The sequence below is a fragment of the Oryx dammah genome, unplaced genomic scaffold (genome assembly GCF_014754425.2).
Source record: "Oryx dammah isolate SB20612 unplaced genomic scaffold, SCBI_Odam_1.1 HiC_scaffold_19, whole genome shotgun sequence".
Lineage (NCBI taxonomy): Eukaryota > Metazoa > Chordata > Mammalia > Artiodactyla > Bovidae > Oryx > Oryx dammah.
This window is the reverse complement of record NW_024070203.1, coordinates 33,165,961-33,454,318: the sequence shown is the minus strand read 5'-3', so window position 1 is coordinate 33,454,318 and position 288,358 is coordinate 33,165,961. Positions and strand designations below refer to the sequence as shown.

At 43.2% G+C, this 288,358-nt stretch overlaps 1 protein-coding gene and 1 pseudogene across 5 annotated transcripts; both read left to right on the top strand.

Annotated features, from left to right (window-relative positions):
• Nucleotides 1-65,101: 65,101 nt before the first annotated feature.
• On the top strand, nt 65,102-66,419 carry LOC120878568 (annotated as a pseudogene).
• Nucleotides 66,420-94,892: 28,473 nt separating this feature from the next.
• On the top strand, nt 94,893-218,504 carry ST18 (ST18 C2H2C-type zinc finger transcription factor). 5 transcript variants are annotated; one of them, XM_040261211.1, is made up of 26 exons: nt 94,893-95,209; nt 102,718-102,796; nt 117,261-117,303; nt 124,333-124,425; nt 127,152-127,301; nt 127,861-127,960; nt 134,771-134,825; nt 137,782-137,812; nt 159,006-159,205; nt 166,786-167,580; nt 173,730-173,864; nt 174,989-175,079; nt 176,035-176,139; nt 178,925-179,112; nt 181,321-181,532; nt 191,035-191,280; nt 199,340-199,455; nt 203,544-203,606; nt 204,364-204,432; nt 205,015-205,077; nt 205,178-205,258; nt 206,115-206,336; nt 212,259-212,347; nt 214,673-214,776; nt 214,882-215,025; nt 216,069-218,504. In XM_040261211.1, the coding sequence occupies exons 7-26, from the start codon at nt 134,771-134,773 to the stop codon at nt 216,207-216,209; spliced, it is 3,150 nt and encodes a 1,049-aa protein (XP_040117145.1). In that variant the 5' UTR covers nt 94,893-95,209; nt 102,718-102,796; nt 117,261-117,303; nt 124,333-124,425; nt 127,152-127,301; nt 127,861-127,960; the 3' UTR covers nt 216,210-218,504. The 5 variants fall into 5 exon arrangements, with proteins under 5 accessions (XP_040117145.1, XP_040117142.1, XP_040117144.1 ...); XM_040261208.1 differs by having other exon boundaries at nt 94,988-95,209; nt 137,779-137,812; XM_040261210.1 differs by lacking the exon at nt 117,261-117,303 and having other exon boundaries at nt 94,988-95,209.
• The last annotated feature ends 69,854 nt before the right edge of the window (nt 218,505-288,358 follow it).

Here is a 288,358-nt window from a genome sequence, read left to right as displayed (position 1 = left end):
AACCCTCTGAGGAAGATATTCGGAATTTAATTATGCCCTTAACACCATGCTCAGAGCTTGCCCCTTATAAGGTCCTCAGTAATTAGGTGGTGAGCACATTTTAATTTTGCAGATGAGCAATGGAGGCTCAGAGAGGCTTATTCTCTGAGTTCAAACAGCCAGGTTTTGATGGATCCAGAATTCAAAACAACTTGTGGTCTGCCACCTCTCTACCCCTGCCCGAACATCCCAGTCCCATACCTCGGCTTCTCCTCTGTTCTGCCGGTCAGAATCCCACCCAGCCCTTTCCGCCTTCAGGCCAGAGTTCACTCTCTTTCCCTAGGGCTTTTCACATCTCGCCCTTCGGGATGGACTCCGCTCCCTCCGGGGTTTCATGGCCATGTTCTTGCACGTTTCAGGCCACTGAAAGGTCTGTCCTTGGCTCCCCAGTGACTGTGTTTATGTCCCTCACCTGCATGCCAGTCGTATGGCTGAATTTCTCAGCTTCTCCAAACCCTCACCTCTTGTTCAGCACTGCGATTTGCATTCTAGGTGTTGAAGAAACTGTTGTGAGGTGAGGGGAATGAGCAGAGGCTCTGAGCGGGGTTTTGGCGGCAGGAATCAGGGAGACAGAGCGGCTGCGGCGGTGGCCAGCTGGCAGGGAGGACACCCAGGACAAACTCTGCCTGGTTCACAGCAGACGGAAGGCCGGGTCTGGGTACACACACATCTTTGTAAATAAAACTCTCCTTCGTGTTGAACCAGAGAGTGGAAGGAACAACAGGTGCTAAAGATGAATGGAGTGTTGTCAGTACATTTAATGACAGGAAACCTGTCCGATGTTGCCTCTTCCTGTTCTAGCAAGTGGCCTCGGCCTGCCTCTCATTTTCACTTTTAGTACTGTCTGCCCCTGTGGCCTTTGGACCCAGTGTTTCTGAAGGATGGGCCGGGCTGGCCTGGTAGTGGTCGCCGTCCCGCAGTGCTCGGTGCTCTGCTGGCTGCGGCCGTGTCCCCGCTCAGCTGCTGGCCTCGGACTCCAGGGTTCCAAGGTTGGGCTCACTTATGGCCATCATTCCTCCTCCCTGCCGGGTCATGACCCCTCGAACCCCAGTGCTGGATGACAGACAAAATGATGCGGGTAGGGACCATTTCTACCACTTTTCCAGTCTTTTTCTTTATGGTTGTTATTTTCAGAGATTTCCTGGTTCTTTTTGCTTTGCTTCTAATGGAAGTTTAAATGCACCTGGTAAACGGATGTCTGGAGGGGGAGCATCTTTGTTTTCTTGAAAGATTGAGTGATGTGTGCGTGAATGGTGGACTCTGGACTTTCCCAAGGAGATTTGTCTGCTGGCTTTTTTGTTTTTCCTTGTAACAGGTTGATAAGACGGACTTGAGCCCAGCAGAAAGCAAATGTTTGCCTGGTGGACAAGGTGATAGTTCTGAAGGGTCAAGTTTCACCTCGAGGCTGGGCCAGCCTGAGCGACAGCCTGGACGTCAGATTCTAAACCACACCCTCCCCCGTCCTGATGTCTGTGCAAAGCATCATGCTCACAGGAGGAGATGGGCCCATTTTTATAGTATCGATTAATTTCTTCCCTAGAATGGCACACTTGGCATTCAATCCTTGTCTCTAGACCCCAAGAAGAGAACGTTCTATGTGGATAAGAGAGGGCAGTGTGAGATATGTCTGTCTATACGTCACCATGCCACAGGCAGGTGGGTGCAGAGCCAGCCGGACTGCTCTCCTGGGGGTCTCCGCCCCCGAGTGTGGGCATGTACAGGAGGGCAGAAGTTTGGGCTCCCTGGAGTCCCACTCTGCCACTTCCAGGTGTACAGCACAAAGTGACACCCCCTTTCTGCACCTACCGAGGAAGTGGTTCGTGTGTGTAAAGCTCACGGCAAGGCTCGGAGCCTCTAGGGAAGACGGCTCTGGGTTTGTGAGGGTGTGAGGCTGACTCCTACATCCTGGATTCCTCCTCTCCTAGGATCGTTACCTTCCATAGTTTTCAGGACCTCATCCAGCCCACCTCCGACTGCGTCGCCACCTGCCCAGGAAGCTCCTGCACCCGGCTGTGACTGGCTCTCCTGGGCCCCAGTCCCATCCTCTTCCTTCCAGTCACTGTCCGCAGGCCCTCTCTGAGCAGGAGAGTAGCACCCAGGTGGCACAGTGGCAGAGAACCTGCCTGCCAGTGCAGGAGATGCAGGTTTGATCCCTGGGTCGGGAAGATCCCCTGGAAGAGGAAATGGCAACCCACTCTGGTTCTGAGCGGGAGAGCTTTGTTGGATGGATGTTTCTGTTGCCTGTGAGATTTTCTGTGCTAAAAGGATGTTTGATATTTGTGCATCTTTATTTACATTTTGGATTCTTCCTCCACAATCAAGTCTCAGACGTGAAATTACTGGGTCAGAGGGTGTGATGGACCAAGAGCCTTGTGAGCATCAGAGGAGGTGCTGACCTCTGAGGGCCCTTTCCTAGGACATGGCCTAGAGAGTGACAGATTTTCTTTGTTTAAGTGAGAAATTTCTATTGCAGCACCCTGAACGGGGCCCCTCAGCCTCCATTAGAATGCGTTCAACCTACTGGGTTTCCTTCACTGAAATAAATACAAATAGTGATGACATGTTTGCTTCATTGTAGTAGCTTTGAGGAGGTGTGCTTTTAACACACGAACTGGAAAACGTCCCATTTCCTCTACCTGTTTACTGGTGAGTGAGATGAGAGGCAGGGAGAATGGGAGAAGCGTGGCAGATGGTGGGTGACATAGGTGGTGTGGGAGGGGACTCAGTCGTGAATCTTTTCTTTGAAATTTTTTGCGTGGCTGTGCTGGACATACACACAGAGCAGCAGTGGTCAGCTGTGCCTGTTTCTGATATGATGTGGTGTCCTATGTAAAGAGAACCATCTCAGCCCCCAGGTTCTACGTACATTTTTCTTCTGTCTTTCCAACATCGGGCCAACCGACATCTTAGATGTCAATTATTCTACAGTTAACCTCTCCTTTTTTAACTGAAGTGTAGTTGACTTGCAATATTAGATTAGTCTCAGGTGTACAACATAGTGATCCAATATCTTTATAGTATACTCCATTTGAAATTATCATAAAATATTGGCTATGTTCCCTGTGCTGTACAGTGAATACTTGTAACTTATTTATTTATATGCACAGTAGTTTGGATGTATGAATTCCCTAACCACATTTTCCTGTCCCCCTTTCCTCTCCCCACTGGTAACCACTAGTTTGTTCTCTGTATCTGTGAGTCTGTTCTGTTTTGTTATATTCATTTGCTTGTTTTGCTTTTTAGATCCCATATGTAAGTGACAATATACAGTATTTGTCTTTCTCTGTCTGACTTATTTCACTCAGAATAATACCCTCCAGGTCCATCCATGTTGCTGCAAAATGGCAAAATTTCATTCTTCTTTCACGACTGAGTAGTATTCCATTGTGTATATAGGTACCATGTTTTCTTTATCCATCCCTCTGTTGATGGACATTTAGGTTGCTTCTGTGTTTTGACTGTTGTAAAGAGAGATGCTACGAACTTCGAGGTGCATGTATCTTTTTGAATTAGTGTTGTTATTTCTTTTGGCTGTATACCCAAGAGTGGAATTGTCGGCTCATATGGTGGTTATACTTTTAGTTTTTTGCGGGAACTGCATACTGTTTCCCATAGTGACTTCACCAGTTTACATTCCCACCAACAGTGCACAAGGGTTCCCTTTTCTCCACATCCTCACCGACTTTTGTTATTTGTGATCTGTTTGATGGCAGTCATTCTGACAGGTGTGAGGTGCTATCTCATTGTGGTTTTGCTTTGTTTCTCCCTGATGATTAGTTGCGCTGAACACCTTTCCATGTGCCTATTGGCCATCTGTATATCTTCTTTGAAAAAATGTCTATTCAGGTAATCTACCCATTTTAAAATTTTTCATTTGATACTGAGATGCATGAGCTATTTATATATTTTTCTATTTTATTTTATATATTCAGTCATATAATTTGCAAATATTTTCTGCCCTTCAGTACAGTTAATCTCTCTGAGTTTCACTTTTCTATCACTAAACAGGTGAACAGTTAGTGGGGAGATTTAATGCAGTGACTGACCCGGTGTAAGGTATTAGTGCAGTAACCTGATGTTCCTCTTGACGTGAATTAACTAACTGCATGTGCAGCCTCTTTCACATTCTTTAGCGGTTCCAGGTATATTTGCTGATACTCTGCTCTGCTCACAGTGCTCAGATGTGCAGAGAGGCTGGTGGCGTGATTTGCATTTGTGAGGGCTCTACTGATGGTGGTACACACACACACACACACACACACAAACACACACACACGTACACGTGAAACCAAAGTGCATGGCAGAAACTGATAGGTTTTGCAAAAGGGGCATGAGGGTGCAAAAGTTAGAAAAAAGCCATTGGCTTTATACTTGGGGAAGAGCAGCTCTGAGATGCCTCCACCAAAGGAGGTAAGTCAGTCACTTAAGTTAGTCACTGAAGATGTGTGGGCTTCGAACAGACTGTGGGAAGGACAGAGGAGAGGAGCCTGCAGATGCAGAGATGACTGGATTAAGGTGTGTAGGTGGAGAGAGGACGATGCTGGCCTGGTCAGGGAGTGTCAGGGAACAGGTGTGTGTGTGTGTGAGTGTGTGAATACATGTGATTATGTGTTTGTGTCTGAATATGTGTGGTTGTATGTTTGAGTGTGTGAGACTGCGTGTGTGTGTTGGGAGGATGGATGATTCAAGGAAGAAGGAAAGGGGATGAAATTAGGGGAATTATAGAGCCGATCATGGAGCCCCTTGACGGTCTTGCTCCCAAGAGTTATGTATGAGTTTTCTGTTAAGATTCTAGAAACCAGTCAGAACATCCAGGAGGCACTTCACATACTGTGACTAAAATCAAGACTCTGATATCTACAAAGAGGAACCGTGATGGGACATCAGTTTCCAGGAAACAGAAACGAGGAGGGATGATGCCCATGTGCAGTTTTGACTCTCTCACTTGTTTCTGACATTTCAACCCTGGTTTATAGACCTGGCAGATCCTGCGGGCAGGTGTGTTGAGCATATTCTGAGTAGGGTGTAAAGGCCCATTTCTGTTGTAAACAGTGGTTTAAAGGTTAGAAACCCTCAAGCTGAGGTCTGCCATCTCCGTTTTTCAGACCTTTTCATTTGTTTGCATATTTTGCAGAAACCAGGCTTCACTTTTTAAAGTGTTTCTTTCTCGTCTTCTTCCTGGAGAAGGAGCAAGGGAAACAGCTGGAAATAACAGGACGTGTCCTTTTACTCCGAATGACTCAGGGATGTGCCCATTGCACACTGCACCTGCCGGTTTATCTTCCTGATAGGGGCAGGTCGCTGTGAAGGCTGAGCCCTGAAATGCCAGTCCCCCTTTGAGCCCGCTCTTCCCTTTGAGCTCCAGAATGTAACAGTCAGGTGCTTGCTAGTGCTTTCCTGGTGGAGAAGGGCACTTGGGTTTCCAGTGGGTGGATTCACAGGGAGGCAGGTGCCAAGTGTTATTGACAACAAGAGGACCAGTTGCTCTGGCTCCTCTTCTGGGAAGTTGGTGTCTCAGCCACATCCGTGGGTCCCCTGGGAGTGTGTCCCCTACACCCAGCTGGCTCTGTGCTGGGCCTGGGGTCCTCTCCTTTCCTGCTCTTTATCTCTCCCAAAATAATAATAATAGCAACAGCAGCAGCGTAAGTAAATTTCCTGCCCTCGTCGCCAGTAGTGACCAGGCTCACCAGCTTGTTTTCGCCTCCTGTGACAAGCCTCCCCTTCTGCTTTTTTCCCTTTTCATCTCCATTTTTCCTCTTAGTGTCTTTTGGATAAGACATCTCGTGTCTCAGTGATTCCAAGCAAACAAACTGTTCTGCCACACAAAAAATAGAAATAAAAAGTAACCTGCCTTGAAAACACTACAAAGTCGATTACTTGCCTTCAAGATTAAGCTAAAATGTTTCCTGGAGCTTCATGCTTCTATCTGAACATCCCACCACTTCACTTGATAACAGAGTGTTTCTGCCTTCTTTCTCTTTGCCAATAAGCCATATCTGTACTAAACCAGGGCCACCTTTCAGTGTGGATGGAGGAGGAGACTGGCCTCTGCCATGCAGGCATGCCCCAGCCCTATTTATTTATGAGACGCTTTGTACTGGGTGCAGACTGCCATCCATGTTATCCAGCTTTGTGGCTGACATCACACGGTCCTGGTAATCTGATAGAACGCTTTATATGGACAGACAACGCTGCCAGCTTTGGGTGCCAGAAGATCCTGGGCTTTGAAAAGAAGAAACAGCAAACAAACCCTACATCAGAATCTGCTATTTCATCATGATGCCCTAGGAAACACCTGAAGCTTTATCAGATGCCTGGGGCAAATTCATAACTTTTTTTTTTTTGTATTTAAAAAAGTGCAAAGCTCATTGCCCTTAAAATTTACTTAGTATGTTCATATGATTATATTATTTTAAATTCATAGTTTTTTTTTTCATGAAGAAGGCATGACTAATGAGCTCTTTGGACATGACCAATATGCATTATTTGTAATGTGCTTCAGATATGCTATTTGCCGCTTGGAAGGCACTTAGAGAAGGATGTAAGAAAGTGCTTACAGGTTGGCCTCAGATGGGAGAATGCGAGTCCTGACGAGCAGGAACACATACTAATAACAGCAAGTGCTCAGTATTAATTGATCACATTCCAGGATCTGGGACAATCTGCCCAGCAGAGTATGGTAATTATTAACAGAACGAGTTCTCATGTTGTAGTTATGACAAGAATCCAAGAATCTTTGCTTTGCCAGGGGGTGGTGGGGGGAGGCTCAGACAGTATAGCTAGTTTAGAATATGTGTTGTGTGGACCTGAAACAGGTGGCATGAGGTGCTGTTTTGATAGAAAGCAACCCATTTGTACATTTTTCAGTAGTTGGGAAGCATTTGATAGGTCCTGAGAGATGGGTGGTAAAAATTAAGATCCCTCCTTTCCAGGGATTGCCGTCTAGTTTGGGAGGCTGAACTGCCCAGAACAAAACAGAGAGAAGCACACGAGGCAGATGGATCAGCTCTGTGTTCCAGCGCCCACTGTCCACACTGGTGCAACGAGGCTTGGAGTCATCTGAGAAGAGGTGGATGGTTCCCATGATTGGAAAGGAGCTGCGTGCAGGTTCCAGAACCACGTGGTGTGTGCTTCTTCCTCATCCACAGTAGACTCGGCAGCCTCTCTCCTCTTCTACCCTAATGGACATCCCCAACTCGCTGGGTGAAGACAGTTAGACTTCAGACAGCAGAAAAATGTGGGAGCAGACAACGTGGCCAATTATTAATGATTAGAGAAATGCAGATGAAATCTACAATGACATATCCCCTCACATGGGTAAGATGGCCATCCTCAAAAAGTCTTACAAATAACACATGTTGGAAAGAGTGGGAGAAAAGGGAATCCTCCTGCACTGTTGGTGGGAATGTAAATTGGTATAGCTATTATGGAGAGCAGTTGGAGAGAGAATGGCAAATCACTCCTGTATTCTTGCCTGGAGAATCCCACGGACAGAGGAGCCTGTCAGGGCTGCAGCCCATGGGCTTACAAAGAGTTGGACATGGCTGAGTGTCTAACATGGAGAACGGTATGGAGGTCCCTTAAAAAACTAAAAGTAGAGCTACCATTTGACCTAGCAGTCCCACCCCTGGACATATATCTGGATGAAACTCTAGTTCGAAAGGATACATATATGTCCATATTCATTGCAGTACTATTTACAATAGCCCAGGCATGGAAGCAACCTAGATGTCCATCGACAGATAAATGGATAAAGAAGATATGGTATATATGTATTCTTCAGTCACAAGAAAGAATGAAATAATTTTATTTACAGCAACATGGACAGATCTAGAGATTATCATACTGAGTGAAGTAAGTCAGAAAAAGACAAATATCATATGGTATCACTTACATAGGAATCCAAAGTAATACAAAAATGAACTTATTTATAAAACAGACTCATAGACATAGATAACAAACTTATGGTTACCAAAGGGGAGAGGCAGTGGGGGTGATAAATTAGGAGTTTGCCTATCATATGCTTTCTAAATATATATATATTATATAATTAATTGATTTTTATATGTGTGATAATAATTAAATATTTATTAAGCATTTATTATGAACTAGGTGCAAAACTAAACTATTTTTAAAATTTATTTTAAAAAATATTTATTTATTTGGCTGCACCAGGTCTTAGTTGGAGCATGTGGGATCTAGTTCCCTGACCAGGGATTGAACCCGGGCCCCCTGCATTGGGAGCACACAGTCTTAGCTACCGGACCATCAGGGGACTCCCCCAAATATATACGTTTTTCAGGCCTCCTAGGTGTGTTCCATGGATCCTTTAATGGGAAATACTTGTTGAGTATTGATGTCTTCAAATAAGCCATGGCCAGCTCTTAGTATTCATTCTTATGACAAAGCTCATGGCCTCCCAGTATGCTTATTACACTCAAGTTGTTTGAAAGAAACAAGATACTTGAAATAGGATTTATGTTTAATCCATACCTGAAGGTCTATTTCTCCTTTTTGCATGTCAGCCCTCTTGGTTAAACCGGGAAAATGACACAACATTTTGAGAACGTTAAAAAGATGCTATTCTCAGCATACATGTCTTGTTTTTAGGTTTAGCACAGATAGTCTTTGTAGGAACTCATGCTGCTGGAGGCAGCAAACAGCCCTTTCTAAGGCTGCCTTTCCCTAATGAGTCCCCACGAAACTTCATCCCCTCTCTCTCATCTAGCTACCTCGCCCACCACAGGAGGCTGTGGGTGGAGCTGCTTTGGGGCAGGGAGGGCACCAGCATCTTGATCCAGTCACGAGGATGTAGCCATGAGTTGGGTGTCCCTGGGGAGGATATCACGTGGGGACTTGAGATGATCTTGGAGTGTAGGCGAGAGGTCTTTGGGGTGAGGTCCATCTGGAGGTTATTGGTGTAGAGAAGGGGCATTCTTCTGGGGGCTTCCACAGTAAGGACTGACAGAGTAGAAGGAACCAGTAAGGGGGCTGAGAAGAGACACCCAGTGACCAGGAAGGAGGACAAGAGAGTGTGTTGACCGCATTGCTAAGTGGGGGTGTTGCTCAAGTGGAGGGCGGAGCAGCGGTTCGGGGCACCTTGGAGGGGGTGACAGCAGCTGGCACTCAGACAGTGTTGGTCAGCAGAGCAGCTCATGGTGCCTTTGACTCTGGGCAGGGGAGCAGCTGAGGGAGGTGAGAGACACGGTTCCTGGAGGAGGGGACTCGGGGCAGGACGGGGTAGGAAGCGGCATTCACGCTTGTGTTAAAGTTGACAGAGATCTAGGCAGATGGTGATGCTCAGAGTGATGGTGAGCCAGGAGCTCAGTCTCCAGGAAGGGAAGGAAAGTGATTCAGAACTGATTGGTAACAGCAAAACTGAAGGTGGTACCGTTTGATTCATGAGATTGAGAAGGGTGGGCCTTGACAGGTAGGAGGACTTGTGATGAGAAAGTGGTCAGTCGTGCAGTTTCTCCCCTTCTTCCCTTAGAAAGAACCAGTCATGGGTGGGTAGGGTGGTGGTGGGGTGCTGGTGCAGGTGGGCAGAGAACTCTGCCCCCTCTGCCTGTCCCCCCAAGGTCCTCTGCAGAGACTCCCAAACATGGCACTCTCCAGGAGGAGTTTTGAAAAACCAGCTTTACCACACTTTCCCTGGGGCTCTTTTTAATTCTTCTAATGGTTTATTTTGAAAAAATTCAAGTAAACACTGTACCATAAACATGAGTTTATCCCCCAGCTGGAGAACGTTCAGTGTCACAGCCTCCAGTGCGCGTCTCAAGGAAAGGACTTTTCTTGCATAATTACTGCACTGTTATCACACCTCAAATCCACAGTGATCCCTTGACAGCATCACTGTCTTGCTGTCTTGTCAGCCGTACCCCATGTACCTGATTGGACACAGCTCTGAGAGCATGCATGTCTCACGTGGAGGCCTGAATGGCTTCAGTGATCGTCCAACAGTCACCTGAACTCCAGGAATAATTGCATGGGTTGCTTGGCATAAACTAGTGTATTTTTAGCCGACACATACTGGCCACTTCCTTTGTGCCGAGAGTCATTCTCAGAACGTTTATAAGAATCATCTCATTAAATGCTTTCAGTCATATTTTAGGGTTGATGCTATTTTTGTCCTCATTTCACCCAGGGAGCTGAGAGTTCAGAGCTCACAGGCAGAGTGGAAATGACGTAGCCAGTAGGGGGACAAATGGCCCCAGAGAGTGGATGGCTCCGGTTTGAGACCCCGCCAAACAGCAGGTCAGAGTAGAACCCACCGCATGGGATTGTTTCAAGGACTCCATGAGTCAATACATGTATAAAGTAATGGGCACATACCTGTTGGCTCCAGTTGTATTGTGATCATTGAATTAGGATTTTAATCTGCTTCTGACTCCAGAGCCCAATCATGACTCTTGTATTTGGTAACTTAAGACATAGAAATAGATGCCTGTTTTTCAAAGTGACTGGAACGGTTTGCTTAGCTTATCACATAGGAAACAATTCAGCAGGTGATTTATATGGACAATAAATAGGCGTGTGGTCACCGGGCTGCTTAGTCCCCCTGGGGAAGGGCAGGTGCTGGTGAGGCCATTGAGCTGTGGACTCAGCCGCCTGGAGACTTGGACTGCAGACCCATCTGCTTGCTGCCAGGGTCATGATCCTTCAGGGACAGTGAGTTCCAACTGCATCATCTGCAAACCTCAGTGATATCCTGTCATAGAAAATTCCAGAAGAGCTGAAACTTGCATGTAACAGCGGCTCTCCTAGGACCACAAGAGGCCACACCACTAGAGGCTGGACCAGGGCATGAGTCATGAGGTGGTTGTGCTGTGGTTTCTCCTCCAAGAGCTCATGTAAGAAAGCATGTGCCTGCACACTCATGTACACATATGTACACACACACATAAATGCCCAAGCATGCACACATGTGCACACACGCATGCATACTCATGCACATGCAAGCACACACACATGCACATACACGTGCCTGGTAAATGCCCTTATCAAAGGTCTTTGCTCTCTATCCTCTGGGCCCGTCTCTGAGCTTAGTCTGCATGGGCCCCTCCTCCTACCATCCTCGGCTATCGTTGGTGCTGGGAACCCCCCCAGCCCTGACGGTGGCAGTGCTTGCTGTCCCTCCCAAGCCCCTTTCAAAGCCAAGTCGTGCTCCTCTCATGGTCAGGGGTTTGCCTTTGGGTGTGGTTCACACTGAGTGTCGGTCAAGAGTTGACCTAGGGTTGGGCGCCCAGGTGCGTCTGTCTGTGATGAGAAGAGACTCCCAGGGGATGAGTGGGATTGGAAGCCTGTATTGGCCTGACCAGGTCAGCATTCTTCTACCCTAGAAGGGCACAGAGAGACTTTCCAGAACATTTCCAGTCAGTTGTCTTCATAAATCGAGGAGCATCTTGCATAAGCTTCATGAGAATGAATTTAACCCCTGAGCAGGAGATTATTTTTATTATTATTGTCTCACCTTCACTAGCCACATGCTTAATGAATTAATATCATGTTGTGTGATTTGAATCAATACATTTATATCTTCTTTCTTTGGCCACATTCCTTTCCTTCATTCCCTTTTTATGGCATTTTAAATGTTGAGCTGGGGATGAACAGAATTCCATATTGTTTGCCATATGTATTCGTTATAGGTTTGGCATCTGTAATGGAGATTTACAAAAAACAGTGATTTAAGCAAGATAGAAGTGGATTTCTCTCTCATTTAACTGTTGGCGTACATAGGCTTGTCTGTTGTCTCATCTGTGCCCTTGGGACGTTCTTACTCCCTGATATAAGGGTTTTCCCTCATCAACACGGTCCCAGAGGGTTAACCAGGGTTAACTGATGCCATTAAGAGTTGAGAAGAGATGCGAGTGGGAAGGAGACAGTGTGACCCTCTTCCTTGTAGGATCACAACTCAGAAATAGTAAACCCGCTTTCCCGCTCCTCCCCTTGACAGGTTCCCAGCTAGTCAAGAGGGAGTCTAGAACATGGGTCTTTGGAAGGCCATGTGAAAGTGAAAGTCTCTCAGTTGTGTCCGACTCTTTGTGGCCCCATAGACTATACAGTCCATGGAATTCTCCAGGCCAGAATACTGGAGTGGGTAGCGTTTTCCTTCTACAGGGGATCTTCATGTATGTGGTTAAAATTCAGAGATCCTACTATAATAGCAATAGGGGAGAATTGATCTGGGGGATGGTTAGCAATCTCTGCCATATCAATGAACCCCTTTCTTTTAGATTTAATGGATATTAATATTAAATCACGTTTATCTTTTTCTACCTTTGGTAGAGATGGCTTTTGGCCACTAGAATCTGTTCTCCCCCTTTGTGGTAATCAGAGGTCCCTGAGATGTGGTTGTCTAGCCAAGGATTGCAATTACTTGTCCTTTTTTGCTGCTGGGTTTGGGTCAGGCAACCACTTCTCAATGAGATGTCAGAGGCCGGGGAGTGGGTCCACCAAAGCTGAGGGTACTGAGTGGGTATGAGTCCCCTGGTTCTTACTCTTCTCAGATCGTCTGAATGCTGGAAGGAAGCTCCAGGCTCTAGGGGATGGTGGGACCATGTACAGACGGAGCCTGGATCCAGAGTCTCCACGTGGAAGTGAGCTGGCCACTGACCAGGAGCTCCTGCTGGGACCTTTTCATGCTCAAATCCTAAACGTCTTTAGGTTTCAGTGTGATGTATTTGGGGTCCACCGTCCCTAACAGACTCTCTCTATTGTCGTCCTTGTGCTGGGGAACTGAAGGATCCACAAGAGGCACCAGAATTTTGAATTCTAAGCAGCTGGTGAACATTTTTGGGTTGTAACATTTCTCCAAATTTTGTTGTTATTCACGAATTCTCCATTTGTTTGTGAATTTTGTTCTCTGTCAAAACATTGAAGACTATTTTCCATCTTTTAGAAATTGAACAGCAGTTTTTCTGACACTGGTTTTTCTGATGATAAATAGTTTTTTTTTTTCTTTTTCTATTTTTGCGTATCGGGATGCTTAATGAAAAAATCAGAGCACGTGCTGATGGGTGGGGATTCTTAGTAATACTTGTGACAGCATTTCCCTCAAGAGAACAGCACTAGAGCTCATTCTGAGAGAACAAATCTAACACAGCCGGACCATATTTAACTTCAGGGTGGGATATATGATCTGAAGGCTTATACAGTAGAGAAACAGCCAAGACTTTATCTTAACATGAAACTCCCGAGTGAAAATGATATTGTAATTCTCTAGAAACACTTGCCCAAGTATCTTCTCCATAAGTGTCACCAGGCTACTAATTTATGCAAAGTCAAAGTCAAACAACATTATGTCAAGACAACATTATGGCCATTTGCTTTCCTCTTCCAGACCTGAGTTCCAGTTGAGGTTAGGATCACAGGCTGGGAAAACAGAAGGCACTAGTGGTAATGGCTCAAGCATTGTATTTTAATGGTCATTCCCCTGCTCCAAAGGCTACCAGTTTAGCAAAAATTTTTGAACTTACCAATTAACTTCGGCTTCCCTTGTAACTCAATGGTAAAGAATCTGCCTGCAATGCAATAGCCACAGGAGACGCAGATTTGGTCCCTGGGTCAGGAAGATCCCCTGGAGGAGGGCATGGCAACTGATTGCAGTCTTCTTGCCTGGAGGATCCCATGGAGAGAGGAGCCTGCTGGGCTATGGTCCATAGGGTTGCAAAAGACTTGGACACGACTGAACATGCACACACAGTATAGTCATGAAAATAATCCAAGGGCATTTTAAAACAAGTTTCTTTTAGAAAGAATCATTTGCTATAAGGAAACTTACTATTATATACTATGTTTAGAACAATTTTTAATCTAGTAATTTTGAGGAGAGGATATTTTTGCCAGGAATGCCTCCTTTTTTTAAACTTCTGTTTAGAGTAGGTTCCCAACTGTTAACTTGATTCCTTGTTTACTCTAAGGTGTTAAAATTATATCCTCCCATTGGGGCTGGTTTGTAGTAACCCAGTGGGAAGAATGAGTCTGTGGAGTCCCGGTTCTTACTCCAGCCTAAGTCAGTCACTCAGCCTTGTTGAAATTCAGACTTTACATCTGCAAAATAGATTCCAGTGCTCCACTGGCAGGAGTTGATACACATGAGCATCATACAAAACATTTTGTAAATGTTGGGCTTTATTATGTGAGAGTTGGACAATAAAGAAAGCTGAGCACTGAAGGATTGATGCTTTTGGACTGTGGTGTTGGAGAAGACTCTTGAGAGTCCCTTGAACTGCAAAGAGATCCAACCAGTCCATCCTAAAGGAGATCAGTCCTAAGTGTTCATTGGAAGGACTGATGCTGAAACTGAAACTCCAATACTTTGGCCACCTGATGCGAAGAGCTGACTCATTTGAAAAGCCCCTGATGCTGGGAAAGATTGAGGGCAGGAGGAGAAGGGGACGACAGAGGATGAGATGGCTGGATGGCATCACTGACTTGATGGACATGAGTTTGAGTGGACTCCGGGAGTTGGTGATGGACAGGGAGGCCTGGCGTGCTGCGGTGCACGGGGTTGCAAAGAGTTGGACATGACTGAGCGACTGAACTGAACTGAACTGATTATGTTTGTGTTTGTTCTATAATCATATTTTGTATGTGTATGTGAAAAAAAATGTCTGAAGGAGCTTTCCATAGGAATAAATGGCCCTTGAAGAAGTGTAACACTGCAGACCCTAAGGTGGAGGGTGACACCAGTTCTTGACACCACTTTGGGACAAGCACTGTCACCACCACTGTAGCTGCCACAACTTTGAGCAAGAAAAAGGTCATAAACTCACATCACAGTCATAATGTGTTGTGATACCTTTCAGCGGAATGAAAATGCATGTTGGTGTCAGTAGATTTGGTTGGAATGACAACAGAACATTTTGAAATGTCTTCATTTCCTCTGCCTGAGTCCATCTGCTACTTCTTATAAAGAGTGTCTGAACTGCTCTTGCACAAATATTTCCAGGTTTTCTTTCTGCAACTGTGTATGGAACAGGGGACACCCATTTGAGCTCAAGTAGTCCTGGGAAGGAGAGAATTCAAAAGTTGTGGGATGTGGTAAGAAAGACATCAGATACACATGACTACATGTAAAATATTCACTGGAAAGGCTGATGCTGAAGCTCCAATACTTCGGCCACCTGATGCAAAGAGCCAACTCATTGGAAAAGACCCTGATGCTGGGAAAGATTGAAGGCAGGAGGAGAACCGGGCGACAGAAGATGAGATGGTTGGATGGCATCACTGACTCAATGGACATGAGTTTGAGCAAATTCTGGGAGATAGCGAAGGACAGGAAAGCCTGGCTTGCTGCAGTCCATGGGGTCACAAAGAGTCGGACATGACTTAGTGACTGAACAACCACAACATATAAAATAGATAACCTTCAAGGACGTAATATGTAGCACTGGAAACTCAACTCAATACTCTGTGATGACCTATATGGGAAAAGAATTTGAAAAAATACTAGATACATGTAAATGTATAACTGAATCACGGTGCCATATACCTGACACTAACACAACATTGTAAATCAACTATAGTCCAATACCAAATAAAAATTAAGAAAAAGGAAGATATGTTGACCCCCACGCTTGGCTCCAGTTCACCCAGGAACCAGAGTCCTTTTCCTTCCCGAGCTGGTCTTGGGAAAGATTTTATTATTTTTTCATTTCAGTGTCATTTTTTTCAATACAGGCCAGTCTGCTAGAGCATGAGAAAAGAGGAAAACAAAGGTGAGCCATGAAGTGAGAAATGGATGTGTGGAGAGACCCACAAATAACTAGTGGTTATAATCTAGTTGTCAATAAGACTTTCTTCAGGTTCTGTTTTACCAGCTTAGTGAAGAAGGTAAGTGTCTGAAACTACAGCTTTTAAGCTTCACGTGTCTGAATAATCCATCATGTCCACAGAACTGTAAACGTGTGATGAGGGCTCCACGAGAAGAATGCGGCTCTGATTCCATCAGCTTTCAGCTTGTGGGAATCTGGAAGAAGACGCCAGGCTCTCCTGTGCCTTGACTGGGCCCCGTGACTTTTGCCAGGGACTCCTATATAACTCACATCCTAGAACTGTTAATACCTTTGCAGAGACGTTCCTAAAGCCCAGCATTAGAACCAGCTCTGTTTTTATTCACCTGGGTCATGGTTATCATAAAAGTTCCAAAATCAGAGAAAAACAACACATACACAAGTACTGTCCACCTGGATCATATTCAGAATGAATAATGATGTAACCCTAGAAAAGAAAAAGACTTGACTTCTTCTCCTTTACTTGGTTATAACCAAGCTGTGGGCCAAAAGGGGTCTTTATGTGTTTCTCTAGCAGAGGCCTGGTGCATGGAATGTGCTTAACGTTGAAAGCATGAATGAAAAGGCAATTCTTAGTTGAACTGTTGGAAGCCAATTTTGATATTACCACAAAAACACAGTTCTTTACCAATGTCACAAACCAGGAATATATTGCACATTTAAAAATACATAGCATCAGGCCTTCATGATGTGTACAATTCAGACAGAGCCTGGGATAGTAACCAACCTGATATAATTGTTTTGTTATTAATGAACGGGTTGAAAATGAAACAGAGATTTTTAAAAGACTAAAGGGAAACAGCTTGGAAGATAGCCCTAAAGAATCCAAAGATGAGCTAATTCGCCAGAAAGATGTTAAAATGCTAGCTGTCTACATTCTTAACTACATAGCCTCATATATGAAGCAAAAGATGGCAAAAGGGATGAGGCGTCTCTTGAAAGACAGGGTTGGTCTTGGAGGCAGACTTTGGAAGAGAAGGATGGAGGAGGTGGATCTGGGTACCAAAGACATCCAGTGCAAAAAGGAGTCTGCAAGATAATTTGTGGGCGCTGGCTGCAAGTGTTGGAACATACAGGCTGTGGAATCTACCAAATACTTTTATGTCTAAATAAAGTGTAAATAGCCTTGCTTCATGGATTGCTTGTGTGCTTAGCAAAGCACGAGGAAGGGCACTGAAAAATTGTTTGCAGAATTCCCTGGGGAAAATTTGTCACCTAATAACATCTACCAAGAATTGGACTCTTACTGTGTGTAGCAGGCATTGTCCTAATTTAATTCCCACAACAATCTTAAGTTTTTAGGTCAGGGTTTCACTGTGATTGTGGAATTTTATAGGTAAGGCTGCTGCTGCTGCCAAGTCGCTTCAGTCATGTCTGACTCTGTGCGACCCCATAGACGGCAGCCCACCAGGTGACCTAGGCAAAGCGAAGACAAATTTTCCTAATGAAACAAATTGATGGGAACAGCATTTGAGCTGCAGCATCCTGACAGCAGTGAGTACCCGCCTAGCTGTGTTGCCTAGAACTGCTGGGTGCCAACCAGGTATCTTGTGATTTGACTTGGTTTTGGGCAAATTTGCTCAATGACTCTGATTTTATCCACCTTTAAAAATTTGGTGGCTTTCATTATTTACACTTATGCAATATACCTTCCATACTGATATGGAGATTTAATTCTCACATTTCTGAGATCAGATGTCACATTTTTTTTTTTTTTTTGAAAGATGACCATCAGTGCATCTGCTGGCTGGCTGGAACTGACTGGGAAAACATTGCAAGTAAGACTATAGATATAATTAACCTAAGATTGATGCCCAACCTATAGAGAAATCATCTTCAGCCATGTTGGATTCATCTTGAAAGGAAAGGAAAAAAAATGAGGTGTGAAAGCAACAAATGCTGGGATTGCAGAGATGAAGTCGAGAACTGATCCTTAATGGTTCAAAATGATCACCAACAAGTGAAATCTTGCAATAATATCCCACCCCTCAGCTTGTTGCTAAATGCCGGCTTCTTTGCATCGTTAAAGAATTTATTCTTGATGATGTTAAGGCTAACATCCTCTTCGCTCCTTCTTCATACTTCTCAGCATGGCTGAGCTCCTATGCAAAATACTAAGGCTTGAAATTAGGTGAAAAAAGTTTTTAAGAGGAATAGAAAGATGCAAAAGAATTCACACTGCTCTGTGAATTACAGAGAAGTCTCAAAAACACGAACAAAAGGAATCGCTTAAATGTCACCCCATTTACATGGTGAATGCTCCAGCCGTGTTTTTCAGTGTCTTGGCAGTGAGTGAACCGAGCGACATGGCCCCTGTTTTCATGTCCCTTCTCCCACTCTCAGCCGCCTTCCAGGACGTCCATATGCCTGGATCAATCTGTTGATCTCACTAGTACTTTCCCCTCCCCCTTCAAGACTAGTGACTCATCTGGACTCCTTGGTATGATCAGAAAGTAGGCATCTTATTGATCATATGTTGTGTTTTTGTCTACATTTCCTCCTATCCATTTCTCGCTTCTTTGATTATTGAAGGTCGATTAAATTCAAGAGCATCATGGCTGGAGCATGGTTCTGTATCTACAACAAGGAAACTGCATAGGCTTCAGAATATCGCAGGAGAGCATTCTCAAGAAAATATACTGAAGGGAAACATACAGAGACCAGAACTTGATAAAACACATCACTATCTTATATTCAATATGTGTTTTTCAATTCAAGAACTATTCAATGGTTAAAGAAAACTCACAATGGAAGGCTTTACAATTTTTCATTTGCAATTCTCGTGCACTTTAAGAAGATGGGAGAAAACACATTTCAGCAGGCTTGGCAGTCACTCAAATTCGTGTGCTCTAAGTTTAGAACCAAACTCAATCTGCCCCCTGTTCAAGTTCTGTTCTGTGCTGGCAAAACACCACTTGCTTGTTCTGAGGGAGAAGGAAGGCTTGTGAAGCTCGAAAAACTTACCGGACATTGAAGAGCTCTTCAACAATTGTATCACTCTCAGCTTAAGGAAAATTGAGTTAAACATATGGGTGATATTTTCCTTATAACATGTGGGTGTAAAATAAATAGAAAAATGCATAGCAACAGTTATTTGGGTTTTAGCAAAACCTCAATAATGCCTAAAATTTGCCTGTGTTCACTTGCTTTTTCCAAGCTTGTATTTCTATTTCTATTTTGTCATCACCATCTCCTTTTATATTTTGAGGAAATGTTAGTTTAGGTGCATTTTTTTTGGCCACATTTGAAATCCAAATATTGCAATATTCTGTTAAGATGCAAAAGCTGAAATGTGAAGATGTACCATAATCTGTTTATATTTAATTATGTAGATTGAATTAAACATAAACATATTTTAAACATGTATATACACCCATGTACATATGCTTATAAAAAGTTCAACCTAAGTATTTATATAAATTTTGACTTTATTTTGCATACCAACTCTCTGAACTCTGATAAGTAAATCTGGGTAGATATGGGTAAAATATGCTGAAAAGCCTGACAGTTTGAAACTTAGGAGACAGGTATAAACTCTGGGGCAAAATAGCAAGTTACCTGTTCTTGTTTAGTCTCTAAGTCATGTCTAACTCTTGAGACCCCATGGACTGTAGGCAGGCAGGCTCCTCTGTCTATGGGATTACCCAGGCAGGAATACTGGAGTAGGTTGCCATTTCCTTTTCCAGGAGATCTTTCTGACCCAGGGAACGAACCCGTGTCTCCAGCGTTGGCAGGCAGATTCTTTATGGCTAAGCCACCAAGGAAGCCCAGCAAGTTACTCATCTCTCTGAGATCTTTTCTTTAAGTAAAGATGCCTAGTACACAATCTCAACTTCCTCCAGTAGACATGCATCCATCCCAGTTAAGGACAGTCCATCCTTCCAGGTTGTCAGGCATAAAATGTTATCCTTGACTCTTCCCTTCCCTTATACATCACCACTGGTCCTTCCAGAAAGTAGCTGAGCCATGCCTTCAAAATGCTGTATCTCATCTGACTACTCCTCACAGCCCCTACCATGGCCCTGGTCCAGGGTACCACCTGGCTCCGCGGGTGCTCTGCAGCTCTGACTGGACTTCTTACCCAGGCCAGTACGGACAAGAGGGATGCTTGTCTAACTACCTCTGGTCATAGGATTCCTCTTCTCAGAACCTCACACGGCTCCTGCTTCATTTACAGCAAAAGCAAAAGCCCTTTTGGTGGTTAGTGGCTGAGTGTAAAACTAGTTCTGCTAGGTGAGAACCAAGCTGATGACAGTTGTTCAGACTTTTGAAAGGATGGATCACCAAAGGTTAACCAATGAGATGATGCTGGTGCTGGCCATGGTTTTGGGAGAGTGGGGGTTTCGATGTGGCGCAGACCTGCCCGAGAGGAGGCCCGGAGGAGGAGGAGGCAGAGAGGTGGCAGGGTGTCCTCTGTCTCTGCAGGTGCATCACAGGCCAGTGAGTCACCTGCTTGGCTTAAGGCAGATGGACGGAGCTGTCTCTGTCCTGTGATCAGGAGTCATCACTCAAGTGGGAACTGACCCCGCTGAGTGCTGCTCTTTGGCTGGAACCATGCTAGGTGACTTACACTGATTATTTTATTACAGTCGGTCCTTTCTCCTCTTATTTGTTTACGGTTTTAGTCCATTTCCCTTACCGTAATTATCTTTTTCTTCTTCTCTGGCAAATGCTTTAAAACGCCTGATCAAAACTCTTATTTCCATCAGAATACCTTCAATTTGCCTCCCGTTAATATTTATGTAAATAGTTTTTCTGTGTTGATTCCCAGCAGCTCCTGCTCTTGTCGTGTGTCTCCACGAGTGTGTTTCTGCTTGGACTAGGAACTTTGCAGCGGCAAAGGTGATCTTCTCTATTTCTTCTTTATGCCCTCTCAGTGTCGAATACCATTATTTGTTGTTCCCCGTAGACTTTTAGTGGCTTAAAAATATTATTCGAAACAGGACACTACATTATTCATCGTGACTTCAGAATAACTTACATACAATAAGGCATCTAAGAAGAATTATGCTTATTTTATACTTTTAGAAATGTAGACTGAAGCGTGTACAATGTTAGAAAAGTGCTGGGTGTATTATTAAGTCCTCAGGAAATGGTATTATGGTTATTATAATCTGAGAACTGTCCCATATTAGCGCATTCAGGTGGCCTTGGGCACGTAATTCTGTCTCATGATAAGGTAGTTTGTGTGCCTGTCTTATTCACTTCAATCCCTGACAGGCCCCATGGGCTATTTGTTGTGTGTGTGTGTGTATCTGTGTGTGTGTGTATATCTGTGTATCTTTGTATGTGTGTGTGTATGTCTGTGTGTGTCTGTGACTCTGTGTGTGTGTGTGTCTGTGTCTCTGTGTCTGTGTGTGTGTCTATAGTGTGTGTGTGTCTGTGTGTGTGTCTGTGGGTGACAGCATGGAGCAGAGGAAGGAACAGGAATCCATAATCAGGTTGCACTGGCTGCTCCTGAATCCCCCTTTATGGCTTGGTTGCTTGGCCCACCCATAGCTTCAGTTCACCATTTGTAAAATAGTGCAGAATTTGCCTAATTCTCAGCATACTTGTGAGGGCTGATAAGGTCCTTTAGGATGAGCCCAATGCTGTCTCATGCTGGCTTCTCAGCTGTCATCCCCTCTTTTCCCAGGGCTCTTGAGGTATCTCCCTGTCCAGCGCTCTGACCTCATTAGGGCCTCACTAAATGCAGACTGGGCCAACACCAGGTATATTTATTTGTCCCCCTGGGGCGTGGGGACTGTGTGTCTTTCACCATGCCCTCTTCATATCCTGGCATACAGGAGATGTTCCTTAATTCAGCTGATCCAACCCTCTCACACATCTCATGTCCACCTTCCCCTGGAAAATAATCTAGTCTTCTCTGAAGGTCCATTCAGGTCCTTTTACTTAGAGTCTTAAAATTATACAAGGGGGATACCATGTTGATTCTGGGAGTAACGAGCTTCATGGGTCTTTAAAATCCCTAACTCTGTCTGGGTTTCATGGCCATGTTTGGTGGTTTAGTTCCTAGGTCATGTCAGACTCTTTGCTACTCATGGACTATAGCCTGCCAGGCTCCTCTGTCCTTGGGATTTCCCAGGCAAGAATACTGTAGTGAGTTGCCATTTCCTTCTCCAGGAGATCTTCCCAACTCGGGGATAGAACCCATGTCTCCTGCATCGGCAGGTAGAAGCTTTACTGCTGAGCCAGCAGGAAAGCCTGGCCAAGTTTATGCTTTATTTTATATATATATATGCGCTCCCTTGAAGATGTTGGCTTGCCTTTGTGCTCACTCTGTTGCTCTCAAGCCTTGTTCATCTGAGCCCGGTTTAGGCTGACTTGCTTGCCATTGTCTCTCCATAATGTCTCCTCTTAAGAGTTGCCCTCCGCAGACGAGACAAACCACGCCAGAATGTGTGGGTGCACAAAGAGGTGGGGGCAGGTGCTCTGTCTGGCATCCGAACTGGCCAAACTGACAGCACTTTGCATTTCTGGCACCTCTATCCACCCTGTTTCCAACTCTGCGAGCTCCGCAGGTCTGGGTTTTCATCAAAGGCACAGGTACATTGTTTTTCTGAATTTTCATCACAGCTTCTCGCATACATTGTTTTGGATCCTATAACACTGAATCCACTCTTTAACATCTGTTTAGACCAGTGATTGCATTGCCTTTCTCAGGCTCAATATGAAATGGAGACATTATCTGCTTTTCTTCACACCTTTTAGAGTCTAGATTTCGAGTCCTATTCTTTGTGGTGGACCAACAGAAAATGGTTCTGTTCTTCCCTGGAATAAATCAAGCCTAGATCAGTGGAATTCTAATTTGGAGTTTAAAGAAGTAGGCCCAAAATCTCCATTCATTTCCATACACATAAATAACATGATAAATATTTGAAGAGCACATCTGAGTTTTTAAAATCTTGTTCCTTCTTTCACTGAAGGTAGGTGGTCTAAGTAGCATTAGTTTCATTTGACAGGGCAATTCAGCCTGTTTGCTTCCAAGATTACACAGAAAGTATATGAAAAGAAGTCAAAGATGGCAGTTAGAAAGATGTTTATATACAAGGATCCTAGTATATCTCAGTCTTACTGCTTGGTATTAATTGTACTTTCATGAGCTCAAAGAACGTGCAATTAATCTGTTGTTTTCAAGATGTCTCTTAATAATCATGTAGTGTGAGAAGTAAGTCGTGTGTGGGAAAAGTTATTAAAAGATATGAAAGGCAAGTCAGCATACCCTAGAGATTCAGCAGAGACAGCACTTTTAACTAGTTATGGAAGGCTTCCTGGAGATAGCATCTCTTGAAGTGAGAGTTTAGTTTTCTATCAGTGTGGACACACTTGGGAGTGATGCTGAATTGCTCTGAATTTATCCTTTTTGTGCCAAGTTAGCCTAATACCAAGTGATATCTCAGAAAATGAATGTATTTTGATATTCATTATTTAACAAACAGTTGTTGAGCATCTACTAGAAGATACCAAGACATATTTCCTGTTATTAAGACACCATAAACTTTCCTGGGGGCAGCATGTGGGAAGGAAATAGATCAGACACTGTGAAGCGTAATGAGGGTCAGGTTATGAATAAATTTCAATGGAAGGAGGGGTCAGAAGGCTTGGTGTCACTGCCACCTCCGTAGGCCACCTGGGCACATGTAGGGTTGGCTGCAGTCTAGCTCAGAAACCTGAAATGAACTTCCGAGACTTAGAAAATGACTACATTTGGTTTGCGACTGTCACATTTTGCAAATTAAGCGTGACTTCACATTAAAATGGTGATGGTAACACGTTCCCTTTGAGATCAGCGTGATGCCCAGTCCTCTTGCTGTGTGGGTCTCTGTCCATTCTCTGCATCCACGCTGCATATTCTTCCCCATGATGTCACCAGACTAGCTCATCTCAAGGTCAAACAGAATGAGCATAGACATTCGCTCCCCGGCGTTTTCAGAAAATACTGTGGTGCCGTGACCCCTGTGTGCCTTTGTCTAGGGTGGACTGTGATGACTGGGACCTCCAGTAATGGCTTCAAGCAGAATAAGTTATTTTTGTAAGTTTATGAATTCATTATGTTAGAACCTCAATAGATGTTGTAAAGCACACATTTGTGGTTTCCGGTTGTCTTCAGAGGATGGGGTGGCTATTGTTCCTCCAAAGCTACCCTCCACCCTGTTCCACCTGCCCCTTCCCTGGGCTTCGGGTCAGGTTCCATAGGTGTACCTTTGAGTGACTTACACGTAAGAAGTCAGAGTAATGCATTCATATTTTCTATTGGTTAGCAATAGAGTCAGTGATTTAGGTTCAAATTCTGTAACTGCCACATTTTAGCATTTTGGGCTTCTCATTTGTGAATGGAAATAGTAAAATCATCTTTCATTTGAAGTGGCAGTTATTTTATTGGATTTTAATCAGGTATAAAATATTTCATCAGAGACATAAGATAGTCTCCAAGGGTCTTGTTTAAAATTAAATTGTTTTAACATTTCTCTACATTTTAAAATAAGATAAAACTCTGACACTTTGCTGAATAAACCCTGTATTAGCTTTGGGGAAAAAATATAATAAGGTTTCTTTTATGATATCTACTCCTTAATCATTGGCTCAACTATTTAGGATGCTTTGAGGGCAATTAAAATTATACATAAAAGGAGCCCTAATAACTTTTTGATAATAACAAAAGTTCTGACTACATTTAAATTGATTTTGTGCCTTAGTATTAATAGCTGTATAGCTATTACATAGCTATTAATGATAATACAGCTATTATAATTACAGCTATTGTAATAAATGAGGGAATTATTTTACTGGTTAAACATTACATTATCATCTGCATAAAATGGTAATTTTTTTTGCTCTTTGAAAATACTTTATTAGCATATCCATACTGTGTATTTATGCTAGCTGCGAGGAGACCACCTTCTCAAAAGGATGTATTTCCTTTTGTGTATTAAATGAAATAGCACGTTCAAATGAAGAGATAATTGACTACTTAAGATACACTTGAACGTATTTTGGGGATATGGAGTCAGGATTTTAAAAAAATGTTTTGCAGATCTGTACGTAAATAGGTAATCTCTCTGCTCCTTTTACTCAGCTTGTGGAGCAATATTGGTCTATCTGAAATTGTCAGTTCCCAGCCATAATTTCAATCCTTTGCAGTACTTTAATTCACTAACAAATGGCTTGGTGTGAAAGGTCACAACTGCTCCATCCTCCACATTAGTGACGATTCCAGGTGTGTTTGGGATTTGGGTTTCCTGGTGACTTTGCTCTCTGGACTCAGTGAACTTTTATAAAGCCAGCCGGTCCTTCCCGTTTGTTCTTTGGGGAGATTTTATAATCAAGCTTTAATGATAGAAGCGTCTGCAGTTGGTACATTCAAGGACATCTCTCCCAGCTCTGTGAGTAAAAGATATGATCACCTCATATAGAGTGGGGGGAGACAGGAGCCTGATCCTGAACTGCACACCTGGGAGCCCTTCCAGGCACTGTGCTTTGTCAAATGTGGTCATAAAGCCCAGGGCTCTTGAACTTTTATTGTCTGGTGGGTCAGTTACGGGCCTGGTTTATTTCCTCTGCTCTGCCCTCCTGCCTCTGCTCTGGCCGGAGAGCTCTGCTACACTGAGAGTTGATTCCAGCCTTCTGGCCCTGGTTTCTGATGGGTACCTTTCCATGTCCTGCTGAAAGAGACTAGCTGCTCACTTAGTCTGTTCGAGAGCTTTGAGGCCGCGGGCATTGTGAGTCATTATGCTTTGATGAGTGTAGATGTTTCTAGACACCCCTCTCCATCCATGTATCTTTCCCTCACACACGAGTGAAAACACACCTTATTCTCGAGTTTTTCAGTCCCTTTCCATGACACTTACAAAAGTTAGCATCAAGAAACAGGATCGCCTTGTGCAATGTGGTCCTACAGGAGTGACTGGGGAAATAGGCCATCTTAGGAATGTTAAAAATGATCTTGGAAGAGTTGTGAAATGAGGTGGATGGAACAGGCCCTGAGTCCTGAGTCCCAGCTCTTTACTATTCAAGATGTAGTCCCTGGGCCAGCAGCATCCATGTCCCAGGGCTTCTGGGAGGCACAGGAGCTGGGGCCTCAGAGCCTGCCTGGCAGCTGCACCCAGTGGGGTCTCAGAGCCTGGACAGAGCCAGCTGAGTTGTGGAAATGTCACTTCCAAGAGGTTTTACAATGAAATATAATAAAACTCGCATTCTTATCCTTCTAGTGGCTTGGAATCTCATGAGCACTCCATGAATGCTTGTCAAATGAATGAGCAAAGGGTTTAAATTGCCCTTTCACAACAGCCATAGGTCCCCCAGACTGTTTTGTACTCTTTTGGGGGATAAGAGTCATATAAAATCCCATACAAGATCCTCTTGTGAGGAGAGTCTCTCTCTCCCGGCTTCATTTTTGTTCTGAATTCCTCCCATGAATACCATTGTTTTTGGCTCTGAATGGTCAGCTGGTAAAGAGTCCACCTACAATGCAGGAGACCTGTGTTGGGAAGATCCCCTGGAGAAGGGAAAGGCTACCCACTGCAGTATTCTGGCCTGGAGAATTCCATGGACTGTATAGTCCATGGGGTCGCAAAGAGTTGGACAGGACTGAGCAACTTTCACTTTCACCCCATATTGCAGTCTTCCCAGGTGGTGCTAGTGGTCAAGAACCCATCTGTCAGTGCAGGAAGCATAAGAGACAAGAGATCTGGGTTTGATCCCTGGGTCGGGAAGATCCTCTGGAGGAGGGCAAGGCAACCCACTCCAGTATTTTAGCCTGGAGAATTCCCATGGACAGAGGAGCATGGTGGGCTACAGTCCATGGGGCTGCTAAAAGTCAGACATGACTTAGTGACTAAACAATAGCAACAATCCTTAGGAGGCCGTTATTCTGCCCACCTCAATGATGAGAGGAAAATATGTCAAAGTCTTAGCAAACTTTCAGGTATTTTTAGGTCATATCCTTTAGGTTACTAAAATACCAAACCTTATTATTTGCATCCTTTTCAGCTCATGGTCAAATGGTGGTCCTGGTGATTTGACAGATGAAAAGGCTTTGATTCTTACTGTCTGTCTACAAAGTAAAAACAAAGACTACACTTTTGGCGGGTAGTGGATTGCAGTTCATTTGTATATAAATCATAAATCTGAGATGTCTGTTTAAACCACACCTTACCCTGTGTGCTGTGGGGTGAAGTTAGGTTGGGGGTAGAGAGAGAAGATTGAGGCATCTGCTTGTCTAATGCATGCTTATATGCTTAAACCTTGGTCACAAGACTCCAGGGAATCTTATTTTCAGTTGCACCTCTTTAAATGCAAGAAAGCAGTCCAGAAGTGCTCTTTGATGTCTTTAAGGTTTCCTCTAGGACACTTTGCTCTTTGTTTTCTCAGTTGAGTCCAAATTTGTGCTTTGGATCAGAGCAGAGAGCACATAGCATCCTTCTTCCCCATGTAGAGAGCACCAGAGTGCTTTTCTTAAGATGAAAAGCGGGTCACACTGTAGAAATTGTGTGGGGCCTGTTTTCTCTGCTCCCACTTAGGAATAGATCCCATCCAGCTGATCCCAAAGGTGGCAGATGTCATGAAAGAGGCAGGGGCAGCCTCTTTGGACCATGCACACCTGCTCTGTCCACTCTTTGCTGTCCCAGAGCTGCATCTGTTCTCTGCTCTTCGGGTGTGGGAGCCATGCCCGCAGGAGATGAGGACCAGACAAAGCGTGAGCATCTCTATTTATTCACAGGAGTCAGAAACAGATCCACACCTTGGAACATCTCAAAAGGACACCAGTGAACTGTGCTGGATTTGAAGACTTGTAGTCCCAGTGTTAGTGATCAGAATTCTGTGTTTCAGCTTCACAGACAATTTGAGAGAATCTCAATGTTGCAAAAATGTTCTAACCTTCCAAGAGTTGGTGCCTAGAGTCCAGGGGTAGGCACAGCCTGGCTGGGTGCCAGAAGATAGAACCATTTTTGAAATCAATTTTGAATCTCAAAGCAACTTTGCAATATCAATTGCCTCTTCTTTGAATCAATAGCCATCAGAAGAAATGAGACTTCAGATCCAAGGAGGCCTCTGATCTTATGTGTAAAATGACCTCACTGCATGCAGAATTAAAAGTGTCTGCTCTGACAGTTGACAGCAGAATTAATACAGGGTTAAAGGCAAAGTGAGGCAACGTACAGAAAACAGCAGAGGGGAAACATTATTTGGCAAATTATTTAAAATGTTCCTAATGCCAATATCAAAGGGTGAGAAAACTTAATAGGCGTGGGAAGAGCAGAGCAATTAAAGGTGTCGAAAGATCCACACGAATGAGTAACATCCGAGCAGCTAAAATAGTACCAGGGAAGAGGTGGCGGAGGAGGGAGATGCCAGCCCTGAGCACAGCCTCACGCGGCCTCAGCCAGTGGCCTGCCCACCCTGAGCTGGGCAGCAGGTGCTTCGGTGATACAGAGGGAGCCGGACTCTCCCTGGGGCTCAGACCTCAGCATTCTGTCCTTCTCCCTCCACTGCGATGTGCTGGAGTTCAGACACCGGGAGTTGGGGGGCAGGTCGTGGGGAGCCAACAGGTGAATCTATGACCATGGGCGTTTCTTGAGAGATAGAAGCCTGTCTCCACATGAAGGTGTGGTACCAAATGGTCCACAGTCCTGGGCCTGTGACCAGGATGGAGTACATCCTATGACCAGGTTCTGTCCTGTGGCCCAGGGGACCTTGAGAGAGTGATCCTCCGTGGGCCTGAGCTGATCCCTTGAGACCTTTAAATCTGGGTCTAGAGGTCAGAGCAAGGCTTCCCTGTGGCTCAGTGGTAAAGAATTCTGCAGATGCAGGAGATGTGGGTTTGATTCCTGGGTCAGGAAGATCCCCTGGAGAAGACCATGGTAACCCACTCCAGTACTCTTATCTGGAGAATTCCAAGGATAGAGGGTCCTGGTGGGCTACAGTCCACGGGGTTGCAAAAGAGTTGGACACAACTCAGTGATTAAACAAGAACAAGAGGTCAGAGCAGCAGGAGAGTGTCTCAGGTGAGACCTTCTGCTGTTGACTTTGCAGTTGGAGGAGCCCCGTGACCAGAACTGAGAATGGCTGATAGGAGCTGACAGCAAGAGACCAGGGACCCCAGTTCTGCAGCCTAAGGACTTGATCTTGCCGCAAGGTGACTGAGCCTGGAGGTCACCTCAGCTCCAGAGTGCCCGGTTGCAAGAGTGCCTGTGTTTTGTTCATGTGAGACCCTAAGTGGAGACCCAGTGTCTACTCTGAATTTCTGACCCAAAGAACTGTGAGCCCTTCTGCATGTGGGGGCCACTGAGTTTGTTGTGATTTGTCAGTCTAGTCTCAGCCATGGAAAATGAGTGGTCTCTCTAGGCTAATTGCATGCAGAAATGCTTCAGTAATGTAGTTCATGAAACTCCTTCTCTTTCCTGAGTGCCACTGTGCTCTAATTCATGAAATAGTCTTAAGTACCAGTTATACATTTTAATTGTGCATTAAGAATCACCAGAAGTTGTATCATTAAAAAAGAAAATTCCTTGACAATGATAAACATATTCTCTACATTTTAAAAATGTTCACCTTCTACAAACTATTATGTATAAAATAAGCTACAGGGGATACACTGTACAACACAGAGAATATAGCCAATATTTTTATAACAAGTAAATGGAGTATAACCTTTAAACATTGTGAATTGCTGTATTGTACACCTGTAAATTACATAGTACTGTACATCAAAAAGGAAAAAAAAAGTTCACCTTGAGAATGGCATTTTCTTTCAGAAGAGGCTGCCTGATTCATCCTGACTTTCTTACAGTGATAATTCTTACAGTGACATTCTTACAGTTACTGCATATAAGGGACATGGAGTGTAGTTGTGGGTCCGTTTGGCCTTAGTGCTTGAGCCACAGAAGGAAACCTACTGGTGGCTGGTTCCACCTGGTCATGCAGCTGTTGATAAGAGACCACCTGGAGGGAGCAGGGTTTGTAACCTACTGTTCCCGAGGCCAGGCAGTCTGAGAGGAGTTTGCTGAGGGCTTCCCTGCAAATAGAGGAGCTTTGGTATCATCATTAGGAAATGCCCACTCCACTAGCAACTTATTATGTAAGTTACAGGTACAATATAGTGATTCATAATGTTTAAAGGTTATACCCCATTTACAGTTGTTACAAAAATATTGGCTCTATTCCCTGTGTTGTACAATGTATCCCTGTAGCTTATTTTATACATAAGCTTATTTTATACAAAGTGGCTGGCTCCCACTGAATAGATGGGGTCCACCAGAGCACATGGTGTGTCTCTGGGTCCTGTCCTTGTCCCCTTGTGGTGCCCACGGGGGCCTTCCCTGCCCAAGCGGATGAGTCAGTCGTGGGGCAATAGGGTGGTGAGTGAGGTGAGGTGGGTTGGGAGCCCCCTGGATCTCTGGATCTTCTCTTGGGGTTGTTTTCTTCTAAAGCCACGTTCAAAGCCGATCTGGCATGTTTCTTCTCTCCGCTTTCCCAGGATGGAGAGACAGAAAGAGTACTTGCAGTTTCCACTAGTAGACAGGCATAATAATCATCAAAGAACATGAAACTGAAGCCAAAACCTTTGCCAGACTAAAAGAAACAAATTGCACCGAGAACTCAGCCCAGACTTCCTGGCTGTTGCGGTGGCAGCTCTTGTTATTGTATTTCTCGGCTCCATCTTTCTGTTTTTCTTATGGCAAATGTCACACTGTTGACTTTCCATCATGTAATGTCAAAAAGAATGATCATTAAGCAACCTTTTGAAAAACAAACATCTTTACTTGGTTTTGAAAGGTTTGCAAAGAAGGAATTTCTGAAAATGACTTCCCCTTAGTTCAATGGACTGAGCCCATCCAAGTGTGTTATTCTGACCTGCTACAAACTGGCTGCATTGCTTTTAGGTCAAAATGCTGTAAAATGAAGGTATTTTTAAAAGCAGGAAAAACATCTTATACATGACTGCAGATTGTGACAGAGACTAACTAAGGGAAGATGCTTAAAATGAGGCAAGATGATTTCCTAAGAGTATGTCCTGTGGACTAGGAAAAAAGAAACAAATCCAAATCTTTGAGTTTCAGAAAACGTCCACTGTTTATGTATGTTCTTTCATGAACACTTCACAAGTATTGTGTAGTGGAGAACTGCTGCCCATTAGACACTCAGTCATGTCCGATTCTTTGTGATCCCATGGACTGTAGCCCATCAGGCTCCTCTGTCCATGGGATTTCCCAAGCAAGAATACTGGAGTGGGTTGCCATTTCCTTCTCCAGGGGATCTTCCTCACCCAAGGATCGAACCTGTGTCCCCTGCATTACAGGTGGATTCCTTATCACTGAGCCACCTGGGAAGCCCAATAGAGTTCTACTAGACTAAACCTATCAAACAATTGTTCCTAGGTCTTTTCTTCTCCAGTTAACTTAGTTCATCTCATCTTTATGTCCATCTTACCTTTCCTCTTGATGATAGAAGGTAGAGAATTCAGACCTGGCCCCTGAGAGGGCTCTGTGAATCTAAAAAGCAAGGATAATATTTTTTCCTCTAGCTTTTTTCTTTTATTGGAGTATAGTTGCTTTACCCTGCTGTGTTAGTTTCTGCTGTACAGCAAAGTGAATCAGCCATATGTATACATATATCCCCTCTCTTTTGGATTTCTTTCTCATTTAGGTCATCACAGAGGACTGAATAGAGTTCCCTGTGCTATACAGTAGGTTCTCACTAGTTATCTATTTTATGCATAGTGTCAAAAGTGTATATATGTCCATCCCAATCTCCCAGTTCATCCCAAGCCCCACCCCCACCCCTCAGCATCCCCCTTGATGTCCATATGTTTGTTCTCTATGTCTGGGTCTCTGTTTCAAGCAAGGATAATGTTAATGAGGAATTCCATTCAGTGCATATTTGAGGTCGGAGTAACCTGGTTGAGGAGGACATGAAAGAGTGTTGTCTGGAAAAGAAAGATAAATATCATATACTAACACATATGTATGGAATCTAGAAAGATGGTTCTGATGAATTTATTTGCAAGGCAGCAATGAAGAAACAAACATAGAGATCAGACTTGTGGACATGGGGAGAGGGGAGGAGTGGTGACATGTATGCAGAGAGTAACATGGAAACTTACATACCATGTGTAAAATAGATAGCTAATGGCAATTTGCTGTATGTCTCAGGGAACTCAAACAGGGGCTCTGTATTAACCTAGAGGGGTGAGATGGGGAAGGAGATGCGGGGGGAGTTCAAGAGGGAGGGGATATATGTACACCTGTGGCTGATTTATGCTGATGTTTGATAGAAAACAATAAAATTCTGTAAACTGATTATCCTTCAATTAAAAAATAAATAAATTTAAATTTTAAAAAGGCAAAAAAAAAAGTGTCATCTGGGAAGCAAGGACAGCAGGGGCTGGAGGCGGAGGACCCTGGAGACATGGACAGGAGAGGCCTCAGGGGCAAAGTAGGTGTCCTGGCATCCACTTAAGGATTATTGTCTTATTCAAACAGTGGGGGTCCCTGGAAGATTTAAATCTTGGGAGGCTAACAGAGTCAGCTTTGTGCTCATGAAATCACCTTGCTGCTTCAGCATGGAGAACGGATTAAAGGCAAAGACCTGGGAGCTCTGGCTAATCAATCATGAGGATTTGGGAAGTCCTAGCAGAAGGTGGTGGGAGACAGAAAAGTGCCAAGGTCGCAGTGCTATTTAGGAATTCGTATCCAGATCGTGACAGACACTAAGCTGGTGGCAGGAGGGGACGTGTCAGGAAGATTCCTGGGTTTGGGAATGGTTATGCTATTGCCTGGAGCCTAGAACCTTGGGGAAAAAAAAACAAAACAAACACCACTTTTTTTTTTTTTTTTTGATTGGGAGCTCGCATTCCATTTTGGATCCCTCTCCAAAACTAACTCCCTTTCACAGACGTGGGGGCCCTCGGCTTCCTCTGAGGCCTTGCAGGAACTTCTCTACTTGCTGTGATGAAAGTTACAAGGAATGCAGTTATTAATAATCCATACACCTGAAAGCAAGATATTCTGTTTGGTGTGGCCAAGTTTCATTAGTAGCAAGAGGAGCATCCTTCCCTGGGACTGAAAGTGAAGGCGCTCAGTCATGCCCGACTCTTTGTGACCCCGTGCACTGTAGCCTCCCAGGCTCCTCCATCCATGGGGTTTTCCAGACAAGGGTACTGGAGTGGGACTGAAGGATTTACATATTGTGTACAGTAGTTTTCAGTGAAAGCTACCGCAGCTTCAAAGTTTATAACAATGTGAAGAAAGAACGGGTTCCTCTGTCTTTTCTGGAAGATGTCTTCTTTTTTTTCTCTTCTTCCCAGCTTTTTCTCTCTGCCTTCACTTTGGCACTATCTTTTTCTGTCCTTTGCTCTTTTCAAGAATCCTACTGTTCTCAGCATTCTTTTCCTTCAAATCATCTTCTCCTGTCTGCTTTTAACCAAAACTATGACCTGTTCATTCAGCCTAGTGGCTCCTCACTGAGAAATGAGTGTGACTAATTGGCTAATACAGCCGCTCCCGTTGTGCAGTGGTTTTCTTTAAAGGTTCTCAGTGGGGTCCTCTCAGCCACTTGTCTTTTCTATTTAATATGTTTTTTTTTTTCTTAATAGAAAATGCCAAGTGAGTCTTTTATGGTAGAATTATTAGTTACACAAGAGAATGCAGAAAACCTTTCCCTTGAGAAACATTTTGGATGTCCTAGGAGGAGAAGGGGGTGACAGAGGATGAGATGGTTGGATGGCATCATTGACTCAATGAACTTGAGTTTCAGCAAACTCTGGGAGATGGTGAAGGACAAGGAAGCCTAGTGTGCTGCAGTCCATCGGGTTGCAGAGTCGGACACAACTGAACAAATGAACAACAACAATGAGAACCTACTATATAGCACAGGGAACTCTATTCAGTTCTCTGTGGTGACCTAAATGGCAAAGAAATCCAAAAAAGGGGATGCATGTATACATATAGCTGATTCACTTTGCTGTCCAGTAGAAACTAACACAGCATTGTAAAGCAACTGTGCTCCAATATAAATGAAGAAAAATTTTTAAAAAGTATAGATTTGGACCACAATCAAAATTAAGTCGATCAATCAAATAGTTCTGCCTTATGGGAAATATTTCTCCACAATATTAAATCTCTTGTGATTACTATTTATATTGCTTAACATAATATCAAATATATATGTATTTTTAATGTATAACAACGAGTAACTGTATTTCATAGTGGAAAACATTGCATTATACTTGTCACACATATTTGTTACCTACTTTATGTGACACAAATATATATATACACAGTTTTTAACATAGAATTATTTATCAAAACTCTTTTCTGATGGCTTCAGAATGTGAGAGAAGGAACCCTTCCTTTTTTCCCCCTCTTCCCCCAGAATTTACTGAGTGCTGCTGTTTATACAGAAGTTTGTGGTGACTGTTAGAACGGAAATGATGGATTAAGCCAATTGCTTACCCAATGCATAAGTTGTGACCCCAAATCTGTGTTTCCTGGGCCTTTGCAAGTGCACAGTGGACACTCCTCCTATGAAGGAGTGGTTAAACCATTTGGTTCAAGTTGTCAGTGTAACTGTGTTGTTATTATTCACTTGCTCACTACTTGTGCTGTGAAGCTCCAACTTTTCAGCCATTTTGCTGGATTTTATACACATAGACGTAAGCGTCTTACCTAGATACTATGGTTCCTCCCAATCTGTTTCTCCTTGTGGTGGTGGGTCAGATGTGTCAGTATGTTGTTACTTGTGTATGTGTGTGTATACATACCTGTGTGGAGATGTGCACCATACTCGGGGCATGACCTCTTCATAAATCCGTATTTACTCATTTGGGCCTTAGAGAGACTTAGGAGATACATGTGTATTATACAACATAAATACAATACACAAATATAAATAAACATATTATACAATAAGATTTATTTGAGTGGGCTTCCCTGGTGATGCTGGTGGTAAAGAATCTGCTTGCCAGTGCAGGAGATGCAAGAGATGTGGGTTCCATCCGGGTCGGGAAGATCCTCTGGAGGAGGAAATGGCAACCCACTCAAGTATGCTTGCCTGGAAAATCCCATGGGCAGAGGAACCTGGCGGGCTACAGTCCATGGGGTTGGAGTAGCAAAGGAGTCAGACACTACAGAGCACACACACACTCACATAGACTATGATATACTTAATTGATTCTATCCCAGAGCCTCAAGTGGACCAGAGGGTATGCGTGCACTCTTCTCCAACCAACATAGTGGCTCCTCGGACAGTTCGGCAAACAGGAGGTTAATGCAGGGGGAGGAACAGATGAAGAAAATACGGTCTGCTCATTGCCGGAAGCAGTTGCACGGCAACCGCATCCAGGGAAACAGTTCTCAAGCAGCAGCCAGTGGAGCGGGACTGAGTTAACCAGCAGCTCCTGCTCCTTCCCACCCCAGTTCTGGCTCTTTCTGCCTCCCCTCCTGACTCTCTCCTTATCTGTCTGTCTTGGTCTGAGACGTACCACTCACAGTGGTTGGTGGGAGAAATAAAAGACCCTTCACTGTTCAGTCCTTCCCTAGATCTTTGCCCATCACCCGACACTGAGCTTATGCATCTGAAAGTTAAGTCAGGCTGCTCTCTTCCTCTCCAGGTGTTACCTGACAGGTGAGCACAGGACCCACCCAAATGTGACATCATGATCCCTGGAAACTGCATTGAATCAACACAGACTCCAACATAACCACTGAAGTCATTTGATTTATGGGCAAGACTGATAGAGATGCCATGTATTGTATCAGAAAGGGACTGGCCTGCCTTTCATTTTAACTTTATCCCATATTGCAAATTCTATATTAGCTACTCTTTGAAAAAGATGTAGAAATGAGAGCTCTGATTAGGATTTTAATTTTTACAGCAGAGGTGTGTTGGCCTACAGCCTAGTAGCCTCCTTTTCTTTTTTTTTTGCCTCTCAAAGCTAGACCGGCAGGGGATTTCCCAGTATTAATTAATTAACTCCAGGCTCTTTTGGCAAAATGCCTTGAAAGGGATGGCATGTCCTGAGTGACCCTCATGTGTACTTTCTGCCAGGGATCATTAAAATCGCAGAATCGTCTCACCTGGTTCCTTAGGACATTAAATGAAGATAACAAGAATAATAAACTTCCATATTAACATAAAGGAAATATTAATCCAGTAGACACATAAAGAAAATGATGTCAAATTCCTTCTGGATCTTCAGGCAAATGCTTACTTTAAGATCGTTTTAAACATTCATTGTCCATAATTCAACAAGAGTCTGGAGTTGAGCAGGACTCTGTGATGCGCACGTATCTGAAAACAGGCAGACACGCAGGACAAAGTGACACCTCACAGCCCCACCAAAACACTCACTAATAAAACAGCCTGCTGTTACCTGGGCGGGCGGCTGTTCACCCTCAAGACTTGGGGAAGCAAGGGGTAAGCGCTAGACCCCACTGAGCATCTGGGGGCAGCCGTCATCGAAACAGGAAAGTTCAGAATGCCACAGACCAAGAGCATCCCTAAGGAAGGCCTTGCCCCAGCACGAATGGCTGTATTTAGATGGTCAGGCTGTGGGGTACCTCTGGCAGGCCTGCACCATCCCCAGTGGGAGCTGTTAACCCCTTTACCTCTGAAAGGCCAGGTCAGTCATTATTTACCATTCCACATAAACACAAATACGCGTACACGCTACACAGAAACACAGAGCATCTCTCTACACAGATCCTCCCAGTGTTTCAGTCACTGGGATGTGCTACGTGAGAGAAGGGCTTCCCAGGTGACTCCATGGTAAAGAATCCACCTGCCAATGCAGGAGACCTGGGTTCGACCCCTGGGTCAGGAACACCCCCTGGAGAAGGGAATGGCTACCCACCCCAGTATTCTTGCTTGGAGAATTCTATGGATAGAGGAGCCTGGTGGGCTACAGTCCATGGGGCTGCAAAGAGTCAGACACGACTGAGACAACTTAGCATACATGCACTGTAAGAGGAAGAAAGCTAAATCCATACCAAAAGGGAGAAAATGAACTGAAGTAAATTAGTAATTAGGGTACGAAAGGCAACACTGAAGAGGCAGTGGAGGGAAGAAGGTTCTGTTTTACTAAACAGTCCTGTAATGCACAGGATGGTGTGATGTGGCTTCACCCAGCAGGACCCGGATTCCTGTTCATCAGCAGCCAGGCTGGCACCCCTGTGCCCACTGTCTGTCCCCTGGCTGGAGTCTTGTTTTCAGAAATGCATGAAGTCAAGTGTGTGCCCAGGACCACGTCATATCCAGTGGGCTGGAGGCCTTGGTGCCGGCGAGCAGGAGCTGCAGGTCTGGCTTCCCCAGAGCTGGGAGACAGGGAGCTCGTGTTGCCAGTTACAATCCTCAGGGATTTTGTAAGTTCTGTAGGGGTCAGTACTGTGTCCCACACCATCGACCTCAGCTGCCACACAGTTCATGTCCCAAAGTCATCAAGAAGTGTCAGTTATTAATGTGACCGACATTGTTGTCAGTAGATGGAGGGGGAGCAAACCTGTACTGAGCACCTGCTCTGTCCACACCTCACAACCAGGCCATGGGGGGCCTGTCCTGTTAATGCCATTTTACATAGAGCAGCTTAAGTCACTGGTCAAGCTCACCCTGTTCAGTGGTTCTTGATCTGTTCCTATTACTCTGGGCCGCCCATTATTGGACAGCTTGGAAGACAGGATTGTTGAGGCCTGATTAGTGCAGGGTTTGTGTCTGAGCTTTCCACATATGACTCAGATTTAATCAAAACCCCCAAAGTCATGTGACGCCTAAGAGACAGTTTTCACCCTTGGTGCGAGTGTCTCACCTTGCTGAGACTCTAAGACACACTTAAGCTTTGTTTTTTGTGTTAAGATTATCCTCACGTCCCTGAAAGAAAATGTTATTATTCCCATTTTCCGAATGGGATGTGGGTACACCCCTATCCACTATAGCTAAGGAGCCGATCGCCAAAGCAAGATCTCTGATTGTGGATGAATGATCACAGTTGACCACCCACCCCCTCACCGCCACCCCCACCCCAGAGTTTTCCTACAGAGGCATTTTAGGGGCTGAATTGCAACTGAAACCGAGTGCCTTTGTGTTTGCTCTGTGTGCGGGAGGCACCACATTGAAGCAAGTGTTGGCGCAACTTCATAAAGAGAAACCTGGATGCTGATGTGGCTTCTCTTTGATTGCATTCTGGAACTTCCTGCTCTCAGCTGGGTGCAGTCCAGCCACTGGGTGGCCCTGGCAGGGGAGCCCAGCTCATGCAACAATTACTGGTCAATTGTGAATGATTGTAATGGCACTGTGTCTAAAACAATACGGAGGAAAATGCTGCCTGGGAGACGCGAAGCGGTGGTCCTCCACCAAGTCACTGGGCAGATCAGAGTCACCGGAGATTATGGAAATATGAGTCACCTATTCTCAAATGCAAGAAGATTTAACTTAAAAAAAAAACCAAACTCGTCATGGTGATAGTTCCTCTCCTAAGGCAGGAAGAACAAGGTCCAGTGGGTTCTACACGCATAGGCTTTCTTGGTGAGTGGAGATGGCTGGACAGAATTCAGGGAGGAGCAGGTTGGTCAGTTTCACCATATGAGCCAAGCCAAGAACTAGGAAGAACCAGCAGAGAGTGTCACTGCATCTGACTGGTCTGGAAGAATTCAGACTCCCGACTGCATGTGGGAACATTCTCAGGACAGGATGCTCAAGAGCTCATGCTGGTCGAACGTGGGGAGGGGCGGGGTGTGCTCCCCCGGACGTAGTGCCACTCTTGCCCCCGGTCCTCCGTTGACTTCGAGTGATGTGGCTCCCGGAGGATGCAGGCAACTGTGGGCCAGGCCCAGGGGAGCACGCGGGCTGCCGTGCTGGCTTCCCCAGGAGCACTGCTGGACTTGGCCTGGGCCGCGGGGCCGTACCCAGGCTGCCGATGGACGACCACCAGCCCTGTGTCAGTTCCCAGCTCCTGGGAGACACGGTGACATGTTCATTCTTGGCAGTCATCATCTCAGGCGTTAAATCACTTTCCTCAAATTTCCCGAGTTCTGACACATGTAATGGGCTTGGTGGGGGGGTTTGCAATCATTCTTTTTCAGTATTTATGAAATCCTGTGGCTCCCTATGGCTTCTGGGCCTTTACACTGCCTTTCAGATACCCCTCCCATAAATTTTCCATGATTATATCTTTCCAGCTTAAAAACCTCCATCTTTATGCGTTGTTATTGGGACAAAGGCCATGCCATCAATTTGGCATTATGTTTTGAATTTGCAATATGTCTATTGCCTTACCTGACTAAATACATGGCTCACTAATGTCCATGTTAATACAAAGTGAATTTCATAGCTATGCATCTTTCATGACTGCAAATGAGAATCCCATGGTTCTACCCAATCCTATAAACCACACACTAAACCAAAGGTCACACCAATGAGTGTTTTCTACACGGTGGCACCTGGCATTGCCAGAATAGTCTGGCTTGTAGCGTTCTGTGTCTGCAGTAAATTCTCATTTCTATAAACCCCTTGATCCCCCTACTGCTGTGTACTGAATCCGGTTGCCACCGCTGTGGAAATGGGAATAGTAGAAAGGTTGAGATTTGATCATCAAATTTTAGTTTTGTTTTTTTTTTTAATTTATGCTGTACTGTTAGAAGCATAAACTGTTGGAAATATGTCTGCTGCATTTTGAGAAGTATAGGGGCTTCTAAAATTTTGTCTGTGGTTTGTGTTTATGTGTGCAGGACCTTAGGTAACTAAGTATGAGAGCATGAAGTCTTTTATGACAAAATGATCAGGTGTTCTGTATACTATTTCAGAAGGTTAGTGCTGCTGTCCTGATGTATTGAAAAGGAGTATTGGAGAGAAGTTTAAGGCTTACTGAGAATTCCAACAAATAAATATTACATTGGCTAGCTGTGACTTGTGCATATTTCAATTATTTGGGAAGTGGAGTGGCCCATGTGGAGTTTTGCTTTGGAGACCCTCAGTTATTCCTCAGTGAGGAAGGGACAGAACAGAAAAGGGAGCCATGAGTGCAAAATCCTGTCTGGAACTAGTCTGGGAGAAGATTGCTAGCTCATGGTGTCTGGGAATAGGGGAATTAGAGAACTGGAGAGTTTTGTATTTGAATCAGAAGTTAAAGGTACTGAAGACAAGAAAAAGTTTCCTAAGATCCAAATACAAGGGCATTATTCTCTCTACTCTTTTTACTGTCTCCTTTTTGAAAATTACACTGGTATTAATTTACTGGGCTTCCCAGGTGGTGCAGTGGTAAAGAATTCGCCTGCCAAGCAGGAGATACAAGAGACATGGATTTGATCCCTGGGTCAGGAAGATCCCCTGGAGAAGGAAATGGCAATCTGCTCTAGTATTCTTACCTGGGAAATTCCACGGACAGAGGAGCCTAGTGGGCTACAGTCCATGGGGTCACAAAGAGTCAGACATGACTGAAGTCACTGAGCACTTATGTTATCATAATTATTATCACAACACACTGATAAATTAATGTGTGTGTGTCTCAGTCATGTCTGACTCTTTGTGACTCTATGGACTGTAGCCTGCAAAGACGTCATGATGTAATTAAGCATTCAGGATGCTTACCTATAGTACTTATGGAGACCGAGTTATTTTTAGAGATGGTAAGATGAGAACTTAGGCACTCAAGTGAGGTTCAGTGCACACAAACTCTTCTCTAGGTTCAGTGCACACAAACTCTTCTCTGTTCTGTCTTAAGTGTATGGAGCCAGCCCTTAGACACATGCTAGGCTGGGGTGTAGCCTTCTCCCCATCCTGTTTCTATCCATGGTCCTGTCATTTCCTGGTTACCCAGGATTGGAACTTCTTCAGATTGGTCACTAAGTGTTACCGTGATTTCTTTTTACTCATCTTTATCATATTTTCCTTTCCTCTTTCTTTTTACACTATTTCCCTCCTCACCTTGGGATCTCTGCTGTTGTGATGGTTTCCTACTTATTTCTCAGCCTCTCTCACAGATTCCTCGTCTCACAATTTGTTCTGTGCCTTGCAGGCTGGTTAATTGCCATGAAGTAACACTAGTCATTCTAATACTCTACAGTTGCTATTGGCTCCCTGTTGCTTAAAAATTAGATCCTATGTCCTGGAATTCAAAACTTAAAAAAAAAAAAATTATGCCTGCCTAACTTTCCAAACTTATTTCCTGCCTTAACTTTCCAAACTTATTTTGGGTGCTTTCACAGAAGAGGTCTAGATTTCTCTTTTGAATCCTATGTCTCTGGGTGTTGTTTAGTTTTATCACAATCAGTTTTGCCACGTAGAATAGGGTGCATTGTCTCAATAGTTAGTGCCGTAGAAAAAGAGGTGATATAGCTTGTTTTACAGAATAAAATTGACATGTGGTGAAGTGTGATGTAAGGCCCAGATCAAATAGGGCATCTGTGGTAAAGGTAGGGAAGGGAGCTGAGACTCCTACTGGCCTCTCCTGGCTTCATATGAATATTTTTAAAAGTATTTTTCTGGACACGTTGCTTTGGTATCTAGATCCAGCTCTTCCCCTTATCTGTAGAGTTACTGCATCATTACCATCTTCTAGAAAGTGATTCTTGGCCAGAGGTCCTTTCCAGGAGCTGCCTTTCAGGAAGATCATGAGTATCCCTGCTCCAGAGCCCTGCCTGGTGCCTAGTCATGGCTCGAGAGTGAAAGTGAAAGTGTTAGTTGCTCAGTCGTGTCCGACTCTTTGTGACCCTGTATTCTGTAGCCCACCAGGCCCCTCTGTCCACGGGATTTCACAGGCAAGAAAACTGGAGTGGATTGCCATGCCCTCTTCCAAGGGAGCTTCTCAACCCAGGGATTGAACCTGGGTCTTCTGCATTGCAGAAGCTTTCCTGGTGGCTTAGAGGTTAAAGCGTCTGCCTGCAATGCGGGAGACCTGGGTTTGATCCCTGGGTTGGGAAGATCTCCTGGAGAAGGAAATGGCAACCCACTCCAGTATTCTTGCCTGGAGAATCCCATGGACGAAGGAGCTTGGTGGGCTACAGTCCACGGGGTCGCAGAGTTGGACACGACTGAGCGACTTAACTAACTAACTTCTGCATTGCAGGCAGATTCTTTACCGAATGAGCCACTAGGGGAACCTCAATAAGTACATGTGAATTGATGGATTAGCAATAGCTCCTGACTCTTTTGGTGGCACAGATGAGGCTGGATTTTCAAGATATTCGGGAATACAGCCTAATCACTGGCTGCAGTAAGCAGCACTACTGTTAAGTGACTCTTGAGTATGAGTATTTTCTTTGCCTGAGGATATGACTTAATTTGCTTATCAGCTGTTTTTTCACTAAAGTAAATTAGATTACAAAGGTGATTTTTGTATTCTTTGATAGTAAAATAATTAGTGCTCTATTGGTTTACTGTGCTAGAAAGAAATGCCTTCAGGTGAAGGAAGCAAGGCATGTTTTATAATGCACTGAACTCTGATCAGCAGAAGCAGTAATTAATCCTCAGAGTGGAGACAGAGGGCTGAATGACGTTTTACGGAACCATGTCCAGAAGGGATGGCATCTAGCTTTATGTTAAATTATTCCTGTTTTATATATTGGTATAGTTTAGATACCCAATTACAAAAAAAAATGGTAAGTATGTGAAAAAATTTAATTATCAAATTAACAAAAAATTAACTTATTCTTTTTAAATTTATTTATTTGAAGGATAGTTGCTTTACAGAATTTTGTTGGTTTCTGTGATATAGCAACGTGAATCAGGCATAGGTATACATATGTCCCCTCATTTAACTTATTTGAAGCTGCTATTTGATTAAAGTTGTTTTCATGAAAAGAGAATTGATCAGATTTCATTGTTTCAGTTTTTATCATTCTATATTTGTTTACTGGGGCTTCCCAGGTGGCACTGGTGGTAAAGAACCTGCCTGCTAATGTAGGAGACTCGAGAGACACAGGTTCAATTGCTGGGTCGGGAAGGTCCCTACATGCAATCCGTGAGACCTGGTGGAAAGACTCATTAAGACTGTTTATTACAAGTTACATGAATTCCATCTGAACAAACTCAAGTAGATAGAAAGGGGAGAAGGAGCCTTGGGTAGTGTCTGACGACCTCACAGTAGAGCCGCAGGGTGGACAGGGTTCCAGGAAGAACTGGACATAAGCACTCACTTCCTCCCATATGGCGGGGACTTTCTTTCCCTCCTCCTGCCCTGGACTAACTTCAGGCATCTCTCTTACAGAAGATCTTTTCCCCAAAATTTCAGATTAAAATCCTAATAGGCCCAGTTTTGTTGGTGGCCCGTTTTCAGTCCCATCGTTGGCGCCAAGAAAGCAGTGTCATGCTGTGCAAAGTGGTAGCTCCTGCCATAACCACATGGATGGGAGGGGAGACAGGATGTGATGGCAAAGCTGTGTGTCTAGTTTAGTAACTTTTAAAAATGTGGCTCTAACTTAGTTGCTTGGGAGTTGATGGAGATGTTCTGCATAGTGGATGAAGGTCTAGAAACAAAGATCCTCTCTGTTCTGTGAAATAGTAATTCTAGTGATGCGCTCAGTATCACGGCACCACTGTGAAGACCCACTTTCAGTGTATAAGGAATTTTTCCCAGAGAGGAAATCTCAGAAGCTAAGTTTTAGCCTCACCTTTGAATCTAAGCATGGAAACACAGGAATGAATAAGGGGTACTCTTAGCACCTCTCTGAGACTCTGGATCCCTGAGACATATCTCAAATTTTTTTTTTTTTTTTTTTTGGAGTACAGTTGCTTTACAGTGTTGTGTTTGTTTCTTGTTGTGGTTTTGTTGCTAAGTCATGTCTGACTCTTTGTGACCACATGAACTGCAGCCTGCTGGGCTTCCCTGTCCTTCACTATCTCCTGGAGTTGCCTCAAACTCATGTTCATTGAGTCAATGGTGCCATCCAGCCATCTCATCCTCTGGCTCCCCCTTCTCCTCCTGCCCTCAATCTTTCCCAACATAATGGTCTTTTCCAATGAGTTGACTCTTTGCATCAGGTAGCCAAAGTATTAGAGCTTCAGCTTCAGCATTGATTCTTCCAGTGAATATTCAGGGTTGATTGCCTTTAGACATAAGCAAGGAAAAATGATTAGCTTTTTTGTAGACGGGCAATAATGACTTAGTAACTGTAACAGAAGGAAAAGATGATGCTCAAACTAGTAACAGCAAGTATAAAGTGTCTACAGTAACACCTAACCAAAATAACCATAGTCTTTATGGAGAAATCTATAAAAAATTAATGAAGTCCATAAAATAAAACTTAAATGAATGTAGAGCTATATTCTATTCATGGGAGGTCTGTATGTTATAAAACTGTCTATTCTACTCAAATTATAACAAGTTTTACACAAACTATAAAGCTTGCAAAAGTCAAGGGTAGGTGAGAGTCTGGGCACAGGTCTGCCACGTGCTGCTGAGGGGAGGCTAAGCCAGCACAGGCACCTGGACAGCATTTTGGCAGAAATTGCTTGAATGTAAAATATGTATATCCCGTTACTGTGAATTCCACTACGCGGTGTTTATACTTAGGAAATATTTGCATGTGCAGTTATACTTCAAACAACAACCTCACATAAGCTCATAGAAAAAGAGAGCAGATTTGTGGTTCTCAGAGGCAGGGAGTGGAGGGGAAATTGGATGAAGGTGGTTGAAATGTACAATCTTCCACTTACAAAATGGATAGGGACATAATGAACAAGTGCATAATGACATTGTGGTACATCTTATCAATATATGAAAATTGTTAAGATAGTAAATCCTAAGAGTTCTCATCACAAGGAAATTATTTTTTCCTTTTCTTTTGTATCTTTATGACATGACAGAAGTTCACTAAACTTATTGTGATCATTATTTCACAGTATATATAGGTCAAATCTTTATGCTGCACACTTTATACCTACACAGTGCCATATGTCAATTATATCTCAGTAGAACTGGGAGAAGGAAAATAAAGGAAAAGGGGTTTAGTTTTAAAAAATTTGCACACGAACCAAGGAAGCCATTGCCAATGATGTCCAAACAAGCTTGAATGCCCATCATGAAAGTGTTAGTTGCTTAGTTGTGCAGCCTGCCAGGCTCCTCTGTCCGTGGGGTTTCCCAGGCTAGAATACTGGGGTGGGTTGCTGTTCCCTTCTTCAGAGGATCTTCTTGACCCAGGGATCAAACCTGGGTCTCCTGCACTTTAGGCAGACTCCTTACCGTTTGAGCCACCAAGGAAGCCCATCAAGAAGGCACTGACTAAAAAATAAATGGTAGTATGTTCACATGATGAAAGTCTAATTGGCAGTTTAAAGTTTGCCTGTGTGACCTAAAATGTATACCCTGCTTGAGATGTTTAAGTTGTAGACTATATGCAGTCTGATTCCTTTCACTTAAAAACAAACATCAAGATTCTTCTTTTTTTTAATTTGTTTATTTTTTAATCGAAGGATAATTGCTTTACAGAATTTTGTTGTTTTCGGCCAAGTATCAACATGAATCCTTCTTATTGGGCCTGTCTCTGGGTGTGTGAATAAGTAGAGCAGGCAGTGGAGGGATACACCTCAACCTCTTCTCAGACTCAGAGTGATTCCAGATGTTGGTATTATCTGTGATGATTTTTAAGAGGAGGATTTATTCTTCTTTATCCTTATTTGGGGCTTTCCAAACACCCTCTTCCAACAACACAAGAGATGACTCTACACATGGACATATACCGAAATCAGATTGGTTATATTCTTTGCAGCTGAAGACGGAGAAGTTCTATACAGTCAGCAAAAACAAGAACAGGAGCTGACTATGGCTCAGATCATGAACTTCTTATTGCCAAATTCAGACTTAAATTGAAGTCAGTAGGGAAAACCACTAGACCATTCAGGTAAGAGAGAAGCCTGCATGCCGTAATGAAGACCCAGCATGGCCAAAAACCACTCTACCCCAGGGCCTGTCACGGGGTGCAGTTTCCAGTACAGTGTCCAGGGTAGCCTCCTGGGAGGGGGGACATGTGTGTGAAGCAGTGCAAGTGGAGAAGGGGCTAGTGATGTAACTCATTTTCTGAGGTTGGCAGGTTGAGGAGGGAGTGTCATGGGTGTTTAAAATGCATTGTCTTCACAATGGAGCCTCTAAAGTTCTGAAAACCACATCAGAGTAGAGTGTCGCCACTGAAGTATGGAAAAGCCTCACTAATTCCCTTATCGAATAGAACCCATTTTATTTTCCTACAAAGGTGAAGTAGCATATGATTCAATCCAACATTGCTCTGACCGTTTCAGTCTGTTTTCTGTGTAGACAAGCAATGTAGAATCAGTTGGCCATCTATGAAGAGGGAACGCTGATGAGTCTGCATGGTAGAGACCCCACTAGCATCTCAGTATCATGAGAGGTGCTCTGAGGCTTCCCCTCAGCACCTCCATGCCATCACCAGTGTGGGGGAGATGGGGTACACCCCCTCCCCCTGCCTTCCTGTCCAGCTTCAAGCTGCTCAGAAAAGGTGGTCTCCATCTCTCAATGAGACCCATCTGCTTTGACATCAGGGATGGTTGGTTTTTTCAGGAGTCAGCTTCTCTCCCTGGGGTGAATATAATGGATCAGGGTGGGGGGTCCAGACAGGGGAAAGACAGTCCCACAGAGGGTGGGAGAGAAGGTGCAGACACGGGTCCATGGTGGGCAAGTGCTGGGCCGCTGGGGCTGAGATGCTGGGGAATTTTAGGTGACCCTGGGACAGGAGCATGGTAGTGGCCAGAAGGTCTGAAGTAACAAGCATCCTCTGTATGTGGGAAACGGTCACAGTGGAAGGAGCAGTGTGGCTGCCGGGTACGATATGAGGAAGACAGTGCTAGCTGCCAGCTCACGCTCCTCCCCATGCCTCCAGCACACACAGCCGCCCACTCACTCGTGTGCTCAGAGCTGTGGGGACTCTTCAAGTAGGACTTGGTCACAGCACTCCCCTGCTCACTGCCCCCAGGCTCCCTGCTGCCCCGGGACTGAAATCCAAGCTCCCGATGAGGGTCCACCTGTCCACCTGCAAGCTGCCCACCTGTGATTAAACTGGAGGCTGTGTAATGGGCGAGTGGGAAAGATAGGGGGCGGGGAGGGGGCAACAGGGGTCACACTGCAGTGTCCGGGAAACAAGGAACTCATGGTGGGGAAGTGAAAGTCCCTCAGTCATGTCTGACCCTTTGCAACCCCATGGACAATACAGACCATGGAATTCTCCAGGCCAAAATACTGGTAGCCCTTCCTTTCTCCAGGGGATCTTCCCAATTCAGGGATCAAACCCAGGTCTCCCACATTGCAGGCAGATTCTTTACCAGCTGAGCCACCAGGGAAGAATACTGGAGTGGGTAGCCTATCCCTTCTCCAGGGGATCCTCCCGACCCAGGAATTGAACCGGGGTCTCCTGCATTGCAGGCGGATTCTTTACCAACTAAGCTATCAGGGACTATATTGGGGAACACGGTAGGAAAAAGGGAGTTGACTTTTCAAATTTCCCTTCATTCTCTTTCAGAATTGATTTCTTTCATCAACAATTTTTTTTTTTTCTATCAGAGCCAAGTACAGAGTAAGACTAACAGTCCCCCTTCAGCTGGCTGGCTCACACTTTCTATGTAATTCCAATTGATTTTTACTTTAAAAATTAGTTTTCACTGGAGTTGTTGTTCAGTCACTCGGTCACGTCTGACTCTTTGGGACCTCATGGACTGCAGCATGGTAGGCTTTCCTGTTCTTCACTGTCTCTTGGAATTTGCTCAAATTCATGTCCATTGAGTCGGTGATGCCATCCAACCAGCTCATCCTCTGTTCCCTTCTTTTCCTGCCCTCAATCTTTCCCAGCATCATGGTCTTTTCCAATGAGTAGGCTCTTCTCATCAGGTGGCCAAAGTATTGGACCTTCAGTATTGGAGTAGAATTGCTTTACAATGTTGTGTTGGTTTCTGCTGTATAGCAAAGTGAATCAGCTATATATATACAAATATCCCCTCTTTTTTGGATTTCCATCTTATTTAGGTCACCACAGAGTAATGAGTAGAGTTCCCTGTGCTGTACAATTAAAACACAAAATCAAACTGCCACAGAAACCAGACTTCCTAGAGGAAATATTACCCTCCGTTAACGAGAATAAAGGTCATGCTAGGCACACAGCCCCATGATGTGCACAGTGAGTGTAGGTGTGTGGAGAACATGACTGGAGTTGTTGCTGTTTTGTTATCGTAAACAGACACGGTCTAGAGTTCCCGTTGCTTCATCTGTCTTCTCTCTGTTCTTGACATGGGAATATCTGTAGCAACCCTGGTATGTAATTGCTGTGCCAGCACCAAGTCCAGTAAGTGGTGTGTAAGAAAAATGAGGTCTTTTTTTCTCTCTCTCATCTGCATCTTAAACATCACAGTGGCATGGGTGTGGAACATGTCACAAAGGTGGAGTTGAAAATATATATGAACTGAACTCCAAGCGAGGTTTTAAGTGACTGAGCATGCAGACCAGTGGTCCCTGTGGATTCAGGATGCAGAACAATCGTGAGTTTTGTCTTTCTCTCATCCCTGTATACAGCATGTGACCTGAAAGTTGCTCAGTCATGTCCAACTCTTTGTGACCCCCTGGATTCTACAGACCATGGAATTCTCCAGGCCAGAATACTTGAGTGGGTAGCCTTTCCCTTCTCCAGGGGATCTTCCCAACCCAGGGATCAAACCCAGGTCTCCCACATTTCAGGAAGATTCTTTACCAGCTGAGCAACAAGGGAAGCTCGAGAATACTGGAGTGGGTAGCCTATCCCTTCTCCAGCGGATCTTCCTGACCAGGAGTCAAACCAGGGTCTCCTGCCTTGCAGGGGGATTCTTTACCAGCTGAGCTATCAGGGAAGTCCTGTATACAATATGCATAGGTGTATTCTGTAGGATGTGGAGCAGGTTGAAAAAGAAAGTGTTAACAGTATCCAGGTTTATACCTGAAGGACTTGTGTTTCTGAGTCCTGGGCAGAAAATTAAAATAGTCAGGGGTCCTCAACCTCTGGCCATGGACTGATATCTCCAGTCAGATCAGCAGAGGCATTGGCTTAGAAATAAAGTGCTCAGTAAATGCAGTGCGCTTGAATCATCCCAAAACCATCCACCTCACCCACCGTCCTTGGAAAAATTGTCTTCCTTGAAACAAGTCCCTGGTGCCAGAAAGACTGGAGAACACTGATAAGGGACTGAACTGATGACTATGAATTCTGTCCTGTCTGAGTCTGATGGAGCAGTGGTGGTCCCACTGCAGAGACCTGCAGACTAGAGAACAAGGCAGAAGAAGATTGTTAAGTTCCCCATCCCTGCCCCAGACATCTGTCACTTGGGTCCCACTTTCCTAAATATTTTATATCTCTGTATCACTTTATTATTATTTATCAGTATTTTGAGCCTTGGCAAGCCTCCAGTGGGCTTGAGACATGAATTATCTGAAAAACACTAGAAAGAACATTGGCCGTGATGTGGAGAAAACCCCGGAGGTGACGGTGGAGGTGAGGGTCCTGGCAGGAGATGTCTCAATAGCTCCCAGAGAGGTCACGTTCACTCAGGGTGAGGGACGGGCATCATGGAGTGGGTGACAAGTGGCCTTGCTGGGTATAAGGCTTTGAAGAAAGAGCTTAGAGATTTGCCAATGCACTGGATATGAGGAGTGAGAGAGATCAAGAGAGCTCCTGGGACTTTGTGCTGAACAGCTGGAGGCATGCATTGTCTTGCACTGAAATGAGGAGACTGAAGCTGGAGCAGGGATGAGAAAGGGGGAGGAGGATGCACCATTGGATGTATTACGTTTGAGATGTCCCCTTCCCACCCCAGAGGAAGGGCAGGTCTGCAGGGCAGCAGAGACATTCAAGCTGGAGCTACAACTCTGAGACCCCTACAGAGACCACACTTAAAGCCACAATCCCTGTGCTATCAGTATAGGAGTGAACACAAAAGAAGGGAAGTCTGAGGATCGAGCCCTCATGCAGTTCACCTCGCTTCCCACCCCACCAAAAATAATTGTGCATTTGCTGAGGAGAAGACAGCAGAGAGAGGACACAGCCATGCCCATGAGGTTAGGAGAAAAACCAAGTGAGTTTTCCAGGCAGCCAAAGCAAAAATTCTTTTCCAAGAGGACGGTGAGGGGCTGTGTTAAGTGCACCAGTCTACTCTGGGGTAAACTCTTTTTATTCATATTGATGAGACATTACCTAATACACATTTTATTCTTGAGCCAAATAGGTCTAGCGACTTCTATGAATCATATTCTAAAAATTCCTGTGTTCCAACTTTATTTATAAAAGAAATCATCTTCTCTCACATTTCAGTCTGTGAGATACTTCTTAAATTTTTGTGTGTTACCTAGTCATCATTTAATCACTGGAGAAAAAAGAGTAAAGGCAAATAAAGCATACTATAGACTGAATATTTGTGTCTCCACCTCTTCCAGATTCATGAGTTGAAGTCAAACACTTGACATGATGGAATGAGGATGTGGGGCCTTGGGGGTGATGAGGTCATGAGGGTGGGGCCTTCCTGAATGGGATTAGTGCCCATGTACTAGGGACTGTTCCCCTGCTCTTCTCAAGTGAGGAAACCAGGGGAACATGGGAAAGCAGAACCTCCCCACACCAATCTGCTGGTGCCTTAGTATTGTACTTCCAGCTTCTGGAATTGTGAGAAGTAAATTTCTGTTGTTTAAGACACACAGCCTGTGATATTTTACTGTAATGGCTTGAACAAATTAAGAAAAAGCATAGCTAAAAAATAATCCTAAATCCAACAATATGGGTATAACTTCATTTAATTTGTTTCTAAGTTTTGGAATGATAAATATAACTTTCATGAGTATATATTGAATATTAAATATATCCATATATATATGCTTGAGTAATATAAAACAATTTCCTTCAAGTGAATTTCTAGAATTAACATTTCTGGGTCCAAAGCATTTGCAAAATTCCATTGAACTGCTTAAATCGCTGCAATTTATAATATATTTTAATTCTCAGATGTTAAGTTTCTTTCACTATTTTTTTATTTTATAAGTATAAAAATGTGTATGTGCACATATATGTTTTCATAAACTGAATTTTTTCAGATTTACTTGGTATGAAAAAAATCTCACTGGCATTTTAATTGGAATTACTTAAAATTTACATGATAATTTCATTTTTCATATATGTATTTTTCTGTCTAGGAGCATGGTATGTTTCTTCATTTAGCTGAATTTATTGTGTATTCCTCAGTTGTTTTTATCATTGTCTTTTTTGTGCTAAAGTGATTATTTTAAAATAATTTTGGACTCACAGGACAGATGCTTGACTAATATAAACAAAACTTCCTCCAGAACTATTATATAAAGTCAGTTGTATACCACATAAGCCCCATCACCTCAAATATTTCAGTCATTTTTACAAGTAAGACATGTTTGCAGTGCAGTAAATTTCCACCAAAATCAGGAAATTAACTCATTATGTTTCTACCATGCAACCCATAGACCCATAACTGTCAGTTGTTGCAATGATGTGTGTGTGTGTGTGTGTAAGCATGCTCAGTGGCTAAGTCTTGTCTGACTCTTTGCAAGCCTATGGACTATTGCCCTCCAGGCTCCACTGTCTATGGAATTCTCCAGGCAAGAATATTGGATTGGGTTGCCATTTCCTTCTCCAGGGAATCTTCCCAACCCAGGGATCGAACCTGTGTCTTTTTGCATCTCCTGCGTTGGCTGGCAGATTCTTTACCACTGAGCCACCTGGGAAGCTGGAAGACAGTCACATCCAGGATGCAGCATTGCATCTAGTGTCGGGTCTTTCTAACTCCCTCAATCTGGAATAAATCCAGGTCTTTCCTAATTCCCATGACCTGACACTTTCGAGTGTGACAGACCTTTTTTATGGATCACCTGTGAATGTGAATATCAACTTCTTCATGATGGCTTTGAGTTCATGGACCACTGGTGAGAGCATCCCAGGAGTGATGCCACATCCTCCTGGTTGTCCTATGGCTGATGTCCACTTTGGTCTCTTGAAAAAGTGCATCTGTGTGTTGGAGTGTCTTTCCTATGTTGAACTCTTAAGCCCTGCTTTCTGAGTGTGACCTCATCTGGAAATAAGGTCTTGCAGATGTAATAAAGTCAGGTCGAGGTCACAATGGATTAGAGAGGGCCCAAATGCAGTGACTGGTGTCCTTACAAGAGGAGAGAGATCTGACAACACAAACACAGAGGGATGAAGCCACGTGATGATGGAAGCAGAGAGTGGAGTGATGCGGCTACAAGCCGGGGGGGACTGGCAGTCACCACCAGAAGCCAGAAGTTCCAGGAAGGACCCTCTCCCAGGACCTGCAGAGAGGAGCCTGGCTCTGGGAACACGTGGACTCCTAGCTCAGGTGTCTTGAGAGAATACACGTGTGTCATTGTAGGTCACCCGGTTTGTGGTAATTTGTTATCTGCAGTACCAGAAAACTAATACAAGGTGGTATCTGCCAGATTCTTTTACAATAAAATTAGTTTTCCCCTTTATAATAAATAAGTTTCTTTTTCCCTTGGGGAGTCCTTTGAGATTAAGTAAGGAAGTCCTTAAAAACTTTTACTCACCTGTTTTTAGGATCCATTGATGCTTCTTGGCTCAATTATTACTATTGTTGTTAAAAAATAAAACTAAGTAAAAAATCAAAATAATTTCCTTTTTTGATTTTTCATTTAGTTTTTTTTTTAATTTTTAAACAGTTGTTATAAACTTTTAAAATTAATTTTTATTGGAGTTCAGTTCAGTTCAGTCACTCAGTCGTGTCCGACTCTTTGCAACCTCATGGACTGCAGCATGCCAGGCTTCCCTGTCCATCACCAACTCCTGGAGCTTACGCAAACTCATGTCCATCGAGTTGGTGATGCCACCCAACCAGCTCATCCTCTGTCATCCCCTTCTCCCCCCGCCTTCAATCTTTCCCAGCATCAGGGAAAGATTTAAAAAATTTTTAGAATATAGTTGCTTTATAGTGTTATTAGTTTCTGCTGTACAGCAAAGTGAATCAGCCACACATGTACATATATCCCCTCTTTTTTTGACTTTTTTTCCCATTTAGGCAACTACAGAGCCCTAAATAGAGTTCCCTGTGCTATACAGTAGGTTGATTAGTTATCTACTTTATCAGTAAGTTCGATCGCTCAGTTGTGTCCGACTCTTTGTGACCCCATGAATCGCAGCACGCCAGGCCTCCCTGTCCATCACCAACTCCCGGAGTTCATTCAAACTCACGTCCATCGAGTCAGTGATGCCATCCAGCCATCTCATAATCTGTCGTCCCCTTCTCCTCCTGCTCTCAATTCCTCCCGGCATCAGGGTCTTTTCCAATGAGTCAACTCTTCGCATTAAGTGGCTGAAGTATTGGAGTTTCAGCTTCAGCATCAGTCCTTCCAAAGAACACCCAGGACTGATTTCCTTTAGGATGGACTGTTTGGATCTCCTTACAGTCCAAGGGACTCTCAAGAGTCTTCTCCAACAACACAGTTCAAAAGCATCAATTCTTCGGCACTCAGCTTTCTTCACAGTCCAACTCTCACATCCATACATGACCACTGGAAAAACCATAGCCTTGACTAGACAGACCTTTGTTGGCAAAGTAATATCTCTGCTTTTCAATATACTATCTAGGTTGGTCATAACTTTCTTTCCAAGGAGTAAGTGTCTTTTAATTTCATGGCTGCAATCACCATCTGCAGTGATTTTGGAGCCCCCCAAAATAAAATCTGACACTGTTTCCACTGTTTCCCCATCTATTTCCCATGAAGTGATGGGACCAGATGCCATGATCTTCATTTTCTGCATGTTGAGCTTTAAGCCAACTTTTTCACTCTCCTCTTTCACTTTCATCAAGAGGCTTTTTAGTTCCTCTTCACTTTTTTCCATAAGGGTGGTATCATCTGCATATCTGAAGTTATTGATATTTCTCCCGGCAATCTTGATTCCAGCTTGTGCTTCTTCCAGCCCAGCATTTCTCATGATGTACTCTGCATATAAGTTAAATAAGCAGGGTGACAATATACATCCTTGACGTACTCCTTTTCCTATTTGGAACCAGTCTGTTGTTCCATGTCCAGTTCTAACTGTTGCTTCCTGACCTGCATACAGATTTCTCAAGAGGCAGGTTAGATGGTCTGGTATTCCCATCTCTTTCAGAATTTTCCACAGTTTATTGTGATCCACACAGTCAAAGGCTTTGGCATAAAGCAATAAAGCAGAAATAGATGTTTTTCTGGAACTCTCTTGCTTTTTCCATGATCCAGCGGATGTTGGCAATTTGATCTCTGGTTCCTCTGCCTTTTAAAACCAGCTTGAACATCAGGGAGTTCACGGTTCACGTATTGCTGAAGCCTGGCTTAGAGAATTTTGAGCATTACTTTACTAGCGTGTGAGATGAGTGCAATTGTGCGGTAGTTTGAGCATTCTTTGACATTGCCTTTCTTTGGGATTGGAATGAAAACTGACCTTTTCCAATCCTGTGGCCACTGCTGAGTTTTCCAAATTTGCTGGCATATTGAGTGCAGCACTTTCACAGCATCATCTTTCAGGATTTGAAACAGCTCAACTGGAATCCCATCACCTCCACTAGCTTTGTTTGTAGTGACGCTTGATACATAGTAGTATATATATGTCATTCCCAGTCTCCCAATTTATCCCTTCCTTCACCCCTGTTGTCCATATGTTAAAATTTCTGTTCTAATTTATGATTCAAAAGAGTGAAATAAAATAGAAGTTATTTGATTTGAGGTAACTGCCTTGTAAAACATTAACACATTTGAAGAAAAGATTTATCTCCATTACAAGGTTAAACACTTCTTCCATCGTCAGACAGCTACTCAGACATTCTACTTCATCCTGATAACATGACAGTAATGGGTGTCTTTCTAGAAGTAATTTGTTTAATCAACGTTTTCAAGTTCACTTTCAAAAGGAACTATAAAGTTTAACATCTCCTCTGTATTTGTGTTTACGTTGTTTTTTAAATGTGTGTTACATACTTCTATTTTTTCTCTCTTGTATCTCTCTTTGGCCATTTTACCTGAGGTTTATTTCGAGGCTAAGCACATTTATCTGTAAAGCACCAGGAAGTGAATATATAGGCGGAGTGAGCCATTCGGCCTCAATCACAGCTATTCAGCTCTACACTTGTAGCAGGGAAGTAGCCAGAGACATAAATAAATGAATGTGACTCAGTTCCAATGGAACTTTATTATGGCCACTGAAATTTGAATTTCATTTAATTTTCATGTGTCACAAAATATTATTCTTCATTTTCCCCTAACTATTTAAAAATCTAAAAACCATTTGAACTTGAGTATCATACAAAAACAGGTGGCAGGCAGGATCTGGCCTGCAGGCCATGGTTTTCCAACCCCTCCTCAATTTTACAGATTTGGTCAAAAGATGAAACAAACAAAAAAACACTTTATTTATCATATCGATAGCTAATTCTTTGTTCTTTAAATTACTTAACATTTTAAGAATTTAGTCATCACTTCCATCTACTGTTTTAATATTTATTTTTACTATCTTCCTGAGTTTAATGTTTGGGTTTCCTTTTACTATTTTTCATGAATGTTTAAGTATACAGAAGTCTGTATAATAGTATAACACCTGTATCCTCATTACCATGCTTAATAAGGAAGAGATTACAAAGAGAGAAAAGCACTTCTATGCTTGGCAGCCTGGTGGACAAGCTAACTTTCGTACCCTCCCAATGGAAACCATTAAAAAAAAAAGCTGGATTAATTATTTTGAAATATATCGCCGAGCTGGATAGACAGAAGGAGTCAGCAGAAGGCTGAAAACAATTTAAAATCAGGGACCTCACAGGCCAGATTAAATAGTGTCACAATAGCTTTGGCTCTCAGAGGGTTAGCTGCCAGCTCTTCGAGACCCAGAGCTTGTGCTGTGGTTCCTAAGGGAACATGGGACAGGAGGCAGGCCTCCCACCGTGTCTGGAGCAAAGAGCTGGGGCCTTGGGGTTCCCTCCACCTTGGGAAGGGTGGAAACGGGATTAAAGCTGCATGACTTGGGCTGGGCTCATGACCATTGTAACCCTGAGGAGCTGTCACTCTCGCTTGTCACCTAAATTCACACCATGGGGTTGAAAAGCTGACTTCGAGAATTTCCTGTAAAGTGGTCTCAGGTTGATAATGTCTGCAGGTGATGGAAGTGATGCTACTTCAGGTAGACCTGAAAAGAAAAATATCTGCAAGACACATGGACTCACCATTTAAAAACCTCCAAGGGAAAGAACAGAAATAAAGCAAAACTCAGCCTGAACAGAATTGGGAAGTATACTGATCAGATCTAGAATATAAACTAAGTAGGTTTAATATGCTTTAATATAAAAAAGAGAGGCTTGAAAATATAAGAATGAAGCACGGTGTTGAAAACTGACATTGAAAATTTGAAAAAGAACAAAATGGAACAACTAAAAGTGAAAAACATGGTAAAAAATTTCAGCACTACTGGTAAAGAGCCAAATAGACAAAACCAAAGACAGAATTGAATCCATGAATAGAAGACAGACTAAAAGCATCACCCAAAATGCAGCCAAAGGAGAAACAAAGAAATGGGGGGAAAAAACAAGGTTGCTGGGACATAAAATGAGAAGTTATTATATATATTTGCATATGACATATACATATATACTGATATATATATGTATTTACATATATAAACACATGTGTCTGTATGTGTGTATGTATCAGACTCCCAGAGTGAGGAAATAGTGTGAGGATGAGGCAGTATTCCAAAACACCATCACTAAGAATTTTACCAAATTGTTGCAAAATACCAAACCCTTTGCCAACAAAGGTCTATCTAGTCAAAGCTATGGCTTTTCCAGTAGTCATATGCAAATATGAGAGTTGGACCATAAGGAAGGCTGAGGGCCAAATAATTGTTGATTTTGAATTGTGGTGTTGGAGAAGACTCTTGAGAGTCCCTTGGACAGCAAGGAGGTCAACCAGTCAATCCTAAAGGAGCTCAACCCTGAATATTCATTGGAAGGACCTTTGCTGAAGCTGAAGCTCCAATACTTTGGCCACCTGATGCAAAGAGCTGACTCATTGGAAAAGACCCTGATGCTGGGAAAGACTGAAGGCAAAAGGAGAAGAGGGTGGCAGAGGATGAGATGGCTTGATAGCATCACACTGACTCAATGGACATGAGTTTGAGCCAACTCTGGGAGATGATGGAGGACAGGGAAGCCTAGTGTGCTGCAGTCCATGGGGTCACCAAGAGTCGGACATGACTTAGCAACTGAACAGCAATGCTTGTTGTACACAGGGAAAGAGAGGAAAGTAGAAAATGTAAGGTAGCCATAATTTGTCAATTGTTAGTATTTTGGTATATTACTTTTAGTTGTGTCTATTAGTATTTTTTAGTTAATTGGTTTCATACTGGTTATATGACCCGTTTTTGAGTCACTTCTATCAAATGAGGCCTTTTCCTTATCATTGAGTATTCTTCAGAAATATCACCACAGCTACTGAATGTTCTATGGTTTGAATGTAGTGTAGTATTTGGAGATTAGCTACTTGCTTGCCATTCCCATTTTCTCTGCTTGGGTACACAGATGATTTTTTTTTCCCCAGGCTTTAAAATTTCATTTATTTATTCATTTTTGGCTATGCTGGATCTTTGTTGCTGTGCACGCTTTTCTCTAGTTGTGGCGCATGGGGGCTGCGCTCTAGGTGAGGTGCATGGTTTCTCACTGTGGTGGCTTCTCCTGTGGTGCGTGGGCTCTAGGGCACACAGACTTTGGTAGTTGCAGTACGTGGGCTCAGTAGTCGTGGTGCAGAGATTTAGATGCTCCGCAGCATGACGGATCTTCCCAGATCAGGAATCAAACCTGTGTCTCCTGCATTGGCAGGTGGATACCTTATCAACGAACCATCAGGGAAGGCTTTTCCAGGCTTTGTGGCATTACTCTTGGGCCAATGACTGTGTTCGGTGGTGAAATGTGACAGTGCTGATGTGTACTGTTTCCAGGCTCCCAGTTCCTCGTGGAATCCTGGCTGAAGGCAGTGGCAGGCAGGGGATGCTGAGGGCTCTGAGAACCCCCCAGTGGTCAGTCGCAAGTGGGGACCTACATTCCTCTTATTGGTGTCAATTTGGAAGCGGACAGCCGGGTGCAAAGGGCAGAAGAATGAGGTTATAGAAGAAAGCAAAATCATTTGGGGAAAACAGCTGAAAAAATGTATACAGATGTCAGTTACTTTCAAAAGTGAAACTCCAGTCTTAGATGACTTCTGCATGCAGCTCTCATCAACTCAGAGAGAGATGGTTCACTCGAGGTTTGTAATGAATGTCCCACTCCTGGCATGCATAGCAGGTGCTTTAGAAAGAGTGCCCAGTTAGCGTCCCTGGTATGTGACTTTCTGTTTTCTATCCTTTGCTGGTTTACAGTTGTGCTTAGAATGTATTTGTTTTAAATTTATGCCCTGTTTGTGTACTGAGTATGTTATCAATATTTCCCACTTTGCTGATAACTTTTACAATTCATGTTTTTGATATATTCCTTTAACTTTTTAAATCTTATGAAGTCAGACCTATTTTTGTTGTTATTGTTTATAATTTCTTCCACTGAGTTTATTCTTAGACCTTTAACCCTCCTAGAACAAGCATTTTTAAAGACAGATGTCAAGTTCTATATTATATTTTTTACTTTGCGTTTTATGTTTTCAGGGGGGAAATAACACTTAACACAAACATTTTAAAAATAATTGTAGTAAACGAAAACATAATTGGGCCATTTATCATGTGCTTTTTGAACAAGTGCTAACAGCTTAATTTAATCCTTGCAACGATAGGAAGAGAGTACTGTTATCAGTGTCCTAGTTTAGAGATGCAGAGGGGGCTGAGGAGCCTTAAGTATTATGATGATGGAGCTGAGAACTGGTGACCCTGGTTTGCACCCAGGCTGGCCAACTCCACACCCCAAGCCTGCAGCCTGGGTGCCATATATGCACTGGCAGCACTGTGTTCATGCATGTGTGGGGGGCATGCATAGAGTGGAGGGGACACTCCTCATTGTACACAAATTCTTATAGGAATTTAAGGTCTCTTCGTGGCTATCAGTTCTGTTCTATTGATCTCTCTGACTCATGCATTATTATCTCATTATTAAAATTTTAGTAATTCTCAAAAAATCATATTAAATGCCGTTCTACATTAGCTTTTAGCTTTCCTCAATGACTTGCAGCTTCATCTTTCTTTGAACTTCATTTAATACTGATATTTTCTTTTGGAATTCATTCTAGAAAAAAGTTTAATATTCATTCTATTTTATTGATTACTTATTTGCACACTTGTCTTAGATCTTGTACTAAAAAGCAATGTGTTAAGACAAGGGATATATTTTTTAATAACTTTTTTTTTTTGGCTATACCGGGTCTTAGTTGCAGCATGTGGGATCTAGTCCCCTGACCAGGAATTGAACCTGGGCCCTCTACACTGGGAGTATGGAGTCTTAGCCATTGGACCACCAAAGAAGTCCCAAGACAAGGGATATTTACCTGTAACACCTGCACTGTGATTTCTAGTGGTCATTCAATAAAAGTGTGGGTTAATTCTTTTCAAATGGATCACATAGATTGAGTTTAGTTTATGTAGCACCTATACATAGTAACACTGTAACAGCTCCTGCTACATGCCAGGCTTTGTTCTAATGCACAGGACATCTTGGTTAGGCAGGTGCTCCTAGGTGGGGAAGCTGAGGCCAGGAGAGGTCACACAGCCTGGCAGGGTTGGAACACAGGCCAGCTGGGAGCCGGCTGGCCTCGCCACACATTTGGTGTTTACTATGCTACTCGGTCCCCAATGACTGGAGTGTTAGGTAGTGAGAGATGGGTGGTATTTGAAGTTCCCGCAGAGGCCTGTGGTCCCCACCTGCTAGATGGGTGGTAGAATCTAGGTAGGCTGTGAGGAGGCATGGATTTGGTCTCCGCAGAAGAAACAACTTGCATCATGTGGGAAAAGCAGAAACAAGCTGTTTGTGGAGATTCTGTTGAGAAATCACATAGTTTTGGGGGAGGGGGATGAATATGCTACAAACCAGTCAGTCATTGTTATTTTGAAACTAAGTTTAGATTAAGGATTCTTTATCAAATCTAAGCAATTAAAAATTCCAGTTAGTTGTAGCATTGCAGTATATATATATGTATATACATATATATATATTTCTGTCTGTACAGACAATGTTACAACAAAAATGGTGCCAAACAGCAGAAGGATTTGCGTGTTAGGTCTGGCTTGCATTTTCCAGGTAGGGGTTGTGTTAAGTCGGGGAGATTGATTATGTTGTCCCCAGTTTATTCCAACAAGGCATCAGAGTAGATGATCTGACTGCCACATGCATGGTCGTGCAGCTGCTCCCTGTTCTGTTTGTCTCCAGCTCCCTGAGCTCTGTGAATTCAGTTGCACGCAGGACATCCTGGGAGGAAGGCAGGCATAACAATGATAGGGGGTCAGGTTGACATCCAGGGAGGAGGCAGGATGGATGGGGGTGCAAGTCCAGCTTATTCAAGCTATTTTATGTTTGCTGTGTTAATATACTGTTGGAGCTTGTCTCCTTTCATTCAAAAGAAAAATAAAAAAGCCTTTTTCCTTGTGCCGCAAAATGATCCCCCAAACCCCTCTACTTTTTAGGATTTGACCTTAATAAAAAGGTTCCATAACCATTCTGTTTGAAAAGGGGTGGGGAGTCAGATGTCAGAGAGCAAGAAAATGAAATTTTGCATCAGGCAGAATTTCCTCACCAATATTTCAGAAGGATTCATAATTCTGTGGCTGTGTACAAATGATCCATTTTGTTAATCTGAATTTCTAGGGTCATTAAAATTTTTTTTCCTTCTGCTCTGGAGTAGTTTATTACTTTGAGAGAGAGGGGGGGAAAAGCCAGTTTAAAACCAGGTAAGGGAAGAAAGCTGACAAAAACATAAATTAGAGGAAGAACTTAATTTAAAAAGTGTCAAAAAGGATAGATAGTCTTAGTTCAATAATAAAGCCTGGTCCGAGAGCCTTCTATCTTTAAATAAAGTGCTCCAGCACTCTATTACCTGTGTACAGCCCATCTTTGATTTCCAATCTAAGTCTATTTTTGCTTCTCGTGATTAGCATACAAATGTGAAAAAAAGAAAAAAGTGGTTACATGTGTGACGATTAGGACATGCCTTTGACTTGAATGTCAGTGTACTGTCAGCCTAGAGGTGAGGAAATGAATGGCCATTTGCGGGCTCCTTCGAGGTGCATCTTGTCTGAAAATGACTCCGATCCATCTCCTTTTATTTGCATGCTAAGTTCATCACACAGATCGCAAGTCTATAAGCATATATTTGTTTTAAAAGAAACAAAGGGCAATAGCATGCAGCAACTTGTTAATCTGTGGGAGGGGGCCTTTCCCTTCCTTCTGCACAGGAGCTTTGAGTCCAGGATGGAGTCCACACGTGGGGGCCCTGCCCTGTTGAGATCCACATGCTGGATACAGGGATGGGAGGGCTGAGTCCTGACATAGATGTTAAGTTGGGCACCAACCCAGTGCATGGGATGGGGGCCAGGGATGTCTTCCCCTAGTTTTACCTCTGAGAATGGTGTTGGGAGGCATCACCTGTCCTTGGGTTTGACGAAGATGGCACCTAATTTACTCTTTTTTTTTTTTAAATGTTTTTGTATTATGCTGTGTTAATTTCAGGTTTACAGCAAAGTGAATCAATTATACACATGCATGTATCCATACTTCTTCAGATTCTTTTCCTATTTAGGTTATTACAGAGTATTGAGTAGAGTTCCCTGTGCTCTATAGTAAATCCTTGTTGATTATCTATCTTTTATATAGTAATGTGTACATGTTAATCCCAGTCTCCTAATTTATCACTTCCCTCCACATTTCCCCTTTGGTAACCATAAATTTGATTTTGAGATCTGTTAGTCTGTTTCTGTTTTGTAAATAAATTCATTTCTCTCATGTCTTAATTGGCTTCCACATATAAGTGATATCATATGGTGTTTGTCTTCCTCTGTCTGACTTACTTCATTTAGTGTGATAATCTGTAGGTCCATACGTGTTGCTGCAGATGGTATTACTTCGTTCTTTTTTATGGCTGAGTAGTATTCCTCTGTGTGTGTGTGTGTGTGTGTGTGTGTGTGGTACATTTTCTTTATCCATTCCTCTGTTGATGGATGCTGAGGTTGCTTCCATGTCCTGGCTATCGTAAATAGTACTGCTATGAATAGAGGGGTGCATGCTTCTTTTCAAATTATGATTTTCTGCAGATAAATGTGTAGGAGTGGGATTACTGGATCATGTGGCAGTTCTATATTTAATTTTTTTTCTTTGTAGGAGCAGGGAGTGGGCCCACAATAGCTAAGACTTCAAATTCCCTAATAATATGTTCGGAGAGTTCCCTGCCACACTCCTGCCTACCAGCCTCCTCAAGTACCCATCGGAATCCTCTCTGAAGAGAGTGTCCCCGGGTGGAGGGAGTCTGCCTGCCTCCTGGCACCTGGATGGGCTTCGGTCCCCTCGTGTGGGGCTGGCAGCAGTGGGGGAGGTCACTGCTGTGCCAGTGGCTGCTGACGGATGGCCCCATTTACATCAAAGGCAGTTAGTATGCATGAAACCACTCAAGCATCATTTGTTTCAGGGAGTCCAACCGGTCCATTTTTCAGTTCCTTTATGGTTCAGGGTCAGAAGCAAATGAAGGATCTCAGATTGGCTTCACTGGGGTCAGTGATGCTTCCTTCTTCATTTATAGCAAATTTGTTTAAAGTTATCACACTTTTACCATGTGGAAAGGTCCTTCTCTAAAGGCCAGGGAAGCTGTAGCAGGGCTGGAGCCACTGGTGATGTCACAGGCAAGTTCATGTGGATGGTGACAGTCACACACACCTGTGTGCAGTGAGGTGGTGGCCATGGGCAAACGTGCAGAGACGCCGGGCTCTGGACCACTGGCCAAACCCAGGTCAGCTTGCAATGCTGCTTAAATCCGATCTTAAAGGAGACAGTCCCTTTGCACTTTGAGACAAAGCTTCAGATTCCACTCCAGGACAGGAAATGATTGATATTGGAGTTCCACTCAAAAAATTGCTAACATTTGTGGGGTGCATTATAGTTTAAAAACAATCTCTTACTTGTTAATAATGAGGAAGATGTTATTGCCACTTAGTAAGGAAACTGAGTCTCTAATTAATCAAATTTCATAGACAAAATAAAATAAAGTCATGTCACAAAAAAGAAAAAAATTATTTTTGTATGTAAAGAATTCATCAAAAATCATATTCTCAGGAAATGAGAACCAAAGTGCCGTGACAAATGTAGCCATGGCAGCTGACCCAATGTTTGGAAATTGGGGCCAAAAGCTCCTGTCTTTGTCCTTGAACACGGAGTAAAGGAAGTAGTGTTACCACTGAGCAGGTACGACGCTGTGCATGCTCTGTAAGTTACTGGCCACAGTGGTGTACGTCCTGTGTGTGTATCATGTTGCCCTTGCTTGACGTTTTTGCCTTGAGGTGATCTACACGGCCAGCTCTGGTCCATGCTCTGGTCCAAGCCTCTATGTTACCCAAGAGCCTGCAGAGCCAAGTTAAGCCTGCCTTCTGACTCTGCCCTTACACTGAGATGAAGAACTGAAAATCTTCATCTATAATGTTGCAAGGATCGAGGCTTCTGCTGCTTTGCACATGTAGCAAAACCACATTTCCTGGGGTCTGTATGAATGCATAAATCCGCACACACGGAAGTCAAGCTCAAGAGGCAACTCATGGGTTTCTTCTGATCTTCTACCTTCCACAGACATCATCCAGGCTGTTGTAGGAAGATATTTAATTTGATGAGTTCTGTGTACCTGTTTTTCCTAGGAAAGGGGCCAGAATAACTTAATTATACACAGATCCCATATCAGAGACTTTCCTCCTTTATTTGAAGGGAAGAGGCAGAGTTGATTGACAACTTAATTTCTAAGCCTTAGTGTCTCAGAATTACAAAACCAAGGCTTTGTGCTGATCTGCCTGTGGAATGAGGTTTTGTCAATGAGCCCCATCATTTAAAAACACTCAGTTGTCAATCTGAATAAAAGTAAAAACAATTAAACTCAGTAGACACACACTGGAGTTAAATGCCTTCCTCATATTCCCAGAGATGACTGCAAGGGTATGCAGACAAGAAGGGTCCCCACAGGACGCCCTGTTGGAGTTTATTCATTTTATGTTAATAGCATGTTAGGGTGCAGAGTGAGAAGGGTCTGTGAGATAGACACACACCTGAGGCTGCTTAAGGCATTAGATGGGTGTCTTCTGTGGCCGTCACGTCTCCGAGCAGATATTTCAGGCGCAAGGAATATATTTAATCAGACGTTTCTTCCATTGAGACACACACATGCTCACAGTGTCACCGCTGTCTCTGCCTCAGTGCTCTCATCATCTGATGTGGAACCGTCTGGCTCCCAAACTCAGGCATCTTACCTCGGTGCATTTCTGCCTGTAAGTGAGGTGACACTACTTTATGAAAGCATATAAACACGTGGTTCTTCAGCCCAGTGCAAAAATAAATGTTTTTTTTTTTCCCCACATTAATGCATGAAGGGCTGGAAGTGGCATGAGTGATTTCTAAATTTTGCAAGTAAAATTTCCTGAGAGACACTAATAACATCTATTTTAGTGATTTTCAGAAAATAATAGTCAAGTTTCTGTACATATTCTGTATGAATATTGTGTGAAAGAGTGGGGAGTATACCTATTAATGAAAATGAAAGGTGAGATAGGAGATGCTGTATATAACAAGGGCTATTAGTAAACCCAGACATGAAAATATGTGGATCTGTTTTGAACAAAAAGAAGCCGTTGTGGCTCTTAAATGTGGCTAAATCCATCTGGGAGTATAGTTAAGGTAAAGTCTTCATCGCTGTTTTGTTATAATGATAAAGTAGAAGAGAAGCACTTAAGGTCACTTTAGTTTTCAACTTAGAGAAGGCAATGGCACCCCACTGCAGTACTCTTGCCTGGAAAATTCCATGGACGGAGGAGCCCGGTGGGCTGCAGTCCTTGGAGTCGCTAAGAGTCAGACACGACTGAGCGACTTCACTTTCAGTTTTCACTTTCATGCATTGGAGAAGGAAATGGCAACCCACTCCAGTGTCCTTGCCTGGAGAATCCCAGGGACGGGGGAGCCTGGTGGGCTGCTGTCTATGGGGTCGCACAGAGTCGGACATGACTGAAGCGACTTAACAGCAGCAGCAGTTTTCAACTTCACAATTTCACTGCGCACCAAAGCGGGAATCTGGGAGGTGGGCACCTCTGCAATTAATGCACGCATTTAAAACTCCTAAACCTGTAGATGCCATTCACAGGAAACACCTCCAGGAGATACCTGACCAGAGGAGCAACCTTACTACCAATTTCACATGGGGATGGGGTTCTAGCAAGACTTCTGAAATGCTTTCAGGCATGGGGGTCTCAGCCCTGGAGAAGGAGGAGGTGGACAGTGAGAACATCCCCCAGGAACTGCTTTCAAACCTGAGCCACCCACAGAATCCCCCACAAAAATGGCTAAAAAGCAAAGGGGATGACAAGGACTTTGTGATTGTCTGCAGACCTAAGCTAAACCGAGAGAACTTTCCAGGTGTTTCTTGGGACTTCCTTCCAGATGAGCTGCTGTTAGGAACCTTTTCCTGTCTGTGCCTCCCTGAACTCATGAAAGTCTCCAGTGTTTGTAAGAGATGGTATAAGCTAGTGTTTGATGCGTTTCTCTGGCAAACTATAGACCTCGCGGGCAGAAACCTCTACCCAGATGTGGTTGGTTGGCTTTTGTCCCAAGGGGTGGTTGCCTTCCACTATCGTTTATGCCTTCCACAGTCATTTATGGACCAACCATTAGTTGAACATTTCAGCCCTTTTCGTCTACAGCACCCGGACCTGTCGAACTCTGTGATCGATGTGTCTAGCCTGCACGGCCTTCTATCTCACTGCTCCAAGTTGCAGAATCTCAGCCTTGGAAGGCCTCCAGCTTTCAGATCCTGTTGTCAATAACCTTGCTCAGAACACAAATTTACTGCGACTAAACCTTTCTGGGTATTCTGGATTCTCTGAATCTTCCCTGAAGACTTTGCTGAGCAGCTATTCCAGATTGGATGCGCTGAACCTCTCTTGGTGCTATGACTTCACTGAAAAACACGTACAGGTGGCTGTTGTACACGTGTCGGAGACCATCACCCAGCTGAATCTCAGTGGGTACTGAAAGAATCTGCAGAGATCAGATGTCTCTACCTTAGTTGGAAGATGTCCCAATCTTGTCCACCTAGACTTAAGCGATAGTGTCATGCTGAACAATGACTGCTTTCCAGAATTTTACCAACTCAAGTACCTCCAACACCTATCATTGAGTTGGTGCTATGACATAATACCTGAAACTTTACTTGAACTTGGAGAAATTCCCACATTAAAAACACTACAAGTCTTTGGAATCATGCCAGACGTACACTTCACCTGTTAAAGGAAGCCCTCCCTCATCTACAGATAATTGCTCCCATTTCACCACCATCACCAGACTGACCATTGGTAACAAGAAGAACCAAGAGATATGGGGCATCAAATGCTGTCACTGGTGAAGCCCAGTTGTCTATGAAGCCTCTGTTGCAAGATGGTGTCTCCTCTTTTCTTTGAACAGGGAAAATATAGGCAGGAAGCCTCGTTGTGGAGAGCTCAGCTACCTTTATTCTTGGTTTTCCGTTGCCTTCCTTCTACAAGTATATTAGAGAATTACTGGAGAGAGAAAACTATGAAGTGTTGCTTTTTAGAAATGACTGTGAAAGCTTTTATCACTGCTATACCTTTAAGAGTCTAAGCTCTATCCTTTTTGAAATTTTAGGGAGAGTGAGCCTATAATTTCAAGGTACCTTATATAGCAAAATTTGAACCACGTCTTCCAAGTTGTCCTTCTTCATAAATCTATTTAGAATCAAGCTTAAAAATCACTACCAGCAAATCATTTTCGTAGCCTATATGGCAACTGAACTTTCTTCTATTTAATTTTTCAGCACTGCTTTATTATAAGACATAGGTTGCAAAAAATAATAAGCTATTTGTATTGTAAGCTGAAAAGAATGAGAATCATAGAGTAGATTTGCAGCAATCTCTTCTGAGGATGGCAAGAAAAATAGACATTTCAACGGTGCCTTTAGCTTCACAGTCAGGTTGATGGAAACAAATAGCCCCAGGTCATTCACCTTAAAACCTAAATAAAGAAACAAACAATCTGCCAACCAGAGGTATAGAATTGGTATAGAATTTAAAGACTCAAAAGACAGTTTTCTATAACAGGTTAACCTGGGGTATCTTCTAATGCACATTAATGAAGTCTCCTTTATGTACAGTTGGGAAGGTCCCCTGGAGGAGGAAATGGCAACCCACTCCAGTATTTTTGCCTAGAGAATCCCATGGACAGAGGAGCCTGGTGGGCTACAGTCCATGGGGTTGCAAAAAGCCGAACACAACTGAGACTAATACTGCTCTACTCACAATTTCCAACAATCTAAAACTTTCCTGATATGAGCTTAAGCTAAAGGTGGTGGTAGATCAATTCTGCTTTTCTAAAGCAAACAACAGCAACAACAACAATCATTAACAACAGTAATTCAGGATCCCAGCACAGTCAGTGAGCTCATAAGAGGTACCAGATCTTACCAGCCACCGTGGGTGCAGAGCAAGGAGACAGCACGTGTGACCTGCCTGCTGGGAAGATGGCGTCTGCCAGAAAAATTGCACTTATTTGGCAGATGTTTGATGTGACCTACTAAGGGTTCAGGGCTTCCTTGGTGGCTCAGGGATAAAGAATCCACCTGCCAATGCAGGAGACATGGGTTTGATCCCTGGGTGGGGAAGATCCTCTGGAGAAGGAAATGGCAACCCACTCCAGTACTGTTATCTGGGAAATCCCATGGACAGAGGATCCTGGTGGGCTACAGTCTGTGGGGTCGCAAAGAGTCAGACACGACTGAGAAACTAAATAACAGCAACTGGGTGCTCAGCACTGGGAGGGCACCTCTGATCTTTCAGAGCTTACACTGTGGTGGGGAGGAGATGAGGTATGCCGTGCAAAGATGGATGCTGTGGTGAAGGCAGCCGGCTGCTCAGATGGAGAGAGAAGACAGGTGGGGTGGGGGGCACTCTGACATTCTGAAGGCTTCACACCCTGCCTAGTACTCACATGTGTCTATTTTTAAGCATGTGTATTTGGAAATTGACTAAAACTAAGCTTCACATGAAGGAGCATTCAGTTATATATGATTCTTTACATTGTCGGGGTTAACAAAGAGTCCCAGAAGTGGCATCGTTTTGATTTGTACATGAACATACGAAGGGGAAAGCATACTTCTTGAGGGAAAGAGCTGGTGAGGACCCACGGGAAGAGCAGCAGAGATTGGACATTCCCCAGTTGGGGAGCCAGTCACGCTGGGTGATGGCCCCGGGCTCCTCATCCCCCACTCTTGTGCCTTCAAAGTTGATCTTGTCCCTGCTCTCTCAGGTTGGAAGATTCATGTATTTCTTGTCATCGTCGGCCACATTTACCAAGGGCCCAGAACACACTTTGTTTGCCATACAATCCTCCTTCTGATCTGTCAGGGCCAGAGACTGGCATCTGACCCCACCCTCTCACAGGAGAGGATGGAGCCAGGTGAGAAGGATGGAAGGAGAAGACAAGGTGACTGTTGTGGAAATGTGGACAGCATGCTAAATCACTTCAGTCCTGTCCGACTCTTTGCAAACCCATGGACTGTAGCCTGCCAGGCTCCTCTGTCCATGGGATTCTCCAGGCAAGAATACTGGAGTGGGTTGCCATGTGCAATGGAAGATTAAACTAGAAAGACGTGTTGGATACACAGGATAAAGCTTTCTATCCTTATTACATTTAAGAAGTCATGTTTCTAGCCATTAGTTCTGACAGTAAAGGGCTGAAAAGGGAGAGATGAACAAGGTTGCACCAGAATCCAGCCTTATAGTAACAATGGACACAAGGATAGATGCTCATCTTTTTCGTGGAAACTAAGTCCTGAGTACCGTGGAATCGAAAGAAATCTTAGAGGCCGTGCCAGTCAGCTTTTCTCCTCATGGGAAGTTTCCTCAGACACATCTCCACAGACAGTCATTCAATCCCTGCCCACATGTCCAGCAATGAACCAGCTGTTCCATTTTTCAATGTGTCTGACTGCTAGGAATGTCCTTTCTTATGACTGGTCACCATGATCTTCCTTTTCACCTATTATCTATTGCAATTCAAAAAACTAAGATCATGGCATCTGGTCCTGTGGCTTCATGGCAAATGGATGGGGAAACGATGGAAACAGTGACAGACTTTATTTTCTTGGGCTCCGAAATCACTGGAGATGGTGACTGCAGCCATGAAATTAAAAGCTGCTTGCTCCCTGGAAGAAGAGCTGTGACAAACTTAGACAGTAGTAAAAAGCAGAGACATTACTTTTCCAATAAAGGTCCATCTAGCCAAAGTTATGGTTTTTCCAGTAGTCATGTATGGATGTGAGAGTTGGACCACAAAGATGTCTGAGCACCAAAGAATTGTTGCTTATGAACTGTGGTGTTGGAGAAGATTCTTGAGAGTCTTTTGGACAGCAAGGGGATCAAACCAGTCAATCTTAAAATAAATCAGTCCTGAATATTCATTGGAAGACCTGATGCTGAAGCTGAAGCTCCAATATTTTGGCCACCTGATGTGATGAGCTGACTCATTAGAAAAGACTCTGATGCTGGGAAAGATTGAAGGCAGGAGGAGAAAGGGATGGCAGGGGATGAGATGATTGAATGGCATCACCGACTCAATGGACATGAGTTTGAGTAAGCTCCAGGAGATTGTGAAGGACAGGGAAGCCTGGCGTGCTGCAATCCATGGGGTCCCAAAGAGTCAGACATGACTGAGTGACTGAACAACAATAATTGTTTTAACTGTGTCTTCTAGTGTGAACATGGAAGAAAAAAAAAACAAAAAAACCCCAAAAACCTCACAGGTACAATAACCAAGTTTCCTAAAGATACTTGCAAATGAGAATAGACCAACTCATAATTAAAGTGGCATTTGATTTTTTTTTTTTTTTGGTTGTGGGGAGAAGAGTCTAATTCCTCCTTCACTCTAATCCTCATGAGGGTTTTCAAATCCCCTATCTAGTCCCCACCTGCAGCCTCAGTTCCTGAGGCCCTGTTGCTGGCTCCCCGGGACTCAGGGTTCTGGGTCATCGGAGTCCCTTGTCTGCCCCTTGCCCCACATGCTCCCCTCTTCTTCTCTCAGTACAGAGCAGCTCCAGACTTCAGGCTGTTGACTCAGGACTCAGAGCCACCCTGAAGTCTCTCCTCTTCTGTTCCACATCTGATGCGTCAGCAAGTCGTCAACTCCAGCTTCAGATATACCCGGAGCGGGACCACTTCTCATTGCTCCATGTGATGAGCAGGTTGAGTGATGCTCCATGTTGCCAGGATCAGAGCCTCCTAACTAGTCTTCATGATTCTACCCCTGTTTTCTCAGACACTGTTCATGACACAGTAGCCAGAGCATACATTTTAAAAAATCAAATAAGATGTCACTCTCTGCTCAAAATCCTCTGCTTCCTTGGGAGTGGAGGCCAATTCCTTGTATCCCACCTCTTAGACTGTCCCAAGCCTGAATGCACCATGGACTCCGCTTCCTCGGGGCTCTTGTGGGCCGCATCGTTACCCACCAGCCACCTGAGAGCTCTTCAGCTTTGAGGATTTTCCTTCTCTGGCGATTGTCCTGACCCAGAAATTGAACCCAGGTCTCCGGCTTCCCTGGTGGCCCAGAGGTTAAAGCGTCTGCCTGCAATGCAGGAGACCTGGGTTTGATCCCTGGGTCAGGAAGATCCCCTGGAGAAGGAAATGGCAACCCACTCCAGTATTCTTGCCTGGAGAATCCCATGGATGGAGGAACCTGGTAGGCTACAGTCCACACAACTGAGCGACTTCACTTTCACTTTTTCCCGCATTGTAGGCAGATTCTTTACCGTTTGAGCTGTCAGGGAAACTAGTTCAGAAACCAGACAATCCTAAAGGAAATCAACCCTGAATATTCCTTGGAAGGACTGATGCTGAAGCTGAAGCTCCAATACTTTGGCCACCTGATGCAAAGAGCTGATTCATTGGAAAAAAGCCCTGATGCTGGGAAAGATTGAGGGCAGGAGGAGAAGTGGGTGACAGAGGATGAGATGGTTGGATGGCATCACTGACTCAATGGACATGAGTTTGAGGCAACTCTGGGAGATAGTGAAGGACAGGGAAGGCTGGCGTGCTGCAGTCCATGGGGTCACAAAGAGTCGGACATGACAGAACAACTGAACAGCAACAACAGGTACAGGCCAGAGATTCAAATCTCAAGCACTTGAGTTTCTCTGCTTGAGGGCTGTCCTGTGGCTGGGAGACTGGGCTTAGCCTGCATAGAGCTTGTCAGAAGTGCCGGGAGGGACCCTCACCTGATGGGGAGAGCAATACCCCAGCTTCCTCACGCCCTGGTGTTGCCATTCCCAGGGGTGTTTCTGAGTCCCCCATGGAGTTGAACTTCAAATGCCCACAGTGGTAATTCAGTCATCAGCACAGACTTTGTTTTCCTATTTTAAGCCATTGTATGATTAGAATGTTTAATATGAATCAACTTTGTGTTACTGAAATTAACCCAATTTTCTCATGATAGATTATTTTTTTGGTATTTTATGAGATAAGGTTACAAATATTTTGCTTAGGATTTTGTGTCTAAGTTCAGACATAAGATTATTCTGGAATTTTCTTCCTCCCACTGTTTTTTCCCCTGGTTTTGATATCATGATTCTACTTAACCTCATAAAGCTAATTGGAGAGTGTGCCCTCTTTTTCTGTTCTCTGCATGCGTTTGCATATGATTGGAATCATCTGTTTGTTAATGCTCTGGTAAAATTCATTTGTTAAACCTTCTGGAACTGTTGGTTTGTTTTTCAGGGGAGAATTTTATGTAGCATCTCAATTTAGTTAATGCTATGAGACCGTTAGACATCTAGATAATTCTGAGTCAGGCTAAATGTTTACGTATTTAGAGGAATCTGCTTGTTTAACTAATCTTTGAATGTATAGGCATAAAGTTGTTTCTATTATTTATATTCTTAATGCTTCTATGAGTAATTCCCACTTTGAGTATTGTTTATTTGTAAGATTTTTCTTGTTGATTATTGTTACCTGATGTTTCCCTTTTTAGAGAAGCTTTTTAAGGCAGCTTAGACTCTGTTGAGCCTCTCAATTTTATCTTTATTTTTATTGCATTAATACCTGCTATTTATTAGTTCCTTTCTTTTCTTTATGATTATTCTGTTTATTTTTCTAACTTCTTAAACTGGCTATATACTTGTATACTCATTGCTTTTCCTTTTCATGTAAAGTCTATTACATTCAAGGCCTCAGTGGATAATGTTTTCCATATCCCATAGGTTTTAAGACTTTGTATTTTTGTTATCTTTCTGTAATGATGTTGTTTTTAATTGCCACGTACTCAGTGAGTGATTTAAACACATTGTAAATTTTAGTTTTCTAATGTTTGTCTTTCTTTCAAGTTATTCTTTCTTATTGATTTCTACCTTAACTACCTTATGCTTAAAAAACATGGTCTTATGATGTTAATTCTTTGGTATTTACTTTCCCGCATATTGTCATTTTCATAATATTCTATGTATGTTTTTTTAAAAATTGGGTTCTATATATGTCTGTTAGCTCAGGTTTGTGTATTTTTAATTATCTACAGCCTTACTGATCTTTGTGTTATCAGTCACTTACTGGGGAAATTAAAGTCTACATCATGATAAGAGCTTTGTTGATTTGTATTAGAGTTCTCTAAATTTCTGGTTTATATATTTTGAGGCTGTGTTATTAGATGCTTGCAAGACTAGAAGTGGTGTGTGTTCCTGATAAACTGACTTTTTTGTCATATAATGGCAAGTTATATGATTTTTGATTATTTTTTCTTGCCTTATTTTAAACTGATAATCTTTTTCCCTCAATCAATACGTCTTTCTCTTATTGGTTACCCTAGAAATGTTCATATATATGTTTTACATAATACATTTAAAATTAATCAGTACGTTTACCATCCTCTCGGATAATATAGCTACAGGCTTCTTTAAATCAAACCCACTCCTCCTGACTTCAAAGTGGAGCTTCCCCACATTAGACGTTATTATCACTGCTTTATAAAGTCAGTATTTATTTAGTTTGCTTGTATATTAACCCTCTTCTTTATTCATTAATCCTTTTGCATGTCAGACTTTCATTTTTAAAAATATTTTAAACTTTAATTTTAAATCTTGTATGTAATTATAGTTAGGTTTGACTAAAGATCTGTTCCTTTAGGAAAAGTTGTGTTTGTTTCCCCCAGGCAGCAAACCAGACTGCTGTAAAGTCTTCAGTTGGATTTGGTGGGGGGGATTCACGCGCCAAACCCACATGAGGGACTGACTATCGCTTCTACTCATTACTCCTCCTTGTTGGAGGAGGGAGTGCTCACCAGGGATGTCAGATTGGTGGCCTCCTCCCACCTTCACTCAGAGTCAGGCCCAGAGCAGTGGAGTTTACTCCCATTATACCTGCCAGTGCAGGAGACCTGGGTTTGATCCCTGGGTTGGGAAAATCCCTTGGAGAAGGGCATAGCAACCCATTCCAGTATTCTTGCCTGGAGAATCCCCACGGACAGAGGAGCCTGGTGGGCTCCAGTTCATAGGGTTGCAAAGAGCTGGACATGACTGAGGGACTGAGCAACTGAGCACACACACACACACACAGAAACACACACACGGCCTTGATGAGGTATATTTTTACTAATCTTTTCATTTAGGGTGTTTCTATCTGTTGGTCCAGGCTTTGCTAATGGTTTGAGGTGGGTGTGATATCGTTAAGTCACCTCTCTGAGTTGTACAGCCAGAGGTTCTCTGTTGTATTTCTGCAGAACTAACTAAAACCAAAGCTCCTGGGAACCAGGGATGGGCAGATGTCCCTGGAATCGTTGTCTTTCTCATAGATTAATGTTCTTTCTTTCATCATTTTGCTTATGTTTAAAAACATTCTGTATTTTTATTTTTCATGGAAAGTTTATTTTTTTTAATTACACATTGACTCTAAATATTGCCAGCAAATGAAAACTACACAATGCCTCTTCTCTATGAAAAAGCCTCGTTTTCAGAATTTCTGATGCCAGGGGACAATTATTATGCTTCTTTCTGGCTGGAGATCGGTTAGTAGGATAGTGGCAACGTTTAGATCAGAATCCATAAGCAATCGAAAATTCGTGGCTGTCACCATCATTAGCAGATGTGGTATTGTTGGTATTGGCTTGGAAATGCTATCTACCTAGTGTATCTTTGCAAAATAAGTAATTTTATAGTATTTTATGAATTTTTATAAGATTGTGCAAAAGGTGACAGTGTGTCATGTTCACTTCAATAATGGGATTGCTATCAAGTCTATGTGGTTGTCCTGGAAACAGAGAAAGTTAAGGGTTATGAGATAAAAATGGTCACAAAAGATCACCGCTTCCTCATATGGAAATATATTCATGTCAGCAACAAAGCCTGTAAAACTTAATAGGAATTTTAAAAGGAATCCTGGAGTTCAGGGATGACCTTAAAATGCTTTTGTTAGTTAACACTTTCTAAGTATTGCTAGTGGTAGGGTTAATAACCTATTAGTTCTGATTCTATCTTTTTAAAATGAATTAATTCATGTATTTATTTTTGATTGCCCTGGGTCTTTGTTGCTGCAGCTGGCTTTCTCTAGTTGTAGTGAAAGTGAGAGTGTTAATCATTCAGTTTTGTCCAACTCTTTGTGACCCCATGGGCTGTAGCCCACCAGGATCCTCTGTCCAGGGCTGTAGCCCACCAGGATCCTCTGTCCAGAAATGCCATAAGGCATTTCTTCAGGTAATTGGAGTGGGTAGCCAGTCCTTTCTCCAGGACATCTTCCCAGCCCAGGGTCTTGCAGGCTGATTTAACAATCTCTAGTTGTAGGGAGGGGACTATTTTGTTGTGGTGCTTGGGCGTCTCCTTGCTTCTCTTGTCGAACTCAGGCTCTAGGCTCTCAGGCTCAGTAGCTGAAGAAAGAGTGGGCTCATAGCTGTGGTTCATTGGCTTAGTTGCTCCGCAGCATGTGGGATCTTCCCTGACCAGGGACTGAAACTGCGCCCCTGCATTGGCGGGGAGATTCTTACCCATTGGACCACAAAGGAAGTCCTGGATTCTACTCTTAAAGTTGCAATTTGCTAGCATTAACCTTGATGTTAAGTACACTAGTTTACATGTTTAACATGTTTTAAAAAGCATGTGTATTCTTACTTTAAATTCTCTTTGGGACAAGGCATAGCCTATATAATCAAAATCACAAACAGACTCAATATCTTTCTTCTGAGGTCTAAACATCAAGAGATGGATACTCCTTCCCTTGGTTTGAAATCTCAATGTTGCAGGAGAGGAAAATATTAAATTCTGCTGTTTTGAGTATTATTTTAATTTAATATTAAACAGATATCCATGATTTTCATGATTTCAGGGACTTGAAGTAGGAGAGGATGTAAGGTGACCCGTGACATCGTTAAGAAATAGGGCTCACGATGAGCAGGGTAAAAATAGAGTGTGTCAGACCCTGGCCCTTTTCACAAGGGAAAGTGTTAGCCACTCTGAGCAGGCTTGCTCACAAACTGCCCTCTGCCCTCATCCATCCTCAGATAATCTGAAGTCTCAAACACAGCTGAAACATAAGGCATTTCTTATCTTTGAACATAATTTGGACAAATAATTTCTTGTTTTTGACTTTCAAAGTAGATAAGTCCCTGTGGAGTTAGAAGGGCTGGACTTGGTCTAGGGAACAGTGATAGAGCCGGTTGTTGGGGGATGGTGAGTATTCTGGGTGCAGATAAGGAGGGAAATACAGGGTCCCGGATGTCAATCAGAGTTTATCTACAAGAACTGGGAAAATCTTTCTGGGCTTCTTGGAGGACATCCTGTTCAGATACGTGTGTGTGTGTTTCTTCCAGAACTATGGCTCCCTGGAGAAGAGCATCTGGTGTTGGTTTCTTGCCCCATTGGTGGGCTCTGACTTTCCAAATTGTAGAAACTTCCAGCCTTTCTTTCATCTCGCTTCTGTGGTCTATGGGTGAGAAGCATTGTGCTCTGGTGCTATGAAAAATTTCGTGTTTATAACTGCATGTGATTTGCCCAGCAATAGGGACCACAGCTTTTATCACCTTCACAAAATGGTTTTTGATACCCTCTTCCTAAAAACATATTAAATGATATATTATAACAGCCTACCTTACAGATCAGTCTGCTTAGTTGCTAGAATTCATGGCACCTTTTCTATGATTCCGCCAACTTTTTAGTTGGAAGGATGATAATTTACCACTGATAAACATCCGCTTGTGCTGTCCTTACGTTTCAGTAATGAAGAAACTATGACTGTTTGGCCCTTCAACTGTGATGGATTGGATTTGGCAAAGCTTGATGATATGACACACCAAATGCACTGAGACGAAATTGCTTCCAAGTTGATAAACTGAAACAAATGAATTTCAACTTGAAGTGAACTTTAACAAAAGTCATCCATCTCAGTTATAATTTATTTTTTAAAAGGACATAATAGACAATATTATAATCTAGATAGTAGAAGATGGTGTGCAATTTTCTATTCACAAGGTTAAAAAGCTTTTATTCACCTATGTAGTTTCCTCATTTCCAAGTTCATTGGGTGTATCTTGAGATTTTACTTGTAGTAAAAAAAAAAAAAGACATAGAAGTACCCCTCTAATTATTTTTAAGTATTCTAATTTAAATTTTATATAAGTTAGTGTCTAGGATTTTGACTAAACATCATAGAGAAACCAAACCTGCTAATTCTGGTGGGCATTTGACCTGGTGAAATAAGTAATGTTTTTAGTAAAAGAACATCAGGATTTAAATGTTATAAAACTGTATATGGTTTGGCTTAAGATAAAAAACTTTTCTGTGTTTATTTGACATATTTAGACAAGTAAATATGTAAAATTTTAAATTTCATTCTCTTATTAATAAATAAATAGCTTCCTATGAATTCAAAAAGTTGGGAGAAGAGAAAATGATGCACCATTTATTAAACTATGAAATTAACTGGATGATTTTTTTACAGACTTCAAAGTATGAGTGTACATCTGTTTAAAAATTGGGTTGTTATTTGCTAGTTCGATGGCTTTTTGGAAATTGATTTCTTACGTATCAAAGCTATGTGCCATTAGGATGTAATGTGGTGTTGCCATGAAACCAGGGTTTTCTGCTTTCCATTTCTGTGTTTATGGTTAGGTGTTTAACAAGATGAAGTGAACAGGGTTCACCTCCCACCTCCTCCCCTTACTTATTGTACATTATTGAAAATTATCTGTTTTATGGCAGAAAAATAGGTTGTATCACAGAAATATCGTGCAACTCTTTTTTTCCGTCTATTTTTTGTTACATTCATGAACGAAATTTTGTTTGAGAAATGCTGGTTTCTGAAAACTAAGTTTGGAGGTAAAGGGCCTACATATTTCACATACATATATTTTAATATATTTAACATGTGCATTTATGTAGTATATACACATGTGTATATAGATACGAATGTTTTACCTACATACATATATGATTTTAACCTTCTTTGATGTATTTTCTTCTGAAGGCAACCTGAACAGCACACAAACATCCATTATCACATTTCAAGGGTGAATGTGTAGAAGTGGAATACTGCTTTGTGATGATTGCATTTGATACGTTTCCGTCTTTTAATTTTAATTACTTTTGATGCTTCTGTTAGTGGTTGATTTATCCTTCTTTAGCTGCCGTAAGGAAAGATGTCAAGTTGTCTGGTATAAGGTGAAATGTATTATTTCTACAGAGGCCATCAGTGTTGAGAGGGTACCCAGATGTGTAATGATTCAAAAGAAATTCACTGAAGAGAGGCATGTCAATGGGTTACAGAAGTGCTGAACTCCTCTGAAGCATTGTGGAATAAAACGTATGAGAAATAAAGGATTCATCATTAAGATTTTTAATGAATTGCCTTGTTAATCCATACGCTGCATGTGTGTTACAACAGTTCTAGGCTTAATTAGTGTACTTGATGATTATGTGTATTTTCTGATGTACACACTGATTAAGCATTGTCCACACACTGGAGCTGGAAACAAGATCAGTCTGTAAAGTAGTATCTAGTCATCTAATCCAGGACTCAGGATGCAAATAGATCAACTTACGTAAAATTAAATTAGTTCTAATAGAACCGACTTTGTCCGAGCAGCTGGTGTCACATTGTAAGCAACGTTTTCTTGTTGTAAGAAATAAAGGGCTTCTGTTGACAGAACCTTATATCCTTTTAAGCTTAAAAACCTCTAGGCAGTGTTAGAGTTGAACCAAAACTCTTAGACACCAGGAATCATGGAATATTTTCACTTAACTCGTTGCACTGTGTTGTAGAAATGCTATTTATTACGCTATTTCGACAGCTGGGGGACTGAGTGCCAGGCTCAAAATGCTCTTCCTGATAATCTTCTGTTTTTAGGCATTTACAACTTTTGTAGATTTTCTCTCATACTGAGATTCTTCGGAGAGTCTTTTAGGTCATATATTCAAACATACAGTGAACTCTTCTCTGCTTGAATTTGCAAATACTTTAGGTATTTTATCTTTTCTCTCTTTTGTTCAATAACTACATTTCTAAAGTCAAATTTAGCATTTAAGAAGTTAAAGACCAGAAGTTTGTTTGAAAATTACCTGCAACACTGCCAAGAAAGCAGTTGTCCTTCATTTGTGTGTGTTCCACGTTTGTGGGGCATCTCTGGCTGGATGTTCTATGCTGTCCTAAGCACTGGCTTGTGTGGAAGATGCTTTCTGCTCTCAGGAGAGAGGATGAGTCAGTGGGGAATAAATTCGGGAGGAGGGAAAAGATAGCTACAGGGGGCTGAGTGGCGTTGGAGGTAGTCACAGCGCATGAGTGGAGAACAGAGAGCTCGAGAGGAAAATGCTTGTTGTGAATGACAGAGAGACTCACTCACATAACTTCTGTAGGATCCGTTTCCCGCAAAGCCTCCCATGTCAATTTCACAACCTTTTCAAACAAAGTCTTGAGATGTTCTTGTCCTTCCATAAAAATGTATCGCATCATGTTCAGTTTTCGCTGCATCATCGATAGACACTGCCATAGTTTTGTGTTTTGGGGCTTCACTGGTTTTAGTTGCAGAATGTGGGATCTAGTTCCCTGACCAATGATCAAACCCAGACCCGCTGCATTGGGAGCACAGTCTTAGCCACTGGACCACCAGGGAAGTCCCTACTGCTGTGGTTTAAAAAGTCAGTGCCACATCTATATGTTTATGTGTGACATTTCTTTTTTCTTTTTCTTTTTAAGCTTTTTGGCACAGTGGTAAAGAGTCTGCCTGCCAATACAGGAGACCTAGGTTTGATCCCTGCATCAGGAAGATCCTCTAGAGTAAGAAATGGCAACCTGCTCTAGTACTCTGGCCTGGAAAATCCCATGGACAGAGGAGCCTGGTGGGCTACTGTCCATGGAGTCACATAAGAGTTGGACATGACTGAGCAGGCACACACTACTACTTATATCGAGTTAACAATGTTGTGATGGTTTCAGGTAAATAGCAAAGGGACTCAGCCATACATATACATATATCCATTCTCTCCCAAACTCCCCTCCCATCCAGGCTGCCACATGACATTGAGCAGAATTCCATGTGCTATTATGTGTGACATTTCTATCCATCTTTATTTATTTGCTAGATTTAAGGTTGCATTATAATTTTGAGGACCTTTTTTTTTAAGTTCTCTTTGATGGGATAGTTATCCCACTGCTTTTATACATGTTGTATTTAAGCTCATAGAATTCTTTTCTGTATTCATTTAATAAAGTGTTGTTTAAAAAAGTGAAATTTTAAAAAAAGGAAAAACCTCCGATGTCATGAATTCATGGACCTGAGGGGATGAGTGGGTTGGGGGGAAAGGCATAAAGTGAGGATGTTGAGTGTCCATTGATAAGCCCTTTGGAGAAAGCAAAGGCATCCCACTCCAGTACTCTTGCCTGGAAAATCCCATGGATGGGGGAGCCTGGTGGGCTGCAGTCCATGGGGCCGCAAAGAGTCGGACACGACTGAGCGACTTCACTTTCACTTTTCACTTTCATGCATTGGAGAAGGAAATGGCAACCCACTCCAGTGTTCTTGCCTGGAGAATCCCAGGGACGGGGGAGCCTGTTGGGCTACCGTCTATGGGGTTGCACAGAGTCGGACACAACTGAAGCAACTTAGCAGCAGCAGCAGCAGTGAGTGCATAGGGAACAGCACCTTAAGGAGAAGTGTTTAGCCGATTACTGACTCAGGATTGGAGGATAGACAAGGACACTTCTGCATCAGTAGTGATAGGTGACAGTAACCAGTGTCACTGCAGGGGAACTGGAAGGTGATCATCTGGAAGGTGATCAAATCCTTTAAACATATCTAGACAGTTTAGTGAAGCATTTTCATCTTTGAGAATCTTCTCTGGAAAAAAAAAAAAAAACCTAATAGGGAAAAAAATACTTCCAAACAAGGATGTTCACCACAGTATTGTTTATAATGGAGAAACAGTTAACACTCCTGTCATGCAATGGGGGAAGACAGCTATCCACAGAACAGATGTTTGGTGGAATTAAGTTTGGCTATTTTCCTGGAGAAGATCATCATTGTGCTTTGTAGAATGCATTCACCCATTCAGCTGTGCGTTGTAGTTCATCCTATAGGTTTCCTGGGAATAACCCCCCAGTTCACCTATAAGTGCACGTTAAAGGATTGCCTTGACGGTGGACAGCCCTGGTTAGGGGCGTGGGTTTTCCGAGTGGGGTCTCTGTTTGCCTTGATGGTGTTACAGGGCTGAGATCCAGGAGGGAGGATCATGAGAGCAACGCTGCCAGCTGTGGTCTAAATCCTCTCTCCTAGGAAGGGTATATGATGAAGGTCACTAAAGGACATTTTAGATATGCTGAAGTATATTCCTAGACTGAGTTACAGCAGCAAAGCTCCATCCAGCTTGGAGCCCATGCTCTATAGGTTGATGTCATCAGCCTGTCCTGAGTGATGGCGTGAAGTCTGTGTGTGTCAGGGAGGATGTGGCTGAGTGCAGTGTGCATCTTGGGATGAAGGTTCTTCCTGATGGAGCTGAAGTCCAGCTGGCCTCGGCACTGCTGGTGGCTGCACTTCTCAGGGCAGGGGTCTGTTGTGAGGTTTCAGGTACTGTGGCCCATGCACTGCGGCCCAGGGTCCCTGCCACATGCACAGCAAGGGCCCAGGGCTTTCTGTTCTGCTTCCTTCAGCCATCTCCCTGCCCCCTTCTATATTCCGCAGCTTGGCCTCTCCTTCCTCTACTCCTCCTTTAGATGTATTATGACAGTCTTGCCTTTTGTGAGTCCGTATATGCTGCTTTAAGTTTCTTCTGTCACGAGCGTCACACATCACACTAGCAAGAAAGTAAATAGATCAACGCTTGCTCCTTTGAAGAAACTCTACAACAAACCTAGACAATGTATTAAGAAGTAGAGACATCAACTTGGCCAGTAAAGGTCTGTATAGTCAAAGCTATGATTTTTCTAGTAGTCATGTATGGATGTGAGAGTTGGACTATAAAGAAGGCTGAGCACCAAAGAATTGATGCTGTCCAAATGTGGTGATGCAGAGGAAACCAGAATTGAAAGAGACACATGTACCCCAATGTTCATTGCAGCACTGTTTATAATAGCCAGGACATGGAAACAACCTAGATGTCCATCAGTAGATGAATGGATAAGAAAGCTGTGGTACATATACACAATGGAGTATTACTCAGCCATTAAAAAGAATACATTTGAATCCGTTCTGATGAGATGGATGAAACTGGAGCCGATTATACAGAGTGAAGTGAGCCAGAAAGAAAAACACCAATACAGTATACTAACACATATATATGGAATTTAGGAAGATGGCAATGATGACCCTGTATGCAGGACAACAAAAAAGACACAGATGTGTATAGCGGACTTTTGGACTCAGAGGGAGAGGGAGAGGGTGTGATGATTTGGGAGAATGGCATTGAAACATGTATAATATCATGTAAGAATCGAAATGCCAGTCTATGTCTGATGCAGGATATGGCACGCTTGGGGCTGACGCGCGGGGATGACCCAGAGAGATGTTGTGGGGAGGGGGGTGGGAGGGGGGTTCATGTTTGGGAACGCATGTACACCTGTGGTGGATTCATGTCAATCTATGCCAAAACCAATACAGAATTGTAAAGTAAAAATTAAAAATAAATAAATAAATTAAAAAAATTTAAAAAAAAATGTGGTGATGGTGAAGACTCTTGGAGTCCCTTGAACAGCAATGAGATCAAACAAGTTAATCCTAAAGGAAATTAACCCTGAGTATTCCTTGGAAGGACTGATGCTGAAGTTGAAGCTCTAATATTTTGGCCACCTGTTGAAAAGAGCTGACTGATTAGAAAAACACCCTAATGCTGGGAAAGATTGAGGGCAAGAGGAGAAGTGGGCAATGGAGGATGAGATGGTTAGATGGCATCACCGACTCAGTGGACAAGAGTTTGTGCAAACTCCAGGAGTTAGTGAAGGACAGGGAAGCCTGGTGTGTTGCAGTCCATGGGATCTCAAAGAGTTGGACATGACTTAGCGACTAAACAATAACCAGATAGACTGGCAGTCTTCTGTGCTTCAGCCTGGTTACCCAGTGATCTGGAGGTATGGGGGAGATGCTAAGAGGTGCCTCTAGCCTCATGCATGTCCTTAGTCTGCTCCAGATTTGGGGACCAGCCAAGGAAGGAAATCGTTCAGTTATGTCCAACTCTTTGCAACCCCGTGGAAGGCTTCCCTGATAGCTCAGTTGGTAAAGAATCTGCCTGCAATGCAGGAGACCCTAGTTTGATTCCTGGGTCAGGAAGATCTGCTGGAGAAGGGATAGGCTACCCACTCCAGTATTCTTGGGCTTCCCTTATGGCTCAGCTGGTGAAGAATCCACCTGCAATGCAGGAGACCTGGGTTCAATCCTTGGGTTGGGAAGTTCCCTTGGAGAAGGGATTGACAACCCACTCCAGTATTCTAGCCTGGAGAATTCCATGGACTGTATAGTCCATGGGGTTGCAAAGAGTTAGACATGACTGAGTGACTTTCACTTTCACTTTTTTTCAAGGAAGGAACTGGTCTCTACCTTAGTCAGTACTTTGTGGAGTAGGTGAGACAGTAAAAAGTTGACTCAGGAGTCTCAGGAGGGATGCTGTCCCAATTGTGGTTTCTATCCTGATTGACACTTGATGTTTGGAAATGAAGAGGGCTGAGGATACATTCTTCATGGACAGACACGTTCACACGGGACCCACATGCTCTCTGCTCTTCCCCAATATTTGAATTTTGTCATAATCATTGAATACAGAGTGAAGGGTCATTAGCTCACTCTTTTCTGTCCAAAGGGAACTTACATATGAGGTGAAGAAGCAACCATAAATTTCTACATCGGGGTGCGCTAGGCTCTTTGTGAATATTTTCATACCTGCTTCTTCTTCATCTCACTCTGATCTCAACTGTCAGTGCCAAGATGAGTTGGATGTTGAGATGAAAGGTAGGAGCGAGACAGCAGTTGAGGAAATCCCAGGGAGGATGCATCTGAGATCATCAAAGAGCAGAGGACATGTCTGCTCTTTGCCACAGAGGTTGACAGCCTGCGCTCCCTGTATTCCAAGTGGAGGGGGCTTACAATCTGTAGGAACTCAGAGCACGTAGACACTTGTCTTAAATACAAGCTGCGTGGTAACTCATCAAACACACTCTGCTGTGTGTTTGATGAGTTGATGCTTTGTATCTTCCCACTAGACCAAGAAGCCCTGGAGGACGAGGACCTTCTGGTCCATCATCTTCCCTGAATCCTTCTGGGGAGGCTGTGGGGTTTCCTACTCACCTCTGAGTTTGAGGGAGACTTAGTAGCCTTGGCCCCATGGCTAATTCCCACTAATTTCTCCTTCAAATTTTGAAAATTCTGGGTTTTGTGAAGTTGACGTGATCCTCACCACCCATTACTGCCCCTTGTTGTGGCCCCTGCATGTTCACAGAGGCTCCAGCCCCGCTCACCGCTTCCTCTTCACCTTGTTCCTCAGGCTGCTCTTGGTGACACAGTCACCATCTCTGTACCGGCCCCGTGATTCCTTGACCTCCCTGCCTTCAGGGATCTTTCCCTCTCTCCCCCTCAGGGTTCATTCCCATGCGACACTCATGACCTTGTCATCACCAGTAGCTACCACCTGGCAGAGCGGGTATTGTGAGCACCCTGTCTCCTGATTGTTTTCTCTCTTGTGCAAGTGCAGGTGCCACAGTCCATCCTTACGCACCGTGGCAGCCCTCCTTTGCCCCACCTGCACTCCCCTGCACTCACCAACCTACAGCATCCTCCTCAGCTCTGTGCCTGTGCCCAGGCACCCTAGCAGGGCTGGAAAACCTGACTTCATGGAGCCTCTGTCTTCCCAACCCCAGCACTCCTTAACTTCTAAATAATAGGATCAGATGGGAACTTCTGGTCTCATCCTCCACTGGGTGTGAGTGCAGAGACTTGACAAGTACTCGTCAAGTATTTGCATCCATAAAGTTTAAAAACAGGTGTCTCACTCTAGGGCTTCCCTGGTGGCGGAGTGGTAAAGAATCTGCCTGCAATACAGGAGACATAAGAGATGGGGGTGTGATCCCTGGGTCAGAAAAATTCCCTGGAGAAGGGAATGGCAACCCACTCCAGTATTCTTGCCTGGGAAATCCCATGGACAGAGGAGCCTGGCGGGCTACAGTCTATGAGATCGCAAAAGAGTCAGACATGACTTAACGACTAAACAACGACAGTAACAATATCTCAATATAACCCATAAACCAGATGCTTGTAGAATTAACTGCAATATCTTCTAACATCAGTGGTTTACAGGTCTATCTTAACACTTTGGGATTATTTATTTAGCTTTTTTCTCTGCAAAGATTAAAGTATTTCAGAGCCATCTATAGGTCTGCCTGGGAGCTGATTTAGATGGAGGAGAAGAGACAGAAATGACACTTCTTCCCCATAAGAGATGGAAGAATCCAGTCTCCCAAATCACAGCACTCTCATCCCCTGTCATTTCCCCAGCGAGGATGTGTGCAGAAAACAGAAACCATACTAACTGCCTAAACCATTAGCTCCTCACCTCACCACAGTGAAGAACTCAGACTCCCCAGGTGGCGCCGGTGGTAAAGAACCTGCCTGCCAGTGCAGGAGACGTAAGGGACACGGGTTCGATCCCTGGGTCGGGAAGATCCCCTGGAGAAGGACATGGCAACCCAGTGCAGTATTCTTGCCTGGAGAATACAAGGGACATAGGAGACTGGAGGGCTGTAGTCCAGGTCACAAAGGCTCAGGCAGGGCTGAAGTGACTTAGCCTGCCCGGTGAAGAGTGACGACAAAGGTAGAAGAAGCCCTTCTGAGAAGCACTAAGACCTCAGTTTTGCTCCAGATATTTGGATTTCTGGAAAAAAAAACAAAAACACACACGCAGTGTCTTACTCTGAGGACAGCAGTGAGAAAAGTTTGGGTCACTTTTGAGAGGAGTCTTCCAGGAAGTGGAACCACTTTTAGAGCCTCTTTGTTGAAACTAAAATATATTTGACATACGGCACATGGTGCTGTGCTCTGTCGTGTCCAGCTCTTTGCAGCCCCATGCACTGTAGCCCGCCAGGCTCCTCTGTCCATGGGATTTCCCAGGCAAGAACACTGCAGCGAGTTGCCATTTCCTTCGCCAGAGGATCTTCTCTTCCTAGGGATCTAACCCATGTCTCCTATTCGGCAGGCAGATTCTTTACCACTGACCAACCTAGATAGCGTATTCAAAAGCAGAGACATTACTTTGCCGACTAAGGTCCGTCTAGTCAAGGCTATGGTTTTTCCTGTGGTCATGTATGGACATGAGAGTTGGACTGTGAAGAAGGCTGAGTGCCAAAGAATTGATGCTTTTAAACTGTGGTGTTGGAGAAGACTCTTGAGAGTCCCTTGGACTGCAAGGAGATCCAACCAGTCCATTCTGAAGGAGGTCAGCCCTGGGATTTCTTTGGAAGGAATGATGCTAAAGCTGAAACTCCAGTACTTTGGCCACCTCATGCAAAGAGTTGACTCATTGGAAAAGACTCTGATGCTGGGAGGGATTGGGGGCAGGAGGAGAAAGGGGACGACAGAGGATGAGATGGCTGGATGGCATCACTGACTCGATGGACGTGAGTCTGAGTGAACTCCGGGAGTTGGTGATGGACAGGGAGGCCTGGCGTGCTGCGATTCATGGGGTTGCAAAGAGTCGGACACGACTGAGTGACCGAACTGAACTGAACTGAACCACCTGGGAAGCACATATCTAGCATATAACATTATATGAATTTAAAGTATACAACATGTTAATTTGATAAATGTATACATTTACATTACAAGTTTGATACTTCTGTATTACTGTAATGTGATTACCATTGTCTCTTACAAATGATGCTGGAGATTAAATTAAGTTATCCCTGGGCAGGAATGAGCATGACATTTCCAGCAAATAGTGAGGAGCTACCTGTGGAGTCTCTGTGTAAAGAGAAACACTTAAAATAGCTGACGAGGCAAAGTGGGGTTAAACTGAGAAACCCTAATCGTACTGAGACAGCTGAACTTAGTGCTGCAGATCAAAGAAGTTTCTAAGCAGAGGATATCTTTATTAGGCTAACTCTAGCTGTCTAAGAAATCCACACAAAAACGTACAATAGCACAAATACAAGGATAGTTTAATTTTGATCATGTAAATAGGCTCAAAAGCTCTTGTTTTTTAAGAGCAGTTGGGGGTTTTGGTCCATGCAGTCATTCAGGACTCAGACTGATTGGGGCTCTGCCATCTTCATTGCATGATGTTCAAGGTCATCTCTGCATTTGTCAGGAAAAGATGAAGCTTGCAGGCAACTGGAGAGGCTCTGTGGGCCGGACTGGAAGTGACTGACACGTGCCACCTCTGCATGTGGACACAGCTAACTTCAAAGGAGGGAAGGGGCTTAGCCTGCTAGTTGTCCAGGAAAAAAAGGAAAGCCATAGAATGGACATAACTAGACTGGCCTTCTAGGAAAATGATACTGGAGTTGGGGGAAGGATGTCCTGGAAAGAAGCACTTTCCTGGAACCGTGGATGAGTATGGGTACCAGGATGTATTAGGAGTTCAGACGATGGATGATGGGAGTTTGGGCAAGCCCTGGAGGTAGGGTGGGAAAGGGATCCTCATGGGGGTTTCTAAAGATCTATAACTACAGGGATGGCAGGGGTTTGGAGTCTGGATTCCTGTATGATGTGTGGGTGGGGTTGTTGTACAGGGCCTGGAGACTGGTCAGCAAGGGGACCACCCAGTGACTCCATAGGACTGGAACTCTTAACAGCTGAACATCCCTCTCAGATGAAGAAAGCTGATGTTTGGGATTTAACCCATCGTGGAACAGACAATGAGAGGGACAAGAGCTCTGAGTCCTAGACCAGTGGCATGGTGTTTACAGGCTACTGAGGACCTGGAACTGTGCTGGCCACCAGGGGAGTGCTGGACTGCAGGAGGCCCCTTGAGTTGAGATACCCCAAGTCACATCATGTATCATTCTTGCCTGGGTTCTTAGGATGGCAGTTTCTGATTGTATCATCTGTTCAGCCAAGGGTCAGAAAGTATTGTGCAGTCTCTGGAAACTCGCTCAACATTTTTAGTCTTTGCCACTAATTTATTTAGATGTGTTTCATCTTCTCACTTATTTAAATGTCAGTGGCAGGAGCTGGGCACCCAGAGTGCTGCACCAGCCTCCCCTGCCATTCAGGACATTCAGAGTGTGGCCAGCAGGCTTGCTGTTTTCTCTGTCTTCTCATTCTGAAGCCATCCTTCCTCTTCTGCTCTTTTATTTTTGTTGTTTTAAATGCTAGCTATTCAGTCATGAGACACTTATTTCAAACACCTTCACAAAATGAACTGTAGAAACCACAAAGAGGCCTTTGTTGGGGACCTCATGGTCCACTCCATCAATCTCAGGGAGATGGAAATCAGGAAGTCAGAAGATGCAGGGCTCTTCCCAAGTGGAATTGTAATAGGCTTGGTCTGCCTTTCTGGGAAGAGGGAGCAAGCTGGTCATGGACAAATATTTCTGTCTTTCCTACAGCAATATGTTGAAAGCTTGACCCCCAATATGATGGTATTTACAAGTTCCACCTTTGGGAGGTGATTAAATTCAGGTGAGGTCATGAGGGTGGGGCACCCATGGAGGATTAGTGTCCTTACAAAGAGAACAAGAGGCCAGAGCTCACTCTTTCTGCCCTGCGAGGACAGTGAGAAAATGGCCATCTGCAAGCCAGGAAGAGTGTTCTTCCTGGGAATGGGATCACCTTGGTCTTGGACTTCCAGGACTGTGGGAAGTCAGTGTCAGCTATTAAACCTGCCTGATCTGTGGTATTTGGTTGTAGCAGCCTGAGCTAAGACATTCATGTAAGCCCAAATCTATCAAAGTAGAGTAATTCCTCTGTGTGTGTGTGTGTGTGTGTGTGTGTGTGTAGGGGGAACGGTTGTGCAAAGAAATGAGAACAATGGCCCACACACCTAGAATGATTTCCATGTGCCCCATATGTGCACGGAGCTGGACCTCCAGCCACAGGGATGTGATCCAGAACCAGCAGAGCGGGGAAGGGAGATGCAGACGAGCCATCACCATGGCGACCCTGCTCAGATCCCTGACTCCAGGATCCAAGGCCACCATGTCACCATGAATGAAACAGGTACGGAGATCTTAGCACAGATTTCATGCAGCTAAGTGATGCTGCCATCACAAGGCTGAATGAGCTGCCTGCCCACCACGGACCGAATGTAGTTCAGCTGTTCAGTGATGAAGCAACACTATATGTATCTGATGTCAAGGCCATATTGCAAATATATAGATATGAACATAATAGATAAGAACAGATACAGATATAGGTGTGGGTGTAGATACAGGTAAAGATGCACCTCCAGATGCAGAAGTAGATGTACATGTACCATGATTCTCAGCAAAGCTTTTACTTCTCACTGTATTTTAAGTTGCATCTTAGTGTTCATCTGATTCCCAAATGAAGAGCATCACCTGGCAAAAGAAGGATTTTAAAATTTCTTATTGACGCCATCAATTTTGCATGAACAATGTTCATTTTCCTGAATGATAACAGCTTTGTAGAAGTTCAGAAGGTGGAATATTAGAAAGCTTTGACAGTGGTATCTATTTCTAAGATCATGGAATGCAGTCCCATCACTTCATGGCAAATAGATGGGAAAAAATGGAAATAGTGACAGACTTGATATTCTTGGGCTTCAAAATTACTGTGGATGATGACTGTAGCCTTGAAATTAAAAGATGCTTACTCCTTGAAAGAAAAGCTATGACAAACCTAGACAATGTGTTAAAAAGCAGAGACATCACTTTGCTGACAGAGGTCTGTATAGTCAAAGCTGTGGTTTTTCCAGTAGTCATGTATGGATGTGAGAGTTGAAAAGATTGAAGCTGAAGCTCCAAAACCTTGGCCACCTGATGTGAACAGCTGATTCACTAGAAAAGACCCTGATACTGGGAAAGATTGAAGGCAGGAGGAGAAGAGGGTGACAGAGTATGAGATGGTTGGATGCCATCGCTAAGTCAATGGACATGAGGTTGAGCAAGCTCTGGGAGATAGTGAAGGACAGGAAAGCCTGGTGTGCTGCTGTCCATGGGGTCACAAAGAGTTGGGCATGACTTAGAGACTGATCACCGATAACAGATCAACAACAGTAACAAGGACAAGATGCCATGGCAGATTCCATACCAGGTTCTTATAAAATTGTAGAGCTGGAGGATTTCTTTCTGGTCTCCCCAGGAGTTACACCAATGTAGGACAGTTTACTGTGCCAAGTAGATGTTAGTTTTTCTGTTTAAAATGTTTTTAAACCGAGCTTTCAAAATTCCAAAGTTAACTCACATAATGCATAGTACAAAAAAGACTGAATTTTTACCTTCTAAGATCAAGAACAAAACAATGGTGTCTGTTCTTTCCACTTCTGTCCTAAATTAGAAGTCTTAGCCAGGACAATTAGGCAAGAAAATGGAATAAAAGTCATCCATTTTGAAAGGAAATAGTAAAACTTTTCCATTTGCAGATGATGTGATATGGTGTATAGATATGTATACAGAAAACACTAAGGAATTCACTGAAAAGACTATCAGAGCTAATAAGCAAGTTCAATAAGGTTTAAAGTTACAGCATAAATATGTAAAAATCAATTGTATTTCTACACACAGCAGTAAACAAAACATGAAAGTAAGAAAATAGCTTTACCTACAATAGTATCAAAAAGAATAAAACACTTAGGAATAAATTTATCAAGAGAAGTGTAAAACTTTGAACACCATAAAACATTACTGAAAGAAATGAATCAAGCCCTAAATAAATGAAAAGGCATGTTCGTGGATTAGGAATTTCAGTGTTGTTAAGATGGCATCACTGACTCAATGGACATTAGTTTGAGCAAACTCTGGGCGATAGTGAAGGACAGGGAAGTCTGCTGTGCTGCAGTCCATGGTGTCGCAAAGAGTCGGACGTGACTGAGTGAACAAACAACAAGATGGCAATACTAAGCAGGGTGACCTGCAGATCAAGCACATCAAAACCCCCAGCTGGCTTCTCTGCAGGAATTGACAAGTTGATCCTAAGTTTCATATGGAAATTCAAGGAATCCATAATAGCCAAAATAGTCTTGGATAAGAACTAAGTTGGGAGGCTCACAAATCCCAATTTCAAACCTTGCTCCAAAGCTACAATGATCAATGTAGTGTGGCGTGGACATGAGGACAGACATATAGATCAATAGAGTTAAGGGAGAGTCTGGAACAAAATCCCTACCTCCATCATACATTGATTTCAACAAGGATGCCAAAACAATGCAACGAGGAAAGCATATTCTTTTCAACAAAGTTACTTGGACAGCTGGATATTCACATGCAAAGGAAAGCGGTTGGACCCCTACTTTATGCTAAGTACAAAAATTAAGTCAAAGTGAATAAAAAACCTACATGTCAGGGCTTAAACTATAACACTCTCAGGAGAAAACATAGATGTAATCTTTGTGACCTTGAATTTGGCAATAGTTTCTTAGTTATGACCCCAAAGCAAAATTTTGCAAATTATATATCTGATAAGGGACTTATATATAAAGAATTCCTACAACTCAATAATAAAAATACAAACCCAGTGTAAAAATGGGCAAAAGATCTGTTCTCCAATAAATGATATCAAATAACCAATTAAGCACATGAAAAGATTCTCAATACCCTTAGTCATTAAAGAAACATAAATCAAAACCATTAGTAACACCCACATGACCCAGAATGGCCATGATAAAAAAATAATAACAAGTGCTGGTGAAGATGTGGGGAAATTAGAACTATCATGTACTGCCAACGGGAATGTGAAATGGTGCAGCTGCTTTGGAAAACAATCCAGAAGGTAGGGTTACCAAGTGACCTAGTTAATTCCACTCTGCAGAATACACCCATGAGAAAGGAAAGCATACCCTACACGCAGAAACTTGCATATGAATATTCACAGCAGCACTATTCATAGATGTCCAGTGGCTGGTGAAGGGATAAGTAAAATAGGGTGTGTCTCCAGGGGCTTCTCTGGTGGTCCAGTGGTTAAGACATAGCCCTTCCAGTGCAGGGGGCATAGGTTTCACCTCAGGTCAGAGAACTAAGACCCTACATGTCACGCAGTGCAGCCAAAAATATATCCAAACAGTGAAATATCATTCAGTAGTGCAAAATAATGTTGTCATACATGCCACAACATGGGTGAATCTTGAAAATATACCACGTGAAAGAAGCTGGTAACAAAGGACAAGATATTGTACAATTATTATGAAATGTTCAAAATAGGCAAATTCATAGTGACAGGAAGTAGATTAGGAGTTATATGGGCCTGAAGAAGGGAGTCAGCTGCGGGGGGCTCTAGGGGGTGGATGGAGACTGACTGCTAGTGGTTATGGCATTTCTTTGGAGGGTGATGAAGATGCTTAGAAATTGTGGTAATGGTTGCATGACTATGAACACACTGAACATTAAATTGCATAATTTAAACAGGTGGCTAATTTGGTGTGTCCTTTATATTTCAGTAAAGCTGTTCTTTTATAATTTGTCAATAGTAGGTGACTTTTTATTTCATTGTCAATAATATCAATCAAGTCACTGAAATTAATCAAGTGTCTGATCTACCAGCTAGAAATCCATGTTTACCCTGGCAACATTTGCATCTTGTGTGGGTTCACTAGTGGAATGGCTCAGAGCTCAGGAAAGGGACTCATTTCACAAGGCAGAGTCAAAGTACTGTCCATTCCCAAGTTGGGTATTCTCAGATTGCATGTCCTTGGCTCCTGATTTGCATTGGAGTATTAGCTTTAATTTTTTTAAGGTATCTTCTGAAATATATTGATAACACGAAACCATTATGAGTTCTATTGGAGTCTGTGTGTGTATGCAAGCACTCGGTCACTTCAGTCACATCTGACTCTTTGAGAACCTAAGGACTGAGCCCACCAGGCTCCTCTGTCCATGGCATGTGGGATTCTCCAGGCAAGAATACTGGAGTGGGTTACCATGCTATCCTCCAGGGCATCTTCCCCACCCAGGGAACAAACCTGCATCTCCTGAGGCTCCTGCATTGCAGGCAGATTCTTTACTGCTGAGCCACCTGCTGCTGCTGCTGCTGCTGCTAAGTCGCTTCAGTTGTGTCTGACTCTGTGCGACCCCATAGACGGCAGCCCAACAGGCTCTCTCGTCCCTGGGATTCTCCAGGCAAGAACACTGGAGTGGGTTGCCATTTCCTTCTCCAATACATGAAAGTGAAAAGTGAAAATGAAGTCGCTCAGTCATGTCCGACTCCCAGCAACCTCATGGACTGCAGCCCACCAGGCTCCTCCGTCCATGGGATTTTCCAGGCAAGAGTACAGGAGTGGGGTGCCACCTGGGAAGCCCTTTAGTGGAGGACTTTAAATATCACAATGAAACTTTGCACTAGGCACTTAGATTACTTACATGCCAAAGTGTTGCAAAACGTGAATAAGTTGATAGACCACATGCTAGGATCGACAGTGAGTCTAAGTGTAAACCATCCCTCCCCTCATAGGAAACAGAACTGTGAAGTGAGGTGAAAGTTGTTCAGTCGTGTCTGACTCTTTGCGACCCGTGGACTATGCAGTCCATGGAATTCTCCAGGACAGAATACTGGAGTGGGTAGACTTTCCCTTCTATAGGGGATCAAACCCAGGTCTCCCACATTGCAGGCGGATTGTTTATCAGCTGAGCCACAAAGGAAGCAAAAAGTCAGGTCAGAAAGTGTTTAATATTGTCCCTGCCCAAGCAAAGAGTGGGGCTGCTTGTTTTGGTGAACAGAGACTTAGAGGCTGGATGGGTTCTATCCTGGGCCTGGCCTCTAGGTCCTTGGAGGGCATCTGGCTAGAAGGAAGTCTGCAGACAGGGAAGAGAGTGGTCCCTCTCAGAAAACCGAGACACAGGATGGTGGGGGCAGAGGGTCTCCAGCCATTCCTTGAGGCCTGCTAGAGGAGAAGCCTGGGTCCTTCATCTCATATCATAGCGTCCTCTGTTCAGAGAGCCTGGTGCAGTGGCTGTTGAGGTTTGTTCAGTGTTGAAAGGATGGGAAAAGTTTTCAATTCTTAAAATAATTTATACAGTTGTCCTTTTTTTTATGACAATAAACTCTTATCAATCAATGCCTTTTTTTTTCTATTATGGACACAGATTCTAGTTTGCTCTAAGATGCTACTGCCATGGTGGCTTATTCTTTGAAAAATAAATCATCTCAAACTTTAAGATGTTGCCATGTGGTTCAACCCTACAAACAAATGAGAAGCAAGATCTTCATTCTGTTACTAGTTTGTTGAAAAATATGACCAAAGGTGTTTTAACATCCGTGGTGAATTCATGTCAATGTATGGCAAAACCAATACAGAATTGTAAAGTAAAATAAAAAATAAATTAATTAAAAAAAAATAGTCTCCAGGTAAGTAATTGGAGGCAAGATTGTCCCTGCCGATTTTTTGTCCCGTTTCCCAAAAACTCCCACTCATCTTGGCAGTCTGGGGGTTGTCCTTTTCCGAGATAAAAGGGCTTGCTGCACAGTTTGAAGGATCTATTGTTTTTTTTTTTCCCCCATGATTTCATTTCTTTGATATGGTTAGGAGTGAGAAGCAGATTGAGGACCTGCTAGGAGTCCGGATGAAAGCAGGCACATGAAAAATTCCCTGAAGAGCTGGACACGACCTGCTGAGGGATCGAAACCCGGTGTGAGAGGCAGGGGTGGAATTGCAAGGGTGGGGGCACCAGGCTGGGAACCCAAGACCATTCATTCCTGGCAGCATCCAGCTCCCCTAAGCTCCACCCAGAAGTGTGGTTGCCTTTGTCATTTTAATTGGTCTGTGTTTGTGAAGTGGGGCCTCTATTTACTTATAGCTCGGGGCTTGTGTTTACCAAGCCTGGTGGAGGCCAAGTGACAGGGCTCCCGCACGCTCTCCCCCTGTATCTTGAGGCACTTTCTTTTCAGTATCTGTGCCTGTCTAATTCGTGAGCTTCTGTGAAGCAAGCGCAGGAGGGTACAAGGCCTACAGGGAGGAATTACACCTAATTACTCAAATAATTGCTAGGCTGTTGCCTTCTTAGTCACTGAAAATAATTTCCAGGTCCCTGGCTTTTATAGATAGTCTTCTGGAGGCAGGAGGACACAGCCCCCTTTTCAACTCAGCCCATTCACTCACAAAATCAGAACACTCGAGCCTGCAAAATTAATAAGCACCACTTCCATTACATATATTTTAGGTTGTTGTTGCCGTGGCGATAAAGTCAGGGACATTGAATCTCCTCTGTTGAGCCATTGTTATCATCCCTGGCCATCTGCTGCCGAGGAGTGATACTCCATCTCATTTGCATGATGACTGATATATGGGAGGTTTGGAAGGACATATGCCACGGCAATCATGTGATGAAAATTAAAGTGAAAGTTTTGGGCCCAGAGCCGAAAAAAAATCTGTGTATGCGCATGAGGCTGTTGATGTGCAAATGTGAGTCATATTGAGAAGGTCTGAATAGGGAGGTGTGACGTAAAGAGGGGACACAAGGCAGGTGCTTATCTCTCGGCAGTCAAAGGCACTGGATGTCATATCATGGGAACTACCTTCCAAAGAAACAGCTTTAGTGTTTCCGTTCAGCACACAAGGGAGGAGAGAAATATAAGTTTTCGAAGCGAACAAAAAAGTAAGTTGAAAACTTTGGAACTGCGTTACTGCTAGCATGGAGGTTTAAGTCACTCAGCATTTTAGTAAGTTTCTGTGTTTTAAGTCATCATGTTGAGTTTTGTTCCTGGGGGAAAAAAATGATACCACTAAAGGTTGAAGTTTGGAAGTATGTAGATGGTTTTTCTGATGTTTGTTTGGAACTTCGGTTTCTGGTTCCTGCTGTGGTAGACACTTGGTCAACATTTTAAATGCCCTTTCTGTCTCTCTTTTTAAAATTTTTGCAAAAAAAAAAAGATTTTTGGATCTTCATGGAGAAGGATTTCAGAATAAAATATCTTGGTGCAATTGCATTTATACTGCATCAGTATTGTCTTTGTTCATATATATTTTGAAATGTGCAAATTTGCAACAGAATATTTGATATGAAATGATACTTGGTACACTTCTTTCTCTGAAACAAAGTAAAGTGAAATAATTTCTGAGATCACAAAAACTGTCCTTGAGATTGCAAATCTGGCATCTCACTAGGATGGAGGAAATCTTTTCTGGGGAAGCGGGGGGCAGGCGGAGGAGGGCTGGTAAATGGGTTGTCAGCACAACAATATAAATTATTTTTATTAACAAATTACCAATATCAAAGATGTTCCATATTTTTTTGGAAAGTCAGAAATTCCAGTCATGTTTACACATAAGGGAAAGAGTTTGTCTGAAGTCCCAGAGATATTTAAAATGTATGGTCTTTATAATCTTGTCTTTAAATATTTAGAGAATTGAATCAGAGCAGCCTTCTTAAAAAATGAGATGGTTCATTTTTTTATAAATGCAGATATCAGGAGACTCTTTAGAAAGTTAAAGAGTGATATTAGAAAAGGCTGAAAAGGAGACAGACTTAATATGAACCTTGAACAAAATTTTGCGGAAGGATGAGTTCAATGAAATATTATTAAAAGAGAAAAATTTCAAATTTTTCTTGATAAACAGTCTTTTGCCTCATGTTCCTTTCATCCTAACAAGGCATTTATTAAACATGCTTTGATACATGTGGAAATAATAGATGTCTCCTAAAGGGGTATAGTGAGCTTTTTCTCTTTCAATTTCAAAGAACAAAGCAGCTAATAGGCAAAGTGTATAAAATAACTTCTCCAATATTTTTCTTGATGAAAGTGGCTTATTGTCAGAAAAGTTATACCAACTCTTACCTTATGTAATAACTAGCACTGCAAAACTCAAGAGAAAAGAATTGATGAACAAATCTTAAGCATAGTTGTGTACACTATCTTTATGTTAGGGAAAAAAGTAAATAAGGACCAGGAAATCATCAAATTCATAGTCTAAAATAAAACTGAAATTAGACTTTCCCTAACTTTTCCCCTTGCAAATATCATCTGCATATTATCCTACTTTTATGCATGTAACCTAAGATTACCCGTGATCTCTTTTCTCCTTATTCTAAATATTCAATTACTCACTGGTGATTATTGTGGCCTTCTTGGCTTACTCTAGTATTAGATTAATATAGATTTCTTGTGCCAAATTAGCGGAAATCACTGTTGCACATAAGAGTGATTCACTCTTTTTTAGTTGTATTTATGTTATAGAAGCTGCATCATTTTAAGCTTAAAAGCTTTTTTATATTTTAAATTTGGATATACTGTACCTTGGAGAGTATAAGGTAGTTGTATTTAAAACCTTTTAAAGTACATTGGAACTTTTATGGAGATTCTAATTTAGTTACGGTTAAAGGAGTCTTTTTTTTTTTTAAGAGTGGCCATTGCTATTCTGCTATAACATCAACCGGTAAGTTTTAAAGTTTCTTGGTTCTTCTTAACTTAGACATTTTAAGTGCAAATGAAAAGAGTGGAAATGCTCGGAGCTGTCCATGGTAGCATGCTCTTTAAAAAGTTAGATGTTATAAAATGTATATATACTCTGCATAACTGGCCTTATTACCATTTTAAAAGGTCAGGATTAAATTCTTATTAGGTAAATTAACTGGGTATATATAGTAATTATTTGCAGATAATGTAGCAACCTTACTCTTACAATTCAATTGCAAAACTTTAAGCTTCCATAATGTAATAAATCTTTCAGTTTCAGCTTTAAAGTATTTATGAGTAAGTAAACAAAAATCATAAGCTATTAGTTATGTAATTATTTAGGTTTACATTAACAGAAAAGCACAGTGCAAATAGTTTCCATGGTAGTAGGACCATGTGAACAAACATCAAAAAATGTAACTTGTATGACTTTACTGCTCTTGAAATTAATTCCTGTCCTTATGTGACCTGCCATGTCTGCTATAGAAATCTAAAAGATCATAATTGTTTGATATGAAATGCAAAAGGAATAGTTAAATTGAAAGTTTAACATCATGCAATTCAAAATCCCAAGCGGTATATAAACATTAAAAGAAACTTTGGACTGCTAATCCTAGGAAATGAGTTTTATGGATTGAATTCAACAAGGCTTCAGAAATGGTTCCATCTGCTGCCTAGCAGCTGGTGAAAGGATAAATTTAATTCATTAATTCATTTGGAAAAAAGGATCCGAAGTAGTAAAGACTTCATTGCTCATAATGCATAGAGGTGAAAACACAAACTGAAATCTGGTCCAATTGATCATCCAAGATAATGAGCCACATTTTGTCTTCCCTTTTTTGGTAAAGGTCTTAGTGATAGAGTCAATACGGTGTTGATTTTTATGAGAATAACCAATCATTCCCAATCATTTCAATGATAAAAATGAAAAACTCAGGGAAATTTAATGTAAGTCACATTTTTTAAAATCTAGGGAACATTAGAAATTATACATGTTCTCATTTTGTGTGTGTGTATATACATGGGTAGCAGTGTGTGTCTATGCTTATAGTACATACATATTTATTCTCTAAATCATATATATTCTGAATCATTCCAATGAACTACCTATATTAATTGGCATCCTCCCATTTTTCAAAATATTCAAACTTCCTTAGTCCTTAAGATTAATGTAGGCATCCTTCAGATTCAGAATTCATATTTACTCAAAAGTTACAAGGTTCAAAATGACACTTGTTTTGTTTTCTCCTCTTTCTACACTTCAAACCAGTTGCTGTAGTCTCTGTTTTTACTCACAGGCTGCAAAGGACTTCAAAGATAAAAAGTTGTACTTGAAGTTGTCTTTTCCCAGCATCTCTTCTCTGTTAATCATGCTGACGTAGGACATGGAAAAAAGATTCAGTTGGCTGCATGGCACGGAACTTTTAGTATCTTTATATAAAAATGATAGAGGTTTGATGCTCAGTTTCTTGAACTGTTTAAATTTAACTAACATGGTGAGGTATTGAAAAAGTTAATGTGTTTGAATTCCCTTTAACTTTAATCATAATCATATTGGTGGGTCTTTTTCCCATCTGCTGGCATTTTAATGGGAGCGAGTTTTCCTTCAGAAGTGTGGTGCTCACCTTCCCGGGAGAGGTAAATATGTCCTGGGTGACAGTGAATTGATCACCATAGAGATAAGGATGCTCCTGACCAGCTTCAGAATCAGCATCCATTTGAGCCCCTCATTTTGGATGGTGATTTCATGAATGGTTTTTGACTATTCTTTCTCTGTGGCCATAGCTCACTGTGGTGGGTTTGTTGGATTTGCTCTAAAGGTTCTGTTTGCACCCTGTGGGTTGGGTTAAGAATCAGGGTTTATGCATTTACTTGTACTGTTGCATTGTTTATACAGCTTTGGTTTAGTTTTGATCTTTTTTTTTTTTTTTTTCCTTTTTTTTTTTTTTGCCTTTGAGGCTCTTCCACAGTGTCAGCTGCTGACTGATAGTAGGAAAAACGGCCTCATGGTGTGAATGAAAGGGACCTAGCGGTTGGTAAACAGAGATAAGGAATAAATAGAGCACAGGCAGAAGGAGATAGTTCTGTGGGCGCCCAGACTGCTGCCAGTCTGTTCAGGGGAGAGGCAGAGCCTGCCTTTTCCCAGATTAAATTAGTGTGTGAAATCTCCAGTGACCTCCTCCGCTTCTCCCCACACTCTGTGGCCAAGCTGAACAGCCTCTGCTGTAAAGTATTCGTTTTATCCAGGGACTGGCTGGACAATGGAGCTCTCCCTGATACTTATGGACAGCTGTCGTCATTCACCGTGCTGTCAGCATTTCATTTTTCAGAGGAGTTAAAAGGGTTTCTACCTTGTCACGGAAAGAGGGCAGAAAGGCAACTTTGCCAGTCCTGAGGCTGCTCGGGCTGGTGGGGGGGCGGGCGGTAGAACTGGGGTGGGGTGACACGAGGGTCCGGAGAAACTGTGAAAGGGAACAGTGCTTTTGGATTCTGCTAATATGATTAAGTGAAGGCAGAGATTAAATTTCAAATCTGGGGTCCTTGCTCAGAGAAAATATCTTTGATGCTGAAAGTTCTTTTTTCCTTTAAATTAAGGTCACCCATTCCAACCAGATAAATCATCTATGCCTGCTCTACCCTTGTTTTGGCTAAATATGCATGCATTTTATTACCTGCGAGTAACCACCCTTAAAACAGTGAGACTGCAGTATACCTCGGGAGTCTCTCTCTCTTTTTTTTCTTTTTTTTTTGTGATTTACTGCAAATATATTCAGCATTTGACTGATTAAATAGACCTTCGGCAACCTTGAGGGTCACTGTGTAGAGTATGTACATAGAAAATGCATCAGCCCATTGTACCCTGGCAGCTAATGAGATTGGTCGTTAAGTAAATGACACAAAGCCCACAAAAAAAGCTTAGCAGCTCACTAGAGTATCACAGAGTGTCCCTGCACACCACACAACGACACAAACACTGGACTACCCTGGCCCACCCCTGCTTTATTCTACATCACTGCTTCCCTGGTGTCAGCATGAGAGCAGAACAAAGGCAGGAGGTGCGGGTAAGTCAGTCTGGCAATTAAACCCCAGGGAGAAGTTGAACAAATCTTAGCCTAACCGTGGCGAGGCAAGTCCGATTCTCGACAAGTAGGTCAGAATGAAGGGGTTTTGCTATCACTTCTGGAAATGTTGCTTCAGTGATCAAAGCTCTTCTGTGGCCATTCTGCTCGTTTCGTTTTTGCCATTTCATAAAAGTTTTTACATTTCAAAGTCGAGTATCCTCTAGAATGCAAGGGGACTTGAATTGGAAAGGCAGGCTGTTGGCTGGAGGAAGGGGGCTTTTGCGAGGGACGGCTGTTCAGGTGTGTGTGAAGGTTTGAGAAACTTTCAGATGCATGAGGTAACTTTGATTTTAGTTAGTCCTGCTGCTTTTCAGAGAGAACGGAAACCGGGGTGTGAATGGGGGCAGTGAAGTTGTTTCTTGTCAATATGAAATTGTCCCATCCGCTAGAATGTATTTACATGTGTGAGATAACCATTTCCTTGATCAGTATCTTAAAAATCAATCAATCAAACACAACAGAACAAGGAGATGAAAGCTCCTTTTTTTGTGTGTGTGTGCATTCCACTTCTCTTGAATCTGCAAATAAAATCATTGCTGTGATTTTGTAATGTTGAATAGGATTAGTGGTTATTTGCTTGCTGTACTTGGGGAGAAAAATCTAAGCTCTCTGACACTGAGCAGCACGGGGGTACTGTATCCCTTGAAAAATGCAGTTAGTATTGAGCTCTAACATTGCAGGATCCTTTTAGAGAAATATGGCAACAGGAAGTTGCTGGAAAGTCTTATCTGCCTTGCTGAAATGTCTGTCTGCCTTAGATGTGTGTACTCAGAGGCTGTTTAGTTCAAGAGAGAATGACGTTGTTACACGGCATTCAGGTAAATTCAGTATTTTATTCTAAGGACTGTCAGCTAAGTGGATTGTCAATGGTTTAATAAACCCTGATACTATCATTGAAAACATTTTAAAAAGTATTATTAAGTGTGATGTTTTAAAATAGTTGGGTTCATAATATTGTCAGGATTCAATTTTTGAAGACATTGTCATTTAATATTAGAATAGCATGTCATCTGTTCATGAATTAAAACTCTCCGTGTTACACAGAAACTGGTTTCTAAACTTGCATTACTTGCCCTGAAACATTTTTATTTATGTAAGAATATGGAAATATTAGGATATAGAGTGATTGCTCACTATTAGTATTCATGGGAGATTCATAATAGAAGTTTAGAATGGGATCTCACTGACCCAGAGGTCACATACCTTTTTTGTGTCTTGAAGTACTTTCCTCTTTCCAGTGTGTTCCCAGCATTCATTTTCTTTATGAGTCATTTAAGACTATATGTGGATAGTATATAATATATACTATGTATTATGAACTCTAAGTATTATTTTTATAGTAACCAAAATTTAGAAGGAAATAGATTTTGTGAAGAAAGTATCTAACAGTGTCTTGTAACAGTTTCAAGTAAGAAAAAGGTACTTTGATTTTACTCAATTCAGATATTTGGAATATGTCATCTCATCACCAGGCCTTTAATGGGGTAGAAATTGTGGAAAGCCCAGGCGGTCTGAAAGTGACTACAATTACCACTAACGATTCTAGTTTAAGGCAGAGTTATGCAAGTTAGGCAGTCAGTCTTTTGGACATTGTAGATCCATGAGGTTCTCTTCTTATACTGAACATTTTAAATTTGAATCTCATGTGGTATAGTTTATTTTTTTCTGTGGTTGCTTGTGTTCATCATGTTAACACAGGAATGAGACATTCAGAAAACACACAGTCCTTTCGGATGGCTGTACATGTCTGACTCCTCTCCTCCTCAGTGCAGACAAGGTTGGGCAAGCGGGCCCAAGTGTGATACTCGCATCACTGTGGATAAAACTGAGTGGGATTGCTTCCACAGAAATATAGTTGTCACTCTTCCAAGCAAAATCGGGCTGCATTGCAATTGAGATCAGAGGGCCTGGGTCATTACTTTTGCTTTATGGAAACTTGTTTGCATCAGGATTGGTCCTGAATTTAAGAGATGTTTTTAAAAATCTAACTATGAAAATACACGAAGAAAATGCTTCTACCTGCTGTTTAACTTTATTCTTCAAAAAAAAGGGAGGAACTTCATCTCTGCTGATAGAAGGAAACTTTGTGTTATTTGAACTTTTATTCAGATTGATTTGAGAGAGAAGTGTTATAAGTTCAAAGGATGGTGTGGCTTGCTGTGGGTAGTGCAGGGGGCTCATTTCCAGTCCTAAGGAAAAGAACTATGACATGTTTGCTGGAGATGAGGCTGTCTGAGTGCTATGTGAGTGACACAGAGAAACCAGAGGCCCTGCTCTACTCCCTTCCCAAGTTCATATGTTTGAAACCTGGTTCTTCCACTGCCTAGATCTGTGTTCCTGCAGAGTTATTTATTAACTTTCCTGGGCCTCAGTTTCTTGGTCTGTTGGATAGGGGGTGGGTGGATAAATCTTGCTCTTGTCATAACTTCTGTTAAAATTAAGTAAGGTGATATAAGTATTCAAAAGCTTTTCCTGCCTTAACTTTGCCCTGAAGCTTAAACCAGTGGGGGAACCTGACAACATCACATGAAGACCCCTTCATGCTTGCCTCACCAGTACAGAACTCTTTCTCATGTTTTCACTTTCAGAGCCCTCAATTTTGTGAGACTCCTTGAAAGACTGTGAAAAGTCCATTTTACGTGGCGGTGTGCTCATACCAAGTCTAAGGTAAACAAGTTAAAAATATCAAATGTATATTGATATATGTGATTTGATGGGCTTCTTATGCATAGTTTTATTAATAGCAATTAAATGTATATTAAAATTTCATTACATTTGAACTTCAGTCTCCTATAAGCAGAAATCCTGAATTTCATTTCATTTCAGAAAAGAATTTGAAATGAAATTCCGTATTTCATTCCCTAAGTTAAGTACTTAATGAAAGCAAAGGTCTTTATCTACTGTTAGGATTACTCCTCATTTTTTTTTTTAACTTAGTATCTTTATGTTTTGTCCCTTTGGGATTTATTTCATAAGGTTTATGTGTAGATTATTTCTTATAATTGATACTTTGATTTGGTAAAAAAAAATTTTCTTCTTCAGGGACTTTGGAAAATATTTAATTTCATTAACTAAAGAAACTTGAACCTAGTTGACTGCTAAATATTTTAAAATTTCATTCTAGTGAACTCTAAGTGTAGTATCAAATTGATAAGCTTTCAGGTACAAATTTGTTACTTTTTTGATTTAACTCTTCAGATTTAATTGTAGAAATACTTGTACTGCTAGGGTTTGACCTGTATATTTAAATTATAACTTAGAATTTTGTTGCTAAGAAGAATTTCTGATCTTGTGTACCTTGTGTCTACAGGTACTCTCAAAAATGTGAATGCATCCAAAGTCTTATTAGTGACTTATTTATACTAAGTAGTATTAACTACAAAAGTATAATAGCTTTTAAAATACAATATTTTAATTTATTTGACTTACACAGTATAAATATGAAGGAACAGAGGTACTTGACACAGTTTATGTTCTCCAAATATTCCTAAATACTGTTGGTTTGTCAGAGTAAAATATGTATTAATTGATATGCTACTAAGAGGAAAAAATTACCCTTGGTATTCTGTGAAAAATGATGGCATCATGATTTCATTGCTAAACAAGTCTACAAATGGAGATGGTACACTTTCCCCACTTTTTCCAAAATTTAAAAGTAACAAAGACAGTTTCATTTCCTAAACTTTGAGTTTTCCCATGAAGGAAGCATGACGCAAGGCCACTGTGTAAACCTTGCCTCATCCTTTTTTCAGGCATGCCCTGCCTGTGTCCAGTTTCTATATGAGTGAATGCACACTTGGCATGAGACAAAACTTAGTTGTCTCGACTTAGTGTTATGCAGAAGCAGACTGAAATGAAATGGTTAATTATTGAAATAGAATAAACAGTATTTTCATTCCTGGCATGTAGATTAAAGAGAATAAGAAAACAATAAATGAGAAATTTTGTTACTGAAAACCTAATTTGTTGAGGAATACCGTCAGCTAGGAAGATGCATGAGTGTGCGCTCTTTTGTTCCTACAGTATATTTGGTATGAATTAGAATGAAGGTATTTACCTCTTTTAAATTTTCTTCTTTCAAATAACAAACAATGGTAGGGAATTAGTCTTAACATTTCTATTCTAAAGGGCGAGAAAGGGGTGAGGATGAAATATGCTCATGAAGAAAATGAAATCAAGGAAAGATTGAGGCTGACAAAATGACTACTCTAGAAAGGGGGCAGAGATTCGAGTACACAACCCATTATGTATACAGCCCTTGATCTTTTTTGTGTGTGAAATATACCAGTGTCTACCAAAAGGGTTAAAGAAAATGCATTCTGTTGCATCTGCTTACTAAATCCCTTACTTTAGTAGAAATTCAAATTTTGTAAAGATTATTCGTTTTATTGATGCATATAATTATAATCACAAGCCATCTGCTGATTTGGCAGGCATGGTTAAAATTCTCTAACTCTCATAACCTTTCAAGTACAGTGCCCTTGGGACTCTATTTCACTTTTATATTTTGGAAAACATGTAGGGACAAATAAGGGCGGTCATCTACAGAATGTCAGGCCTGAGGAAGGGAAGGAACAGAGGTGGGGTACTGCAGAGGGTATTTTTAAGGGTAGAGGAAGTTATTTTTCCATTTTCTTTTTTTTTTTGCTTTTGACTTCATGAAGGATTATCCTAGTTCTATGATGTATTTAGGAATTTTTTACCTAAGGATTAAAGCTCTACCATTTTACTCCTGAAAGGCAGGTTCTAAGTCTAAACAAAACAAATAAAAAACCTTTCTGAATAATCCTCACATTAGTTTTCACAGGTAAGTGGAATGCATTTCACTGAGACTTTTTGACCTAATAGAATATTCCACTGGTTTTATTTTTCCTGAAATACATTCTGAATCACTTCCCAGCCATCGATTTCAGATTGTAGGACAGTTTGTGCATTTTGATATGGACCTTTGGTTTGAAGGTCAAATTTCTAAGTGTTTTTGTAGGAAATCTCGTGCTGAGTAGACTTCGAATGGCAGGAATCTTCTGGGGTCCCTTTTTTGCTCCCGTGAACATCTGAAGCTTGGTCATGTCCCATGCCTGCTTCCTTTACTTCCTTGGGACTGTTTCTACAAAATGGGACCTGGTAAACGAGGAGACTCCAGCAGTCAGGTTTTGTGGTTGGAGATGGTATCTAGGCCGTATCTCAGCAAGACTGCAGGTGAGCCGAGGGCGACGCCAGCAACTGTGGGATCCAGGACTTGGCTTTGTCGAATGATGGAAGCACACACTTCCCTTCTTCCTTCTCCCCTACACTCACACATACTCACACACACCTGTTAAGTCATTGACCCAAGGACTATTTCTTAGGTTTGGCCAACAGGAAAAGAACTTCTGGTACAAACGTTGTATATGTGACAAGGATGATATATGTGACAGTAATAACAAAGTGATAATCTTTGACCTTCACTGATGCACGCACAGGACCGATGTGCCAGTCCTGTGTTAAGTCCCTCTGTTATGCGATTTATTATGTTATTTATTACTTGTAATGTTTCCCTCTGTACCCCTTTTTGTGGATAAAACAAATGATATTCAGACCCATACAGGGGCTTTCCTGGAGGTCAGCAGCAGGATCGAGGCTTGAACCCAAATCTAAGTGTTCCCCAAATCCATGCTCTTAATTTCTTTCTATGCTGTGTGGTCTCTGGGTACAGAGATTAGGGGAAAAACATTGTCAGCTACAGTGTCCAGTGACACCAGATCCCATGGACTCGGGGTTCTACTCACAGTCAAATATCGTTAAGTTGTTGAATGATCTTGACCCAACAACTTGCTTTGTTTTGATAACATCTGTCATATTCATGGTTGGGTGTGGTGGGTCCTTTTCATTCCCTCAATTCTGTAACTCGATGAACTTTTAAAAATGAAAACATCCCCAAATTTGAAAAATAGTTCACAGACAGCATAAGTGTTTTGATATACCTGCGCTGCTGCTGCTGCTAAGTTGCTTCAGTCGTGTCCGACTCTGTGCGACCCCATAGACGGCGGCCCACCAGGCTCCTCCGTCCCTGGGATTCTCCAGGCAAGAACACTGGAGTGGGTTGCCATTTCCTTCTCCAATGCATGAAAGTGAAAAGTGAAAGTGAAGTCGCTCAGTCGTGTCCGACTAGTATCGACCCCATGGACTGCAGCCTACCAGGCTCCTCTGTCCATGGGATTTTCCAGGCAAGGGTACTGGAGTGGGGTGCCATTGCCTTCTCTGTGATATACCTAATACATAGATATTTAGCAGGCCATAACCTGGTTTTGGAAGTAGCCTGCTCTGAGAACTATATGAGCTTTAGCACTGGTGCTAAACATTAGCACATAAAAGTTACACATTTAGCCAAATAGGCAGAATCTTAAGTCTGTGAGCGAAAGCACACACTCACCTGGAAACACCCGATCATTAAATTCCTCCTCTGAGAATGTTGATGTTGAGCAGAGACATAATTATTTTGACTGTGATAACACAGTGCTGACTTCATGCAGGTCGCTATGTTGAATCCTTTGCAGCTATGAATTCTTTTAATTCTAAGAACAACCAGAGGAAAAGCCCATGAGTGAGGTCTGCCATCATCCCTTTCATAGTGAGGTGACCGTGCCCTGGGGACATGGATGAGCCTGCCCAGAACTCAGGGCTTCAGAGCAGAGCCTGGCTGACCCTGCTTGACACTGTGGCCTCGGGCAGCGTGGGTTACACAGTCAGCCACTGTGTTCCCTTTCTCTCTATGGACTCGTTAAGATTTCACTTTGCTTAAGAAAAAGTGACATCGATTACGGATTATGAATTACATGTAGATTCATCATAGTATTTATTTTTGCATTTTAGATCTTATTTAAGCAGTTACTATTATAATACTCAGTTTCCTTAAATTATTATAGAAGATTAACCCAAAAACATTGTCTAATCTTTTGCAAATACCATGTTGAAAATATAATACTGAGTAAGAAGAGTCAAGTTAATGCGATTTGACAAAAATCCTTTAGAAGAGAAGCTGTATTTAAAATAATTTTTCAGTATCTAGCACAGAAACTTTGAGAACTGTGTTAGCTTTAGCTCTGGTGCTGAACATCATCACATCGAAGTTATCTAGCACAGAAACTGTGAAATTGTGCAAGATGCAAAAGTGTTGGAAATAAAGAATCTAAGGATGAAGAGTTTTGATCACAGTGGAACTCTTCTAGGTAGATACCACATCAAGTTCACAAATGATTAAAATACTTTGTTCCTGTTGGATATGATTTAAGATAGTGTTTGTATTTTATAGTTTCCCAGTGAAGTAAAAAATGTAAATATCAGCACTGCTGCTTCTGCTTAGTCGCTTCAATTGTGTTCGACTCTGTGCGACCCCATGGACGGCAGCCTACCAGGCTCCCCGTCCCTGGGATTCTCCAGGCAAGAACACTGGAATGGGTTGCCATTTCTTTCTCCAATGCATGAAAGTGAAAAGTGAAAGTGAAGTCACTCAGTCATGTCTGACTCTTAGCGACCCGATGAACTGCAGCCCACCAGGCTCCTCTGTCCATGGGATTCTCCAGGCAAGAGTACTGGAGTCGGGTGCCATTTCCTTCTTATTCAGGCCCTCGGTTGACTAAGAAATAGTGATGTGACTAGAATCTGCCAGGAGTTTAGACGATGGATGTAAGTCATGCTACCTGCCCTCGGGGACTTTGTGAGCTGGAATGGAGCACAGTGGTGTGGTTGAAGTCACCAGCCTTGGCTGGGTCATTGTTCATGTGATAGGGAGGTTTCCTCGTGGCCACATGCCACTCTACTCTGCCACTCGTCCCTACTGTATGTGGGCCCAGAGCACCCACCAGGTTATGGCCTAAAGAATAGAATGACTGCTTTTGCTTAGCTGTGGCCTCAGGGGAGACTTCGTTGAAGAGCCATTTAAAGAGCCTTGAGTCCATCCACTGACCGGCTTATTGAGAGTCTGCTGTGCTCCAGCATTGTGGATATAGACACAAAGATTGTGAGATGCCATGCCACAGCAGGCGGCATGGGGAAGCTGACATTCACAGGCCAGCGGGGCCCGTGCTGTGCGGGAAGCAGGCCCAGAGCATAGGGCTGAGAACCGGTCAGGAGTCGTAAGCGACAGCCCTGTGGCTGGGACCACAGTGGGGGTGATTAGCAAGGTTAAGAGGTTCAGAAGGAAGAGGCTATTTAGAGGAAAAGCTGATAAATGCAAGACAACCAGGCAGTGATATTGAGTATCCAGTTGATCCATGGATCTGAGATACAAGGGCAAGATCTGAGAGGGACATTTGGATGTGGTTTCTGAGGAGAATGTACAGAGTGCAAAGAGGATCAAAATTAGCAACACCGGGGAAGATCAGTGTGGAAAGGTAGCAAAGAGGAACCAACGAAAGAGGAATGAAGAGAACTGGAGAAATCTGAGAATTTCTCCAATTTGTAGAAAACAAGGGTGTAAACAACTTGCTCAGAAAACAGACTGACATTGCTCCGTGAGATACAGAGTAGGAAGACACTGGTGATCTCAGCTATGGACACTCAGGTTGACTCAGGGACTGGGAGCCAGGTCACCATGGGTCGTACTGGAAAGTAAGGTGAGAACAGAAAGCCTCTGGGAATTTTAAAAAGTTTGAAGAACAGAGTCAACAATATATAGAGGAGAAATATGTTTATATACTGAAGAGAAGGAACCAGAGGTTATAGAAGGCTGAAACAAAATAGGCATGAAAAACAAACTTGATCAGGTAGGAAGCACGTGTAGTGAAGCCCAAAATTGTGAGGGAGCACTCTCCTCTAAAACCAGAGAGAAAAAGAGACAGATGAGAGGATGCAGATAACAGGGTGTCTGTACATGGAAAGGTGAGACCTTGGGACCATTCCAAGTAGATAGCCCCACGTTTTCTGTGAAGTTAAGCAGCAAAGTCCTGTATCAACTCTGTGTGGAATAGCTTTAAACTCGAAGTGCCTTTAATATGTTTTTATTATTACATCATATTAAAAACAAAATGTTGTACTTCACTCCTAAATGTTATATATCAAGGATGTTGGTACCGAAACTCAGAAGACGGAAGAGAACCAGAGCAGCAAGGGCTTTGAGCTGTCCTGGGAGATGCAGGTGGGGAGGGGAGGGGAGGGGAGGGGAGTGTGTCCCCTGGGACTGAGAAGGAGGAGGTGAGCAGGAGGGGCAGGCGTTGGCCCCTCTGCACTGAGGACTCGTGAGGACACTGGGAGGCATGGGCTTAGATCACAGGAGGCTGTAGACCCACTTCTATTCTGTATCCGTCTTCTTTTTGTACTTTTCCTTGATTTACACTGAAGATGGACCTTTAGCCATTTGCCTTTCTCTTTCCCATCTCTACCGCAGACAAGGTCCACCTCCTCGTACCCAGGTGACTGCCACAGCCTGGACACTGCTCTCCCAGACTTCCACGCCTCTGTGCACAGCTGTCCAAAGTCATCTTTATCACACTTAACACAAAATGCAGACCCCTCACTACGCTCTGTGTGGCTCCACCGTTTTTTCGAGTAGCTTTGTTGAGATATAATTCACATAGCAAACAACTTACTTATTTAATGTTACAGCTCAATAGTCAGTATGTTCAGATTTACGCATCAGTTTTAGAGCATTCCCCTCTCCCCAGAAGAGGCTCTGCATCCCTTAGCCGTCATGCTCACGTTCCCTCTGCCCCAGGCTCCAGACAACCACTTGTCTGCTTGTGTTTTCTTAGCTAAGCCTACTCTGGAGATTTCATCTAAATGGAATAGCACTGCATATGGTCTTTTGTGACTTTTCTCTCACTCGGTATAATATTTTCAAGGCTCATCCATGTTGTATCATCTATCAGTGCTTCACTCCTTTATATTGTGGAACAATATTCCATTGATTGGATAGACCATGTTTTATTTATCCACTCATTAGTTTACGAACATGTGGGTTGTCTCCTCATTTCCATTGTTTATGAACAATGCTTCTGTGAACATTGATGTACAGTTTTTGTGAGTGTGGACATATGTTTTTATTTCTCCTGAGTATGTACCTAAGGGTTGAATTGCTGGATTACATAGTAACCCCATGTTTAACCATTTGAGGTACTGCCAGACAGTTTTCCAATGCAGCTGCACCGTTTGACTTTCTCACCAACATTGACATCCTCACCAACAGTGTAGGAACATCTTATTTCTTCACCTCCTGACCAACACTTATTATTGTGTGTTTTTTTATTATAGCCATCCTAATGGATGTGAAGTGGTATCTCATCATAGATTCGTTTTGTATTTCCCTAGTGACTAATGACGTTGAGCATCTTTTCATGTACGTGTTGGCTATTTGTACGTCTTTGGAGAAATGTTCAAGTCCTTGACCCACTTTCAGTGAGTAGCTCATCTTCCTATTATTGAGTTGTCATCTTTTTTAGATATTCTGGGTAGAGAGCTCTAACTGCTTTCACCACAGGCACAGTTCTTGTACTTTGTTTTAAATGAGCAAAGATGACTATTACTTCAATTTAAAATACTCCCCAGCTTCTTGAGTATTTTTGCATAGTACTTATCACTGCTTCAAATTGCACTGTACATTCATTGCTTCCTTTTCTCTTGGTTTGGCTCCCAAGAATATAATTTCTGTCTCATCTAGCCCCACTTCTCCCTCTACTCTCATGACAATGAAAGGCTATTGTGATTAAACACATGTACCTTTCAGCAGGTGTCCAATTCCCAGGGCTGCTTCTCAAGAGCTGGGTGACTCTGGGCAAGTATTTAACTTCTCTGTGTTTTCATCTCCTCATTTGAAAGATGGGAAAAATTAATAATTGATTTGTATAGTCATTATGCAAAATGAATTAATATATAATAAAGCATTTACAATAGTATTTAGCACAAAGAAATAAAATTTAAAAACTCAGCAAATATTTTTGAATGAATACTTAATGAATTTTCCTACTAACAAGGAAAAAGAGCTGTTAAGTTTCCAAAGATTTAATCAGTTTCATCAACACATATCCTCACTATGACCAGGAGAGGTTTTTAATTGGGTACCAACTACCTGTGGGTGTTGCATGAAAACTGATCTCTGTGGGGATCTTGGAGTTTTACAGAAATTCTGCTATGTGCCATGCCTTTTATGAGTGACAGCTCAAAAGTCTTCAGGGCTCTAGAAGGAGGTTCTGTTATGGTACAGTTTTAACAGTTGAAGACCCTGAAGATCTGTTAGGGAGGTTAAATCCTGAGATCACGGAACTAGCAAATGTTAGAGTTAGGATTTAAATTCAGGTTGGTGTCACCACTTTACACCCGCCACCTTTGGTTAGGGCTTGGAGTGTCCCTTCAGCTACGAGCAATTCCCAGGTTATTTGTCACTGTCTTTCCCCACAGACTGATTTTATGATTTTTACCATATTTCATTGTCTCCATAATGTTATCACTCATCACCGACTTTCTGAACATTCTCTCCAGGCAGTTTCCAATAAATGATGCAAAGAAATTCCCATTTTGTGAGCTCTGACTCAGTTGTGGGTCTTTCCAGGATTTGCTCAGAGAAAGACATACAAGCTCTACCTGCCATTTTAGCCACAGCTACACAGCAGGAGAAACCTTGGCATCATACAGGGTCTTGAGCATTAGCTCAACTTAAAATAGGAATAATGATGTCAACCCCCATAGGCTGTTGTGAGATTTAACTAAGATAATATGACCATGGGATGCCTAGTCCAGTGCATGAATTGGTGTCCAGGTATGACTGAAGATGGCGATTGCTAAAAGCCCCCTCTGATTCTCTGTTTACCTCTTGCTTCCTGCAGATTGCTTAAAGCACCCTCCACCATTCCCTACTGCCTCTACCTAATTTAGTCAGCACATTGCTTGGCATATTCACGATAAATAATACTGTGTTTCTTCCATTGCCTCAATTTTATTTCATAGTATCTTAAGAACTGCCCAATTTAGTTTCTTTAGGCATTTGTAACACACCAGTCACTCCTCTGTTTTTAGCATATGATTGAATTGGCTATGACAATCCTTAAGTTTTAATACACCCCCTCTTGGAATTAAAATCAATAGTTATCTGTATTAACATTAAGGTAATAGCAAGATTGCATAATGTTTTGGGTACATTTTAACTTGCAAATTATTTTTAATTTGTAAAGTTGATCTTAGTTCACAAGTAGACTGTTCATAAGATTGTTATTCTGTACATCCCTACTTTTCAGATATAACATTAATAATACAATAATTGACTTTAAGCATCATATGTACTAGTCTTACAAGCTGATCTACCCTGTATATTTTCACCTGCATAACTTTTTGCTACATGCTATGGGTACTTTCATATTTTATCTTTAGATATTATTTTAAAGGATACTTTCATATTTTATCTTTAGATATTATTTTCTCAAAATTCATATCCGAGAGGCTGTGCCCTGATCACAGTTCTCTGTTTTCTTAATAATTAATTGGTCAGCGGTCTTCAAATAGTCAGCACTCTCACTGGGTTTCTGGACTCTGGAGGAGGCAGAGACAAGGTTGTCCCAGCCCTGTGGGAGCCGCCAATGGGTGGGTGGTGAAGAGCATGTTGAGGGTGATACATGATGGGATCAGGGGCTGTGATCGGAGTAGGCATGGCTTCCTGTGGGAACACAGAACCACACTTGGGAGGAGGAGTTAGAATGTGAGAGGAAACACATCGCAGTTCCTGGAGGCCAAGTCTTCATTTCACAAGTGTTCTTGTTATTCACTTCGGAATCACAGTATATAAATTAAGTTTTTAAAAGATGGATTCTGTAGTTCGTCCAAGGAATTTTCTTCTTATACACACTTTTTTGGGAAAAATTTAATGTCCTCCTAAAATACGTAGTATGTTACCTCTGACAGAAAACTAAGGCCAAATTTCCTCAGTAATCATCTACAGATAGTGAAATGTGGGGGTCAGGAGAGAAACTAATGGAAACCAATAGGGTTCTGGAATTGGATAAGCACAGGACGAAGTGCCTGATGCAAGCTGTCCTAGTCTCTCTGGAAAACCAGATGTTCAAATGACCAGAGGCTCTTATTGAGTCTGATTCATTATAACTCGTAAAAGGCGCCCAAGCAGAGATGTGGGTTAAGATCTGGACTCTCACAGCAGTCTCAGCTGTGACAGCACTGTGCGCAGCCGAACTGGATGCGTATGGGGTCGCACAGAGTTGGACACTACTGAAGCGACTTAGCAGCAGCAGCAGTACTTTTAGAATAGCTTTGTTAAATAAAATCTCAGAGGGATAGCAAGACCAAATAAGAAAGAGGTGGCAAGAATTCCAGAAGGGCTACAGATTCCTTTAAAATTGTTCTTATTTGTGAATGAACTTATGGGAACCAGGGGGAAGTGGGGAGGGGTAGATTTGGAGTTTTGGATGGACATGTACACACTGCTATATTTAAAATGTATAAACAGCAAGGACCTACTGTATAGCACAGGGAAATCTTCTCAATTCTCTGTGGTAACCTAAATGGGAGAAGAATTTGAAAAAGAATTTTAAAATTGTTCTCATTGGCTTACTGTGATTTCTTACATTGAGCCATAATTCTCCCAGCTTTACTGGAATATTGTTTAATAAGTTCATGGCTCAGGATACAAAGTAGTTTTTCCTTGTCTGGGCTGCTGCTGCTAAGTCGCTTCAGTCGTGTCTGACTCTATGCGGACTCCATAGACGGCCTTCCATCAGGCTCCCCCGTCCCTGGGATTCTCCAGGCAAGAACAGTGGAGTGGGCTGCCATTTCCTTCTCCAATGCATGAAAGTGAAAAGTGAAAGTGAAGTCACTCAGTGTGTCCAACTCTTAGCGACCTCATGGACTGCAGCCTACCAGGCTCCTCTGTCCATGGGATTTTTCAGGCAAGAGTACTGGAGTGGGCTGCCATCGCCTTCTCCACCTTGTCTGGGCACATCCCTGCAGAAGCACTTCACTTCTGCTCCGTGAGTCACTTTCTGTTTGGGGAATCATCCTCCATCTCTTCAGTGATGTTTTCTTCTACAAAATAAATTTTTTTTATAAATAAAATAAATTTATTTTACTTCCAATGGCTCTCACACTTCTAGTTCTAAAATATGTATTCCAATGAACAATGCTGCATATACCCTTGTAAGAGCTTTATCACTGAGGTATTTACCCTGATAGCAACGCAAATAGATTTTTTAGTTTTAGACTAAAAAGTGATTTCATCCTTCAAGAAGTTTTCAGGATGATGTGTTCTTCAACATAGCAGCAACCTGAATCCTTCAATAGTCTCTGAGAAACTTGTTGTACCATTTAGGAATAAGTGAAAATTTACTAAAGGTGGTAAAACATTGACTGTCTCAAGGAAAAATGCATTCTTGCTTGACATGGAAATTCATTTTTATGATATCATTTTTAATTCATTCATCCTCTTATTTTATTTGCTTTGGGCTAGTTTCAGTGCTGGTGCAGTCTTAGATCTGTAATTTCTGAGCTTACGTTTGTTAATGGCACCTGTAATGAAGAAGTGCATAATTACTGTTTCTTTCTCAACATGAATGGCTTCATCTGAAGGGAAGATCAAGTTCAATAAGCTATAAAGTGCTTCTCAGAATGTACTCCAGTGAGGGGCCAGAACATTCACTTTGTATCTGTTCTTTTCTAGCATAAAGTATTAAAAACAGAGCAGATACATAGCTTGAGAACAGAGTGGGGAATGCTTCTGCTCCATGTGGGCGTGGGGAATTTAGACTGTGGGATGGGCTTGCCTCACAGCCTGTGTTAGCGACCATTGAAGGCGACAGTTCTGAGTGTGGTCCCCAGACTATCAGCACCTACATTGCCTGGGAACATGATGGGAAGGGCCGTGCTCACGCCGACCCTAGACTACCCTGCGGGTGACCGTGGTGCTGGCTGAGGTCTGAGAACTGCTGCTCTGACACTGCTGTTCACGCTGTGGTCCGTGGGGTAGCGGGAGCCCCGGACCCTTGTTAGCAATGCAGGAGTTTGGGGTATTGGAAGCAGGCGGTCCTGATGTGGAGTGGAACCTGAGCCACTGACCTGAGGTCAGAGCAGGGCACGCACCTGAGGTTAGAGCGTTTGGGGACATTTGAGAGGCTGTCAGAGTGGGATCAGCGATACTTTTTTTTTCACTGCACCAAATATTGGTTTGGCCAAAAAGTTAGTTTGGGTTTTTCTGTAATATCTTACAATATATTTAAACAGCCTAATTCAACTTGATCCTATTAAGGGAACAGTGGGAAGGTGAGGGTACAGAAAAAAATGTTTACAGGTAACAGCATGAGAAAAGTAAGTTCATGTGTTTTGCTTATTTTATAAGATAGTTGGTAGGTCACTCAGCTAACAAAATACACAATCACTATGAAATACTACCTTTAAACCTTAATTATTTTCAAGAAAGTGTTACTTGTTAAATGTACCCTAGCCTTTTATAGTATGTGATTTCTATTTTTAGTTTCTTTTGGTAGAAGTTGTTAATTTTATTCTAGTATTTACTTTACATCAATATATCAGTGCTTCTGTTTTTACTCTTCTTTAGCTTTCTCTTTTTTTAAAAAAAATATAACCTCCTACTAGCTGGTTTGTATATTTTAAATGATATACCTTGAATCCCAGTTATTATTTGTACCCCTTCATACCAGTGATTTCATTCCATTTTCCAGTTTTTCTGTCCTTTGTCAGAACAAAAAGCACTTGTGTGGTATTCCTATACTTATAACTCCATGCTTTGTATCAGTCTTCATTTCTCAACTAGCTAAAGAAATTCTCAGCATCTATCTTTTTGCCAAACCTTTTGCAATCATCTCTTGGTTGTATGAAGCCTTGCCTCTAGCAGAGGGCTTGCAAATGATACCCCTTTTTGTTGAGTGGGATCAGTGGGCACTTTACTGTTTGTGGATCCCCCTCAGTTCCTTCTGGGATAAAAAGAGGGAAGAGATGTGTAAATCTCTCATCACAATGTTCAGAAATATGTAAAGGCACACTGCGTCTACATTGTGAGATGGAGAACAGAACCATGGTCTGGGGAGCAGAGCCATAAACTGGATAATAAAGCTTAAGTGTGCATGAATATACACACACATATATATACATATATGGTCACAGGAACACACGCATATAGACACATATATATCTATATATCCCACAATGACCTAGACATTTTAAGTGAAAGTGTAGTTTTCAAGTAATTTTTTTTTTGAAAGCTCAATTTTCTAATTCACTTTTCTTGTACAGATAAATCTAAGATATGTTTTATGTCTCTCTTTTTATACCCTCAAATTTAATTTTCCAGAATGTGTCTCTTAGAAAGGCTTTTTTACCAGGGAAGGAGGTTGTAAACTTTCGAGTCCCATCTCATCCCCACGGGGTCATTGTTACAACGCTGAGGAACCAGGAAGACAAAGCTTTCTGTTGAAGCTGTGAAGTTTGCCCCTTTCCAGGACTTGGCGTTTTCCACCTTCTGGTGGTGAAGCCAGTGGCCTGAGCAGAAAAGAAGACTTGACCAAGTAGAATCTTATTTGTAAGAACATTTGTAGCATGGAAACACATGAAAATGAAGGGATTTTTTTTTAAGCCGTTGGAAATCTTTGCACAACAAACACCCCCGTATGTAAATAGAACTGTCACTAGCTGTTTGTCCAACAGCGAGGCCTCCAGATGAACCAGGGCTGTGCGCTGACAGGGACAGCTGACTCATTAGCAGAGAGCAGTGAAAGGTAATTAACCCTGGGAAAAGTACAGCTGCCGTGCGGGCTGTTCCTTTCTGTAGGATCTGATTAGAAATTAGTGTTAAACCACTGACTCTTTTTTTTTTTTTTTTTAAGACTGTCATTGATAATTCACTTTCACTCTCAGGTGTGTGCCCAGAAAAGGTTCTCAAATGTACTTGTGGACAAAGGAACTCAAATCTAAAAAGCATTTTCTGATCACAGCAGACACCTGTTTTTCTTGTTGAGGGGAGTTCTTTCAAATGAATATTGTTGGACTGCTGACGATTGGTTAGTGCCTTGGTCCATTCTCTCATAGTCAATATGTAAATTACTTGAAAAGATTGTTTCATACAGTTAATAAGCTGTAGATAATTACTGTTTAATTAAGTTTCTCTTTTTCTTTCCATTTTCCCTCTGATGACACTTCTTGTCCATAGCAATGGAAATCCTCCAGTTCAGAGCCAGTGGGCTTTAGGGAAGGTGAGTGAAGATTATTTAGAAATAAATTCCCCCCTCCAGAGAGAAGTACCCCTAACTTTCCAATGACCTCCAGAAACTTGAGAATTTAAGGTACTTGTTTTTCAGGGGCAACTAAAGATGCCTGATTTTGTTAATGTTGGTCTCCTACTGGTCATTTGAGTTACAATTATGTATTTTTTTAAGAATTGTGTACACCAGGCCTTCTTGGTTGATGATGTCACTTGTCTCATATAAGGAGCATTAACACTTAAACACAATCAGGATTTACATATGTAGCTGAAGAATGTAGAGGGCAGCATAATCACCCTGCCTCCACCAACTGTCTTTTTTTTAGAATAAATGGGGAAAAAATCTTTAACATCCGAAAGAACTTAAGTCAGAGGAAAAAAAAATATAACAAAAGATAAGACAAGTAGAAAACAAATGGAAACATGGCACTTTGAACCCAAATATTAACAGTGATATTAAATGTCTATGTCTTAATTCCTGAAACCTGTGAATACATTATCTTACATACAAAAGGAGTGTGAATAAATTAAGAGTCTGGAGATGGGAGAGTTGCTTGGTGGGCTCAACTTATCCCAGGGACTATAAGAGAAAGGCAGGTGGATGCGTCATGGAGAAGTAACCCGAGAAGGACCCACCAATGGAAGAGGGAAGAAGGAGCCATGGGCCATGGAATGCAGTGGCCTCGAGACACTAAGAATGGCCACTGAGAAAACAACGATCTCAGACCTACAATACAAGGAACTGGGGTATGCCCCCAGTCCTCGTGAATTCCCCATACAGCCTCTGGAAAGGAGCACAGCCTGACTTGATCTTAGCCTGGTGCAACTGTCCCAGACTTCGGACCTCCAGAGCTGTAAGGTAATGTATTTGTGTGAAGCCATGAAGTTTATGGACTTTTTACAGCAACAACAGAAAATTAATATGGAGGATAAGTCAGCTGATAGATGGGACCTATTTTACAGCTGACAGTGTAAACCCTCTAAAGAATTTCTTGTGTTTGAATTAAGAGAAGAAAGATTTCTTGAGCACCCAAGACTGAGAAATCAGTTTTAGGAACTGGAATTTGTAAATCATGATGATGGTTATCATCAATTCTGAGATTTCCATTTTTGCATTGCAACACCCCTCCTCACACCAAAAATGTTCTCCACGTGGTATTTTTGTAAGCATGATGCCTGTATCATCAGAGGTACAGATGAATACCAGATTTACTGGAATAGTTAGTATGTCTGTTTCACTGAGCTTGAGCAAGAGGAATAGAATGTCCGTGGGAAAGACGAGGTCCATGATGCAGAGAGAAAACTGATCTGACTATTACAGGGTTCACGGGTCCTGGCACCTAGAATCACAGGGCTATCATGCAGAAGCTGGTGTTAGCATGGAAGGCTTTCTTCATTGTGAAGTGGTGACAACTCCCCATAGGCATGGGATGATGACAGGAAAAGAGTGCACTCTGGTGCTCATGAGAGTGCCTTTCTCAGGGAAAGAGTCCAGTCAAGGTGTTATTTAGTGGCCGAGCTGTGTCTGACTCTTGTGACTTCATGGACAGTAGAGCCCACCAGGCTTCTCTGTCCATGGAATTTTCCAGGCAAGAATACTGGAGTGAATAGCCACTTCCTTCTCCATGGGGATCTTCCTGACCCAGAAAATATCATACCAGTTTACTCTCATGGTAAAAGTAATGGGTTAGTTTTGTCTTTCCCTGTGGTTCCGTTTTTATCTCCAGTACAAAGCTCATTCATTTGAAGGACATGGACACGCTGTTTAAAATGAAATGTAAGTGTGTTTAAGTCAGAACAGTGGCCATACCTACAAATTCTGAGCAAGAAAAGTGAGGTACAGAAACTGGAAGCTGGATATAGTTTAAATGAGTTTAAGATCTTCCTAAATGGTTATTTTTGCCAAATTTGGAAAAATAAGACTAATATTTCCCCATTACCTTTGGCTTTTATTCCCATGAAAGGACTGATTTAAATCACGTATTATTATTTTTCATGTAAATCAGATAAAAGTAGACGTTGGGGAAGAAACTGACTGTGAAATCTATTACGCTGTGTGCTTGCTCTCCTTTGTGTTTGGGGAGCCTGACTTTTTTACATAAGGGAAGAGGACATTGAAGACAAAATTGTAAATTCTTAACTGGCGTAGCAATCAGATAAAATCTATAAGCTCCAGATGTTGTCCTGGGATGTTAGGTATTGAATACAATTAATAGGATAGTATCTCAGGCATCCAAGGAATATTATTTTAGGCTTATTTTAATTCAATTCAGTAGTAACTGAATTCAATTCAGTTCAGTATTGAGCAACCACACTGGCCACATTGTGTTTCAGTGAAAGGTCAACATGACACATCCCCTCAAGTCCATAAGCTTTACTGGCACCGGGAGGATAAAGTGACCTTGACTCTGTGATGTCAGGGAGCTCAAGGAGTCAGAGTGGAGGTGCATCAAAATAGGACTGGAACTCACAAGTCCATGCCATTCGGTTGCTTCACCATGGCGTGGGTGATACTGCTTCTCAGCAGACACATTTTGCAGCTCTGATACCAAAGCAAAGTTAGTTCCTTTCAAAGTTGCAAATAAAATCAACACATCCTAAACATTTCATTTTAGCTCTTTACCCTGACCAGCTAGTCTCCTTTAACCCTTGTCTAGCTATATAAAACTGTGGCTTAAATACATTGCTTAACCAAGCCAAGTACAACTTTGACTGTGGTTTTACATTTGGTCTTTGGGGACATTTATTTATTTTAGCCAAAGTCTCTGAATCTCCAAAGATGCGTTCTTCATGATTCATCATTTCTGGAAGCATTTCCAGGCTGGTCTCAGCCCATGCTCCCATTGCTTGTTCTGCCTCCTCCTTTATCATATTTCCACATCCTATTGGAATCCTCAGTTTGCTGATTTGTACCATGAGGATAAGAGCTGTGCTTTCTGTATCTTTAAATGCCCAAGACCAGCATGGAGTTTCCTAAATCAGTTCTCAATAAATGTGTATTGAACCAATATTAAGTAAAGTGTTTAGCAGAAAGGGACTTAGGTTAACAGAATCTGCATTAAATTAACTGTAATGAGAACAAAATCCAAAAACCATTCTGCAAAAATCCAATGCCCACTGGCCTCAACATTTGAGAATCAGGTCATTTCTTTGTCAGTTCATTAGTTTCTCCCATTCCATATTTCCTGGTCAGACAATAAAGATAAATGACTCTATTCTTTTATCTTAATCCAATTGTACAGAATATGGTGAGGATTTTAATGCAAAACAAACAGTTCCTGCTGGGTGAAACAGCACACTTGTTGGAAAAAATTCTAAGAAAACCTCTTACAAATGGACAAGGAAAATATAAAATGTCTTAGGATATCAAGCATATTGTGTAACAATCTATATAATAAAACAGCTTAAATAGAGAACATTCCCTTTACATAATAAAAAGCCTCCTTTTTGAATCAACAAGTGCTCTTTGAACTTTATTAAAAATGTTTTGACATTATAGGGTTGTTTAGTATAGATTTACTCAAAATAGCACATTTAGTTGCAACACAAGCCTTGAAGTTAAGTGGTTAGTTTAATAAAACAGAGTTTCCATAGTTACCACAGGAGAACAGAAGATAACTTTTATTTCTTTGGAAGCCAGAAAGGGGCTTTAGAGAAAAGATTAAGCAAACAGACCCAGGCAGGTTCATTATGCAGGGCTTTGCACCTGATTGGCTTGTTTAAAAGTAGAAACTTGATATTACAGGAAATTAAAGTTTTCCCTCTAAAATCTGTAGCAGCACACTAAGAACTATGCATATTCCATATCCCTGGGCATTCCCAACTAGCATCTGAGTCAGAGAGAAAGCTGGTTTAATGAGAGGAATTTTTGCTCAGTGTTTTGTTAAGAACCATTTCATAAACAAGTGGTTAAAAACCCATGCAGGAGACAGCACAGCCCTACTCTCCATCTCAGGTCTAACTTGGTTATTCCCGATCACCATTCTGTCAGAAGGCCTGATGGAAGGAAACCAAAATCCTCCTTATGTCGGTTTGCTGAGATGCACTCTGAGTGCTAGAGATGGCTACCGTCACCGTGTCCTCTGCTGTGTGCAACCCAAGGAGCTCTTCACCGTTGACTGTTGAGAAGCAGAGTGACGTGGTTCCCACTCTCTCACCTTCAGCCTGTGAGCCTTTAAGGCGGCAGTGATTAACAGGACTTTCCCAAAGTTTCTATGTAGTTACAAGGACAGTTTCAATCTTCTGTCATTTTTTTGCATTAGCTCTGATTATGCTTTTACCAGAAAAATGCATTTGTTTTAAAGGTAACAATACCGACTAGGAGAATAGCTTATGTTTCATCTATATTTATCAGCACTCACTGTACATTTGTGTCTTCATTACCAGGAAATATTAAGGGACATTGTGCCATCGATTCCTGTTTACAGTTTATTATGCAGAGATAGGAAACACTTAGCATGTAAAATGAATGTAGAAATTATTCCTGGATAGAAACATGGACATTTCCCACTCGTTGGCTCTTTCTCCTCCATCACCGGATCAGAGTGTAATTGTCAGTAATCAGGCCTGCTTGCTGCTGATAAAACCACTCTGAATGCTAGCGGCCTTCTTTGTGTGATGACTCAATTATTCCAGAAGTGCCTCATCAAATCTACCCCATCAGCTGGGCTAATAAATAAGGAGAAGAAACTGGCCCCCCAAAGCAAATTATAAATCCATTTGCATTAACCATTTCGCTGGTCCATGATCTAGGCAGAAATAAGCATGGCAGCTTGTGTTAAGCTTATTTGAATATGTTTATAATGTTTACAGCATGCAACTTTTTTTTTTCCCACAAGGTGTTGGAATTATCAGTCATGAATGGCATCTGAATGCATTTATGTTAATTGCAGCAAGGCTTTAAGGATCTTTGAAGGCTATTTTGTGACTTAAATCAGGTGGAAGTTAAAACCTCTTGCAGGGAGAAGTATGGGTCTCGCACAAGTTATTGGCATTGCCTCAGAGTTTCAGAAGAAAGGGCTTGTGCTTTATTTTTACAGGTGGTAGAAGGACAAATATGAATAATATAATGCCTGCTAGTACAAGTACAATGACTTCATATTGATCACAGTGGAAACCAGAAGTTATTCTGATGTTCTGTATGACTGCAGCAATTTGCAGAGCAAAAAAAAAAAAAACAACATTTTCTAGAGAAGATCAGAGTTGCCATAGCATTCTTTGTACTTCAGATTCCTTGAAAGACTCCATAAGGCAGAGAGCTCAAAAGGCCAGGCAAATCAGTAAAAATCAATTAAGTCCGTCAATGGAAATTTTGTACATTTACAAATCATGTTTCTGTTCTTCTTGTAAAATAATAAACTCTACTGCATAAGAAGTTTTGTTTGTAGTTGAACTTCAGCGATCACTGGGTAAGCAAAAAACATTCATAATGTATCATGAAGAGCAGTTTGGCTGCTGATATCAAATAATTAGTCTTGCTGAATATGCTGTGATTTAAAACCCAAGGCATTCCCCCTAAGAGGAAGCAATGCCACTGCCCCATTTTGCAGTGGGGGCTGTTTCAGTTTTGATGAAGTTCTTTCTACTCCTACCGTGACAAGTAGAGCTTATAGCCAATAAACAGTATTTTTCTTTGCCTGCTGCTGCTGCTTCTAAGTCGCTTCAGTCGTGTCAGACTCTGTGCGACCCCATAGACAGCAGCCCACCAGGCTCCCCCGTCCCTGGGATTCTCCAGGCAAGAACATTGGAGTGGCTTGCCATTTCCTTCTCCAATGCATAAAACAACTTAAAAGGAATCCACTGCTGCTGCTGCTGCTGCTGCTGCTGCTAAGTCACTTCAGTTGTGTCCGACTCTGTGCGACCCCATAGACGGCAGCCCACCAGGCTCCCCCATCCCTGGGATTCTCCAGGCAAGAACACTGGAGTGGGTTGCCATTTCCTTCTCCAATGCATGAAAGTGAAAAGTGAAAGTGAAGTCGCTCAGTCGTGTCAGACTCTTTGAGACCCCATGGACTGCATCCTACCAGGCTCCTCCATCCATGGGATTTTCCAGGCAAGAGTACTGGAGTGGGCTGTCATCGCCTTTTCTGAAAAGGAAGCCACTACTTCTCTTCATTTGCTCCTGTCTATGAAGCAAGTCCTCCTTATATTAATCTGGAAGGCTAAGAAGAAGGAAGTAGTGTTTGACAGCATAAACATAATGTGACAGTAGGCTAACGTCATTTTTGTGCATCAGTTGCTAAATATATACTCTCTTGCTATGAGGAGAAAGCTCATTGATGAAAAAATTCAAAATAAGAGGTTTAAATTTTCATTAGAAATTTAATGGTGAAACATGGCAAGTGGAAAGCTGAAGAATTCGATTGTCTATCCAAGGAAATTTATACGAAATTTGACTCTCACTTAAATTATCATGGTGATTAATATAAAAATAAACCTAGAGAGGTGGGATAGGAGGTGGGAGGGAAGCCCCAGAGGGAGGGGATATATGCATACATAGGGCTGATTCACTTCACTGTACACAGAAACTAACACATTTTAAAGCAATTATACTCCAATTAAAAAATAAATATAAAAAATAAAACTAGACGGAACTATAAAGGACTTGCTTTCCCATTTAAAAAAAAAGAGCAAAAAAAATCCCCCCTTTTCACCATTCCAACTAATGAACAATTGGTGAAGATACCAAAGTTAGTGACTGAGAGGTTAAAAGGGTTGGGAGGTTGGGAGACAGGGCCTCATGGGTCAGCAGTGCTGAGGTTGTATGTGTGTGTTAGTCGCTCAATCGTGTCCAACTGTTTGTGACCCATGGACTGTAGCTCTCCAGACTCCTCTGTCCATGGACTTCTCCAGGCAAGAATACTGAGTGAGTTACCGTTCCCTTCTCCAGAGGATCTTCCTGACCCAGGGATCGAACCTGGGTCTCCCACATTACAGGCAGATTCTTCACCTTCTGAGCCAGCAGGGAAGCCCAGGGCTGAGGTTAACATGCTGAATTCTCCCATTTCATTTCACTTGGCAGGAATCTAGACCTGAGGGTGATGTTTGGAGTTTGAATTAACACCCAACTTCTGAGAGGAGGCTGCCGGGCATTTGCATCGGACCAGTCCCACTGGTAAGTAAACTCCAAAGGTAGCAGTTGTATCACAGGGCTTCCAGCACTATGATCTTTCATATTTGATTTCCTTGCCTTTTCATCAAAGTTTCCACTTTGAGTTTAGTCCGGAGGATTTTTTTTTTGAATGTAGAATTTGTTTCTGAATCGTAAGTAAATCTATGGTTCTCTGCTTTAAGGACACAATCGACAGTTGCATCTTATCACTTCAGGTCACCTCACCACCACCACCAGTAAAATATAATCTGATATATCTGAAACATGTGTAATATCATGTATGAAACGAATCGCCAGTCCAGGTTCAATGCATGATACTGGATGTTTGGGGCTGGTGCACTGGGACGACCCAGAGGGATGGTATGGGGAGGGAGGAGGGAGGGGGGTTCAGGATGGGGAACACGTGTATATCTGTGGCGGATTCATGTTGATGTATGGCAAAACCAATACAATATTGTAAAGTAATTAACCTCCAATTAAAATAAATAAATTTATATTAAAAAAAGTAACATCTCAGATTCATTACATCATAGCATAGGTTTAAAGAACTGTCTTTCATATACATACTACCATCTGTAAAATAGCTAGTGGGACCCTGCTGTATAGCATAGGGAGCTCAGCTCGGTGCTCTGTGATGACCTAGAGAGGTGGGATGGGGCAGGAGCGAAGCTCAAGAGGGAAGGGATGTATGTATACTTATGGCTGATTCACTTAGTTGTTGTATAGCAGAAACCAACACAACATTGTAAAGCAATTATGCTCCAACTAAAAATAAAAAACAGTAATACTGTAGTGCATATTTGAAAGTTGCTAAAAAATAAAAAAGAACTGTCTTTTTCTGAAGCAAATACTTATCCTTGAAGTGTCTGTAAATTTAGCACTCCATCCATGATTATTGGCATAAAGCAGAGCACACAAATGGAGTCTTCTCTGATGACTCCATTTAGCAAGTGAAGCCACGTCTTAATTATAGCACACGCTTAAAGACTGTGCAGCCCACTAGGCTCCCAGCACCTTGATTTGTCATGTAGTTTCACCTTCTAAGACTGTTGTTTCATGAAAAGATGAACTTCAGTGGAAAAGTGTCCATCCTGGTAGGCAGGGGAGAGAACTAACTCAGTTACAAGTTGGAGGAGCTTGGTCAAGATTCCAAACCTTAGGTTAATTGTCTTCCAAAATGGGTATCTCCTAAGAATATTTTAGTAAATCCTTAAGTTTTACAGCATGGTTTAAGATCGGCAAAGAGATTAAAAGTATGGCAATTATTGCCACTTGCAGCATCATGGATGGACCTAGGGATTGTCATACTGAGTGAAGTCAGTCAGACAGAGAAAGAAAAATATCGTATGACATCCCTTATCTAAAAAGAAATGATACATATGAACTTATTTACAAAGCAGACTCATAGACTTAGAGAAAGAACCTGTGATTGCCAGGGGGAAGGATGAGGGAAAGGGATAGTTAGGGAGTTTGGGATGGACATGTACACACTACTATATTTAAAACGGATAACCAACAAGGTCCTGCTCTACAGCACAGGGAACTCTGCTCCATGTTATGTAGTAGCCTGGATGGAAGGGGAGTTCGGAGGAGAATGGATATATGTATATGTATGACTGAGTCCCTTTGCTATTTACCTGCAACTATCACAACATTGTTAATCAGCTATACTCCAGTACAAAATAAAAAGTTAAGAAAAAATATAGCGACTATCGAAAATGGGTTTTTAAGGGTACCTCTTTGATACAGTAATAGGACGCATGCAGGGAGTGAAGGAAACCGATTGCAGTGGGAGATTCCTCTTGGTATCAGCCAGTGTGTTTCCACAAGGCCATGGGCGGAGCTGTGAACGATGGATGCTTGGAACAGCGAGCCTCTGCAGCTCCTCTTTCCCACCCGTATTCCGGTGCACTTGGACTTCCCAGGCCTTTTGTGTCACATCACATTTCTGAACTTATATTTTGCCGGCATCCTCTGTGCAGGGCTCCACGTGGATCTCAGCTGTGCTGCCTTTGCTCTGCTCCCTGGGGAGGGGAGAGACAGCAGATGGGGTTAGGGCAGAGGGCTGATGCATCTGACAGCAAACGGCCGGGTTGTTGCGGGGAAGCCGCGAGCGTCAGGAAGCTCCTTTCCCCCTGAGAACCAACTAACCACTGAAGAAAGTTGAAAATGAGCCCTCTGAGAAACGCTATTAAAAGTAGTAAAAAATCACGATTGTGCAGATGAGGTGCTGCTGTGTGCTTATTCGGATGCTAATGAGTTTGACATTAGGGAACTCGGAGGGTTTAGAGCTACTCCCTTCTGTGATTCGGTTCTTTATTGGCAATCTTTGAGAAAATAAATGGAAAATGTATTGCTAATAAACACACACCATGATTGGGTGTAGACAAAAAGCCATTACTTTCAGGGTTTAGAAAAGCGCTCTGCCCACCAGTGTTTTCCAGATCTTTTGTCTTAGGTTAGAGTGTGACAAACAAAGGGGACAGGCAGGTGGACCGACTGAGGGCGAGGGAGGGTAAGCCAAACACAGTTGTAGAGAAAGCTGGGTTTTGTTTTTGCTTTTTTTAAGTTGCAATCAAGCAAACTAAGAACTCCCGAGTCCTATGTGACTTTTCAGTCCTTCCATCCTATGTCCTGAGACTTTTGCTGTGTGAGACATTCTGTCTTGAGACATCTGTGTCTTAAGACATCTGCTCTGTCTTAAGGGTTTTATCCCCATTTTTCACCAGGATCTACAGTTGCCGATTTGAGTTGAAGAAGCATCTGCTTAATGTCTGGTCAGAACTTTCAAGTAACGCAGAAATCCATGGTTAAAAAGCTGGATTCTCCAACTTACTGCAAAGGGTAAACACGGACCCTAGAAATCATCTGCCAGGAAGGTTAGTGACTTGTGTTCTAGAATGCCAGAATGGACGGACAAACCATAGCAAGTGTGTGTTAAGATAGGTACTATATATATATAGTACCATGCCATGCCCTTCTTTATCTATATCTTATCTATATATTTAGTTTGGTAAGAAAAACAAAAATTGATTTGGCTTACCTTAATAAAGGTAAAGGGGGTAAAGAATCTGCCTGCAATGCAGGGGGCCTGGGTTTGATCCGTGGGTCAGAAAGACCCCCTGGAGAAGGGAATGGCAACCCACTCCAGTGTTCTTGCCTGAAGAATCCATGGACAGGGGAGCCTGGTGGGCTATAGTCCATGGGGTCACAAAGAATCAGACATGACTGAGCAACTAACACAGACAGCCAGGATAAAGGTAAACATCTTTTCCCCATTGATATATTATTAAATAGTATGACATTTTCATTTTGTTTATAGCATAGTCCATCAGAATTATAGATAATTGTTTACTGTTCACATCACTGGTTATTTTTGCTCTTCTGTTTTTTTGTCCACCTTACATACCTTCTCTCTTTTATTTCTTATTTTAATAGAATGAATTGCAGGATTCCTCACTAAAGCAAACACAGGTGTTCATTCATTCTGACGGAGGGGGGCTCACCGAGTCAGCGTATAAGTTACCTGGAGGAAGAGGTAAGGCAACATTTTTATTAAAAAGCAGAATATGTTGAAATAAAATGGATCCAATTGAAGCATTTTATAAAGACTCTCCCCTACAACATTGCTTTATCTCTGTAGGTTTACCTTCACAAAAATATATTGTTAATGACCAATTTAGGATTGTGATTTTTTTGTCAGAAGCATGATCACTTTACTGTTTTAAAATATTAAACAGGTGAAGTTCTCTGAGCCTACAAGCCCTTTTGCATATTGATTAGTATGTGTTTGTTTGCACATGTTTGCCCTTAGAGAGAGACTCAGCATTAAAATTGTTTTAAAATTCCAATTTGAATTCATTTGTATTAGAAATTAGTTTATTTAAGGATCAGAGGTAAATAAGTAAGATTTTTAAAAGCATGTTTTTAAAAGCATTGTAGCTGATTGCTGCAGTTAATTCCTACAAGCAGTGAAAAGTAAGGAACTGGGACATCCTTGGGAACAATCTGTTTAAAATGGCTTACCCCTCTATGAAGAAGCTTGTTTTCTAACATTTATGCATTTTTCAACACATGCATCTCAAAATATCAGCAAGAAAAAAAATTTTTAGATGGTTTCAGGGTGTTAGCTTTCACTGAGTTCTCTTTAATCAGAGCATATTAAAAATATTTTTAAGTCTATGAAAACACAAAGCTGGTGATTGCCCCCTTAGGTCACAAAACTGTGACTCGGAGGCCGTGGTACAGAGACTAATAGAAATCCTTGGCACCCGGCGTCCACCTAAGGGAATGATAGAACTATTTGCTGGAGTCGTTTGGCAAAAGGACACAGACATATGGCTTTGGTTCATGGTCACGTTGCCAGTTGTGCAAAGTTAGGGGGTTAGTCGGTACACAGGAGCGGCAGCAACTCAGAAATCAAAAGCGAGACTCCAAAGACATCAGCCTCCTCTTAAAGCCACCCAAGCTTTCACAGGCCTGAGGTTTCTTCCATTCGACTCTAGAAATTCCCTTTCAAAGGCAGCTTATCTGTGGGGGTGTGCATGCCCTCAGCCTCAGCAAGAGCTCTCCCCAGACAGCTGTGCTTGGTCTAAGAGAAGACTGAACCTGCTTGCCATCAGGGGTGAGGGACATGAGATGGGTCACCAACGTGCAGGATGCCATCGTTCGGTTCTTCAGCTTTTTATGCAGAATATGAAACAGTACAGATAGAGCTGGACAGGAACAGAGAGTTGAAATCAGGGATCCTGTGCCCTAAATAAAAGATTTGGAAATTTTTCATTTCATTTAGAAGAAAGGATTCAAAAAAGTTTCAGAAAATTACTAATATGGCATCAAGGAGGATGCTGTCAAACTTCCTGATTTTATTCATTTAGATGTTTTTAAGTTTGCTTTCTTTTTAAAAAAAAAAAAATTATTGTGTTTGGCTGCACCGCATGGCATATGGAACTTTCCTGACCAGGGGCTGAACTTTGCCCACAGCGTCGGAGGCATGGAGTCTTAACCACAGGACCACCAGGGAAGTCCTTACATTTATTTTCTGAATTACTCTCCCTGAGAAATAAGTAAATGTATGAAAAGAGAACCACAAAAATAAAAGGAGGTAAGAACAGAGGAAAAATATACTTGATCATTCAATCTTGGTTTCCTTCTCAATGAGTCAACTGTGTTTCTGGGATCACAGTTCATTTCCCCCATCTTTTCCTTGTACAACAGGGAAGCATCTTCTGCTGCCATTTTCAGTCAATTCAAGCTCTGTTGAAAACAAAATGATGCCAGAATCATCAAAAGGAAGGGCACTTAGTGTAGGGTTCTTTGTTCTTCGATCTGGCCAAGTTTTGTCCCAAGGTACAGACATCATTTAGCTGTTTCATTTTCTGAGGTTAGCCTTTTCCAACTTCCTCAGTTTCTTTTTGTCATTTTAAAAAACCTGACTTTTGTAAAGGAAGCATCCGCTGAGGATGGGGGGCTCCTGGTGGGGAGGACCCCTGGACCTCCTCTCGGCAGGCACGGGACTAACTTCTCGCCATCACCGTGAGCTTCTCAGGAATGGAAGACACAACAGACAGCCTGCTTTGTCGGTTTACAGCTCCCAGGAGAGGAACACTATGAAATCTTCTTTAAAGTGGGATTTATTGTAAGTCAAATGTAGTGAAAGACTTCTCAAATTAAAAGTAGCTACTGGCGTGAAATTATACGTAACTAGACAGGGCTTCCCTGGTGGCTTAGATGGTAAAAAATCTGCATGCCATGCAGAAGACCTGGTTTGATCCTTGGGTTGGGAAGATCCCCTGGAGGAGGGCATGGCAACCCATTCCAGCATTTTTGCCCAGAGAATCCCTTGGACAGAGGAGCCTGAGGGGCTATAGTCCATGGGGGTCACAAAGAGTCGGACACGATTACGAAACTAACACTTTCACTTTCAGACAAGATTACAATTAATTATATAAGGATTTTGAGAGTGTCCTCAAAATGTTATGATCACCATGGCTTTTCTACTAATATTAAGAAATTCGCGACTACTTATAAATCTATATCAAGGATGACAATGGATAGAATTCTGTTGAAAGGAGAAATAAAGCTTAAAGATTACCAAGAGATTCGTTTTACCCAAATCTTAAGAAGTGATTAAATATTTACTTGGAGGTTGCTTTTGTGGACAAATAATTTTGTTTAACCATTGATCAAAATAGAGTTTTAAGTGAAAAATAAAAGGGAACTAAATCTCCTCACACACCAGTCATTTGCATGTGTGATGGGAGCAAAACTGAGTTTATCAATCTGGTGTCCTGCTCCTTGAATCTCTCCCTTCCACAAATCAGCAATTCCGGGGGTCCCTGAGGGCTCAGATGATAAAGACTCTGCCTGCAATGCAGGAGACCCAGGTTCGATTCCTGGGTCAGGAAGCTCCTCTGGGGGCAGGCATGGCAACCCACTCCAGTATTCTTGTCTGGAGAATCCCATGGACAGAGGAGCCTGGCAGGCTATAGTCCATGAGGTTGCAAAGAACTGGACACAACTGAACCCCGAAGAAGGCACCTATTTGGTGCCGTGGAGTGATGCAGAAGGAAGATCCTCTGATAGCCCCTGATGTATCTAAGTGCCAGGAGGAGAAGATGGTCAAGCTCATGTCACTAGGGACACCTGCACATAGCTTTGTAAATCCCTTGAAGATGTTACATGAGTTTTCCAAATTCAGGTAAATAGTGCGAATGCATTTTATAGTCATCTTTCTTCTTCACCGCTTCTCTGCTTATCTCCATTGTTGGTTGGCATAGCCTTCCTCTAAGTTTGCTTCTTTGCCTCCTTTATTTTATAAGTTTCTTTCCCTCTTGCCATTTGTCCTTGTATTAATTCCTCTCCCTAGAGAATTGGGGGAGAAGCTCCTTAAAATTTTTTTTTCATGATTTCATTATGAAATAGATACCAAGCAGGAACCCCTTTTTTTTCCTTTCAACATAAATATTATATGTAACATATCCATAGTTATAGGTTAATAGAACTTTTCCTGTAGTTTCAGGAAAAATAAGAGTGGCAAAATTTGCCTTTACTGGTTTATCTCAATTGAGTAGATTGATATAGCCAGGAAGAAATGGTAAGAGTCTCAGAAAATGTCTTATTCCCATCCATAAACAATGGGATGTAGATAAAGGCCCTAAGAAATGGGAAGAAGGACAGCTGTTTGGAAAATCAAAGCTCTGTTTTGAGGAAAGAAATGCTTCATTAAGTTTTATGAAGTCAATTGCAGGCTTGTCCATAGCATTTGGGGTGTAGGCAGGAAGGCTGATCAAACCTCCTTTTCCAAAAGAAAAAAAAAAATAACGTTCTCCATAAGAAGTGGAGTTTTTAGGATGCAGCCCATGTTGGTGATGGTGGTGGCTGCTTCTATAACCAGGAGAACTTGACCAGGTAGCTGTTTCCCTCCCCTGTGCACACCCCTCATGTCTGAGCACCAGCAATGAGGTAGGATGTCCTTCCCATGAAGGAACCATCCCTGGAATGTGGTGCTCACTGAATCCAAGGTTCCATTTTACAAAACTTAGGTCTACCCATCAGCAGTTTATTGAAGTCCATGAACATAATCCATAGGAAGAATGCTTAGAGGTTTCTGCTCCCAGGTGTAAGGTTTTTGTGAACAAAGGCTTTTTTTCAAGCTGAGGTCTCCCAGGAGATCAAGCTTTCTCATGAATGTTAAAACTTCTTGCCCCAAACGAAAGGCCCAAGATGTCTTCTATCTTTATCCCCAAGTTGCTGCAAGATGTAACTAAACCCTGAACTTCGGAACTGTCCTCCAGGTGTGAAAGGAGGGAGAGCTGAAATGGGTGAATTGTATGTGGGGGCCTTGATCCCTCCCATGCCCATCACTTGTCCCACATGTGACGTTGAATGCTGAGCCTCGTGGATGCGTTATCAGTTCTGACAAAGCTTGAATGGGATGTGTGTGCTCCAGTATGTGTGTCCTCCAGCCAGAGGACAATAGCATCAGAAAATGCCGTCCTGGCGCTGGCACTCCAGGCCCCCTCAAGCCAGGGTCCATGAATATTTATTTATGCCTCGCTCCCGCTCCCCAGGACTGTGACAGGGAGGCGGCTGCTCAGGGGGAAGGCAGAGCCGTCAGGTGCTCAGACAGCTGGATAGTGAAAGAGCATCAGTCTTGAAGCTGTGAGAGAGAAGGTTGCGTTGAAGCAGGTTTCTGAAACTTTCCTGTGTGCTGCTGGCCCTCCTCTTCACACAGTGTTGCAGTTTTCGTGAAGAAATCCGTGGAGTCCAGCCTTCACTTGTGTTTGAGTGGGCGATGTTCAGGGTGGTTGGAGGCTAAAAGCGCCTATGTGCAGGATAACCTTAAGACTCACGTTGAGAGGATTCTCACCACCCACCCCTCCACCCGGCACCCCCTCCTCCAGCAGCAGAAGCAAAATGGATGGTTTTCACCATTTTAACCCTTAAGCTGCTGATCTGTCTTGTTAATATCAACCGACTCAATTAGCACGCAGGGAGAGGAGTTCACACGAGTCGATCCACTTTATATGCAGCAGGGACACTCACAGAGGAGGATTTCACAACACAGGGCTCACCATCCTGTGTAAACCAAGCCACTTTAATCCCAGACAGTATCACATCTGTCATAAATCCGCACGGTTTTAAAAGAAGGGACATCTATAGGAGAAAAAGGAAAAACACCTCTGTTTTCTTGTTGTCTTCTCTTATCATGTAGTTTTAAAGTAGTTATAACAATAGACCGTTTTTATGTAGGCTAAGGCCATGGCTGCTTGAAAAAGCAGCGCACACTTTTTGCTGGCTAATTTGCAAAACAGTTCAGTGATTGGTGTGGTGTTTATTATAAAATGATGACAAAAGGGTGCTGGTGGTTTTAATAGTTTTAGCTTACGAGGGCTGTCGTTAATTTTGTCTGTAGTGTTGCAGGTGAAAAAATGCACAATGGATAAATAGTCTATATTGGTTTAACTGAACATAATATATAGTGTGTTCTGGAGTTGTTTGTCTCAATAGACTATAGTAATCAAAAGTAATGAACCTATTATGTGCAGGACCTTGGAGAGCGTCGAATGGCAGTAAAAGTGTGGCACATAAAAGGTTTATTAAAGGAAATTAAAGTCCATCATTGCCACACCTGCTCCCCTATTATAAGTCTATGGCAGGTCAGCGCTTTCCATCACAACTCAGCCTCGGAGAGCAGAGATGCGTCTCCCATCCTTATTGCAGGCACACCGCATCCCCGCCTGTGTCAGGATTTAAGGATGGTAGCCGTGGAGAGCACCTTCTGCCTGCCTCTGATTTTCAACCAGCGAAACAACTTCTTTCTGTTTCAGAATTCCTTCTGGTAAAGTGCAAATGTTAATTAAACTGAAATGCTTAAAAGATCCTAGTGAAATGGTTGGAGGTAGTCAGGTCAGAATCTATCTCCATGTGGACAAAAATATCAGACTTTTTAAGTCTTGGCATCCCTTTGATAATTCACTTGGTTATATTTAAGATCATTAGTAACAATGTTTTAGGGAATTTGATGGTGACCGAAACAACACTCAAAGTTTTCTCCCCTTATAGATGTGGATGATTATAACTCACCTCTATTCTGGAATTACCAGAGTAAATGTCATCAACATTTCCAGTGGTATTTTCCAATAGGGGCATTTTGAGGTTTTGTGTTATATTGTTTTTTCACACTGGGAATTTTTTTTTTCCAACTTAGAAACAGGCCTGTATCTGAAGCTGGTCATGCATGTGTGTTCAGTTGTGTCCAGCTCTGTGTGATCCTATGGGCTGTAGCCTGCCAGTCTCCTCTGTCCATAGGATTTTTCAGGCAAGAAATACTGGAGTGGGTGGCCATTCCCTCCTCCAGGGGATCTTCCCAACCTAGGGATAGAACCCACATCTCTTGTGTCTCCTGCGTTGGCAGGCGGGTTCTTTAAAAAAAAGGCCTGTATCCAAAAGGGTCTAGAAATACAAGGGAATCTGGTTGAGTAACTTAGTCTGGAACATTTTGGTTTGGTATTTGAGATTTTGTCTCTTTCCCAACAACTGTTAATCAGACCATTCTTCTTTCCATCTTCATGATGCCGAAAGTGTCTGAGTCACTAGTGAACACTTGCAGACAAGAACATCTGCCTTCTTGTCCATTTCCTCTGGTTTCAGCATCTACAGAAGTATTTCCAGAACTTGCGGGCTGTAAGAGCAGTCACAGTTCTGTCTCTGCAGAGTCAGATGCTGTTCAGGAATGGGAAAGCTCCTCTGCTCTTCATAATGACCTAAAGAACTTCTAGTGGCCTCTGTTTGTATTTTAGTCAATGTCAAAGGAATGACCCAGGATTTTGTGTTCACATTACAGATGGATGCAGAGGCTGAAGATAAAACGCTTCGTACCCGTGCAAAAGGAACCAAGGGTGAGTTAGCATGCAGATTCCGTGCCCAGCACAACGTGAAATGTGGGCATCCCATGCTTGGTCCCTGATGTGTAGTCAGGAGGATCACAACTTCCTTAGGGTTCCTGTTTTTAAATCAAGCCAGGACGCTGCATCATGGCACTCTGAGGCTAAAGAATATGAACCAGAAGTTGAAGGACACAGATAAGGCTGAATAATGTAGGATGCTAATGTTTACGAAATGCAACCATGAGTAGATTTAAACATCCTGCAAAACAGTATAAGGGTCAGCAAGGGAAGAAGGCTTTGTGGAGACCTCAAATGCTCGACGTGACCTTTAACATCCAAGGGAAAAGTCCAAACCATTCATTTATTGCCAAAGTGGGTTTTGATTTTTATGTTATCTGGTTTAGTGGCTCCCAATTTAAACTTCACTCGAGTAAAATGACGATGTTTGGTTTTAGACTGTCCCCGCCGGGGATTTCCGGCAGCTCTGCAAAGTCATGTCTGAAAGGTTTAACTTGCCGGTTACCCTCTCTTTTTGTAACCAACAGATGGTAATGTAATATTGAAATATAAACAGGCCCTTGATGATCGAAACATCTGGAAAACAGGATTGACTGGCAATAATACCCCTTAAGGAAAATAACTTTTATTATAATTAGCTATATTTGTGTGACCCTCCATTCTAAATGGAAGGTTCGGCCTGGCCTCTGGAGGGAGCCAGATAGCTGTTCCTGGCCTGACCCACCTCAGGTTGGCCTCCTAGTGGAGGAAGGTTTGGGCTGGGGAGTAATCACACAGTCGTTTGGAAGCATTTTGAGATTTACAGTTGAAAGCATCTAATCAAATTTGATGCTTTTGTTAGCTGTGTTTGTGTTGTATAGTCAAGGTACATAATCCCCATTTCAGTGAAGTATGGAATCACCCATTTTTTATAATTGCAGAATGATTTTTTTTTCAGTTAAAATAGAACCCTGATTATCATTAGGCATAATAACCAAAATGCAGAATCATGCATTTGCATTTGGTCCAAGATATGGAAATTTTCTCTACCCAAACTGAAGTTGTGCCATATTCTTTCCCAGGTTTAGTTAAAGTTACTTTAAAAGTAATTACATCATATATCCTATTATTTGGAGCAACTTCTCTGGTGGCTCAGTGGTAAAGAATCTGCCTGCAAGGCAGGACATACAGGTTTGATCCCTGGGTCGGGAAGATCTCCTGTAGAGGGAAATGGCAACCCACTCCAGTATTCTTGCCTGGGAAAGCCCATGGACAGAGGAGCCTGGTGGGCTACAGTTCCTAATATTTGGAATGCAATTTTGGAAACATCAAAGTTTTAGGCAGCAAAGTTCTCCATGGAATAAGAGTTCAGTGATAATATCCTAGCACTATTTAGGATAGGCTCACGTCTGCCATAAATATCAGTATTCTAGGAAATGTATTTGGATTATTCGAATCTCCTATTCTGACTTCTGAAAACATGCAGCTCTCTCGTACTTCAAATGTATTTTAATTTGCCATTCTTTTTAGACTTTGAATCCTTTTGGCACATACATAAGCGCTCTTAAACAGAGCCAAAATGTTGTTGGAGAAATGAAACAACTGTTTCTCATGTAGCGTGAGTCATCTTTAAAACCACCTGTTGTCTCTCTCAATATGCTGCTTATTCTGTGGTAGGCAGGTATTTATAAACATGAACTTCTTTAGTTCCCATCATTTCTTTTTTTCCTCTAACTGCTTTCTTTTACAAATTTATTTATTTTTAATTGAAAGATAATTGCTTTACATAATTTTGTTATTTTCTGTCAAACATCAGCATGAATCAGCCATGGGCGTACATATGTCCCCTCCTCTTTCACCTCCCTCCCATCTTCCTCCCTATCCCACCCCTCTAGGCTGATACAGAGCCCCTATTTTGAGTTCCCTGAGACATACAGCATTCCCATTGGCTATCTATTTTACATTTAGTAATGTAAGTTTCCATATTACTCTCTCCATACATCTTACCCTCTCCCCCCCTCTCCCCATGTCCATAAGTCTTTGGAAAAATCAAAGCTCTTTTTTCTATAAGTGTCTTATTTTTAATTGGAGGTTGAAATTAACATGACTCAAATGTCTCCTCTTTCTCCAGAAATAAAATTTATGGAACAGAATCTTAGGACATTTATTAATAAAATATTATCCATTTTATTTAAATGCTTGTTTAATATAAATAAAATGCAAATAAGATTCTTTTGAAAATTTTCCTAGAGACAATAAAATTGATTTAAAAAGTAGTTCAGGGACTTCCCTCGCAGTCCAATGGTTAAGACTTCACCTTCTAATGCAGAGGTGTGGGTTTGATACCTGGTCGGGAAGCTAAGATCTCACATACCTGGCAACCAAAAAACCAAAACATCAGAAGCAATAGTGTAACAAATTCAATAGACTTTAAAAAATGGTCCACATTAAAAAAAAAAAAAAACTTAAAATAAAAAGCAGTTTGTCCTCTGTGCTCCTGTGCTTTTTTGGTGAGATTCTAGAGACAGGTATTTGGAAGGACTGCAAAGTCCCAGGGTCACTGGAGGCCTGATCCAGAACCATCTGTTCTGGGCCCTGGTCACCTGTCTTCTTGTGTCCAAAGAACCAGAACCGGAAAGAGGAATCAGCCCAAAGGGAAGCTGTTGGGTGTGTACTAAGCAGGGTTTCCCAAGTGGCTCTAGAACACACCTGGCAATGTAGGAGGTGTAGGAGGCTTGATCCCTGGGTCGGAGGAGGGCCTGGTAACCCACTCCAGTATCCTGTCCAGAGGAACCTGGTGGGCTGCAGTCCTTGAGGTTGCAAAGGGCCAGACAATACTAACGTGACTCAGCACGCATGTAATGCACTAACCAGGCACTGGCCGTTATCCCGAGGAGGTGGAAGCTTTCTCGCATGCGGTTTACAAAATTACGCACTGATTTTCCTTTTCTGTCTTTCTTTTTGTCAGTAGCACCAATGGATTCTCTAATCCAGGAGCTCAGGTAAGAGTTGCCCTACTTTACTTTTTCTAAGATTGATTGGCTTTAATTATTAGAATGTTTTGTACTTTTCAAGCCTCAGATCCTCATTTTACGGTGAGCACTAAGCCAGTGGGCCTGTTTCATGTGCCTCTGTCTCTGCACCAAAGAGATAAAGAAGGGGAGAAACTACTGTCTATCTAAAGCAATCCAAGCTAATATTCGGAAAACAAGACACCATTGTTCTGCAACGTGAGCGGTTTCCCACTTTCTCCTCATAGGGTGTGCTGCCTCTGTGTGTACACCCCGCATGTGGTTTGTTTTCGTGCTGATGGAAACAGAGAACTGAGGTCATCTGAGAACCTGACTGAGGAATAAGCCCAGTCCAGAATGTCCCGTGTTTCTCCTTAATAATCAGATAATTGTTTTCTAGATTCCACGTGTAAGTGATATCACATGGTATGTCTTTCTTTGTCAGGCTTGTTTTACTTAGTTTGATAACCCACCAGCATTGCTACAAGTGATATTCCTTCATTCCTCGCACTGGTGTGTGAGGAATATTCCATTGTACATATGTACCACATCTTCTTTACCCATTCATCTGCTGATGAACACTTAGGTTGCTTCCATGTCTTGGCTAATACAAATGAACTTATTTACAAAACAGTAGACTCACAGACGTAGAAAACGAAGTTATCCTTACAAAAAGGAAGAGGGGGATAAATTAGGAGTTTGGGATTAACCTAGACACATTATATATATAAAATCAATAAACAGGATCCTACTGTATAGCACAGGGAGCTATACTCAATATTTTGTAATAACCTCTAATGGAAAAGAATATGAAAAAGAAATTATATATAATATATATGTAGCTGAATCACCATGCTGTGTACAAAAACTAACACAATCTTGTGAGTCAACATACTTCAATTAAAAAAAATTTTTTTAATTATGAGATAATCATGTGAATTTTTGACTGTAGGTATTTGAAGGTAATATGACATGAAATTCGGGGTGGATCTAAGCACTTCAGACTTAGAGACTGTGATATGGACCTCAGGCAATGCTCTGGAAATTCCAGTTGACTAGTTTTTGCAGAGTAAACTCCAATACCTAGGTTTTCTTTCATAGAGTCTTTGCAAGGTCTGGCTTTGTTTCGTTTTGAAGTGCATGTTTAAAAAGAAACGTATGTTGCTACTGATACCTTTTCTGCCCTGGTGCTTTTTCTTAACAAAATTTGTCAAGCAAGAGGAACCCCTTATCTCTTCTCTAGGTGTGCAAATCCAGAAAGTCCCAAACTCAGGGTCTAATCCATCTTTCTGGAAGCAGCGATAGTATGCGGGTTCCTCAGGGGAAATGTGCAGAAACTGGAGTATATGCAACAGTGTCTGGACATGCACTGGTGTGTGAATGTGTAACAGTGTCTGGTACACCTGGAAATTTACAGTGTGTGCGTTGACAGTTTACATAGTCATTTTTCAAGCCAGCTGTGCCCTGTGGCTTCCTAAAGGAGTACCTTCAGTCCATTCATCAATTGAATGGGACGGGATCTGTCAGAATTGGGTACAAGCCTTCATGCTGGTGCTTTTCTCTGTGGAAATGTGTTTGTAGGAAAGCCATGGCCCCTTCTACATGGATGTTGTCATTGACAATTTTATATTTTAAACTGCTTTTATAAGAGTAGAGCCCAGAATACACCCACACATAGGGACAGGATTAAATGGCTGAAGTATCTGGCTCCCTTAAATTCTTGCTTTTGCATCTTTTCTTGTTGACAGTTCCTATTTGTTTGGAGATGATGTCTCTGAGGAGTAGAGGAGAGAAGTTGACAGTGCTCAAGGATTCAGGGGTCTGTGATACGTGATCTCCCAGGGAGGATCCTTGGGGTCTCACAGCTGAAGAACTAAGTGTGTTTTCCAGTAGGGTTCTTTGTAGGGAGTTGAACTACTCAGAGGCAAGGAAGGTCTTTTGAGTAATGAGTCTTGAAGAATTATGTGAAAAACAAAGGAAAGTTTTGAAGAAATAAATATATTTTGTGTTTGACCTAAAATTCATAGAGAAAAGAGAGGACTTTAGCAGAGAGAAATGGCTTTCTGAGAGAAGCAGCATTGTTTAAATAACCTCATTGGAAAAGACCCTGAAGCTGGGAAACATTGAAGGCAGGAGAAGGGGACAACAGAGGATGAGATGGTTGCATGGCTGACTTGATGGATATGAGTTTGAGCAAGCTCTGGGAGTTGGTGATAGACAGGGAAGCCTGGTGTGCTGCAGTCAGTGGGGTCGCAAAGAGTCGGACACAACTGAGTGACTGAATTGAACTTAACTACTGGAGAAATAGAGATTACTAGTAATATTTAAATATGTTAATATTTATTAACATCAATAATTACAGTCAAACTAATATTTATTGAGAGCCAGAGAATCCTGAGTGTCCTGGAGCAGTTTGTTTAATCAATTCTCCAAGAACCTTACAAGGTAGAAAACTATTATTTTTCCAATTTTCAGATGAAGAAAGTGAAAATAACAGTTTACATGAATAGCCTAAGATTAAACAACTAGTAAGGAATTCAGACTTCTAACTCAGGCCAGCTCCTCACCCTGGCTGCATGCTCTTCCCTATGCAGTTAATGCTGATTATCCAGAATATGAATCAAAAAGAAAGTCTGCCATCCATGTCCTGAGAATCTGGATTGTTACAATTTTGTATTTTAAGCCTTATGGTTTATTTTTCAAAGCCTGTTGGTGTTCAGTTGCTCAGTTGTGTCCAACTCTTTGTGATCCCATGGACTGTAGCTTGCCAGGTTCCTCTGTCCATGGGATTCTCCAGGCAAGAATACTGGAGTGGGTTGTCATTCCCTTCTCCAGGGGATCTTCCCAACCCAGGGATCGAACTTGCATTTCAAAGCCTAGTTTTCTGAAATTCAAAGAATACACTTCAATTAAAAATAACATTTCCTAGTCTCCTAATTTTCTAAATAAATATTTAATTCAATATATTCAAAATATTTAAGATATTCAATTTTACCTAACTTGTCATTAAATTAATTAATCATTTCAGAAAGCTTGTGATAATTGCTGGAAAATTAATAAGCAAAATGAATTCACCTATTTTTTTCTTTACTGAGAATGAGTTTATAAAAATTACTGATTATTGTTAATTTGATAATTACTTATTTTCAACAGCCTGATCATGCTCAGGCTAAATAGGTCTCAAGCTGTTTCTTAAATGGCTCAAGTTGATCTAGGTATGAACCCTAATTGCCGTTCTATATAAACCTTGAAAAAAAGTCTGATTCATATGGAAAATTATAGTTTTGTTCTCTTTTTAATTTTGTCCAACTTTATCCATTTGCTACAGTTGTTCCTCTGACTGATTCTGCAGCTTTGTTCTGGTCTAGAACCCAGAGTCTGTTGCTCCTGAATTCTGAGTATCTAAGGAAATGTGGCTGATTTTCCCCAGTGTAAAACTTGTGGCTCTTTTGCAGAGAACCTTGGCAACTTTATTTAGTTCTTTCTTTTAGAATGTATTGGACATGTTATTGCTTCTACAGCTACTACTTACAAAAACACTAATACAAATGAAGCTGATTTAAATATACTGCATATTGTTCCTGACACTAATAAAAATTGATACTGACATTCTCATCTTCTTATGATTCTCTATGTCAGCTACTATCCTCACCATTAAAAAAGCAATTTATAATCCCAGACCCACCTTTAATCATGTGTCTTATTAGCATTTCCAGCTTTTCCTCCAGCACAATTCAAGTTACATGTGGTGCTAAGGGAGCTCTCATGCGTCCGTCTAAATCATGACCGTTGGATTTTCTGTGCTCTTTTCTTTTATTACTGTTATCCTTAATCTGATCCTCCTGCAATTGCATCTGCTAATATTGGTAATTGTGTTCTGCGTCAGTAAAGTGTTTTACACCAGTCCAGCCCCTCTCCTCTCATTAGGAAAATATATTCCAGCCTTTGAAATGGCTTTTCTATGTGACTCCTTAGAGGCACAAGTGAATTCAAGGCTCTTAATTATATTAGAGGTAAATCCCACTGTCCTTTCATGGTCTTATTGCTGCCTCCCAGTTAGCTGAAGTTTTGTAATAAAATTTTAATTTAGTTGTCTCTTTTTACTTGGTTAGGTCACTAAATCTTGTCTGACTCTTTGTGACCCCATGGACTACAGCAAGTCAGGCATCTCTGTCCTTCACAATCTCCTGGAGTTTGCTCAAATGTATGTCCATTGAGTGATGCTATCCAATCATCTCATCCTCTGCCACCTCCTTCTCCTTTTGTCTTCAATCTTTCCCAGCATCAGGGTCTTTTCTAATGAAATGGCTCTTAACATCAGGTTGCCAAAGTATTGGAGCTTCACCTTCAGCACCATTCCTTCCAATGAATATTCAGTGTTGATTTCAAGTGACATTGTCTAGGTTTAACTGACAAGCTGGGTTGGGGGAAGTTAGTGCTTTATTCCCGCAAGGTCTTTGACTGAAAGAGACCGGACCAGAGTCAGAATTGTGGGCCTCCATGTCTCACCAGACACAGTGTAGTCACTGTATTGCCCCGATACTGCAGACCCTAGCATTCCTTTGCTCACCCAATAGTCTTTACTTTTTAGAGCAGTTTTATAGTCATAGCAAAACTGAGCAGAAGGTGCAGAACTCCACACAGACCCCCCACAACCTCCCCCACCACCAGCACCCCCACCGGGTGGTATCTTTGTTACAGCTGATGAACCTGCACTGGCATGTTGAGATCCCATCTTAGCATCCACATTTGGGGCAATATTTACTTACATCTCATCAATAGATGAATAAATCAAGGTGGACTATACTGCTGATTAGAGATCACTGTCCTTCCTTCTGGATTTTTGTATTCCATGAATGAGTTATGTGATTTTAAGTCTGTGTTAAAATACCTGGAGTTCGTACAAATCTCTGTTCATTCTAGTTGTTTTCCTTTCAAAACGCTGGCTCCCAGGCGATGAACTGGTGTGGGCCTTGTCCTTCCAAGACGGATTTTACAGATCATGAGGTGTGTGTTGTTTTTGCCGTTGGCCTGAGGTCAAGGACGGGCATTTAAAACGCAGCCAACACAGCACGCGGAGCTGAGAGGCTGAAGGGCAGTCTTTCCAGTTTGCATCTCTAATGCGACAACTGCATGGGGCGGGTGCTCCCCAGCTTAGCTGTGTATGTTCTACTTTCCAGCATAAAGCCTGCATTTTGGGAAAAACAGCATGGGGCTTATACATAACTATTCCAAGTAAAGTTTCTCAGAAAAAATAAGAACAAGCAAATGTGTTTTCTTTTCTCTACCTTTTCTTTCCATGTTCCAATGTTATCACAAGGATATGGGTGGTACAGGTCAGCCAACGGTTCTAGGACATACAGCGCGAACATCTCCAGAAACCAGACCTTTTCTAAAACCGTGATGCAGGCCACCCTTGTGGACCACACATGAAGATGCACCCGCCGAGGCTTTAGGTTTGCAGAACTCAACCACAGAGATCACTGTTTATCCACTTAGCTCTTCTTTCTTTAGTGCTTGCTTGCTTCAGTTGTGTCCGACTCTATGACCCCATGGACTGTAGCCCGCCAGGCTCCTCTGTCCATGGGATTCTCCAGGCAAGAATACTGGAGTAGGTTTGCCATTTCCTTCTCCAGGAGATCTCAACCCAGGGAGTGAACCCGCATCTCTTGCCTCTCCTGCATTGGCAGGCAGTTCTTTACCACTAGCGCCACCTGGATACACAAACTTTTTACACAGCACAATTGCTACTCTTGATTGAGGAAAGAATATTTCCTTCCGTGGTGTTTGTTGAGCACTTACTCTGCACCAGTGTTGCCCCAATTAGCACATTGGTATAAAAAACCAGGGGATTATATGATAACATCCCTGTGGGTGACATTGTAGAGGGAGAGGGCCCCTCCTACTCGGGGACCAGGTGTCACCCAGAGCCTACCTGCTTGGAGCATGCCTGGGTGCTTATTAGAAGTGCAGGCTCCCAGGCTAACTGCAGACTGAGTGGACCTGAATTCTTGTGAGGTCTCTGAGGGCATGGCAACCACTCCAGTATGCTTGCCTGGGGAATCCCACGGACAGAGGCGCCTGCGGGCCACAGTCTGTTGGGTTGCAAGGAGTCAGACATGATTGAATGACTAACACTTTCACTTTTCACAGGCATCTCCAGTGTGTTCTCAGAGGATTTGGTTATGTCTCAGACAAAATGCAGAGTCTCTTTCAGCTTCCATGGATCACATGCCTGCCTTGTCACCTTGATGTGTAAGGAACCAATGCACTGAGGTTCCTTTCAACCTGCCCGGGCACGTCACAGTTCAGGTGCAGTCGCTGTCTTCTCACCCAGTTGTTCCATGGAGCATCTCTAACCCAATGTAGAAGTATTTCATTCCATCTCTTATTTCTCCTTCATCTTCTGAGAAGGAACGATTAACTTGAGTCACTGGCAGGTTCTTCATCTCTGCTGTTATCTCTCAAGTAAGCTATTAATATACCCACTGGAAGTCTCCTCTCAATTACAGTATGTGTTTGCAAACATAAGAGTTCTGACACTTTGTTGGGTTTTTCCGGCTGGAAGTGTGAACCCAGATAAGCATGTCCCACATGCTGACATGTCAACTCCCTACCCCTAAAGCGTGTGTGTGCTTTAGTTAAGGTGTTTCCTCTCCGTGCGTGACTTCCTGGAGCTCTTAATGCAGACTGGGACTTTGTCAGGGGAGTGTGTTGGGGAGAAACTGGGTGAACCGCCACCCTGGATCCAGGGGACCTCGTGGTGGGTCAGGCCCTCTGTGGGACCTCGGAGCCGTGTTCAAATGTCACATCCCTCTGCCTTCTTGACTAAGGCTGCTCCGTGCAGCATTTTCAGTCTCGGCCTCTGGGTCCCACGAATCGTCCCCCACCTCCAAGCAGAGCTAAACTGGCCTCCGGCTTTATGCAGACCTGCCTTCTGACTTGTCTTCGCCTTTGAAGCTCTCTGCTACCTTTTCACTTTATTTTTTCCCTTGTATGATCATTCTCCTTGTTTATTTCATCCTCCTTGAAACAGAAAGTGCTTTTTTCATATCACATCCACTTCCAAATGTTCTTCTTCCAGTCTCATCACCAGATTGTTTTCAGCAGGAAATCCCAAGCCTAAAACTCCTTATTTTATTTTATTTTATGTTATATCATTCTCTTTCCATCTCAATTCTATTACATCTGTTCCTGGCAGCATTCTCTCCTTTATCTTTTCCCCTGTGGGATTTGTAGTCACTCTTTAAGGCTAATGACTAATGTCATCTCTGCCGTGAGCTGTCCCCATGACCTCCCAGGCTGACTAATACTTTCTTCCATTGTGTCCCCAAAGCGCTTCTTTTCCTGTCTGTTTTAAAGCACTTATTACTTTGAATTATAGCTATTTTATTATTCATTCATCCATCTGTCCACCCATCCAGAAGAAAGCAGATCCCCTGCCTTCAAGTTTAGAATTTGGTGGGTGAGACATCAAAAAAGAGAAAACTATTGAACAAAACTTTAATGAATCATACATAATTCTTTTTGATATACTGTTAACTTTTTGAAAACAAGAAATCTATTTTATTTACCATTGTATCTTTAGTACATGATGTTACTTGAGGTGTTTTTTTTTTTAATTGTCTACCAGTGTTCATTTAGAGAATAAGCAATGCAATTAGTGGTAGGCTGTACAATGGTAAAGCATCCACCTGCCATTGCAGAAGACACGGGAGACCCGAGTTCAATCCCTGGGTCAGGAAGACCTGGAGACCTGGCAGAGGGATTATTGGCAACTCACTCCAGTATTCTAGCCTGGGAAATCCCATGGACAGAGAAGCCTGGTGGGCTGCAGTCCATGAGGTCGCAGAGAGTCAGACACGACTGAGCAAGCACCTTTACCTTGATGTAATTAGTGACTCATATGAAGGAACTTTTATTTAATCTGTTGATTCTCTTTTATATAGTGCCTATAACCTCTCTGTTTTCAAATTCTTCAATTCTTTCCCTACTTCTGTCCCTTCAAAGTCAAGACTATTTAAAAGGGTTAAGACCCCATAGTAATAAAATATTAAAAAGTGCCAAAAAAGTAACAAAAATAAATAAAATCAAGACTGTTTAGTTGGCAAAGCTTCCACAAGCCCCTTGACTACAAACCAGGCCACTCTCGTTGTAATCATCATTTCTCATTTGTTTTCTGCCATCAGTACATGTTTTCCTCTACAGTCTATTTCATCCAACATAAAAACAAGGTGCTCTTAACTCTGTTACTTTCGCCCTTAGTTTCCTTGGGTCATTTTCAGTCAGGAAAAGAAATCACAGCCAGAATATAAGTGCCTACTGCCTGTTTCTGAGATGCTTTTGTAAGGAATCAGCCAGTGAGTCTGTGGACAGGGGGCCTGGGGTCACAGGGCAGCAGGTGGAACCGCTGCTACTGGATGCGTGGGCCCTTGGAGGAAGGTGAGGACTGGAGCGTCTGATCCATGAAGGTGCTCACGTGGTCCCCACCTGAGGTCGGGGGCATGCCTCCACTCTATGGCATGCTGCTCATGGGGCAGGATGTTCTCCAGGCCAGGACAGCCACACTTGTAGGGAAATGGTCTCGTATGCCCGGGTGACCATGGAGTCAGCTCTGCTCTTCCTGGTACCCCGTGAAGGCTGAGAGAGTTCAGACCCCCTCAGCCCTCTGAGGGCCTGTCCTTGGAGGCCGAGGCAGTCATAGCGCCCACCATCTTCCTTGCAGGAAGGAAGAACTGGCAGGCCCACTCACCTTCCTGACCTCCCCTGCCTCTCTGATTCTATCTCAGCTCTCATCTCTGGTTCTCCCTCAGCTCCCCAGTCTCTAAACACTGGAGCCCCATCCTAGGTGGGTCCCTGACCCTCTTTGCTGGAGATTTCTTGGTGAACTCCTCCAGGCTTTCAGTCCACTTACATGTCAAATCCGCGCTTCCCTGAACTTCAGACTCATTCTGATGGGAAGTGACTTGTGGACTTGCAGGCTCAATCTTTAGTTGAGAGCTTCTAAATCAGGGACAGCCTCTAAAAGCAAGTTATTTCTGATTCAGTGGAATACTTGGCTGCCAAAGCACTGCACAGATTTGTGTGTGTGCATATATATACTTGCACATACACATATATAGTGAGATGACACATACATTTACATACACCCAATTTTAATAATACAGCGGAGGAGATGATCCCTGCTAATTCAGCACTCACTTGACTATTTTAACACTTAATCCTACTTTTAAATATTTCTCCCGCATGGCAGCAAGTTCTGTGAAACGATTCGTGATATGTTTTGGTGAAGTGGAGAAGGATAAATGGAAGCCATCCAAATGTCAGACAACTCTTGTTCATAGCAATGGCCTTGTGTGTATCTGTAAGTTTCTAGTTTTTTTTTTTCAGTTCAGGGACCTAAGAAAGGAAACTAGATTTATGGACCAAATATCTGCATTCAGGTAAATGTCAAGAAATAAAATCGGCACTTAACGATGGTAGTCATAAAAGAACCACATGCTCTAAAAGTGTCTTTTGTCACAGTCGTGTTAAAAGCCAGACATCACTGTGTTAATTGAAGGAGTTGTGTTGCTGTGTTTGTGTGTGTGCCTAGTCTGTTTTGTTTCCATCAGTGGGTGAGCCTCTCCCTCATGAAAAGCAAAGATCCTGTGTGCCACAACTAAGACCTGGTACAGCCAAATTAGTTAATTAATTAAAAAATAAAAATATTTTTAAAATGCAATGTTTTTACATTCAGAAGATAATCATAACCAAGTCGCTCTTGGCGTCTACTTCTGCTGGTCTTTGACATTGTGCCCTCAGCACACCCACACACAAATGCACATACGCACACAGGTGCACACGCACACACACGTGGGCACATACACAGTGCAGACACGCACACAGGTGCACACGCACACACAGGTGCATACACAGTGTGCAGACGCACACAGGTGCACACACACACACACATGGGCACATACACAGTGCACACACACAGGTACACATGCACACATACATGGGCACATACACAGTGCACACACACAGGTACACACACACACACATAGGCACATAGTGCACACACGTACACAGGTACACACACACATACACACATAGGCACAAACAGTGCACACACACGTGGACACACACAGGTACACACACACACACGTGGGCACATACACAGTGCACACACAGGTGCACACACACACACATGGACACATACCCAGTGCATGCACACACAGGTACACACACACACATGTGGGCACATACACAGTGCACACACACACGTGGACACACACAGGTGCACACGCACACACGTGTGGGCACATACACAGTGCATACATGCACAGGTGCACACACACACATAGGTACACAGTTTCTTCCCGGCCTCCCTTCCCTCTTCCTCTCTCTCCCTTTCCTTCTCTGCATATTACCTTTTCTTCTTCTGCAAATGTCTGCTTTCAATGTTCTGCTAGACCCACCCCTCTTGAAACTGAGAAAACCATTCTTTTGAACACTGAGAAATATTTATAGTAGAAACCGCACCAGGAATGGCCAGGAAAAGAAATCAGCAAACAGTGAAAAAGGGCAACATTGATAAAATCCGTTCTAGATGACAAAAATGATGAGACTCTCCTGCTTCCTACAGAATAATCAAATATAAAGACTGCCTGACAGAAGTATGTGTATATAAATGTTGTCTGAAGAAGTGAATTCATTATATTTTAAAGAACATGAAGCCACTATGTTAGTTGCTAATATGCCAAATATGGTTATGATTATCTTTTGAATGTAAAAACATTGCATTTTTAAAATATTTTTATTTTTTAATTAATTAACTAATTTGGCTGTACCAGGTCTTAGTTGTGGCACACAGGATCTTTGCTCTTCATTGCAGCATGGGGGATATTTAGTTCCAGCCTATAAAGTCTTAGTTTTGATATGTGGGACCTAGTTCCCTGACCAGGGATCAAACCTGGGCCCCCTGCATTGGGAGAGTGGAGTCTTAGCCACTCAACCACCAGGGAAGCACCCAAAACATTTCATTCTTAAATCAAATTTTTTAATGAATTAAGCTTTACTCTCTGTCATTCTCAATATTCAGAGCCATTCAGAGCCTGCTCCTTAGAAAGAGTTCATGTCTGCACATCTTGGGAAAAAGAAAAAGTCAGTAAATGGTCACAGGAGAGAACAGAGGACACCTGTGTTCTAGTCATTCAGTACTAAAATAGGTGGTACTTTATGCTTCCTGATCTTCATTTAAAGCCACCAAATGTAGGGCTTACTTGTGTGGTCCTGAATGTGTTTCCAGGAGTGACGGCCCCACGATCACAAAGAGGCTGCAAACCCATCCCTAGTTCATGGTTTTACTTTCTGAATAAATAAAGTAGGATTCACTGACTCACCTGCTCCTGTTAACCCCACCCACCACCATCTCTTTTGGCTTTCCTCGGTGGAGAGGGCAACTAGGAGCAAAAGCCCATGTGGATCAACGACCTGTTGTTCCAAGGAGAATGGGCAGCCACATCATCTGAATAGTCACTGGGTAGGTTTTGATGCCTCTCCCGGGGAAAGGCAATTCCTGTTTGCATGAAGTCATCTTCATATACTTACATCTGGATGGAATTCAGCTTCAGGCCACATTTATGAAGTGTGATACCAAGACCCAGGCTCACAGATGCATTGGTGCTGGTGCATGCATGCTCAAGTCATGTCCAACTGTTTGCAACCCCCGGACTGTAGCCTTCCAGGCTCCTCTGTCCATGGAATTTTTCATGGAGTAAAAATACTGGAGTGGGTTGCCATTTTCTCCTCCAGGGCATCTTCCCGACCCAGGGATCAAACCCTTGTCCCCTGCATCTCCTGCACTGACAGGCGGGTTCTTTACCACTGCACCACCTGGGATGTCTGTAGATGTACAGGAGATAAGAAATGAACAAGCACTCTGTTCCCTTTTAGACAGTTCCAGGTTACTGGGAGAGACAACAGCAATTAGGGAGTTAAGTTTTACAATCATGGAAACTTCCAGACCCCCATGGTGGCACAAAAGGAGTGTGTTCTGACAGTGTTGCCAAAATGATGTCATTGGGAAGAGGGTGTCCACCAGCATGGTGGGGCAAGGGGAGCAGGAGGGTTGAGAGAGTCTTCTTAGCTCCACTGTTACTCAGGATTCAGAGTAAGTTTTTATTATTGTTATTGTTGTTATCATTATTATTATTACAGTGTGGCTTTTAATGGCTTGACTATTTTATGAAAAAACTGTTGTGGACAGTTTGCAAGTAATTGATCATTCATAAAACTTAATCCCAATTAAATGAGGAAAAAGCATCTATTAGCTCTGGCCTTATGGGAAAAAAAACTCTCATTCTTATAAACCTGATATTATCAAATAACCTTGCCAATGGAATCAGTGTTCCATGACAGCAAACCAACCATCGATAAATAGCAACGACGTGGCTGCTGAATTTATGACATGAGTCACAGGAGAAGCTTAAATTATAGGTTTTCTGTGGGTGCTGTGCTTCACACAGCTCTGTGAACGTGAGCATGGGCACGAGTGTCCACCATGTGGCTGAGCGACCTGGGCGTGGGCTCGGGGATTGTCTTCCATGAAAGAAAAGTGACCCCAGGCTCATCTGTATAAAAGTAAACTTGTGTTTGCGGTAGCCTGTGACTTGGAAATCAGGAGCCCCTTCTCAAGTGAACGCAGACTTAACTTTCCCGCAGGGGCCTGTCTCCTGACTTCGTAGAAGCTGGTTGAGTAGCCGGGCGAGAACTTGCTGCCAAAGTCTCGCCATTCCTCCCGGGTACTCAGCTGTGGGGGCTGCTCCCAGTGTCGGTCCCTCTCGTTGCCTACATACCCTTCCATCCACATCCTCCTTCTTGCCTAGCATCCCTGCTTGCCTAGATGGCCTACCTGGTGACCTTCATCCCTAAGGGACCTGAGCCCTGGTCGTCACGACCTTCAAGTTCTCTGGCTGCTGCCCAGCTGATTGGCTGTCAAGTCTGGCCAGAAAGAACCAGGAGAGGCCAAGAGGATCTCTAAAGGGCCAAACATGTTTTTCTCTGTTCCCCAAATTTAATGGCAGCCACGCTGTTCCCGACAGCCAGGATCCATACTCCTGCCAGAATGGCAACCCTCCCCTGCCTGCTGGACTCCCCACCCAAGAAATCCACGTGACTGAGAGGCAGGCAGAGCTAGAACTTTGATCAGACTCTCAGGTGTCCCCCAGTGGAAGCCCTCTCTTAAGGGACCAGGATCTTTAGATCCTCAGAGGATAGATTTAGGGGAAGTAATGTACAGATCCTTCAAGTTAGTCATTAGGAATCATGGTAAACCAAGTCATTCCTAATGCCACCTGTTTGTTAGTTCTTGGGCCCAAATATCTAAACCACAGAGGGCAGGACACTATAACCGTCATCACGTGTGCATACTGGCCCCAAAGAGGGCACACCCTCTTGGCAGGGTAGCACCTTCAAGCCAGCATCTCAGCTTTGCCTTTGAGAAGTTATTCTGTCACTCCATCAGGCCAGGATATGCCGTAAGCCATACCAGTGGTATATCCAGTTATAATCTTTGTCTTCCTAGCTGGTCTCTTAGAGTTGCATGAGAATGCTTGTTGGCAGAATGTTCAGATAGCAGTGCTGTGTGAAGCGCTGAAGATGGGCCAGGCGAATCCCTACTCAAATACACGTTGTGTGTGTGTTAGTTGCTCAGTCGTGTCCTACTCCTTGTGACCCCACAGACTGTAGCCCGCCAGGCCTCTCTGTCCTTGGGATTCTCTCAGGCAGGAATACTGGAGTGGGTTGCCGTTTCCTTCTTCAGGGGATCTTCTGGATCTCGGGATCAAACCCACGTCTCCTGCACTGGCAGGAAGATTCTCTACTGCTGAGCCAGGTGGGGGGAATGCCAGCAGTCCTGGTTCCCCTCGCTGATGGAAAGTATGTATCTGCCACATCAGTGACTGCAAAATGCTCATAGTTGCATCTATGTTAATCTGTAAAGCAAATATCCTTTATGTTGGTCTAGCAGTTGCAATTAGAACTATTATTTGAGTTTGTGGTTGCCCACTGTTAACCCCGAGGATCAGTCTTACCAAGAGTCTGCACTTTAACTTTTATTTTCTTTTGGAATATAGCCGATTAACAGTGTTGTGATAGTTTCAGGTGCATAGCAGAGTGGCTCAGCTACACATCGACAGGTATCCATTCTCCCCCAAATTCCCCTCTCATCCAGACTGCCACATGACATTGAGCAGAGTTCTCTGTGTTGTACAGCAGGTCTTTGTTGGCTATCCTTTTTAAATACAACAGTGTGTGCATGTCCATCCCAAACTCCCTAACTATCCCTTCCCCCCATCCTTCCCCCTAGGCAACCACAAGTTTCTTCTTTAAGTCTTGTGAGTCCCTTTCTGTTTTGTGCATAAGTTATTTTGTATCACTTCTTTTTAGAGTCCATGTATAAAGGATGTCATATGCTATTTCTCTAACTTCCTTGACTCACACTGTTAAATTTAATGAAGAGAAAGAACACAGGGCCCACCAGCCATGCATCCTCTAAGTTTTTTTTTTTTTTGCTGCTTTTTTTTTTTTTATTTTACTTTACAATTCTGTATTGGTTTTGCCATACATTGACATGAATCCACCATGGGTGTACATGCGTTCCCAAACATGAACCCCCCTCCCACCCCCCTCCCCACAACATCTCTCTGGGTGCATCCTCTAAGTTTTAAGTGACACTAATCACTGTCATTTCTTCTAGAATATGATGTTTGGGGGTTACTATTTTGATGCTGGGACAGAGAAATTTTAGAGGATTCCACGTTCCCACTTCACTTGCCAAGAAGCCAGTTATGTTTTTGTGTTCACCTGAGAGGAAAGAGCCCGAGTGCCTCTTCATTTGTGTGTCAGTTTTTCTGCCATGTTTTTGCCCACTTTTAAGTTACTTGTCATTTTCCTATTTATTTGAAAGAATTCTTTGTCTTATTGGCCTTTTATTGTTTTGAAGAGTGTAATATATCTACAGAAGCATGTACTTATCATAAGAGGAGAGCTCAATGAATTTTCATGACCTAAACAAGTTTGTGTAAATAGATTAAAAACCAGAATCTTGATAGAAAGCTCTCCTTATTGGCTGGTATCTCTTGATGAATAAAGGTTCTTAAGTTTCAGGTGTTCTAATTTATCAGTGTTTTCCTTTAAATCATTGTGTTTTGTAAACTGCTTAGGAAGTTTTCGCCAAGGTCATGAAAGAACTTTCTCACATTTTTTTCCTGAAAGTTTTATTGTTTCATAGCACATGATTTAAATCCATAACCTGTCATGAATAGTTTGTTGTATGCACCATCAGTTAGAGTCAAGATTTTTTCAGATAAATATTCAATTGACCCAGTGCCAGCCACTGAAGAGACAACTTTTTCCCCAGTGACACCTTTGCCATAAATTGTCTGTATTTGTGTGAGTCTATTTCTGGATCCAGTAGACGGAATGTATACTCTGTTCTTTTTCTCTATTTGTTTATGTTTGCACCAGAAATACCTGTCTCAGGTACTAAAGGTTTATGATAAACTCTGACATCCAGGCCTGTAAGTCTTTCAACTTCCTCACTGTTCTTCTTCAAGACCATTTTTGCTATTCTTGGTTCTTTTCGTTTCCATCCAAATTTTAGAGTTAACTTGTCAATTGCTAAAAAAAAAAAAGAAAAAAGTTCTTCTTTGGATTTTGTTTGGGGTTGCATTAAAATTAGTAGGTAAAATTTGAGAAGAATGAAATCTCTCAGTACTGAATCTTTTATTCCGTGAACATTTTCTATTTATTCCTTTATGAAGATTGTCTTTAATTTTCTCAAAATGTTATTTGCTTTGTATAAGTTTTACATGTGTTGTATTAATTTATTCCTCAGTATCTCATACTTCCATGCATCATAAATGGTTTTATTTTAACTTTTTCTCATTTTTTATCACTGGTTTATAGAAGTTCAAATCATTTTAAACAGTGACTTCATTAAATTTGCTTCCTTATTTTAATACTTTGTAGGGTCTTTGGGGGTTTCCTCAAATAATATCATGTCTCTGAAAATAATAATAGTGTAAGTTTTTATACTTATACTATACTTGCCAGTCATTTTTCAAATTCATTCTTCTGGGTCCCTTCCTATGAGTCTGTGCTTTTCTTTCTAGCCAGAAGAAAACAATAGGAATACCCAATATGAATTTTCCCTGGAAATATTGGAGCACATAAATAGTTTCTTGGACTCAGGGATTTATAACTTCCATTTGTTTTTCTGTTCTATTCTTTTGGTGGGATGTACTCAAAATACAGCTATTGCTGAACCTACATTCTAAAATTAATTTTTATAGGAGAATAATTGATGTACAATGCTGTGTTAGTTTCAGGTGTATAGCAAAGTGAGTTGGTTATGTATATACATATATCCACTCTTTTTAAGATTCTATTCCCGTATATGTGGGGAATAGATGTCCCAGTATATGTCTGTGCTGAGTCACTTCAGTTTTGTCTAACTCTTTGCGACCCTAAGGACTGTACCCCGCCATGCTCCTCAGTCCATGGGGATTCTCCAGGCAAGAACACTGGAGTGGGGTTTCATTCTCCCCTCCAGGGGATCTTCCCAACCCAGGGATCAAACCTGCATCTCTCACATAGGCATTGGCAGGCAGGATTCTTTACCACTAGTGCCACCTGGGAAGCCCATTCCCATATATGAACCTGTGTTTTTAAATGTGTTACATATCTTCTGTTAACTTGCATTGAGGATTTATTACTGTGTAAAATAAGCTGAAAAATTATTCTAGAACCCAGTGTTCATTGCACAGATTTGAGGGACTCATAGTCTCCTAAACCTGAAAGGTCAGTGAATTTGATGTCAAACAGACCTCCAGCAATGAATCTATCATCAGTGTTATCTGATTGCTATTGTCCTCCATCATTTTTGAATAAAATTTCAGCTATATGTTGTCATCAAAGGGAGCACCATTTCCAGTTACAATTCAGGTTACCAAATGGAAGCATTTTCTGAAAATGTAACCAAAAATTTCAGGTAAAAATACAGATCTTCTAAAGATATTCTAATAAAATCAAAACTGCAGATATGAAATATGGCATTGAAAGGCATTCGGTGCATCGGTAACGCTCCCTGGAGGACTCTGAATGTTTAAAGCAACAGTTTGATTGAATAGAACAATAAATGCAGGGCTGAGAGTATTTTTTCTCTTTCTTTCTCATCTACTAGAAAAATATAGATAATAGAGCTCATTTATTTCCTTAACATTTCAGAGCTCCGCAGATGGGAAAACACAACCCAGTGGAAATGATTTCTGGCAACCTTGAGAAGATATGTTAGCATTTTGTGGCATTTCTTTCAGTGACATGTAAAGCCTGGCTTTCCCTCACTGCAGTGTCACAGAGAAGTGTCACAATAACGCCAAAACAGTGTGCCCTCGGGGAAAACGAGGGAGAGGGACCATTCTCCATGCACACACAAAGGGTAATATTTATTATAGAGGCTTTCATTTCAGCTCCAAATGCTGCCTGGGCCACAGCTACTTTGCAGTGGAGAAATGCACAGAATGTGAGATTTAAAGCAAATGTTGTGTATAAATCTAATGTAATTTATGTAAATACAAATACGATGTAAAAAAGTAGAACACATTTACAGACACACAAGCTTGTGTCAGTCTGTGCAGGGCACCTGGTCGGGGAGAATTTGGAGTTGCTGGGTGGAGCTTTCAGCCGGGTTTTGGTGGAGTCCAAGGCACACAGAGTCAGAACCAGGGGTCAGAACCAACTTGCCCTGACCTGCTTTTGTCACCAGCAGCGCGGATATCACCTTCTTTGCCCACAACATGTGATATGGGAATTGTTATCCCTCTTCGTTGGTGAGGAATTTAGCATCCCAGAAGATTCAATTACTCGTTGCAGATGACACAGCTAATATTATGTAAGGAGCTTCATGCACTGTTAATATCAAATGCATTAAATTATTTGAAGCTATATTTGTATTTTTTGATAGAACCTTAATATCCTTTTCAACCTTCCACAAGTTATTGTTTGGACCCAAATGCTGAACTTGATCTTTATTATTATTATTATTAATATCTCCTCAGTATGTTCACTCTACTGCTCCACACTGTGGACACTGTGGGGGGAGCCTGTGTCTTAACCACGTTTTGCGGCATTTTTCTTTGCTTTGACTGAGCGTCATCTCCTGGTTTAATGAGACCTGAATCATTGGGATCAGCCCTGTGGCAGGTGGCTTCCTTCGGTTAGAGCTGTGACTGGTTTAACAGGGCCTGCTCCACCCAGTTATCAAAGGCAGATGGAAATTACCCAGGTTCCTTGTTCTGATTTGGCAACATGTAGGGAGAGCATGAACTCTGGGGACCAGCAGGCCAGATTCAAATATCAGCCCCACAAGTTACAGGTCACATGATTTTGAGACATTCCTTGTCTTCCTAAATAAACTCGGATAAAAACATTAACAAGATAATAATACTAACGGGCTGCTCTTGTGGCTCAGTGGTAAAGAATCTGCCTGCCAGTGCAGGAGACATGGCTCTGATCCCTGATGCAGGAAGATCCCACGTGCCGTGGCGCAATGACACTCATGTGCAGCAACTACTGAGCCTGTGCTCTAGAGACCGTGCGCTGCCCGTGCGCCCTAGAGCCCATGCTCCGCAACAGGAGAAGCCGCAGCCACGAGGAGCCTGCGCTCTGCAGCTAGAGAGTAGACCCCCCTCGCTGCAACTAGAGTAAAGCCTGTGTAGCAGCGAAGACCCAGCACAGTCAGAAATAAATAAAATTATATTAAAAAAAAAGAAAATGAGAACACATTTTGTAGCTCCGGGAGATAGCTTATGGCAACCCACTCCAGTGTTCTTGCCTGGAGAATCCCAGGGACGGCAGAGCCTGGTGGGCTGCCGTCTATGAGGTCACACGGAATCGGACACGACTGAAGCAACTTAGCAGCAGCAGCAGCAGCAGCAGGAGATAGCTTATTTTCAATAATATATACTGATAAGGCAAAATCTGTAAGAATCCCACCGGAACTCGATGTTTCACCTCATCCATCACCCCAACCATCAGAAAGAAATGGTATTTGTCAGACTGGCCAAGGCCTCCTGCCAGGTCTCTGTGATCAGTGTTTGTCCTAGTGCTGACGAAGCTTTGTTTGAATAAACCTTCCCAGCCTCTTTTCCAGAGTCCATGCTCTGCTTACACTGGTGTTTGGAGTCCACTTTCCTTCCCCGTTTTAGTATCTGAATGTCATTTGCCAGAAGCCTCTTTCATCTTCTAGAAATCTTCTTGGTTCTGGATAGCAGTTAAGTGGTCTTGTGTATCTTGTGAGCATCTTGATGGAAACTCTCTTGGTTTAGGGGGCTTCCTGAACCCTCTTCACATTCCTGGGAGCTTTCTTCTCCTGTCCCGCCCCTTTCACAGGTCGTCCTCCTGTCCAGAGAAGGCGTGGGCCCCGGGAGGTCTGCTTCTCTGTCTGCGTTTGCTCCCGTGACGTAGGACACATGTGTCAGAGACTGTGCTGCTTGACTGGCCAGGCTCGGGCCATGCAGTCTCCTCCTGAAGGCCCCTGTCTGCTCTCCTCATTTGCTTAGATTCTATTCTACCCCACTGTCTGCACATGGTCACTTTAAATTTGGGCTCATCAGAGAAATGTTGCCAAAGCACATTAGTTTGTCTCAGAAACTTGCTCTTCTCTTCCACATCAGGGTAATCTTCAATTCTCAATTTTTAATCTTTTTTTTTTTTTTGAGGGATTTCTAACCCTCTTGAATTATCTCTCCTTCCAGAATCTTTTATTTCCCAGAAAGAATGGCACTTGCTTTCTTCTGAAATTTTAAAATCTACCCTTCTAAATTCAAGAATTCATGTCTATGTGCCTGTGCTGTCACGTTGCACTCCTTGCGACCCCATGGACTATAGCCGGCCAGGTTCCTCTGTCCATGGATTTCTCCAGGCAAGAATACTGGAGCGGGTTGCCATTCCCTTCTCCAGGGGATCTTCCCGACCCACAAATAGAACCTGAGTCTCTTGAGTTTCCTCTAGGCAGGCGGGTTCTTTACCACTGCACCACCTGTGAAGCCCAAGAATTCCTGTGTGATGATGATCAGATAATTTTCACAAATGGGCCACCATGGGTATTTCTCTGTATTGATGTTTTTAAGAGAACAATTTAAGGCCTTGTCTTAATATTACTGAATATTCAACCTTCTTTTAGAGATGGAATAAATAATATCTCATTACTCTGTGACTAGGGTTCTCTCCTCTGGATCTTTTCATCTTAAGCCCTCACATTTTTCTCCAAAGAGCATTTAATAAATATATGTCAGAGACTCAGTGTTGGCTGAACCCTCTGGTCTTCCTAGATCTCACCAAGAGAATGTTTGTTTTAACTTCAGCACAGAGTGAGCTGCACTGACGCCAAGCGAGCTATATGTAGGAAATGTGTTTTCAAAGGGCCATCCTCAGGAGGACTTCTAAATAAAACGCTATGAGAGCAGGAGTAAGGATAAACTGTGGTCCATTTTTGTGAAATCCAATCTCCTTTCTCCTCCTTTTATGTTTGTTCTGTGTGCCAAATGGGTGAGACTCAAACGGCAGAGTGCCATGAGCATCCTTCCACTTTTTTCTGTGCCTGGAGATGGGCTGATCAAATGTTCACAGCCTACCCACCCCCCACACACACACTTAATGCCCCGTCTTTCAAGTCAAAGCCCAGGATATGGCATCTCAAGTTTGACATGCAACTGTGGCAGAGATAAGCAGTTTCAGTAGCAAACAACTATCCAAAAAACCTTGTGATTTATCCATACTGGACACATTTCTTGTAGCTGGTGGTATATTTTTCACATTAGCTCTTTCTTGGGATTAACAAACCAGTGCAAATCTTGTTTCATCCATCCCTGGGTATTTAGTCTAGTGCCAGGCAAAGCTCAGATTAACATATGCTTACTCAGGATTAAGGATGATTTTTTTTTTTTTAACTCTTCTGATCAGCAGTAAAATAGAATCTACACACTTCAATGAATTCAACTCACCGGCTGTTTTTGTTAGTGCGGACAACTAATCCCAAACTGGGCCATAGCTTCCTCTGGGTTTACTTGGTGATGGTCAAGGGTCAGGCAGCCGTGAACTCTTTTGCCATGTTCTTGACCTGTGTCTGTTACTGCAGTGCTGCACACGACTGCACCACGGCCAAGAAGAGAAGAGCCGGGGAGCAGGCTTTGGGGGTCCCGGTGAACAAGAGAAAGTCCCTGCTCATGAAGCCCCGACACTACAGCCCCAGCGTGGACTGCGAGGAGGGACGTGCAGACCAGACGGAGGCGGAGGGGCAGGACAACCTCCTGGAGACCAACCATCACCCCAGCACAGGTAGCAAGGGGCTCGGCCCCAGCTGTACTTCACTTCTTCCCCAGCACACAGACCCAGGCCCACTTTAGGGGGAACATGCCGCGTGTGTGGTGGGAAAGCCCATCCCAACGTGGGCTCAAAACCAGACACTGGTTTCCCTCAGCATCTGCTAGCAAGGACCGGTTTTCCTCTGTTACTGCAGGGAGGTCAAACACAAGCCACAGAGCATCCTTGCCCCTGGGCCGTTTGCAGGAGCACAAGCTTGGACTGTGCCTCTTTCTGCAGAAGGTAAAAGCTGCTCAGCCTTGCAGTTGAAAAGGACCTTCTTGACTCAGCAAAGGGACGGATGTCCAATCCCTAAAAGAGAAATCCTCAAAATGAGCTTTACAACATTTCCAAATGACATATGAGATGCAATCTCTATTTTGAAATTTTACTTTGTTAATTTTTTACTGATGTTTATAACTGATTCACAGTATTAAGTTTCAGGTGTACAGCATAGTGCTCAGTATTTTTTCTGTATACCATAAACAGTTATAATTCCCTGTGCTGTATGATACACCCTGTTGCTTATCTATTTTACACATAGTAGTTTGCATCTCTTAATCCCCCATCCCAAATTTTATTTTGAAATTTTTAGGATGTGCTTCTCCCCAGTTCACAGTCACACCCACTAGACCTGGTTGTCACAGTCCCTCCAGGAGCTAGACCATCACAGACCATTTTGTGCATGAGGCTGACATTGAAGGACATGTGAAGTATCTCAAAAGGTTTTTTTTTAATTTTTAAATATAAATTTATTTATTTTAATTGGAGGTTAATTACTTTACAGTATTGTATTGGTTTTGCCATACATCAACATGAAGTTTGTTTTTAAAAATACATGGAGATCTAAAGCTTGACTTAATTAGAAAGTGAAATTAAATGTACGTATCTGCTATTAGACCTAAGTATTGCCTTCCCTGGTAGCTCAGGCGGTCAAGAATCTGCCTGCAATGTGAGAGACCTGGGTTTGATCTCTGAGTTGGGAAGATCCCCTGGAGAAGGACATGCCAAACTACTCCAGTTTTCCTTTCTGGAGAATTCCATGGACAGAGGAGCCTGGCAGTACGTGGGTTGCAAAGAGTTGGACACCACTGAGCGAGTAACACTTTTCACTTTCATGTGCTGTTACCTACACATTTTTTTGAATGTGTTTTTAAGTAATCAAAATATACCAAATAAATTGTCATTTGGAAAGAAGTATACATTGTACAAGCCTAAGGCAATGAGATTCTTAGGTCATAAAAACCTATTGCATATAGAATGGTAGTAATTGCAATAGGAGTTAACAGAAAAAGAGTCAAAGTGTATTGACTGAGTGGATGAAAATCTTGGAGCACAATCATCGGTCTCCAGTAATCTCAACTTGCAAGTAGTGTGAGGTTCTGTAGTTAAAACAATTGCTTATTTATTAGCGTTGGAGTAAATTTCCTGGCTTTTTCTGTATTTAACATACTTCTTCAAGCCTCATGGCTCATCTGTAAATTATCATCCTTGACTTTTTTGTTTGTTTATTTCCTTGGGCTGGTCAGTTTCTTGTTGATTCCTGAAAATTGCAGGTTGAATCTAGTGTCAGGGAAAATCCTTGATTTAGTATGGTTAGACTTGAGGTATAAGGAGATGCAAGAGACATGGATTTGATCACTGAGTAAGAAAGATCCCCTGGAGTAGGAAATGGCAACCCACTCTAGTATTCTTGCTTGGGAAATCCCATTGACAGAGGAGCCTGGCGGGCTACAGTCTATGGGGTCACAAAGAGTCGGACATGACTAAGCACAGCATATACACACAAAATAATTAATAACATTGACATTAATTTACCAAGTATTTAAGAAAATTGGCATCTTTTATACCAACACATTTTGCAGGTGCCATGAGGACCAGGTCTGTACCTGCCCACTGGCTTCCCACCTTCTGTTGTCACTGAATGATCATTGTAGATGCTTGATATTGAGCAGGAAAATATACCGTCAAATGTTCTCAGTTAAATATTCACTTACAAGCACTGATGGACATCTTTCTGCAGCTTCAGAAAGGTTCACTCTTTTTTATATTCAATATTAGAACCACCACTACTAATAATGAATATGCTAACCTTACACTGTGGTGGCCATTACTTTTGATTCTCACTATATCCTGAGCACATAAATTGTATCACTTAACCCACCCAACAGTCACATAACTGTGTAATTGTGACTACAGGTGTGCAGATGAGACCACTGAGGACAAACGGGTTAATGCTGAAGGTGATGGAGCTTGTAGCTGCTGGAAAGAAGATAATTAAGAGACAGTCGAAGGACAAGCAAGATTCTGATCTCTCAGCTAACCATGCTCCATAATCCAATCCTCATGCTCTGAGTACCTTTAGAAGGCAGATTGGGCAAAGTCCCCACCATGTCAAGGCATGAAGTCACATGTCCAGAAATGACCAGTCCCAGGTACTCCCTTCCCTGGTTGAGAGAGGAAAACTCCAGGTGGCCTTCAGCCTCCTAAGCAAGTCCCCCAGAGAGAAATAGAGCTGGGTTTTCATCCAAGCCCAGCCTACGGGCTTTTATCTACCATGCAGGTGCCCCAAGGTATTCACCTGACCAGGTGTGTGCCTGACTGTGTCTTCAGTGGGCAGTTTAGGTGATGAGAGAGGATACAAGCTCATGAAAACTAAGGTCATGAACTTGAGTCCCTTTAGTGGCAAAATTGTGCCCGTGTGCCTTCTGCCAGTTATCTTTCCAAGAGCTGCCTGTGGGCAGTAAGAGTGATAGAAGAGGGACTTGCCTGGTGGTCCAGTGACAAAGATTCTGAGCTCCCAATGCAGGGGGCCTGGGTGTGATCCCTGGTCAGGGAACTAGATCCCACATGCTGCAACTAAAGATCCTGTATGCTACGACAAAAACCCAGTGCCACAAAATACACATTTTTAGAAAAAGCGATAGATAGAAGAAAATTTAGACAAAAAAGGCAGATGCACCTTATCCACTGGGGCAAACAGAAGGCGAGCTCAAAGCACCATCAGGAGGCAGGTCGAGTTCATGCATTCCCAGTGCAGATGAAGGAAAGAAGGGGGGTGAACCACTGTCTGGAGTCCTCCCCAGGTTGTGAGCACTAGCTCGTAAATCTGAGAAACTCCTCACACTCGTGGGAGCTCTAAGGGCTGGGGTGACATTTTGAACATATTATCTCTCAAGAAACAGCAAGTAAGGGATAAGCCACTCCCACTTAAAAACTTTGAAAGACGAATTCATTTCTTAGGGATTTTGTTCTCAGCAAAACTGACGTAACTCAGGAGCCCTGGAAAACTAATTTACATGTAAAAATCATTTAGCTAGAAACAGAACTAAAATCCGAAACTTAGTTATACTAAAGGAATCAAACTCAAAATGTGTTGGGACTTTCAGAGGCTTTCTTTCTTTTAATATTTATTTTTAGTTTTGGCTGCATGGGGTCTTAGTTGCAGCGTGCACTTTCTCTAGTTGCAGCGCACAGGCTTTGTTGCCCCACAGCATGTGGGATCTTAGTTCCCCAATGTGGACTTGAATCTGTGTCCCTGCTTTGGAAGGCAGATTCTTAACCACTGGACCACCAGAAGGATTTCTTTTGTTTAAGCCGTTTTGATGCAGAACAGCTGACATGTATGGTCACTGCTCTGTACATTCAGGATTACCAGACCCCTCAGAGAAGAGACTTTGATGTAAAGTAAATCAACAAATGTGAGCTTTTACATATCAGGCCCCCCAAAGAACAGTTTATTTATTTTTTGCTCTATGAGGAAGTGTTGCCCCTCTCCAAGCCCAGGAGTGTACCAGAGGAACTTTCCATCACGTGTTGTTGTGAGATGCACTATGTTAGTTTTTGCTTTGTTGTTGTGTTTGTTTTATGTATTTTTATTTATACATTAGGTTGTGTTGTTTTTCGTCACCAGTTAGCTGACAGGTGTATTTTAGTATTTTCCTATAATTCAGTCTTGAAAGTATCCAGATTTGGGCAAACAGTAGGCACCTGGCTTCAGAGTTGACTCTTAGCCCCCCATTGGCTGGCCATGTGAACTGGGCAAGCCCTTAGCTCTCTAGAACCCTGGTTTCCCTTTGGTAGAAGAGATTCAAAAGTAACTTTCTTGGAGTAATTGTGAAGATTAAATGAAATAAGTAACTGGACATCATACCAGGGACATACCAGTTTATTGTCAGGATATCTTATTATTGGCTCATTGGTCACTGGGATATCGGATCATCCTTTTTTAAAAAAATTTTGACTGTGCTGAGTCTTTGTTGTGGCTCTAGGGCTTTCTCTAGTTGCAGCACGAGGGGACTTCTCTGGTTGCAGAGCACAGGTTCTAGAACACGTGGGCTCCACAGCTGGCAGCACCGGGCTCGTAGTTGCAGTGCACCAGCTTCATTGCTCCGAGGCATGTGGGATCTTAGTTCCCCAACCAGGGATCGAGCCCGTGTCCTCTACATTGAAAGGTGGATTCTCAACCACTGGGACTACCAGGGGAGCCCCTTATCATTGCTTTAAAGATGAAGACCTGGGACTCCAAGGACAGCGACCTGCCTGAGCTCACACAGGTCATGACCCCAGTCTCTGGACTTCAGACCTGCGGGAGGGTCTCCCTCCACGCTGTGCACAGACCCTCCCATCTCCTAGGCAGCTGGTGATCACAGTGTGTGTGATGTAGACAATGGCGACCAGGGCTGAGTCCTCTTCAGATGCAAGACTGGGCCCTCCCATGGCCGGCGGGTCACTGCTCACTCTGGATGAAGACAGGGTGTCTTGTCTTGGTGGAGGCTCCTGTGTCTCCTCTGCCATTGCTCGTTCTGCTGCAGCGTCAGGAAAGGGACAGTGTCCATCCTTTACTGATGACCCGTAGGGTGTCACCTACTCTCAGATGAGGCTGAGGAGCCATCGCAGTTGACACAGACACATGCCAGGCCCAGACTCAAATGAGGTCCCCAACACAGGTCTCGGGCGTTATTTCAAGGACAGAAGCACAAAAGAGATGACTGAGCCACCCCGGAAAATAAAATTGCATGAGCATAGAGAATACAGGGAGCCTGGGCACCCCGTCACAGACCTGTCAGGCTCGAAGTGAACTCAGTGTCTCTCTCTGTGACAATTACAGTGACAGCAGCGGGTGGGCGCGGGGCAGGTTGGTTGGCAGGTTTGCTGAGCATGCCTGGAAACCCCCGGACACCGCACGCCGGCACCTCTCCCGGCAGGGCTCCTCTCTTTCTGAAGAATAATTAATAAATATTTTCTTTTAGCATATAACCAACAGTTGAACCAAACAATTATGGAAACTGGAAGTGACCCAAAACGCTCGCATTGGCAGCGGCTCGGTGACACGCATTGTCGGGCACACGTGCACGGCTGTCACCCCGCCTCTCCGACGATCTGCACTTAATAGGAATATTTTAAACTATGTAGCTAAGCAACAGAGGTAATTGTTGCTTTCCAGAGCTTTTGTTAGCACTCTCACACAGCCCAAATATGCATAATTAGGTATAATGTCTATAAATCATTATTGTACACATGTGGGTACTTAAGTGGAGTTGAGAGAATAGTTCAATGAATTGAGCATATTCACGAAAAACGCTTTTTATTTGTTTTCTGTAGTTCATAATACTCTAAAATTATCATAACCCTTTACACTTTCTCTTAACAGCCAGCCGTGATATTGAGAAAAACTTCATTTGCATTTTAGACGATGTTTAATATATTATTTAAACCTGGAGTTCCTCTGATATGAATTCAGGAGAGGATAGACCGTCCTCTCAAATATTATGGGCTGGGTTTTGCCAGCCTCTTTTCTAGGAAGTAAAATGTTAAATTTTTCAGTTTATGTTGAATAGATCCCAACAAAGGACTGCACCCTATAATCAGTGGTATTTAAAGGGGCTAGTGTTGTGACTCAATTCTTCTCTTCATCCAAAAATGCTTTTAGTTACTATGGCAATATTTACTTGATCCTGGCAGTCCAGTGTTGATTTAGGGAGATAATTACCAGAAAGGAAGATGATGGAGATGTATTTTTGAGTGTCCTTGTCAGAGACAATGTTTATAAAAAATTAAATGGGACCCAAAAAAAAGGCATATTGTCTTCTGCACAGACACCCTCTCCTGCAGCCCTTCCGTGGGACGCCTGTGCTTTTCTTCCCTCCCAAGATGTGCATTAACGCAGAATGCCCTGCACTTGGTGTCTTTAACAGTCTTTAAGGAGGCTTATTATTTTGTCTTCCCATCCCCCACTCCGCCTGTAGAGACACAGAAATGGTCCTGCTTTTTTTTTTTTTTTGTCTTCATGAATGCCAGGGACCACTGCTGGGTTGTCTGGTGTATTTCATAGGCTGGCAAGCGCTGAGCTCCCTGGGCAACCCCTCCCCAGGTGCCAGGCTGGGGCTGGGGCACCCACGGACCCGCACCTCAGTTGGTGTGTTTGCATGGGGACAGTGTATATAAATAAACACACAGTCTGTCACCCCGACTAGGCCACAGCCAAGAGGGAAGGGGGGTGACACTGATGGCTGCTCTGGATGTGAATACAACAAGGACAGACGGGTACTTGGGCCCCTGTCCTCAGTCCCAGGCCTTCTTGACCATCAGGACTGGGAACAACTAGCTGACATCCAGCATCCTCCAATTATCCCTACCTCCCTTTTCACATAAGTGTACATGGGTACCAGGCCAGAAACTGTGCTACTGGTCAAGGCATTATTCCATCTTACTCTTTTTCCATGTACTTGTGTTTCCCTTGGTGTGGAATTTTCATGTTACAGGTATGAAAGTGATCAGGGCTTCTTTTAGTCACCATCTCTGTGTAGACATGTTGTGTATTTTAGCTAACATTCCATAAAATCTGAAAGTTTGTTTGGGATACTACAGAAGTAGAGAAAATCAGCTGAATAAGCTTTGAAAATATATTGCCAGCTAGCAGAGAAAGCCAATGAATACTTCCTTTAAAATGTATAATAGGACATATATTTGATTTTCTTCCAGTTGGCTGAGACTTGCAAATATAAGAGGTACAGTAATGTGAATTTCACATTCAGAACTCTGATGGTTGAGCATTTATTTCAGTAACTAAACACACTTAGCTCTGACATGTTGAAAATTCAAATAGCTCATTTCTTTAAAGGTAATTCTTAAGAACATTAAGGTCTGAATTTTATTTTGTTTTGTTGAGAGTGTATATTTTTCTACCCAATGTTTATAAAACTGATGGAGTCCACATATTCACATATTGCATCTATTATATATGTATGTGTGTGTGCTAAGTGACTTTAGTCGCGTCTCTCTTTGCAACTCTATGGACTGTAGACTTCCAGGTTCCTCTGTCTATGGAATTCTCCAGGCAAGAATACTGGAGTGGGTTTCCATGCCCTCCTCCAGGGAATCTTCTTGACCCAGGGTTCGAACCCGTGTCTCCTGCACTGCAGGTGGATTCTTTACTGCTGAGCCACCAGGGATGCCCATTGTATATGTATCTATTTATTTATTGGTCATTGTAATTTCCTTAAAATATTTTTATTCTTGATTTTCAAATAATGGCTTTCTTTTTCTCCTTGAAGAAATCATGATAAAACCCCTGGATGAGAAGTTTCATTCACCCGCACAAGAAAACTCAGACGGGAAAGAAGACAGATATGGCTGTTATCAGGAACTCGTGGTCAAATCTCTAATGCACTTGGGGACACTGGAAAAAAGTGCATCTGTTCAGACCATAAGTGAAAACTTAAATGACAGTGGCATCCAATCTCTAAAAGCAGAGGGGGACGAAGTGGACGAGTGCTTTTTGGTTCCTTCCGATGATGGAAAAGATAAGACTGACAACTCCCAGCTGCGGTTCTCGCCCTCCTCCGACAGCGACAGTAACTCTGAAAGTATGGAGAATGGTTGGGACAGTGGCTCCAACTTCTCAGAAGAAGCCAAACCTCCAAGGGTCCCAAAGTATGTTTTAGTGGATGATAGGAAAGACCTACTGGAAGTTCCCGAAATAAAAACTGAAGGCAACAAGTTTATCTCCTGCAAAAATGTGTGTGATTCAGAGACAGAAAGGAAAGACCCTCAGAACACTCCATTGGACCCATCAGATAGCCCAGCCCAGCCCTCCTTCCCAGGGAGTGAGGACCGCGGTCACGGTCGTGGGTGTCCGGCCGTGGGGACGGAGGAGGCCACTGCCCTGGAGAAAGCCAAGGGGAACCTGAGTCTGCTGGAGCAGGCAATTGCCCTGCAGACTGAGCGAGGCTGCGTCTTCCACAACAGCTACAAAGAGCTGGACCGCTTTCTGCTGGAGCATCTCTCGGGGGAGAGGAGGCAAACCAAAGTCATCGACATGGGTGGAAGACAAGTCTTTCCCAATAAACGTAAGACCCAGTTTTGCTTTTATTTCATTTAAAATTGCTTTAGAGTTGGGAGTGGAGAATGAGTGAGATTTGATTGCTTCTGCCAGATAGCTTTTTGACAATTTAACACAGTTTAAAAATCTAATTTATACTATAAAATTACCAAAAATTTCTCCTATTCTCTAGCTTGTTCTCAGATCAAGTTTGGTTGGTTTTACTTGGTTTTCACACACAAGAAAAATCATTGACTGTATTTCTCTTAATATGACTTTTTAAAAATATATGGTACTTTTTAAAAAAAGTGGTATGTTGGATATGTTAGAAGTACATTAGTATTTACTGAATTTTAACTGTTCTTTCCCACCCTCTTTCTGGGATCATCTCACTGGCTTGGAGTTTCGTCAACATCAGGCTACTTGCAAGCCAGGCAAGATGTTCTCATCATTCTTGGGATGAGACTGGGAGCTAATTCCTTTATAAGCCTATGCTTTAAACAAGCTATCTGACTCTGGGTCTGGAAGCATCTGAACCAAACTTGAATGAGAAAGTCAATGTGCTTGAAGGAGACCTTAAATCAATCCAGACTTTGGGAAATTGCATCTCCCATGAAGATGTACCCCACCACCACCACCGAGTCTTGCACTGTGTGGGCCTGGTGATGAGTCCTTCAGTTAAATGGGGTTTCCCAAGGGGTGGTCCTTAAGGGCAACCTACTCCAGTGTACTGGATCCTCCTCCAGGGGATCTTCCCTCCGCAGGGATCAAGCCTGTGTCTTCTGCATCTCCTGCATTGCAGGTGGATTCTTCATCACTTTACCACCTGGGAAGCCCTAAGTTACACATATACATATATCTATTCTTTTTCAGATTCTTTTCCCATGTAGGTCATTATAGAATATTCAGTATAATTCCCTGTGCTATACAGTAGGTCCTTGTTAGTTATCTATTTTACATGTAGTAGCGTGTATATGTCATTCCTCAATTCCTAATTTATCTCTCCCACCCCACTCTTCCTCACTGGTAACCTTAAGTTCATTTTCTATGTCTGTGAGTCAGTTTCATGGATGAGTTCAGTTCAGTTGCTCAGTCGTATCTGACTCTTTGCGATCCCACGAATCGCAGCACGCCAGGCCTCCCTGTCCATCACCAGCTCCCGGAGTTCATTCAGACTCGCATCCATTGAGTCAGTGATGCCATCCAGCCATCTCATCCTCAGTCGTCCCCTTCTTCTCCTGCCCCCAATCCCTCCCAGCATCAAAGTCTTTTCCAATGAGTCAACTCTTCGCATGAGGTGGCCAAAGTACTGGAGTTTCAGCTTTAGCATCATTCCTTCCAAAGAACACCCAGGACTGATCTCCTTCAGAATGGACTGGTTGGATCTCTGTGCAGTCCAAGGGACTCTCAAGAGTCTTCTCCAACACCACAGTTCAAAAGCATCAATTCTTTGGCGCTCAGCCTTCTTTACAGTCCAACTCTCGCATCCATACATGACCACTGGAAAAACCATAGCCTTGACTAGACGGACCTTAGTCGGCAAAGTAATGTCTCTGCTTTTGAATATGCTATCTAGGTTGGTCATGTACCATTTTTTTAGATTCCACATATAAGCAACATCATATGATGTTTGTCTTTCTCTGTCTGACTTACTTCACTCAGTATGATAATCTCTGGGTCCATCCATGTTGCTACAAATGGTATTATTTTATTCTTTTTTATGGCTGAGTAATATTCCATTGCATGTGCATACCACATCTTTATCCATTCTTCTGTCAGTGGACTTTTAGGCTCATCCATGTTTTGGCAATGGAATGAAAAGCACAGCGATGAACATTAGGGTGTATATGTCCTTTTGAACCAAACCACATTTTCCTCCAGATATGTGCCCAGGGGTGGGGTGGCTGGATCATATGGTAACTCTACCTAGGTTTTCTGAGGAACCTCCATACTGTGCTCTATAGTGTTTGTACCAGTTTACATTCCCACCAGTGGTGCAGGAGGGTTCCTTTTCCCCACACCCTCTCTAGCATTTTTTTGTTTATAGACATTTTAATGGTGGTCATTCTGACTGGTGTGAAGTGGTACCTCACTGTAGTTTTGATTTACATGTCTCTAATAATTAGCAATGTTGAGCATCTTTTCATGTACATAACTTGCTTTTGTTAAAGCAAGTTCCTGAGGTGATTCTTGGACACTGTAAAATCTGAGAATCACAGAGTTAGGGGAGGAATATCCTAGAGAAGGCCAGGTTTGGGGACTTGCAGGGTTGATGAGAATAATGTGCTGTCTGGCTAGAAGTTTTGATCACTGAAATTTACCGAGAAATCAGGAGGGTATTTTAAATCCATTTTAGTACTCACCTGCAATCTTGTCTAATACTGTGTTGCAACTCATCTCTGAGGAAAAAAGAATAAAACAATGTCATTTGGTGAGGATTAAGACAAGTAGTTCTTTGGGTACATACTGTAAGGGCTGAACATTAAGGACCAGCATGTAGTCTGGGGCAGAATGCTGTATAAGCAGCCCTGAGCACGCCATTTACACTCAGCTTGGAAGCTTACCCATGTGTGTGTGTGTGTGCATGTGTACGTGTTTTAATGAACAACAAAATCAGAAAAAAAGATGAAATTTACTTCCTATTCCCAAACCCCATCATTTCCAAAGCACTCTATTTCCTCCCTTCTAAGACACACAGTTTTCCCATTTTAGCATCTCTGTAAAATTAGAAGAGTGTGCCTTTATTCAGTTTTCAATTGTTTTTCCTTTCTCACTGGCACACAGAATAACGTTTCCTCTTGCAACTGACGGCATCTTCAGCCGCTGATATCTCGACTTCGGAGACACTTTGTTCCATAGTTTAAAACACATGATAATTCTTTGGTCTCTTTTACAGAACTTTCAAAACATTTTTTTGTTTACAAACATTAGCAAGGCAATAGAAATGTGAGTTAGGGAGTACAGGTCATGGTGGAGCCTTAGAGAATCACTGATGGGACTAGATGAGTCCACGGTGTAGCCTGTGTGTGTGTGTGTGGAGGGGGTGAGGTCATGCCTTGGGGTGTCAAGTCCATGCAGGGAACTTCATTCCAGACAGGAAGAAACAGGCAGAACAGTGAAGCCGACTGCAGGGACTTCAGGCTTCTCCCAGAGGATGTCCAAGTTCATACTCTTCCTCTCATCCCTGGTGTGGAATCATAAGAGGAGCTGGTTTTTTTTTTTTTTCCTCTTGAGAGTATATTCCATGCACCTAAGTTAACACCAGGTTTCCCAGGCATCTCAGTGGTAAAGAATCCACCTGCCAACACAAGAGATGCAGATTCAATCCCTGGATCAGGAAGATCCCCTGGAGGAGGAAATGGCTACCCACTCCAGTATTCTTGCCTGAGAAATCCCATGGACAGAGGAGCCTGGTGGGCTACGGTCCATGGGGTCTCAAAGAGTTGGATGCGAACTGAGTGATTAAACGACGACAAGTTAGCACTAATTTCCCATGCGCCTCGGGCATGGGACTTTGCTCTCTGAGAATACTAGGATTTTAAAGTATCGTTTCACCCAAGTCTCAAGTTACCAGGTTTGGCTGTCCTGTTGCCACCAGCCACAGGGAGATTTTGGGTCGCAGCGTAAGTAGAGTCACCGTATAATTTATTCTACAGCCTGTGACATTTTCAGGGTGAAGGGGAGCCATGGGAACAAGCCCACGAGTCCATCAGGATGTCAGGTCACCAGAGTACAAGGTCATTTTCATTAAGCAGCATCCAGGAAAGAAAATGAAGAAAGAAAAGCCAGGCCAGAGAGCCCTCCCACCCCCAGAGCTGCTGCTACGCTTGGTTCAGGCATGGGGCTGGCCCTAGAGAGCACTGTGAGCATATTTGTTCCCACGAGGAGAGGCTGGCAGGCACAGCCCCCACCTGGGCAGGGGCCAGCCTCCCTTATCTCCCACACCCCCTCTGGCTTCCCGCAGGCAGATAGCATGGCCAGACTTCTCACCGTGGTTTGGAAATGCGGCCTCACCTGGCCAAGATCCGAGGGAGGGAGGCCATCAGAATTCAGGTCGCTTCTTCTTTCCAATGCGCTCTCGTGGGGTGTCAGCACCCCCCATCCTAATTTCATGTTAATCAAACATCGAGGGTTTTGACTAGCTTTCTGTAGACATTCTATACCCAAACGAACTTGAAATTTGGCAGCATTTTCAGACTCAGTGAAAAATAGCCCCACAAAATCATACAACATGTCAGAACTCTTCATACGTCCCTTTGTCTCTCACAGAAAACAATATAGTCTCCACATCCTGGCATTAAATGCTGTCTCCGGAAACACGCACACTGGCTATTCCAGTATCCCTTTCCACCAACCACGTCCTTTCCCTGCCGATCCCTGGCCCCCCACCCCAGGCAGCACTTCTAACTCCAAGGGTCCTTGGCTCTTCCCACTTTGTTAAAACCAGCACCCCCCCCGCCCCCAATAATTGCATTACACGCGACCTGCTGTGCCCATCTGCCCAGCACTGTTTACCCTCTGAAAACTGGGGTGACATGGCCACACTGAGGCACGTCTGCTTCCACGATACTCATCGGGCAGCGCTGCCTGGCGCTCCGTGCCACTTCTGGAGCCGGAACATATGGCCCTCGGCGTCCTCGCAGCTGGGACCGTGCCTGCACCCCTCGCCCATGGCTTCCATGCGCAGGACCTCGTGGACTGTTGACTTTCACTCTCAGCACTGTGTGTTCCCGATTCCCGACGATGGAGTTCTGATGAGCCGCAGTCTCTGCACCATGCTGGTCCTTTCTCTGAGGCCCTCTCTGCCTGTTCTGGTCCTGGTTCTCTAGAAGCCCTGATGTGAGGGATGTGAGGGGCAGACCTGTCCCAAGCTGGCATTGTCACTTCACTCATTAGTTAAGAGTGCAGTTTCACCTCTGAGAATGCATTTTGCTTTTAAGCTTACCTACCCTCTCAGTCATGAATACAAACGTATTCATATTTAGTCCTCATTTATTTCATGTACTGATGTAATCCTTGATCTAACCCTCAGGCTTCCCTGGCGGTTAAGGGGTAAAGAATCCGCCTGTAATAAAGGAGATGAAGGAGACAGAGTTCCAATCCTGGGTCAGGACGATCCCCTGGAGAAGGAAATGGCACCCCACTCCAGGACTGTTGCCTGGAGACTTCCATGGACAGAGGAGCCTGGTGGGCTACAGTTTATGGGATCGCAAAGAGTCGGACATGACGGTGCACACATGCACACACAGGCACACCTACTCACACTTATTATCTAAGCCCCAGCCTCATGTGTGCTGGGAAATGAGGACCCTGAGCTGCCTTCCGCCCGTGCCCTCCAGGCCGCCTGACTGTGTGGGTTACTAAGTGTCCCTTTCCTCTACCAGGTGCGCATGTGGTCTACCCCTATCCCCCACCGTGTTCTGACAGCGCCCTGTAAACCACTCCAGGCTGCCCTACTCTCTTGCTCCCACACTTTGCAGGTCTCCCCTAAGAACGCATCCTTGCCAGGCCTCTGTCTTCAGTTTCTGCACCAGGAGTGAAACCATAGTCCCTTCTCCTCCGTGGCTGCTGCGAGTTGATCCAGGGCTGTGGACCATGCGGGTCTGGGCTTCCTGGGCCCCTGCGGCCCTGTCCACCGGCCGAGACTGGCGAGAGGTGGCCTCTTGTCAGGTCAGCCTCCCAACGTGGCTGGAACCCAGAGCCCTGCGGCCACTGCACCTGCCACCAGGACCCGCTGGGCTGGCCAGGCAGTCCCTCCTCAAATAGGACAGCTTCTTCATCGTGTGATGGTTGAGCCGGGCTTTTCCAGATTCTCTCAGTAAGAGACAGTGTGGGTTTAAATAAATTCCTTCTCTTTTGCTTTTCTGGAGCCTACTCATCCTCTGGTGTAGGGCTGACTTTTCACAACTACGATCTGACACGACAGCTTGAGACCATCTCTGTGTTTCGACACAGCCTCGCCCTGTCTCAGCCTCTGCTTAAGATACCAAGAAAATCAGAGAGAAAGCACCTTTTCTGCTCCCGCGGGTCTTAGTGGAGGGTCTTATTCAGAGTGATTTGAGGCGAGTGTTTATTATGTGGAGGCTGAGCAGCGTGAGAAGGCCGCCCCCGCAAGGGCCGCTCTCTGAAGGGAGGGTGAGGACTGACCAGCTGTCTTTCCGTTTAATTCCTCCGTAGACTCACCGAGGCCTGAGAAGAGGGAGACCAAGTGCCCCATCCCCGGGTGTGACGGCACAGGGCACGTGACGGGACTATACCCCCACCACCGCAGCCTTTCGGGGTGCCCCCACAAAGTGCGGGTCCCGCTGGAGAGTGAGTGCCACCCAGCCCTGGAAGAAGTCCGTGGGGTCGCCCACTTTCTCCTCCAGTTTGGGATTAGACATGGAAACACCAAGTTTTCTGTGTCAAGACAATTTCCGTCTAGCCGGGTGTTTTAAAATACAGCATATTCATAAAAACATTGGGGTGCAGTGAGGCCAATAGATCAAGAGATGACTGGTGTTGTAAACATAACTTGCTTCTCACAGTTCCCAAGAGGAGGGGGCTCCTCAGGCCAGGCGGGGCCTCCAGGGAAACACCAGGGCCAGAAGGGAAGGTGGGGAGTTGAGGAGAGCGGGGACGAATCGTTGGCAAGAGCCTTCGCTGAAGTAAGCCGGTCTCAGATTGACCAGTTGGAATTTTTCCTGGGAGCTCTGGAGCTTGGGGGCTGTCTGTGGTTGTCTGGGACCTGGCCCTGGGGGTTAGAACAGGTGGAGAGTGTCCTGGAGTGAGAATCAGATGGGGGAGGATGTCAGACAGTGGACTCCAACTGTCTGGTTCGCATTTGAAAAGTGTTTACAACCTCTGGGAATCAGGGAGCCCCAGGTGGGGCCATCTCCCCAGAGTCAGCAAGAACCCAGTGTCAAGGCATCAGAATATACAGGAGATAAAAGGCCTGAGTGATGATTTGTGTGCCCTGTGGTCCTTTCTCACCTGAAATTCCAGAGCATCACCTGTGTCCCCCTCCTCCTTGGCAGCAGGGACACCTGGCATCTGAAGCGTTGCCCAGAACGTTTCTGCAAAGTGAGGGCTTTGTTGGTCCCTCCACCCATGTTCCCCCTTGAGCCCCAAAACTGGAGGGAGAGGGGAGGGAAGAGCTGCTCCTAAACTTTGAAATACCTGCAGACTCCGTCCTCTATTTTGGAGACTCTTATTGAAACACCTCTTAGGCCACACAACCTGCCCTGATGGGCATGTCTCAGTGCCAGCCGCCCCAAAGACGTTTAATACTGGACGTTTGCATGGGCTTCTGGTCTTCAACCTGAAGTTGTATGGGAAGGGAGCAAGCTGAATTGTGACTAAATTCATTTGGATGCGAAGTTGAGATATCAGTTTCTTGGCATGTGATGTACTGGTAGTAAATTGCTCTTTTCTTTTCTGTGCTATTTTGTGCTTAGTTCTTGCCATGCATGAAAATGTGCTCAAGTGCCCCACCCCAGGATGCACGGGACGAGGGCACGTGAACAGCAACCGCAACACGCACAGGAGGTAATACAAATGAGGCTCCAGGGACTTAACCTGTGTTATCACTATTGCTGGATCACTGTCAACTGTGTTAGCACTTGACATAGATAAGAAATATTCTCAATGTGTGGAGAGTAAAAAATAAAATACCTCATTATTTCCCTAGAAATTTTCATAGAACAGCCAACAAAAAATGTCATATTTGAACACCAGGGGTAGATACTCATATAGGGACACACACAGAGTGTGACCTCTGCTCTGAACCTCCCCAGAGCTGTTTGATATTGGAAAGAGTGGCTTAGGGTTTCTCTTGAACCCCATCCAGTGTGCATTAAAGCAGTCAACATAAAACTTCAGATTCCTGAATGTAAACATCATTTCATTTCATTGAGAGTTATTCCACAGAGATTGCAACTAACTTTAAACATATATGTGCTTTATGTATTGCATACATGTAAATATTTGGTAAAATGCTTATTGTTTTATATATAATATGTATAGATTATGTAATCATGAGATACTATTTGATGCATTGCATATTGCCAGAAAACTTATATTCTGTACTCTCCATTTAAACTAAGATGTAAAATTAAGTTCCTAACATTTTTCCTATAGACCCTAACCTATTATATCATGGAATTATCTATAGTTGGACAATTGCCATTGGATGAGTGCATTCTGTTAATACTTAAAATATCACCAAGTTTCCAAATAATTCAGTTATATCTCCTTTACATAATATTTTGATTTTTAAATGAGTTTGTTTTCTATTACCTCTGAGATGAGACTTGGGGACAAATGTTGACACAGTAGTTTTGCAAAGCCCTCTGGGATCTTTTAGGATGATAATGATGCTAAGAGAACTATTAATATTATTACAACAACATTTGGTGCACGCCAAGGATGAGTGAGGTAGGTGCTCAAGCAAATTACATTCTCTTTTTAACTCAGATCTGCCCACTTTTTTTTTTTTTAACAGTCTTTCTGGTTGTCCAATTGCTGCAGCTGAAAAACTGGCTATGTCCCAGGACAAAAGTCAGCTTGATTCTCCCAAAACCGGACAGTGTCCTGAGCAGGGTCACAGGTATGACAGTCCCCTATGCTCCCTGTGTTCAGAGATCCTACACTGAGGGTCCCTCACCCGCCATGTGTCAGCAACATGGGCCACCTTCGTTTCAGTGCACAGCAGCCACTGTCCACTTGAGAGGCTGGCCCAGTTCATCATCATGTCACTGAAATGAACTGCTAGACCCTCCAGAAGTTCCACTTAAGATTAATCTGCATGCAGTGTTATGTAATGTGGATGAATCAAAAAGATATGAAGTATATGATAACATGGGCTTCCCTGATAGCTCAGTTGGTAAAGAATCTGCCTGCAATGCAGGAGACCCCAGTTCGATTCCTGGGTTGGGAAGATCTGCTGGAGAAGGGATAGGCTACCCACTCCAGTATTCTTGGGTTTCACTTGTGGCTTAGCTGGTAAAGAATCCACCTGCAATTTGGAAGACCTGGGTTTGATCCCTGGGTTGGGAAGATCCTCTGGAGAGGGGAAAGGCTACCCACTCCAGTACTGTGGCCTGGAGAATGCCGTGGACTGTATATCCATGGGGTCACAAAGAGTCAGACATGACTGAGCGACTTTCACTTTCACTTCATATAATAGTATGTATTAATCAAAGTTCTGTGTCACTCAATGTAAGCCTTTCCACGAGTCAGGCATGCACCACCTTATGGTTGATGTAACCTTTCCATCTCATAAATCTCATCACTCAAAATATGTGATGCTATATATTCATCTTTCTCTTTCAGATATGCATACAGTTTCTTTAAAACAGAAATTCATTCCAAACTGGTAACTTGTAATAGGATACCTCTTGTTGGTCCTGGGTCCTCTACATTCTCAAGCACTTTGGAGGACTTTACATACACCTAAATAATGACAGAGGACCACACAGTGTAAAATGATGTACTTATTAACACAAAAAATCACACATGCAGGAAAAAAACTATTTCAGGATTACAACAGATAACCAGATCTTCACTGTTGTTACTGAGACATTGAGCTGAGAAAAGCAGTTATTAGGAACATTTTTAAGATATGGTATCCCTTAATATTTGCTTCTGTAGATTTAATTAAAAGGGTCAATTGGCATGACTTTGCCAAGAATCAAAATTACATGAGTGAAAAAGATAAGTCAAGCAAAGAGCATGATGAATTCCTGAGTAGCTATCAACTTAAAATCTTATAACGAGTTTTTGTCAGTATTACTGTATTTTCTTACTCCCTTAGTAAGTAGTTTTTTGGCTGTGCTGGGTCTTTGTTCCCTCCAGGGCTTTCTCTAGTTGGCAAGCAGGAGCTGCTCTCCAGTTTCAGTGGCTTCTTATTGCAGGGGCTTCTCTGGTGGATCAGATGGTAATGGATCTACCTACAATACAGGAGACCTATGTTCCATCCCTTGGTTGGGAAGATCCCCTGGAGAAGGGAATGGCGAACCATTCCAGTATTCTTGCCTGGGAAATCCTATGGACAGAGGAGCCTGATGGGCTACAGTCCTTGGGGTCACACAGAGTCAGACATGACTGAATAACTAACATTTTAACTTTCTTTCCCTCTTGTTGCAGAGCGTGAACTCTAAGCCTGAGGGCTTTAGTAGTTGTGGTAAAAGGGCTTAGTTGCTCTATGGCATGTGGGATCTTCCCTAACCAGGGGTCGAACCTGTTTTCCCTGTACTGGGAGTTGGATTCTTAACCCCTCAACCACCAGGGAAGTTCCCTAAGGAGGTTATTTATCAAACACAGAAATAGCATTGTTTCATTTTGCCCATTTCTTAAAAGAGACGTATTATTTTAGGCTAGAACACTGCTGCAATATTAGGGCTATAAATCTAGTTATTTATGCCCTAACAAGATCAACTAATCATTTAAATATTTTGATGTAGCACTCAAAAGCTTTTTGCCTAATCCAAGACATATCACAGAAACTTTGATATTCTGATGAGCAAAGTATGTTTTGGTGGGAAAAATAAGAAAAATAATAAATTTTGATGCTACTAAATTGTGAAAGGTATATTTGTGTTCTTTAGCCTTAGACCACAGCACCACATTTGTGTTTTCCTTGGTTGACATTGGTGCTAACAGACATGATGCCCTAGTTTAATTGGGACAGTAATTCTAAGGGAATATTTAAGTCATATTTAGCTTGGATTAAGATAACTCTATTGAAAAATGTGATAGCTATTATAGCAATTTCAATTCATATTGAAAAAATGGCAATTTAATAGATAAAATATTGAAATACTACCTAACACAGCAAAAGCATTTAATCTGAACTTGGGGGAAGAAAGCAAAAAGGCTCAGAAGTTCATGGTTCAGAAATCTAGTCTCTGGTGCTGACACTGACCCTGTTGGACGTCAGGGTCCTGCTGGCTCTGCCAAACAGAATATGATGGCATTTCCTCACTAGTGATGGTCGTGACTTTCACTGCTACTCTGATGAACAGTGGGATGCGTGCACCTTATCAGTCCCCTGGTGGTAGTAACATGACCCTTTTCTCTAAGTAGCTCAGAGTGCAAATACACATCACATACTTGCTCCTTAAGCATCTTTGTTAATGAGTGGAGGATGACGCTCTCTCTGTTACTGATGAGAGACTCAAGACCAACCATGTACAACTGCCCCCCCACACCCCCCCGACTTAGCCACCCAGGGCCCAAAGCACCTCCTTGTCCCTTCTCCCTGTCTGGCTTTTCCCCAGTGCATGTCTCTGTAGCACCAACAGGTGTGACATATCCACCCTGCTTATATTCTGACTCTGGGACGCTCACTGAGAGTGACCTATTTCTCTCGAGCTCTGTGCCTCTCTCTTCAGGACGAGCTTGGTGAAGCAGATCGAATTCAACTTCCGATCACAAGCCATCACCTCTCCCAGAGCCACGGTGTCAAAAGAGCAAGAGAAGTTTGGAAAAGTACCCTTCGATTACGCCAGTTTTGATGCCCAGGTTTTTGGTAAATGCCCCCTTGTACAAACAGGTCGGAAAACACCACCATTTCCTGAATGTAAGCTTGAATTCCAATACTTATCCCCCAAAATGTATCTTGTGTATGTGTGTTTTATGGGAGGGGATGCATTTAAATAGGTAATATATTATTTATTGGTAATATTTAGCAATATTTAATAGGTAATATACTATTTCTGGGAGGAGAGAAAATATATAGTGAAATAAGAATAACAATAATAAGTTAATCAGTACTATTGATATTACATGAAGTTACACTGAATATGGGTGAATAGTTTGTGTTTTAATTATTCTATAAATATGGTGCCATTGTTGAATCTAAATACAGTAATTCTGACAAAATATTTAATTCTCATTTATCCAGGATTGGGATTAGTACACTGAAAACTGCAATAGCTATTATAATACAGTAATTTAAATTCATATTAAAATTATGAAAATCTAATAGGTAAAATAGTGAAATACTACTTAAAGTGTTACTTGCATTTAGCAAAAGCTTTCAGGCTTAAGGTGAGAGAAAAAGTGAAAGGTCTAAGAGGAAACTCATAATTCAAAAATCAAGATTTTACTAGGAAGAAAAAAGTGTGGCTATGGAGATGTTCACCCACAGATTTAAGAATTAATGCAGAAATGCGTTCATTCTCTAACAATGACACATTTGTATGGACGGTCATAATGCAAAGGTACTTGTCACACATAAAACTTGATGTTTTTACTAACAGTTTTCTCCAGTTGTTTAGAGTCCTTGAATATTCTAATGAATAGGTGAGGTTTTTCACCTGGGAATAAATCCAGGAATGATTTCTACAAAGGGAAATAATCCCCCAGTTGGAGTCCTCCATAGACCATGAGTTTTTCACAGTGTTGTGCAGATCCCTGGACTCCCTTTGATCTGACACATAGTTACCTAGATGTGGCGCTCTTAGGAACACAGAATGTTTCTCCCTCCTGTGATATGAATCACCAAATTTTTCAAGGAATTTGAATGCGGTATAAAACCCAACAGTTGGCCAAACAGACTAGGGAGGAGTGTGTCTGTCAACTAGAATACAGTGTACTCTAAAAGACTGTTTTACCTGTTCTTACTAAAAATAAAGTATAACCAACATAGGTAACCACTGACAACCTATTAGGTTCAAGGGGAAAATTATACACACAAATACACACACAGTGTTTTGTATCTATATGGAGATAGTTTTATTATATATATATATATAAAATATACACATACATATATGTTTAATTCAGGTGAAACTAGTTAATAAGAGCCTTCTAAATATTCATATAATTTGGATGCTGGTTTAAAAAATAGAATTTTCAGTGACATTTATATAACTACAAGAATAACATTTGGTAATGTTTTAAACTATATTTTATGAAAAATTATGATCAAATATTTAAAATAAACACTACATACAGTAAAACAGCCAAATGCCTTTATAGCCCACATTAAATTTTGGATGTTCCTCCCGGTCCCTGAATGATGTTTGCAAACACCCAGAGTAAAGAGAAACATGTTTAATTCTCTCAGGGACACCCTGGTACCCATAGCAGAAGCATAAGGGAGGACTCAGCCTTGATAACTCAGTGCTTTTCTGTTCACCTTGAGAACTTGGGCTCAGTCCCTCCCCTACTCGCTGCCCTGCACCTGAACACAAAAATGAAGTAAAAAAAAAAAAAAAAGCTTCCTCATCTACTCAGGTCCACCAAGTTGGAGGAAGAGAAACTTCTACTGATTTAAGCACAAAACAAACCTGCATAACAAATAGCAAAGCATGCAATTCTGAATCTAAGTATAAATTGTTAGTGTGAGAACAAATATGAAACAGTCCATTTCCTCCACAGGGATCTCTGATTCTCGTACCTACACTGTTTGTGGATGTTGTGGCCTTACGCCTCTCTAGTCCCTGATAAGTTTCACTAGCATAGACTTGAATCTATCATTTTTACCACCTGTGCTGCCAGAGCACGTGCCCAGTAACCTGAGTTAGAGTTTTTCTCATAGAACGTGTAAATACAAAAAATATTAAGCGAATAGGCCTTCTTTCTCAGCAGTCACTTTGTTTGATCTATGAACTCCAGTGAAAACCAATCTGAATAACATTCATTTAAGGTACCCAGAGAGAATGGATTGTGTTTCTGTGTATTCTTCACGTATTTTCATGCAAGAAGTTCTGTCTTTGAAACAAGTCTATTTAATGAGTAAATCCATGTTTGTGCAATTGCTAATCAAATCTCTCTTCAACAGCAAAGCATTTTTCCAGTCCAGGGAAATTTCCCCCCCGGCTGCCGAGTGCAGGCGCCCACACACAGAGCCCAGGCCGTGCCAGCTCCTACAGCTCCGGCCAGCGCAGTGAAGACACCCACATCGCAGCAGCTGCGGCCATCCTGAACCTGTCCACCCGCTGCCGGGAAGCCGCCGACATCCTCGCCAACAGACAGCAGGGTCTGCACGCCAAGGTAGGCAGGCCAAGAGCCCGGAGGGGGGCCAGCGGCTCACCGTGAGGATAGGCTGCCTCCGCAATCCTGGCCATGCTCACCACCCCCGTGACCTGGCCCCCTTTGTCTTGGGAAGGGGCAAGCCTGGTGATTCAAGGAGCAGGGAGACCAGGGCCCATTTGCAGGTTGTGCAAGGAAGCTGGGTGGGGCGTGTGGAGACCGGCTGGGGAGCCCAGTGGATTCCAAACCTCTTTTGTGTTGGGGTCCTGGCCACAGCAGCATGAACACAGACAGCACTATTCTGTCTGAACAGCGGAAACTGTTCGCTGTCTGAGAATCAAAGATGGTAGGATGTGTTTAATGAAACCGCCACTTGTAAAACATGGCAAAATTCATGACATCTCATTACTGTGTGTAAAACCATCATAGAGCGTAAAATGGCCTGAGATGCTGTAGTTTTCTCAAAGGACATCATAAAACCTGGGTCCATTAAGTCAGCAAGAGAAGGATCAAGGGCTCTTGAGAACTCAGGGTCCAAATTCAAACCCAGAACCAAATTCTAGGAAGTTTCTGAAGATCCCCATCTTTCTGGAGCTCACAAAATTAATCACCTTTCTCTAATAACCTCTCCTCTCCAACTAACAAGGAGAAGTAGACATCTGTGTTTAGGATGTCTTGATGAAAATAAAAACCAAAGATCCTTTCTTTGTGTGTTGGCTTTTGAGGAGGGAGTCGTGATGCTCCAGAGTAACAGTGATGGGGGTGCCAGAACTGGCCGCAGGCAGCTAGAGCCAGTAACGTCTGTCTACACGGAAGGCTGTTAAAAGAAATTGTTTTCCTACCTAGCTGGCAGAAGCTAGCTGACAGAGCATGCCCAAGCTGGTTTGGAAAAGAGTGAAAGTGTTAGTCACTCAGTTGTGTCCAACTCTTTGCAACCCCATGGACTGTAGCCTGCCAGGCTCCACTGTCCATGGGATTCTTCAGGCAAGACTACTTGAGTGGGTAGCCATTCCTTTCTCCAGGGAATCTTCCAGACCTTGGGATCAAACTTGGTTCACCCGCATTGTAGGCCGATTCTTTACCGTCTGAGCCACCAAAGAAGTGGTGATTAGAGAAGCGAGTTCCCCTTGCCCTGGGTGGAAGATGCCCTGGTTAAACTCTAACCCAAACTCAGTGAGCACAGGCATTCGCTCCCCTTTCCCTTTAAGCTCAACCCATCCCGGTGCAGTCAGCTGCTCACCTGTGTGCGTGCCAGGCCTTCAGGAGAGCAGGGCGCACAGTGGCATGGAGCATTTGACAGAAGAATCAGAATTAGCTTCTGGACAGGTCTGAGCCAAGTAAACCCCAGGAAGAGTTGGTGGCCAAAAACCACTCAAAAACCGTTTTAAACAAATGAGTTCCTTAAACAAAGAAAAACACATTGCCTCAAAAATATAAAGAAAACTCCAATTTCTCCAGAAATCACAGTCAGAGATTATTTACATAAATGAATGATTTGGGGTTCTTTAGAATGTAACTTTGGTTATTCTTAAATCCATTTTTAAAAACCTGAACACATTTCTTCTTTTTAAAGGGATATTCTAATGTGCAGCTCATTGGATACTAAACTGTCTTCCTTCTTATTTGCCTTATTGTCAGTTTAGGCTGTCCCGTAAGAATAAAGGGGCTTCCCTGGTGACTCAGCAGTAAAAAAATCCACCTGTAATGCATGAGACATGGGTTTGATCCCTAGGTCAGGAAGATCTCCTGGAGGAGGGCATAGCAACCCACTCCAGTAATCTTGCCTGTAGAATCCCATGGACAGAGGAGCCTGGTGGGCTACAGTCCATGGGGTCTTAAAGAGTCAGACATGACTATAGCAACTGAGCACACATGCACACATAAGAAAAGTGCCAGTATTATAATGGTTAAAGCTACTTAAATTTGCTTGTGTGAATGGTTGTAGGGTGAAGGCTCTACGTGGATAGATAGAGTTTGGTTCCTTCGAATTTCTGCCTTTTACCTTTGTATTCTCCACATTCTGTCAATTGCTGAAGCCAAGCAGTGAATCCAACAAAGATGACAGGAACCCCCCAAATGTCTGAGCCCCAAAACTGTCAACCACACCTTAACTGCAGGAGCCCAACCATGGATGAGACCATAGGAGTGGAAGGGGCAGAAAGTGCGGCAGTCAGTTTTTAGAGAATCTGCGATGCTGGCAGTTTTCAAACCCTTTTTCCCATGAACATTGTCTCGTCGGACATCGTGGGTGGTAAACGGGATCAGTGTGGCCCCCTGCACTGTCGCTTGGTGCCACCCTCCTCCAGGCCTGCATTTGCACATGACTGTAACGATCTGCAGAATTCTATCCTGTTGGATTCTATTTTCTGACCTTAAAAGAGAACCTCATACATTCCTGAAACCACAAAAAGTAATTATTAGAGCAAAAAAAAAAAAGAGAGAGAGAGAGAGAAAGCTAAAGTAATTAACCCTGAAATATGGGCTCCAATCCAGCAGTGCCCTGTGCTGGCCGTTTCTGTTGTCCGCAATGCCCTCTGCTCCGTGCCCTTTGTTTCACGTAGGATTAAATGTAAACAATCTTGCTCTGCACTGAAAACTAGCCTGATTCTCTCTCCACCAGGATGCAGGGCTTCCTCCATGGTGGGTGTTTGGTGTGTTTGTTTTTGCTGATCAGAATCCAGAGACCTCTTGAGTTCCTAGTTCGGAAAACAGGATATAGAAATACACGGCTTTCCCCCATTCTCGACTTCTGGAGCTGAGCATAAGAGCACTGTTGATGGACTAGAGAGATTCTGGCAGGAGGATTCAGCTGTCCCAACTGGAGAGTCTGTAGGTTCTCTGCCCAACAGAGTAGAGTCCCTCAGAGACCCTGCCTTCAAGGAGCTTAAGGTCAAAGAAGGACGAAAAAAGTGGTCACTGCAGGAGGAGAGCAAGGTCTTCAGAGGGGCCTTTCCTAAGGTCCAGGGGAGGTGTGGGTGACACTGCAGGGAATTTGACCAGAACTTTGACGAAGGATTTATTTTCTTCTGCCTCCATCTGGTCCTTTCCTTCCCCCAGTGAGCTTCTCAGAAGTTGTTTAAAGAGCCCGAGAGGAGAACAAGTTATGAACCTTGCATGTGGGCATGACTTTGTGAAAATCAAGGCAAAGGACACTGACCTTGAGACTGCCTTCATATCCACTCATCAGGTCTAATACAAATTCTTTCAAGCTATGTGCAAAGTCATAACTCACCCCAGGTTTGGCAGGATAACTGAATTCGTGATATGCAAAATCCCTACTCTTGTGTAAGATGAGACGGCAGAGGCAAACCTCAGGGAGGCAAGAGAACCTCTTCTGAAAACAATGAAGAATGTTATGAACATTCTAAAGTGTTCTCCTTCCCAAGTTTCTCAGCCTGAGTGTCTGCCTACCCCACACGCCTCCTTCACCTCCCAGCCCTGGGTGGAGGTTCCAGGGCAAACCCTGTCAGTTGCTGCCTGGGCTCACATCCACTACATCCTGAAAGTAGATCTTAGAAAGAATTGCTCCTGTTAAAATTCAATCCAGCACTTACACAGCATGTCCACACTGCCTAAATCACCTGTGGATGTTTTAAGTATCTCTTTGAGAAATCAAGTCAGAGAAAAATTAGTAATAGCAATACCGAGTGAAGATCATTGTGGTTACGGACACTTCTGTTTGAAGAATGAGCCACAGGGTGATCCTGGAACTGTCCTTGGTCCTGAGATTTGTAGCCTGTGCTTCATTTCCAAAACATAGATGGACCACAGCTTCAGACATTCCCCCTTGAGTCTGGAGATGGTGCTCCTGAGATGAGGACAGGGCTGAGGACAACCAGGCAGCAGGAGGAGTGAGCAGCGGGGGTATGGGGAGTCCGCTCCATCCTCCTTCCTCCCCACTCTCCTCCTCCTCCCTCGTCAGCAGAGGTAGGAACAGGCACACAGTCTATCTTTATCCCAATCGCTGCCGCTTGCCAAGTGTTCTGTTGTTTGTTTTGGTGTTTTCCCCACCTGTTTAGACAAAGTGACATATGCACAGTGTGCCTTAAAAGAAAACAAAAAATTGACACTTGCTTGAAATGTTTAAAGTTCAAAGTCTGTTTTGTGCTTGAACAAGGCCGAGAAACAACGTGCTATCCCATCGTCACTCCTGCTGCCTTCTCTCAGAAATAGCCCGGTGGCTCTGGAGATGGTTAGAATCCAAAATCAGCCTTTTTCAGTAACTTTAATGTGAAGTCAGATGCTGCTGCACAATGTGAGTGAACTGCTCTGAGGGACTGTAGTCAGGATCTCAGAGAACCAGTGATGTGTGTGGGGAAACCACCGCTTTGCTTCTGTGTAGAACAGCATAGGGCGAGCTCTTAGGGTCCAAAAACCCAATCAAATTATGATTATTATCAGTTGTGTTGTTTACTGATTACCTACTATGTGTCATGCAGTATAAATGAGCCCTCTGCCCATAATGTACCGTGTGCTTAGTCACTCAGTCATGTCTGACTCTGTGTGACCCCATGGATTATAGCCCACCAGGCTCCTCTGTCCATGGGATTCTCCAGGCAAGAATACTGGAGTGGGTTGCCAAGCCCTTCTCCAAGGGATCTTCCCAACCCAGGGATCAAACCCAGGTCTCCTGCATTGCAGGCGGATTCTTTACCATCTGAGCCACTAGGGAAGTCCAAGAATACTTGAATGACATCTCCTTTTGCAGGTGAAGAAAGTAGTGCAGAGATATTAAATAATGCCCCCTAAATGGCACAGCTACGACTGTTGGAGATAAAACTTGAATTCATGCCTAACTTTTGATCTCCTTGATGAATTTATCATTCTCTGGTATACAAACTACTGGTCTACCAAGAGTTTTCACTATGACTTCAAGTGTCAGACAAAGATTTAGGGAAAAAGATTATAAACTTAGCTTCCCTGGTGGCTCAGGTGGTAAAGGATCTGCCTGCAATGCAGGAGACCTGGGTTCAATCCTTGGGCCGGGAAGATCCCCTGGAGGAGGGAATGGCAACCTACTCCAGTACTCTTGCCTGGACAATTCCATGGGCAGAGGCACCTGGTGAGCTACAGTCCATGAGGTTATAGAGATTCAGACATGACTGAGTGGCTAACACACCAACACTTTACTTTTATACATTCTATCAGTCACTTACCTCTCTTCTGAATTCCATCACAGGATTTCTATTAGTATATCTCACGAATCATACTCTTAATAGTATTAATATTAATATTCAATTGCTATTTAGTAAGAATAAGATGTTTTCAGTTCATTTATTTTATTAACTTATTCATTTGATTTTTTGAGGTGTGTGATCTTAGTTCCCTGACCAGGGACCAAACCCATATCCTCTGTAGAAGAAGCACAGAGTCTTAAGCTCTGGACCACCAGGAAGTCCCCATTTGTTTATTGTTAGTACCTTGCCCACCCTTTTTTGAGGATCAGTTCAGTTCAGTTCATTTCAGTTGCTCAGTCATGTCCGACTCTTTGCGACCTGATGAATTGCAGCATGCCAGGCCTCCCTGTCTATCCCCAACTCCCGGAGTTCACTCAAACTCATGTCCATCGTGTTGGTGATGCCATCCAGCCATCTCATCCTCTGTCGTCCCCTTCTCCTCCTGCCCCCAATTCCTCCCAGCATCAGAGTCTTTTCCAATGAGTCAACTCTTTGCATAAGGTGGCCAGAGTACTGGAGTTTCAGCTTTAGCATCATTCCTTCCAAAGAACACCCAGGACTGATCTCCTTTAGGATGGACTGGTTGGATCTCCTTGCAGGCCAAGGAACTCTCAAGAGTCTTCTCCAACACCACAGTTCAGGAGCAAGAGGATTTTACTTTTTTATATTAATTAGATTTTTAATTTTTATTTTATATTGTAGTTGATTTACAGTGTTGTATTAGTTTATGGTATACAGCAAACTGATTCAATTGTACATACACATGTATTCATTCTTTTTCAGGTTCTTTTCCCATATAGATTATTACAGATTATTGAGTAGAGTGCCCTGTGCTATAAATAACTTGGTGTTAACATATACACACTTGTCCTCTGAAACATGTTTTCAAAGTAGGCAGGGTATTGTTAACAAGGACTTTCTGTATAGCACAGTGAACTGTATTCAATACCCTGTCTACTTTGAAAACATGTTTCAGAGGACTTCCAATATGAAGATGTTTCCACAGGAAACCCCCCAAATCAGGAACAGAAGAGCCTTAGTGGAGAGATGCAGCAGAAACCCGTCTGCAGACCCCTCCTCTTGCATTTGTCTTAGCCCTGTCACAAAACAAGGAGATGGTTCAACCTCTCCTTATTAACAATGGAAATATGCCGAATAAGGAAAACAAGGCCATCTTATTCTACCCATGCCTTGGAAGTTAATGCTTTTCATAATCAGAACATTTAAAGTAAAATTACAGTTTTGTTTTTTATTTACTTTGTCACCATCTTTAAATATAAGATAGTTTTTTTTAATTTTTGAAACAATATAATATTATCATTTTCCTGGGAAATATTCAAGGAAAAGAGCCCTTAGCCTATCCTCACAAGAATTTCTATGTTTTCCCTTTTATTCTTCTTCAGAAAAACGATTTTCTTCCTATTTTCCCTAGTTGTAAGTGTAGCCAGAATTCCAGGTTGCCTCCTGCTTTCAGTGACGTAAGTCTTTTCCCTGTTGAAACAAAGTCCTTGAAATTATCATTTTACTGATCACATAATGTGCCAGTTAATAGGTGCAGTGTTATATTGTCCCTCTGTTGGCAGACATCTGAGTCACTACTGATTTTATAGTACAGATAAGACTTATCATAGATAATCACCTCAACTTTCAGCTGAATAATAATTTATAATTTATATATAAATTATATAAACTAAAATAATAATTTGTAGTCTATTTCACTAAAAATGTCCTATATGCATCAAATAAGCTTCTTGAAGGCAGCGACACTAGATTTTTCCATTTTCTTTTGCCCTAAAGGTGATGGCTTGAAAATGTTATGTGTTTTCTCAATCCTTTTGAAAATCAACACACCACAGGAAATATCTCTAACTTAGAAGTGGCTGAATTACACGGTCACTGATGTTGCTCCCAAGTTGGAGAGTATATGAGCAGTGTTACACCAGGCTCAAGAAGCTTAAAATTCAAATAATTAAAATAAGAACTAAGCCCTTTGAGAAATGAGTATCTTAGGAGTCAGGCTGGGGGTCCCTTCTGGTGGGGCTGTCCTCTCCCCCTCCTACGGACTCTCCCACGACCACCAACCCCTCCTCATCGCCCTGCCATGTGGAGTTTCACGCACAGAGAGAAATGATGTCTATTGATACTGCTCTGAATGAAATCCATGCAGTAAACGTGTGATCCACCCATCCATGGGCAGAAAGGGGCCCTTCTCTGGTGCTGTGTGTAATTGTCGAGTGCATCTGTGAGCTCACTTAAAGCCCATCTGTACCCGCATGGCCGCCTGCTACCCCCCTCCCCTTCCCCAGCACGGTCAGGTGCTCAGAGCAGCCGGCTGGGGCGCGGGGCACAGAAAACCACCTCTTTCAAACATTAGGAATGATTTTTTTTTTTCAGTCAACCCATGATTACTCAAGATGTAGAACCACCACAACTCTGAGAATCTGTTTTTTTTTTTTTTTTTTTATTTACTCACTGGAAGTTTTTTTTTTTCCTGTAGAAACTAAAATATATATTAGTGTTGTTGTCTTGGAATAGTTGGTATTTTTTTTTTCAGTAAGCTCGAATCTGCACTATTTATGGGTTTTGCACTATAAAATGCTGCAGCCCAGTCACGTGGCTCCTTTTTCCTAAGCCATCTGTCACAGAGGTCTGGAATTTTATGTGAATGTTGGTTGTGCAGTCTTAACCCAAGTTTTTTTATTTTTTTATGAAAAAAATGTCAGCAACTACAATATTTAGCATTTTACTTTACATTGGCCATTAAACTTGATTGCTATAGCTCTGTTTCATTGCTATAGTTACATATCAGTGTTGAAGCCAAAAGTTGTTTTGATGTGCTTGTGGCAGACTGCATTGTATCATGGAGACAGTGTGCAGCACAGATATGGTTAATATCTTGGATTTTTGTAACTAAGGTTTATTAATGCTGGTATAAAAACGTATTTGATATTATACAGATGGCATAAGATGTGGTGGTTACTAAGTTATTATCCTGGATAAGCTCTACTGTGAAATTCAGGGCTTAAAACTATCACAGGAGATTAAACTATTTACTAAAAAGGACAGAAAGACAGGACGAAAGCATCTTAGTACAAATACATTAGAAGTGTATTTACCTCCCATAGATACCGTAAAGCATCTTTACCTGAGAGACTGAGAACAAAAACTTTGCAGGTAAAACAAGCAGACAGAAGAGATGCTTTTATTTTTTAATTCAGCAACAGTACAGTGGATCTCATCTCAGTGGGAATGTTGGGGAGGAGGTAAGGGCAGAGCGTAATTGGGGGGTTAAAATAAACCCCTGGGGAGTAACTGTTAGGGATCTTAGGAACGTATTCAGGGAACTCTCCTGCTTTTCCAGACAAAAGAAACAGGGGACAGACATTGTCTAGAAGTTAATTGTGAATTGATGGACGGCAATGAGAACCCAGGGAAGGTATTCCTTTGACCCACTTAGGAGGGTAACAAGCTTGCTCTCCGAGCATCCTGGGAGTTACTATCTGGCAGCGTTCACGATTCAGGATCGTGCACACCATCCTCGGGCACGTGACTTTCGGAAGGGCCAGGATGCATGGGGACCTTGTTGGCACTTGAACCTTAAAAACAAAATGAAGCCTAGCCAAGGTCTCCGGAGGAGAAATGTCGTGAGGCAGAATTAAAGTCTCATACTGAGTATCTGGAAAATAATCACCTTTATTCTGGAGTTTTCAATGTAGAACTTAACCTCCTACCCCCACCCTCGTCATGCTGCCAGCTGCCACCTCATGGCCCCGAGGGGGAACTAGGCGTGCACTGCCCACCTCCCCCAACCCGCCCCCCATGAGTTAACCAAGCTTTTCTGGTTCAAGTCACCCAGGGTAAAATGTCACTGTCACAGTAATCTAATATGGTTTTAATATTTCCCAATAAAAATTCTCTCCCAGCTGGTTGTTTTTTGCATGGTTTTCATGTTGGGAGGAGGATAGCGTGTCTCTTTATTAACTCCAGTGTTAATGCTTTAAAGGACGAATTGGGAGTGATAATTCTGCAAACTAGAAAGGAAGATTTAAAGCTAAACTTGAAAAGATAAAATATGTTTAGCCAGTACATTTAGTATTTGGACCATCTTACTTATATTTAGGCTTACATCGCTTAAACCCAGAAACACGAAACTCCCTAATGGGGCTGCTTTGAAAAGTCTGCCTAAGAATTGAACATTAACCAAAGCAAATCAGAAAGCGAGATTTAAAATCAGATATACTTCCATAAAAGCTTGCATTTAAAATGATCCCTTAAAAGCCCCACGTGGCCAGGCTACCACTGCAAACTGCTTACATGGTTTTTTTTTTGTTTCCTGTTATACACAGGGGGCCGAGATAGAAGTGGATGAGAATGGCACATTGGACTTAAGCATGAAAAAAGCTAGAATCCTGGACAAAGCTGCACCCCTAACTTCCACTAACCCTTCTGTTCCAACTGCTTCCTCTTCCCCGTTCAAAACCAGCAGCCTTCTGGTTAACGCAGCCTTCTACCAGGCACTGTGTGACCACGAGGGCTGGGACACGCCCATCAACTATAGCAAAGCCCACGGGAAGACGGAGGAGGAGAAAGAGGTACTGTTCCAGTGTCAGTCAATAAGCTGGAGACAGAGCGTGATCGGAGAGCGTGGTTCATTTATTCCTCCTGCACCATTTCTCACCATCTTATTTAGATAACACATAATTCTGTAGCTGGTTTTTTATTTTGGTAAAGCGATGATTTTAAATTTCAGGAGGTATTTACAAATGAATTCAACATTTCCCACCCCTTGCCTAAAACGAAATGTCATTAGAGTCTGTCATATCACCTAAGGGTTGAGTTGTGTGCGCTGAGAGGTGGTGTCATCTATTCTGGGGACACAGCAGCCTGTGAGCCGTGAGCCCATGCGTCGCTGCACCAGAGGCTGGAACACGAGAGCAAATCTGTACAGGGATGCTTCTTGTCAAATTCCCTTCCATGGTTTCACAGAGGGATGGTGTAGGCATCCCTCCATGCAGAGCTGTAGTCCAGGGACTGATCCTGGCTATTGGGTGTCCCAGCTGTGGCAACCCCAGACTTGTGGGCTGGGTTATCCCTGGAGGTGGTGTCACCCTGGAAGTCAGATGTTGTGCAGGAAGCCATCAGCTTCCTCTCATGGCTGGAGCCCCCCGGGGTGGGTCTGATGAGCCCTGACTCAGTGTTATTCCAAAGAGTTCACGGCCACATCCTCCACTGGTTAGCCTCTGGGTCACTGCACATGTGACCCCAGCCTTCCTGCAAGTGATTTTGTCTGTCCTAGGGAAGTGCTTGGTGTTTGCCAGCTGACACATTTGAAGAACTGAAGTAGACATTTGGAAGTAAGCATCACCCCCCTTTTGCAGATTTGTGAAGCTTAGAGACTTTGGAGGGAGGCTAATTTGATTTTAGCATACACTTTATTTTTTATTGAAGTATAATTGGTTTACAATATCATATAAGTTTCAAGAGTACAGCACAGTGCTTCAGATACATATACACGTACACACATACACATATACACATACACATACACATACACATACATATACATATACATATATATGGGCTTCCCAGGTGGCTCAGATGGTAAAGAATCTACCTGCAATGCAGGAGACTGGGGTTCGATCCCTGGGTCGGGAAGATCCCCTGGAGGAGGAAATGGCAACCCACTCCAGTATTCTTGCTTGGGAAATCCCACGGATGGAGGAGCCTGGTGGGCTACAGTCCACGGGTCACAAGGAGTCGGACACGACTGAGCGACTAACACTACTCACTCTACATGTATGTGTGTGTGTGTGTGTTCTTTCTCAGAGTCTTTTCCCTTACAGATTATTACATAATACTGAGTATAGTTCCCTGTGTGACTTCCGCATCTTCCTTAACATCTCTGGGCATGAGTCAGTGTCAATGGCAGTGATCACAAAATTGGGGTGTTTTCTGTTCCCCTTCTGTCCTTCCCTCTACCCTCCCCCTCCACACTTTCATTGGCATCCCCATGTCCAGTAAGACTGGCCCTGAGGATGTAGGACACCCATCTGGTAGGAGAACCAACCTGTAGCCAAGCTCCTGGGTAAGTGAGCAGTTGAGCAGGCATGCAGAATAGCTGGACCGGGGGTGGCCTGAAGGAGCCTCCAGGACCCAAGGCAGGTCTGCGTCTCCGTCACCACCAGCCACACCTTCCCAGGAGGGCAGGGATCTCCCACGGCAGCAGGTTCCGGTTAGATTCTGCCATGTGGGGCTTAATCACTGTCCTTTCTTTGGCTTTTAAAAGTTCATCCAAGTATTTAGGGATGGTTTGAGTTAATCTATCATAACACTACTTTAGAAAAACTATCTTAAATCATACACATTCAACTTTAATGTAAAACAGACCCTGCAAAGTGTAAGAAGCTGGTTTGCCTCGGGTGGTGATCGAGAATTGGTGAACGTGTGTCTCTGTCCTCCTCCTCATTCCCTGGTCAGCTTGTGCAAAGTCCCCAAGGCTACACCTTGTTTATGTCATTGCCGTAGAATCCAGAAATGTGCCTACATTCATACTTGCCATCACTCCACACTGGGGTCCGAGGTGGCGATGAGGTGGTGGGGGTGGATCCTTTGGAAGCACAGCCCGATGAGAGCAAGGATGGTGATTCTTCTGGGTCAGGGACACCCCCAGTCCAGGAGAACCCCCCTATTGCCAACCAGTCTCCTGCCTAAACCACTCCCAAATGAGGGCACCTAATCCCAGCTATGAGACCTGGAGGTGGGGTCCAGTCAAAAATGTGTGGCATGGAGGACGGTCCCTTACAGAGTGACTGTTAGTACATCCTTGTTCTTGGGTGAGTCCGCTGGGACGAAACCCCCCACGTTGGAGAGGCTTGGTGCCATGTGCTGGGGGCTTGGACTTTCTCTTCCTCACCCTTGCAACCCCACTGTATACCAGCCAAAGTCACTGTTCACCCCAAGTCTCTTTTCTGCTTGCACAGAGTCAGACATCCGATCCAGTCTCCACCAGTGACAAAGCAAAGTTCTTTGTTTTGCTCCCTTTCAGAGTCTTTGTGTCATTTGACATAGGTTCTTTTGGCTCAGTGGTAAAGAACCTGCCTGTCAACGCAAGAGACGCAAGAAATGCGGGTTTGATCCCTGGGTCAGGAAGATCTCTTGGAGGAGGAAATGATGACCCTCTCCAGTATTCTTGTCTGGAAGGAAAATCCCTGGAAATGGACAGAGGAGCCTGGCAGGCTACAGCCTGTGGGGTTGCGAGAGTTGGACATGACTTAGCTGTAAACCACCACCAGAATTTCTATAGCAATGTCTGCAGGGTACCCCTTATATTCTGGGGCACTCCTGCCACTTGGGGGTTGAGTAGGTACCTTCGGGACCTCCTTGGCTGTGTGTACTTATCACTCAGCAGAAAGTGAAGTCTCATAACAAATATCCTCTCTTTAGAAACATGTGAGGAGTCATCTGGGCAGCTTTGTGGATTCGGCTGGGGCCCGTTCCTATCTAATGCTGATGGAGCTGATGTCCCAGCGCAGTCATGGGGAAGATGGATCATTTCGATTAGACGTCTGCTCTTTTCAGAGCGGCTTACTCCCTTCAGGTCTGCTAGTGCAGGCTCACTGCTACAACTTGTAACCTAAGTTATCTGACATCTGGGCTTCCCATGTGGAGCTAGTGGCAAAGAACCCACCTGCCAATGCAGGAGACATAAGAGACATGGGTTCGATCCCTGGGTTGGGACGATGCCCTGGAGAAGGAAATGGCAACCCACTCCAGTATTCTTGCCTGTAGAATGCCATGGACAGAGGAGCCTGGCCAGCTACAGTCCCTGGGGTCGCCAAGAGTCAGACATGACTGACGTGACTTAGCACACAGCACACATCTGACATCTGGGATTGACAAGCTACTGGAAGTTCAATGTTATAATAAGAACAAAGACGGCTTTGGAGATCCTGAGTTCCTAGAGTCCTAGAGCTTGCGCTAGGTTTGAGTCGACAAGGTAGTTTTTAAGCTCAGTGCCTATTGTCAGGGTCTGAGTGTGGGTGGTTCACTGCTGAGCGCTATCCCCGTGGGACACACACAAAAGTGCTTCTGAATCCCCGTAAGCCCTGGGACAGGAGCCCTGAGATAGTTCCTTACCCCTGCTCTTTGTTCCTGAGTCCATGTCAAGGTGATTTGCGTGTGTGAAAAAAAGAGAGTATTTTTCACATTCTGTTCTGAATCCCAGAATGAAACATGTGATGCTCGATAGTTATTATTTTGTAGAAATCGATGGCAGTCAATGTCCTCGTTGTGAAGGTAGCAGAGGGTGGCCACACTGAGTCAGAATAAGGATGATGGCTCTTTCTCTACAGTGTCTCATTTCTCCTGACTAATCTGAAGAGCAGGATTCTTACCAAAGTTTCTAGAGAAGGAAATTGAAGCCAGATGGAGTGAACTTGCTGTTCTTTGGTCATATAGAAATTTAGTAATGGGCCTGGGTGGCAGGACCAGGTGCCATCTCAAGATGGCAGGACCAGAGTTCTGAGCTCAGGTGCAGAACATGGCCAGTGACCACGCAAACCAGGGACGGATGGTCCTGGCTGTGCTTCCCGGGAGCTCTGCCGAGATGCTGCTCTGGGTCCCAGGGTGCTCTGTGAACCTGGGCTGCTCTCAACTCCACGCACTCCACACACCCTCACACCCCACACCCACACACCCCATACACTCCACACCCCCTCACACCCCCTCACACACCCTCACACCTCACACCCACACAGCCCCAAACCCCACATACCCCCACACAGCCCTACACCCTGCACCCCACACCCCGTACACCCAAACACCCCATGGCCCACATACCTCACACACTCCACACACCCCACACACCCATACACCCCACACCCTACACACTCCACACACCCTCACACCCCACACCCGCACAGCCCCAAACCCCACATACCCCCATACAGCCCACACACCCCTACACCCCACACCCCGTATACACTCCACACACACCTACAACCACAGCCCACACACTCCACACCCCCTCCCACACCCTTACACCCCACACCCACACAGCCCCATACCCCACATACCCCCACACACCCTCCATGCACCCCACACTCCCCTCATACTGCACATACTCCACACACCCCACACTCCACACACCCCTTACACTGCACACGCCCCACACCCTCACAGCCCCCATACCTCCCACACCCCCCACCCCACACAACACTCAAGCCTGTACTCCTGACCAGAAACTGGGTGATTATTTCTAATTCATTGTTATCTTGTTCATATGCACAACAGTTGCTTAATTTTGGTGGTAATTTTCAGAAAATATTGTCTGTCTCTCTCAGTGAAATAGCCTGTCCAGATGCCCCCTAAAAAAAAAAATCCCGAATCTGGAAAAAACTCAAACTATCTCGAAAGGAAAGTGCTGAGAAATAACTAGAGCTGTCAGTTTTGTTCAACTGTCAGTTCTCCAAAGACTTCAGATGTTAAAAGTGCCAGATGCTATTATCTGTTATTCATGCTCTCATTATGTTCTGGTTTTTACTAAAATCAATATAAACTCCTATTGTACATTAAAGGAATTTCATCGCACCCATGCACTCTCTAAACACACATATATGTATGCCACATTTTCTCTTATGTATCTCCAATATAAATTATTATTTTCAAAAGGATGCTATAAATTTTGAAAAAAAATCTGACAAATGATGTTGACATATTTTTTATGGTATGCAGTTTAAGAGTTTATATGATATACAATGCTTCTGTAACAAAATTAAACATTCTTATAATGAGGGTCACCTGCATTTTAATACATATGCTCTCTACAAGTTTCTAGAGGTAGAATGCTGAGCCAAAAGGAAAAAAAAAAAAGGAGGAAGGGAGAGACAATCATTTCATAATGCATTGCATATCCAAGAGTCCATAATTTTTTAAGGAAGTTACAAAATTTTTTTTTAATTTATTTATTTTTTATTTTACTTTACAATTCTGTATTGGTTTTGCCATACATTGACATGAATCCACCAAAGGTCATATCCAATAAAATTATTTGTTGAAACAGCACCACATTTTACTGTGCTAAGTTAAATACCATATATTCTGCAAGAATTAATTTTGAATGTATTTAAGATAAGTAAGTTAAGCTTTCATAGATGATTATTCCTTTCAGAATCTCTTATTCCCTTGTCTTCTACAGTGTGCAGATTCAACAAACAACAGCTGATAACCTTTATATGTTCATCGGTAAATGTACATGCCTTCTTAGAGATACTTTGCTAATTTCTATCACAAAGAAAATAATAAAATAGCTCTTTTCTGCTTTATGCCATTTTTGTGAAAAATCTAGCATCTGATCAGAAAAACAAAGTCTGTTCTTTGTCTTTCTTGTGAAGTCAGGATCAGTACTAAACTGAAAAGAAGGCCATGAAAATTAGTAATGATCCAACATTGATTTTGGATCAGTTAATAACAATTCCATCCAGTGAGTAAAAGCATTACAAAATATCAACTTAGCAGAAGAGGTCATTGGATATACATTTGTATCTACTTTCAAAAGGCCAAGAGGTTTTGTAAATTATAGTGGAAAACACTTCCCAGGCTGAATCCAGGCACCTCCAAATGAAATGGATAATAGTGTATCTGGGGGCTTCCCTGGTGGCTCATTGGTAAAGAATCCACCTGCCAATGCAAGAGATACGGGTTCGATCCCTGGTCCAGGAGGATCCCACATACCTCGGAGCAACTAAGCTCGTGTGATACAACTCCTGAGCCTGTGCTCTGGAGCCCAGGAGCTGAAGCACCTGTGCACCTAGAGTCTGTGCTCCACAAGCTTCTCTCCACAAGAGAAGCCCCTGCAATGAAAGGTCTGTGCACCACTCGCCACAACTAGAGGAGAGCCCAGGCAGTAATGAAGACCCAGCACAGCAAATAAATAGCAAATAATATTTTTAAAAAAATAGTGAATCCAGTTTAAGGTCTTATAATTAGGAATTGCTTTGCTCTAGTCACTTGTGAAATGTGAAAAGGATAACCATCATTCACTTGTTTTCTATAGATTTCACAGAAGCAGCATTAAAATAACCCTTCTCCTTGTACCTTAATAGACAGCGATCATCAAGCACCCATTTCTCTTTGTTTTTTAGTGGTATATGATTTTCTGCTACTAGTTTCAAACATTTATCAATACTTCAAAATGGAATACTCAGTATTAAAAATAATATGAAAAAAAGAAATTAGACCAAACCAGGTTTTACTAATTTGCTCTGAAGATCCTGTTCCTTGAGGTCATTCACGCATGTTTTCACCACTGTGTGGTCTGGTGTAAAATAATCGATTGAACTGTTGCCCAGGTAATTAATGAAGGAAATTACATTTGCCTTTATAACTGAGATCAAGGCTTAGAATTTTTCTTAGGTTGGGAAAATCCACGGATTTTGTTTTTCCATTGATTTTGAGTGTCACCTCAGAATGATTAAAATTGTATTTACCCTTGCAATGTCATGTCCATGCGATTTAAATGAGATTTGCCTTCAATAACTCAAAATTGTTTTCTCATCTTAAATGGATCAATACTGTTGAGATTTAGGAGACAGTTTTTTTTTTAGTAGTAGTTAATCTGATTTTAATATTAAATCCAGAAAGTATTATATTTACTGAATATAAGTGAAGTCAGTGACAGCTTAATGATAAAAGTAAACTAATTATGTGTTTGAGTGAAACCATCATTAGTTGTCTGACAATAATATATCAGATGGTAAATAAGTGATGTGAAAGGATCGACGAGATTTCCTTATGAAATCAGGATCAGTACTAAGCTTAAAAGGAGACCATGAAAATTAATGATAATCCAACAAGACAGTCCATCGAGAGAGTAAAAGCATGAGAAGAAAACAACTGAGCAAAAGAGGTAGCTTAAGGAAAACAGGAAGGGACTGATGTGAGACTAAAAACAGGTGTCCAGAAAAATCAAGCTGAATGTTGCCGAGACATTGTGGACTCAGCCACTATGCATTTAAGCAAATAGTTTAAATCTTATTTGCATATCAAGAAGGAATTTTTATAAGCTAAATTTACTTCTTCATTCTCTATTTTAAAATTTGTGAGATTCATTTTTTGCAGAATTTCTTTTGTTTTACCAGTGCCTACTGTGTACATGGCAACCCACTCCAGTATTCTTGCCTGGAGAATCCCAAGGACAGAGGAGCCCAGTGGGCTACAGGATGTGGGGTCACGAAAAGTCAGACATGACTGAAGTGACTTAGCACACTCGCACACTATGTACATATGAACTATTTCCATGCTCTCTAGGAAATGTTTATTATACTGTAAAACTTGAAATATATTGAAGTTAATATTTTAAAATATTAACTTATTTACATGGCTCAAGAAATTCCCCTGTAGTTTTATCTGCCAACATGTGAACTTTTAAAAATTGTGCCTTCGAGTTATAATTTCTCATTCTTTACCAAGGATAAAGGTCCATGGCAGTCCAGGTGTACCCTTATTATTTTTTTTATTTTGTCTACAAATCCAGTGAAGGATGTCATCTAAGTCTTTAAGCCAAAACTCAGATTTGACCCCGATGACCTCAAATACAATTGTTTTTCCAGGGTTTCCTAATACCGTGTGTGCTTCTATATTTTTTTTTTCCAGAAAGACCCAGTGAGCTCTCTAGAAAATTTAGAGGAAAAGAAGTTCTCTGGAGAGGTCTCCATACCAAGCCCTAAACCCAAGCTCCACACCAGAGATCTCAAGAAAGAACTCATCACGTGAGTGACCTGTGGTTCTAGAATGGAGACTCCTGATCAAAGCCTTGAGTAATAACACCTTGGCTTATGGAGCTGGCTTGACACTGCTTTAGGGCAATTTTGACTGACCGATAGTTAAATATGCTATGTGTACCTAGACCTCTACTCAGAACTAAGAGGATTATGAAAAAAGGTGCATGATTTGATCTCGTGCTAAGGGAATTAAAAGTCAAATTGAAAAACAAAATATGTAAAACAATTAGAAATGTTTATGTTCTGATCAGAGATTTTAATCTGACATTCCCTGACCTCAGAGGAGCCAAGTTAGGGCTAGAGATAGTCTGTGTGAGTGTTAGTCACTCAGCTGTATCTGACATTTTGTGACCCCAAGGACTATAGCCCGTCAGGCTCCTCTGTCCATGGAAATCTCCAGGCCAGAATATTGGAGTGGGTTGCCATTCCTGTCTTCAGGGGATCTTCCCAACTCAGGGATCGAACCTAGGTCTCCCGAAATGCACGCAGATTCTTTACCGTCCAAGCCACCAGGGAAGCCCAGAAACTTAAAACTTCCTGCAGAATGTTATTTGGGAAGGGAGTTCATGGGTTTTGTTACATTCTCAAGGAGTTCTGTGACTCAGGAGAGTTGAAGGACCCAGGCAGGTAGTACTGGTCAAGTTGCAGAGGGTTGTTCATCAGGAAGGGTCGCTTGGACCAGAAGGCCCTATGCCGAGCCCCAGGACCAGGCGGCCCGGAGAGAGACAGAAACAGAGTCAGAAGGTGGGGCCAGGACAAGAGGCCTGAGAAGATGGCCTGGTTGCAAGTTTTCCATGAACAGACCACATGTTTGAGCAGAAATATGAGCTAGTGCTGGGCTATTTGGGGAAGAGCAGTGTGCAGAGTTCTGCTGAGGCCGTATGCGTGTGGGGGACCGTCTGGGGTCAAAAAGATCTTCTAAAATGTTAACTAGAGATGCAGACTGAGATGTGACCTGGGAGACGGTGCCTCTGGGGAAGACATATAGAAGGAAGGGGACAGAGTGTTCATCCCAGAATTTGAGAGCACGCATGCTGCTGGGACCTGAGAGGGTCAGAGATGCCCACAAAGAATACAGACCTGGGGACAAGGAGGAAGGTGATGGTCTTGGGAGCTGAGAGCTCAGAAAATTCCCACCTGGGCCTTTGGTGGTTTCAAATGCCACAGGAAGTTCAGCAAAGTCAAAGCAGAAAAGGCAGACTGCCCAAGCATCGGGTTCCCTTACAAGAATAGTGTTTCCTGATGCCTGAGCGTCCCTAAGCACTGTATCCCCTGGGAGGTGACCTGGGCAGCCAGGTACTTACGTCCTCATGGCCTGCTAGTCAAGTTTCTAAAATTTTTATATGGGTTTTGTTTCTGCATATTATCTCAAAGATCCTCAAAAAGGGCCAATGTTTATCCTTTGAAGGCAGATTTTGGAAATTTCCAGAGTTGTTTCAAACTAAATGTCATGTGAAAAACTGATAATTAACCTGCATCACCATGTTGGACAGAAAAATGAAGTGCGATTATTTTGTCACGGGCCCTTCTCATTGGTGCAAAGAGAAAGGGCTCCGAAAGTGTGGTGAACGATTTTCGGAATGTAGCCATGAATTCCTAGGATATGAACCCCTTAGAGGCCTTGTGGTTTTCCTCTTTTTTCAGGACAGGTGAGCACTGGGGTGGGTACCACGCACTCCCACGAACCTGTGTCACACACGGGTTCTGTAAACAACGCACCCAGTCCTTATCATGCTTTACGTTTCTAACCGGTAAATGTACCTTACTTGCTTACCAGAAACTGTTTGGCTAGAGTAGATTTTTCGATGCTACGGGATCAACATAAATTCATTTAGATTTTGGGCGCCACTTATTGAAGGGAACTAGCTGATTTCCTTTCTCTAAACTGTGACGCTTTCCTTTGCAAATCTTCCCAGAATGTATCACCCAACTGGCACATGTTACTGTGTAAGATTTCTCATCGAAGATCTGTAAATTAACCCAGCCATCAGAGCCCAACGCATCAATTTTTCCTACTGTGTCACTCCTTCAGCCTTTGCTTTATTGCTTGACCTCTTTAAAGCACAAAGCTTCAACAAAATAGCCACTATTTAAACGCACACTTTATCATTATACTTCCTAAATGCACGCTTTATCACTGTACTTTCTAAGTAACTTATCACTGTCTGGTTTAAAAATCATTGGCACTTCTTTTGCCTCTCCTGGCAGTATTAATAAGGATGATTTAAAAAATAGAAATAAAATTTAAAGTGAAATAAAACAAACGCAATGCTGTTTTGGCACACCAGGTGGCGATCTATTTCCAAAGTGGGAATTCCCAGGCTGTTATAAGCCATCCCTCTTGCTCTGAATATTCCAGCTGCACAATGATCAGAAAAGACTCTTTCTCTGTTGAGCGGGTGAATGGCACTTGCGGGATAACTCAGCTCAGATGTGGATTGTTGTTCTCTTTTTTTTTCTTTGCATATATTTGTAGTTTGTCATTTTCCTTCCTGATGTTCTGTCTAAGAAGGTAATGGGCAGAGAACTGGCTGGTGTAGCTCAGATCAAGCTCTGAAAATTAGGCATCTCCCGAGAGATGGAGGTGTTCTACCTTTATAGTTTCTTTAGAATATCTGAGAACGATCGGAAAGTAGCTTACAGGAAAAATATACCGAGAAAGTGACATTTCAGAAATCTTGAATGTCATGAGACTATCCCCAGATACACCTCTAAAGGGACAGAGTCTGATTCCACACATGGGTAAACCTGTCCATAAGGCAGGGTGCCTAGAACATCAGAAGGCATGACTGACATAGCTGATGCTTCCTCTGATTATCAGCACCATCATAAAGGCCACTGAGTGGGCAGGGGTCAATCTGCTCACCCCCAGCAACATTATAGCAGTGTCAGAGAAAAATAAATGGCTGAGAAACCAAGGTATACCTGTTAACTATGGGAGTAAATCTGTTCAGAATAACTATCCTCTTCCATTATTTTTAAACCACACATAAGATACACAGAATGTGATCAGCTTCTCAGATGAATGAAGTGCCTGGGACAGACTCTGAGCAGGTGGGTGGGAGAGACTACTGCTTAGATTGTTGATTCGTGAGTGTCTTTGGTGGGTTCAAACCTTAGGATGAAACTGATTACAAGCTTTATTAACTAAACCTCTTAACTATTTCTATACTATCAGCAGCTTTCCCATCTGAAATGTCAATTTATGTGTCAGCCATAGGTAGTATTTTCAAAGATCTTTTTCAGGTGATTTCTAACATGTTTATGAAGCTACTATGTTATCTTTCTCTTTAAAAACTTACAAAACTTTCTGAAATCTATGATGTAGTTGGTACCAGTATTCCTAAGAGCCACTATCATGATAAAGCATGGGTTTATAATAATTATTTTTTAACTCGTATTTTCAAAGAAATAGAACAGCATTGACTGTTGACTCTCACCCATCACCAGAACACACGTTTTAGCATCACTTTCTGGCATCATTCTGAATCAGAGAACTGATACAAGGCTGGAAACTCATAATTTAGGACCATAAGTTTCTTCTTGAGCTTTTCAGATGGCTCAGTGGTAAAGAACCCACCTTTCAATGCAGGAAAAACGTGTTTGATGCCTGGGTTGGGAAGATCCCCTGGAGGAGGAAATGGCAACTCACTCCAGTATTCTTGCCTGGAGAATTTCATGGACAGAGGAGTCTGGTGGGCTACAGTCCATGGCGTCGCAAAAAGTCGAACATGACTGACCAGCTAAGCCCATTCAAGTTTCTTCTTAGCGAGTTTGCAGGTCCTTATATAGCTACATCCTTAGTTCCTTAGTTCCTTTAGCTTCTGCACATCTCACTGTGTGCTGCTGCTGCTACTGCTAAGTCGTTTCAGTCATGTCCTATTCTGTGTGACCCCATAGACGGCAGCCCACCAGGCTCCCCCGTCCCTGGGATTCTCCAGACTAGAACACTGGAGTGGGTTGCCATTTCCTTTAACTTATCTTTAAAGAGAAGCTGCCACATTCATAACCAGTCAGGCAGAGCCAATCCCCGCATGAATGCACCTAATCCTGATTCTGTGTTTTTATTGACCCAGCTGTCCAACACCAGGATGCGATGGGAGTGGCCACGTCACGGGCAACTATGCATCTCACCGCAGGTAGCTCACCGCCTGCTGGGTCAGGCTCCATCATCCCATCCTCTTCAAGGACTTGTCCTCACCCCTTCTAGAAAGACATTCTCTCCTTTGGAAATTGGAGGCTGAGTTAGTTGGGTGTTTGGCTCATTCTGTTTTTCAGAAATAAAGCTAACTTAAATCTTCAGTCTTTCTACTTATGTTGTAAAGAAATTATACTTTTATGATCAAAAATTATTTTCTGATCCAGTGGTGCAAGCTACAACCCAGAAGCTAGGGTTCACCTCAGCCTGCGGTCTCATTTAGCTTTACATGAAACCTAGGTAGGAAAGCAGTGACTGGGCTGACCCTTCACGCTGTGGGGACTTCCTCCCCGGGGCAGGCGGCTGGTGCAGGAGTAAAGAGACAGCAGAGCAGACAGTGGGAGCTTGGCCCTTCCACCCTCCTGCGTCACTGTGTGGTTCGCTGTCCCTATGGCCGTGGCTTTAACCCTGAGCACCATCCCTCAGGATTCAGACAGAGGGTTCTCTGGGTCGGTCATCACTAGGGTCTGGGTGTCCCTGGGTAAAGCCCCTGGCTTGGTAGATAGCAAACCGCAGTCTATGGGAAGTATTCCAGGTGTCCAGAGCCTGATCCAGCTAACCCGGGGTCAGACCTGGTTCTTTGTCCCAGACCCCTGTCCATGGGTTCAACATGGGTTTGTTCAGAAGCTGAGGCTGCCCCTGGTCGGGCCTGTGTGTGGTAGCGTGTCTCTGTTTTTACCTCTCTCCTCCCTCTTCAGTGTTTCTGGATGTCCCCTGGCGGATAAGACCCTGAAATCCCTCATGGCAGCCAACTCTCAGGAGCTCAAGTGAGTGTGGACCCAGCCTCTGCACCTGTGTCTGGCTAGGGTGGTCCTAACCAGGGGCAGATGGCACCTCAGTAAACCACAGCCACGTACCTTCTCACCAAAAGTCCACAGCTAAAATCAAGTTCCTGAAATTTAGTTTAGTTCATTTACTGGCCTTGGAAATGTACTGGCCTTGAGCAAAAGACGAGAACTTTGCACGATGTTGACAGGTGCCCAGTGGTAAGCTGTGGGTCAAATCTCAGGTTATTCCAAAATAAGGTTTAAAAAGAAGAAGAGTGCAGGATAACAACAGATACGGTTTTTCCCAAGCATTGGGCAGTAGTTACATATCAGCATTTCCTTTTATTATTATTATTTTTTAATATAAATTTATTTGTTTTAATTGGAGGCTAATTACTTTACAATATTGTATTGGTTTTGCCATACATCAACATGAATGGATTCTTAGCCAAAACCAGTTGTATTTAAGCAAAAAGAGCCCCCCAAAATTGGCTCATCCTGCTTTTGAACACCTAGCTCTGTGCTAGGTGGGACCCACCCCTGCCACGCCAACAGGGCCCTGCTCTGCTTTCATTTTTCCAGGTGTCCTACCCCAGGCTGCGATGGTTCAGGGCACGTGACCGGAAACTATGCCTCCCACCGCAGGTAGGACAGACCCCTGCCCCCAAGATGGAGATCAGAGGGGTGGCAGCATACCGTGAGATCACACACTTCTCTCTTGCTCTTTGTTGGGTCCCTGCTTCAGCCTGTCCGGCTGCCCTCGTGCCAGGAAAGGTGGTGTCAAAGTGACTCCTACGAAGGAAGAAAAAGAAGACCCTGAGCTCAAGTAAGCGACCCAGCTTCAGGGCAGAAGCCTAACGAGGGTCAGCAGGCAGGACTCGGGATCCAGGCTGGGAGGTGGCTGGGGACCCAGCATCACGAGTGCTGGGACAGCACAGACGAGAGCGGTCAGGGGCTGGAGGAAATCTCCCCTTCCCCTCGTGCTCGCTCGGTTCTCGGATGCTGCAGAAGGAGCGGGGTTGGAGGAGGGCGGTATTTTCTCAGTTTGTATCAAAAGGAAGCCTCCTGGGGATGTGCCCTGGTGTCATCAACATGGTTGTACCTCCCCTGGAACTTCCATTCTGCCTAAGACACAATTTTATCGAAATTGAATTCCCTCCTCTGAGAAATATGCCTCAAGCCTTGGGTGATGGTCTTCCCAGGTAGCCCTAGTGGTAAAGAACCCACCTGCCAATGCAGGAGACTTAAGAGATGTGAGTTCCATCCCCGGGTCAGAAAGATTCCCTGGAGGAGAGCATGGCAATGCACTCCAGGGTTCTCACCTGAGAATCCCATGGGCAGAGGGGCCTGGTGGGCTACAGTCCATAGGGTCAGTAAGAATCAGACACGACCTAAGGGAGTTGGCACAGTGACATGATAAAGTGGGATGACAGCTCTCTCCTCCAGATGATGCACGGTAGTTGCTTAGCTCAGAGCCTGGGGACCATTGTCACTGCTGGGACCCATTGTCTCCCTGGTTGAAGGTAGACAGCATCTACCAGACATCTGGTAAACCCTGTCATCTCCCCCAGTTGATTCCTGTGTGATTTGAACGCAGCATCGCCTCCTCGATTTGGTCACAGTGCCTCACCTGGGTTATCTCATCTCCCCCAGCAGCTAATGACTGTGCTGTGTCTCTCTAGATGCCCTGTGATTGGGTGTGATGGCCAAGGTCACATATCAGGTAAATACACGTCCCACCGCACGGCGTCTGGATGTCCCCTGGCTGCCAAGAGACAGAAGGAGAACCCGCTCAATGGGGCACCCCTCTCCTGGAAACTGAACAAACAGGAACTTCCCCACTGCCCCCTGCCAGGCTGCAACGGGCTGGGCCACGTCAACAACGTGTTCGTCACTCACAGGAGGTGAGCTTTGCTGTCTGTCATGTGGTTGCTATGATTGATTGCCACCTGCTGGGTGTGGGGGAGAGACCCCCAAGGTCAGGAATGTTCTAGCAATGAGCACGTTAGATTTCAAGGAATAAGTCTTGCCACAGAGACATTAGACCAGTTTGAGAGATGGAAAATGTTCTTTTCTCTATTTCTGAAATTCACTGCTCGAATTTCAAGTACTTTCAAAACTGTGCTTGTGTCTTTTGTCCTAAAATGTTGCTCATGCCACTGTTTTTCGGATGGTTCTATCTTTCAAGGGTTTGTTTTACTTCTGGGTGGTGACAACGACTCTCTGATGTCATGTGGTTGTGAAGCTTCACTTTACTCATTGATGTCATTCCCTTCTGCTCACGAACTGACTCCATTTCAGACCAAATGGTAGATAGTTTGCAGCTGGGAAGCTGTGACTCATCCCCAGCAGCCAGAAAGAAAAGGACACAGCCACTGATAAGTACACAGAGGGTGAGAGAGGTTTAGAAAAGCCTTTCTAGCTTCCCAAGTACTCAGCTCCTTCTTCACTCAGTGGCATGTACTTAACCCGGCCTGTGGCCAGACGCACTGATCCTAGCCCAGGTGTCGTCCTCATTCCACCTCAAGAAGAGGACCTGGAGGGTTCCTGCATGCTTCTCCGGGCACTGGGCCCTTCCCGTCGTGGGGCTATGGTTCACAATGCAGATTTAAGATCTAATGAAGCATGAGAGAGTCCTGGCGCTCTGCTCGTGGGCAGGATGCAAACACAGCAAAGCTGATTCCATTCCCAGGTGCATGTCTGTATGTCGGGAAATGAGGTTCTCTTCTCCGAGTCACACCTGCTTGTAGAGGAACCTGGACTCTTTATCCTTTAACATTTATTTATTATTTACTGATTTATTTGGCTGTGCTGGGTCTAGTTGCAACATACAGGATCTTTAGTGGCTGCCTTTGGGATCTAGTTCCCTGACCAGGAATTGAGCCTGGGCCCTCTATATTGGGAGTGTGACGTCTTAGCTGCTGGACCACCAGGGAAGTGCTCCTGAACTCTTCCAGTGGTTTCTTTTCTGATGGCTCTCGGATGCCTGATCACGTTCACAGCAGCACACACTGTTTTCTGCAGGGTCTGCACTGTTATCTCCCATTTAGGAAGGACAGTCACAAATCAGGTGAGCCCAGTGGCACATGGGCTCCGCAGCGGCCATGCTTCCTTATCACAGAGCCTGTAATATCCATGTTGACATCAATAATGAAACGTCAATGCTGGACAGTGGCGAGAACATCCCTCAGTTAGAATTCTCTGTAAACTCCCGGGTAGTCTTACATGGTGACACCAAGGCCTGATGCGGGTGCAGGGACCCTCAGGGCTGTGGATGGAGGAGGAGGAGCTGGAAGAACTGTGTCGGGAAGCTGATGTATCAGGCGTAATGGGGCAGGTGAGCGAAGGTGCCCTGCCATCCAGCTGCTGGCTCAGCCCCAGAGACACTCCTGAACCCGGAGTCGGAGACAGACGTGTGCCAGGAGGTCTGCTCCCTGACTCTAGGCCGGGGCCCACGCGCCGCCCCCCCTCCGCCCCCCGCCACGGTCCCTGAAGCACAGGAAACAGCAGTGTTTCCACACCCAGGGCTGCTCATCTGTGTGGGCCTGAAGGCTCCTCAAGGACTGGAGCAGGTACTGAGTGACCCAGCGCTGAGGGACATGTGTGTTGTGATTTTGTTTCCACCAAGTGAAAAAAGATGTAGCAAAATCCCATTTTTAAAGAGTCAGGTAATTACTCCTCTATAGTTGGAGTCAGTGGCTGTCTCTGGGGGCCAGGAGCCAGCTCTTGCTACGGGGCTGGTGAGGCTTGAAAGCGTGTTCTGTGTTTGCAGGTAAATGCATGGTAAACCCCTCAAGGCTGTTCTTTTAACTGCAGATATGCATTGTGTGTATGTATGTACAAACCGTTTATTTCATAATGTGAAAAGGGAAATTAGGAGCTCAAAAAGTATAGGCTGCAATATTAATGCAGAGATATTATTTTATAGAAGAGAAACAATTAAGAGTTTAGACAAATGAATAATTCAGATTGCACTGCTTTTCAGTCTTGCTACTCAAAGAACCTGAACGTCACCTGGGGAAATTCTCTTTGAGGTGGAATGCTTTTCTTTTACACTGTATGGGGTTTCATACAAGTAATATAATAAAATACCTAGCTTATTGCCTGGCACATAATAAGTGTTTGACACAGACTATTTCCTTTCCCTTTTGTACAGTTGTATTAATATACGTGCATATATGCAATAATTCAATACAGTAGGAATGACTTGTGCTGGGATCATACTACTGACCTACGATACACCTTTATCTGTCCTGTTCTCGCCCCTAACATCCTGATGTGGTTCGGTTGTCTTTCCCATCTCTGCCAAAGGCCAGCCGCTATCCAGGTTGCTCTGTCCTGGCAGAGAGGCTGTTCCAACTAAGTTCCTCACACTGTTTATTCCTTTAAACCCTCACAAACCCCATGAGCTACAGGCACTATGGTTGCCTCCGTTGACAGACAAATCCTTGTGCAGGGAAGTTCAAGAATTGCCCCCGTGCACAGCTCACAGCATCAGGACACAAAGCTCCTCTCCTGAGCTAGGTACCAGCCCACCCCTGGTGTTTCCTGGCTCCTTCCAACCACCAGGCCAACACTCCTGCAGATTCCTCTTGGGCATCCTCTAAGGCACGGTCTGTAACTTTTCCCATTTAAGATTCAGCAAAACGAGAACAGTTAGGAAGCTTGCCTAGAGGACAGTTACCTGTGCGTGACGTCAGTGTTGTGTTTGCTGGTTTTGTTCCGTCACTAAGTCATGTCTGACTCTTTGCAACCCCATGGACTGCCGCATGCCAGGCTTCCTTGTCCTTCACCATCTCCTGGAGTTTGCTCAAACTCATGTCCATTGAGTCAGTGATGCCATCCAACTGTTTCATTCTTTGCCGCTCCCTTCTCCTCCTGCCTTCAATCTTTCCCAGCATCAGGATTACACGATAAGTACTTTACAACCTTGCTTTGCGTCTTCATGTTACAAACCTCCACTTTGAAAGAATGGCAACTGAGGTGACAAATGGTGTTGTATTAAATACACAGACAAACACACACACTCATGGATGTTCGAAGCTGAAAACCAGAAGTCCTGGGACTAAATATAACTCATTTATTACTAGATGTAACTGTCATTTTATGGAAGATTATAAATATATTATACAGGGACATCCCTCGCACAAATGTGTCACCTGCAATTTCATTATAACAGAGCAGACACAGATATAGTTTAAAATTGCCTTCCTGGACTTTCATTGCACTGTGAATTTGGTCCAAGCCATATAAAGCACATCTTTCCTGCCTTTACAACGCATTGCCCAGACCCTGAAGGTGATGCCCGGTCAACCTCTCCTTTCCCTGAGCAGCAGAACTGAGCCTTGTGGAGGACCTGGCCTCCTCAAAATAAAAAGGAACTTTAAAAATATTTCAAGCCCCAGTTTTCTTAAATTTAGGATTTGTTTCATATCCTTGGAGATACAAAATACCCAGTGGCATTTTTAAAAATTTTCTTGGCCACACCACAAGCATGTGGGATCTTAGTTCCTCCACCAGGATGGAACCCGTGCCCCTGCGTTGCAAGCTTGGACTCTTAACCCCTGGCCCACCACGGAAGCCCCCAGTGCCATTTTTAGGCCGGAATCTTGCACCTGTCGTGAACGCTACTAGATGTCAGCCCTGTGGTTGTGGGGCTTCACTGACCATCCACACAACCGCTCCTCTTACCCTGTGTTGTCTGGATAACCCAGACCCTCAAGGGGAGAGTCAGAGAACTCTCTGGAGGCGTTAACATACATTTTGTTACCAGCCTCCCGCAGGTCATTTTTAAAGTCCCATTTACCAACTAGACAGTAATCCTGTTTGTGACCCTTTTCTCAGAACACAATAGGTGACATAAAACAAGACAGACTGGCAAATACTTCCCAGAAAAAGAAAGAAAGATAATGCAGCTTATAGAGGCCACTCTTTTTTTTTTTCACATCTTCTTCCTTTTTTTTTATTGGAAGATAATTGCTTTATAATATTGTGCCAGTTGAGGCCACTGTTTATGTGAGCAGTTTCTAAAACAGAATATCATGGTCACAGTTCAGTTTCTGCTTTTCCATTATTTTATTTCCCTGTGTAAAATATTTCATAATTTATCAAGTCTTGGAAAACCACACAGCTACATGTAGTATTACGTATCTAGTATTGTTTTATTTCATATTATCTTAATATAGAATAATTTTAAATTCTTCAAAAAATGCATGCACTCTACAAGCATTTACTAAGGGTTTTGCTTCAGAAATATCCTCTTTCATTCTACCAAATGTCCTAATCTTTGGATGGAAAATGATTGTCTCATGAATAATTAGTAACCAAATTTCTATGGGAAAAAATATTTTCAATGGTTGATTATTATAATTTTTTAATTTTATTTCAAAATTGTTGATCCAAAAATATAACAAATGACAAAAAATTAGTGGCTGCTTAGAACAAAAAATCATCTCATCATGTCCAACAGAAAACATGTTTTGTTCAATGTTGTCATTATCATTTTGGTGCAATTTAAATAAAACAGATGAAAGAAGCAGGCCTGAATGGAACAGCTTTGTAGGAAAGATATATAAACAGTCTACAAGACAGTGTGCACTGTGAGCAATGAGGGCTCCTAAATGTACCTGCAGCCCCTCCTTTTATTTTCCTGTCACATACCTGGCTCAGTGGTAAAGAACCTGCCTGCCAAGGCAGGAGACGTGGGTTTGATCCCTGGGTTGGGAAGATCTCCTGGAGAAGGGAACAGCTATCCACTCCAGTACTTTTGCCTGGAGAATCCCATGGACAGAGGAGCCGGGCAGTCTACAGTCCACATGGTTGAAGAGTTGGACACGACTGAGCAACTAAACAACAACAAAGAGACTTTTTAATAAAAAATGATGTTTTAAAAAGTTACAGAATAGCTGCTTCACTTTTCTGTACAGCAGAAAATAATACAGAATGTAAAACAGCTATACTCCAACAAAACAATTTTTTTTAAGAAAAATTAAAGAGTAAATTTGAAACTTTCACTTACTCAAACTGAATTTGCCATCATGGGGTAGAATAATTATTTTGAGCCTGTATTATTTTGAGTCATTTTGTAAAGATCTGATGAAAGTGTGTATAGAGACAGAAAGAACTAGATTTATTATCCATGGCATTTTGACTAATTTGGAGCAAATCTTATTCAAACTGTATAGGTACAATTTTACATTTACAGAAAATAAAGTAATTACTGCTAAAAGAAAAAAATGACACAAAAATACAAAATAGTGATGTTTTAAAAAAATTAATTAAATGATAATGATCTACAGTAGCTATTTGTATTTTGATTTAAGAAAAAATATGAAACATTTACATTATTCGTGTGCTTCCCTGGTAGCTCAGCTGGTAAAGAATTCACCTGCAAAGCAGGAGACCCCAGCTCGATTCCTGGGTCGGGAAGATCTGCCTGAGAAGGGATGGGCTACCCACTCCAGTACTCTTGGGCTTCCCTTATGACTCAGCTGGTAAAGAATCCGCTTGCAAAGTGGGAGACCTGGGTTCGATCACTGGGTTGGGAAGATCTCCTGGAGAAGCAAACAGCTACCCTTTCCCGTATTCTGGCCTGGAGAATTCCACAGACCGTATAGTCCATGGGGTCTCAAAGAGTTGAACATGGACTGAGCGACTTTCACTGCTTTTGTTTTAGGAGATATTGTTACTTTCTGCACAGAGACTGCAGATTATAATGTAATGAGTAGGCAGGCAAAGACTTAAAGAGTATGTGGTGAATACAAAATTTTAATTTTTCTAAGAAATAGTACGGGTTTCACCCACTGGTGTAATTTTCACTTTCACAGCTTGTCTGGATGTCCTCTCAATGCACAAGCCATCAAGAAGGGCAAGGTCTCTGAAGAACTAATGACCATCAAGGTCAAAGCATCTGGAGGTAGGAGGACAGGGCAGGGCCATGACCCCCAAGGTTTGGCCCCCCAAGGGGCCCACATCCAAACCCTGCTCCATGCTGGAAGTGATATTTGAAGAGGCAAGAAAGATGCTTTCCTGAAATTTGAACTAAGCTGTAACTTTCTCTAAAAAACAATGTCTTGGTTTTTTTCCCTATTTTTTAATAAGGATCTCCAACAGAGAAAATCGGGCAATGATGCTGGAAGAATTAGGGTACACTGGTTGAACTTTTGTCCTTCAATCTTAAAATGACAGTTTTTGTACAAGCCTGCATGTGTGTGTGTTCCTGGTATGAGCCCTCTATGAAATGTCAAGGTCTGGGCACCCATGTTTGAATCCTTCCTTACCTTTTGTCCTACACCCAGAATGATATTTTTATGATGAATCTAGATGGTTTAATTCAGCATCTCTGTCTCTATTTCCCTGCATGTTCTCCCAGGGTCGAACCCCGACACAGTGGCTAAGCCATCCTCCCTACTGGAATCTTCTCATGTCCCTCTGATTTCTGAGTACTTTTCTTGAGTTCTCATCAGCGTTTTCTCAGGCATGTGTTCTTCTCTTACAAGATCATCCTAACGCATCTGGGGAACAGAGGCGAAATCATTACTTGGCTATATCGATTTTAGTCAATGACATCTTTGGTACTCAGTTCTACATGAGTCTGAAAGCATTGCTCCATCTTTTAAATCCATGCGCGACTCTTAGAAACAGTGGCTTGTTTCCAGGTTGTGCTTCCATGCACAATATGCCTTGTGCAGCTCGCACATCCTCCTGTTGTAGGCGTGTTGCCCCTAGGAGTAAAGTTGGTGGGCCGTGGAGCCTGCGAGGCCCAGCTTCAGTAGGTGATGCAGGGCTGTTCCAGAGCAGTGACCCAGGAGGATACCAGAGCCTGCACCTCTGCACACAAGCTGCCGATTCCCACCCAGCCTGCTTCCAGGCATTGATCTTACTAAATCTAAACACTGGTGATCACATTTATCCTGCTGAATTGTCATCTTCTGGTTTAGAGTCATCATTCTGGACTGTTGAGATGACCTTAAATCCTGCTTCTATCAGCCACTATTCCTAACTTTTAAAATCTTTTAAATGCACTCATACTCCTCCTATAAAAGAATGACGGGAAGATAACCTCATTCATTGAGAACCTGTTGTCTGTTCAACACTTTATGTTTTTTTTGTGTTAATTCTCACAGCATTTTATTGAAGCACGAGGAGGTGAAGTGACTCAGCTTCAACAAGAGTCAGTCAGTGTTCAGACTCCAAAGCCACACTGCCCCCAGACCACATTTGCTTCTGATTAAAGTCCACAAAGAAGTCAAGCTGTGGGTCCCTGGGCTTGAACCCACCTGCCAGGACTGCCCCCCCACCCCCGCCTCTAATAGTGGCTCAGAAGGTCCCTACATTTGGTCACTAATCAGCACAGTCCAGGTGCTCCTGTCCTGGTAACATTGTGCACAACGGACTCACAGGCCTTGGATCTCAGGTCAGCCCTGCCCCTTCCCTTGGCTCCAGCCAGGTGATGTGGTCATGTCGGTGGTCAGTGAGCCTCCTTTAGCCCCTGTGAGGCTCTGGCCTTCATGGGGGAAGGGATGATGACACCTGCCTCACAGGGTCCAGCCAAGTTCCAATGAGACCTTACTTGTGAACCCATCTGCCAGCAGACCTGGAACACAGCAGAGCCACATTGAGTCCTGGGGCAGTTCTTACCAAGGGAGTCCATCCTGCAACTCTTTGAACCCACTTTCTTAGAATCTTGGACATGGATTTGGGTAAAAATTCAACATTTCAATTTAAAGTCTCACTTTCACTTGTCGTTGTTCATTCGCCAAGTCATGTCTGACTCTTCGCAACCCCATGGACTGCAGCACATCAGGCTTCCCTGTCCCCCACCATCTCCCGGAGTTTGCCCAAGTTCATGTCCGTTGCATTGGTGATGCCATCCAACCATCTCATCCTCTGGCACCCTCTCCTTTTGCCTTCAGTCTTTCCCAGCATCAGGGTCTTTTCCAGTGAGTTGGCTCTTCACTTCAGGTGGCCAAAGTATTGAAACTTCAGCTTCAACATCAGTCCTTCCAATGAGTATTCAGGGTTGACTTCCTTTAAAATTGACTGGTTGGATCTCCTTGCAGTCCAAGGGACTCTCAAGAGTCTTTTCTAGCACCACAGTTCAAAAGCATCAATTCTTTGGCGCTCTGCCTTCTTTACGGTCCAGCTCTCACTTAGCAAACCACAAATTAAATATAAATGGACTCAGATTTGTCAGTCTTCTTTTTTCACTTTGAATTGAAAAAAATCTGACTTTTTACAGGTATAGAGAGTGATGAAGAAATTAGGCATTTGGATGAAGAAATAAAGGAACTCAACGAGTCCAACCTTAAAATTGAAGCCGATATGATGAAACTCCAGACACAGGTAAAAAGAAAGAATGAGGGAAGGGGGTAAGGATGGGACAAGACCCACCTGGTGCCCTGTCCTTCCGGAATCTGCTTCCACGTTCCCAAGTTTTCTCCCTTTCAGATTACATCCATGGAGAGCAACTTAAAGACCATCGAGGAGGAGAACAAGCTGATAGAACAGAACAACGAGAGCCTGCTGAAGGAGCTGGCGGGGCTCAGCCAGGCCCTCATCTCCAGCCTTGCTGACATCCAGCTCCCACAGATGGTCAGTCTGAGGCCACGGCTCTCTCCCCGTGCCCCCAGGCTCCCTCCCAGGGCTAGGGCAGAAGGGTGGCTTGGGCAGGGGGAATCTGCTGGTTGCTCAGTCCTTCTGTTGTGTGCAGTTTCCACATGTCCAGGGGCTGTTCAGTTTGAGCCATCAGGTCAGGGAGAGGAAGTGCCCCAGCACACAGAGAGCAGGAGATGAACAAACCTGACTGTGGATCCCATCATCAACTGGAAGGACAGAGAAAGGGGGGGAAGAGCCTGCCTCTGACTCTTGGAACGGGGATGTGGACAAAAGGGTCTGAGGATGAAAGAGGACAGTTCCCACCAGACAGTTGCCCCCCCACCCCCACATCCCTTCGGTCCCAGCTCAGGGCGGTCTGGGGAAGCTTCTGGCACAAGCAGGGCCTCCCCTCCCCTGCCCGGCCTGTACCCTCTTCTGCAGAAGAGGTCTCTGTGCTGAGCTCATGCACACATGAGCTGAGGCTGAGACCCCTCCTTAGGAGAAGGGGTGCAGAAGGGGTGCAGGAGGGGTTCAGAAGGGGTGCAGCTGGGAAGGGCCTGACCCAGTAGCCAGACCTCCACCCTGTGTGGCTCCAAGCTTTTCCCAAAGTATGGACAGTCGGTCGGCCTTCCCAGATGGCGCTAGTGGTAAAGAACCCGCCTGCCAATGCCGGAGACGTAAGAGACGTGGGTTCAATCCCTGGGTTGGGAAGATCCCCTAGAGGAGGGAATGGCAGTCCATTCCACTATTCTTGTCTGGAGAATGCCATGGACAAAGGAGCCTGGTGGGCTACAGTCCATGGGGTCTCAAACAGTGGGACACAAATAAGTGGTCACACTCACCCCACTAGCTGAGTGAAGAGTGAGCAGACCAGCCCACCACACACTCACTCCTGACTCCCTCTGAACTCCAACTGCCTCACAGGTCCCCTCACTCCTCCCTAGGCTCCAGGGTCAGAATACCACACCCCCTTTCCCTGCTCCCCCTTTCCCGGCAGCCCAGGTCACGTGACTGGAGCCCTGTATTCTGTCCTCCTTCAGGGGCCCATCAGCGAGCAGAATTTCGAGGCGTATGTCAACACGCTCACAGACATGTACAGCAACCTGGAGCGGGACTACTCGCCGGAATGCAAAGCTCTCTTGGAGAGCATCAAGCAGGCGGTCAAGGGCATCCACGTGTAGACCATAGTGCCCCAGCCCTGGGGAGCGCTGCCAGCCTCACAGACGCACCTGGAGGGGCTCCAGGCCACCCGGGCAGTCAGTGGCCATACTGCATTTACAATTGCAACATTGCACTAATATTCCCCTCCCCAGCTGACGTGAAAAGGAAAGAAAAACTATGATAGACTCTTTGGATGAAAAAGCAATGCAGTCAAATATTAGATCTTATTTATTTTCATATGTTTTCCTTTTATTCCTTCATTGCACTCTTTTGGGTTTTTTTTTTGTACAGTATATGTAAAATAAATGTGACATTTTTATATTTTATTTATTTCTAATCAAAGAGTTTTTTATCTTTTAACTGCATTTTGAAGTCTGCCATATTTTTACAAGTGTGTTTATTAATTTATTTTCCAATAGAATTTAAATATTAGAAATGCTATTCTCAAATTACATATCTGGCTGGGTTTAAAGAAGACAAAAAATAATATGAAGGAAAATCCTTGTCTAAGGACTGCACTGTGGTCCAGTTTAATTTTTATTGCACACTCTACCCCCCACCCCCAACCCCTTTCATGAGCTTTGTGTTTATGAACGGGCTTGGGTAAAATGCGTGGAGGGACACAGATAAAAGGCACTCACTCACAGGATGTGTGCCCTACAGAAGCACAGTTGACTGAAAACCAGCCTGTTTCAAATTTGTTAGCAATAATTAAATAGAGCAATCAGCAAAGTATTCGACTTGGCTGTCCGGTTTCAGTTCATATGAATTATTTATTTGAAATTATTTCAAGAAACAAGCTTTTTAGCGATGCAGGTTTGTCTATTTGTTTTCAGGTTATACCAGAGAGTTGGCAGCTCTTACCCCAAGATGAGAAATAAGACTCGATGTAACTGGCCAGGCTTTCCTGCCACTTGTTGGTACAATACACGAGGGACACTGTTGTAGATTTGTACTTAGCAAATGTAAACGCACCCAAATGGAAAACTGTGTAGATACCATATCCCCTGAAATAGCATTTATCTTACTGGGTTGACTGGAAAGGAATGGAAAATACAGTCACACAAGCACCAATGGCACCCGGATCTGAGTCATTGCTTTAAACACTGGCAACATTGTCTCAGCCCCCTGAGGCAAACAGACAGCTTTCAATTTGACAAAAGTCTTTCTGCAGACAGAGGAGTGCTGCAAAGTACACACACTCACACCCACAGGCACACAGACACGCTCACCGACACGAGATTGAGCCCGCGATCTCATGTTTCTGGATGGATCAGAGGTTAGTAGTTGCTATAGGAAAGGCAATGTCTATTTCAGGGATTGTAAAGTAGTTAAGCATTGTTTCAAAAGTTTTTTTATATTTATTTTTTTTAAGAGAAAGGTATAGACAACCAGCTAAACTGCCTTTTTGCTGTGCACACACCCTGGGTGTGCGACGTGCCTCAGTGTAAATGGGCTTGATTTCAGTGCTGTAACAAAGTGTTTATTTTTCTTAGCAACATGGATGTGTATGTGGACTGGATGCCATGGTGCCCGCAGGCTTGCTGTTTTCCACCGTTGTCACTGTTGCTGCACCAGCTGAAGCGCCATGCGCGGTAATTCCCCCCGCCTTGACACTAGTCATTGTTCTGTATTAAGTGGGGCTTATCTTTGGTTTGGCCTTCATTGAAATCCTTGACTCTTAGTCTAGTGAAAATGAGATGTCTGTTCTTAGGTAGGAGCGGTGGGTATTTAAAAATCAACTTTAAGAAAAAAGAGCTAACGTGTGTGCTGTCTATTATAAACAGGACACCAAACGAAATTTTCTATTAAAGTTATGTATTTACAAACATTTTGCTACACAGTCCTCGATAGATGCATACAAATGAGTTCACTTATTACAAAGACAAAGGTTTAATTTGCTAAATATTTTAACGAGTTTGTTATATATTTTATTTAATTTAAAAGAAATCTCTTACCAACCTATGTATTTATTACCATGATTTACTGCGATTCAGGTTCGTTGATTTGTGTTCGCGTAGTTTGAACGGGATGGTTTTGTGAAGGATGTTTTTTATTTGCCGCCTTTGTACTTGGTCTGTTTTGTAACGTGCACTGAATTTTTGTTTCTTTCCATGATGTTAACGATCGATACTGTAAATTGGGTCTTTTGTAAACAAACAAAAAAAAGGCAATGATGTATGCATTTTTTTAATTTGAAGTAGTTTGTATACCGTTTCTTCAAACAATTAATATTTCTTACATCAAAGCAACCGATTGTGTTCAGTGCTGTACATTTGGTGTATGGTAGGAAATAAAAATGGAAAAGAGTTTCACTGTGGTCTTTCTCGAGCTGCTATATAGAGATGCTTGTGGCCAGCCCATGATAAATACTGTCCCCCATGGCCCAGGAGCTCAGTGAGGGGGGAAGGGGAAGGCACCCCTGAACCTCTGAGTCACTCTGATTCTTTGGGGTCCATCAGCCAGTCTGCTTGGATTGTTTTCTCACCCCAAGTGGAGAGGACTTTTTGCCAGCTGCTACACCATCCCAGCCTGAGTTCCAGTAAAGGCACATACGGAAGGGCGGCTGCCTCCGATGTCAGGAAGCCTTTGCTGGAAATTCACCCACGTCTGGTGAGCAGTAAGAGAGGCCCCACTCTCCTCATGCTTTGAGGAGTATCTCTGTGTATTCCTACAAGCCAGCTGAACTCAGATTAAAGGAAAATTGTTAATTCTTCACAGCACCTCTTTGTCTTACCTGTTTTTCCTATCTTATTTCAAACAGCTTAATTTAATTTTACAGTTTCTTGCTCAGTTTTATACATTTTTAGGTTGGTTGCCATTCATACTCAATATAGTTTTTTTTTTTTTTTAAAAAAACCATGTCATCCTTGTTTTAAAGCAAACCTGACTGAAGGGGAGTCTGGGTCCCTAGAGAAAAGACCGATACCTGAAAAGACCTTTGCATTACAGGGGTTGGCACACAACAGTTGAATATATATTTAGCTTGTTTTTTAATATATATATTAAAAAATGTTCTTATTTATTTGGCTGCATCAGGTCTTAGTCAGAGCAAGTGGGGGACTTCACTGTATCACTCGGGTTCTGTCGTTGCAGCCTCTGGACTCGCTAGTTGCGGCTCCCAGACTCCAGGCGTGCTGGCTTAGTAGTTGTGGTGTTCAGGCTTAGTTGCTCTGAGGCATGAGGGATCTTTCCGGTCCAGGCATTGAACATGTGTCCGCTGCTTTGTTGAGAAGCTGATTCTTTACCCACTGGACCATCAGGGAAGTCCCTGTACCTCGCTTGTAATCACCAGTTGATGTATCTACGATGCACATGTGATCCATCCTATAAAAGGATCACAAGCCGCAAATCTGCTCCATGGTTCTTAGCGCACCCCTTGCAGAGCACAGGCATCTTGCCCTCTGTGGAGTGTTACATCCGCAAGCCGCATACACATCCCAGTCAGTCGATGTGGCAGAAGAGGAGAAACAAAACAGGATGGCGAGTCAGAGATGCTCAGATGACAGGTGTTTTATCAGAAGACGTGTGTGCCAGGCCCACTCCCAGGGAGTTCAGCCTAGCGGGAGACAAAGAAGTAAATGACAGGAACACAGCCTCCTGTGGACACAGTGAGCAGGGTGCCATCCTGACTCTGATTCCCTGGAAAGAAGTGCTGATTACAGACGAGCTGGCAAGTTGGAAGAAAGACATTGCAGGCAGTGTGGAGAAGCAGCTACAGAAGATGACAGTGAGATGGTCATCCACCAAGCAGGTGTTTGAAATATCCAAAAATTAGTGAGAAGTGAGGCCCTAAGAAGCAAGAAACCCAGGTAAGTGGGAGAGGGGGCCATTTTATAAACATCTGTGCTAAAGAATTATAGTTTCCACACACAGACTCCAGAATACCAAAGAAAGATCTAAAACCAAAGAAGGATCAGATCTCCATTAAAGACAATTTGTTCCATCCATTCAAACAGTTACACCAGGATCCTCTGTCCATGGGATTCTCCAGGCAAGAATACTGGAGTGGGTTGCCATTTCCTTTTCTGGGGGATCTTCCCAGCCCATGAATTGAACCCCAGGTCTCCTGCATTGCAGGCAGATTCTTTACCATCTGAGCCACCAGGGAAGCCCTACAATTTCTTACCTGAAGGCAACACAATTGTGTTCAGTGCTGTACCTCTGATATTTGGTAGGAAGACGATGAGTTTTGCTGCGGTTGTTTTCAGGTGAAAACCTTGTCAACAGCCCGTGAAAAGTCCTGGAGCCTTTAGGCAGAGAAGTAAAATTCTTCCACTGTAACTACATTCTGAGCAAAAAAGAAGGTAAATGAGTCTTTGATCTGGCTCCCTAGAAAATGTTTTAAAACTGATATCATGATACATAAATATTTTACTAATCTTCTTAAAACTCATGTTTTCTGCGTCTCTTTCCACACATCACATCCATTTTATTGTGGTCTGGGAGCAGTACCCTGCTATTTCCTGTCATAATTCAGCAGCTGATTACAATACAAGCAGATTTAATTGGTTAATCACTGTTGACACTGTCAGACCCCATCACTGATGCCCATATAGTCTTGTCCTGAAATCCTCAAGCACATTTATGGAGTAAACATCCCGAGGCCCGAAGACACTGATGAGGAAACTCTTGCTCAGGAAAGTGGGTAAGTTGTCCAAGACCAGAAAACCAGGAAAAGGTACAGTTAGACTGGACCACCTTCCACTGTTTTTAATATCTCAGCCATGGGGCGCTGTCTACTCACCTGTTAGCTGTTGTCTCAACTGGAAGAAAGAAAACAAGAATTAGTCAAGATTATGACATCTGTTGGTATTCACTCATTTCTTTCAGGTCTAAAAATAAGAATGGGATTTTAGGGCCCGCTCTAATAAATACGACTATGTGCTTTTCCAAAGTTGAATGTTTTTAAAAAAAGATTTGTTGGGTCCTGACACATGTGTGCTAAGTTGCTTCATCATATCCGACTCTGCAATCTTAGGGACTGCAGCAAGCCAGGCTCCTCTATCCATATGATTCTCTAGGCAAGAACACTGCAGTGGGTGCCATTTCCTTCTCCATGGGATCGTCCCAACCCAGGATCAAACTGGCATCTCTTAATATCTCTTTCATTGGGAGGGGGATGGATTCTTTACCACTAGCACCACATGGGAAGCCCAGATATGTGGTGCTGCTGCTGCTGCTGCTAAGTCGCTTCAGTCGTGTCCGACCCTGTGCGACCCCATAGACGGCAGCCCACCAGGCTCCCCCATCCCAGGGCTTCTCCAGGCAAGAACACTGGAGTGGGTGGACTATCCGTAAATTCTGATGGGACAACAGCGCCTCCTGGTGTCCTGAGGTCCTGCGTTCATCCTCGCAGCTTCCTAGACGAAACAAGTGGAAAGGTTTCCCTCAGCATTGCCAGGACTTGGAGAGTCAATAATTTGCCTCACATGCCAGAGACAAGTCCACAGTCAGGATTCAACCCAGTTCTGACCCCCAGAGAAGCCCCTGTCCCTCCTGTAGGCCAACCCCCGACTTCCCAGCTGACGTCCCAGCAGCCTGAGGGAAGAAGGGGTCAGTGTCACCACCAATCTGGATAAAGTTGTTCAAAGAAGCATCCTTTTTGCATCTCAGCCACATCCCTGTGATGTGTTTTTCTTGTACAGACCCTCATGCAAATCTGACACCCTAATCATTAACTTGACAAATTGGGATTGAAAATCTTCATATGGATTATAAGTAAGTAAAGTCGCTCAGTCGTGTCCGACTCTTTGCACCCCCACGGACTGTAGTCTACCAGCTTCCGCCGTCCATGGCATTTTCCAGGCAAGAATACTGGAGTGAGTTGCCATTTCCTTCTCCACATGGATTCCTTCCCTCAAATAAGGAAAATATAAATGACTTATATTTGCTGTTGTTTTTAAGGCAGAACAACATAATTATTGAGTTGGGTTCAAAACTGCCTTGTATAGGATTGACAGCTTCACGTTGGCCTCCAGTAAGTAAAGGACACTTTGTGCCGACCTTTACCAGTGATTAAATATGTAGAAACATAAAGAGAAGACATTTCCCTGCTCTAAGAAACATCTGCTGTTTCAGAGTTTTCCACTCAAATATGTATTATCATATATAAATGCAGCTATTTTCCTTCTGTGACCGATTACCTTATTCTGTCTGGAATGAAATCCGGGACCAAGTGTATGAGGAGATAGTTTAGATGTTTGGAAGGAAGAATGGCACTTTGGGGACATACATTAACAGTGCTTGTGAAGGATCAAACATCTATCCATTAGAAGTCACTGTGAACATTTCTCGCCAAGACTAGCGTCCTTGAATTTCAGAAATAAGGCCCGAGGGGACTTCCCTGCTGGTTCTGTGATTGGGAATCCACCTGCCAATTCAAGGGACACATGTTCAATCCCTCATCTGGGAAGATCCCACATGCCAGGGGGCAACTCCACCCGTTTGCCACATCTATGGGGCCCGTGCACCCTGGAGCCCATGCTCCGCAACGGGAAGCCCCTACAGGGAGAAGCCCACACACCACAACTAGAGAGTAGCCCCTGCTCACCTCAACCAAAGGAAGCTGCAAGCAACAACAAAGACCCAGGGCAACAAGAAAATAAACAAACAAACAACAACACACCCTCGGACCAGAGAGGAAGAAGCCTCCACACCCGGTGCTGGCCGTGCCGTGCTCTGATGCACCCAGACCACCAGTGTCTCCCTGACTCCAGGAAATCCTTGTCCAGGAAGAAAGTGTTTTAGCATCTTCAGTATTTGTCAGCAGCTTCTCAACTACACACACATCGCATCAGGAAGGACTTGGCATGCTCTAGTTGGAAACTCTCCTTCTCAGAACAACTGATACCCCAAAATGACCGTTCACACTTGAAGATGCCCTCTGTCTCCCCTGATTCACCGGGAGCATCTTTCCCAAACCCACAAAGGCCCTGTGAAGCCACATAAATAAATGAAAATAAATATTTTAACAAAAAATTAATGAAGAGTGAATGCAAATTCCTTGTGGACAACATGTGTGCATGCTAAGTCGATTCAGTCATGTCTGACCCTGTGCAATACCATGGACTGTAGCCCACTAGGCTCCTCTGTCAGTGGAATTCTCAGGCAAAACTACTGGAGTAGGTAGCCATTTCCTTCTCCATGGGGTCTTCCCGACTCAGGAATTGAACCCTGGTCTCCAGTGTCTCCAGCTTTGGCAGGCGGATTCTTTATCACTGAGCCACCGGGGAACATGTGGAAGCTAATTCTCTGTCCTGGACAAGCAGAGTTTGACTGGTCCCCACGAATACTGCCAAATGCCCAGGACAACTTAAAAAAGTGTGTGTGCATGCGTGCACACACACGTGTCTGTTTTAACATTTATTCAGTGCTGAACATTCACCAGGGGTTTCCCAGGGGCTTTGCATACGTGATTTAACTCTGACTACAATTCTGAGAGCTATGAATGGTTGCAATCATTGCACACTCTGAAGAGGAGTCACCCTGGGCCTGAGTCACGGGAGCTCAGCTGAGGCCGGCTGTCCACGGGCCCCTTCCCAGCCTGGAGACTGTGCTTATCCACACTGCCCTCACCCACCTGGCCCTCTTGTCCCCCTCCTGTTCCCTGTGCAGGAGCAGCCGGCTAAAGTCCTGGCTAGTGCCACGGAGTGACACGAAAACATGCTGCACATAACAGCTTGAATAAAATACAGTTTTCAAATTAGTTTTCATTTTGTTACACTTATTTTTTTAATGTAACTGCTAAAAAATGTGAAGTCTGCGTGTGGCTCTCATTGCATCTCTCCTGGACATCATCATCAGACCATATCTTTCGTGAGGAGCCAGAAGACTCTTCAAGCAGAAAAACCATGAGTGTGTTTCTGCAGCTGAGAAGTCGCAGTGCTTTTTCCGTCCCTTTTCTGTTTTTTTTTTTTTTTTGAGGGAGAAATTGCCAAATTATGAAAACATCCGAGACCTATTATAAATTTTAGGTGTTCAGGCAAGAAAGCAAAGCAGCTAATCGCACCATTAAATCTATAAATGTATTGAATGTGTTCACACAACCTGAAAATTTACTCATTTCTGCTTTTTTTTCTTAACAATTACCGATCTACACCAAATTCTGTTTTAAAAGATCACAATAGACCTTGAAATAATTTTTTGAGTACATATCTGCCTACAAGGCTGAACTGGAAGCTTAGGGAACCAGTCTGAAATTAGAACCAAAAAAAAAAAAGTATATATCCAGTGGACTTCTTTTCCTTTAAGCAACAGTGACAATTTGTGGGGGAGCAATTTGAATTTATTTAATTTTTGTCTTTAATTGGAGGATAATTGCTTTATACATTTGTGTTAGTTAATGCCATACATCAATGTGAATCAGCCATAATACATACATCCCTTCCCTCTGGAACCTCCCTCCCATCCCACCTCTCTAGGTTGTCACAGAATACAGCATTGAGTTCCCTGTGTTAGACAGCAACTTCCCATTAGCTACTTTACATACAGTAATGTATATGTTCTAGCGCTACTCTCTGACTTTGTCCCTCCCTCTCCATCCCCCTCTATGTCTGCAAGTCTGTTCTGTGTGTCTGTGTCTCTTTTGCTTCCCTGCAAACAGGTTCATTAGTACCATTATTTAGATTCCAAATATATGCATTATTATAGATATTTATTTTTCTCTTTCTGACTTAACAGAACTCTGTATAACAGGCTCTAGGTTCATCCACTTCACTAGAACTGACTTAAATTCATTCATTTTTCTAGCTGAGTAATATTCCATTGTATATATGTACCATATCTTCCTTATCCATTTTTAGTCAATGGACATCTAGGTTGCTTCCTTGTCCTGACCATTGTAAATAGTGCTGCAATGAACATTGAGGTACATATGCTTTTTTCAATTATTGTTATCTCAGGGTATATGCCCAAGAATGGGATTGCTGGGTCATATGGTAGTTCTGTTGCAGAAAAAAGGACCGCTTCCAGGGCCCGAAACTGGGCTCTTGTCTAACACTCAGAAATGAATTGTCTGAGGAGACACATGTGCTGACAAAGCAAGAGATTTTGTTGGGAAAGGGCACCCGGGTGGAGAGCAGCAGGGTAAGGGAACCCAGGAGAACTGCTCTGCTGCGTGGCTCGCAGTCTCGGGTTTTATGGTGATGGGATTAGTTTCCGGCTGGTCTTTGGCCAATCATTCTAATTCAGAGTCTTTCCTGGTGGCGCACGCATTGCTCAGCCAAGATGGATGCTAGCGAGAGGGATTCTGGGAAGTGGATGGACACGCTGCGTCTCCTTTCGACCTTTCCCAAACTCTTCCAGTTGGTGGAGGCTTTGGTGGTTTATTAGTTCCGTATTCCTTATCAGGATCTCCTGTCATAAAACAACTCATGCAAATGGTTACTATGGTGCCTAGCCAGGGTGGGCGGTTTCAATCAGTGTGCTTCCCCTAACAGTTCTATTGCTAGTTTTTAAAAGAAATCTCCACACTTTATTCCATAACAGCTGTATCAATTTACGTTCCCACCAACAGTGCAGGAGGGTTCCCTTTTCTCTACACCTTCTCCAGCATTTATTGTTTGCAGATTTTTTGATGATGGCCATTCTAACCAGTGTGAGATGGTAACTCTTGGTGGTTTTATTTGCATTTCAAATCTGAGTTAATTGTTTCCACTGCAGGAGGACCTCTGATCCTGAAGGGAAGCTGAAGGTGGCTCTTCTTGGTTTAGGTAACTCTTTCTGAGCAAGGGCCTGATTGAGTAAGGTGTGGGGTATAATTGCTTACAGTGGCCCCCAGTTAGGAAGGGAGAGCTGTGGAGGGAGTGTTGGAGAGTAAACAGAAACTGAAGTTGACCGATCCAATGTCCATATAAATGGATTTGGGGGAAGTTCCTGAAACCAACAATGTAGTTATTTGCAGCTTCATCTTCTGGATGGCAGTGCCTGGATTAGTAAAGCCATGTGCACAGAGACACTGAATTAGGAAGGCCATGGTGATTCATATGACAAAAGTGGAGGGTGGGGTCTGCTCTCCAGGGTAAATTTAGACTTCCCTGTGGACTAAAGGAGCCCTCAGGCCCTGGAGCTGCTAGAATCAGCTTCAGGGAAGGTGTGGGGATCAGGTGGCCAGAGTCAGCGAGAGTTCCTGGGTGTGGGAACACGGCAGGTTCTCAGAACACGGCAGGAGCACTGGTAACAATGGCTTCAACCTGAACACCGTGAAACGGGCGGATCAGAAAGCACACCGCTTCCTCGCCCTTGGTACACGAGAGCCCTGAATACAGTGAAACTGATGCGCAGAGGGCTGGGGCAGAACCTGTGGGAGGGGCACCTAATGAAAACCAGAGCCGCCAAATGCTGGACCTGCATGACTTCAGGACATGTCCCTCCATGAGGCAGGCCACTGTGTTTTCATTTACCAAAGGTTCCCCAAAGGTAAATACCTTGTCCATGATCACCCAGCTGGCGAGTAGAATGGTTAGAATTTACACTCAGGTCTGTCTGACTCTGAACACCGTAGTTCTCCCACCTCATTACACTGAACCTGATCCATGATTGAGAAAAATCTCAGAGCTGGATGGGGGGTGAAGTACATGGTGGGGACGGGCGTGGGCAGATGCCAGGGCTCTTGCAAAGCTGAGCAGATGGTGAGGTTCTGAGCAAAGGCGACCGTGCAGGAAACTGGGAGGAGACCAAGTTCAAGGAAACATTTCAGAGAGTAAAATGAAGATCAAATGCATTCCAAAGGGCTTTCAGAGACATGCACACCCAAGGAATGGGTTAGGTACTCATTCCCAGCTTCCCAGATTCCATCCAAGTTAATGCTGAAGCCTCCGTGTCTGGGTGTCAGGTGCTTGTCACTGTGATACCTTTGAAGCACTGAAACTAGTAAGAAATGAAAAATCTCACCATTATTTCTAGGCCCGTGTTCAATCCAAATATCTAGAGCTTTTTGCCAGAGCCACAAAATAATCACTGTTATCTTTTTTTTTTTTTTTATCACTGTTATCTTAATGGCTTATAATTATGTTCAGTTCAGTTCAGTTCTGTTCAGTCACTCAGTCGTGTCCGACTCTTTGCAGCCCCATGAATTGCAGCACACCAGGCTTCCCTGTCTATCACCAGCTCCAGGAGTTCACCCAAACTCATGTCCATCGAGTCGGTGATGCCATCCAGCCATCTCATCCTCGGTCATCCCCTTCTCCTCCTGCCCCCAATCCCTCCCAGCAACAGAGTCTTTTCCAATGAGTCAACTCTTCTCATGAGGTGGCCAAAGTACTGGAGTTTCAGCTTTAGCATCAGTCCTTCCAAAGAAATCCCAGGGCTGATCTCCTTCAGAATGGACTGGTTGGATCTCCTTGCAGTCCAAGGGACTCTCAAGAGTCTTCTCCAACACCACAGTTCAAAAGCATCAATTCTTTGGTGCTCAGCCTTCTTCTCAGTCCAACTCTCACATCCATACGTGACCACAGGAAAAACCATAGCCTTGACTAGATGGACCTTTGTTGGCAAAGTAATGTCTCTGCTTTTGAATATGCTATCTAGGTTGGTCATAACTTTCCTTCCAAGGAGTAAGCGTCTTTTAATTTCACGGCTGCAGTCACCATCTGCAGTGATTTTGGAGCCCCCCAAAATAAAGTCTGACACTGTTTCCACTGTTTTCCCATCTATTTCCCATGGAGTAATGGGACCAGATGCCATGTAGAGAGTTACTGTGTTGGATCTGGATCACCTGAACATGACAGTAAAACCCTAGTACAAGTGACGGTGCATGTGTGCTCAGCCACGTCTGTCTCTTTGCGACCCCATGGACTGTAGCCCACCAGGCTCCTCTGTCCATGGGAGTCTCCAGGCAACAATACTGGAGTGGGCTGCCACTTCCTCCTCTGGCGATCTTTCTGACCTGCAGATTGAAGCCCCATCTGCTGTGTCTCCTACAGTGGCAGGTGGGTTCTTTACCACTGAGCCACCTGGGAATCCCAATACAGATGATAGAAAGGGATTTTCTGTCTTGCTTTCTCTCTTTCTCAAGAAGGTGGACGGCAGACAATTCAATGTGGCTCTAGTTTCATCAATCTTTCTGAGCTATCATCCTATCATTAGGTTGCATCCTCAGGGTGATTACATGAGCCAGGATGGCTACTAGCACTCCAGCCATCTCACCTGCATTCTAGACTAACAGAAGAATGAGAAGAATGACAAAAGAGCAAAAATTGAGCCACAAATCTTAGCATATCCCTTTAACTGTCCATCCCACACACCATGTATAACACTTGTACTTTATTTTCATTGACCAGAATTAGTCACATGGACTTAACTAATGCTAGTTAATATTGTATATTAACATATGTATATATATTGTATAATAACATATGTAGCCAAGGGACTTCTCTGGTGGCTCAGCAGTAAAGAAAACACCAGTAATGCAGGAGAGGCAGGTTTGATCCCTGGGTCAGGAAGATCCCCTGGAGAAAGGAATGGCTACCCACAATGCTAGTTAATATTGTATATTAACATATGTATATATGTTGTATAATAACATATGTAGCCAAGGGACTTCTCTGGTGGCTCAGCAGTAAAGAAAACACCAGTAATGCAGGAGAGGCAGGTTTGATCCCTGGGTCAGGAAGATCCCCTGGAGAAAGGAATGGCTACCCACTCCAGTATTCTTGCCTGGAGAATCCCATGGACAGAAGCTATAGTCCATGGGGTCACAAAGAGTCAGAAATGACTGAGCACGCACACGTATGTAGCCAAGAGTTGGAATTTGAGTTCTGTCACTCAGTGAAAAGAAGAGAATGGATGTTGAGGTAGATAGCTCTCATTTTCTACCTCTGAGCCCACTTGATGTAGAAACATCACTTGTGACTCATTTATCCAGGGCAGAATTGGGTGCAAGAATTCTTCAAATAATAGCATTCCTCTGACCACAATTTTAAAAATCATTATTTTGAAAATACTTTGAATTTATTGATTTTTATAATTCTGATAAGTCTTTTTTCTTCCTGAAAAATGGACATTTGAAATTACTGGACAATCTTTAAAAGGACTGCTGCTGCTAAGTCACTTCAGTCGTGTCCAACTCTGTGCGACCCCATAGACGGCAGCCCGAAAGGACTGCACATGTCCGAAGTTTATATGCATTTATGGATATGACTAAATTTGAGGGAGCTAAGAATCCAGTTCCTAAAAGACTCCAATCCTGAAATGCCCACAGACAGTCCAGTGGCAGGACAGTCACCCTCCCCTCTCCACCCTGAAAAATCCTACTTAACAGGCAAATCAGTGGGTTTTTTTTTTTTTCACCCAAACCCTATAAAATTATTATTCATAAGAGTGAAAACTGTAGGTGAAATATTTGGTATAGAGCTAAAAACATCTGCATCTGTATGAATAGTTTTGTTTTTTTTTTTAACTTTGCATCTAGGGGTTTTGGCACTAAGTAGGCAGAGCCTGAAAAATATTACCGCCTGACTCACGTTCGATAATGTTACACAGATTTGAGAAACAAATTGGCCAAGACACAGTTTTTCAGAACCGCTCTGCAATAATGGAATGCTAATTTCTCCACTGCAATTACACTTGGATCTGGCCCCACACAATGAGTGAATCAACTTTTCAATAGCCTTTTTTAGCCTGTTCCTGTGGCTGAATTACACACATTTCCCACGATGTGCTCGGTTCCAAAACCATTTCCTATCATCACGCGCATCTTCTTCCTGAATGTCCCCACAGGATTCTGAGGCTGTTTCTGTACTTGATCCATCCAGCACCTGACTTGTTACTTTTTGGGAGAAGGGCTGGTTTATAGGACCTACAGTGGGGGTGGGTGGGCCTCACTGAAAGGGAGAGGAGTTTACATGGATCTCACGGACCATGACAACTTTCAACAACTCATTTTAATTTGTTTTTCTTCCATCTCTTCTGCAGTCATGATACTCTTCCAGTCAAACCTACACAATATTCTATTTGAAGATAGTCCAATTTATTCTCTGATTGAATTTGGTCAAAAGCTCTGCTTAGTTGATTTATAATCAATTCACCTGCAGCCTCTATTTTGTAGACCTGGAAAATTTTCTCATTTTAATAATGTCCTTTGTGTGTGTGTATCAGTCCCTCAATTGTGTCCAACTCTTTGTGACCCCCACGGTTTGTAGCCTGGCAGGCTCCTGGGTCCATGGGATTCTCCAAGCAAGAATACTGGAGTGAGTTGCCATACCCTCCTCCAGGGCATGTTCCTGATCCAGGGATTGAACCCAGGTCTCCTGCATTGCAGGCAGATTCTTCACCATGTAAGCCACCAGGGAAGTCTTTTAATAGTCCCTAAAATATTTGAAGGTTTTTTCTAAAAATACTGGTAGTAGGGACGTCCCTGGAGTTCCAGTGGTTGGGACGCTGCGCTTCCACTGCTGAGATGGCTTGGCACCACAGAGCTGGTCCATGCTGAAGCCAAAGGGATGGGCCTTTGGGACCCACCACGAACCTCCAAGGAGTCCTGAGACCCTGCAGCCCATGGAGGGTGTGGCCAGGCCCAGGGGGCTCCCTTCAGTAGGGGACACACATCTCCCAGAAGCTGGGGAGGGAGTGTCAGTGCTTTGGTTTGAGTGCACCCCCAGCCCTTCACTTGCAAACAGTAATAGTTGAGCTGGGACTTGAAGGATGAACAGAATCACAGAGAGGAGATGGGAGATGGATACTTGTACGCTGGAGCTAGCAGGAGAGAAGGAAGAGACACACGAAGTTCAGGATGGAACCCAGGATGGGGGGCCAATATTAATGGTCAGATCTGACTAGTGCAGAAGGTGATACAGGGGCATCACCTAGGACAGGTACATAAACAAGAGTAGACGAGAGCAGGGCAAGGAAAACTTGGGATGCAGAGGTAGTGGGGTCCACAGGGCGCAGTCACAACACGTGGACAACTCTCGGGAAGTGAGGTATGAGCAGCTAATGGTATTTAACCTGTAAGGTGTGTTTTACTTAACTGTCTTTCACAAGGTAAAATAGTTCGAGGCAGCATTATTTACAAGTATTATAAACATCCTCAATTTCTAGCTTCTGTGTTGTTTAATATTACAGGAAATTGTGATTTAATTCAAGTCTTTGCCCCATAATCTACAGGCTTTCCAGCACCTTCTCCAAACCCATTAGGATCTAAGAAGGTCTGTGCTCTTCTGGGGACCTCTCACTGTAAGAATTCCTGCCTCCATGATCCAGTCACCGCCCACGCCCTGACCAAGAACTTGCAGCTACTGGCCCTGGTCCTTATGGCTCCATCCAACTGTGAACACAGGCCATGACTCAGAGAATTTGCTGAGCTTACCTGAGGTCACAGCTTTGATGCAAATCAAAGCCAGGTCCTCCTGCCCCCAGGCCTGTCCATTCCATCTTCACAGTAAAGGCTCAAGGGTAGGAGGTGGCTGGGGGATGGGCAGTGGAAAGGGAGATTCTCTTGGTACTCAATAGAGATTTTACTGAGCTTCAGTGTTTAATATATCTGTATTTTAATTTTATTGACATATAGTTGATTTACAATGTTGTGTTAGTTTCTGCTGTATAGCAAAGTGAATCAGTTATACATAAACATACATTCTTTTTCATATTCTTTTCCGTTATGGTTTATCACAAGATAATGACTATAGTGCCCTGTGTTATACAGGAGGACCTTGTTTATCCATCCTAAATATACCACTTGGTATCTGCTAACCCCACTCTCCCAATCCACCCTGCCCTCTCCTCCCCTCCCCTTAGGCAACTACAAGTCTGTTCTCTGTGTTTGTAAGTCCATTTCTAACATATCTTATAAAGAAGATAGTATAATGTATAAAATATGCTCATTACTAAGGCTAGTTATTATAAAAGAATCTTGAGCAAAACCCTTTCACTAATTCACATTGTATGTTTTTTAAAAATATATATGAAACTTCATATATCTTTATGAGTTGAGTTAGCAACAGTCGGGTAAGGAATAAAACGTTGTAAATGCTTACTTTTTCGTTACTAATTCATAAACTATTCATTTCATTTAAAAAGTCAGAGTAATAAACGGATACGATTTCGACTACATAATCTAGGTAATAGATGCATTCTCTTCTGGCTCAGTGGAAAAGCTAGGAGAAATACAAAGCATGTGTTTAATATGCACTGGAAATAGCTCAGCTTTATTATATTTCATGAAGGACACAGGAACAAAGTCTCCGGCACGTTTATTTTGTCTGACCTCTAGTGGAAACAATAGCAATGCTGTTTGTTATTATTTAATATTGGGCTGTATTTTTTCTTGCAAATTATTCTTCATTGACACACAAATACATTAGCAAGTCAACACAGACAAAATTGCACTGAAAATTAGGAAATACAAAGAAATATTGAAGAGATTTTGTGAAATGTTAATCTTTAAATGAACACGTCATCAGTGACCATTTCCTGGTAGCAACTTCCTTCTCACCTTCTCCCAGTATTTCTCCAATAATTTTCCTACCATATATACACATATACATTTTTATTAAAGTGATATCATTGAAGAGATGAGTGGGGAATCATATCAGTTAAAGCTATTCTGATAAGCTACTCTGAATGAAAAAAAAAAAAACCTGTAATTTTATCCAGAAAACATTACTATCAGTACTTGTGTGCTTCCTGCTGTTCTCAGAAAACATGCCAGTTGGAGGTGAATCTTGTTTGTAATTACAGACGCCAGTCTCCTTCATCAGAGCAGAATAAAGGGGCTGTGAGTTAAAGGAGGACACCTGCAGTGCAGAGGAACATTTTAAACTGCATTTCCTGAACAGTGAGAACCAGCTAGAAGCAAACAGACACCAGGAGCAGGAAAAATGGTGTTTGGGGGCGATGCCTGAGGGCACAGATTCTGGGAACCTCATGCCCTGGGCTCAGCTGTGCCTCTACAGGGAGGAGGGGGCAGGCTGCCTTTTCCTAATTCACCTTCTTCCAGGGGCTCCTGAGTCTGTTGTTCACTCAAGAGAAGTTGACATCCTCACCTCGGCGTCAGAGCAAGCGTGTGTAGAGAGGACAGAGCAGTGAGGACCCTGAGGTTTATGAGGAGGGAGAAGTCCAGACAAAAGGTGAGGATGCAGGAGAATCACCAGGCGGAAGGCAGGACCCCAGAATCAGGGCAGCAGATGGCTAAGCAGGAAGCATGTGATGAATGGTATTGAGGGGCGCAATTGGTGATAATTGCTGATATTGCTGATAATGGAAACCCAGGGCTTCTCCAAGGGTCCCTGGGCAAAGAATCCACCTGTAATGCAGGAGCTGAGGGTTCGATCCCTGGAAGGGGAAGATCCCTTGAAGGAGGAAATGGCAATCCACTCTAATATTTTTGCCTGGGAAATCCTATGGACAGAGGAGCCTAGCAGACTACAGTCCATGGGGTTGGAAAGAGTCAGATACTACTGAGCAGGAGCATGGAATGAAACCCATCCTCTTCAGAAGGCCACCTGCAGTCGAGTGGGAACTTGAGAAAGAACTGGCTCTGCAAGATGGAGGGGGCTGGATCATAGGGGAGGGTGGGGGCAAAGTGATCTTGTTTTTTTTTTTCTTTCTCAGGGAAAAGTCTTGAACATGATTATAGGCCCATAGGAAGGAGCTGATTGGAGGGACAGATACTATCTACAAAGAAGTGTGCTTAGGGATTTCCCTCATGGTACAATGGTTAAGACTTCACCTTGGATGTAGGAGGTGCAGGTTTGATCCCTGGTCAGGGAATTAAGATCCCATATGCCCTGTGGCCAAAAAACCAAAACATAAGATAGAAGCAATACTATAACAAATTCAATAAAGACTTTTAAAATGGTCAACATCCCCCCCAAAAAAATTTTTTTAAGAAATGTGCTTAAAATGACAGTTCTGAAATAATTTTTTAACCTCTTTCATCTTCTTTCAACTCTGTATCTTACATTCCCCACAATCACCCTCATAATATTACTTTCCTGTATCAGTAAAGCTTCTGATCTATTCATTTGTGTTTATGACCATCACTAGTATAATTTCTGGTTAACAGCATCTCATTTGGATAATTTTATGCTATTGGAAATATTATTTGAAACTTACAGATATTTCAGGCAACCTAGATTCTCTCTTTTTGAATAAAACCTGTAGAAGCCACACAGATTTTTCAAATTCATTTTTCTTATCAAAAGTATTGTTTAGGTCATCCTGTGAGCTTTGGAAAATCTCTCTGTGAAAAATTTCTGCTTAAAATCACTCCTTTGGCCACATAAAAAGAAAGGTTCAATTTCAAGACATCCTAACAGAAGAGCATTAGAGCTAAACACTGAAATCTGCTCAGAACCAGCCTTCTCACTGCTAGGTATTGACCCAGGAGAAGTGAAAGCATATGCCCATGAAAATTTTTGTACATGAGTGTTCCAAACCAGAAACAACCCAAATGTCCAGCAACAGGTGAGTGGATGAACAAATTGTGGCCTATTCATGTAATAGAACACTCCTCAGCCATAAAAGGGAGTGAGGTGCTGATACTTGAAACGATACGGCGAGTGAAAGAAGCCAGACCAAAAAAAAAAAAAAGGACAGATTTCATTTATACAAAATTCCAGAACATGAAAACTACTCTAGTGTCAGAAAGTAGATCATTGGTGTCAAGGATAAAATGCACTGGACAATGAAAGTTATGATTTCATTCAGCTTATTGAAATAGGGAGAATGTTGTCTGGGTTGATTTCGATAAGAATATGGAGTCCCTAGTGGCTCAGATGGTAAAGAATCTGCCTGCAATGCAGGAGATCCAGGTTTGATCCCTAGATTGGGAAGATCCCCTGGAGAAGGAAATGGCTACCCAGTCCAGTATTCTTGCCTAGAGAATTCCAAGGACACAGGAGCCTGTCGGGCTATAAGAATACAGTTTTTGAGAACATTGAGAGTACCAAAAATTATATTTCCTTCATTCCTGGAACTTTTACAAATATTTGACTTATATAGGTGCAATCAGAGCATAGTTCCTTTAAGAGATTTATAATCTAATTTAGTAATATCATCAGAAGAAAGGGAAATGTTACATACTCACCAGTGAGAGATAAAGGCCTTTCTAAGTCACAGACGTAGAAACTTGTGAGAAAGCTTCTAGCTTTGGTGCAGAATTTCAGACATGGGTCAGAGGTAAACACAGGATTAAGAAACTTACTGCTCAAACCAAAGAGCGATTGATTCTCTTCCCCAAAGTGTATGAATCCTTAATTGATTTGAGCTCAAGACAGAAAAACAAACAAACAGGAGAGACTATTAAATCAGATTCTTTATCCTCTTTCACCCAAAAGACACATGATCTCTACAAACCATCAATACATTTAGATCAGCAAATGGATGGACCATAAAAACAAAAGATGCACTAGAATCCAATGAGGGCATGGGCAGCAGCAGAACCAGGTACTCAGGGCCCCACCAGGGTTGACCAAGTTCTGACAAGTCAGGGCGCAGGACCAGAAGTGGTCCCTTGGCTGGGGACGGTCCCTGGATGGATGGTCAGAACAGAGGCCTCAGTGAAAAGAAAAGAGCAAAGGCTCTCTTATTCCTAATTTAATTGATTGTATAACTAAAACAGTGCTCCTGGAGTAAGAAATGGCAAGCCACTCCACTATTCTTGCCTGGGAAATTCCATGGACTGGCGGGCTACAGTCCCTGGGATCATAAAAGAGTCAGGCATGACTGAACAACAATGATGTAAATAGTGCTTGGCACATTGAGTACTAATATTTTATTACTTTTATTGTTGTTAGGAAATGAGAAGTAAGTTCAGCATTTACAACATCTAAAGTAAAAGCATATTTATAACACTCGACTTGAGCCAGTGATAAATGCGCGTATGAATCAAATGGAGACTGTTCATCTATCACTAGCTTGTTATAGGGGCTTCCCTGGTAGCTCAGTTGGTAAAGAATCTGCCTGCAGTCCCTGGATCGGGAAGATCCTCTGGAGAAGAAAATGGCAAACCACTCCAGTATTTTTGCCTGCAGAATTTCATGGACTGAGAAGGCTGGCGGGCTATAGTCCATGGGGTCACAAAGAGTCAGATACGACGACTGACCAACTAAACTACCACCAACTTATTATAATCCTTAAGTTTTTCTGGCATTTTTTTCTGAAGCATTTCCCCTCAGGTAGCTTATTTGGGCTTTTTGCATTTCCTTTTCATGGGGATGGTCTTGATCACTGTGCCTGTACAATGTCACAAACCTCCATCCATAGTTCTTCAGATACATTGTCTATCAGATCTAATCCCTTGAATCTATTTGTCACTTCCAGTGTATAATCATAAGGAATCTGAGTTAGGTCATATCTGAATGGTCTAGAGGTTTTCCCTACTTTCTTCAATTTAAGTCTGAATTTTGCAATAAGGAGTTCATGATCTGAGCCACAGACATCCTGGAATGTGAAGTCAAGTGGGCCTTAGGAATCACCACTATAAACAAGTCTAGTTGAGGTGATGGAATTCCAGTCGAACTATTTCAAAATCCTAAGAGATGATGCCATGAAAGTGCTGCACTCAATATGCCAGCAAATTTGGAAAACTTGGGAGTGGCTACAGGACTGGAAAAGGTCAGTTTTCATTCCAATCCCAAAGAAAGGCAGTGCCAAAGAACATTCAAACTATCTCACAATTGCACTCATCTTACACGCTAGCAAAGTAATGCTCAGAATTCTTAAAGCCAGGCTTCAACAATACATGAACCGTGAACTTCCAGATGTTAAGCTGGATTTAGAAAAGGCAGAGAAACCAGAGATCAAATTGCCAACATCCATTGGATCATAGAAAAAGCAAGAGAGTTCCGGAAAAACATCTATTTCTGCTTTATTGACTATGCCAAAGCCTTTGACTCTGTGGGTCACAACAAACTGTGGAAAATTCTTAAAGAGATGGGAATACCAGACCACCTGACCTGCCTCCTGAGAAATCTGTATGCAGGTCAGCAAACCACAGTTAGAACTGGACATGGAACAATGGACTGGTTCCATCCAAATCGAGAAAGGAGTATGTCAAGGCGGTATATTGTCACCCTGCTTATTTAACTTACATACAGAGTATATAATGCAAAATGCCGGGTTGGATGAAGTATAAGCTGAAATCAAGATTGGTGGGAGAAATATCAATAATCTCAGATATGCAGATGACACGACCATTATGGCAGAAAGCAAAGAGGAACTAAAGAACCTCTTGATGAAAGTGAAAGAGGAGACTGAAAAAGTTGTCTTAAAACTCAACATTCAAAAAATGAAGATCATGGCATCTGGTCCCATCACTTCATGGCAAATAGATGTGGAAACAATGGGAGCAGTGACAGACTTTATTTTCCTGGGCTCCAAAATCACTGCAGATGGTGAATGCAGCCATGAAATTAAAAGATGCTTGCTTCTTGGGAATAAAGCTATGACCAACTTAGACAGCGTATTCAAAAGCAGAGACATTACTTTGCTGACAAAGTTCTGTCTAGTCAAAGCTATGGCTTTTCTAGTAGTCATGTATGGATGTGAGAGTTGGACCATAAAGAAAGCTGAGTACCGAATAATTGATGCTTTTGAACTGTTGCATTGGAGAAGACTCTTGAGAGTCCCTTGGACTGCAAGGAGATCCAACCAATCCATCCTAAAGGAAATCAGTCCTGAATATATAACGGAAGGACTGATGCTGAAGCTGAAGCTCCAATACTTTGGCCACCTGATGGGAAGAACTAACTCATTTGAGAAGACCCTGATGCTGGGCAAGATTGAAGGAAGGAGGAGAAGGGGACAACAGAGGATGTGATGGTTGGATGGCATCACCGACTCAATGGACATGAGTTTGAGCAAACTCCAGGAGATGGTCATGGGCAGGGAAGCCTGATGTACTGCAGTCCATGGGATCTCAAAGAGTCAGACACAACTGAGCAACTGAACTGAACTGAAGCTCATTTGGCCACCTTGCCACTATAACCTCATTTCTTTAATGGTTTGGGTTAATTTGCAACAAAATGTTTATTAAAAGTTAATTATGACTTATATAAGTGATAAAATAAGTTACTTTGGGTCATGTATAACTTAAATCCCCGATTAAGCATAATTCAATTTAATTCCTTAGAACATCATTTACATATTATTTAAAATTCTCAGTTTATTTCAAGACATTAGGTGACATGGTGTGGGAAAAGCTGTTTTGAACTTTCTTCCAAATTTGAATACTTTTAGAGAACGAGATTATACAAGCACATGTACATAGAATGTCATGATTACAAAAGCATAGATGTAGATGAAGATAGATCAATAGATAAATAGGTCAGTAGATAAATTAATAGACAGATCTATAGATAGAGAGATACATGATAGATACAGACATAGTACAGAAATAAAATTGATATGACCCAAGGTAGAAAAGACACTGAATTAAACTCATTTGACATACATTCTAGCCTTTGATCTGCAAGATATTTATCCAATGATTTTATCTATTTTTGTCTTCCTCCAACAAAAAAATAAGAAGTTGGATTAGATGATCTCTTGGGGACCTTCTTCTAAAGACATTTTATTAAAATTCTCCCAGTGAAACAATTTGTACTTCGGTCATCTTGAAAGTGAAGTGAAAGTGAATTTGCTCAGTCGTGTCCGACTCTCTGCAACCCCATGGACTGTAGCCTACCAGGCTCCTCTGTCCATGGGATTTTCCAGGCAATAGTACTGGAATGGATTGCCATTTCCTTCTCCAAGGGATCTTCCCGACCCAGGGATCGAACCCAGGTCTCCTGCATTGTAGACAGATGCTTTACCATCTGAGCCACCAGGGAAGCCTTTCGGTCATCTTACTGCTACTTTATTTTTTCTTGTATCTCTTGCTCAGTTCAGTTCAGTTCAGTCGCCCAGTCACTGACTCGTTACGACCCCATGGACTGTAGCATCCTAGGCTTCCCTGTCTTTCACCATCTCCTGGAGTTTGCTCAAATTCATGTCCATCAAGTCAGAGATGCCATCTAACCATCTTGTCTTCTGTCATCCCCTTCTCCTCCTGCCTTCAATCTTTCCCAGCATCAGGGTCTTTTCCAACGAGTTAGCTCTTCACATCAGGTGGCCACAGTATTGGAGTTTTAGCTTCAGCATCAGCATCAGTCCTTCCAGTGAATATTCAGGACTGATTTCCTTTAGGATTGACTGGTTTGATCTCCTTGCAGTCCAAGGGACTCTCAAGAGTCTTCTCCAACACCACAAATCAAAGTACTTTTCTTTTTAACACCAGTACTAGTAATAGAAGATAATTCTCTTAATAGAAGTCATCAGGTCCAGGTACAGTTCATATTGAAGAAGGCATATAAAAATGAAATTAAGGTTAGAGTTTAACTTAAATAACATATTGGGACAAACAAAAGAAATTCTGCATCCATCAAGAATATTGTTTTGGAACCAGTAAATTCACTTAATCTAATAATTCCACATTAATAGCATTTTCTCTCTGGAGCTGAGCCACATGAGAGCTATTTATGCAAGAACAGATAAAAATGTCTTCATTCTAGATTTTCAGCCTCTTTTGTAAGATAACCTGAGGGAAGTCCTTCTAGTAACAACAGATTATATTAGAATTTCAAATTCAAAGTAGAAAAGAATTGCAATATGTGTTGAAATGCCTAGAAGGTGGGCATTTTCTAACTAATATGGATAAACTATACTGTCCATGGAATTCTCCAGGCCAGAATACTGGAGTAAGTAGCCTTTCCCTTCTCCAAAGGATCTTCCCAACCCCAGAGGTCAAACCCAGGTCTCCCACATTGCAGGCAGATTCTTTAACAACTGAGCTATCAGAGAAGCCCATGAACAAACTAAAATGGCAAATTTCTTCTGATTTATACCATGAGAAAGAAACTTGGTTTTGTGACATTATTTGTACAGAGAAAAGTAGTATTTATATTTCAACTTAATTACCATAATTTTTTTTAAAATGTTATACCTAGATACATTTGGCGTTGGTCAAAATTGATGGTGTCTCAACTCTTTAAGCTAAGCTAAATATATTGATTCTCTGAAAACAAGCAAGAAGATGGACATTCTATGATAACAAGAGACTGAGAGAAGTCCGGGACTTTATTACACGTGTATCTTGTACCTAAAATGTGATTCAACATTTATTGATAGATATTATTTTCATTAGCCTAGCTTTCTGTTGGTTTCATTTAAGCCATATACCAGAGAGATTTCTTCTTTTCCTTTTTCTCAAAAGTTGAAACTGGTTCTGAGCCTCCCCTCCTTTGGAGGGCAAATACAGAGGGTGAAACATGTAACCATATAGTGCGTGCATGCTCAGTCTTGTCTGAGTCATTGTGACCCTATGGCCTGTCACCAGGCTCCTCTGTCCATGAGATTTCCTAGGCAAGAATACTGGGATGGGTTGCTTTCTCCTCCTCCAGGGGATCTTCCTGACCCAGAGATAGAACCTGTGTCTCCTTCACTGGCAAGTGGATTTTTTACCACTGAGTCACCTGGGAAACCTATATATTCCCTCCCCTGGGGCAGAAATGAAGAGCCATTGTACAACTAATCATTCACATTTAGGTGATGTTTTATGGACAAATTCCTCCTTCTTCTTTAATAACATTTAAAAGGAAATATCTGGAAAATTCAAATTTCACTTTTGCAATATGCACAATGAACAATTTGGGGAAAGATGTTAAAAACCTTGATGTTATTAATTTACAGGACAATAGATAACAGTCTCAGTCTCCCATCGCATAGGAATGCTTCCCTGAGAAAGGAAGAGAGTCTACCTCTCAAGGGTCTCTGTGATACTCGTGATGTACAGTTTACCAGCTGCTGTGATGGGTGGATTAAAGGATAAAGGAGCTGGAAAAGGACACCTTTGCTTTTGGTCAGGGTTTTCTCACCTGCAGATCTGTGAACAACAATCTGTAATCACCTCTTTGCAGATGCTACTTTGTTCATTGGGTTTGTGGTAAGAAGCCTCCTCAAAATAAAGTTTTTCCCTCTAGGATGCAAGCTGAGTGGAGCCATCCACACTGACTGCCCTGGGGCCAGGTGACCTTGGTCTTGGTGAATGTCACCTCCTCTGCTCAGTCCCTCCAACCAGCTATGAGAATCACTAGCAGACTCCATGAGCTTATTTGTAACAGAGAAGAGAAAACAAATTGCTTTACCAGTGTTTTAATTCAATTCCACACATTTTTTAGTCCCTGAATGTCTCAATTGGAAGAATTGGTCTGAAAGTCTTCTTCCAGCAATTCTCCAAACTGCCATTTGGTGCCTGGATAATTATTAACACCAATCTAATAAGAGGAGAACAATCTGTTTGTAGAAATTTTCCTGGCAGTGGTTGTGATGGTTTCAGTCCACTTTGCATCATTAGAAAAAAATGTTTCATCCCTTTATGTTATTATCAAGCTGCTAATTTTTTACAGTTAAAAAAAATTCAATTTCATATGGCAAAGACTTTGGGAATTTTTTTTTATTCCTTCTCCTAAGTGAATGCAAATATTTCTGAAATGATTTTTTTAAATGCTTAATTTTCCATAGCATTTTATATATCCTTTGGTTTCCTTATATTTTAAAGCTTTTTCCTTCAATACATTTTGAACCATTCTTCTTAGGTAAGCAGCATAAAAATGAATTTTCCTGGTTTGAATGTTGATAAATGCATCTTGCCTGTTTTCTGAAATTCTGTTTTATGAATAACATTCAAAAAATTATACACTAGCAATAAATCATAAGAGAGTGAAATAAGTCATTTTAGAATCAGAGATTGTGGTTCACCCTTTTGGTTAAACACAACATCCCTAACACTGTTTACTCCATTTTGTGCTTTTATATTAGCCCGATCATCTCAGCTGTGCAGAGTGTGTATTTCATAAAGTGACTGTTTCTACCGTTGATAACTGTGAGCGCTGCCCTCCTTCTCCTCCCCACCCTCCACCTCATATTGTTATGGCATCACACTCACCCACCACATAATTATAGTTATCAAACACCTGTTATGTTTCATTCAGAATCCAAAGGCATTAAATACCACCTTTTGCTGATGACTCCCAAATTTATGCTTCCAGCTCTGATGTAATCCAAAGCTGCAGCATCAAATTCAATCGCATACCTGATGTCTATTGTTAACTAGCTAACAGACATTTCAAACTCAACATATCACAAGCACAGTTCTTACACATAAGCCCTTAAACATATTTTACAACCTCAGTTGCGGTCAGCACCTTCTACCTGATTGCTAAAACTAAAAACCAAGGGGCACCGTGAACTCCTCCATGAACCCAGACAAATCCCCAGTTTACTACTTTTTCTCCTGCCTAGATTGCTAACAAGTTTCTATTTTAGACATCTTCATTTCATTCAGCTCTTAGGAGCCAAAATGATCTTTATAGAACACAAGTCAGATCATGTTACTCCCAAACCCCAACATGAAACACTTCAGTACCTTCCCATGTCAGTCCAGTTCAGTCACTCAGTCGTGTCTGACTGTTTGTGATTCCATGGACTGCAGCACACCAGGCTTCCCTGTCCATGACCATTTCCCGGAGTTTGCTCAAACTCAAGTCCATGGAGTCAGTGAAGCCATCCAACCATCGCATCCTCTGTTGTCCCCTTCTCCTCCTTCCTTCAATCTTGCCCAGCATCAGGGTCTTTTCCAGTGAGTCAGTTCTTCACATTAGGAGGCTAAAGTAGTGGAGTTTCAGCTTCAGCATCAGTCCTTCCAATGAATATTCAGGACTGATTTCCTTTAGGATGGATTGGTTGTATCTCCTTGCAGTCCAAGGGACTCTCAAGAGTCTTCTCCAATGCAACAGTTCAAAAGCATCAATTATTCGGTACTCAGCTTTCTTTATGGTCCAACTCTCACATCCATACATGACTACTAGAAAAGCCATAGCTTTGACTAGACAGAACTTTGTCAGCAAAGTAATGTCTCTGCTTTTGAATATGCTGTCTAGGTTGGTCACAGCTTTTCTTCCAAGGAGCAAGCATCTTTTAATTTCATGGCTGCAGTCACCATCTGCAGTGATTTTGGAGCCCAGGAAAATAAAGTCTGTCACTGCTTCCATTGTTTCCACATCTATTTGCCATGAAGTGATGGGACCAGATGCCATGATCTTCATTTTTTGAATGTTGAGTTTTAAGACAACTTTTTCAGTCTCCTCTTTCATTTTCATCAAGAGGCTCTTTAGTTCCTCTTTGCTTTCTGCCATAATGGTCGTGTCATCTGCATATCTGAGATTATTGATATTTCTCCCGCCAATCTTGATTTCAGCTTATACTTCATCCAACCCGGCATTTTGCATTATATACTCTATATGTAAGTTAAATAAGCAGGGTGACAATATACCGCCTTGACATACTCCTTTCTCGATTTGGATGGAACCAGTCCATTGTTCCATGTCCAGTTCTAACTGTGGTTTGCTGACCTGCATACAGATTTCTCAGGAGGCAGGTCAGGTGGTCTGGTATTCCCATCTCTATAAGAATTTTCCACAGTTTGTTGTGACCCACAGAGTCAAAGGCTTTGGCATAGTCAATAAAGCAGAAATAGATGTTTTTCCGGAACTCTCTTGCTTTTTCTATGATCCAATGGATGTTGGCAATTTGATCTCTGGTTCCTCTGCCTTTTCTAAATCCATCTTGAACATCTGGAAGTTCATGGTTCATGTATTGTTGAAGCCTGGCTTTAAGAATTCTGAGCATTACTTTGCTAGCGTGTAAGATGAGTGTAATTGTGTGATAGTTTGAATGTTCTTTGGCATTGCTTTTCTTTGGGATTGGAATGAAAACTGACCTTTTCCAGTCCTATAGCCACTCCCAAGTTTTCCAAATTTGCTGGCATATTGAGTGCAGCACTTTCACAGCATCATCTTTCAGGATTTGAAATAGCTCCACTGGAATTCCATTACCTCCACATGACTACTAGAAAAGCCATAGCTTTGACTAGACAGAACTTTGTCAGCAAAGTAATGTCTCTGCTTTTGAATATGCTGTCTAGCCTTTCTAAGGCCCACTTGACTTTGCATTCCAGGGTGTCTGGCTCATGGAGAGTGATCACACCATTGTGGTTATCTGGGTCATGAAGATCTTTTTTTGTATAATTCTTCTGTGTATTCCTGCTGCCTCTTCTTAATATCTTCTGCTTCTGTTAGGTCCATACCATTCCTGTTCTTTATTGTGCTCATCTTCGCATGAAATGTTCCCCTGGTATCTCTGATTTTCTTGAAGAGATCTCTAGTCTTTTCCATTCTATTGTTTTCCTCTATTTGTTTGCAGTGATCACTGAGGAGGGCTTTCTTATCTCTCTTTGCTATTCTCTGTAACTCTGCATTCAAATGCTTATATCTTTCCTTTTCTCCTTTGCCTTTCACTTCTTTTCTTTTCACAGCTATTTGTAAGGCCTCCTCAGACAGCCATTTTGCCTTTTTGCATTTCTTTTTCTTGGGGACAGTCATGATCACCACCTCCTCTACAATGTCATGAACCTTCTTCCATAGTTCTTCAGGCATTCTGTCTATCAGATCTTATTCCTTGAATCTATTTGCCACTTCCAGTGTATAATCATAAGGGATTTTATTTAGGTCTTACCTGAATGGCCTAGTGGTTTTCCCTACTTTGTTCAGTTTAAATCTAAATTTTCCAATAAGTTTATGATCTGAGTCACAGTCAGCTCCCAGTCTTTTTTTTTTTTTTTTGCTGACTGTATAGAGCTTCTCCATCTTAGGCTGCAAAGAATATGATCAATCTGATTTCAGAATTGACCATCTACTTTTGTCCATGTGTAGAGTCGTCTCTTGTGTTGTTAGAAGAGGGTGTTTGCTATGACCAGTGCGTTCTCTTGGCGAAACTCTGTTAGCCTTTGCACTGCTTCATTTTATACTCCAATGACAAACTTGGCTGTCACTCCAGGTATCTTTTGACTTCCTACTTTTGCATTCCAGTCCCTTATGATGAAAAGGGCTTTTTTCTTTTTTTGGTGTTAGTTCTAGAAGGTCTTGTAGGTCATCATAGAACCATTCAACTTCAGCTTCTTTGGCATTAGTGGTTGGGGCATAGACTTGGATCACTTTGGTATTGAATGGTTTGCCTTGGAAACAAGCAAGGATCATTCGGTCATTTTTGAAACTGCACCCCAGTACTGCATTTTGGACTCTTCTGTTGACTGTGTGGGATTCTTGCTCACAGTAGTAGATATAATGGTCATCTGAATTAAATTCACCCATTCTGCTCCATCAGTTCACCAGTTTCTGAAATGTTGATGTTCACTCTTACCATCTCCTGTTTGACTACTTCCAATTTACGTTGATTCATGGACCCAACATACCAGGTTCTTATGCAATGTTGTTCAGCTTTGTACTTTGCTTCCATCACCAGTCACATCCACATCCGGGCATTGTTTTCACTTTGGCTCTGTCTCCTCATTTTTCCTGGAGTTATTTCTCCACTTTTCTCCAGTAGCATATTGGGCACCTACTGATCTAGGGAGTTCATCTTTCAGTGTCATATCTTTTTGCTTTTTCATACTGTTCATGGGCTTCTCCCATGGCAACTGGAAAAAAAAAAACTAAGTTATTAATACTTGTTTTTCACGGGTTAACTGCATAATATCTTGTGGAAGGAGATTAAACCAGTCAGTCTTAAAGGAAATCAACTGTGAATTTTCACTGAAAGGACTGATGCTGAAGCTGAATCTCCAATACTTTAGCCACCTGATGTGAAGAGCCGATTCATCAGAAAAGAACCTGATGCTGGGAAGGACTGAGGGCGGGGGCAGGGGTGACAGAGGATGCGATGGTTGGTGGCTTCACTGACTCAATGGACATTCATTCGAGCAAACTCCGAGAGATAGTAAAGGACAGGGAAGCCTGGTGTGCTGCAACCCATGCAGTCACAAAGACCCAGACTTGACTTAGCAGTTGAACAACATCTTGTGTCTGCTACACACAGGACAGGGACATATAGAAGGCAATGCACAGCCTCTACTTCTGAGAGCACCGTCAGGAGCCTGCAGCTCTAGGTGGGAGCCTGGGGTGCTGCTGACACCGCTGCCCTGGATTGCTGTGTCTTTTAATTTCAAGACTGCAGTCACCATTCACAGAGATTTTGGAGCCGAAGATCTATTTGCCATGAAGTGATGGTACCAGATGCCATGATCTTAGTTTTTTGAATGTTGAGTTTCAAACCAGCTTTTTCACTCCACTTTTTCACCCTCATCAAGAGGTTCTTCAGTTCAGTTCAGTTCAGTCACTCAGTCGCGTCCGAGTCTTTGCAACCCCATGAATCCTAGCACGCCAGGCCTCCCTGTCCATCACCATCTCCTGGAGTTCATTCAGACTTACGTCCATCGAGTCGATCTATCTAAATGTTAAAGTGACTATTTTGACTACTGCTGAGAATGCAGGGCCTGTAAACACAGTTTTTCCTGTTTGCATGAGCACGACCTTTGGACTTGAGAAGAATGGAGAGAAATCCTGGTTTCACTGATGACGCTTTGTGTGATTTTGGAGGTAACTTCCCTGCAGTCTACTTCCTTTTCCTGTAAAATAATAACAATCCCTGTATCATTATAGATAACATTTTTGTTCATCAGATGCAATGTTCTGATATTTATTACAATCTTATTCAGTTTTTCTTTAGTTCTGTCAGAACTTCTATGAGAACAAAATATTTCTAATTAAAAGTAATTGTTCTTGATTATTCGCACTACGGAGCTTTTCTAGTGGTTCAATCGATAGAGAATCTGCTTGTAATACAGGAGATCCCGGATCAATCCCTGAGTCAGGAAGATTCCCCTGGAGAAGGAAATGGCTACCTATTCCAGTATTCTTGCCTGGAGAATCCCATAGACAGAGGAGCCTTGCGGGCTACAATCCATGGGGTTGCAAGAGTCTGACATGACTTAGGGACTAAACCACAAGCACCGGCACTAACATTTATATTCATCTATTTGTTGTAGGGACAGATTTTGAAATTTTGCCTATTTCTACAAAGAATGCACTATTTTCCATTCCATGAATAGAAAGACATTTTGTGATGGTTGCTTTTTAATTAATGTCAGAATAAATTCTTATTGCATGAATTAGCCAATACGTGGCAGGACTTCAGAGAAAACTGACGTTCTGTTGTCCCTGTGCAAACACTGTTTGCATAACCCAATAGATAATTCCAACAAAGATGCCTGTGCTCCAGGTCAGAGTTTTCAATTCAAGCTTAGCTTACTTATATTTTAAATGTTATGTCATTTTCTTTCTATCTAATAATAATCTGCATTTTTTGTACTTGATCTTAATACAAAAGCATCCCATTTTACACGAGAGGATGCTGACCTGATGTAGAGATAAAGAAAAAAGCTATTTGATAAAACATGAGGAAAGGTACTTAATATATCTTACAGTAGGTGGCTCTTGTTGTTGTTGTTTAATCACTAAAATGTCTGACTCTTTGCCTCCCCATGGACTGTAGCCCACCATGCTCCTCTGTCCATGGGATTCTCTAGGCAAGAATACCGGAGTGAGTTGCTATTTCCTTCTCTGGGGGATCTTCCCGACCCAAGGATTGAACCCAAGTCTCCTGAGTTGGCGGGTGGATTCTTTACTGCTAAGCCACTAGTTTGGGGGAAATGTGTTTTAGGGGAAAGGTAAGGTACCCAAGGAGGTGGAGACAAAGAAAGCTGATTGTTCAGCTTCACAAAATAGTAGAAAAAGAAGCAATGGGAACTAAAAATAAGTAAACAAATAAAATAAAATGATAGAAAAATCAGAAGAGAGAAGTCGAGTAGCACAGGACCAGGAGAAAAGGTGAGGATGTGAGGATTCCTTGAGCAGGGTGATCTGGGTTCTCTGCCTCCCTTCTCCTTACAGCCACCTGTGACTCCCCTGCAAGAACTGCAGGTCCTGAAGCATCTTGTGCTTCTGATATCATATGCTATCTCTCCCTGCACTTGGCGCGCTCATGTGCTTCAACGTGCTCTCAGTCCCGGGCTGCATTCTAATGCCTCTTTACAGACTTTTGCAAACGTTCTACCCCTTTTGCAGAATCTGCCCTCAAGTTCAAATCTACCAACAGCAGCTTGGGTTGGGTTTTGTAAATTAAAACAATTTTCATGCACCCTGGGACATGTGTATCCTATATTACTCTGGCACTCTTGGCAAGAGCTCAAAAGTCATTGTACACCACATTAATATTCAACAAGCCCTTTAAAAATGTTTCCGAAGGTGGGGATGCAATTTCAGGAGCCCATCCGCCTCCCAGGCATTTATAAATATCAAATTGTTTTAGTGCAGAGGTGCTCTCAGGAGACTTCATCATTAACTGTTCCCCTTAAAACAATCTTTCAGCACACCACACAGAAATTCCCAAAACTATGGTGTTGAAGCACATGGCACAATAGTGCTGCTCAGCATCGAGACCAGACTTGGACTGTTAATTCCATTTATGAGATGTAAGTCATGGAGGAGCCCATCGCGCTGATGGAGCCCAACACGCCACTCAGAAGCGTGTTTCCAGTTCACACATTTCTTGACCTTCTGTCCCACAGTAGGAGCAGGATCTGATGATGCTCACAGCACTCACACCAGATCACTGCCAGGGATGCAGAGACCCAGCTTGAGGACTGTCTAGGTCTGCCTCAGACAGGATGAAGGCTTGTAACAAGGGACGTCCCCAGTGGTCTAGTGGTTAACACTCTGCTCTTCCAATGCAGAAGGCACGGGTTCCATCCCCGGTTGGGGAACTGAGATCCCATGTGCCCCACAGCATAGCCAAAATAATTTTGTAAAGCCTTCTGGCTGGGTCTTCCCTGGTGGCTCAGTGGTAAAGAATCTGCCTGCCAGTGCAGGAGACACGGGTTCCATCCCTGATCCAGGAAGATCCCACATGCCGTGGAACAACTAAGCCCATGTGCCACAACTACTGAGTCTGTGCTGTAGAGCTTAGGAACCTCTGCTTGAGCCCACTTGCTTGAACAGCCAAAGCCCGAGAGCCCTAGAGCCCGTGCTCCAGGAACAGTGAGAGAAGCCCCCGTGATGAGAAGCCCCCACACCTCAGCGAAGAGCAGCTCCTGCTCGCCGCAACTAGAGAAAAGCCGGCGTAGCAACGAAGACCCAGCACAGCCAAAACTAAGTAAATACATAACTTAAAAAAAAAGAAGCCTCCTGGCAGAGCCCCACCCCTGCTCCAGCTCTCAAGAGGCCCCTCTGAAACCAGAGGGCAGAATGAAAGGACGAAATCTGGCAGAATGAAACCAGAAGGCAACGCTTTATTTGCTAGAACTGAACAGAATAAAAAATAACATTTAGCAGCAGTATGAATGATTCAGGAGCTGTCCCACAGGGCAAAGGGCACCCTTCATACGAGACAAAATCTTTGAAAAGAGAATGATTTAAAAAGAAAGACATAAATATGTATCCATTCTCCCCCAAAGTCCCCTCCCATCCAGGCTTGTACATAACAATGGATACACGTATATGTATGGCTGAGTCCCTTTGCTGTTCACCTGAAACTACCACAACATTGTCAATCAGCTATACCCCAATGCAAAATAAAAAGTTTGAAGTAAATACAAATATATCAAATATTAACATATTAATATTTTTTAAAAAGACAGATGAAGGAGGTTGAAGCTTTTCAAGTAGCTCACCCTCCAGCTTCTCAACCTGCAGGAGCTGTGTTTGCACTCAGGCAAGAGGGTGGTTTATAAACCCTCTAAAAGCCTGGAATACCATCCAGTTTGCAGAGAAGTGAGTTAGCAGGTGTTGGTTCTTTTGGAGGTTCACCCAAAAGGACAGAGAAAATCATCTGAAAGAGGAGCTGTCCCTCTCAGAACTTCCACCTGGGGTGGGGGGGGAATGCCTGGATTTCTCTTATTTTGTTTTGGGTCTTTTTTAGTGGTAATAGGAGGAGATAGGATAGTGTTGGCTCAGACATTTTGGAGAAAAATATCGATGATAAAAGATAATTACCACAGTTATTGTATTAGTCAGCTAGAGATGCTATAACAAAATACCACAAATTGGGCAGCCAAAACAACACAAATGCATTTTCTCACAGTTCTGGGAGTTGGAACCTAAGTTCAAATGTGGGCAGATTTTGTTCCACTGAGACCCCTCTCCTTGGCTTGCAGATGGTAAAGAATCTGCCTGCAACACAGGAGATCTGGGTTCAATCCCTGAGTTGGGAAGATGCCCTGGAGGAGGGCATGGCAACCCACTCCAGTATTCTTGCTTGGAGACTCCCATGGACAGAGGAACCTGGCAGACTACAGTCCTTGGGGTCACAAAGAGTCAGACACGACTGAAGCAGCTAACATACTTTGTTTCCGCTGAGGCCCCTCTGGCTTGCAGGCAGCCTGTTGTTCACTGTGTCCTTGCGAGGCCTTTTCTCTGTGCAGGTGCCCCCCAGGGGTCTCTTCTTCTTACTAGGTTGGATTAGGGCTTACTTTGATTTAATCACCTCTTGACTTACTTTAACCCAGATAGCATATTCAAAAGCAGAGACATTACTTTGCCAACAAAGGTCCATCTAGTCAAGGCTATGATTTTTCCAGTGGTCATGTATGGATGTGAGAGTTGGACTGTGGAGAAAGCTGAGCACTGAAGAATTGATGCTTTTGAACTGTGGTGTTGGAGAAGACTCTTGAGAGTCCCTTGGACTGTAAGGAAATCCAACCAGTTCATTCTAAAGGAGATCAGTCCTGGGTGTTCTTTGGAAGGACTGATGCTAAAGCTGAAATTCCAATACTTTGGCCACCTCATGCGAAGAGTTGATCATTGGAAAAGACTCTGATGCTGGGAGGGATTGGGGGCAGGAGGAGAAGGGGATGACAGAGGATGAGATGGCTGGATGGCATCACCGACTCGATGGACGTGAGTTTGAGTGAACTCCGGGAGTTGGTGATGGACAGGGAGGCCTGGCATGCTGCGATTCATGGGGTCGCAAAGAGTCGGACACGACTGAGCGACTGAACTGAACTGAGCGACTGAACTGAACTGAGCCACTGAACTGACTTACTTTAATCACCTACATGACTTACTTTAATTTAATCACCTCTGTAAAACTTTGCAATCTTTTTTTGTTGTTTTGTGTTTTCTTTTAATATATGCTTTTCCGTTATGGTTTATCACAGGATGTTGAATATAGTTCCTTATGCTCTACCATAGGACCTTGTTGTTTATCCTTCCTACATATAAATATTTACATCTGCTAACCACCCTCCCACTCCATCCCCTCCAGCCCTCCTCTGTGGCAACCGCAGTCTATTCTCTATGTCTGTGAGTAAAGGCTTCCAGTCTTAACACGCTTTTGTTTCCAACATTCTAAACAGAATGGTCTGCCTTAACCAGTGACAATGGGCACTTCCTGACAGCTTTTCCCATCTCAGCATCAAAGGATGCCCTCTTTTGAACCTCTGAAATCTCACAAGAGCTTTCTGAAGCATTGGAGATTCCCAATTATCAAAAAAAGTTTTTAGATTCCCGATCCTGAAAGTGCCCAAGTGCATTTCTACATGACAGCATAAACAGAAGAGAAGTCACGGGCACTGCAGGGTCTGGCCAGTCCCAAAGGATGCAGCCCTTCTCAGCCCTTCTAAGGCCCTGGGGACTGGCCATCAGGCCTCCTGCTTGCCCAGCCACGGGGACCCTCCACACTCAGAGGGATGGGCCACTGGTCATCATCCACAACCCAAGGAAATTTTAAAGTGCCGAGAAGACATTTCTTCTCATTTTGTTTTTGTTATGTGATATTTCAGATAGATATAGCAATAGTTTTGAGGATAATTTTATAAACACTTATATACCCTGAATTCAGCCTGAGAAATCAGACAGCACAGACACATTCTGCTCCTAGATGTTTGAACATTCATTTCATTTGCTCCCTGGCCTTTATTTTAGTTACATGACAAGAAGTTTGAAAAAACTGCCTGGGCAAAAATTAGAATCCGAAGTTCAGGTCATATCCTTGGCTCAGATGACCTTCCTCCCTCGCCTGTGTCTCAGACCAGTTGAAGTCTTTCTGTCATAATTGCTATCGGCTACTCTGTGTTTTTATTTTTACTTGTTCAAAAGCAAGCAATCAAAAACTTGCCCCCCACTCCAATCCCTTTAAAATCAATCTGTCCCAAACCTTGATCTCTGACATTCACAGGTGAATGTACATTAAGAGAAGCTTTTAGGGTATTGTTAATTACCTTTAAAAATGTCCTAGGCTTCTTTCATCATTCATTAATTATTTAGACAATAAATGACTACATCTGGTTCTTTTTATGAATTCACATAACATTATAGAAGAGGAATGTGGAAAACAGTCATTTCATTTGGGTCATTTTTAGGCTTTCTGAATCAAGAGGTACCTGGGACCCGGCCATTGACACTTAGTGGAGAGGGAGTTATTTCAGGACCCAGCACTCCCAACATTCTGACTGGAAGTTTGAGCTTGCAGCACAAGTTCTGATTGTAATCTGTTCTGAAGCTGAAATAATCACTCAAGTGTCTGTTAAAACCTCTTGTGAAATTATCCTCATTAGAAACAATTGCAGAAGTTTGAGCAAAGCGTATTTACACGCCAATTTATGAACATGGGTTGGTTTATCTTGGTAAATATTTGACTGATTCGGAAAACACTTTCTCTGTATGTTTTGCTTCAGTATGTTAGAAGTTGTTTTTGGAACTAAGAAATTGTTTCGTTCTCTCATTTACCAGAATGTATACATCATGTCTATTTTCTAAAGAACTGTGGATGAATCATAATATTTTCTTTTATACTTTGGAATGGACCCAGAATTATGACTGATTCACTGGGTTTCTCACAAAATATAATACTTGGTAGGAGAAGAGGACTCAGAGGTAAACCTAAATTTTCTCCTTAGTTTCCTAGAAAAAGAGAGATTGTAAGGTTGAGTCAGATTCACTACCTGTTGTTTACGCAGAACAAAAATGAAAAATCAAATGTGTGAGTCACTCTGTTAGTTTCCTGGGGTGGGAGTAACAAAACAGCGCAGCCTGTTTGACTTAAAAACACAAATCCATCCCTCACAGCACAGTTTTGGAGGCTGGGGGACTGAGCTGAGGCTGTAGGCTGGACTGGTTTCTCTGGAAGCCTGTCTGTGGCTGGCGGGCGGCCGTGGGGCTTCTTCCCCCATGGCCTCACTCGGCCTCCCCTCTGGGTGCTCCTATCTGAGGTTCTGTGTCCTCATCTCCTCTTCTTACAAGGACACCAGTCAGGTTGATGAGAACCCACCCAATGACCTCCTTTCACCTTTATTGCCTCTTTAAAGACCCTGTCTGCAACCAGAGTTCTGTTCTCAGGGACTGCGGTTAGGGCTTCATCACATATAATCTGGGAACATGAGTCAGGCCCCAACGGCTGCACAGCCTGTCTGCAAAGCTGGTTGCTCACGGGCGGCTGGAGGACAGGGCTCAAGGGCTGCTTTCTGGAGGAAGCCCTTGTGTTTTAATTCAAGGGGGTGATTTTTATCCCCATTTTCCATTCTGGTTCAGTGTTATCTAACACAGCAGAACCAAAGGATCTGCTAAATATTGACAGAAAGAGGAACAAATTATTGGCTATTCAGCTGAAAAGAAAACATTCACCTTCATTCCCTAAGGCTGCCTGGCATGTGCCCAATGTGTCTCTGAAGCAGCCAAGGCCTCGACTAAGGACGGACCTGCCTCTGAGAGCCAGGAGCATCCCCATGACCCCGGAGCATCCCCACAACCCTTAGAAGGAAGGTAGGGGCTGGAGCCCTGCATCTGGGCTGTCCCCCTTGGCCACCTCCAGGCATAGGCCATGTCCCTTCTGGGAGGGGACCAGAGGCAGCGCCTGCCTTCACTCTGAGGCCATTTTCTCCAGAAGGCCTCAAATCCGAGTGGAACAATCCCATATAAAACATATAATTCTGCCGTTTTTATTTCCATGAATGGGGAAAATGGAATTTTATGCATACTGTATTTCAGAAAATCCTGTTGTATCCTGGGTACTTAATCTCCATGGTCTGGGGATTTATTGCATAGAACCTACCTGGCCTAAGGCTTTCTTGATGATTCTTCAGGAAGAGAAGCAAAGAGAGACGTGTGTTGTCTTGAATCGATTGGCTGGACTTCTAAGGTGCTGAGGAAAGCACGGTGGGTGGAGGCACCACTACCAGGGGTCATGATGGAGACTTCCTGGCTGAGGTCGAGAGGAATAAAAACCTGGCAGGCGTATTTTTGGTTTCTCCTTTCTCCCTGGAGATCTGTTTGTGTGCAGGATTCACAGTGATCACAGGTGGAGCATTTTTACTCTGCTGGGAACATGTTCAGCTGGCCTTTTGCCTGCATTATGTACGGAGGTCTACACTCGACCACCCAGCTGGGCAGGATGGGGGCTGCAGACACAGCAGGAAGGGGCTTGTGGCTCAGAACCACACGGTCTTGGAGCAAAGATGTTGCTTGAGTACCTGTGCCAGAACTACTGGCATCTAACTGGACAATGCAGGCCCACCTGGAGGCAGGGTACCCACCTTGTGGAAGCTGGAGCAAGGCTAGTGGAGGAAACATCAGAGTTCCGAAACCTCCATCCAGGGTGTCCTCACCCTGGTTACCACTACACTTGCCCTTTTGTGAACTCTGGAGTCTTTATGCTTCTAGAGTGACCTTGCCATCTTCTATCCCAGTGCAGTGATGCTGGCTTATCCACAACTGGACCCAAAGCCACACGGAGGCGGGAGCACTGTCCAGTCACCCTGAGTCCTAGGACAGTAGTTCCGAAGAGCACTGGATGCAGGCTTTCTGGAAGAAGGCTGTTTCCCTCCTGATAGAAGTGTCAAAAGAGCTCAGCTTTGCTCCTTTGTACGTCCATCCTGCGGGCAAGGAGTCTTTGCCACTCAGAAACGGTGAATTGCATCTCAGATGAAAGCATTTGATTAGAACAGGCCTTGTTGGCCAAAGCATCTCCTGCCAGTCACAGCGAGCAGTGCCAGGGTGTGAGCGAGCCAGGTCCTGGCGGCTTGGGGATTTCAATAACCAGTCCTACTCACATGCTTAAAGCAGAAGCAAAATCCTTCAAAAGATCTTAAACTGTTGAAGTGAGGATGAAATACATAGCTGATCTGAGAGCTGGCATGGCAGACAGAGCTCCCCTGCTCTTTGATCAATACTGAGATGGGCTGAGTCTCACAACCGAGAAGAACCACATGGGTTACACAGCAGGACACTTCCTTCTGTGCACGAGGGGCTGACGTGGGGAGGGCCAGTGAGGCAATGGATGAGCCTATGGCTGGCCGGTGGTTGAGGCGGGTTGGGATATCCATCCCCTGGCTCTGGCTGGGGCTGGGTTGTAGGGGCTGTGGGTACCACTGCAGGGGTACAGAGCCCATCCTAACCCTACTGCCAACACAGCCATTAATGATCTCTGCCCACAAGGTGCCGAGACCCAGGTCCTAGGAAGGAGGGTCTGGGGTCCTGCTCAAGGCTGGGCAGTGGCAGAAAACCAGCGGCAGGGGGCCACTAGGGAGACCCTGGCCCCGGAGGTGGCCCAGGATTGGGGGGATAGAGAGCAATGGAGTGTGTTTTAGGGAACGTATTGAGTGGACCAGCCTCAGAACATTTTACAAAAGTAGTTTGCTGGATACACTGCTTTCTAAACAAATTAGCAATTGTTGATCCTAGTCATGCTTTATTATGCTTATTTTCCCATGTCTGCTGGCAGATCTTGCCTCTGCCACAAGAAAAATGGTGCAGCTAGAGTTTCTGTCCAGAAGAGGAAGATGTGTCCTGTCTCTTCCCTCTCAGGGGAGGAAACCTAGAGGCCTAGATGCACAAAACAGATGCAGTCACACCTGGAATATTATGCGGCTGTGAAAAGGTTGTGTGATTTAGCATCATTCCAAGAGCTCAAAATCCAGGTGGCTCAGTGGTAAAGAAACCACCTGCCAATGCAAGAGATTCAGGAGATGCTGGTTTTACCCCTGGGTCAGGAAGATGCCCTGGAGAAGGAAATGGCAACCCACTCTAGTATTCCTGCCTGGAAAATCCCACGGACAGAGGAGCCTGGCAGGCTACGGTCCACGGAGTCACAAAGAGCAGGACATGACTGAGCATGCATGCATGAATCATGCGAGGCAGCGGACGGTGCCGAAGCAACTGGCTACACATTTAGAAAACAGACAGGGCAGCCTCAGCCCCACAGACCCCCGTGGGCAAGTACAAAGACACCACCCAGAATCAGCCCTGGAGGACCAGGAGCACACACTCAGTAGCCTAGATCCATCCACATCTCTCACGTTGGTGCCAACAAAAGTGTATTTATGTGCTTTTTTTTTTAAAGATGGATTTAAAAGCATGGTTCCTATACCAATGACTTTTGTCTTGCAAACAAAACGGACACCTCTAGCAAAATTCCTTGACTTGAGGAGATGAACAAAAGGTAGAGTGAGAAAGTCTGGGAAAGATGTGGCTTTTTAAAGCTCAAGAAGAACAAGTCCAAGAGTCTGCAGCTGGGCTGGGGTGGGGGTGCTGAAGCACTTGCCCAAGGAGCCCCCAGCTACCACCAAAACAAAGCCACCGGCCCCAGACACCATCTTCAGAGATGCCTCGGGGAGGTGTATCTGATAAGGTCCTACAGGGCCAGCCCAACGAGTCAAAGTCTGGGTTAGAACTCAGTGCCCAGTCTATGGTTTCATCAAAACCATAGGCTGTTTCTCTTCTAGATTTTCCAGAGTAAGAAAATCCTTCTATTTCATTACTTAGACTTTTGTTGTTGCTCAGTCGCTAAGTCATGTCCAACTCTTTGTGGCCCCATGGATTGCAGCATGCCAGGCTTCCCTGTCCTTCACCATCTCCCGGAAAATTTGCTCAAACTTCGGCTTTAGCAGATCACATAAGACAACCTCTCTATTATAAGCAGACCTTGCAAACTTGAGGAGCAGACAAAACGATATTAACATTTCATCTCACTCTTCTTTCCTTTCATTTTTTTCTCCTTTATTTATTTATTTTTTTACTTATCAAAATAATCTGAGTTTTTACTGGAATTTTTTTTTAATTAATTTGGGCTCCTTTTATTTTGAAGGGATAACCAACAAGGTTCCACTGTATAACACAGAGAACTCGGCTCAATGTCAGGTGTCAGCCTGAATGGGAGGGGAGTTTGGGGGAGAATGGATACATCCATATGTATGGCTGCGTCCCTTTGCTGTCTACCTGAAACTATCACAACATTGTTAATTGGCTATACTCCAATGTAAAATAAAAAGTTTTTAAAAAGGAGAATTAATTTTAAAAAATAACCTGGGCTCCTAAATAGAGTGATCCAGCAATTGAATAATTGATTATTTCTAAGATTAATTAAGGATTGCTGAGGGGACCATAATTTTATTACACACATACTATCAGGAAACTACAGAAAAATCACCAGCTTACTTGAAGCTCTGGGAATATTGTTAATATAGATCCTAACAAATGTTGAATGTGCCCCCTTTAAAATGAGAAAATAACCTTCAGCTCCTTTAAAATGTAGAGTTTGGCATTTTACTAAATTTCATAGGGAGAAAATGTAATGAGTCAATAAACCCAATTTGGAGGCTGGTTATTGTCACATAAATTAATTTGCCTGCTAAATGATCAGATTCACATCCACCTTTTTCCCCACCATCTGCCTCACAACAAAGTTGGCATTGGACTCCTTTGAGGACGGCCTGTAAAAATGTCATTACTTAAAGGCTTATTATCCACCGAGTGATGCTGAACTCCAATTTCCCTCTGCTTGCCGGCTGATCAGGTAAAGAACAGAGTTTGGAAATTTTTTTTCCAAAAACGGTACTCACCCGCAGTTCGCCGGGAGGTATCTCTTCCTCCAAGGCGGTCATCCAAAGGAGCGGTGCTGCCGTGTGACCTTGGCCTCCCTCTTGGCAGGCCACCACCGTTTAGTGGGAACATGGCAGGCCTCGTGTCCATGGCTGGATTGCGACTAGGCTCTCCAAACACTTGTGATCTGTGAAATCTCCCCCGACTGTCACACTGAGCGATCCCATCCCAGCTCGTGCAATCAGGCACCTGGCAGCCTCCACCAAGCAGAATGCTGGCCTGGGGGGTGTGAGCGCCAAGTCTCTGCTGTGGCCAAGTTCTAAATATGACCCCAGTGGACTCTGGGGGCCGAGACACGCCTCACCAGGATCTTCACACCATCCTCGTCTGATGGGAGACGGGCAGATAGGGTCGGTAGAAAAAGCACAGTAGCTACAAAAGAACTCTTTGATATTTAAGGTTTTAAAGCTAAGCTATAACACTCCGCCGTAGGTAATTCTTTGTGTATTTTTATTTTTTTGCCTTTTCGTCCATGATTTTCCCCAACGGTCGAGATGGCATCACAGTCACCAGCACATCCTGGGCCGTGTAATTCCCACTGTTTAAGCTTCACTGTAATGACATGATGTGGATTTCTTGTTAGAAGACTCCATATTTTTTTTTAAGATATGACATGTAAATAAGGCAGTGACTCAAATAATGATTGATAATCAGAGGACTTGAAGAAAGGATATTGGGAATATTTTGACCTCAGATTTTCACAAATTTATTATTAATCTACTAAAAATTTTGAGAATTTACTGTGTATTAATACACAAAAACAAATGCAATATAGTGAGAGATGGTCCATTCCCACAGGGCTCCGTGTCTAGTCTCTAACAGGAAATTCAGACTGACTGACTGGAATAATAATCTACTCCAGGACCGGATGAGAAAAAAACCTGCCGTGAGGTTCTGTAGAGGGACAGAGCAGGGGTGTCGTGCAAGCCCTCCCTGCCACCCAGCGACAGGCTGAGGTCCCCAAGCGGAGAGACCCCCATGAGGTCAGCAGGAAGGTCCCCGGGGACCGCTGGCTCTAGTGAGGAGTCAAGACAGGGCAGAACATCAGTTCTCAAGGGTTTCTGCGAAGGATTTTAGAGTTTGCCCAATCGAGAGCCATTGGAGAATTTTAGGCAGAAGAGTAACATGCTTGGGATGAGTTTTAGAAGCTCGTTCATCCACTAGCATTGCAGCAAATGTCCTGGGGTGGGTAGATCTGAGCATGGAAACCAGCCTGGAGGCTGTGCGGATCCGTCAGGTGGGAGATGGTGAGCCAGGCAGGGTGGTGGCAGCAGGAAGAGAAGGGTGGTACATTAAGATGACAAGTGGGGATGAGCCACAGCAGGGATAGCAATGGGGCGGGGGGGGGGGTCTGGGTTCCCACCTCAACACAGGCTGTGAGCATCCAAAGACAAGGGAGCCTCGGATAGTACCACTTGCTTGAAGGATGAACAGTGAACTCATGGACTGTAGCCTGCCAGGCTCCTCTGTCCATGGAATTCTCTAGGCAAGAATATTAGAGTGGGTTGCCATTCCCCTCTCCATGGGGATGGACCCTCATGGAAGGGATGAAGAAGGGATGGACCCTCCTTCCTGACCCAGGGATTGAACACAGGTTTCCCATTTTATTCATATACACTCTCTAATTTTTTAATTTAAAAATTAAAAATATTTCATTTGTTGCTGTTAGTTAAACAACATGATCAAACTTTTCCAAAACCTGCTGCCAAGTCATTGCTGACTTCATTTAAAATCTGATTCTATTTTAAGTATGTCAAAAATTAGGCAAATTTATTTCCTCTAGAAAAGAACTCTCAATGTCAAAACACCTTTTAGTCATGTTGACTCATTTATAATTTTGGAACAAACTTAATTATGACTATTTCAGGATAACATAAAAATATAGTTCAGATTTGCTACTAGGCCACGTGTTTGCTTCTCTGTAAGTTGTATTTCCAATTGTGACTTCTGAATTCCTATAAAATGTACTGATCGTCCCTCTTTTATATTTTAACTATTATTATTCCACTTTGTTTTGAGTTAATTTTCATTCTCTCTCATTTTTTCTATATAGTCAAACATTGCATATCTAACATGCCTTCATATATTGTACTGTTTTTCAACAACAATAAAGTAAGTGTTTGCTAAAAAAGATAATGGCATAGAATCAATACCTACTGGTGGATAGCTGCATTTCAGTTTGCTTCCTAAAAATTATGACACGTTTAAACACTAGTCAGCTAAGAAGAGCTGGCTATTGGAATAGGACTTGCATTGTTTTAAAAGAGATGAACAGGGGAAAGCCAATCAAATGTCAGGGATATATTTAATGCTGAACAAACAAACACACCACACACATGCATGCATACACATGCACACACACTGCCCTAACACACAACATGCGCATACATGTGCACACACACATGCACACACGCCCCCATGCACATGCATGTGCGTGCATGCACACACTCACATACATGCAAGACATGTGCGTGCATATGCATGCACACACGCTCCCACATGCACGCACACATGCTTACATACACATACATAACATACACACACGTGCGCATGCACACACATGCTCACACTCACAACATGCACACACACGTGCTTGCATACACATGCACACATGGTCCCACACACTCACAACATGCACACATAAGCACTGCTGCTGCTGCTAAGTCGCTTCAGTTGTATCCGACTCTGTGCGACCCCATAGACGGCAGCGCACCAGGCTCCTCCATCCCTGGGATTCTCCAGGCAAGAACACTGGAGCGGGTTGCCGTTTCCTTCTCCAATGCATGAAAGTGAAAAGTGAAAGTGAAGTCACTCAGTCGCGTCTGACTCCTAGCGACCCCATGGACTGCAGCCTACCAGGCTCCTCTGTCCATGGGACTTTCCAGGCAAGAATACTGGAGTGGGGTGCCATTGCCTTCTCACATGTAAAAACATAGGGACGTGGGTCATCAGTTTCCCAGAATCACACTAGACAATATGAAACCAGCAGTATTTGTCTTAGAGCCAGAGACACGAGAAGACCTGCGCATTCGTTATTCAGGTCTGCACCAACAATGATGAACTGGTCCTATTTAAACTGAATCCTGTTAGCTCACTTTGATAATAGGATTAAGTAGTTGAATACTGTTTGCTCACCTCAGAGGCAAGGACAATTTGCCGTCCACAGCTGTTACAATCTGAAAAACACAGTGTTTCCAGAACCCACAGCTCTGACCATGTATTTCTTAAAGACTGTGGAGATATCTATTCTACTGCTTAAAATAAAAGGGACACATTTCAGTGCATAAATAATATAAAAAGAATATCTAATGAAAAGCAACTATTCGATTTTAAGAGACTCTGCAGCTCCTTCTGAAAAACCCAGGAAGTCAGTTGTCTTGACTTCCCAGTGCAGAACTTGAGTCACCATCTTCTTACCAGCATTTGTGATAAACTCTTTTAAGGGAAAATTTTCTTAGCTGTTCCTCACAAAATTAATGTGGATTACTGTGTAACCAACCATCCTAACAAAGCTTTAAGGGAGCCAAAATAAACAAGGGAAAAACACAGACACTCTGAGTCTGAGGTGAGAAAACTTTTCAGGTAATTAATCAATGACTTGGTGGGTGAAACACTGCACCCCTTTTGCTCCACAGTGGTCGTTCTGCAAAATCCCACAGCTGTTCTTGTATCTGTCACAGCAAGCCCTGGGGGGATGGGAACACTTCTCCCCTGCCTGTAGGAGCTGGCATATAGTTAATCCTCAAATATTTGAGGAATGATGCCTGGGATGACTGAAGGAGCCATGAGTGATTTCTATGCATCTTACCGTCTCTTTGTGTTGAATCCAACTTGATAATTATGAAAGTGAAGTGAAAGTCAAAGTCACTCAGTCATTTCTGACTCTATGAACTATACGGTCCACAGAATTCTCCAGGCCAGAATACTAGAGTGGGTAGCCTGTGCTTCCTCCAGCAGATCTTCCCAACCCAGGAAATGAACCAGGGTCTCCTGCATTGCAGGCAGATTCTTTACCAACTGAGCTGTCATTATGGGTGAGGCCAAATATGTGTGCATGGGTGCTCAGCCGTGTCTGACTCTTTGCGACCCCATGGACTGTAGCCCACCAGTCTCCTCTGTCCATGGGATTCTCCAGGGAAGAATACTGGAGTGGGTTGCCATTTCTCACTTTAGGGGATCTTCCCAGGACTGAACCTGCATCTCTTGTGTATCCTGCAGGAACATAATCCACCAGCATGATCACAGACGATCTGTCAACGCGCCAGGGATACATATTGCTCACAAGACCACAGAGATCCACGGACCCCAAACAGACGCCAGCCTATCATCCCAGAAGTCGGGGAGCTTGGATATGATGACCCCAGGTGTGATTCTGGCGACGCCTGTCTCCAACAGCTGGAGCAGGTTCCCAAGCTGGGCCCCCACCCTGAGGTCCAAAGCCCAGAACAGGACACAGGAGGGCTTGGGAAACACACAGACAGGCAGGTGCTGGGGACATCTGCAACCGGATGAGTGGTATTTCTGAGTCAGAAAATAACACCCGCACCCCCTGCCAGGTGGACCCCCTAAACACGCTAGTGAACCTCCAAGATTTGAGCTTTTGGGGCTTCCCTGGTGGTCCAGCATTAAGACTCTGCTTCCACCAGAAGGGTCACAGTTTCGATCCCTTTTTGGGGAATTAAGATCCCATATGCCAAGCACCACAACCAAAAAAAAAAAATTTTGAGCTTTTTTCCTTTCTGAGTGATTTACCGCTTTTAGCATATGTGACCGCCTTTTTGTTCATTTCCACTGGTGTGACAGTCCTGGCGTGACCACATCGGGACAAGAAAACACCCCCACCCAGCGTGGAGGAGGAGCTGATGAGGGGAGCATGACATCTACTCAGGAAGGAGGGAAAAGGCGGGCTTCTCCCCCTCCCCCACTTCCCTTTGATTATAAGACTGTAGCCCACCAAGTTCTCGGGGCAGCACCCTCTCCACCCATCTGCCTGTAGGCCTCACAAGTGTCCTACTCTAATAAGTCACTTCTTTTCTCTCACTTTGCCTCTCTCTGGATTCTTCCAGCACTGAAACATAGAGAACTGGAGTCCTGAGACCCATTTCTGTGGTTCATTTCCTCTGTCCTCGCTGGGGCAGAGAAACTGATCTCCTTTGATGTTTAGGAGGTATGTCTCCACTGTCTTTCTCAATTCCAGTATCAGAGCATTCTGATCCTGTGTGCTTGACGTCAGCGCCTGTTTTAATCTTGCAGTATATTTAGACTCTTCGCTTTATTGCTCATTGTCTTGAGGAATCACGTTAGTGGGAGGAGAGGCATTTAAACCAGAAGCTAATGTTCTTCAACTTTGAAAAAAACAAAAAACACTGCATTTTAAGAGTCTTTTTCTCACTCCCACTCTTTCTCTTCTAATGAAATTCTTTAGAAGACATTGCCACTCAAGCACTATTTTTCTTACTTTGTTATTTTTTCTCTCCCATTCTTTGGTTTTTACGGTTATATTTTCATTTCTTCTGGTAGGTTTTCTCTACTCTATCTTCCAAATTTCCAGCTGGGTTTTTTAGTTTCATTTCTCACATATTCTGTTGTACAAAGCCCTTGTTCCCTCTTTGTGCCTTGTGGTATAATTTTCTTGAATAAAATATCATCTCTTATTTCTCTAAGGGTTTTAAGCATAGTTTTAGGCTAATGTCTTTATTATAATTTTCCTACTAAATTTCTTTATTATTTTCTTATTTTGTTCCTTTTTACTTTTTTAATCATTGAGTGTATGACTTTACTTCTGGCGATTTGCTTTTTAGTCCATCTCTGCAACTCCATGGACTATAGCCTACCAGGCTCCTCTGTCCATGGGATTCTCCAGGCAAGAATATTGGAATGGGTTGCCGTTTTCTTCTCCAGGGGATATTCCCAACCCACGGACTGAACCCACATCTCCTGTATTGCAGACAGATTCTTTACCTGCTGAGTGTCCCAGGAAACCCTACTGGTGGTTGTTGGTTGTTAATTCATAATTAAGAATGAAACACTCAGACTTCTCTGGTGGTCCAATGATTAGGACTGTAAGCTTACACTGTAGGGGGCATGGGTTCAACCCCTGATCAGGAAACTAAGATCTTACATACCCTTCAATGTGGACAAAAAAAAATAAAAAATAAAGTAGGTGATACCCATATTAAAGCAACTAAAAAGAAAAACAAAACAAGAGAGACTAACAAATCTCTTGGAACCCCTTCTCGATGGACAGGACTTAAAGTGGAATCAGCCAGGAGCTGAGGCCTCTGGTCCCTCCCTGGTCTTGACATTTCCCTGAAGCTGTTGGGTTTCTCTAGAGAAGGGTCCCCATGTCCCAGCTGGAGGGGATGCCAGGCACCAGGCAGAGCTGAAGTGGCACACTGCCATCCACCTGTGGAATTTCTCTCCATTCTCCTGATTTCTTCACCCTTTGCCAAGCTCAGTGAGTGTGGGTCCAATGTGGCTCATGTCCAGCGGGGTGTTTTTCCTTCATTAGCTTGAAGAACAGAACAATGCAAAATGTTCTATAAAACAAAAAAAGGAAAAATAATTAATTACCCAAGTCCTGACAATGATTTAAAAGAGGCTATGTAATAAACATCTCCATGTGAATCATGTTAAACTGTAATATTTCACTTGAATTGAAGACCAGATTCCTAAGTTCCTTCCTTTCACCCAGAAATAAGGACACAGCTCATTTGTGACATGAGTGCCAGGCAGCCACGATCATGTGGATTTGCAGTCCAATTTTGTCTATACCAGAAGATCAGAAAGACCAAAGTCTACAAGCTTAGCCCCTAGTCAGTGCTCCGATACCCAGATGCACACTTTAGGAAACAGTTGGTTATTTCTTTGAAACATGCCCTGTGAACACTAAACTATCCCCAAGGCAGATTTTTCTGTAGCAACAGTTTGTTTTTAAAGAAATGTTTGTTAAAAGAAAAAGATAAATAAAAGTCTTAGGCCTTTGTGGTTTGAAAAACAGTTTCGTTTGTATTTAAAGAACAAAAACAAAAAAACCTTGCTGTTACAGCAAGTCTATGAAAAACAGGTATCTTGCTGCTTGTTTTTGTTGTTTTGCTTTTGCTTTGTTCAAGAAAATACTTCAATTTTATTTTTTTGAGTTTTTTGTTTATTTTTATTTGTTCTAAAAAAAAAGATCATGTTAAACACTTTCTTCATCTTGTAGAAATTCCTCCAAGTTACTTGACTCACTTTCATTCTTTCTTTTCAGGGCTGCACGTGTTGCTTCGGTGTGAGTACTTCATACGCAGTCCAGCCATGTCCTGTAATAAGGCATTCATTCTGTTTCCAGTTGTTTCCTGCAAACAGTCTTACAGGAAATACCTTTAATATATCCCCTTAATTCACAGTGATTTTCTTTCTGAAGGCTAGATTCCCAAGAGTGACATTGTTGCGTTAGAAAATAGAAATAGTTTCAATTTTACGAGATGTTTAACCATCACCATTTTACAGATGCAAAAGTCAAGGCTGGGTGGCGTTAAGGGGGAAGTGGCAGATCACCCCCAGTGACAGAGGACCCATCTATAGTTAGAGATCCATCACGAGATGGCGGGTGGAGGATGGTCACTTGACACCGATTAAGATAATGCTAAGATTAAAATATTTTCCCTTTAATGCAAATTTCCTTAAATGTGTTAGCTAGGATTCTCTGATTATGAGCAACAGGAACCCACTCTACATAACAAGGAGAAAAGGGACTTCCTGCCAAGCCCTCAGTTTGATCCCAGGATGGAAGAGAAGCTGAAGACCTGGGCTTCAGACAACTCTGGAGACCTGGGCCAAGGATGCTTAGATACCTGGACAGCTGGGAGCAGAGTCTGGGATGCAGAGAGAGTATCTCGTTGGCCCAGCAAGTCACTGCTGATGACACAGGATGGGGAAATGCTGACGTACAGTCCTGGTGAGACCAAGGCAGAGTGGGGATTAGGGTGGGGCGGTCATGACCTGAGAAGAAACAGACGCTGGGCAGGAACAGCAACGTGTGTTCTCTCCTCTTGGTTCACGGATCTGCCTATCTGAGACGATGCCAAATGCAAGGTAATCCAAGCGAACCCATGCAAATACCCAACGCACCTTGTTCTTAACACATGGGGAAAAAAATAGGGTTTAATAACTGTGGAGTTGGGTAAAATCCCAAAGAACTTGGAATTTCCAAGCCAATACGAATAACTCTTTTATAATTGTTGCGGTTTTCTTCAGGAGAATACAGCTATCAGAGATGAATAGAACATCAGGAGCTCCGTAATTAATGGTCTGAATTAGGTTTGATTTTGTATTTAACCAAATCTCCAAAGACTGAGGACCTATGAGTTATAAATTCTGAATTTCAAGGATGGAAGCCAGTTGTTGCATCCTGGAAATTATCCTGTACAAGTTAATCAAGGAAACAGAATTTGCTTTTTTGGTTTGCCTTCCTAATCAGAAGTCAAATCCACAATATGTTGTTATGAAAATGGCAAGACAAGGCTTGGCCATTGCTTTAGCAGTACTTCACAGCCCGCTAGAGTTTAAGACTTTGTACTAATAGAATGTATCATAAGTATTTTCATTGTAATCTCTGTCGACGCCTCTATTTAATCTCTGCTTACATATTGTTTCATGCATTCTATAAATATTGGAGAGTTTATGATATGCCAGCGCCTGTGCTGGGCCTGCTGGGACAAGTGTTCTTTAAGAGGCTGTGGTCTGGCCGTGAGGGTGGGGAGCAGTGCACCGGCTAATGGCCTCTTGTAACTACAGCAGCCCCTGGGGAGATGTGATTGGAGGCGTGGAAGGAGGGGGTTCGAGGAGTCTGCAAGCTGCGGTGCTGGCATCAACCCTCTGCCCCATGGCCTGTCCTTCGTTGGTCACACCAGGATCTTGAGAAGGGCCAGGCACCCAAGCAGGGCGCAGGCTTCACACACACATGACGAGGGTCCGAGCAGAACCAGCAACTCGCTTCTCCTTGGAGAGGTGGCAAGCACTGAGTGCTGGGAGGAAATGCCACATTGTGCCAAGCAGATAAAGGAAGAAAAGGCATTTCACACTGGGCTAAAAAGTTAGCCCAGACGCGAGATGATGTTGTCCACCAATCAGGGACAGGCTTCAAGGTCATGAGGGCATCAGGATTAACGTCGTGTCCCCCGCATGCTTCCTTGCTTTCCAAGCAGCGTCATGATCAGAGCTGTGGTTTATGAAAATGATATTCCCGGCCATGTGGAAGGGGAGAGGCGAGTGAGAACAAGAACAGAGTGAGGAGACACTGCAAGGCCAGGACCCAACATGGACAGAGGGACGCTGAGAAGTCTGTCTGTCTCCGGATCCTGAGGAAACAGGTGGTGGTAGAGCCTTCCATTCCTGGACCATCGGGGACATGGGACCAGGAACACAAGTGTGCTAGTTCTAATTTGCTGTATCAACACTCATCATCTCAAAGTACTGAGGACCAAGAACTGAATGTAGCCATTTGGCAGGAAGCAGACTGGTGTTTCCATGTTGCCAAAGTGCAACATATAGATACATAAGCCCCGAGGTCTGCATTTCTACATATAACTATATATCTACATAGTAAAAGCATGTATGTTACAGTCGACTCTTTAAAGAATACATTTTCCATACTGACAGTAAAAAATATCCATTAACGAGTACAACATCCTGGGGCTTCCCTGGTGGCTCAGTGGTAAAGAATCTGCCTGCCAATGCAGGAGACACGGGTTTGATCCCTGGTCCAGGGAGATCCTACATGACCCAGAGCAACAAAGCCCGTTTGCCACAACTACTAAGCCTGTTCTCTCGAGCCTATGCTCTGCAACAAGAGAAGCGGCCGCAATGAGAAGCATGTGCACCACAGCTATAGAAAAGCCCTTGCAGCAATGAGAACCCAGCACAGCCATAAATAAATAAACAAATAACTTTTTTAAAGTACAAAATCCTTCATAGTAAGGATGCAATTACTATCACAACAGTGATAACCAATGCTTGGCACTCACAGAGAGGCTGGTGTCCTCCTGTGGAACTCCCACCATTCACAGGACAGTCACCAATATCGGACAAGCCATTCTGAGGCCATGACCCAAGAACGTAAAAAGCAAAATCACAGTCCACTTAGAATATCTGCCGTTCAAGCACAAGTGACCAAACATCTCCCTCTGCTGGCCAGGATAGGTAATGCGGCTTCTGCACAGACGCCGGCCCTAGCTTTGCCCCAGAAGCAAGACCTCATTTCCTAGGATATGCAGTCAGAGTGGCCCCTGCTTTCCGACAGCCTCATGCCTTAGCAGAAACCCCTGTTTGAACCTTCCTCCCAAATTATCTAAGACAAGCCCAAGTCCCACAGTCCTTTCTTCCAGCACCCCTACTGAGACGTCCTCTGTTCCCCAAGACACGCTCCCTTCCTGGCTGCCAGCAGCAGTCACTCAGCCTCCTCAGCCTTTGTGTCCCTGTTGTGTTCTGAGGGGTTTCAGTGGTTCCCAAACATCATGAGACTTTTGCCTTTTGTCATTAAAAACAAAAACTCGCAAAACAGCTTCTAATCACTTGTTCATCTGACTCAATTATTTCTTTTAAGTTTGAATTAAGTACTGTTGAAGATGAAGGCCACAGCAGGCATCACATATAAAATCGACAGTCATCTGTCCAGAACTGCTTTGCAAGAAGAAGGGGGTTATTTCCCAGCAAGAAGTTAGGTAATCTTAACGCTGCATTTTTCACAAGCCCACAGTGTGGGGGTTCTCACAGGCTATACCAGTTCCCAGAACTGCAAGAGCAAAGGGCCACCAAACCTCAGGAGGGAGGAGGGGGTGGCCTAGTCATTATGACAGGCAAACTTCTGTTCAGAAAGAATCTCAGTGTTTGTCTAGAAAACCCAACATTGAAGATTATCATTTATTTTGCTTGAATTTGTACTTGCTCTTTTCTTTTTTGTTTTCCATGTGAACTTTCTTTTTCTAACAACCAACAAGAGACACTGTCTACAAAGATGTGGACATGTGTCCTCATGTTCTGGGTGTCTGACTGGTACATATTCCACTCTCTGGGATGGTTCTACATTATTTTTGGGGCCTCACAAGATATTGGGCTGAGGCTTATTGTCACATTTATAAATATACTTTTCAAAGTTTTCTTATTGATAATCTCAGTTTTGTATGGTTTATGGCCAGATCTGACTTTTTTTTTTTGCCTGTTTTAGGATCAGAGGGACAGCGCCGCCCTTTCTTACTTCCAGCTCGTGTTTATTTTAGTGCCATTGTCTTCAAGGTATGATGTCTTTGCAGGGTCTTTTCGGTCTCTTGTTCATCATGTGGTGTTGGGTTAGTTAATACCAGAAACCATAATCTGCACTGAACACAGCCCAGCCCCACTGTCACACTTGGTGGATGCTGAAAGCAGTGGAGAGACCCTGGGGCTTGTGGGCACCACCCTCGTCCTCTAGAAGACCTCACCTGGGCCCCAAAAGTGACCAGACACTCGGACCCTATGAGGATCGTATCCATGGGGACAACCAGGGACAGCCGCATCCCGACCAAGCCTGGCACCCAGGCTGGGGACAGTCTAAAGAGGGCACCACACCCAACAGAGGGATCAGGAAATCGACTTACTTCCTGTGAAGCAGGTGGGTCGGGCCAGGTGCTGCCCAAGTGCAGGGTTGATGCTCAGAGAGAAGAGGGCAGATGTGGCCACAAAGATAGACTCAAAGTGATCTCAGGTGACTCCTGGAACTGTTTGCAGAAATGAAGAGTTTCTGTGCATGCTGAGTTGCTTCGGCTATGTCCGACTCTTTGCTACCATATGGACTGCAGCCTGCATGGGATTCTCCAGGCAAGTGTACTGGAATGGGTTGCCATGCCCTCCTGACCCAGGGATCGAACTCATATCTCTTACATCTCTTGCATTGGTAGGCAAATTATTTACCACTCAGCCACCTAGGAAGCCCATGCGTTTCTAAATGGGGCCAAGTGAAGTTATTTATGAAGGAGGTGAAAATGAAACAGTCCACCCTTTGACCTGGGCCCTAAGCAATGCCCTCTGGCCCTTCTGCCATCTCCTCCCTTCCCTCCCGTGCCCACATCTGCAGGCAATTTTCATTTTAAAAACTTAATAAAATAAGAAAATTGTAAAACATGCTTCAGAGAAGTACCAGTGCCATGGTATTTAGAAAAAAAAGATACATCTAAAAAATTGAAGTGTTTGAATATATACCAAGAATAATGATCCTGCTCTTGTCATTTTAATGATCAGATAATCAGCATAAAGTAGCTTAAGTTTTTTCTTTAATATATGCAAATATATGCTATTTTTATTTTTTAGAAAATGTACATTTTAACATAATTTTAATGCAATTATTTTACAAGTCTGCCACCATAATAGAGCCATCGGGAGTTCAATTTTTTTAAACTTAGAGACTCCCCTTATTCTCAGAAGTGCCCCAGGCTGGATGGCCTACCCTTTTGGTCACCAAGCCCAAAGGAAGCTGCTACCCCTCTCTCGGACTGTTAGGTTCTTTGATGCTGACACAAGTCCCAGCAGTGTTGGACTGGTACTTGCACATCCTTCCAGCCACATCCATCCTCCCGTGCCTTCCCATGATGCTCCTCTCCACTCATCTCCTTTTGCGTCATCTTCGGACACCTCCACAGCCAGCCCGAGTGTTTCTGCACCTTCTCACCAGGTTAAAGTAGCCTGAAACTAAGAACTGAATCATGAGCATTTAAAATTTCCCACCCAGGGACTTCCCTGGCAGTCCAGTAGTTAAGAGTCTGAGTTTCCAATGCAGGGGTCAAGGGTTCAGTCCCTAGTGTGGGAACTAAGACCTCACGTGCATCGTGGCATGGCCATAAAAAGAGTCAAATTTCCCACCCCATTTGCCCTTTCTGAACCCCTCTCCTTTTAGAGACTTAAAAATATCATATGGGACTAAAGAAAGGGTCCTTGTTTTTGAAGTGACTAAATGCTCTCAGTTCAACATTTTTATTACCTAGCAACTGTACCTTTCAAGTCCAAGAACACTAATTAAATCAAAGCCCTAGTGGTATAATTTTTAATCATTGCTTAACTCACCAGTATATGTTTAAATGTCAAACAAAATACAATTTAATTTATATTATGTTATAATTATGTTAATTATACTAATTTACTATATCAGTTTATTGACATCATCAAATACTTAAGATGGCTTAAAAGTGAGTATATAAATGAAAAAGGTAAGAATGTACCTAGGAAGATTGAAATCAGTTTTCTTTTTTTTTGGTCATTTTGGCTTGGATTTACATTTTCTAACATGTGATCTTTTCAGATGATTGATTTAGACTCTTCTACTTAAAATATAAAATAAAGGCTAATCAGCAAAAATCTATCCTGCCTAGGACTCCAAAGAACATGGAAATCAGATGAGTTCTGAGAGAAGGACTGAGCGAGCTTTCTGCCTCTCAGCGGGTTTTCTTCTCTGAGCCCTGAAGCCTCATTACCACACATGCAGTAGCCTGTCCTGCAGGAGAGCAGCGCCTGACCCAGAGGTCACAGAACGCCCCCAGCAGCTCCAGACAGGACTTGCAACAGTAGCTATAATGCTCAGAATTACTGCACCTTTCCATGTGCTTGCATGCTAAGTTAGTAGTATCCAACTCTTTGTGACCCCATGGATTGTACCCTGCCATGCTCTTATGTCCATGGGATTCTCCAGGCAAGAATACTGGAGTGGGTTGCCGTTGTCCTCTCCAGGGGATCTTCCTGACCCAGGGATTGAACCTGCGTCTCTTACATCTCTTGCTTTGACAGGCACGTTCTTTACACTAGCACCACCTGGCTGTGTTCTTTGATAAGCTCAGGCACTGGAAGCTTGGTAAGGATGAAGCTGACTGCTGAGATGAAAACACATCCTAGTTTAAAAACGTAAAAAAAAAAAAGAAATCAGTGATCTAGATAATAGATGGTTTAAACTTTAAAGGAAAAAACTGTCTTATCCTGCTTTGATCCTAATATTTAGTCTTTTTCTGCTACTTCATTTAAGCACCATAAATTATGCCAATGGAGTTGTTGAAAGAAAGCTAAGTTAATGACTGACATGAATTGATATAAATATATTATGTGTTATTATTCATATTTTATGAGCTACAGAAGAAGAGTGCATCTTAGATCTGAATCCTAGCTATGCTCCTAACAAACTGAATGATCTGAGGCAATGTATTAAATATTAATGGAATCCTGTATCCATAAATAGTTAGGATTATGCTGAGTTACATATAAAGGAAACTCCAAATGACAGTGACTTAAACAAGATAAACATATGTTTCTATCACACATAAACTCCACAGTCATTTGAGATTTTCTGCCTTTTCACTCTCAAGTTCTGAGTCCCATGGTTCTATCTTTAAGATTACCTCAAAGTCCAATATAGTGCCCAGGGCTCCAACCATTACTTTCATAATCCAGAAGACAGGAAGAAGTGTCTACCTTTTTGAGGTTTCTGGTTTTAAATATTAGTGAATATTGTTACATAAATTCTTTCCGTTAAAATAACTGGTGTGGTTTCCTGTTTCTGATCGTCCCCTGACCCATCCAGTGCAAAATAACTGGACTTGTGGGGTTTGGGTACAAAGCCTGGTCACCACTTCTCAGACATACAACTTTGTGTAAATTCAGCCATCCAATCTGTTTCTTCATCTGTAAAAATGAGATGATACTGCCTGAAGCTGTTATGGTTAAGTGATATAGTTCAAGTAGAACAGGCCTCTCATAAAAAACACATCTCAGGTCTAAAGAAGTAACATAATATTTTTCTATTTTAGAAAACTCCGCTGGAAGGGTCTTTCTAGGAAGAGAATGAGGTGGAAATGAATAGAAAGTAATGATTTTTCACTATAAACCCCTCTGCATTGTTTGAGTTTTCTACCACAGGTGTATCACTTTCATTTTATTTTGTCATACTGAGTGGAATAAGTCAGACAGAGAAGAAACATCATATGACATCCCTTACATGCAGAATCTAAGAAGAAGTGATACAAATGAACTTATTTAGTGAACGGAAACAGACTCACAAACCTAGAAAATGAACTTATGGTTGTCAGCAGGTGGTAGGGGAAGGGATAGTTAGGGAGTTTGGGATGGACATGTACACACCACTGTATTTAAAATGCATAACTTACAAGGACCTACTATATCTCATATGGAACTCTGATCAGTGTTATGTGGCAGTCTGGATGGGAGGGGAGTTTGGGGGGAAATGGATACATGTATATACATGGCTGAGTCCCTCTGATGTCCACCTGAAACTACCACAACATTGTTAATCGGCTATATTCCAATACTAAATAAAAAGTTTAAAGTCTGCAGAAATAAATAAAATGGCACTGGGGTTTTCTGGGCAGTGGATGAGGAGTCATTTTTGCTTTCTTATCTTTTCCACCAAAACTTAGTAAAACCTCAGGACTTTCCGGGAGGTCCAGTGGTTAAGACTTCTTGCTTCTACTGTAGGGGACACGGGTTCAATCCCTGGTCAGGCAACTAAGATCCCACAAGCCAAATGGCATTGACAAAAGAAAAAAAGAAACAGAAATGAGTCAATGCTTGCCTCGTGGGGAGGGGAATGTGGTAAACTCCCCACGGTGCTTGCAGAGCTGAGTGGGGCTGGTGAAGTGGCCTGGGTCCCCTCCTGCAACAGCTCGTCCAGCCACTGGTCCTCAGAGGCTTCACAGCTTCAGCACCAAGTAGACGGCATCCAGCGTCTGAAGAGACGACAATGCCCAGCCAGAGTAATTGTGGCTTTTAGTCACACAAGGAACATTGCAGGTTTGTGCTAGATGAGGCATGCTCCCAATTTATTATACATTATTCTATGAAGCGTTATTCATTTTTCCACATTTGTGTGAAAGATAATGCCTTTAGTAGGCTAGAATCAGGTGGTGGCTAGGGAGTTTACCAAAAAGAATTGATTCCAAACTATGCTTACTGATTATGACCCTTATTGGAGCAGGGACAGAGAAAGAACTGGTTATGTATTAGCAAAAATCAAATTGTGATTTAAAGGCATTAATTTTGTTAACTAAATGTATGCATGTGATTAAAATGCAATATTGCTGTGGTTATAATGCAATCAGCAAATTATTAAACTGCAATCAGAACGTAAACAAGTCCTATGCGTCTGCCAGGAGTTTCTTCAGCTCATTATTTCAACTCGATCTATAAACTAGTTGTTAATAAATAGACTCTTTTATATTTCTCAGCTGTCACATTTCTTTTTATTCCCCTTTAAATCTGTTAATTGAAAGAAAATATCAGAGAGACATTTTTAAGGAACACAGTTTATCTTTCCAAATATAGTTTTTGTGCATGTGTGCTTAGTCGTGTCTGACTCTTTGTGACTTCATGGACTAGCCCACCAGGCTCCTCTGTCCATGGGATTTCCCAGGCAAGTGGGTTGCCACTTTCTTCTCCATAAGATCTTCCTAACCCAGGGATTGAACCCACATCTCCTGCTTAGCAGGCAGATTCTTTACCACTGAGTCACCTAAAGGTGTACAAATCAGGGTTTAGCAGTATTATTGTACAGAATTTGATCTGCTAAAAGGAAAAAATATATATGCATAAGCATCCTTCTCACTTGTTTATGACACAAAGATGAAGCTGCATGCTAATGAATGATCAGCTTAACACTGTTTTCATGACTGATAAATTAGTTTACAAATTAATTTTTTAAAGACTGCAGTATATAAAGGTGCTCCACACCAGCTTGGATAGGATTACACTTTTAAAATATCTTAATGCAGATGATTATTAGATGTTAAAATTATTAAAAATGTCTCTAAAATGTAGCCATCATAACATACATTTTAAAAAAGCATGTTAACCATACATGTTAACCACTTTGGAACTATCTTTGTTTTGACCATGGTTTGAAAATACTTTGCTGGATTTCTGATCCTGAATCAGAGGAGAAAGAAAGAAACACTCTAAAATCTCTCTCTCATCTTCTTCCAGCACATGCTTCTGAAAGGAAACTTGAAATATTTTCACCAGCTATGTTCTCATTTTTATTTAAGTTAACACTGTCAGGCATATTTAATATGAACCATCTTCTCTAGGCTCTTTGGAGTTCTCTAATCTCAGATTCCAGCTTTGTTCTTCCCTGGAAACTTCTCCTGGAAGCTATGACTATAGCTATGGTGTTGTAATATGGGTTGAGCCGCCTTGAATGGTTGAAACACAAAGAACTCTTTATTTTCAGCAAAAGAGATCTCAGAATTGTTTTCTTAGACTAGGGTGGATCCCAGTGGCAATTGTGGCATTCAAGGCTTCATTTCTAGCCTGTATGAATATGAGCATTGTCAGTCTTCACCCCTAAAGAGCCAGGAGGCAACTTCAAACTAACCTGTATTTTATAGGAATTGCACCGTCTCATTTCTGTGACCTCTCCTTTAAAATAACAACCTACCAAGTTAATACCAAAAAAAAAAAGATAAAATATAATCTTTTCTGGGACCCTCCAGGTGGTTCTAGTGGTAAAGAATCCACCTGCCAATGCAGGCGATGCAAGAGACATGGGTTTGATTCCTGGGTCATGAAGATCCCCTGGAGGAGGGCATGGCAACCCACTCCAGTATTCTTGCCTGGAAAATTCCACGGACAGAAGATTCTGGCAGGTTTATACAAGCAATTTTTTTTTCTCACTAAGTAAATAAAATGAAAGGCTTAATCCATAAAACCAAAGTTTGTCCAAGTCACAGAGCTCATAAGTGAAGAAGTCAGGATTTTCTTTTTTTGTCCCACTGTGGTTTCTTTCTTTTTTTTTTTTCAGAGTGTGAAAGTGAAAGTGTTAGTTGCTCGGTCGTGTCCAACTTTTTGCGACCCCATGGACTATATCTCGGTCCATCCGATTCTCCAGGCAAGAATACTGGAGTGGGTTGCCATTCCCTTCTCCAGGGGATCTTCCCCACCCAGGGATTGAATCCCTGGTATCCTGCATTGCAGGCAGATTCTTTACCGTCAGAGCCACACGGGCCTCTTATTGGAGTATAGGGGATTTAAAATGCTGCATTTGTTCCACAATTTAACTGTGGTGATGGCTACCTTTAGTCAAAATTCATAGAAACAGACAAACAAGAGAGTCCAGCATGACCTGAACTCCACGTGGATTTGCTCAGAGGTGACCAGGTGTCTGAAGGGAAGGGAGGCAGGGAGGGGTGAGGGGGGCTCAGGAGGCAGGGGAGGAGAGCCTCACAGAGGAGGGAGGCAGTCGGTCCCTGAGGCCAGGATGTGGGGCTTTTGCTAATGGGTATCTTTCTTACCAAAGTCTGGCTCCTCCCATGAAGCCCAGACCCCGGGCTCTGGAACAGACAGGAGGCGCTCTGGCCAGCTCTGGTTTCCCAGCAAGCACTCACTTAGTGCCGGAGGTGTCACCTGGGTGTTGGCCTCGGACTGGGTTTGCTCAGGTTTCTCCAGGGTGCCAGAGGGGGCTCAGAGGACTTGAGTCTGGTCACAGAGGGAACATTTGTCACCTCCCAGACTCCGTGTGTGGTCCTGATGGCCCAGGCTCCTCCGGACAGACAAGCCTGGGGTGGCAGTGAAGGAGGCTCAGGCTGGGTGGCCACGCAGCTGCATTCCTGAGCGGGTTTCTCCTTCTGAATAAACATTACTTTGAGGACAGATTTTTTTCCAGAGGAATAGCAGTATACATAGTACATTCCCGTTGACAGTTATCCATAAATGTTATAGATACCCTTCCTCACAGTGCCCGAAAGGACTGTAGAAAGCACCCAGCTTTTATCAGAGGAAGGAGAAGCTGAGACCTCATGGGGCTGCTGGGGTGAGGAGCAGATTCATGGGGAAGTGTGTCCGCGGCTCCAGATCCTGTCTGTGTGTATTCCTGTCCTCTTCTTCCTGCTTAAGCTCCTTCCATGAGGTGGAAAGGGCAGAACAAATGGGAATAAACCCGAACGAGCCTGTGCTGACCACAGAGCACTCGCAGAGCTGCTACCCTCCAGCACTTCAGGGAGGGCCCAGCCATCCTGCACCTTCTTTGGGGCGGTGGCAGACTTTCTGGCTCATAAAGTGACAAGATGGTTCCATCCACCCTGTGCTGGGCAGCCAGGGGCAGCCGTCCTCTACCCACTCCTGCGAGTCTCCTCTCAGGCTCCCCTAGTTGTCCTCTGTTGTCAAATTCAGCTCGAGCTGCTGTAACAAGAACACCACAGGCTGGGAGGCTCATGGAAGAGATGCTTAAGAAGGCTGGGAACCCAAGGTCAAGGTGCTGTCCTCGAGGCTTGCAGACCTCCGCCTCCCCGCTGTGCGCTCACATGGCACGTGGCAGAAGGAGACCGAGGTCACCTCCTGGTATCTCTTCTTTTAAAGGCATGAACCCCACTTATAGGGGTCCCACCCTCCTGAGCTAATTCCCTCTGAAGGCCCCAAGTCACACTGGGGGTTGGGGCGTTAACATATGGATTTGGGGAACACAGGCTTTCAGTCCACAGCAGAACGCCGGCACCACATGCACATGAGTTAAAAACTAAGATCAAATAGTATATCTCCAACTCCCCATCAACACCCAGTGACAAGGAAAGTGTATCCACAAGTTTGCTTCGGATGCTGTCAAATCAGAATGTTTTCCAACGGTGCATGAGATGTGAGGAGTATCAGCTATCTTTGGTTGAATATATTTTTGTGTGCGTCTTAAACTTGATTCCTGACCAACTAACAATAATTAACCCTCTTACCTTTTAGCTTCTGTATTTTGATTCTTTAAAATGTCAACTTGAATATTGTATAGCTCTGTGGTACAGAAAATAAGCTACTTTAAATATATTCCTTACATATTTAAGTCAACACAAGTATGTAATATCTGATTCTGAATTATGAGGTTTCTGTCTAAATTCAGTGGTGGAGAAAGTTGATGTTGTTCAGTCGCTCAGTCGTGTCTCTCTTTGTGACCCCATGGACTGCAGCACACCAGGCTTTCCTGTCCTTCACTATTTCCCGGAGTTTGCTCAGATTCATCTTCACTGAGTCAATGATGGCATTCAGAGAGAGCTAGCTTCATATAAATGTTTTAGGACGAGATGGAAATGTTTTGGTTCTGTGTTTCAAGAAAGAAAAGTAATGGGTGTCTGGGATCATTAAACTCTTTAATAAAAAGTTCTTCCACTGTAAACAGTATTATTGTCATTTTAACTAGTGAAAACATCTTTAAAGCCAATAAAACGCTACATAGGTTTGGAAAAAATGACTCATTTGGAGAGTATGAACGTGATTCAGATATTCTGAGCTTCACTCACTACCTAATATGGCTCAGTTCATGAAGAGTGGGTGTGTGCTTAAGTAGAAATGCCATGGGGACCCTTACTCCCAGCATTTTAGGAATCTCCCACTTTACTGTAAGGCTCCTTGGTGGGGTAGATTTCATTCAATGGTATGTTTACTGTTTCACAAAGATCTGTTGGATAAGTGAGACAAGGCCTCACAGACAGTCACGTGGAGAATTCCAGGGCCCGTCCTGGAGCAAGTGATGAAAGCCAGGACATAGTCCAGAGTGAGTTCAAAATCAGCTTAGCTTTGCCCAGGACCTGAAACAAGGGAGTTGATCCCAGGAAATGTGGCCAGCACTCACGGAGGGAGTGAAGCTAGCAACGGGTGTGTTGTAACGGAGCAACTCCCCCAGGCTCCTGGAATTGAGTCCTGTGGGCCACCAGGTGCAGAGCTGGAGCAGGGGGCTGGACACGGTCACAGGGCTGGGCTCCCTGGACTTCAGGAGGTTCACAAACACTCTCAGTGAAAACAAGAGCTTCCTGAAATTTCTCACATGCCCTTGGTCTCCCCAGGCATAAACTTGTTTTCACCTTTGGCCTCCAGCTCTTCATCCTATGCCTTCCATCGCTGGTTTGGAAGATGACAAATGACCGGAAACAATTTTAAATCAGCTGTTTTTGCCTCGAATTTCACATCACCAATAGTTGCTATTCAGAATACTTGATGTTCTGGAAGCACAGGCAGGGAGCGCCTCTTCTGCTTGGACGATGGGAGGGGCTTCTCACAGGGGAGGGGCCTCTCACAGCAGAGGCTTCTGGGAGTTTGCAGGGTGGGAGCCTTGTCACATGCGTTAAGTTTGCTTCAGTTTGTTGACTTGTTTCAGGACTGCTTCTTGGGCTGTACTTTGAAACCCACTCCAAAAACATTGTGTACTGGAATTTTATGGGCTTCCCAGGTGGCGCTAGAGGTTAAGGACCCGCCTGCCAATGCAGGAAGCCTAAAAGAGGCAGTTTTGATCCCTGGGTCGGGAAGATACCCCGGAGGAGGGCATGGCAACCCACCTCAGCATTCCTGTCTGGAAAATCCCATGGACAGAGGAGCTTGGTGGGCTACAGTCGACATATTCGCAGAGTCAGACACGACTGAAGCGACTTAGGACGCACTGGAATTTTACAATAGGTACGAGTTCCTTTTCACTTAATTTTTTAGTGTCATTCATCCCCTCCCCTACAAAATAGTCTTTTGACTCACCGTGATTTCATAATATGGCATCTATCCTGGTTTGTAAATTAACACTCAAACTGCCTTATTCTGCCAAGTACAATCCCTAAAATTCACAGTCTTGCCACGGGGGGGCAGTGTCTCCTGCTTTGAGTGATTTAATCCCATCCTTTCTTGAGATCCAGACTTCAACGGAAAATTATGTACAAATTCTGTGTGTCTCTCCAGTGTCTAAGTCTGTGAAAGCAGCTAAACACAACATATGTGAAGGCACGCGAAGGCATCGTAGGGGCACCTGCCCAGGAGGATCGATGTTCATCTGTTGGCAGGTGTGGCCAGCACTAGGGTGCACAGAGAGGGCAGGTTTCCCAGAGTGAGTATCCTCTGGTCTCTTCTCAGCAATCATCACTTCATCGTTTTCAGCGCCAAGTCGTTACATTCTCCGCACGGGCTTTTTGTCTTACAGACAAACTCCTGCAAGGACCAGCCCCACCTGTAGTCGTTCAGCCAGGTCTGTACCCCCGAGCCCCGCTAGGTCTGGTTCAGTCATTCCCTCCAGGATGTCACTTGTGCTGCAGTAAAACACTCACTTGTGTCCATCCCAAACTCCCTAATTATCCCTTCTCCCCCATCTTTCCTTCAGCAACCATAAGTTCCTTCTCTAAGTTCCTGAGTCAGTTTCTGTTTTGTAAATTCATCTGAATCATTTCTTTTTAGATTCCACATATAAGGGATACACACTGCTACATTTAAAATGGATAGCCAACAAGGACCTACTGTACAGTACAGTGAATTCTGCTCAATCTTATGTGGCAGCCTTGATGGAAGTGGGATTTGGGGGAGAACAGATACATGTGTATGTTTGGCTGAGCCCCTTCACTGTTCACCTAAAACTATCACAACATTGTTGATTGGCTCTGCTGCTGCTGCTGCTGCTAAATTGCTTCAGTAGTGTCTGACTCTGTGCGACCCCATAGACGGCAGCCCACTAGGCTCCTCTGTCCCTGGGATTCTCCAAGCAAGAATACTGGAGTGGGTTGCTATTTCCTTCTCCTATGCGTGAAAGTGAAGTTGCTCAAGTCATGCCGACTCTTAGTGACCCCATGGACTGCAGCCTACCAGGCTCCTCCGTCCATGGGGTTTTCCAGGCAAGAGTACTGGAATGGGTTGCCATTGCCTTCTCCAGAGGTTGATTGGCTCTACTCCAATACAAAATAAAAAGTTTGAAAAAAAAAAAAAAAGAGAGAGAGAGCCCAGGATTATAGACCAAAAAAAAGCCTCTTATGTGTCTGTTGATGTCCAGGACATCAGAGAGGGGAGCAGAACAGGAAGGACTGTGTGGTGGTGATGATGTAATTGTCCCATTGCAGGGGATGGAGGCCAGCCGCCCCAGGCTGTCTCCCCACTGCAGACCATGTACTACGTGCTACCTGGGAGCTTCCACATTACCCTGCTGGGCAGGTCGCAGCTTCTGTGTCCTGCCCTCAGGGGTCGTCTCATGGATGAGGTGTATATGCAAATTGTGAACTGCTTAGCACGGCGGTGGCAGCACTCAACCAACCTGAGTCAACACGCCAGACTTGCAGATACTGTGATAGACCCCAGGAAGCTGATAACCTTCACTTAAGTCATGCTTCTGCTAAGCGATGAACAGACTTTAACCTAGACCCACTAGGTCCAAAGCCAAGCCTTTGAAGTCCTTGCAAAGTTGTCTCTGCTCTGTATGAGAAACGCTCAGAGTCAGGTTTCCTCCATTGAAATATTACTCTTTCTTCTTACATTTACAGTTGCATCTGCTGTGCTCTTATTCTTGAATTTTCTCTAAGTGGTTCCTAGCTTTCCCAAAGTCACATATGCCTTGAACATCTGATGGAAGTTCTGCACTATTTCCACCCTGAAACCGATGCCAAGACAACCTTGCATATAATTTCAAGAAGGTTACACACCCCCAGATGTCCTTCATGGAACTTACAGGAAGAAAGTCCATGCTAACTCCTGTTTCACTAGACACCTTATTTTTTAAATCTCTTTTCAGGGTTCAATAGGTTCCTGTTATAAAATTGTGCTTCCCCCGCTCCCAATTCAAATATTGAAGCCCTAATGTCCAGTGTGGCTGGAGCCTCAAAGGGAGTAATTAAGGTTAAATGAGGGGTGGGGGGTGTTGACTTGAAAGATTAGTCTCCATGTAAGAAGAGCCATGAGAGCTTTCCCCCCCACACACACACACCCCACCACTGCCTCATATGCCCGCACAAGGAAAGGCCATGTGTGAGCACAGCAAGAAGGAACCTTCTGCACACCAGGAAGGGAACCCTCACCAGAAACCAGACTGGCCAGAACTTTGGCCTTGGACTTCTACCAGACTTGAGCAAATACATTTCTGTTGTTTTAGCCACCCAGTCTGTGGCAGTCCCTCTTCACTTTCTGCAGTTAGAGTGGTATCGTCTGCATATCTGGAGGTTGTTGACATTTCTCCTGGCAATCTTGATTGAGATATGCGGATGATACCAGTCTAATGGCAGAAAGCAGAGAACTAAAGAGCCTCTTGATGAAGGTAAAAGAGGGGAGTGAAAAAGCTGACTTGAAACTCAACATTCAAAAAACCCAAGATCATGGCATCCAGTCCCTTCATTTCATGGCAAACAGAGGGAAAAAAGCAGAATCAGTGACAAATTTTATTTTCCTGGGCTCCAAAATCATTGTGGACAGTGACTGCAGCCATGAAATTAAAAGATGTTTGTTCCTTGGAAGGAAAGCTGTGACAAACCTAGACAGTATATTAAAAAGCAGAGTCATCACTTGGCCAACAAAAGTCCATATAGTCAAAACTATTATTTTTCCAGTAGTCATGTATGCATGTGAGAGTTGGGCCATAAAGAAGGCTGAGTGCCAAAGAACTGACGCTTTCGAACTGTAGTGCTAGAGAAGACTCTTGAGAGTCCTTGGAATAGCAAGGAGATCAAATCAGTCAGTCCTAAAGAAATCAACCCTGGATATTCATTGGAAGGACTGATGCTGAAGCTGAAGCTTCAACACTTTGGCCATTGATGTGAAGAGCTGACTCATTGGAAAAGACCCTGATGCTGGGAAAGATTGAAGGCAAAAGGAGAAGGGGGTGACAGAAGATGAGATGGCTAGTTAACATCACTGCCTCAATGGACATGAATTTGAGCAAACTCCAGGAGACAGAGGAACCTGGCATGCTGCAGTCCATAGAGTCGCGAAGAGTTGGACAGGACTTGGTGAATGAACAACAAAAATGAAGTAGCCTACTTGGAATTGGCTTACCTTAACGTAAACTAATTGTTTGTAGATTTCTAGATTCCCTGAAATAGACAGAAAGGTTGCACTTTGAGGGGTGGACACACATGTCTATGTAGACTCTGTACAGATGGGAAGCTTCCTTCTAAACTGTGATTGTACCTCCCTCTCTAAAGGTCTCCACTGCTTTTAATACCAGACTTGTTCAGCTATCATGTCACGGTGCCTTGGCATAGAGGTGAATTTATATTTGGAAAAGCTCATGTGACAATCCTGTGATATGGAAATAGCCTCTATGTCATCAGAAGAGTCTGTTGGTCCGAAAGCCCATTTAGCAGCTGTATTGCGGGTGGGGGTACTATTTTAGTATCTCTTCATCCACTGAAACTGACAATCTGTGTCCCTTCAACGTCTCTGTTAACTTTGTTTATGAGTACTGAAAAGTCCCTAAAATTTCAAATAATGAAGCAACTGATGCAGTGGAAATAATAGCTGTGTATTCACTAATAATTTGATAATAGACTTTTTTTCTTTTTATACCTTGGTGCAGTGTTTCCAATAAAGCAATGTTTAATCAACTTTGTAACCAAATCTCTGTGTGTCAAGCAGTCCAATCCAGAGGAGACAGCTTTACCAAATTCCATCTGTAGTTCAGTAAACGCTGAACATGAAGAGTTCTGGGGGTTGTGGGGTGTCTATCCTTCCCGTCCTTCGCATGCTCCCCAAATGCTATCCACTGAGTTCACTGGATCCCCTCTAGATCCTCCCCACACTCACCCCCACTCCTTAGCAGGCTTTATTTTCTCCATCGTGTTATCCCCATGTCAGATCACATGAACATTTTGCTTACACACACGTCCTTTGCCTTCTCTCTATTCAGCTTCAGAGATGTGCTTGTCTCCAGCAGCCTGAGAACAGAGCCTGCATGTAGAGCGCTCTCAGGACGTGTCTGCTGAGCAAATAAACACAAGTTGACTGTCGGCTGTGCATGCATGTTGTAACCTCTCCAGGCTTCCAATTTAGAGGTGAACAGGGAAGTCGGTGGATTCTACACCTTCTCCAGATCTGGGGTTTGGCTAATCTTCTGTCTCCAGGCAGACACCCCTGATTCTCCTCTAGAGGATCTCACTGGCCTGGTTCACTGTTCTTAAGCCCAGAGGTATGACATGGTCAGTGGAAAGTCTTGATTCTCAGACAATATTGGATGCAAGTTCACTTACCCAAACTCAGAGAGCCCCAGAAAGAGAAAGAGGTGTAAGTGGTAGCAGCTAACATTCGATGAAAAGCATGATGGATTCTGTTTAAATGTTCATGTTGTTTTAACCCCCTCTCCTGCTTGCATGTAATTTTCATTACTGGTGGCAAGTGACACTTGCTGGTAAAGGCCCATCTGCTTTCTTCTGCCTTCTGGAGCAGCTGCTAGAGGAAATTACAAACCCAGCCACCTGGTTTCACTTTAGATTCACGACCGCAGACCTGAACCCAGCCTCAGTGCAGCCCAGGAGTCCCGCTCTGGGTCTTCCACAGGTTAACGCTTCCCCAGGCAACTGTTTCAGACAGTTTCCTCTGTTCTAATGTATACACACTTGTTTCCCTGAGACTCCAGACACCCAAAACTAGGCAGCCTCCCCCTTATTTCTGCTACCAAGTCCATATACCTGCTGGGGTCTCTTCTTCCTTCCCCTTCTATGATAGGAGAAAAAGCGTGTTTCCTTGTTATGGCCTGAATTAATCCACCTCCACAATTCATATGTTGCAGCCCTGAGCCCAGCAGGTGACAATGTGACTCCTATAGGCTGACTCTTTTTGTCCCCCCGAACTCCCCCAGATCACATCGAAACCTAACACTCACTGTGATGGGGGTTGGAGGTGTGGCCTTTGGGAAGTGATCAAGTCATGTCAGGGGCAATGTTGGGGGAAATATTCCCCTTGCAGGCCCTTGAGTTCTAGAGCCTGGACGAATAATAAAGTTAACACGGGACCGTGCATGCAGGTTCCATAGAAATGAGGCCTCAGAAGTGGCCATGGCAGGCGGCTTTTATACTTTCTGGACAAAGAAACAAAACACTGGTGAGGAATTGACAGGACAAAGAAACTTGGGTTTGGTGCCCAAGTAGTGAAGAATGTAAACAGACTTTGGGCTTGGGATAGTCAATTAAAGAAGTCACAAGGCTTGTTCTCCCAGGCTTCTTGGCCGGATTCCCCATCCCTAGTGATAAAGGTTTCCTTCCACTTCTGCTTGCATGGGGGCCCCTTTCACAGGGGAGATTTATTTTCTGCTTCAGGGAAGCAGAAGGGAGTGTCAGAGTGTCCCTCTTGTGTTGGCTGTTTCTTGACTAACTTTAATTCTCAAATAACCAATATGCCATTGTACACATTTGAGGGCAAACTGCTCAGGTCCCCAGGCAGTCATGAGAGCAGAATCCACAGGAATGAAATGAGTGTTTTTGAGAAGAATCCCCAGGGAGCCCCCTTACTCCATGAATGAAGGAAGAGGTCTCATTAGACACCATATCTGCTCGAGTCTTGATCAGCTTGTACTTACCAGCCTCCAGAAGAGTGAGGCAGAGAAGGCAATGGCACCCTACTCCAATAGTCTTGCCTGGAAAATCTCATGGATGGAGGAGCCTGGTGGGCTGCAGTCCATGGGGTCACTAAAAGTTGGACATGACTGAGCAACTTCACTTTCACTTTTCACTTTCATGCGTTGGAGAAGGAAATGGCAACCCACTCCAGTGTTCTTGCCTGGAGAATCCCAGGGATGGGGGAGCCTGGTGGGCTGCGTCTGGTGGGTCACACAGAGTCAGACACAACTGAAGCTTCTTAGCAGCAGCAGCAGCAGCAGAGTGAGGAACACATGTTGCTGAAGGCATCGAGTCTCTTGATGTTTTCTCAGGTGTGTAGGTTTTATCCCCACGGAGACAACACCTGTATTTGATTACAGCCCCAACAGCATCTAGACCAGTCATACTTTGTTTTTTTGTAGACTCTTGATGTTTCGTATTTCAAATTCGGGGTCAAAAGTTCTGGTGAAGCTGCGATTATTTCTCATTTCTGTTACATGAAATGGATTAAGTTTTCCATTAGGGCATTTTCCTCCCCAGATAAGGAGGAAGAAAGCCACAGGTTTTTTGGGACTTACCTCGTAGTCCAGCGGCTATAGGACTCCCTGGCCCTAGTGCAGGGGATCCGGGTTCCATCCCTGGTCAGGGAACTAGATCCCACATGCCACAGCCGAAGTAAAAAGAAAAAAAGTAAATAAATATTTTAAAAAAGAAAGTCACAGGTTTTTCATCTCTCCAAGCCAAATTTAATTTTTTTTGGCGTTCTCCTGTCCTCAGGGTTAATGGAGTCCTTGGCTTCCTACATCTTCCAGACCACTAAATGCTGCTGACATGTTCACTTCTGAGTCTAGAAGTTTGGGAGCTCCAATAATTCTGAACTAATTTGATGACAAGGTATTTAGTAAAGCCAACCTCCAGGAACACCATGCACTTGTTCCCCTAGGGACCTCCACTGTCCCAGGGTCCTGTCTGGGAACCCCCATTAGGGGGCCCCCAGTTAGGCAAACCCTACCACCCACCTGCAGGTCTAGGTAGACTCTGCTAGACAGCCCTCCAGGGCCTGTTTTAAAAATAGGGATATCCTCTGGATGTGCCTTCTCTGGTAGCTCAGCTGGTAAAGAATTCGCCTGCAATGCAGAAGACCGGGTTCAATCCCTGGGTTGAGAAGATCCCCTGGAGAAGGGAACAGCTACCTACTCCAGTATTCTTGCCTGGAGAATCCCATGGACAGAGGAGACTGGTGGGCTACTGTCCATGGGGTTGCAAAGAGTCAGACACAACTGATACGACTGAGCACACAGTACAATCCCCCACTTCAGTATTCTTGGGCTTCCCTGGTGGTTCAGCTGGTAAAGAATCCGCCAGCAATGTGGGAGACTGGGTTCGATCCCTGGGTTGGGAAGATCTCCTGGGGAAGGGCATAGCTACCCACTTCAGTATTTTGGCCTGGAGAATTCCATGGTGTTACAAAGAGCCAGACATGAGCGACTTTCACTTTCTGGATGTGCCAAGTGCTTCTTTAAATGGGTTTGAAGGAAGACAAAGTTCTAGGAGGAAAATATCTACATTTCATTTCTTTCACTGGATATTTAGTAAGCTTTTCAAATCAGGAAGCAAATGTTTTTCCTAACATAAAAATTTCTTGAAATTTCCTATTAAAAACCTCCTCTTCTGGGACTTTCCTGGTGGTCCAGTGGTCAAGATTCTGTGCTTCCAATGCAGGAGGTGCAGGTTCAATGCCTGACCATCTCTCTAGCTGGGATCTGCTGGCCCCGGCCCCCTACCTGCTATCGGTCCTCTCTTGTCTTTTCTCTCTGGCATCTACTGCCTCTTGAATCACTCTCATCTCTTTCCCCTTTCTGATTACTCTCCATGCATGTAGACACCAGCCCTGATCCTGTGCATAGCCACCTGTCCAGATTTCAAGTCTACACACACCACCCCTTCATTCATCTTTGCTGCATCAAATCTACCCTTGCTCTAGGCTTGGCCTCACCCAATACCCATCTTGTCAAGGTCACGGGTGTCTCGGTTACTCTTTGCGGTGGGAACTGGAGTCTTGTCTTGCACTTTCTCCGTAGCATTGGCACAGTCGGGCTCTCTGCTCCCAGCAACTCTTCCTGGAGCTCCCAGGACCCCACGCTTTCCTGGTTTCCCTCCCACCTCTGTGGATCCTCCTTAATCCTCTCTGTTAGCATCTTCAGGATGCTTTCCCCTTTCCCCTTCTCTGAAAAAGCCTCTGAGAACTCCTTATTCAAGAATAATCCGTGCCCTGGACTGTAAGAGATTAGCCGCCTCCTACCACCACTGCAACATCACAGTTTGTATGAAAAACAAGACAACTTCAGTGTCTGGGCCCCCAAATAATTATGTAAATACCTAATGTCATGACAATGGGATTCCTTGTTGGGGATAGGTAGACAAATTCTGGACAAATCCGTGGATGTTGTTCTTTGTATGACGTCCTCTCTCATGAAGTGAAAGGCAAAGCCTAGCTTTGCAATAACAGCAAATTTCAGACTTAAAAGAAACACCTGTCTTACTCAGATCATCCAGAAACTGGAGCCAGAAGCAAGGATTAAGTTGCTAAGCTTGTTTAAAGAGGTGCAGGCCCAGAAGGGTGAGGTAAGATGCAAGGGAGACGACAGGCCGTGTGTGTGACAGCGCTTCAGACCCACCCGTCCACGCGGGACTCTGGTGCGGCCACAAGGGGGTGGGGTGGGCAGGATGAGGAGTGGTGTTTGCCCAGCTCCCCCAACCCAGTCTCGGTCCTCCCTGTTCAAGGCTCACTCCCAGGCCCTAGCTCTCCACCCAGACATCTGGCCACACAGAGTGGCTCCCATGTCATCTAGAGCTCTATCTGAGTCTGCAAGTGGAGGAGACTCAGCTTGGGAGGGACCCCAGCTGACCGGGAGGAAGGGGCAGTCAGGGTGCCTGAATAGAACATCTTGGACCTTCTAAACTGCCTCCTCATGAGGCGCTTGTCCAGGCCGAAGTTTAGCACTTCCAGAATTAGCTCCTCCTTTCATCAGACATCTTGCCTTGAGCTGAAACCTGACTCCTGACGGC

Coding starts and splice junctions, on each gene's coding strand:
- ST18 (XM_040261207.1), top strand. CDS start 134,771: ATGGATGCAGAGGCTGAAGATAAAACGCTTCGTACCCGTGCAAAAGGA. Junction 134,826..137,778: donor CCGTGCAAAAGGAACCAAGG/GTGAGTTAGCAT, acceptor TCTTTTTGTCAG/TAGCACCAATGGATTCTCTA. Junction 176,140..178,924: donor TGTCCTGAGCAGGGTCACAG/GTATGACAGTCC, acceptor CTCTCTCTTCAG/GACGAGCTTGGTGAAGCAGA.